Source organism: Oncorhynchus gorbuscha, linkage group LG01 (assembly GCF_021184085.1).
Source record: "Oncorhynchus gorbuscha isolate QuinsamMale2020 ecotype Even-year linkage group LG01, OgorEven_v1.0, whole genome shotgun sequence".
NCBI lineage: Eukaryota > Metazoa > Chordata > Actinopteri > Salmoniformes > Salmonidae > Oncorhynchus > Oncorhynchus gorbuscha.
In genome coordinates, this window is record NC_060173.1 from 54,621,835 (window position 1) to 54,910,192 (window position 288,358).

At 42.5% G+C, this 288,358-nt stretch overlaps 10 protein-coding genes and 1 long non-coding RNA gene across 40 annotated transcripts in view; 4 read left to right on the top strand and 7 right to left on the bottom strand.

The window, feature by feature from the left end:
• Positions 1–9,987, top strand: part of adpgk (ADP-dependent glucokinase) — a 12,387-nt gene extending 2,400 nt beyond the window's left edge. For 3 of the 4 annotated variants that reach the window (XM_046356812.1, XM_046356821.1, XM_046356830.1), the window contains exons 3-8: positions 1–219; positions 1,286–1,348; positions 1,580–1,700; positions 1,886–2,082; positions 2,195–2,293; positions 2,539–9,987. The exon at positions 1–219 is cut by the window's left edge and continues 7 nt beyond it. In XM_046356812.1, the coding sequence (XP_046212768.1) occupies positions 1–219; positions 1,286–1,348; positions 1,580–1,700; positions 1,886–2,082; positions 2,195–2,293; positions 2,539–3,105 (1,266 nt within the window). In that variant the 3' untranslated portion in view covers positions 3,106–9,987. The remainder of the gene's footprint in view (positions 220–1,285; positions 1,349–1,579; positions 1,701–1,885; positions 2,083–2,194; positions 2,294–2,538) is intronic. The other variant, XM_046356838.1, reaches the window with a different exon arrangement.
• Positions 9,988–12,982: 2,995 nt separating this feature from the next.
• On the bottom strand, positions 12,983–49,170 carry bbs4 (Bardet-Biedl syndrome 4). 9 transcript variants are annotated; one of them, XM_046356866.1, is made up of 20 exons: positions 48,913–49,168; positions 48,218–48,291; positions 47,964–48,125; positions 45,523–45,632; positions 43,705–43,746; positions 36,203–36,254; positions 34,772–34,851; positions 33,644–33,707; positions 33,400–33,511; positions 33,089–33,161; positions 32,876–32,929; positions 29,711–29,838; positions 17,077–17,131; positions 16,906–16,974; positions 16,652–16,804; positions 16,046–16,217; positions 15,429–15,498; positions 15,129–15,264; positions 13,780–13,969; positions 12,983–13,405 (listed from the first exon to the last, which is right to left on the bottom strand). In XM_046356866.1, the coding sequence occupies exons 5-20, from the start codon at positions 43,723–43,725 to the stop codon at positions 13,257–13,259; spliced, it is 1,578 nt and encodes a 525-aa protein (XP_046212822.1). In that variant the 5' UTR covers positions 43,726–43,746; positions 45,523–45,632; positions 47,964–48,125; positions 48,218–48,291; positions 48,913–49,168; the 3' UTR covers positions 12,983–13,256. The 9 variants fall into 9 exon arrangements, with proteins under 9 accessions (XP_046212822.1, XP_046212829.1, XP_046212813.1 ...); XM_046356873.1 differs by lacking the exon at positions 45,523–45,632 and having other exon boundaries at positions 49,052–49,170; XM_046356857.1 differs by lacking the exon at positions 45,523–45,632.
• A 505-nt stretch (positions 49,171–49,675) lies between these two features.
• ppib (peptidylprolyl isomerase B (cyclophilin B)) lies at positions 49,676–52,449 on the top strand. The gene is made up of 5 exons (XM_046356930.1): positions 49,676–49,875; positions 51,383–51,496; positions 51,596–51,689; positions 51,782–51,966; positions 52,069–52,449. Exons 1-5 carry the CDS (start codon positions 49,741–49,743, stop codon positions 52,189–52,191), a joined length of 651 nt encoding a protein of 216 aa, XP_046212886.1. The 5' UTR covers positions 49,676–49,740; the 3' UTR covers positions 52,192–52,449.
• Positions 52,450–52,618: 169 nt separating this feature from the next.
• snx22 (sorting nexin 22) lies at positions 52,619–71,671 on the bottom strand. The gene is made up of 7 exons (XM_046356944.1): positions 71,374–71,671; positions 59,255–59,338; positions 58,868–58,972; positions 57,642–57,736; positions 55,548–55,580; positions 54,985–55,052; positions 52,619–53,396 (listed from the first exon to the last, which is right to left on the bottom strand). The coding sequence occupies exons 1-7, from the start codon at positions 71,452–71,454 to the stop codon at positions 53,263–53,265; spliced, it is 600 nt and encodes a 199-aa protein (XP_046212900.1). The 5' UTR covers positions 71,455–71,671; the 3' UTR covers positions 52,619–53,262.
• A 7,457-nt stretch (positions 71,672–79,128) lies between these two features.
• snx1a (sorting nexin 1a) lies at positions 79,129–93,358 on the bottom strand. 4 transcript variants are annotated; one of them, XM_046356963.1, is made up of 15 exons: positions 93,201–93,358; positions 88,507–89,431; positions 87,685–87,833; positions 85,724–85,787; positions 85,355–85,398; positions 85,109–85,250; positions 84,810–84,888; positions 84,493–84,568; positions 83,982–84,095; positions 83,657–83,750; positions 83,261–83,466; positions 81,373–81,516; positions 80,729–80,809; positions 80,545–80,616; positions 79,129–80,264 (listed from the first exon to the last, which is right to left on the bottom strand). In XM_046356963.1, the coding sequence occupies exons 1-15, from the start codon at positions 93,318–93,320 to the stop codon at positions 80,214–80,216; spliced, it is 2,361 nt and encodes a 786-aa protein (XP_046212919.1). In that variant the 5' UTR covers positions 93,321–93,358; the 3' UTR covers positions 79,129–80,213. The 4 variants fall into 4 exon arrangements, with proteins under 4 accessions (XP_046212919.1, XP_046212929.1, XP_046212913.1 ...); XM_046356973.1 differs by having other exon boundaries at positions 87,700–87,836; XM_046356957.1 differs by having other exon boundaries at positions 87,685–87,836.
• Positions 93,359–94,765: 1,407 nt separating this feature from the next.
• sv2 (synaptic vesicle glycoprotein 2) lies at positions 94,766–113,349 on the top strand. The gene is made up of 13 exons (XM_046356996.1): positions 94,766–95,456; positions 95,698–95,796; positions 97,522–97,683; positions 98,017–98,179; positions 98,518–98,639; positions 98,975–99,138; positions 99,377–99,457; positions 108,067–108,159; positions 108,508–108,596; positions 108,778–108,905; positions 109,174–109,269; positions 109,588–109,747; positions 112,447–113,349. The coding sequence occupies exons 1-13, from the start codon at positions 95,342–95,344 to the stop codon at positions 112,628–112,630; spliced, it is 1,656 nt and encodes a 551-aa protein (XP_046212952.1). The 5' UTR covers positions 94,766–95,341; the 3' UTR covers positions 112,631–113,349.
• LOC124040129 (uncharacterized protein PB18E9.04c-like) lies at positions 101,623–103,824 on the top strand. Its single transcript, XM_046357010.1, has 2 exons — positions 101,623–101,759; positions 102,014–103,824. The coding sequence occupies exon 2, from the start codon at positions 102,334–102,336 to the stop codon at positions 103,243–103,245; it is 912 nt and encodes a 303-aa protein (XP_046212966.1). The 5' UTR covers positions 101,623–101,759; positions 102,014–102,333; the 3' UTR covers positions 103,246–103,824.
• On the bottom strand, positions 104,431–117,561 carry LOC124040136. Of its 2 annotated transcripts, none has more exons than XR_006839689.1 (3): positions 117,381–117,561; positions 105,435–105,648; positions 104,431–105,336 (listed from the first exon to the last, which is right to left on the bottom strand). It is a non-coding gene; the product is annotated as an uncharacterized LOC124040136 (long non-coding RNA). The 2 variants fall into 2 exon arrangements; XR_006839688.1 differs by lacking the exon at positions 117,381–117,561 and adding an exon at positions 105,799–106,075.
• Positions 117,562–119,736: 2,175 nt separating this feature from the next.
• On the bottom strand, positions 119,737–136,968 carry cpeb1a (cytoplasmic polyadenylation element binding protein 1a). 2 transcript variants are annotated; one of them, XM_046357045.1, is made up of 12 exons: positions 136,560–136,968; positions 135,884–136,058; positions 134,301–134,498; positions 127,334–127,536; positions 123,526–123,811; positions 123,053–123,166; positions 122,815–122,904; positions 122,304–122,440; positions 121,828–122,026; positions 121,471–121,565; positions 121,265–121,345; positions 119,737–121,070 (listed from the first exon to the last, which is right to left on the bottom strand). In XM_046357045.1, the coding sequence occupies exons 1-12, from the start codon at positions 136,572–136,574 to the stop codon at positions 120,960–120,962; spliced, it is 1,704 nt and encodes a 567-aa protein (XP_046213001.1). In that variant the 5' UTR covers positions 136,575–136,968; the 3' UTR covers positions 119,737–120,959. The 2 variants fall into 2 exon arrangements, with proteins under 2 accessions (XP_046213001.1, XP_046212990.1); XM_046357034.1 differs by having other exon boundaries at positions 122,800–122,904.
• A 150-nt stretch (positions 136,969–137,118) lies between these two features.
• LOC124040149 (AP-3 complex subunit beta-2) lies at positions 137,119–241,654 on the bottom strand. 12 transcript variants are annotated; one of them, XM_046357115.1, is made up of 29 exons: positions 241,433–241,654; positions 198,286–198,361; positions 191,360–191,434; positions 190,876–190,971; positions 189,403–189,563; positions 189,233–189,299; positions 188,775–188,957; positions 188,284–188,493; positions 188,073–188,170; positions 187,000–187,054; positions 186,761–186,832; positions 186,593–186,655; positions 186,286–186,418; positions 178,959–179,068; positions 178,438–178,614; positions 176,921–177,107; positions 176,482–176,612; positions 169,300–169,338; positions 168,332–168,446; positions 167,368–167,554; positions 156,206–156,377; positions 154,269–154,356; positions 153,782–153,894; positions 142,633–142,861; positions 142,252–142,336; positions 141,889–141,986; positions 141,353–141,373; positions 139,709–139,847; positions 137,119–139,466 (listed from the first exon to the last, which is right to left on the bottom strand). In XM_046357115.1, the coding sequence occupies exons 1-29, from the start codon at positions 241,543–241,545 to the stop codon at positions 139,280–139,282; spliced, it is 3,480 nt and encodes a 1,159-aa protein (XP_046213071.1). In that variant the 5' UTR covers positions 241,546–241,654; the 3' UTR covers positions 137,119–139,279. The 12 variants fall into 12 exon arrangements, with proteins under 12 accessions (XP_046213071.1, XP_046213019.1, XP_046213011.1 ...); XM_046357063.1 differs by lacking the exon at positions 241,433–241,654 and adding an exon at positions 221,530–222,469 and having other exon boundaries at positions 176,494–176,612; XM_046357055.1 differs by lacking the exon at positions 241,433–241,654 and adding an exon at positions 221,530–222,469.
• Positions 241,655–274,005: 32,351 nt separating this feature from the next.
• Positions 274,006–288,358, bottom strand: part of rbpms2a (RNA binding protein, mRNA processing factor 2a) — a 14,447-nt gene continuing 94 nt past the window's right edge. Inside the window, exons 1-9 of one of the 3 annotated variants that reach the window (XR_006839695.1) lie at positions 287,915–288,358; positions 280,630–280,707; positions 280,449–280,487; positions 280,108–280,170; positions 279,445–279,595; positions 278,550–278,698; positions 275,316–275,388; positions 275,016–275,067; positions 274,006–274,935 (exon numbers count right to left, since the gene is read on the bottom strand). The exon at positions 287,915–288,358 is cut by the window's right edge and continues 94 nt beyond it. Coding sequence is in view for 2 of the 3 variants with exons in the window: in XM_046357164.1 (XP_046213120.1) it covers positions 275,323–275,388; positions 278,550–278,698; positions 279,445–279,595; positions 280,108–280,170; positions 280,449–280,487; positions 280,630–280,707; positions 287,915–287,971 (603 nt within the window). In the remaining variant the exon portion in view is untranslated. Of the gene's footprint in view, positions 275,068–275,315; positions 275,389–278,549; positions 278,699–279,444; positions 279,596–280,107; positions 280,171–280,448; positions 280,488–280,629; positions 280,708–283,104; positions 283,132–287,914 lie in introns of those variants that run through there. The other 2 variants (XM_046357164.1, XM_046357177.1) reach the window with 2 other exon arrangements.

The following is a 288,358-nucleotide window of genomic DNA, read 5'->3' on the forward strand; positions in this document are numbered from 1 at the left end:
GCATGTGTGGATGTTGTGGTGTCGGGGATAGGACTGCTACAGGCTTTGGCTGTGGATCCTGGGTTGGGCCGTGACCATGAAGTGTTACACTCTAAAGAGGACCTGAAAGAAGCTTTCATCCACTACATGGAGAGGGGGTCCGCGGCGGAGCGTTTCTTCACCGACAAAGAGGTCTTCCAGAGGATTGCACGGGCCGCTGCAGAGTACCCTGGTGCTCAGGCAAGTTAACAGTGTTTATCCCCATTTTTATATCAGGGTTTTGAAAGCTATGGTCCTGAAATAAGGTTATATAAGTTATTTTCTTCACAAATCAATGGGTACATATCATTAACTTATGAGTCCAAAAATGGATAGAGCAACTGCTGATTGACCCTTTTTTAAATGGACCTAATCACTGATCTGACATGACAGGATTGTCGGAATCCCTGTTTTTGATGGTTATTCATCAACTATGAGAGCTGAACAGTGTTTGTGAATTTCAGTTGGCCACAATAACAGGAAACTGTTAGATAGCATACACTTCACATCTAATCTTGATCAAGCCTCATCCTGTACCTAAATGAGTGAAACTAAAATATCAGCAGTATAAGCAAAACAGTATCACAAGGATTTCCTATGGTCAGATCAACAATATATCACCCAACCCTTAGTTTGGTTTCACACTCTCATGGTCTATACATCAGATAGTTAACACTAACAGAAACCAACTTCAAGTTTTTGTATCCATTTGAAATGCATCATCCTTTCTGTACTTGAGGTAATCATCACCAATCCAAACATGATTGAATAGGTGAAGGGGCAGTAGGTAGTCAAGAGGTTAGAGAGTGGGGACAAGTAGCCGGAAGATTACTGGGTCAAATCCTGAACCAGGCAATACAACGTGGAAGAGAAACTGGCAAAATAAATTGTCTGAGGTTGGGAGCAAAGCAGACAAAGGAATTATGTCTCCACAGACTGACAAAGTTGTAGGTCTATTTGAAAAAATCAGTTCAAGCTCACCCTGAAAGTTTGATATCACATGTATTTTTGGCATCTGTAATTGGCTTCACTCCCCTGAAGACGAAGCACTTTTCCTTTTGAATAAAGGTTCCATCCAGAGAGGTTTGAGTGTCTGTGTCAAATTTAATTCTACGTGATCAACGGTAATTAATCATTTCACTGCTGGGCTATCTCTTGGTGCAATTGTGGTTATTATGATGGCATTTTCTATCAGACTCACTGATAAACCTCAACTCATTTTTTTATCTCTTCCTCTCTCTTTCCCTCGCTCTCTGTCACTAATTAGCTATATGTTGGAGGAAATGCTGCTCTCATTGGACAGAAACTTGCCACATACCCTAAGCTGATGGTAGGTTAGCACTTTTAATATCAAACTCCTCACTAGAATGCATACATATTGTACCATTGCTACTGTTCAGCCACTGTTGAATGGTTATCTGCACAGGGTTGTGTTTTGTTGGCACTGAGAAACTGTGGCAGTTTGTTTAAAAGGAACTGAGGACATTGCTTAACTTTTGAAATGTCCCCTACGTCTATATTACTGAAGTCAGTGACTGTGGATGATTCTGCCTTTGAATAGGTTCTGCTATGTGGGCCTGTTGGGCCTAAACTACATGAGATGCTGGACGAGCAAATCGTTGTACCCCCCGAGTCCTTGCAGGAGACTGATGAATATCACCTAATTCTGGAGTACAAAGCAGGTAAGGACCAAAGGCAACCTGAACGACAACTAAAAATAGGTTTCACAAGCTTTTAATAGCTAGGTGATTAATGGAAACACATTCCTTATTTGTATTTCTTTACCTCTGGTAGCCTAACTACACTGTTGGCCACTATCAAAATATTTGTAGAAAATGCATAAGTCTGTCCTTTTGCCTCTATCTAGGGGAGCAGTGGGGTGCGACACGGGCTCCCCAAGCCAACCGCTTCATCTTCTCCCATGACGTGTCCAATGGGGAGATGAGAGCACTGGAGATGTTCGTGGCCAGCCTGGATGAGTTCCAGCCAGACCTGGTGGTCCTGTCCGGTCTGCACATGATGGAGGGCCAGGGGAGGCAGATGTGGGAGCAAAGGCTCAAAGAGGTCCGTAGCAAAGCACAAACAACAGCACAACAGTATATCGCATTTAGGGTTCTTGCCAGAGTTTTGTTCAACTTTTGTATAGACTGAGATGGTTTGCCCTGAACCTTTTCAGGCAGTGGCGGCCATTTCTGACGTCCGCAATGCGGTACCCGTCCACCTGGAGCTAGCAAGCATGACTGACAAAGACTACATGAACAGCATCATGCAAGAGGTAAAGGTGTAGGTTTAACAGTATCTAAAATACAAGTTTGGCAGAACTTAATATTCTTTATCTTTGAATAATTTAAAAGGCAGTCTGTTTAAAACCAGGATTTCTATCAAATTTGATCATATTTGGACGTTGTGATGTCGTCAAAATAGGCGATGTCAATTTAAAGTGGATTATAGCGTTGCGTAATAAAGTAATGTATTGGAGCTGATGCATACAATAAACTATTTGGTGTTGTGTTCTGTTAGCAGGTCATGCCCATAGTGACATCCATCGGGCTGAATGAGCAGGAGCTACTTTTCCTCTCCCAGGCCGGCACAGGGCCTCACGCTGAGCTGGCCTCCTGGGGGGGCATACCGGATGTAGGCCGCGTCAGTGACATCCTCCTGTGGGTCCTTGAGCAGCATGGACGCAGTGACCCCGAGTCGGAGGCTGACCTCACGCGTATCCACTTTCACACTCTGGCGTACCATGTCCTTGCCACTGTGGATGGGCACTGGGCCAACCAGGTGGCCGCCGTGGCAGCAGGGGCCCGTGTGGCCAGCATCCAGGCCTGCGGCCTCCAAAGCATAGATGCCAGTAAGGTGGTCCTTAGAGCTCCGCTGGAGTTCCACAGCTCCCACGGCGAACCTAGAGAGAAGTTGTCCCTGAACCCAACTGAGCCTGTCACTGTTTGGCACCGTGGCAACGTGACCTTTCACCTTGCACCCGTGCTGGTCTGCAAGCAGCCACTCCGGACAGTAGGGCTTGGGGACGCCATCTCAGCAGAGGGGCTCGTATACTCTGAGATCAGGCCACAGCTGCCATTTTTGTGAGGTCCTTTTTTGTTGCACTCTTGTTCTTTTATTGTATGGTGGTGTGCACCATATCTCCCCAACCCCAACTAACCAGTGATGTCTTTACCTGTACTGTAGCTTTTTCTTGGGTTGAAATTCTGATCCTTGGTTAGCTAAGTATTTTGCACTGGGCACAGTTTAAGCCATTTCTGTAACTCCAAGGAGTTGTGCTGGGTTACCTCTGATTTCATTTGCCTTGTGAAAATTCTATGTAAATGTTTGTGTACAAAGACAATGCCAAAGCTGCTTGTCAGTTTGGTTTGGAGGGGGAAATGGAAAAACATTCAGCGATATGGTCTCCATAAGTAGCGGTGCGATTTCAGACAGGGTTTGAGCTTTCATGCTGCACAATAGAGGAGCAACCTCCTGTGCACATATGCAGATGCTGAACAGTGCCAATGAGTTCAGCCTCTTGCATCACACTCTTTTGGAAGTTTATTTTCACATCATCTCGCTGAGTCTTAGTTCAATTTCCTTCAATAATCTTTTCTTGTTGACCCTGTTCAGAACAAGCTCCCTCATCCAAGCACTATAGTTGGGGAAAGTGGGGTAAGTTGAGCCAAATGGTTAGTTGAGCCACCCCTTGTTTCTAGGAAACTATACATTTTGTGTATCATGTGACCAAATATTTAGGAAGAGGTCATAATTTCATGGAGTCTGGAAAGGAACAAACCACATGGAAAAAGTGGTCCAAAGGGTAAAAAAAAAAAAATCACTGTCAAATGAATTTCTGTTATAGGTTTCATGTTTGTATCTAAACCAAAGTAGATTGTTTTATACATCAGTTGCCGCTTCTATAAGCTGCAATATGAGGTCCTAAACCTAGCATTAAAGTGCATCCTTGTTGCTACAGTATATGGGCTAATATAGTCAGTTTGCCTCGAGGTAAATTGAACCAATCACTACCATACCCCATACAAATTATGATTATTTGGTTAGTTTTATGCACAATATGCATAGTATTTTAGCAATGTGTCATGCATATGAACTCGAGTAGTGTATTTTTATTGTTACAGCGCAGACATCATGCCACGTGTGTACAAACGTAAAACAAGCAGGGGTCTAGTCCCCCTTTAGCTTCTTGAGAGCAGCCAAGGAAGGGAAGAAGTCCATTCAAGCAGCAGCAGCAATGGATGAAAAAAATGTACTGAATGACACCTGAAGAGGTACTATAATTTTCACCGCGAGTAAAATACATGTTTGATTTTTAAAAAAAGACAGTCCTGATGGAAAACCACATTTCTTAGTAAACTTTCCAAATGTCGACAAAACAAAATATGCCAGACAAGGGTGGGATCTTTTTGTGTCTATAAAATGAGTTATGTGAGAAATGGTGGTGGAAAAGCTTTTATGCATAAATATTGATTTAACTATATCAATAACCACCAGGCATTATACACAAGGCTCATTCCTCTGCACAGGTGTTGCTGCTACCTGGCAGATCTGGATAAGTATTTTATATATCAGCCATATACACATGTTATAACAATCTGTCAGTCAATGACACCGTTGATGTGGCACGCAAACATTGGTTGATGCATGCAATGTCTGAGCAGGGGAATGTGACCAAGGTCTTATCTGACGACATGGGAGTCTGTCTTGCTAAACATATCAATAATCTTGCGGACCAGTTTTATGGGCTTAGTAGCCTCAAATACAGAGAACATGCCCATGATTTGGCACATCAAAACTATTTCCGTGTCCCAGACAACTGCTTAAGAAATTGTATAGTAAGTGGTATTGAACAGCGAGATCTATATCAATGTAGGCATACATTTAACATATACAATATACCACACTCCCATCCATGAATTAAACATTGCCCTACCAGCATCATCACCCACTTAGGGTAAGTTGTGCCTAGAGACCACTTTTTGTGAACAGGTATGTTTTCAAAACGTATACTATATTTCCCTTGACATAGTGATGCTGAATGTAAAATAGTAGAATCTCACAACTACATCCCCTCATTACAATCAATACAAACTGGGGCTGAAGTTAACCATCCAGACAGTTTTTTGTGGAGATTTGGTCATTTAGTTTTCATTTGGCCAAATGAATACATTTAATCCATCAATGAAAACAGTGATGACGCAAAAACAAATGTTATTTTGGGTTGATGCGATAACTTGTTACTTAAATTAAGGGGTAATAGTAAACTATTAGGGCTTCATTCAGGCTTAAAGTGTCCCCTTTTTTAATGGAGCCTTTACAGGTTTCCATGTCATGCAGATGATAGGACCTGTTCAATACCCACAAAGTGCAGTAGGAAGGGTTGTGGCTGACATGTCCTATGACACGCCCAGCAGACAAGGCTGGTATGGAAGATTGCTCACCCAGACTGGGTTTCCCAAAATCGGTGCACGTTTTGGTTTTTGCTCCGTCACGATACACCTGTTTCAAATAATCAACTAATCATCAAGCTTTGATCATTTGAATCAGCTGTGTAGTGTTATGAAAAAAACAAAACGTGCACCCCTTGGGGTCCCGAAAACCGAGGTTGGGAAACGCTGCAGTAGTAACTCTTTAGCACATCTGATGAGACTGCTAACTATTCTAGTACTTGGCTGCTGTCCTCTGGCTAGCTGTTTGCCCTGTCACTCTCTGTTTGAATATTTTGAATGCCAGTAGCACACAAAAGCTGTACTCCTACAGCTGTCATGACATCCACCTAAGCCGTAAATAATATTTGGATCTCTTGTCCGCAATGGCAGACGTACACAAGCATTCCAAGCCCATCTGTATCCTTGACTCACAACTGGGTCAAGCAGACTATGAGGGGTGAAGTGTGCCAGTGAAATACTTCATATTATTGTGAATTGTCACTTTTTGTTCAGCTATTTGGATTAACTTTACAAGTAAACATGTAAATTATACCTGTTACACTGCAACTAATGAAGCCCCTTGTTAAAATTCCTACAAAGACGGATTGTTACTGACAGGGTGCTGTTGGACATTGCACACAGCAGACTGTGATGAAAGTCTGCAGACCCAGTATGACGAGAGTACGATCTAGTACTTTTCTATTGTCCTCTGGCTAGCTGCTTCCTCTAGCTTCTGCCAGTGACTGAATGATACAATGAATAATGCAAAGATGTACTTCTACGGCTGTGTAGTCTACTCTGTTGCTGTCAGGACATCCACCTCGCAGCCGGAAAGTACTATGCTAATCTCCAGTCCACAATGGCGGACGTACACAAGCATTCCAAGCCCATCCTTGACTCACAACTGCATCAAGTGCAGATTGTGTGGTGTCAAGCAATAGAATAAAACATAATATTAATATTCAGAGTTGCTGCTTTCCACCCCAGCTAATTTGTAAAGATTTAGGGCTGTCTTGTTTATCCTATGTAGGACATGCCACATGGGCAATTCAACATGTAAATAATTCCTGGTAACTGATGGAGCCCATCATTTCTACGTCTTGGTATACGCCATGTTTATTGGTTTCACATCAATTGTGACCTTGAGTAATTAAGTAGAGGAAAGATCCATTTTAAAAGTATTTGAAAGCACCATCCACGCTCAAATATCACCTTACTGCTATAAAGAACTGGAAGGATTTTTTTGTTGTTTTGATGCCCTAGGTACATTTTTGCTTTGTTGCTGCGAAACTGAGAATTGGGATGGTACAAAACAGAGCAATCATAAGCTATGCAGAACTTATTTGTCTCGAATCTCATTGCTTTCTTAGCCTGGTGGAACCAGACAAAGCTTATGATAGCTCACATTGTTTCACTTAAATGAAACTTGAGCATAGCGGTCAGTCTGCTTCATATAGATCCTATTAAATTACTAGAGAGCATATGTCATGAACCCTCAAAGTTCCATAATGGTATGATAATGGCAGCCATTTTGGTCAGGGAGAAATCCAAACCACTCTAGTTGCGGGAAATGGGTTCATGTTAATTGAACGCAGACGTTCCATTGACCAGAATGGCGCACAATCAACAAATCTGATCTAACAATTTGGAGATTCTTCAAATCAGTCATGATTTATGTATTGTAACAGGCCCACAATGTGCTTACTTGAGTCCGATTTTGATACATTTGGCTGTTTTTGCTGCATGTAGAGGCTGTCCCTTTTCAGGTATAGAAGTGACTGCTAAATGCGAACTCCCTTTCGTATAAACTGGTTAGCATAGAGAGTACATTTGACCTTTATACCGCATATATTTCGAATGAATAGCAGAAGAGGCATAGGTGATGCGTTTCCTGCTTGTACCTATGCAGGAACATAAAAGGCATGCGATATCAGAAATTGTGTAATAGAATTGTCAACCTAAAATACTGTCATAATTATAAATACAGTTTATACAGGTTTTATTCCAATGTTCTGTATAAATAACCTCTAAAATATGTAAACCGACCATAAATGTCCACATTTTTGTTTTCTTGGAAAGCTGTGAGTGTTATTATATGAGTACTTCATATCATCAACTGATTTCAGACCGTGTATGGCTGTGGATCGACTGCATTGTTTGTTTGGAATGTTAATTAGAAAACATTTATGGAATCATTCCACTAAAACTGGTTGGCTAGCTAACAAACATACAGTGCAGATAATCGTCAAATTCATTGTTTTACACAATAGCGTATCCAGTGGTGGCTGGTGGCACTTTAAATGGGGAGGACCTGCTCATAGTAATGGCTTGAATGGAATGGTATCAATCACCAACCATCCTCCCCTCAACAGCTTCCCCTGCTCTTATCACAGCACTGGCTGACCATGGTTGACCAACTCCCTTACCAAAATGGCTGATCTTTTATACTGTCATGAGAAGGTTCATGTCCATTCTAGTATTCTAATTCCTAATTCTATCGTCTGCTTGACCAAGCTACTGCTTTATTGTATGGTCATGGGAATGTGCCAGTCTTCTTTGACAGATTTGTGTTTAAATAGTGACTGTTAAATATGCATTTAGTAAGAAATTGAGTATTCCTTTTCATTGCAGTGAAAATGTTAGGTACAATGGTTTGGTAATACAGTTTGAGAGTTGCTAGGGTTTTCAGGGCATTCTTCTGAGGCTGGTGAGACATATGCCTACTTCCTTCGCTGATTTCATCTGTTGTTTTTGTTCGATAAATTCACATCCTACCGTTTGATTGACACTCATCATTGTGGATGTTGCCCCTTGGATGGAGCTATGATCAAATTTGGGTGTAGCTGCCATCAACCACAACTTTTATATGCATAAGTAGGTTTCACAAATTTTTGTCGGCAATATGACAGCATACATATCGTGGTTACTTCCTGCTTACAGATACTACCACCAACAACAATATTCAAGGTGCAGTGGCTAGATGTAGGTGCGAGCATAGATTATTTACTACTAATTTTCCAAAGATAATTTAGTATTTACCAGGTATCATTAAAGAAGCATTCTGCCTTGTTCGTGTCTAGTTTAGTCATTTGTAGCTCTATTGAGTTTTCAGCACTTTAAAATTATACTATTTGATGTAATTTCCTATTAACACCCATGTCTTACTGTCAAGGATAGCAACAATTATGCTAGCTCATTAGGCGGAAACACTGCAACTTAACAACTAGACCTCCTTTTGAAGTTTACTTCAACTGGTACCGGGCTACCTTCAAACAAGTTTTGTAAGTGTCCTAGAGCAAAACAAGCAACACGTTCGTGAGAGTCTCACCTTTCCATAGAGTGATCATATTAGTTTGTAGGTCAAACCGTTCGGACACTACAGATGTTTGTAAGAAAACCGATTTTTGGTATGTTTCATGGTCTGACAAAAGCTGCTGTAGCTCGGCCACCTTCCCCCGCAGATGTGGAAGGCTGTCATTGGCGTATGCGCTGGATTGAGACGCAGCCCATGCAACAACAACAAAAACATCTCTAGTTTAAAACACGGATTTTGATGGGTATGTTTTTATTATGTTGATTAGATTTCCGCGGGGGCGCGGACATCGACTCTATGGGGTTAAAATGTTTATGGAAATATATATGGAAGTAGTTTAGTGCCATAAAAAGGGGTTAAATATGGGAATTAAAAAATATATATAATTTCAGATATAGGACAGACACTTTAAAACAAACTTCCTTTTGAGTCTGAATCTGTTACTCAATGCGTTGCTATGGGCAGTAAGTAAGCAGTAAGTTTCCCCCCAAAAATAAATTTGCTTTAATATATTGATACCTAAATGGGTCCTAAAATTCTATATCAGATAAATAAATTATCCTTGGTATGACCATCGTAAAACACCCCCCCCCCCACCAGCCCTATAATTTGTAAATATTTCACAAATAAATCAGACACCATTCTCTTAAAATATAGTATTCGGTTTGAAGATCAAATACAGCTTCAGTTGACTGAGCCCTTGATAATGGGGCAGTTATACACAAAATACTCCATATGTACATACATTGTTTGTCGATTAGCAGAGTATGGAAATAAATTTTTTCCAGTACAAGTAGCTGTGTAATATGTGGGGAAATAATCTGTGAATTTTAGAGATCAAATGTTTTTTTGTGTGTCAGTGATATGCTTAGAATTCTAGTGAGAAAATCAGGAATTTGTCTTAAACTTTGTCTACAACCGTACGGTGGACTCCATAATGTTAATCATGGGCACAATCTGTTCTATGGAAATATACTGTACTCTCACCATAATAATGTGGACCTTGAACATATGAGTACAATAATTATTTATTCAAAATCTATTCTAAAATATAAAATAATTATTACTCAAGAATTGTTCAGACATTTGTGAATTAGTGTCCATTATGCAAAGTCTTACTGGATTCCCTTTTCTTTTGTCATCTGATGTTAAGACTGGAACTCAACTGATATCTTAAGTTTGGAAATGTTTTTATATTAATAAAGTCTCCTATTTTCATGTCAATTTAGAGTTTTATTTTGTGTTAATGATGCATGTTGCTAGCCTGGAAATCCAGACTGAATTAAGCTTAGTTTCACATTTGTTTCTCTCCACTATTAGGCTCGCATTCAGGTCATCCCAAACATTGGCCTGGTTAGAAAACAACCTGGAAAGTCTACATTTTATATATATATATCTATTTTGTAATAACAGCATTTAAAAAAACAAATGTGACAATGATATTTGAAATAAATTATAATTATCAATTGTTTTTGTTACAAATAAAATCCAGCAAACAATAGTCAAAATGTATTTCAATAGCCCTAATAAAGTCTCTGCTTTACGGCTATAGATTTGTTTTATTTTCAGAAAAATTCTTACACTTAGGAGAAAATGTCATAATTCTGAGAATGAATTTCTTAGTATTAGTATGCCTTGTGAATTCCGAGCCCTGAGATTTTACCATCCTCAATTAGTAACTTGTACACAACTACGGTTTAAAAATGCTGATTCACAAAATACTTACCGTAAAACTTCAATTAAATACACACAATCTCAAATAGCTGCCTGCCCCTTTTATTAGCTGCGCATCGGCACACATTTAAGCAAATAAACGCCTGTTTAATTTAAAAAAAAATGTGTACGAGTGAACTTCAGTAAGTTTCAGTAAAGATTAGGCAATAGAAGAGAAAGGAGAGCAACATTATTGCCATGGGTGAAACAGCAGTCTGGTTTGACATGGTTGGCTCAACTAGCAAGATCTCACGGTCTCACTTCAGTATTCAACGTTTGTCCAGGAGGGATAAACGTCTATGGGTGAAGTGAAAGTAGGTCAGGATTAAGGTTGTTAAAACAGAATATATATATTCTTTAAAAGCAACAAAAACTTGATGGTTAAGCTGTCCCTAGTGGATGGAATGGAAGGCATCTCCTGATATCCCGGGGACCTGAACAATCGTTGATTACTGAATTCTATCTGGTAAGATCATGTTGGTGCTGATGCATGACATTGGGGATGTATGATAGGCAACCTCGTCTTTGCAAGTCTGATCTGTGATGAATTTGTTATGTTTGTACTGGTCATAAACAGTGTGCTAGTCTTTTCAACATTTTGAGGAAAACCTGTGTGCATTAAGGATATAGACACCTGGCTCAAATAGGAGCCTGTCTCCAATACGCGCCGGTTATGTTCAGTGATTGAAGCAAATAAACACCCAGACTATTAATTTAAGTTTTAGGTTATTTGGACCATGTCATGTTGGCTTTCCAAAAGCAATTTTTCTTATGAAAGGCTTTCCATCTTGACAGGGAGAAGATGAGACAACACTCAAGTTAGTAACACTAACAGTTTATATTTTTTTATACCACGGTTTTGTTGAACATTCGATTCTGATTGGCTGAAGGGTGCTTGATAGGTGGGCATACATTTGATTAACCATTCAGTTGCAACATCCTCCAGAGTTACACTTTGTAGTTCCGCCAGAACATACCTCTCCATATCCGTAGGCTACATAAAAAGAGTGTAGTTAGTTTGCTACTTCAGCAGATGTAAACTTCATTTAAATTGTACTTTGTGTATTGTTGTTTTTTGTGCCAAACCATGATATAAGCGGAATATCCCTTTACATACAAGGCATTCGGAAAGTATTCAGAACCCTTGACTTTTTCCACATTTTGTTACATTACAGCCTTAATGAATACATTTCTTTCCTTAACAATTTACACATAATACCCCATAATGACAAAGCGAAAACACGTTTTTAGAAAGGTTTTCAAATGTATTAAAAATACCTTATTTACATAAGTATTCAGACCCTTTGCTTGAGACTCAAAACTGAGCCCAGGTGCATCCTGTTTCCATTGATCATTCTTGAGACGTCTCTACAACTTGGAGTCCACCTGTGGTCAATTCAATTGATTGGACATGATTTGGAAAGGCACACACCTGTCTATATAAGGTCCCGCTGTCGACAGTGCATGTCAGAGCAGAAACCAAGCCATGATGTCGAAGGACTTATCTGTAGAGCTCAGAGACAGGATTGTGTCGAGGCACAAAACATTTTTGCAGCATTGAATGTCCCCAAGAACAGTGTCCTCCATCATTCTTAAATGGAAGAAGTTTTGAACCAAAGACTCTTCCTAAATCTGTCTGCCAAACTGAGCAATCGTGCGAGATGGGTCTTGGTCAGGGAGGTGACCAAGAACCAGATGGTCACTGACAGAGCTCCAGAGTTCCTCTGCGGGGATGGGGGAACCTTCCAGAAGGACAGCCATCTGCATCACTCCACCAATCAGGCCTTTATGGTAAAGTGGCCAGATGGAAGCCACTCCTCAGTAAACGGCACATGACAGCCCACTTGGAGTTTACCAAAAGGCACCAAAAGACTCTGACCATGAGAAACAAGATTCTCTGGTCTGATGAAATGCCTGAATGCCAAGCATCACATCTGGAGGAAACGTGGCACCATCACTACGGTGAAGCATGGTGGTGGCAGCATCATGCTGTGGGGATGTTTTTCAGCGGCAGAGACTGGGAGATTACTCAGGATCGAGGGAAAGATGAACGGAGCAAAGTACAGAGAGATCCTTGGTGAAAACCTACTTCAGAGCGTTCAGGACCTCAGACTGGGGCAAAGGTTCACCTTCCAACAGGACAACGACCCTAAGCACATAGCCAAAACAACGCAGGAAAGGCTTCGGGATAAGTCTCTGAATGGCTGGGCCACTCAAGGACAGAGCCCGAACTTACACTTGATTGAAAATCTCTGGAGAGACCTGAAAAATGTGTGTGTAGCGACGCTCCCCATCCAACCTGACAGCTTGAGAGGATCTGCAGAGAAGATTAGGAGAAACTCCCCAAATACCGGTGCCAAGCTTGTAGTGTCATACCCAAGAAGACTCGAGGTTGTAATTGCTGCCAAAGGTGCTTCAACAAAGTACTGAGTAAAGGGTCTGAATATCTATGTAAATGTGGTATCAGTTTTTTATTTGTAATAGGATTTGATAAAATAAAAACTGTTTTTGCTTTGTCATTATGGAGTATTGTGTGTAGATTGATGAGGGAAAAAACTATTTAATACATTTTAGAATAAGACTGTAACCTAACAAAATGTGGAAAAAGTCAAGGGGTCTGAATAATTTCTGTATGCACTGTAACGTCACCCCCTACTTTTATTCAAAACATTTTAAACATGCAATTAACAATCCAACCCCAATACAGTACATACTATTCAACTGTAGTGTGCTATTCAACTATACACTGCTTCGCTTCACATAGCAGTGGATCATGGACCCTACTCAGCCACAGGTTTAGACTTGCTCTTCTTCTCTTTGGCTTTGGGATCCTCTGACTCAGGGTCCCCTAGGGGAGGGGAAGGGGCATTCTCCACATCATGCTCTTCATCTAGTGGCGTGGAGGTGGACTTGGGTGGAGCCTTGGAGCCTTAGGGATGAGATAAAGGATATTTTACTGATACAACATCTGACACGCATTCCCGTGGAATCGTATTACATGGAAACTAAAAACGTTCTACTTCATGTCACTTTGTGCAGTGGTGGACAACCGTTAAAAAAATGTAGGATCATATGCAATCTGTGTTTATCAAAGGTGCCAAAAAATCAAGTAAGGTTTGGTGCCTGGATATGGTTGATCCAGACCAGCCTACTGCAGAACTCTATTTAGAGAAAGATGATCTGGAATTACAACTAAAATCCAAAGACTCCAAAGATTATAAATGAATGGGTGAACGAAAACACTCAGAGGCAGCAACATGGTGTCCATCTCTAAATTTGACCTCCGCTTTCACTGACACACACCTGCAGCTAGCTGGATGCTTTTGCTGGCAGCTGAAGACATGGCCTGCCCAAGGGCCTGGTTGGTGCCCAGGGGCTGCAGGGACGTGGTCTTGGAGCGCTGACTGACTTTGGAGTCCTTACCTGGCTTGGTCCACACCGAGGTCTCTCCCACCTGGAGAGCAGATGCCAACTTCTGGGCCATCTCAATGAGCTGGGACAAAAAGGGTACAGACCGCTCAACATTAGGGATATGTGTTAGACTGGGAGCCAGCTTGAAGTGTTCAAGAAAGGAGCCCTGCTTCAGTATCAGAACATGAAGAACATACACAGTTGAAACAATAACAAAATGGCACCCCGCCTCAGTTTTGGTAAATTTATAGCGCTATTTATGCAAGGACTGACATTCCAAGATAAAGCAATATTCATATTTTTAAAGCTATACAGTGTTTGTTTACATTTACAATGTTTGTGGTAAAACAATCTTATGTTTTGGGTTTTAATGGTGTACAACAGTTGAACTAAGCTCATGAGCAGGGGTGAAAGTAAACCTGGAAGGTAAAGAAATATTGGGATATGCCTCACCGGTAAAACATGAACCTATCACAGTGGACTCGTCAATCAATGTCATTACCCTTTTTGGTGTTTTAATAGGAGTCTTTTTCCATTCATCAAATGGCATGTGCATATTGCACTGTTGTAGATGCTGGAATTATTTTAAAAGTGGACAAACATGGGCAGGTAGCCTCCTTTATGAAGTGATTTGTTTGACAATCAGATGAAACATCATGCCACATTAAAAGGTCAAACATTTTCACAGTTAAATGACATGGTCTTTACTCTTAGGTGTACCGGGAAGAAACTATGGGTCTTTTCTCAATAAGCATACTACCGTACTCCACACTAATGCTCCGAGTGCATTCTCAGAGGACGTTCTTGTGAGGAAGAGAGTGTAGAGAACGCATAAAACATTACATTTCAGCTGCACTTGCACTCCCAATACTGTATTACCTCACGCCTCACCTCCCCATTCACTGAACTTTCATCCAGCCAGGACAAATGGTAACAATAGACGAAACAAGATACACAAAGCAAACGTTTTACTTCATTATTATCCGCTAGCTATATGTGAACCGTAATAATCTAGCTAGCCAGCTAGTTAAACAGGCAAAAATGACCTAAAACAAAGGTAGATGCTTCTGAGGCATGTATAAGTTATATTCTTCAAGAATCAATGAGTATACAGTATATCACTCATTTATAAGTCCAAAAATGTATTTAGCAATTGACGATTGCCCCTTTTAAAGAGTCTGAGTAATGGTACCTCAAAAACACAGACAGGTATGCATGCACGTTCACACACATACACACACCTCTGGGTCAAATTCTGCATTATGGCTGCTTTCCATCACTTTACTCTCCATCTCCAGGTACTGATCTGTGGCTCCTTTTTTGTCTCCTTGATTGTACAACAGGACTGCGAAATTCAGATTGATCAAGGGGTTACAGCTGTGAAAGATAGGCACAGAACAGTATACATGGGTTTAAGAACTATTAGACAATATATTGTAATATTAAAAAGGCCTGAAAATGTAGGATTGAGGATGATACCCCCTCCACCCATCCCGCCATTCATAAAAATACAAATAAATGAATTCAGGTCAAATTCTTACTCATCCAACAACACTGCTTGCTCGTATGATCGCTTGGCATTCTCCCCGTCATCCATATTAGTGAGTGCAACTGAAAAAAATAAAAATAAATGACCAATAAGCCATGATCACACATTAGAATTTAGACATTGCTTTAAACCACAAGAAAGTACTTGTCCACAAGAAATTCAGTAAGTTGGAATGGACACTCAAATGCACGTGGGGGAAATTAGAAGAAGAGAAACACATCGGGCAGTGCCTGCTTGATGCCAAATCAACAAGGTTAAAACTAGAATCTGGGATTAACAGGCAAGATTTAAAAAAAAAAATATATATATATATATATATATATATATATATATATATATATATATATATATATATATATATAGAAGCCAAGAAATGAGCCAAAAGGCAAAAAAAAGGTATGTGTTGAAAGACATTGAATTGGAAATGGCAGCCATAAGGAAAAACACAAGGTACATTTGTGAAACTATAGTATCACTGAAAATGCCCAGGGGAGCATACAAAAAAATCATCCCTGTATGGTGGCACTAAGGGGCAAAGTAGGTTACTACATTTTACAAGCTACTTTGCCCCTTGGTGCCACGGTACTTTTGCAATTAGTTCTCCTGTACCTGCCAGCAGCATATAGAGCTCTGCCATCTTTGGCTGCAGGTTGACGGCAGCACTGAGGAAGTGGAAGGATGAGGCATACTGTTGCATGGTGAGATGCACCAGGCCCAGGTTGTACAGGATTTTCCAGTCAAACGGAGACAGGTAGTTGGCCCTCTTCAGACAGCTGATGGCCTGAGGATGTGGAGGGATAGAAGATAAAAGGCTAGAGAAAGCCTGTATACCCAGTAGCTGGTTATGTCAATGGCAATAACACATAGTGAATGGTTTAGATTTGTAGTTTAAATTTGTAGTGGTCGTAGTTTCACAAATGCATTTCTATGCGGTACGTATTCGTAGATGTTAGGTATTTTCGCATTCTTAAAAAAAAAAAATGATGGGACTGACAGAGACAAATATTGGTTATGTGTTAACGGTACCTCAAAACACACACACACAAAACCCTCTGGGTCAAATTCTGAATTATGGCTGCTTTCCAGCATATCAAATATTGGGATCACACTGAAAATGTGGCATCGGTTGGCCAATTGATCGGAGGGAATTCTAGTTCGAAATGAGTCGGCGAGAAACAGGCAAATTGGAGGTTGTCGCCCATATAATTTCCCTACCGCCACATATTTCTTGTTTCCGAAGAAGCACATGCCAATGTTATTCCAGAGGGGTGAGCTCTCAGGTACAGCATAAGCTGCCACGCGGTACTTATTCATGGCAACATCATAGTCCCCATGCGTCTGCATCATGCTGCCGGCTGCCAGGATGGCCTGAAGAGGGTAAAACACACACACACACAGCAGTGATATTTAAGTCAGTTGCAAATACAGCATCCAATAGGATAGGGAGTATTAGGGAGGGCCTCCCCTACCTTAAAGTTGTTGGGGTCATACGTCAGGGCATTCCCAAGGTGTTCAAAAGCTTTCTGATATTTGCCTTGCTGGAGAGGAAATAGACTGATTTAGTTTCAAACTCACAAAGGTGACTTGTCATATCATGGTTGGAGTGTGATCTTAGGAGAGACTGAAAGGCCTCGACTTACTTGCATGTATAGCAGGCCAAGAGTGGTGAGAAGATCCGTGTTTTCAGGAGAAAACCTGAAATAAGAGGATTTTATATTTACTCAACCTTTACTTAATCAGGATGTAGGAACTCCAAATTGGCGCAGTGGTCTAAGGCACTGCATCGCAGTGCTAAGCTGTACAGCTAGAGATCTTGGTTTGAGTCCGGGCTCTGTCACAGCCGGCCGCGACCGGGAGACCCATGGGGTGGCGGACAATTGGCCCTGCGTCGCCGGATTAGGAGAGGATTTGGTCTGCAGGGATGTTCTTGTCCCATCGTGCACCTACGACTCCTGTGGCGGGCCCGGGCGCAATGCACGCTGACACGGTTGCCAGGTGTATGGTGTTTCCTCTGACACATTGGTGCAGCTGGCTTCTGGGTTAAGCGGGCAGAGAGGCTTGGCTGGGTTGTGTTTCGGAGGACGCAGGACTTTTGACCTTCGCCTCTCCAGAGTCTGTACAGGATTTGCAGCGATGGGACAAGACTGTAACTACCAATTGAATACCATGAAATTGGGGTAAAAAAAGATACATCTTTTTTTTTAAACAGGATGGCCCATTTCACCAGGTCAGAAGACCTCTTTCCCAATGACATAATGTATGTTTGTACATGGCCTAATATACACTGCTCAAAACAATAAAGGGAACACTAAAATAACACATCCTAGATCTGAATGAATGAAATATTCTTTAAAATACTTTTTTCTTTACATAGTTGAATGTGCGGACAACAAAATCACACAAAAATGATCAATGGAAATCAAATTTACCACCCCATGGAGGTCTGGATTTGGAGTCACACTCAAAACTAAAGTGGAAAACCACACTACAGGCTGATCCAACTTTGATGTAATGTCCTTAAAACAAGTCAAAATGAGGCTCAGTAGTGTGTGTGGCCTCCATGTGCCTGTATGACGTCCCTAAAATGCCTGGGCATGCTCCTGATGACAACTCCTGGACAGTCTGTGGTGCAAATTTGGTGGATAGAGCGAGACATGATGTCCCAGATGTGCTCAATTGGATTCAGGTTGGGGGAACGGGCAGGCCAATCCATAGCATCAATGCCTTCCTCTTGCAGGAACTGCTGACACACTCCAGCCACATGAGGTCTAGCATTGTCTTGCATTAGGAGGAACCCAGGGCCAACCGCACCAGCATATGGTCTCACAAGGGGTCTGAGGATCTCATCTCGGTACCTAATGGCAGTCAGGCTACCTCTGGCGGCCATATGGAGGGCTGTGAGGCCCCCCAAAGAAATGCCACCCCACACCATGACTGACCCACCGCCAAACCGGTCATGCTGGAAGATGTTGCAGGCAGCAGAACGTTCTCCACGGTGTCTCCAGACTCTGTCACGTCTGTCACATGTGCTCAGTGTGAACCTGCTTTCATCTGTGAAGAGCACAGGGCGCCAGTGGCGAATTTGCCAATTTTGGTGTTCTCTGGCAAATGCCAAACGTCCTGCACGGTGTTGGGCTGTAAGCACAACCCCCACCTGTGGACGTCAGGCCCTCATACCACCCTCATGGAGTCTATTTCTGACCGCTTGAGCAGACATGCACATTAGTGGCCTGCTGGAGGTCATTTTGTAGGGCTCTGGCAGTGCTCCCCCTGCTCCTCTTTGCACAAAGGCGGAGGTAGCGGTCCTGCTGCTGGGTTGCGCTCTAGCCAACAGCTCGCAGACACAGTGTGGGTAACTAGTCTACATGATGAGATTATTATGCAGTCAAGCATCAATCATCATGTCACCAGAATAAGACCCTCGATATTTATTGGAAAGGAGCATGAAGATCACCGTGCACTTTCACCACCCTGTGAAGTTCATCATAACTTATTAAAGCATTAGACCTCTCACTAAAGGCTTCAGTCATACAAAAGTTACACTGAAACCGAACTGGTTCTCTTGCAGATGAGTAAAAATGTCTCACCCCATGTTCAAGAATGGCCTTTCTCCCATTATTTAGATTACAACCTCTCACTTGTGGTTATTTAGAAATGAAATAATCTCCAAAATATCGCGATTTTTAAAACGAGCCATAGAAAGTTGGTTGCAATTTCAGTTTAATCCACCAGAAAATACATAACAAATAATAAATAAAATATTATGTGTGGAAGGACCACTAGAGGGCAGGCTGGGCTCATGGATAGTAGCCCAACAAAGCATGGGAGACCAGGTAACCAGAGTCAATTAAGCACAGCTGAAGGTACTAATGAGATACTCTCCTTCCCCTATAAGAGAGAGAATGGAACCAACAGAGAGGGGGAAAACTATCTCTGGAAGATGGCTACCGAGAGAGAGAAGCTGTGCTGAAAGAACCAGGAAGATGGTGACAAACCCATGATTTATGTTTGTTGTAGTTTAAAGATTATCTTATTGTGTTCTTGTTTCATCTGGAGAAGAAGATGTGTTTTTTTCCTTGGAAGATTTTTCATTGATTATCTTAATGTTTTTGTTGACAAAATACCCTCAATAGAGAACCGTGTTCAATCAGAAAAACCTACTCCTGACTCGTTTATTCCACCTTCCCGCTTTAGAGTGACGCCTAATTACTTGGTACGCTCACATTGGTGGAGGATGCGGGCATTTAGGTGGACGAGTGACACAAGGATAAGTGAGTAAATTAATATTCTTCCAGAAGACCCGGAGGAACCATTCAAGAACGATGGATAACGCCCTACTACAACAATTGATCACGGCACAGCAGACAACCATAGAACTCCTGCAACAACAGCTGAGTCGACGAGAAGAACCTAGAGTTAGGCCAAGAGCGGCTGCTCACGCCATCTTATCTCGTCTCTCCAAGGAGGATGATATTGAGGCCTTCCTCATGACCTTCGAAAGGACGGCCACCTTGGAAGAGTGGCCGCCCACAGAATGGGCTAGCGCATTAGCTCCTCTTTTGACCGGGGTGGCTCAGGAAGCATATTTTGACCTGGATTCCCGCGAAGCTGCGGACTATGGGCGACTAAAAACCGAGATTCTGTCCCGGTACCAGCTGACTGCCAGAGATAGGGCTGTAAAGTTTCATCAATGGACCTATACAGCTGATCAACCCGTTCGTGCCCAGATCTTCGCCTTAATACGACTGACAAAACAGTGGCTAGAACCTGGAAAGGGAGTAGGACATGTGATAGAGACTCTCGTAGTGGACAAGATATTGAGAGAATTACCCAGTGACTTAAAAGGGTTGTGGGGCAAGCCAACCCGTTGTCAGCCGACGAAATAGCCCAGGCGGTGGAAACATATCGGTCTACAGGGGAGTTGTTAAAAAGTGACAAGGAGGAATGGAAGGAGTCGTCCAATCCCGTACCACGACTCACCCCGGCTTGCCCGCCACCGAAACGTCCAAGCCCCCCCCGGAGGTGGGAGAAGTCAGCCACCACACAGCCGGGTCGGTGTTATAAGTGTCAGTCTCCCAACCATTATGCCCCACAATGTCCTAGCAAGGATGAGCCCATGGTCACAGAGTCGTCACTGCCTACCCCCACACATCCCGTTTTGAGGGGGCAGGATCAACACTGTTGGTTAGCAGAGATAGCCCCAGCCTCAGAGATTCCGGTGCGAGTTGAAGGACAAGATGTGGTAGCTATTCTCGACTCGGGAAGTATGGTTACGTTAGTAGAGGAGCGGATGGTGACCTCCGCAACACTGCTACCAGACAAAGTAGCCGTATCCTGTATCCATGGAGACACCCACTATTACCCCACTGTGAATCTGCCTATTCTCACTCCAAAAGGAAGGTGTACAGTCAGGGCAGGGAAAGTGCCCCAGCTGAAGGTGCCATTATTGATCGGGAGAGACTGTCCCCTATATAAGGAGCTTCGGCAGATGACGTTATGCACGGGAAGAAGGGGGACAGGAAAGAAGAGAATCTCCAAGCCCGAGGTAGTAGTACTACAAGGAGACGTAGCCGCGTCCTCGTCCTCTACTGCAGAGGAAGAAATAGCGACCCAACGTTTACGACAGATATTCCAGGAAACCACCGATGAAGACACCTGTGAAGGGTTATACACAACGCAGGAAGGAAGGAGCAACCAGGCACTAAGGGATATATTTGAAGCTCCATCCGAGGAGGGAACCTGGAAGGGATTCTCCTCGGTCTCCCCTGATGGGGATGTGGAACAACCTCCACATCCCTCTACTGAGGTTGACCTGCCCCAGGAATTAAAGGGACAGTTCGGCACCTCGCAGCATAGAGACCCAGACCTAAGGGAGGCCATGAGGAAGGTGAAGGTGATCGACGGGAGGAATGTCGACGGATCAGGTGAGCCCCTCTTCCTTACTATGCAATCAGGCGGGGTCTCTTATACTGGGTCGTACGACGAAGGGGGGAAAACCAGGAATTACTAATGGTGCCTAGACCCTACAGGGATACAGTTCTACAGTTAGCCCATTCCCACGTCCTAGGAGGACACCTGGCACGAGACAAGACTATTGACAGAATCATGCAGAGATTCTATTGGCCCCGTGTCACCCGAGATGTGGCCAGGTATTGTAAGACGTGTGATCAATGTCAACGTACAGCCCCAAGGCCACACCTACGTAACCCTTTGATTCCTCTCCCCATCATAGAGACTCCCTTTGAACGCATAGCTATGGACCTCGTAGGACCCCTCCCAAAATCCGCCAGAGGACACGAGTACATCCTAGTGGTTATAGATTATGCTACCAAGTTCCCGGAGGCCATACCCCTGCGTAACATGTCGTCAAAGGGAATTGCCAAGGAATTATTCCTGATGTTCTCTCGTGTGGGCCTTCCCAAGACGATCTTAACCGATCAAGGAACCCCGTTCATGTCCCGGTTGATGAAGGACTTGTGTCGGTTATATCAGGTTCAACAGATACGTACAAGCATATTCCACCCTCAAACAGATGGGTTGTGTGAACGCTTGAACAAAACAATTAAAAGCATGTTGAGAAGAGTGGTGTCCCGAGACGGGAAAAACTGGGACATGCTCCTCCCACACTTAATGTTTGCCCTGCGAGAAGTACCTCAGGCATCCACTGGATTCTCGCCGTTTGAATTGCTCTATGGCAGACCCTGTCGAGGAATCCTCGACTTAGCCAAGGAGACCTGGGAGACCCAACCATGCCCCTTTCGATCCACAATAGAACACGTTACCCTGATGAGAGACCGCCTGTCAGCAGTGTGGCCCATAGTCAAGGAGCATATGGAGAAGGCCCAAAGGACCCAAGGCCGGGCCTATGATAAATCTGCGACCCCCGTGAGTTCACCGTGGGAGAGAAAGTGATGGTGCTTGTGCCCACGGCCGAACATCGCTTGCTGGCGCAGTGGAGGGGGCCCTACGAGGTAATGAAAAGGGTCTCACCGGTCAATTACCTCATCAAGCAACCTGACAGGAGGAAGAAGGTCCAACTCTATCACATAAACCTGCTGAAGACGTACCATGGACGAGAGGAGGAGGTGGCTTTGATGGCCCTGGAGGGCAAAGAAAAAAAGAGGCTCTACCACAGGTGCGCCGTGGCCAAACTCTCCTACCGGAGCAGTCAAGACAGCTAGATAAGCTGATTATGAACTTTGGTCGAGTATTCTCTCCATTCCCAGGACAAACAGATGTCCTGTTCCACCATATCCACACTGAACCCGGCAAGAAAGTGCATATCCGCCCTTACAGGATTCCTGAGGCTCGCCGAGTCATCGCTAAGAAAGAGGTGAGGGAGATGTTGAGGATGGGCGTGATCGAGCCCTCGACGAGCGAGTGGTCCAGTCCCATAGTCCTGGTCCCCAAAGCCGATGGTAGTATGAGACTCTGCAACGACTTTAGGGGCGTGAATGCCATCTCTACATTCGATGCGTATCCCATGCCCCGTGTGGATGAACTCTTGGAGCGCTTAGGAAAGGCCAAGTTCATCACTACCCTGGATTTGACGAAGGGATATTGGCAAGTGCCGGTGGCTCCGGAGGATCGCTCAAAGACTGCCTTCGCCACCCCAGAGGGGCTTTTCCAGTATGTGAGGATGCCCTTCGGACTGCACGGAGCCGCTGCAACCTTCCAACGCCTCATGGATGCCATTCTACGCCCCCATCAAGAGTATGCAGCGGCGTACATAGACGATGTGGTCATCCACAGCGAGGACTGGGATAGTCACCTCCTGCGATTACGGGCGGTGCTCGTGAGTTTGGAAGCCACAGGGTTGACAGCCAATCCAAATAAATGCTGCCTGGGCCTGTCCGAAGCGGAATACCTGGGGTATACCGTGGGGAATGGGAAAATACGCCCGCAGGCAGAAGACCAGGGCAATTCGTGACTGGCCTCGACCCCGGACCAAGCGAGACGTTCGGGCCTTCTTAGGGATAACAGGATATTATCGCCGTTTTATCCCGGGATATGCAACCATTGCCAACCCCTCACAAACCTCATCAGGAAAAACCTGCCAAACCAGGTAGAGTGGAAAGACGAGGCGGAAGAGGCCTTTCAATTGTTAAAAGATGGCCTGTGTTCTGATCCCGTTCTACAGGCTCCGGACTTCTCACAAGAGTTCATTGTGCAGGTCGACGCCTCGGATACCGGGCTCGGGGCCGTACTAGCTCAGGGTGAAGGTGAAGCAGAGAAGCCGATTCTCTTCATTAGTAGGAAACTCAGCGATCGGGAACAGAGGTATGCGACCGTAGAGAAAGAGGCCTTAGCCATCAAGTGGGCCCTCGATTATCTCCGGTACTACCTACTGGGTCGGAGGTTTGCATTAGTTACTGACCATGCGCCCCTCGCGTGGATGGCTGGTAAGAGAAACAATAACAACAGAATAGCCAGATGGTTTTTGTCTTTACAACCGTTCTCTTTCCATGTCATCCACAGGGCCGGATCGAGGAACGGGAATGCAGACGCGCTGTCCCGACGCGACCAAGACGGTGCGTCTGGCGCCCGACCCTCCGGTTCGGTCCTGGGGGGGAAGGTATGTGGAAGGACCACTAGAGGGCAGGCTGGGCTCATGGATAGTAGCCCAACAAAGCATGGGAGACCAGGTAACCAGAGTCAATTAAGCACAGCTGAAGGTACTAATGAGATACTCTCCTTCCCCTATAAGAGAGAGAATGGAACCAACAGAGAGGGGGAAAACTATCTCTGGAAGATGGCTACCGAGAGAGAGAAGCTGTGCTGAAAGAACCAGGAAGATGGTGACAAACCCATGATTTATGTTTGTTGTAGTTTAAAGATTATCTTATTGTGTTCTTGTTTCATCTGGAGAAGAAGATGTGTTTTTTTCCTTGGAAGATTTTTCATTGATTATCTTAATGTTTTTGTTGACAAAATACCCTCAATAGAGAACCGTGTTCAATCAGAAAAACCTACTCCTGACTCGTTTATTCCACCTTCCCGCTTTAGAGTGACGCCTAATTACTTGGTACGCTCACATATGGTTCAACTCAAATATACTAATTGTTAATAAAAGGTTATATATTTTTATTGGGTGGGACGGGGGACAGTATAATCTTTGTAAATTATATAATAAATAGGACTGGTGGCGTTATGTCACACATGCAGCGAACAAAAATATATGGAAATGTCTGCTCTACCCAAAATTATAGCTAACTAACTGCAAATGGAAGAGGCAAGTGGAAGGGAGGTGGAAGGGGGAAAAAGCAAGGAACTTGTCTGTCGTCACTGCATTGAATACCAACATTGGTTAAAGAAAATTGTGATAAGTAAAAAAGTATACCAGTTTCATTTAAGGACCAACAAATTGACAGCTGTGCCATATACTGTGCATTTGGAAAGTATTGTGACCCCTTGACTTTTCCACATTTTGTTATGTTACAGCCATATTCTAAAATGTATTAAATAAAAATATCACATTTACATAAGAATGCAGACCCTTTACTCAGTACTTTGTTGAAGCACCTTTGGCAGCGATTACAGCCTCGAGTCTTCTTGGGTATGACACTACAAGCTTGGCACACCTGTATTTGGGGAGGTTCTCCCATTAATATCTGCAGATCCTCTCAAACTCTGTCAGGTTGAATGTGGAGCGTTGCTACACAGCTATTTTCAGGTCTCTCCAGAGATGGTTGATCGGGTTCAATTCCGGGCTTTGACTGAGTCACCCAAGGACATTGAGACTTGTCCCGAAGCCACTCCTGCATTGTCTTGGCTGTGTGCTGAGGATTGTTGTCCTATTGGAAGGTGAATAGTCACCCCATTCTGAGGTCCTGAGCGCTCTGGAGCAGGTTTTCACTCTAACAGAGCTCCAGAGTTCCTCTGTGGAGATGGGAAAACCTTCCAGAAGGACAACCATCTCTGCAGCACTCCACCGGGCCTGATTGGTGAAGTCTGATGAAACCAAGATTGAACTCAAGCTTCACGTCTGGAAGAAACCTGGCCCCATCCCTACAGTGAAGCATGGTGGTAGTGGCATCATGCTGTGGAGATGTTATTCAGTGGCAGGGACTGGGAGACCAGTCAGGATCGAGGGAAAGATGAACGTAGCAAAGAACAGAGAGATCCTTGATGAAAACCTGCTCCAGAGCGCTCAGGACCTCAGACTGGGGCGAAGGTTCACCTTCCAACAGGACAACAATCCTCAGCACACAGCCAGACAATGCAGGAGTGGTTTCGGGACAAGTCTCTGAATGTCCTTGAGTGGCCCAGCCAAAGCCCGGACCTGATCAAACATCTCTGGAGAGACCTGAAAATAGCTGTGCAGCGACGCTCCCCATCCAACCCGACAGAGCTTGAGAGGATCTGCAGAGAAGAATGGGAGAAACTCCCCAAACACAGGTGTGCCAAGCTTGTTTAAAAAATATATATATATTTAACCTTTATTTAACCAGGTAGGCTAGTTGAGAACAGGTTCTCATTTGCAACTGCGACCTGGCCAAGATAAAGCATAGCAGTGTGAACAGACAACACAGAGTTACACATGGAGTAAACAATTAACAAGTCAATAACACAGAGAAAAAAGGGGAGTCTATATACAATGTGTGCAAAAGGCATGAGGAGGTAGGCGAATAATTACAATATTGCAGATTAACACTGGAGTGATAAATGATCAGATGATCATGTACAGGTAGAGATATTGGTGTGCAAAAGAGCAGAAAAGTAAATAAATAAAAACTGTGGGGATGAGGTAGGTGAAAATGGGTGTGCTATTTACCAATAGATTATGTACAGCTGCAGTGATCGGTTAGCTGCTCAGCTAGCTGATGTTTGAAGTTGGTGAGGGAGATAAAAGTCTCCAACTTCAGCGATTTTTGCAATTCGTTCCAGTCACAGGCAGCAGAGTACTGGAACGAAAGGCGGCCGAATGAGGTGTTGGCTTTAGGGATGATCAATGAGATACACCTGCTGGAGTGCGTGCTACGGATGGGTGTTGCCATCCAGTTTGCTGAGTAGAGTGTTGGAAGCAATTTTGTAGATGACGTCGCCGAAGTCGAGGATCGGTAGGATAGTCAGTTTTACTAGGGTAAGCTTGGCAGCGTGAGTGAAGGAGGCTTTGTTGCGGAATAGAAAGCCGATTCTTGATTTGATTTTCGATTGGAGATGTTTGATATGGGTCTGGAAGGAGAGTTTGCAGTCTAGCCAGACACCTAGGTACTTATAGGTGTCCACATATTCTTGGTCGGAATCATCCAGTGTGGTGATGCTAGTCGGGCATGCGGGTGCAGGCAGCGATCGGTTGAAAAGCATGCATTTGGTTTTACTAGCGTTTAAGAGCAGTTGGAGGCCACGGAAGGAGTGTTGTATGGCAATGAAGCTCGATTGGAGGTTAGATAGCACAGTGTCCAATGACGGGCCGAAAGTGTATACAATGGTGTCGTCTGCGTAGAGGTGGATCAGGGAATCGCCCGCAGCAAGAGCAACATCATTGATATATACAGAGAAAAGAGTCGGCCCGAGAATTGAACCCTGTGGCACCCCCATAGAGACTGCCAGAGGACCGGACAACATGCCCTCCGATTTGACACACTGAACTCTGTCTGCAAAGTAATTGGTGAACCAGGCAAGGCAGTCATCCGAAAAACCGAGGCTACTGAGTCTGCCGATAAGAATATGGTGATTGACAGAGTCGAAAGCCTTGGCAGGGTCGATGAAGACGGCTGCACAGTACTGTCTTTTATCGATGGCGGTTATGATGTCGTTTAGTACCTTGAGTGTGGCTGAGGTGCACCCGTGACCGGCTCGGAAACCAGATTGCATAGCGGAGAAGGTACGGTGGGATTCGAGATGGTCAGTGACCTGTTTGTTGACTTGGCTTTCGAAGACCTTAGATAGGCAGGGCAGGATGGATATAGGTCTGTAACAGTTTGGGTCCAGGGTGTCTCCCCCTTTGAAGAGGGGGTTGACTGCGGCAGCTTTCCAGTCCTTGGGGATCTCAGACGATATGAAAGAGAGGTTGAACAGGCTGGTAATAAGGTTTGCGACAATGGCGGCGGATAGTTTCAGAAATAGAGGGTCCAGATTGTCAAGCCCAGCTGATTTATACGGGTCCAGGTTTTGCAGCTCTTTCAGAACATCTGCTATCTGGATTTGGGTAAAGGAGAACCTGGAGAGGCTTGGGCGAGGAGCTGCGGGGGGGCCGGAGCTGTTGGCTGAGGTAGGAGTAGCCAGGCGGAAGGCATGGCCAGCCGTTGAGAAATGCTTGTTGAAGTTTTCGATAATCATGGATTTGTCGGTGGTGACCGTGTTCCCTAGCCTCAGTGCAGTGGGCAGCTGGGAGGAGGTGCTCTTGTTCTCCATGGACTTCACAGTGTCCCAGAACTTTTTGGAGTTGGAGCTACAGGATGCAAACTTCTGCCTGAAGAAGCTGGCCTTAGCTTTCCTGACTGACTGAGTGTATTGGTTCCTGACTTCCCTGAACAGTTGCATATCGCGGGGACTGTTCGATGCTATTGCAGTCCGTCACAGGATGTTTTTGTGCTGGTCGAGGGCAGTCAGGTCTGGGGTGAACCAAGGGCTGTATCTGTTCTTAGTTCTGCATTTTTTTGAATGGAGCATGCTTATCTAAAATGGTGAGGAAGTTACTCTTCAAGAATGACCAGGCATCCTCAACTGACGGGATGAGGTCAATGTCCTTCCAGGATACCCGGGACAGGTCGATTAGAAAGGCCTGCTCACAGAAGTGTTTTAGGGAGCAGTGATGAGGGGTGGTCGTTTGACTGCGGCACCATAGCGGATACAGGCAATGAGGCAGTGGTCGCTGAGATCCTGGTTGAAGACAGCGGAGGTATATTTGGAGGGCCAGTTGGTCAGGATGACGTCTATGAGGATTGTAGTGTCATACCCAAAAAGACTTGAGGTTATAATCACTGTCAAAGGTGCATCAACATAGTACAGAGTAAAGGGTCTAAATACTTACGTAAAATGTGATATTTCCGTTTATTTTTTAACAAAAACAAAAAACGTTATAGCTTGTCATTATGGGGTATTGTGAGTAGATTGACGAGGGGAGCAATTCCATTTACTTTTGATACTTAAGTACTGTATATTTCAAACCAAATACTTTTAGACTTTTACTCAAGTAGTATTTTACTGGGTGACTTTCACTTGAGTCATTTTCTATTAAGGTATCTTTACTTTTACTCAAGTATGACAATTGGTTACTTTTTCAGCCACTTGCTGTCATGTATTGTCATGTTATGTCTTGTTCCTGTTCTTTCTCTTCTCTTCGTTTCCCCCTGCTGGTTGTATTAGGTTACCTTCTCTCCCTCTATCTCTCTCTCTCTCTATGGTCCCTTTCCTTCTCCCAGCTGTCCCTCATTCTCCTCTAACGACCTCGTTTACTCTCTCACACCTGTTCCCTCTTTTCCCTCTGATTAGGTCTCTATTTCTCTCTCTGTTTCTGCTTCTGTCTTTGTCGGATTCTCGTTTGCTTCGCCCTTGTTCTGTCCTGTCGTTATCTGCCTCTTCATTAGATGCTGCGTTTGATCAGGTGCCTCTGTCCTCTACGGCCCGCACCTACCCGGAGGGACCTGCAGTCTGTTGCCGCTAGCCCTGCTATTCTCCTCTGCTGCTAGAAGGGGACTAGTCAACCGATACATCTGAAGAGGATTTATGTTTTCCCTGTGTTTGAACATTAAAAGACTCTGTTTCTGTTAAACCGCTTTTGGGTCCTCACTCACCTGCATAACACTTGCTTTTGTGTTTGCCAGTTAGCTAGCGGTTCTCATCTGTTAGCAGTCAATGGCTAGCAGTGTCTTACTGGTGATAAAAATGGATGATTGCCCTAATTTTTTTTATCATTACTGATTTATTTAATGTAACAAATCAAACGTTAAAAACTGACAACAATTCATGGTAATCTTGTACACAATTAATTTAGAACCGTCATTTATTTGAAAAAGGCGTTTATTTGCTGAAATGTGTGCCGTGCCCAGCTATTAAAAGGGACAGGCAGCTATTTGAGACTATGTTCAATTGCAGTTTTACGTTAGATAAAAAAAGGGAACAGATGAGCAATAACCATTCTCAATCACAGTCATGGAAATGCCAACACACTCATTCACAAAAACTTTAGTGGTCCTGTGTGACTCAGTTGGTAGAGCATGGTGCTTTCAACTCCAAGGTTTGTGGGTTCAAATCCCACTGGGGCCACCATTCATAGGAAAATATACACACAAGTCGCTTTCCATCTGCTAAGTTCAATATAATACTCACTCAACAGCACTTCTGTACACGTCGATAGCTTTGTCAGTGTCCCCTTCCAGCAGGTGAATCTTTCCCAGCATCATGTAGGTCAGGTCGTGCTTGCTCAACTCCAGGGCGATGTTCAACTGCTCTTCTGCCTGGCAGTGCACACAGCTTTTACTTTCATTAATTTACAATGTTGGTGTTTGAAACATTTTAACAATACTACACTGAACAAAAATGTAAACGCAACATGCAACAATTTCAAAGATTTGACTGAGTTACAGTTCATATAAGGAAATCAATCCATTGAAACATATTTCATTAGGCCCTAATCTACAGATTTCACATGACTGGGAATTCAAATATGTATCTGTTGGTCACAGATACCATAAAAAAAGGTAGAGTAGATCATCAGAAAACCAGTCGGTATCTGATGTGACCACCATTCTCCTCATGCACCGCGACACATCTCCTTCTCATAGAGTTGGTCAGGCTGTTGATTGTGGCCTGTGGAATTTTGTCCCACTCCTCTTCAATGGCTGTGCAAAGTTGCTGGATATTGGCGGGAACTGGAACAAGCTGTCGTACACGTTCATTCAGATTAGAGTTCGACAGATTATGATTTTTCAACGCCGAAACCGATACCGATTATTGGAGGATTATTATTATTATTATTATTATTTATTTTTAATAATGACAATTACAACAATACTGAATGAACACTTATTTTAACTTAGTATAATACATCAATAAAAATCTATTTAGCCTCAAATAAATAATGAAACATGTTCAATTTGGTTTAAATAATGCAAAAACAAAGTGTTGGAGAAGAAAGTAAAAGTGCAATATGTGCCATGTAAAAAAAGCTAACGTTTAAGTTCCTTGCTCAGAACATGAGAACATATGAAAGCTGGTGGTTCCTTTTAACATGATACTTCAATATTCCAAGGTAAGAGGTTTCAGGTTGTAGTTATAGTATTTATAGGACTATTTCTCTCTATACCATTTATATTTCATATACTTTGACTATTGGATGTTCTTATAGGCACTTTAGTATTGCCAGTGTAACAGTATAGCTTCCGTCCCTCTCCTCGCCCCTACCTGGGCTCGAACCAGGAACACATCGACAACAGCCACCCTCGAAGCAGCGTTACCCATGCAGAGCAAGGAGAACAACTACTTCAAGTCTCAGAGCGAGTGACGATTGAAACGCTATTAGCGCGCACCCCGCTAACTAGCTAGCCATTTCACATCGGTTACACCAGCCTAATCTCAGGAGTTGATAGGCTTGAAGTCATAAACAGCTCAATGCTTGAAGCACAGTGAAGAGCTGCTGGCAAAACGCACGAAAGTGCTGTTTGAATGAATGCTTACGAGCTTGCTGCTGCCTACCATCTCTCAGTCAGACTGCTCTATAAAATATCAAATCATAGACTTAATTATAACATAATAACACACAGAAATATGAGCCTTTGGTCATTAATATTGTTGAATCCGGAAACTATCATTTCGAAAAACAAAACGTGTATTATTTCAGTGAAATACGGAACTGTTCGGTATTTTATCATAATGGGTGGCATCCATAAGTCTAAATATTGCTGTTACATTGCACAACCTTCAATGTTATGTCATAATTACGTAAAATTCTGGCAAATTAGTTTGCAACGAGCCAGGCGGCCCAAACTGTTGCATATACCCTGACTCTGCGTGCAATGAACGTAACAGAAGTGACACAATTTCACCTGATTAATACTGCCTGCTAACCTGGATTTCTTTTAGCTAAATATGCAGGTTTAAAAATATATACTTCTGTGTATTGACTTTAAGAAAGGCATTGGTGTTTATGGTTAGGTACAGTCGTGCAACGATTGTGCTTTTTTCGCAAATGTGCTTTTGTTAAATCATCCCCCTGCGTTACATCGATTATATGCAACGCGGGACACGCTAGATAAACTAGTAATATCATCAACCATGTGTAGTTAACTAGTGATTATGATTGATTGATTGTTTTTATAAGATAAGTTTAATGCTAGCTAGCAACTTACAACTGCTTCTTACTGCATTCGCGTAACAGGCAGGCTCCTCGTGGAGTGCAATCTAAAGCAGGTGTTTAGAGCGTTGGACTAGTTAACTGTAAGGTTGCAAGATTGAATCCCGGAGCTGACAAGGTAGTCTTTCTGCCCCTGAACAGGCAGTAAAACCGCTGTTCCTAGGCCGTCATTGAAAATAAGAATGTGTCCTTAACTGACTTGCCTAGTTAAATAAAGGTGTGTAAAAATACCGATTTCCCACTGTTATGAAAACTTGAAATCGGCCCAAATTAATCGGCCATTCCGATTAATCGGTTGACCTCTAATTCAGATCATCCCAAACATCCTCAATCGGTGACATGTCTGGTGAGTATGCAGGCCATGGAAGAACTGGGACATTTTTCAGCTTCCAGGAATTGTGTACAGATCCTTGTGACATGGGGCCATGCATGATCATGCTGAAGCGGCAGATGAATGGCACAATAACGTGCCTCATCAGGATCTCGTCACGGTATCTCTGTGCATTCAAATTGCCATTGATAAAATGCAATTGGGTTCGTTGTCCATAGCTAATGCCTGCCCACACAATAACCCCACGGCCACCATATGGCACTCTGTTCACAATGTTGACATCAGCAAACTGCTCACCCACACCCATGGTCTGTGGTTGTGAAGCCGGTTGGACGTATTGCCAAATTCTCTAAAACTATGTTGGAGGCAGCTTATGGTAGAGAATGTAACATTCAATTCTATGGCAACAGCTCTGGTGGACATTCCTGCAGTCAGCATGCCAATTGCTCACTCCCTCAAAACTTGAGACATCTGTGGCATTTTGTTGTGACACAAAACTGCACATTTTAGAGTGGCCTTTTATTGTCCTCAGCACAAGGTGCACCTGTGTAATGATCATGCTGTTTTATCAGCTTCTTGATATGCCACAACTGTCAGGTGGATTGATTATCTTGGCAAAGGAGAAATGCTCACTAACCAGTTTGTACACAAATTTGTGCAAAACGTTTCAGAGAAATAAGATTTTTGTGCCTTGAGGAACATTTCTGTGATCTTTTATTTCAGCTCATTAAACATGGGACCAACACTTTACATGTTGCGTTTATATTTCTGTTCAGTGTATTTTCAAGAGGGACTAAAATATGTAACTTACATGGTTGAAGTCTTTGGTATAGATGTAGCACACACCTAAGTTGTGGCTGATCTCCTTCAAGTAGAGAGTTTGAAAAACGGGCATTGAAAATGTGATAGCCTGTAAACTATATTTCTTATCTGGGGATCATAAATATATAAAACTTTTCATACTTGAATTTTTTTTTAAACTGTTCTTCACAAAGTAGTATATTTATAAGCCAAAGTTACTTACCCAATCTTTCTCATTGAGCTGTGAAGCCTCATTGTAAACCTCTATGGCAGCCTTATGCTTACCAAGGAGAAATCTAGAAAAAAAAAGCAAAAATGAACAAAATGTCTAAATTGCCAAATCATATGTACATACCTGGGATTCAGACTTAGGAAAGTAAGCAAATTTTCCATGGATCAATAAGAGTTAAAAAATTGTACTCTGAAATAACTTGCATGGGCACAACACACGCAAAGGTAGCAAATATCTTAGCAAACAGCCTTGAAGCTTGAATTATAAAAAAGCCCCGATTTTTCGAAAAGTGTGCTCCTCACAGGGATCTGGCCACTTGTTTGAGGTTATCCGAGCTGCCAGGGTTGAGTATTGCACAGCTCTGGAACAGGTCCAGTGACTGCTGTATTTTCCCTTCCAGGCGAAGGATTAAAGCTGAACAGAGAGAGACAGACAGGCATCCCATCATGCTGTGAGAATCTAACATTTGGTCAGAGTTACACCTGACCTATTGTAATATACTTGTAACGATTGAACTGGTTCTGTTCTGCTAGACAATCGCCATACCTTGTACATAGACGGCATATTCACACATCCCCCCGGTTTCTTGTAGCTGCTCTTTGATGATTGACTGAATGAAAAAGAGGACAGCATGAAATTATACACTTTCAACGAATGCATGTTCCTGTCCATTGTTTTATAATGACACTTTATATGCAGTGTTGGGGAAGCTACTGTGAAAATATTCTTTACCAAGCTATCCATTACTTCACACTGGAAGAAGTTAAGTTAGACTATAGCTAACCTTAAAGGTCCAATGCAGCCATTTGTACCTCAATATCGAATAATTTATATGTAACAATTAAGTACCTTGTGATTGTTTTCAATTAAAATGGTCAAAAATAAATGAAAATAGCTTCTTAGCAAAGAGCATTCTCAAGCAATAATTTTGCATAGGACTGTCTGCGAGTGGTCTGACCATAGAGATCCTATTAAATTACGTAATTAAAGTATTACTGAATAGCCGTTAACGGCAGAGAGTTTAGAACTCTTTCTTATTGGTCTATTACCACCTGGTGATGTCACCAGAAAGGCCAAAAGTTGGTATTTTCAAACAGCTCTTACACTAAAATGGCATTGTCATACTTTTTGTTACAATTTCACAGTATTATTCTAACCTCAGTGTGGAAATATATATATATATATATATAACACACAGAAAAATCACGTTTTTGACTGCACTGGGCCTTTAAGAAAAATACAGTTACTTAATTAACTAAACATCCAAACTACGTAGTAAATTATATCTAAATCTGAATGTCATAGAATACAAATTGCAAGAACAGATCACTCTGGAGGCAGATGTTACCAGAATCTTTAATTTAGCCTATTAAACACGAAAACTGCTTCAAGTGAGAATTAGGAAAGTCTGATGTCAAAAACAGAAAGGAAATTCTTTCCTACGTCATCCATATTTTATTTTTGCAAAATAACTAGTGAGTAGTTTGCTACAGTAAAAGTCATGAACTACTAAAAACACTACCCATATCTGAATTTAGTTCAACTACCACCAAGCTACTACAAAATGTAGTTAAATTACTGGTTAAATACATGTAGTTCCCTGCTCCCAAAACACTATTAACATGACACTTTTTCTCTCAGAGAGAGAGACCTAACAAACAGATGTCCTCCTACCTTACAGGTCTCATAGTCTTTACGGATGTAGTGAAGATGGATGAGCCAGTTTCTTCTCTCCAAAATAGGGAGCTCAGGCGCTGAATAGAAATAAAGGCAGATAAAACCCAGACCTATCTAAAGTATGTCATATTTCTAGTAATTTCAATTAATTAAATATGCTGCTTGATTTGAAAGAATATGACTTATAAATAGCTTAGAGGTGCAATAGTTACTGCCATTCAATAATTACTCAATGAATGATATACCAATTGATTCTTGAAGAATATAACTTAGAAATATCTCAGGAGCTATGAACAACTGTCTTAACGACCCAATGCAGTCAAAAATAAGATTTTCTTGTGTTTTATATATATTTTCACACTATGAAGATGGAATAAAACTGAAATCGTGAAAATGATAATGCCCTTTTAGTGTAAGAGCTGTTTGAAAAGACTGCCTGAAATTTCAGCCTGTTTTCGTGGGATGAAGTTTTGGCCTGCCTGGTGATATCACCAGGCGGTAAATTAGCTGCCAATAACAGCTAGTTTTCCGTTTTTCCCTCCTGATTCAGATCTTGCCAAGATCATTAATGTCAGTTTGTCTTCATTGTATAAAATGTTATTCCATTGACAATGTTGTATTTCCTCCCAAACATTCAGCTAAATTCTTGTTTGAGAAATTGCTCTTTGCTAAAAAGCTATTTTAATTCATTTTTGACCATTTTAATTGAAAACCACAGTAAGATACATACTTGTTACCTAGAAATCATTTTATATTGAGATAAAAACGTCTGCATTGGACCTTTAAGCAACCATAACTCTAAATCAAAGGTTGATCCACCGCTCTGATTGGAAACAACATATGTTTAAAAAGTTATTTCCAGGACATCAAAGGCACTAAGGAAGCAAAGTGAATTGACCAACACAGCCTTGCCTTCCAGGCAGCTACCAAATCTGGTTTAGCTAAAGCTGATCTATTTTGGTCTAATCCTCTTCAAAGGGAAATGAACCTGCTCAATAATGACACCCAGTGGACAAAAAGAGACCTCGTCAAAAACATGTGTTTCTAATGCATGCAAACAATATACATGTATATCTTTACTAAACCTTTAGTGTGGATTAAATATACCCATTAAGTAGTCACCTGTAATGTTTGTATTCAGTGCAATGAAAATTGGACAGTCTGAATAAAATCTGTGTAATTGAATAGTGGCAGCTACAGCTCACATCAGAGCTGTAGGCCTACATACTTCAGAAAATAAAGGGATAATGGCTACTGTAGAACAGTTTACATCAAAGAACATGTCTCTGGGAAATTGGAATGCTTGGTAAGATAGTTCAACTTTCAAGCCCAATGTTGTATATTTCTCTCTCAGTGTAAAATAGTTAGCATATTTGTCAGTAATGTCAATCTAGGAGGCTTCAATATGTATGGGTTTGAACAACAAACCTTTTTTAGGACGAGGCTTCCTGATTTCAGAAGCTGGAGGCAGTTGAACATCCTGGGAAAGACAGGCACAAACCATGTGTTACAAAACACATCATCATCACATTTTTTGCTCTATACTGAAAGTTCTCTATCTTGATAACTTGATATGCACATTTTGGGGGGATTGTATGAACAGTGGACTAATGAACAACATATTAAAAGATAGTTTGAGTGAACTGTTCCTTTAACCTGTAGATAATACAAAATAATGAAGTATATTGTGGCCCATGCCACTTGTAACTCATCTCAGTCCTGGGGGGAGGAAATGGAACTGTGTCTTTCAGTCAAAGTAACCAAATTACATCCAGAACAAAGTCATAGGCCAACTGTTTGACTCAGAGTAAATCAATATTTTTACTACAGTATTCCTGACACAAGGCTACTTTATACATCTTTCAGAATGACACAAATGCAATATGGATTAATTCACCCTGAGTGCAATTACAGTAGTATTCATATTAACACATGACATGACTGACATGCAGTGTTGTTTAGTTGGAGCAGAAAAGCAAAATAGAGCTTCGCGGCATAATAGATGCAATCAATTAAAAGTAATCTGTACAAGCCTCAACAAATCTAACTGATGATTAAAATAAATCAGTATGCATTGCATATTTTATTTATGCAACCTTTATTTAGCCAGAGTGATTGAGAACTAAGTCTACAAAGAAGAGGTGCACACGCTGAAATTACATAACTGTACATTTGTTATTTAAGTCTACAATATTTATCAGAAAATCATTATTTTTGGAGGCTACATGGGGAGCAGGGGGACGTATCTCGAGGTATGACGCATCTTCTCGATACAACACGCACCTTTATAAATCTTGCAAGGCAAGTCAAACTTTCTATCAGTTATGGCTAAAATAATGGATATACTGCTCTATTCGCTAAATAAATGCTGCATATAACACAACTAAATTCAATTGTGCAATGGCAATTTGTTAAATTGTTATAATTAAATAGCTTACCGCTACGGGATTGTCGTCTGCCATGTTTACTTCTATGGTCGGATTCTTCTTCTTTGATGAGGTTTAACGGCAGTTGGCGTCCATTAAAATGTTGCATTACCGCCAGCTACTAGACTGGAGTACAACTCCCTTATACTTTCGTTGAAAAAAATAAACAAACAAATACCCTACCATCTAACACTGCACTCACATTTTTTTAAATTATAAAATGTAACACCACCCTACTCCACTATTTTAATCTATTTAGTCCTACCTCAGGCCAACAACTTGAAAGGATGGGACACCACCAAACCCTGTAACTCTTCTGATGTCAAGTCTCATACACCCAAATACCTCTCTGCAGCTGCCACCAAAACCTCATTTTTTTTGCGATTTATGTTCCATCCCTAGTACAGTTGATAAGTATTTCTATAAATGCTAAAAATCAAATCTTACTGAAACATATATCACTTGTTGGCCAATTCCTCTGTACTGGTACAGATCTACTACTCACAGCACTCCTCTCAGGAACCCTCCCCCTTGACCCATCTTCCTCTACTTTCTTCGCACGGGACATTTCTTATCCCCAGCCCCATGGGCACCCCTACAATTAACAAACTACTTTCCCCAATGCCACACATTCCTTTGTCTCATGCCCTCCTGCACACTTCTCACACCTAGGAACCTCCCTCCTACACACTGCTGCCACATGCCCATAACCTTGACACCACGATTAGATCAACAGGATCCAGGAGTAAACATGGAGGAACATCTCCCATCACCACAGAAGGGCCAACCTCCAACTCTCCTCAGCAAACTTTCCAACTTTCCATCCAAAGTCACTGCCTTGTCTATTAATATATTCCCAACATCCACCTAGATCAATAACAGTGGGATGATCAACCGTACAGCCTTTCAGTAGCAACGGTAGCTTTTAGGTTTTAAAAACAATTCCAATAAATGCAACAGTTGGACAAAGGATGAAGATACTCTAAACTTTAGGGATTTTTCTAATCCATCAGATATTATCTTGTAAAGGAGTGCGTAACTGGCGGCAGGAAAGTCAGGCGCAGGAGAGCAAAACTGGGTAATCAACGGAGCAGTTTTATTCATAAAAACCACCAGAAACCAGAACAACAAACAAATAGGTACAAAACCCGTCTCGCACCAGAGAAACCGTGCATATGCACTTACAATAAACACTTCCGCACAAAGACATGGGGGGAACAGAGGGTTAAATACACATGTAATGAGGGAAATGAGACCAGGTGTGTGGGAAGACAAGACAAAAGGAAAATGAAAAGTGAATCGATGATGGCTAGAAGACCGGCGACAACGAGCGCCTCCCAAACAAGGAGAGGAACCGACTTCGGCGGAAGTTGTGACATATCTGAATTGTAGCACATGAAACTTTTTACTGGCACGGACAAATAATTAATGTAGTTCAGTGATTTTGGTAGGAATTCAGGTATTCAATTTATTGTGAAATTTAGAAGGCACTCATATATATATTTTTTATTGAATCAGGTATTTTGGTAATGCTTCATTTTAAGGGGTCCTTATTCAATGTAATTACCCTGTAACAAGTATTGTATAGTGACACTGTAATAACATGTAACTGGTGGTAATTGCGGGGTGCAACAACGAATGCTTGTTACCATGCTGGTTAAAATGTTTCCGTTTCCGATAGCATCCCAACGCACCATATCTCAGCCTGCATAAACCATGTAATGAGTGTTAAGACAGCTGAAAACCTGACCGCCTCATTGACACAACTCTGCAATAAAGGGCTCTGGAGTCGGATGCACAGGCCCAATCGCAAAAACCGGTTCACAATGTTTCCACATCAAAAACATACTTACAATTGTTAAATAATTTAATGGTGCATTTGAAAATAGGGCAATTACTTTAACCATCAATTAAACATTTTTAGAACCTATAATAAAAAGTTATGGTTAACATTGTGAAAGTCATTCATGCTTTCAAAATTGTAAGCCTATTATTAAAAGCTTGGTTGAATAATGGTTTATAAATGCACTTAAAATGGTCATAAGACAAACTCATGTAACCTTGCAAGGGGTTTCCCTGTTGAGGAACATTCTCATTTTTGGATGGGATGCATTGGTGCAATTAAGGCATCATGTCAAGATTTCAATGATGTATATACTGGAGATGGCTCTGGCACAGTAGCCAACTGTATGTGGTGTAGGCTATTGCCCTGAAACAAGAATATAGTAGCATCCAGAGTCTGCCAGTGCTTCTGATGGCCTTGCATCATGTGTATTCCCCTTTTGACACAAGTGTATACTGAACTTTCTATGATTTGATTATAAAAAATGCTGTACAGTACAATAAGAATAGGCTCTTTTTTAGTGTATCCTTTCATTCAGATCCACTCTGACTGTTCTGATTGCTGCACTATAATGGCTGTAATTGAGTTTTCATCGATAGAAAACCTATGAGAGGATTGGAGCCTAACCAGCTCTGCTACAGCGAGTAAAATAGTCAGAGTGAGGTGTTCTCTCATTTTTGTCTATACCAGTGGCGACCCGTCATTCAGGGTAGGTGGGGCAGAGCCTGTTAGGCTGTTTTCATGTTTTCCTGAGTGTTGGTAACTGTGCTGTTTTGTGCTGTGCTGTTTTGAGCCCCATATTTTTAGCACAAAAAAAGAGGGCTTGCATGTTTTGCATGTTATTTTGGAATTAATACGTGTCACATATCAGTTTACAAACAATGTCAAAAAAGATTTATATCACTGAGTTAATAAAGCTGCATACACTCATGTTCTATTATTTGTTTTCTTGAGTAAGGCAGCTCCAAAATGCAGGAGTTTCAGCATAGCTCAGTGCTTTCTGTGGTGGTGGGGCGTGCCAGCAAAAAATAGGAGCATTACGCCGTGATTGGTTCAGTGTTCTGTCACTCATGAGGACACAACGTCATCGCAAAGTTTATGTCCTTAGAGAAAGAGAAATAATAGACATCCAAATTTTCAGCTCTTTGGGTCCTGCCATAAAGTTATATTACAAGTGCCCTTCCAAGAAAGCTCAAGATCATTGGCCACAGATAAAATTACGTCAAATCAGATTATATGTACAGTAGTTTTGATTGGACTGATCATGTCAACATCTTACTTTCAAAGTCTTAGCTAGGAATCATCATCATGAATCAAGTTGACAATCTACTGGCAAATGCTCTTTAATCCTTGTCATATGAAGAGAAATTATAGATAAAGCGTATCGATGCTCATCGGCCATAAAGATTACATGTAACATTATAACTTTAGACCGTCCCCTCGCCCATACCCGGGTGTGAACCAGGGACCCTCTGCACACATCAACAACATTCACCCACGAAGCATCGTTACCCATCGCTCCACAAAAGCCACAGCCCTTGCAGAGCAAGGGAAACTACTACTTCAAGGTCTCAGAGCAAGTGACGTCACCGATTGAAACGCTATTTAGCGCGCACCACCGCTAACTAAGCTAGCCGCTTCACATCCGTTACATACACAACAAGTTGGAAATCGCAAATTCAACAATGAGTCATTTGGAAGGAATCAGTGGCTGACTGCAAGCAGTGCAAAGCAACCAGTAGCCAGCTATTCAAAGGAGTGGCTGTGTGTTTGACAAAGTTTGATGACATAACCGCCGCACAACCTTCATGTTTAAGTGAGCACATCCCAAGCCAAGTTTAGTCCAAAAATATCTTGTATGCTGCTGCATAAATTATGCAATATGCAAGGGAGATATGTATACTGTAGCTAAGAAAGTAATACTAAGTGTATGTTGTGTAGTAAGCTGTTAGTAGCCCATAATTTGGTCTATTTTCACCTTTTAATTTCACCTAACATTACTGTTCTGACTCAGTGGTGCTGCACTTGTAGCCTTTCAACCAGTTTTTGAGAAATGCCATCTAATATTGTAAGTTTCATTGTCTGCTCCCTTTATTTATCCTATGGTTCTGACTTGGTGTACAGGTTAAATACTGCAAGAGCAGCCCACGTTCTGCATTCTGTTGCTGTACATTTCAAAAGTGCCAAAAACATAGTTACTATATTGACTATGTCCGTTGTCATTCGCTCATTAATGTCTTAATTAAAATTACGGAATTACTCTTATCGTTCCCTTATGCCATCATTTGTACATCTCAATTGTAAGTAGAAACCATATTTGCTTAAGCAAGTCAGCCACTTAAGCTATGTTTTTAAACGAGGCTGAATTGATTGTTTCACTGACAAACAAGGCTCCATTGACAGCCAGGTGTAGCGGTGGTAAGGATTCACTCCATTGTGCTGGAAAGAAAGCTCTGCTGTTGGGACAGCTTTATGTAGGCCTTGACAGTTTGTGGGCACCGCTTGCCACCGTTATAGTGCAACTAATGTATTTTTTAGTGTTGTGTTTTTGCTGGAATGCATTTTTTTTTTAAATGTTTGAGTTTTCCCCACCAAGATTTACATGTTAAAATCGCCACTGGTCTGGACGTAGCTAGCAAGCTAACCAACGTTAGCCGGTTAGCTTTGGTGCTTAACTGAGGTTGAGGTCAGAACGCTTGGATCAACCCAACTCCTTGGACAGACTGAACGCTCTGAATTTACAAACAATCTGACAACGCCCAGAGTGCACTCCAGAATGAATAAATGAACACACCCAAGTTGCTAGGTTTTTCAAACGTACTTCTATATTACAGCTATGTTGTTGCCATGGCAGCAGCCTAAGCAGAGAGCTCTATGTGCATTTAAGTGTTTTTAATTGTTTTATCTGTTTTTGATAACATTGAGTTTTATTGCATATTTCTGGTGGTTTTGACCCACAGATTTGCAGACGGACTGGCAGGTCAAATCTTTTTGGCTTGGCTAGCTAGCTAATGTTAGCTGGCTGGCTAATTATTTTTGTTTGAATGATTCATCTGGCCCAGCTTTTTTGTTTCACCTAGCTACTGGTTCCTGATCTTTTAAAACAGTCACCTGAAAGGAATGTGTAATGCAGTGCTGAGGCAGAGGGCTTGTAGTGAGGATGACTGGCTTGCAGTGTTGCCAACTCCTCAGTTAGGAAAGTAGTTATTGGCTGTCCTAAAAGTCACTAAATTACATCATCACCTAATTTGCATAATTGGCCATGTGAACGTAATTGTGATGGACGCTGTGGGAGACAAAAAGTGAGTAAAAAACACCCTAAATATGTTTAGAACTACAAATGAACTTTCGTCTGTCGATTCTTGTTTTTTTTAATGACTGCAGCTGGGAGGGACTGCTGGCGAGGACTTGGCCGCCTGTGAGTGAGGCTGTACCTGCTTTAAGTTACAGTTTTACTGTGAACACTGAGGCTGTACCCACTAAGTTACAGTTTCAGCCTACAGTAGCAGCCAATGTGCGGTGTTCAATGTAGATCTACATTCCATGAGAGAAACATACAGGGCTTCACATTAACCTGTTTATCCACTTGAAACATACAGACACTTGAGAAGAGTAAGAACGATACGTGCTTTCACGTCAGTCTCCAATAACACCAGAAAAAGTTGCTAAATTTGTCTAGTGGTTTTTTATTTATTTATTTTTGTCACTAGAGGGGTCTGAATATAACGACAAAGTAGCTAAGTTGGCAACACTGGCTCTGTGCGCACCTGCAACCAATTTGCCTTGTTAAATACCTGAGTTCCTTTGTCTTTTAATTCAGTGCCAAACAACCACAGCAGTTGTGAAGAACTCTCCCGCATTTATTTCTGTCATCTGTGCTTCCAAGTGTCCAATGTGAGTAACTTGAAATATTGTTTACATTTTACTTGCTAGAGTGCATTTTGATGCATTATTAGTGGCAGTATGTTATGTTCCTGCGTATGGATTGTAAAATTTGATTTGCTATAAAATTAATATATTTTGTAAATGTTAAAGAAATGTATTTGAGGAATAACGGAATGTTTGTAAAATTATACTAATGCAAATATCTTTTTTTTATCACTTACAGAAGTGAAATGGATAATTGAAAGGATCAAATAAATGGGAGCTGCAACTAAAAACCATAACCTCAAGTCTCTCCCCCCATCCTTGCCCTCTGAATGGGACAGCTGCATCTGTAGCACCTTCTACTCCCACCAGTGCATTCAAAATAGGCAGCCTGCCTTAAGATATATGCTATTCTATCTTGATCATTTTGAAATGTTGTAACAGATCCAGGTAGAATAAACAAGTCTGTAGGCCTACATAATACCATAGAAACAGTGTTCTGCGAATATAACCTTCATCTTTGGTCATTCCCAGCCGATACAGATACAGTGCCCATCTGCATTATGTCTGGTGGTAATGGGGCTGCCTTGGCAAAAGTGAGTGGACATACCTTCCTGTGTGGTGTCCTGTACACAACAGGAGTTCTCTGGTGCAGAACATACAGGGTTTTTCCCACCCCATAATGACTGACACTATTCATTTAGATAATAAAAGACAATGCAAGTAAAAGTTGAATGCAGAGTGCCAGGTCTCTCCATTCAGAGACAAGTGTCAAGCCTGTCTGGACTTCATACCATCATCTTGCAAGTCTCCATGTGCAGCCCCCATCCATGTTTCTGTGGACACACACAGTCACTGTTCTATTACCAATGGCAGTTAGTTTTTTTCTTCTTTTAATTTCCCCTTTATTTAACCAGGTAGGCTAGTTGAGAACAAGTTCTCATTTGCAACTGCGACCTGCCAAGATAAAGCAAAGCATTGACACAACACAGTTACACATAGAATAAATGAACATACAATCAATAATACAGTAGAAAAGTCTATATACAGCATGTGCAAATGAGATCGGATAAGTGAGGTAAGGCAATAAATAGGCCATGGTGGCAAAGTCATTACAATAAAGCAATTAAACACTGGAGTGGTAGGATGTGCAGAAGATGAATGTGCAAGTTGAGATACTGGGGTGCAAAGGAGCAATAAATAAATACAGTATGGGGATGAGGTAGATTGGATGGGATATTTGCAGATGAGCTATGTACAGGTGCAGTGATCTGTGAGCTGCTCTGAAAGCTGGTGCTTAAAGCTAGTGAGGGAGGTAAGAGTCCAGTTTCAGAGATTTTTGCAGTTCGTTCCAGTCATTGGCAGCAGAAAACTGGAAGGAAAGGCGGCCAAAGTAAGTGTTGGCTTTGGGGGTGACCAGTGAGATATACCTGCTGGAGCGCATGCTACGGGTGGGTGCTGCTATGGTGACCAGTGAGCTGAGATAATGTGGGGCTTTACCTAGCAGAGACTTGTAGATGACCTGGAGCCAGTGGGTTTGGCGACGAGTATGAAGTGAGGGCCAGCCAACGAGATCATACAGGTCGCAGTGGTGGGTAGTATATGGGGCTTTGGTGACAAAACGGATGGCACTGTGATAGACTGCATCCATTTCGTTGAGTAGAGTGTTGGAGACTATTTTGTAAATGACATAGCTGAAGTCGAGGATCGGTAGGATGGTCAGTTTTACAAGGGTATGTTTGGCAGCATGAGTGAAGGATGCTTTGTTGCGAAATAGAAAGCAGATTCTAGATTTAATTTTGGATTGGAGATATTTAAAGTCTGGAAGGAGAGTTTACAGTCTAACCAGACACCTAGGTATTTGTAGTTAGAATATAATATGTCAGAACAGTCCAGAGTGGTGATGCTGGACGGGCGGGCAGGTACGGGCAGCGATCGGTTGAAGAGCATGCATTTAGTTTTACTTGCATTTAAGAGCAGTTGGATGCCACGGAAGGAGAGTTGTATGGCATTGAAGCTCATCTGGAGGTTAGTTAACACAGTGTCCAACAAAGGGCCAGAGGTATACAGAATGGTGTCGTCTGCGTAGAGGTGGATCAAAGAATCACAAACAGCGAGAGCGACATCATTGATGTATATAGAGAAGAGTCGGCCCAAGAATTGACCCGTGGCACCCCCATAGAGACTGCCAGAGGTTCGGACAACAGGCCCTCCGATTTGACATACTGAACTCTATCGGAGAATTAGTTGGTGAACCAAGCGAGGCAATTATTTGAGAAACCAAGGCTGTTGAGTCTGCCAATAAGAATGTTGTGATTGACAGAGTTGAAAGCCTTAGCCGTGTCGATAAATACGGCTGCACAGTAATGTCTTATTTATGGCTGTTATGATATTGTTTAGGACCTTGAGCGTGGCTGAGGTGCACCCATGACCAGCTCTGAAACCAGATTGCATAGCAGAGAAGGTACGGTGAGATTCGAAATGGTCGGTAATCTGTTTGTTAACTTGGCTTTTAAAGACCTTAAAGGCAGGGTAGAATAGATATAGATCTGTAGCAGTTTGGGTCTAGAGTGTCACCCCTTTTGAAGAGGGGGATTTGTGTCAGATCTCACCTATGTTGAAGTTTAAACAGGTCAGCCTAAACGTAATTCTGTTCTCCCCATCAAAGACTGTTGGTGAGCAGGCAAGATGTGAGGATGGAGGTGAGGTCTTTGCCAGAGCCCTATTGATGGACATAGTAGCGTAGATCAGCTACTGGTCCCTCAAAGATACTGGTCGGTCACACACACAGCACTGATTTACATTACCAATGGTGGTTATGATTAGCTTGGTAGAAATATCCTGATTGCTCCATTCACCTTTTCTATTCCACTTCAGATATACAAATTGAAGGGAAATAGAATGGTGAACACAGGGATCAGGCTGGTTCAACCAGGCTAGGTTATGCCCTGGACATTATACGCAACTAAGAAGTAGAAAATAAGCAACAACTAATGTCAGTTTACAGAAATTGTTTGCATTTGTACAAATGATGATCCTGTGAAAGTTGTTGCCGCTGACAAGTGAAGGTCGCTGATCGGATACTTGTCAGCCACAACTGTTCCATTCATAGGAATGCTCACTGTGAGGGCATGTCTGCATGATGCTGATGAGGGACCCCTTGCTTGTCTTCTCTATGCTGCATGTTCAGCTGCAAACTGGACATCTCTCAAACAACTGCAGCAGCCAATCTTATTAGGTGGTGTTGACTGGAAGTGCCTGTGACAGGGGTTCTGTAGCTCAGTTGGTAGAGCATGGCGCTTGTAACGCCAGGGTAGTGGGTTCGATCCCCGGGACCACCCATACGTAGAATGTATGCACACATGACTGTAAGTCGCTTTGGATAAAGCGTCTGCTAAATGGCATATATTATATATTATTATATTATATAATATTCAAGAGAGCGAGAGTTGCACCCCTTCTGAAAAAACCTACACTCGATCCCTCCGATGTCAACAACTACAGACCAGTATCCCTTCTTTCTTTTCTCTCCAAAACTCTTGAACGTGCCGTCCTTGGTCAGCTCTCCCGCTATCTCTCTCAGAATGACCTTCTTGATCCAAATCAGTCAGGTTTCAAGACTAGTCATTCAACTGAGACTGCTCTTCTCTGTATCACGGAGGCGCTCCGCACCGCTAAAGCTAACTCTCTCTCCTCTGCTCTCATCCTTCTAGACCTATCGGCTGCCTTCGATACTGTGAACCATCAGATCCTCCTCTCCACCCTCTCCGAGTTGGGCATCTCCGGCGCGGCCCACGCTTGGATTGCGTCCTACCTGACAGGTCGCTCCTACCAGGTGGCGTGGCGAGAATCTGTCTCCTCACCACGCGCTCTCACCACTGGTGTCCCCAGGGCTCTGTTCTAGGCCCTCTCCTATTCTCGCTATACACCAAGTCACTTGGCTCTGTCATAACCTCACATGGTCTCTCCTATCATTGCTATGCAGACGACACACAATTAATCTTCTCCTTTCCCCTTCTGATGACCAGGTGGCGAATCGCATCTCTGCATGTCTGGCAGACATATCAGTGTGGATGACGGATCACCACCTCAAGCTGAACTTCGGCAAGACGGAGCTGCTCTTCCTCCCGGGGAAGGACTGCCCGTTCCATGATCTCGCCATCACGGTTGACAACTCCATTGTGTCCTCCTCCCAGAGCGCTAAGAACCTTGGCGTGATCCTGGACAACAAACTGTCGTTCTCAACTAACATCAAGGCGGTGGCCCGTTCCTGTAGGTTCATGCTCTACAACATCCGCAGAGTACGACCCTGCCTCACACAGGAAGCGGCGCAGGTCCTAATCCAGGCACTTGTCATCTCCCGTCTGGATTACTGCAACTCGCTGTTGGCTGGGCTCCCTGCCTGTGCCATTAAACCCCTACAACTCATCCAGAACGCCGCAGCCCGTCTAGTGTTCAACCTTCCCAAGTTCTCTCACGTCACCCCGCTCCTCCGCTCTCTCCACTGGCTTCCAGTTGAAGCTCGCATCTGCTACAAGACCATGGTGCTTGCCTACGGAGCTGTGAGGGGAACGGCACCTCAGTACCTCCAGGCTCTGATCAGGCCCTACACCCAAATAAGGGCACTGCGTTCATCCACCTCTGGCCTGCTCGCCTCCCTACCACTGAGGAAGTACAGTTCCCGCTCAGCTCAGTCAAAACTGTTCGCTGCTCTGGCTCCCCAATGGTGGAACAAACTCCCTCACGACACCAGGACAGCGGAGTCAATCACCACCTTCCGGAGACACCTGAAACCCCACCTCTTTAAGGAATACCTAGGATAGGATAAAGTAATCCTTCTCACCCCCCTTAAAATATTTAGATGCACTATTGTAAAGTGGTTGTTCCACTGGATGTCATAAGGTGAATGCACCAATTTGTAAGTCGCTCTGGATAAGAGCGTCTGCTAAATGACTTAAATGTTAAATGTTAAATGTTAATAGACAGCCATGTGGTAAATTGCATTTTGTTCTAAAGGACAAAGCTGTTTGCTAATGCACTTCACAACCATTACCTGTCGATGAAGCCATCTGTGTCGTCAGGGCAGTAACTCACGGTCAGAGGCCTCATGCCGGCGTGTCCTTTTCATCAGAGTTGAGGGAGACTGGCAACAATGGATGAGGTGTCACAAGAGTACTTGTTGTGAAACACTTATTCTGAGGTCTTGCCTGACAAGCTGTGAAAAAAGCAAGTGAACAGCAAATTCAAATATTTTTGGAGGTCTCTAAACCATTGCAATCACATTGCTGGACATGTTATGATACCCACCCCACCGTTACTCCTTCTGGTAGGTCCCAGCATCCGTTCATGACCATGGGATCAGTCTGGCACCCAATTATGCCCTTTGTTTAACAGAAAAACAGGTTCAACGATTGTCATCCTACCTAAATTATAAACACAGCTCGAGAAATAAGGTAATCTCGTTTGAAAGCTACTTCTATGCTTTACAGATGTAGATTGACTGAGTTTGTTACTACTAGTTGGGACACTGTTGTAGTCAGACATGCGTTAGCTAGTATCGCCATTACTGCCTCCAATATTTATTTGTGCCCTAGAAGACATGGGCTGCGCCTCAGAGGCTAATGTGACCGTTTCGTCTAAATTACACTAATTTCGAGTGGCATGGCAATATGACATTGCCAAAGTAGGCAAATAATTAGTAGCAAACAACATTGCAATAATTATGTCAAATTTACTTTAGATCGGTTGCAACTCATTACTGTTACTATCAAAGTTTGTCAAAAATAGCTAACAATGCTAATGTTAGCTAGCTAAAATACAGCGGTCCCTTCAAATCTGCATCTGAAGTTAGTATGGCGACATCACAGTCATGCCAAAATGATCGTATTTAAGTAAGTATTTGTCTTCTTTTGAAATGTATTTTATTCCCAAGCCAAATCCGAGTTGTATTGAGGTAGGCTGACATTAGCTAGCTGTGATAGTGGTTATCAAAATATACTGACCGTACATAACCAGCAGTCTATGGTCGGCTGGTATACTGACATCCACTGGGGACCAACGGAATAAAACTTGCACGATGGAGTCCTTCTGCAGGGCATGCAAACCATAGTTGTTTGGTGTGCATCCTTAAAATATACCCACCTTCAACCTAGCTGAAAGCATGCATTGCATGGTGAATCCGTATAGGGCTTTTCAGTCTCAAACGGCCATGATCGCTTTGGTTTATAGGACGAAGAAACAATTGAGTTCCAATCCATGAAAGGAAACGAAGTGGGAGGGGCAATTTACACGTGGAGTTTGACAAAAGGGGCATGATTTATTGACATAATTGTAATCGAAACCCAACCTTCATTTACTCGGTGTGATGCCCCGAGGTTCTAAACTCGGTTTCAGACAAGACTGACTTCATGAACAAAATTATTATTTTAACACTTTGTAATCAAGTTTGACACTAGAATACATGTTTGACTCATATCAATGCCACATCGCTGTTTTTTAAGGGGCAGTCGCTCTTTAACTATTTTAAATGTAAACTTCAATGGGGTAGGGACCAACCCGGGCCAGATAATCGAATTCACGGATGTGTCTTTATGTGCGCATTACGCGTATCCATCCATGATTGGGTTATACATGGCACAATGTGCAGACTAAACCAATCATAGTAAAACGTTTTATTTTGGCTAGATTGAAACCGCACCTCCTCCAATTGGATATCATGGGCGGAGGGTAAAGGCCTGCGTTAAGGCAGCTGTCTCCACCCCGGATATACCCACTTTTCCCCCGGCACATACACGTACATTAGGGCCGCCACGGCTACACTTTTCTTGTTCATGGTTCGAATCTGCGAGAGAAGGATGAAGTTTTTGGTTGCGGTCACGGTCATCGTTGGGTCGGTGATATTTCTGCTCTTCCCGAGCGGATCAGACGCTGACGAGAAACAGAAGGGCCCAAAAGTCACGGCCAAGGTAAGGTATCTAGCAAGTCGAAAGACGGGAGGGATTTTTTTTAGTGCACAACTAACGTTTGCAGTAAGAAACCGTTTTGTGCTGTCTGACTTTTCAGGTCTAAAATATTGCCAACTACAATGTCATAAGACGTGATACAATTAAACGAACTCGGCGAAATGCGATGCAGCGGTTAGTTACTAGTTAATGCACGGCCTCGATGCTTGCACGAAATACAGGCCTTAACTAGCTAGGTAAAAAAAAAAAAAAAAATTTTAGCTGCTGTAGTTAACTAGGCCACGTCCACTTATTCGGATTGGAACTACGTGTGACTGCGCCCAACGTCGTCAGCAATTGTTTTTATTTAACCTTTATTTAACTAGGTAAGTCAAAAACAAAAATATGTACAATGATGGCCTACACCGGCCAAACCCAAACCAGGACGAGGCTGGGTCAATTGTGCACCGCCCTACGGGACTCATGATCACGGCCGGTTGTGCTTGCCTCTAACATTGGTGCAATGCCTTAGACCGCTGCACCACTCGGGAGCCCATTCACGAGTAAAGAAAAAACGTACACACGTAATTGGAAGTAATTTTTGCGTTTGTGAAGCATTTGGTTGTTTGACCGGTTATAGGCAATGTAGTTACCGTGTTACTTCCATAAATCAAATTTCCGAACAACCTACTGCAGCTAATGGTAAAATGAGAACTAAGAAACCGGTTTTGTTGCCAATCACAACCTTTCAAACAATCCTTACTGCCAAGCATGTCTGGGCGGAGTCTTCCTCCAAAACCTTTAAATGAAACTCCAAAAACTGTTTTGGTTTACTGCTACTCTAAGCAGTAGCGATGCGTGGGTAAAATCAATGGGAAATGCCAATGCTAGCCACTTACATGTTGAAGAAACGAACTCACTGTCCTACAGTACACGCTCTAATGTCTACGGCTACCTGGCTAAAATGCTTGCTCTAGGATAACTTTCATTCATGGGCAACCTTAGCTAGTTAACATTACCTGCTACATATTGAACTTCCATCCTGTCAGGCCAAGGTTAGCTTAGCTCAACTCTAATTTGATACTTTTTTTTGTTATCATGGTAGGCGAAATGCTCGCCGGCTTTCCTTGCATTCCATGTAATGCTATGTGCGGCAACAATGTTAATCGTTTGGGCCAGACAGCATCAGATGGCCAACACGTAGAGGGGCGCTGTTTCACTTGCTCAGATGCTATTTCCGGTGAGCTACATTCAGCCCCTTGAGAACTGAAGGAACATTATGAAACGCGGGACGGAAGATATATATTTTTCTATTCCGGTGAAGCGTAGCATCCATGAATACAAGCCACTGTAAGATGTTCACACCATCAGGTCTTCTGGGGGAAAAAAAGAATGTGAATGCATAGACATTACTCTCTCAAATGTCACTTGAGTTCCATGATGGCCTATCTGTAGTGCACAAGGGATGCCATTCCAGGATGAGAACAAGTTGCCTTTGAGAATTCCTGCTAACCCATTTACTCATTAACAGGTTTATTTCGACATCAGAATTGGAGATGAGGATGTTGGCCGAATTGTCATTGGGTTGTTTGGGAAAACTGTACCCAAGACAGTTGAGAACTTCATTACACTAGCAACTGGAGAGGTGAGTCTTTTTTATACCCAGGGTATCGATTTAGCAAATTGATATATTATGGTAGAACCATTGAGGTACTCACTAATGTATTGCTGCTTGTCTCCACAGAAAGGATTTGGTTACAAAAGCAGCAAGTTCCACAGAGTTATCAAGGATTTCATGATCCAGGGTGGTGACTTCACCAGAGGAGATGGCACTGGCGGTGAGGGGAATTAATTGATGTATAACTACCAATAATGGTATGGGCATCAATGCAAATTATTGATTATTGTCAATATCCTTGTTTCCCTGAAGGCAAGAGCATCTACGGAGATCGCTTCCCTGATGAGAACTTCAAGCTGAAGCACTACGGACCTTACTGGCTGAGCATGGCCAACGCTGGCAAGGACACCAATGGCTCCCAGTTCTTTATTACCACCATTCAGACACCTTGGTTGGATGGCAAGCACGTGGTTTTCGGCAAAATCTTGGAAGGCACGGTGAGTACTCCCCACCAACCCCAACAACAGAACAAATACACACCTCCCCCTGCAGCTGAATCTGTTTGCATACCCCTCACGCGCGGTATTGTTCCCCTACAGGATGTGGTGAAGAAGATCGAGGCCACAAAGACAGACGGCCGGGACAAGCCCCTCAAAGACGTGTCCATCCACGACTGTGGCAAGATTGAAGTGGAGAAGCCCTTCGCAATTGCTAAGGAGTAAAACAAGTTAACTTTATTAAATGGGGGAGCAGGACTGTGGGGTGTAGGTAGACCATTGAATTTTCTGTTTTGTTTACCACTGGGCTCCTGGCGCGGTTGTCCTGGTAGCAGAAGCTGCCCATTGAAGTTAAGTGCCAGATCAACGCAAAGGCATACTGGGTCCATTTCCAAACAGGCATTCCAGTATGGTTGTTGTGCAGCTGATACCTGCTCATTTTGTAAAGGATACATCTTCAATAAAGGATCCAGGTTTTGTTAAGATTGTTTCTAGTGTTCATTTGAGAATGTTTAAGTGGTGTGATCACAACCTAATGTATGTTGCACCTTATTTTTAGTATTACATTGATTACTGCGGTTAGTTTGCCAGAAAAGCAGTTCTTGTGTATGTGACAACTTAACTTGATAGATATTGCAAGTAGAACAATGAACATGGGTCATGTATTTTAATATAAAGCTTAACATGTAAAAACAGTTACATATGAAATACCAGGGATTGTGAAACTCATTCCAGGCAGACTATTGCTTTCATGCATAAACAAAAGGTTTGTTGCCACACTGGATAGGTGCAGTGATGTTTTACAGGGTCAGCCATAGTAGAGCACCCCTGGGGAAAACTAGGGTTTAGTGCCTTGCTCAAGGGCAAAGCATTTCAGTCAGCTCGGATTCAAACCAGCAACCGTTCACTTACTGGCCCGACATGCTAACCACTAGGCTACCTGCCACCCTATTAGTGCGGAATCAAATTGTTGCATGTGGATAGCTGAAACGTATGGACATTGAGCTGGCAGGTGACCGATAGTCAGTTAATGGTGGACTCCTCAACTACATACAAACAATTGCGTTTTGTTCATAAGCAGGAACCACCAACTTATGACATTGCTTTCTAGACATCTTCAATTGGCCTGTGACTAGTCAAGCACCCAGAGTAACAAACATTTTCTATTGTATGGTAGTATACAAGCAAATGGGCCTCCATTGGTTGCTGATTCAGACAAGACATTCATCCAAATTACTATCAAGGCCATTTCATAATCCACAGATCCTAGGGTCAGGACTTCTGCATGGGCTGCCACTATATAGAGGGAATCGCTGGTGCCAGACTGGGTCTCTCTGGGAGGCTGGGTTTTGTGCAGGCTGTGAAGCTGACACGGATGTCTCGGGGGTACAAGCCCTGCAGGACCCCATCCGTGACGATGTCCGGCAGATCTGTTGGAATAGATTAGAAGTTCAATACCATGGTTGCCGACTAGATTAGTTGCACGCCATATGTGAATAGCTGATACCGCCTGTCCTGGCATTGTGAGACCTGGCAGGCAACTCCAATGTACACTGAGGCTGAGTAGATTTGGCTATTTCAGCCACACCCGTTGCTGACAGGTGTATTAAAAAAATCAAGCACACATTGGTAGGAGACTCAACTGTACTGAAGAGCTCAGTGACTTTAAAATGTGGCACCGTCATGTCCCAACAAGTCAATTTGTCAAATTTCTGCCCTGCTAGAGCTGCCCCAGTCAACTGTAAGTGCTGTTATTGCAAAATGGAAATGTATAGGAGCAACAGCTCACCCGTGAAGTGGTAGGCCACACAAGCTCATAGAAAGGGACTGCCGAGTGTGTAAAAATGGTCTGTCCTCGGTTGCAACACTCACTGAGTTTCAAACTGCCACTGGAAGCAACGTCAGCATAATAGCTGTTCGTCGGGAGCTTCATAAAATGGGATTCCATGGCTGAGCAGCAGCACAAAATCCTAAGATCATCATGCGCAATGCCAAGCGTCAGATGGAGTGGTGTAAAGCTTGCCGCCATTGTACTCTGGAGCGAGGAATCACGCTTCACGATCTGGTAGTCCAAGTAACGAATCTGGGTTTGGTGGATGGCAGGTGAACGCTACCTGTCCAAATGCATAGTGCCAACTAAAGTTTGGTGGAGGAGTAATAATGGTCGGGTGGTTTTTCATGGTTCGGGGTAGGCTCCTTAGTTACAGTGAAGGTACATTTTAACGCTACAGCACATGATATTCCAGACGATTCTGTGCCTCCAACTTTGTGGCAGCAGTTTGGGGAAGGCCTTTTCCTGTTTCAGCATGACAATGCCCCCGTGCACAAAGTGAGGTCCAAACAGAACTGGTTTGTTGAGATTGGTGTGATAGAACTTGACTGGCCTGTACAGAGCCCTGACCTCAACCGCATTGAACACCTTTGGGGTGAATTGGAATGCCTGCTGCGAGCCAGAGGCCTAATCGCTCAACATCGGTGACCTACCTCCCTAATGCTTGTGGCTGAATGGAAGTAAGTCCCCGCAGCAATGTTCAAACATATCAAGTGGAAGCCTTCCCAGAAGAGTGGAGGCTGTTATAGCAGCAAAGGGGGAGACCAACTCCATATTAATACCCATGATTTTGAAATGAGATGTTCGACGATCAGCAGGTGTCCATATACTGTATTTGATCTGGAACACGACCAATAACTAAAACATCAACAAAAATACTTAAGTACCCGGCCATTTAGCGGAGAAAGCTTTCAGCAAGCTCTTTAAAAAGGGAGACCATCCTGAGGAAACATTAACAGTGAGCTGGATGTTACTGGCAATGATGGTAGAAAGTGTGGTGATCTCAAAAGGAGGATATAGGCTCTCAGCCAAGGGTGGGCAGTTCTAAATATACAGTATAGGTCCATTATCATTTCTACTTACTCTCTACCTAGTTTTAGACACTCAAGTGTAAGCTCCCCCCTTTAATCGTCTGGGTGGTCTAAGGATCTCCAACAGCCATACGACAATGCGGAAGCCTGCCGTACCTGAGGGGGACTCCAGGAGATAGGGGTCACGACAGAATCCCACCACACGCTGATGCTGCAGCTGACAGCTGAGGGACAAGAGACCACTGGGTGAGTCGAAGAGCTGAATGAGCAAAATGTTAATACAATATAGATGTGTGCTTTGCAATATGGAGCGTAACCGTTTGCAGATTTCAGCATTCTAAATTGAGATTATACATGTACTTTTCTTATGCATACATTTAATTAGCATATTTTTGTATGGCATTTACACTTTCCCTCTGCTCTGCATGCCCAAACCCTCATAAGCTAGACCTTCTCAATTTGCCCCCCCATGCCAATCCACCAGGACAACCAATCCACCAGGACAACCAATCCACCAGGACAACCAATCCACCAGGACAACTGATGAAGATGAATCAGGTGTGCTAGTGTTAGAATAGATCATAGTGGAACTTCAGAGGGTCCCGAGCCCGAGAATAAACCCGAGGACCGGTTCGGAAACCAAAGCACAGGGGGACATGTACTGTATGGCACACAGGCAGAATACACATGGCTGTTCATAAGATAAAAGGGAAACTCACCCATATCCCTGAGGGTCACTATCATCAAATGATCTGAAATGATGAGGAAACCACTGTTTTTATTACAACCTATTATTTGCCCATGTTAAACAATATACACAGAGTATACTAAACATTAGGAACACCTTCCTAATATTGAGTTGTGCTCCCAGCCTCAATTTTGTTGGGTCATGAACTCTACAAGGTGTCTAAAGCGTTCCACAGGGATGCTGGCCCATGTTGGCTCCAATGTGTCACACAGTTGTGTCAAGTTGGCTGGATGTCCTTTCGGTGGTGGACCATTCTTGATAGACACAGGAAACTGTTGAGCGTGAAAAACCTGGCAGTGTTGAAGTTCTTGACACAAACCGGTGCGTCTGGCACCTACTACCATACCCTGTTCAAAAACTCTTGTATCTTTTGTCTTGCCCATTCACCATCTGAATGGCACACACACAATACATGTCTCAATTGTCTCAATGCTTTAAAAAAAAAAATCCTTCTTTAACCTGTCTCCTCCCCTTCATCTACACTGATTGAAGTGGATTTAACACATGACATCATTAAGGGATCATAGCTTTGAACTGGTCAGTCTCATGTAAAGAGCAGGTGTTCTTAATGTTTTGTACAATGTGTGTATATTGGCTACATATAACATGACTGAATTCAACAGAGGGTCTCTACATTTTCAATTGCACAACACTGCACTCCAACCCTTGAAGTTTTCCACATTTTGTCGTTATAAAGTGGGATTAAAATAAAGTTAATTGTATTTTTTTTTGTCAACTACATACACAAAATACTCTGTCAAAGTGAAAGACTAACTATTTTTTTAAATTATTATTATTTTGGAAAATAAAATGCTAATATATCTTGATTAGATAAGTATTCAACCCTATGAGGCAATACAAGTTAGAATCAACTTTGACTAAGTTTCGAAGAGCTTTGCACGCCTGGATTGTACAATATTTGCACATTATTCTTTTCAAAATTCTTCAAGCTCGGTCAAGTTGGTTGTTGATCCTTGCTAGACAGCCATGTTCAAGTCATGCCATAGACTCAGGAACATTCAATGTATATTTGGCCTTGCGTTTTAAGTAATTGTTCTGCTGAAAGGTTCATTTGTCTCCCAGTATCTGACGGGAAGCAGACAAACAAGTTCCTCTAGGATTTTGCCTATGCTTAGCTTTATTCCATTTAATTTTATCCTAAAAAAAACTCCCTAGTCCTTGATGTTGATAAGCATATCCAAATGATGATGCAGATACCACCATGCTTGAAAATATGAAGAGTGGTACTCTTGTCATGTGTTGGATTTCCCCCTAGACAATAAGTGAATTTCTTTGCCACATTCTTTACAGTATTACATTAGTGCCATATTGCAAAAAGGATGCATGTTTTGGAATACTTTTCACTCTTTCAATTAGGTTAGTATTAGTCATTAAACTCTTAACGGGTTTAAAGTCACCATTGGCCACATGAGGAAATCTCTGAGCGGTTTCCTTCCTCAGAGTTAGGAAGGACGCTTGTATCTTTGATACACCATCCTAAGTGTAATTAATAACTTCCCCATGCTCAAAGGGACATTCAATAGGTGTCCTTCCTAGCAAACCATTGGAAAACCTCCCTGGTCTTGGTGGTTGAATCTGTGTTTGAAATTCACTGCTCGACTGAGGGACCTTACAGATGTGTGGGGTACAGAGATGGCGTTGTCATTTAAAAAAGCATGTTAAACACTATTTATTATTGCACACAGAGTCCATGCAACTTGTGACTTATTTAGGCTTGCCGTAACAACAAGGGTTGAATACTTTAAAAAAATATATATATATTTTTAAAATTTATTTGTAAACATTTCTAAAAACACAATTCCATTTTGACATGGGGTATAGTGTGTAGATCATTGACACAAAAAAATCAAAGGGTGTAAATATTTTGAAGGCACTGGTATACCTCAGATATCATAAAATCTTGACCGACATCAGATTCTCCTCTCCTAGCCACACACACACGTCATATTCAATATACTTCTTTTTCTGTCTGATAACTTTATTGAAGTGAACCTGATGTGAGTAGCTGGTTGAAGTGAGGGGACAGAGGCAGGCAGGTACATACTCAAGGCTGCTTATTTTGTTCCCAGAGTGGAAATGTTTCACATGCAGGAAGTCCAGCAGCACCTGAGGGACTTCTTCATACTGGTAAATTATATCCTACAGAGAGAGGCCAGTAGAAAATACAAAAAAAATGGTTTTGATCACACACACAGTCTAAAACTGGATTAGTAACTATTATTGAAAATGTCAACTATCCCAGGCTGCAATCCAGCGGGGCTACTGCAAGCATCAGGTAATGCCCATACGGGACACAGTCCCTCAGTCATACCTAAATATTTGATGTCAATTCGTACCCGAATATAGTTTCAAAGTCCTAATATGGCACGTACAATATATTCATTACATTTCATACGTGAATGTGGTAACTGAACATGGTATGTAATTAATATATGTAGTCCTCCTAACTGAATAAAGTAAATACGGTAACACTTCACTTGACACCCGGCATCATAATATGGTCATGACAGCTGAAATAACTTGTCAGAACACTGTCATGACATCTATTTAGACCTGTTGTGACATATATTGCAATATTTTATGGCTGGTTATGACACCTACATAAGAGTGTCAGAACCCACAAAACCTACCACACAAGGCAAAACATTCCATTTCACCACAGCCTACTTGTTAATTAACAGTATATTTATGTTCTATAAAATGTTCAGAAATTGACCATATTAAAACATCATTGTAACGGAACACAAATTTCAGGAGCAGGACGAGACACCATCTTTTGGACTGATGACTGACATAAGGGCGTGTACCTGATAGGCCTATCTGGCTTAAATGATTTTGACGGTCATAATGCCTCTCGACGGGGGGGGTCATGAAGTTTATTTTCTTAGTTCAAGTAAAGTGGCACAGGACGGTCATAATGCTTCACGATAGTGTCAACGTGTATTTTCTGAAAGTTACTTAAAAATATGCTGGGAAAAAAGAAAAAAAACATGACCGTAAACAGAATTCATTACAACAAAGGACTTAAGAAACAAACTTTTAAAACGAAAGGAAACTTCTTGGCTGGGAAAAAAACCCACATTGGAATAAATGTGGATTTTGACAATCTTATGTGGGTGTCATAACCAGCCATAAAATAACACAATATATGTCACAACATGTTTAAATATATTGGCCATGACAGTGTTATGACCACATTGTGACACGTTATGTCAGCTGTTATGACGTTGGGTGTCAAGTAAAGTGTTCCATGTATTCACGCTATTCTACCTGAATGTAGTCCTCCAGCTGCTGTCTCCTCTGCTCAAGAGGCTTGGTTCTCAGATGGGTGCTCCTCTTGCTGGGGAAGTCTGGGGGATGCAGAATCTTCTTCAGCTATGGAGGCAGGAGGAAACTGTAAATGACATTACGGGGATGGGCCTGTAATGGCTTAATGTCCGTCATGCATGCAACAACAACTAAGCCCGTTGCATTGCGACCATAATTGGCATGTTTCAAGAAGGGAAATGTAAGCATATTTGTAGAGCAGTTAGCCATTGGTTTGTATGGCAACAGAGTGGAGTATACTGTGTAAAAAATATGGTTTTAAAAATCATTCAGATACGGTATAATTCTGGTGTTAAGTAAGGGGAGGCAGAGAGTCAGCAATTGTTTTACCTTTCTGTGCAGGGTCTGGAATTCACTGTGTCTTCTGAGCACAAAGTGTTTCCTTCCATTGAACAATATCTCAACTCTGAAGAGCTAGAAAAGAGCAGAGCATAGCTTTGTGCTATTACACTGGTTTTCTGGAAAGGAATATCAAGAGAATTATGTTTGCTTGTCATCGGACACAAACATGTATGTACAAAAGGTAAAGTCTTTCCATTCACATAAGAGTTTGCCTTTCTAAAAGGTAGTTCTACACAAACTAGATGGGACTTGACGTTATCCAATCATGCCCGAGTTTCGTGTCCAGTGTAATGCAGTCAGATATCCAGCAGGGGAAGGAAGAGGCCTGTTGGCAATAAACAGCAGCTTTTGCTTGAGGAATTGGACCAAGTGTGCGTCCCAATATCTCCTTTCTCCTGCAGTGTGAACTCGTTCACACAAATGGTTGGTGCGGACATAGGCTTGTGGGAGTTCCCACCATATTTCTTATACTAGTAATTTCCTATCAAAATCAGTGAAGGGGTCCAATGCAGTCTTGGGAAGCAGGAGAGACAATTGGGACATTACACAGGAGCACTTGCCTAGACCTGACCAGTCAACAGGCAGGGCAAACAACTAGATGTACAGAAATCGCTTTGCCTTTAAGTTTGTGGCAAAACACGCAAAGTGTAGTGTATAGAATCATTGTATCATCTAAACCGGTGATAGACCAAAAATAGAGTATTTTCAGCATTTTGAAGCTGGTGTACAAAATTTAAAGTATAAAAGGGGAAAAAACTAAACTTAAGAACAGAATGCAGAGACAATTCGCACATAGAACATATCTACTGCTTCTTAGACTCGTTTTTTAATGAGAATCACAGATATCGCTCTCAAATTTCTATGTGCATTTGGTCGGGTCGACAAAAAAAAAGAGTTACATATTACAGCTTTACGTGGTCAAAAACAACTCAGCTATACATGTATTACTGCTCACAAGAAAAGCAACACAGATATCCTAGAATGACCATAATCCTAGGTAAAAAGGACAACCTGTGGAATTGTTCTTTCTTAAAGGCATTCTATAGCTTGCTGAATGGGATGACACATCCGCTACACACCTGCACATCCTTAGCAATCAGTCATTTGGAGGACAGATAACTGGCAGAATGCAGCCAAAGGACAGGAGTTGCAGGATCAGTATTGTTTTTATAGCCCAAGTGCACTGTCCACATTTGTTATGCTTGGAAAATAGCACGGATAGTACACAAATTATTGTAGGCTGCTTTCTTGTACATTACAACAAATCAAACAAGGGCAGCAATGAAATGCTTCCTTTTCCAGTGAAGCTCCAGTGTGTGCCGTGGTAGTTAATAAGAAGGCTTATTTGGATAAATGGCAACGCTCCCGGCTGTATAGACGTGGCAGCTAGCTGATAATCATCTGGACAAATACACATGAGAATACACCCGTCACCCAAAACTGAGGTTAAAATGACAAGTACAAAAGTGGCCATCCTTTGGTCTTCCCCGCTTTCTAAAATAAAATTAAAAAACAGGGACATCTTCTCCAAATTGGTCTGAAACCAAGTTAACAATAATACATAAATAGCCACTGACATAAGAGAGCAGGATAGACTTTCACAAATATGAATAGAAGGGACTCTGTGTAAACATGACAAGGTGTGGTGAACAATGAATGACAAATTCTACCCTACATTTCCAGCAAGCTATTATCTAAATATTCCTTTGAAGTTGTAGACTTAAAGTTGGAGCTTCAGGACATGCTGTTTAGAATCTAGTATTCAGGGTCATGTTCATAAGGGCATGCAGCAGAAAACAATCCAGGTAGACCCTCCCCATTTGAGTCTGTTTCCTTATATTTAGTGCCAAATGAACATGACCCAGGACAGAGAGTCATCCTGACATGGGGATTAGCTGAGTCATGCAGTTGATCCACACTTTTTTTTTTGGTCACGTTAAATATAGCTGACTGGATACATTCAGGCTATAATTAAAGGCCCATGCCCCCCTTTCCACCTAAACTCATCTCTCAGGGGTTGATCCAGAGTGATTGCTACAAGGACAATTTTGCCACCCGATAACTGATTTAAAGCTATATTTTAAAATCTATGAACCAGTCTACAACCATCCAACGAAATAAAACAAATAAACTGTACATTAAAGAGTTTACCTTTTTGGTATTTATTCTTGACCTAAAAATACATCTGGTCCTTAATTATTCGCAACTGGCTGAGCACTCGCTCTTGTTACTTCGAAAGAGGGCTAACCCTAAATCAGCAGTGACTCGAGCGGTCATCCTAGTACAGTACTTAACTCCTCTCTCAGCAAACAGTCATTTTGACTGTCTGTAGCCTGGTCCCAGATGTGTCTGTGCTGTCTTGCCATGTACCAACTCTGGCAAGAGAGCACAGACCGATCTGGTACCAGGCTAGCTGTTCAAAGAAGGCACATGGCCTCCATATTCCTGGGTTGCTCAGGCGACTCACGACCCAGTGGACCGATGGGGCTGGAGCCATGTCATCACATACCAATGATGGTCCGAAACAGATGACCCTCAATCCATGGATGAATGAGCTCTCAGAGCAGGAGGGCTGTGGCCATTATCCAGGCAGCCACTGGATCTAACATGGATCCTCATGAGCAGAATAATCATCCATCCTTTACTAATTATCATACTGGTAAAATCATTATAAATTATTTTTATAGAGTTACCATACTCTGCAATCAGTGTCCACTGCCCAGAGTATATATTTGAGTAGAGGTCGACCGATTAATCGGAATGGCCGATTAATTAGTACCGATTTCAAGACCATCAGAAATCTGTATTTTTGGACGCCGATTTTGCCGACTTTAATTAACGAGGCAAGTCAGTTAAGAACACATTCTTATTTTCAATGACGGCCTAGGAACGGTGGGTTAACTGCCTTGTTCAGGGGCAGAAGAACGACAGATTTTTACCTTGTCAGCTCAGCGATTCAATCTTGCAACCTTACAGTTAACTAGTCCAACGCTCTAACCACCTGCCTCACGAGGAGCCTGCCTGTTACGCGAATGCAGTAAGAAGCCAAGGTAAGTTGCTAGCTAGCATTAAACTTATCTTATAAAAAACAGTCAATCAATCATAATCACTAGTTATAACTACATATAATATGACTAGTTTATCTAGCGTGTCCTGAGTTGCATATAATCAATGATTCGCGAAAAAGGACTGTCGTTGCTCCAACATGTACCTAACCATAAACATCAATGCCTTTCTTAAAATCAATACACAGAAGTATATATTTTTTAAACCTGCATATTTAACTAAAAGACAGGTTAGCAGGCAATATTAACCAGGTGAAATTGTGTCACTTCTCTTGCGTTCAATGCACGCAGAGTCAGGGTATATGCAACAGTTTGGGCCGCCTGGCTCTTTGCAAACTAATTTGCCAGAATTTTACGTAATTTGACATAACATTGAAGGTTGTGCAATGTAACAGCAATATTTAGACTTAGGGATGCCATCCGTTAGATAAAATACGTAACGGTTCCGTATTTCACTGAAAGAATAAACATTTTGTTTTCGAAATGATAGTTTCCGGATTCGACCATATTAATGACCTACAGTTCGTATTTCTGTGTGTTATTATGTTATAATTATGTCTATGATTTGATAGAGCGATGGTTGGCACCAGCAGTCTCATAAGCATTCATTCAAACAGCACTTCCGTGCGTTTTGCCAGCAGCTCTTCGCAATGCTTCAAGCATTGCACTGTTTATGACTTTAAGCCTATCAACTCCCGAGATTAGGCTGGTGTAACCAATGTGAAATGACTAGCAAGTTAGCGGGGTGCGCGCTAATAGCGTTTCAAACGTCACTCGTTCTGAGACTTGGAGTAGTTGTTCCCCTGGCTCTGCATGGGTAACGCTGCTTCGAGGGTGGCTGTTGTCGATGTGTTCCTGGTTCGAGCCCAGGTAGCGGCAAGGAGATGGACGAAAGCTATATTGTTACTATAAGAACATCCAATAGTCAAAGGTATATGAAATACAAATTGTATAGAGAAATAGTCCTATAATTCCTATATTAACTACAACCTAAAACTTCTTACATTTACATTTACATTTAAGTCATTTAGCAGACGCTCTTATCCAGAGCGACTTACAAATTGGTGCATTCACCTTATGACATCCAGTGGAACCTGGGAATATTGAAGATTCATGTTAAAAAGGAACCACCAGCTTTCATATGTTCTCATGTTCTGAGCAAGGAACTTAAAACGTTAGCTTTCTTACACGGCACATATTGCACTTTTACTTTCTTCTCCAACACTTTGTGTTTGCATTATTTATTTGAGGATAAATTGATTTTATTGATGTATTATATTAAGTTTAAACAAGTGTTCATTCAGTATTGTTGTAATTGTCATTATTACAAATAAATCAAATTTTTTAAAAAGTCTGATTAATCGGTATCGGCTTTTTTGGGGGGAATCCTCCAATAATCGGTATCGGCGTTGAAAAAAAAATCATAATCGGTCAACCTCTACATTTGAGATGCTACAAGATTACTGTTTACATAATACAAGATTATTACCCGGACGATACAGACTTTTGACCATCACCAAAACTGTGATTAATGGTTATTTAGTGACAAAGATATGTGACTGACTGTTCATGAGCTTTAAAAGTAACCAATTCCTCTCAATTACACACAAATGTCCCTTTCCTGAAGTTGCTGTTCTTCCCGCTATGGCGGAACTCACTGGTTTAGTCAGTTCCACAAAGTCAAGTATCACAATGAACAACAAGTACCTGCTTCTGCTCAATGTTCAGCCTGCTTCACTAACCTGCAAAGTCAGTCTCAAACCTCAGCGCCTATTTCATAGGAAATAACTCCCCCAGCCTACGCATGCACACCTTGTGCTTCTTCATTCGTTTACCAAATTACTGTTCAGGACAAGAAGCACATAATTTAACTGATTGAGTTACATCTGCCCAAAAAGGTACTTCCTGTCAAAGAAAAGAGTCTTTGTCTGCTCACTCGAGACTGGTAAACAAGTTTTTTTAAAACAGCTCATCCACTTTTGATGCTTTAACTCGTTAATTTCAATTAACCTAATGTCACTATATGTTCCCCATGCAATCATATGTCTACAGATGAGCTGATGGTACATTCACTCAGTCCGTGGGGATTTATGAGAGTACAGAGATCGTCTTTCTAATGAACTGATGACAATTTTTCCATATTGGGTCTCTTTGTTCTTGAAGCCATACAGACGGTTTACAGACAGAACTCCAGCCATCCTCTCTTTCTCGCCATCCCGTCAATGGTCACCCTTCCATCACAGAGCTTTCATTGTTGTGGGTGTGCAGATAGAGCTAGATATTTCCACCTGCAAACCCCTGGCACAGAGGGGCCTGATGGCCCCTCCTTACATAACACAGCAGAAGGCTCAGGGTGGAACACGCAGCACCCCAAATCAGACAGTTAACAGACAAGCAAAACCCTTTTCACACTACTCAGCCGAGCTCATCCAAGGTTTGCTGAACTGGCCTGGATACGCATGCACCATACTAGCTTGAACCCTGTTTGAAAGGGCAATGTACTGTATGTGCATAGAAAATATACAAGCCAGCACAGAATAGTTTGGGTCGGCATGTTGGCGTGAAAGGGATATGAGTGGACCACTTCTTGAACCCCACTCTATTTCAAGAAATGGATAATTGACTATGTCCCTCTGCTTGTTTAAAAGAAGACTGGCGACAGCTATATTATCAGACTAGCTAAGGGTCAGCTCAGCCCACTTTTAGCTTCCCAAGCAATATTAGTCTCATGCTGGAAAGGAGTAGACAATGTGAAAATAACATATCCAAGCATGCACATAAAGTGCTGTTCAGGTTGGCACAATAGTGTGAACACACACACACCAAAAGCTCAAGAGTGACTCGAAGCAGAATTGTGTGTCAGTCAAAAATGACTTCAGTCTTACTTTTGTTGATCATGGAGGCAGGCAAGTTAGTCATCCTGTTAAGACTACAGCTGCTGTGGGATGTGTAACGTGAACCCATTTTTCAACTGGGTCATGGGTTTGATTCCAGCCGTGGCAACCAATAAAAGAAAAGTATACAATTATTGCTTTGGAAAAAAGTATCTGCTAAATGGCATACAATGAGTGTACAAAACATAAAGAACACCTTCCTAATATTGAGTAGCACCCCCTCTTTTGCCCTCAGAACAGCCTCAATTCGTTGGGGAATGGACTCTACAAGGTGTCGAAAGCGTTCCACAGGGATGTTGGCCCATGTTGACGCCAATGCTTCCCACAGTTGTGTCAAGTTGGCTGGATGTCACTTGGGTGGTGGACCATTCTTGATACACAAACCGTTGCGCCTGGAACCTACTACCATACCACGTTCAAAGGCACTTCAATACTTTGTCTTGCCCATTCACCCTCTGAACGGCACACACACAATCCATGTCTGAAGGCTTAAAAATCCTTCTTCAACCTGCCTCCTCCCCTTCAGCTACACTGATTAAAGTGGATTTAACAAGTGACATCTAACTTCGATTTAACAAGTGGGATCATAGCTTTCACCTCATCCATCTATTTCATGGAAAGTGCAGGTGCTCATAATGTTCTGTATTCTTTGTGTATATTGGCAACATATAACATGACTGAATTTACTGGCTCAAAGTTCAGAGACTTGGGCAAAGGGTTTCCTTTTGCTTGTTTTTACAGTGAAATTAGATCTTTTCACATCAGATATTTTTAAGAAAAAAAGACCAGAATTGGGCTGCCTGTGTAGATGCAACCCAACAAGCAGACAGCTCTCAAGCCAACAAGCAGACAGCTCTCAAGCCAACAAGCAGACAGCTCTCAAACCAACAGCTCTCAAGCCAACAAGCAGACAGCTCTCAAGCCAACAAGCAGACAGCTCTCAAGCCAACAAGCAGACAGCTCTCAAGCCAACAAGCAGACAGCTCTCAAGCCAACAAGCAGACAGCTCTCAAGCCAACAAGCAGACAGCTCTCAAGCCAACAAGCAGACAGCTCTCAAGCCAACAAGTAGACAGCTCTCAAGCCAACAAGCAGACAGCTCTCAAGCCAACAAGTAGACAGCTCTCAAGCCAACAAGTAGACAGCTCTCAAGCCAACAAGTAGACAGCTCTCAAGCCAACAAGCAGACAGCTCTCAAGCCAACAAGCAGACAGCTCTCAAGCCAACAGCTCTCAAGCCAACAAGTAGACAGCTCTCAAGCCAACAAGTAGACAGCTCTCAAGCCAACAAGCAGACAGCTCTCAAGCCAACAAGCAGACAGCTCTCAAGCCAACAAGCAGACAGCTCTCAAGCCAACAAGCAGACAGCTCTCAAGCCAACAAGCAGACAGCTCTCAAGCCAACAAGCAGACAGCTCTCAAGCCAACAAGCAGACAGCTCTCAAGCCAACAAGCAGACAGCTCTCAAGCCAACAAGTAGACAGCTCTCAAGCCAACAAGTAGACAGCTCTCAAGCCAACAAGTAGACAGCTCTCAAGCCAACAAGTAGACAGCTCTCAAGCCAACAAGCAGACAGCTCTCAAGCCAACAAGCAGACAGCTCTCAAGCCAACAGCTCTCAAGCCAACAAGTAGACAGCTCTCAAGCCAACAAGTAGACAGCTCTCAAGCCAACAAGCAGACAGCTCTCAAGCCAACAAGCAGACAGCTCTCAAGCCAACAAGCAGACAGCTCTCAAGCCAACAAGTAGACAGCTCTCAAGCCAACAAGTAGACAGCTCTCAAGCCAACAAGTAGACAGCTCTCAAGCCAACAAGCAGACAGCTCTCAAGCCAACAAGCAGCCAGCTCTCAAGCCAACAAGTAGACAGCTCTCAAGCCAACAAGTAGACAGCTCTCAAGCCAACAAGTAGACAGCTCTCAAGCCAACAAGCAGACAGCTCTCAAGCCAACAAGCAGACAGCTCTCAAGCCAACAGCTCTCAAGCCAACAAGTAGACAGCTCTCAAGCCAACAAGTAGACAGCTCTCAAGCCAACAAGCAGACAGCTCTCAAGCCAACAAGCAGACAGCTCTCAAGCCAACAAGCAGACAGCTCTCAAGCCAACAAGTAGACAGCTCTCAAGCCAACAAGTAGACAGCTCTCAAGCCAACAAGTAGACAGCTCTCAAGCCAACAAGTAGACAGCTCTCAAGCCAACAAGCAGACAGCTCTCAAGCCAACAAGCAGCCAGCTCTCAAGCCAACAGCTCTCAAGCCAACAAGTAGACAGCTCTCAAGCCAACAAGTAGACAGCTCTCAAGCCAACAAGCAGACAGCTCTCAAGCCAACAGCTCACAACCAAAACCGGTGGTAAATGACTTCAGACATTGTTTGGGGGTTTTCACTGTCAAAAACAAAAAACTTTTTGCCCAAGTCCATTAACTTTGTGCCAGTATATTCAGTCATGTTATATGTATCCTATATAAGCCATTTATCGGATTATTTTATCCAAAGCGATCAGAATTGGGCTGCCTGTGTAAATGCAGACAAAAAGTGCACTCAAGTCCCCAGTGCTAGGTAGGTGCAAAAAAATGCTGTCAACACCAACTTTTCTACTGGCAACTGTCATTCCGGCAGCTAGGTGTAGTCAGTGGTGTAAAGTAACTAAGTACAAATACTTTGAAGTACCATTTAAGCATCTGTACTTGACTATTTATATTTTTTACTCCACTACATTCCTAAAGAAACATTTTGTTTTTACTCCCATACATTTTCCCTGACACCCAAAAGTACCCGTTACAATTCGAATGCCTTGCAGGACAGCAACATTGTCAAATTCACACACTTATCAATAGAACACGTAAAATTGACAGAAGAACAATCGAGGAGAGATTAATCAAGGAAAACTGAAAACGAACTAGGTTTCCCTTTTTATCGGTGGATTAATTGTCGGAGTAGAGAAGCCACGATTTTGTGTGACTCAAAATGGGTTCAAATTCTACAAAGTTTCAGCAAAAAAAGGACCATATGCATTTGAGCTAAAATAACAACCAAATATTATTCTCCCAAGTCAAATTAGCAAGCTAGCTAAATGTCCATGAATGTTTTGAGTGTGTTTTGACGACCAATTAGGATTTTTCAACACCGATACAGATTATTGGAGGACCAAAAAATAGCCGATACCGATTAATTAATATATATATAATAATGACAATTACAACAATACTGAATGAACACTTAATTTAACTTAATATAATACATAAATAACATCTATTTAGTCTCAAATAAATAATGAAACCTGTTCAATTTGGTTTAAATAATGCAAAAACAGTGTTGGAGAAGTAAAAGTGCAATACGTGCCATGTAAAAAAGCTAGCGTTTAAGTTCCTTGCTCAGAACATGAGAACCTATGAAAGCTGGTGGTTCAATATTCCCAGTTCTTCATTAAGACGTTTTAGCTTGTAGTTATTAAAGAAATTATGACACGTCTACTATTTCTCTCTATACCATTTGTATTTCATATACCTTTGGCTATTGGATGTTCTTACAGGCACTTTAGTATTGCCAGCCTAATCTCGAGAATTGATAGGCTTGAAGTCATAAACAGTGTTGTGATTCAAGCATTGCTAAGAGCTGCTGGCAAACGCAGTAACGTGCAGTTTGAATGAATGCTTACAAGCTTGCTGCTGCCTACCGCTCAGTCAGGCTGCTCTATTAAATCATAGACTTAATTATAAAAAACACAGAAATATGAGCCTTAGGTCATTAATATGGTCAAATCCGGAAAATATAATTTAGAAAACAAAACGTTTATTCTTTCAGTGAAATAAGGAACCTTTCTGTATTTCATCAAATGTAGTAAAGTGCTGTTTGAACCGAGAGACTGAAAAACAGCTTCTATCTCAAGGCCATCAGACTGTTAAACAGCCACCACTAACATTGAGTGGCTGCTGCCAACACACTGACTCAACTCCAGCCACTTTAATAATGGGAATTGATTGAAATGGATGTAAAATACATCACTAGCCACTTTAAACAATGCTACTTAATATAATGTTTACATACCCTACATTATTCATCTCATATGTATATACTGTACTCATCTACTGCATCTTTATGTAATACATGTATCACTAGCCACTTTAAACTATGCCACTTAATTTAATGTTTACATACCCTACATTACTCATCTCATATGTATATACTGTACGCGATACCATCTACTGCATCTTGCCTATGCCGTTCTGTACCATCACTCATTCATATATCTTTATGTACATATTCTTTATCCCTTTACACTTGTGTGCATAAGGTAGTAGTTTTGGAATTGTTAGGTTAGATTACTCGTTGGTTATTACTGCATTGTCGGAACTAGAAGCACAAGCATTTTGCTACACTCGCATTAACATCTGCTAACCATGTGTATGTGACAAATACATTTGATTAGAGTCTAAGTACTTCAATGTTATGTCATAATTATGTAAAATTCTGGCAAATTAGTCCACAACGAGCCAGGCGGCCCAAACTGTTGCATATACCCTGACTCTGCTTGCACTGAATGCAAGAGAAGTGACACAATTTCCCTAGTTAATATTGCCTGCTAACATGATTTTTTTTTTAAACTGAACATGCAGGTAAAACATTTTATACTTCTGTGTATTGATTTTAAGAAAGGCATTGATGTTTATGGTTAGGTACATTTGTGCAACAATCACGCTTTTTTCGCTAATGTGCTTCCGTTAAATCATCACCCGTTTGGCGAAGTAGGCTGTGATTCGATGATAAATTAACAGGCACCGCATTGTTATATGCAACACAGGACAAGCTAGTTAACCTGGTAATATCATCAACCATGTGTAGTTAACTAGTGATTATGTGAAGATTGATTGTTTTTTTATAAGTTAAGTTTAATGCTGGCTAGCAACTTACCTTGGCTCCTTGTAACCACAAGGTCATTTTGACGCTGCACTCGAGTAACAGGTGGTCAGCCTGCTATGCAGTTTCCTCGTGGATTGCAATGTAATCGACCATAATCGCTGTCCAAAAAGGCTGATTACCGATTGTTATGAAAACTTGAAATCGGACCCAATTACAAATGGACCATGCCAATTAATTGGCCGACCTCTAGTTTTGACATTAATTAATATAGTTGGTTTTGGTATTTTAACCTGCGTGTCATGTATGCTTCTGGAAGGCATAGACAAAATCAACATGTGCACAATGACTCACGAGCAGAGCCAGTTGTTAGCATGTGATCTGGCGGACTCACTAAACAAATTATTTGTAAATTGTGTTGGTGTGTGCCCCTGGCAGTGGCGATTTTAGCATGTAAATCTTGGTGTGGCAACCCCCCCAAAAAAAAAAAAGTTATAAAGATGTGGGGTTCAACACAGGTGGGGCTCAGCCCCACCTGCCCTAAATGGGTCCCCGACTGGCCCCTGGCAATCCGTAATTTCAAAAACTAATTCATGCTGTCTTGTACCCTACATGCTATGAAATGATTCATAGCATGTATTGTTGATACTTACGTATATTTAAAACGAAATACATTTTGAATTCTACTCAAGTTCTATTTTACTGGGTGACTTTCGCTTAAGTCGTTTTCTATTAAGACATCTGTACTTTTATTCAAGTATGACGATTGGGTACTATTTCCACCACTGAGTGTTGCCTGTGTTTATGGCAACTGTCCTCTAAAAAAGATTGGGTGCTTGGCTTCCTTTTGTTTGGCATGCAAACTGCAATACTTCTGTGTTGATGGGTCTCTTTTTCAAATGAGGCTCAGGGCTTTCAAATGATATTTTAAGGGAAAGTGGGAGAAAGCTGCCACAGACAACTGAAGCTTTTCACAATTGTGTAATACAGGACACAAGGGCACCAATGATTCACAAAATGATAGAAATGATATAATAAACGCTTTATAAATCTATGGAATTAGGTGCCCTTCTAGCTTGCCTGGTGCAAAGGAATGGCGCGGCAGCCGGCACGAACGGCAAACCAAGGACCAGTGGAATATCGCCTATCCAAGCAGTAAAAAATATACTTTAAAAATCTTATATGAGCAACAAATTGTGCATGACAAGTTGTGGGAAAACATAAGAGAATGCCTTAAAATAAGTTTTGAACCTTACTGTGCCACACATATCCAGATACTTTTTAAGCCTACAACAGTTTACCTTTCTCAATTTCCCCGACTCGTCTACCTCTCGCTCCAGCGACGGAATCGATACCTCAATCATAGGGGAATCTTCAGCCATTCATCTGACTTTTCTGAGCGCAAACTGTCCAATTGCCTTCCTTCTACTGAGTGGTTGCTGCGGCTTTTCTGTCTTCAATCTTTAACAATGTCCACTTCTAAACATTCGGGGAAAATCCAGGTAAGAGAACATAAAGCGATAATGGCCAACGTGACAATATCAACTCGGTTACCGTAAATTCAGGGCAACGTTTGAGACACTCTCCAATGCTCCTCCCACAAATTATTTGGAGAATCTGTGCACCCCATCTAAAATGCCTTACGTTAAAAGGAAAAAACGACATCCATGTGTTGATTCAAATGTTTCGTGTTACACAGGGCATTAATTCAATAGCCATAATGCCAAAACAACATTAATTTACATGGTGTTCGGGAATAATTGGTTTGACAGATTACATATAGCTTCGTCTCTTGATGAGGTAGGGCTATTCTGCCTTTGTAAGAAAGACAATAATGAAAGCTTCGGACTATGAAGTTCTATTTGGAATAAAAAAAAATATTTTTAAATCAATAAATGAGTTGGTCACATATAATTGATGTTTAGATGGTTCTTCATCGGTCTGTGAAGTTAGATTTCAAAAATACATGTTTTTAAACTATAAAGTTCTATCTGCATAAACCCATTTGAACATGGCTGAATATGACTATAAGGTTATGGATAAGAGCGTCTGCTAAATGACTTAAATGTAAATGTAAATATCTGCAATCCAATCACCAGCCTAAACAAATACAGATGCAGATGCAAATACAGACGTCTTTGCCAATAGAGTACTACAGTAGTCATAATACCCATTAAGCCTAGTGCTCAAACAAGGAAATGTTTCCAATAGTTTTTCCACCATTCATTTTTCCCAGTGGGTATTTTTTAGAAACACTTCAAATAAAGTCTGTGTTTTGTGTAGGATTACACTGGAATGACGTTTTGATAACCACGTAAATCACTCTTAATAATATATTCACCAATATTTACCCCCGAAATGAAATGCTAATTTGGCTATCATAAAGAACTAACAAGGCCATGATGACGAAACTGCCGAATCGAGGCAAAGCTAAGCATCTCTGGATTAACTACCTAATGTTAGATAACTGTAGTAATGAACAAAATGGCTGCATTTCTTTAAGTGGACAATTTTGTGAACGGTCTTGTGCAAGTTAGCATAGGTGTCAGAAAGCGATGACGCTCAGGAGTTTACAGGGAGTTTGTAGTCTTGCATGATGTCTACGTTGATGCTAATTAGCATTTTCTAATCTGAGCATAAATACAGCCAAATATATTGATAAATCACCTTGTCCGAGAGATTTACACAGCCGTTATTTTAAGTGTTTCTAAAATCCCCTAAGGGAAAAATGAATGGTGAAAAAAAACGATTGGAGCCAATTCCCTCTTTGACCGCTAGGTTTTATGGTTATATATATATATATGTATATATATGCCATTTAGCAGACGCTTTTATCCAAAGCGACTTACAGTCATGTGTGCATACATTCTACGTATGGGTGGTCCCGGGGATCGAACCCACTACCCTGGCGTTACAAGCACCATGCTCTACCAACTGAGCTACAGAAGGACCACAGGACCACACCACCGTTATGACACCTCCATTGCGGTAAGTCATAAACCCTGCCTATTTCTACAATTTATTTTCTTATAGATGCACTATGCAGAAATCACTCATCACTCATGATGGAAGGCAAAAAAAAAATTCAACTGCACTTTCAAAAATCTTAGTGTATGATTTTGGATCGTTGTTCAGAGATGACAGTAATTAGTCTTCATTTCTTAAAGTATTGGATTATGTGTTCTGACTCTTATATTGGTAAAATAATGTTATTCTATCATGTATGTATTCAAATAGATACAGTTTTCTTAACGGAACATGTCTAATTCAGAAGTGTCAGATAAAACCTCATGGCTGAACCCAGATTGTCATTTCAGAGCCTTAAGGTTCTATCTGCAATTGCACCCCCCTAAAAATGTTTTTGTTTTTTTGTTTACAAATGTCTCAGGAGTTTGATACTCTGCACTTTAGGTACCTTTAAGACCTTAATTGGTTATTAAAGAGAAATTCACTACAAATCAGTTCTGAGATCTTCCCAAGGTCATTTCATAGGCTACACACACACACACACACACACACACACACACACACACACACACACACACACACACACACACACACACACACACACACACACACACACACACACACACACACACACACACACACACTTTCTAATGTGAAACAATATACTTATTATTGAGGATTGTGGATATAACGTGGTTACCTGACCAAACACGAATTTGCATATTTACACAAGTCCAATGACAATTTTTTCTATGTATAGAAAATGATAAATGAGAATCACATGGTGTGACATGATATCCTGTGACTTCCTCATTCATGTATTCCTCTGCTGACTTGGCCTTATTCAATCCAAGCAGGAAATAATGCTCACATAAGCAACTCTGAGGAACAGGGCATTGTGCTGCGCTATACACTTGGTTAACCAGAAAAAAACAGAAGGCTAGAGTACAGTAGGAACAAAGATAACATTAGCTGTATGCACACAACTACTGCAGTAGAAGTCACAGCATCAGCAAAGTAAAAAAACAGGACAAAAAGAAAGTTAGTCTCAGCTATGTGGTCATTGGCCATGTGAGGCCGGGCTTTGTATAATGGACAATCTGATCTGTTTGGAGCTTTTGAAAACACACACTAATTCAAATAATATATTCTAAAATACTTTATTTCATCAGAGTTCTGAGAAAAGTTGTCCTTGAGGTGACAGTGGCTGTAAAAATAAATTAAGTTAAAAGATAAACAAGGCAAGGTTCCCGTAAAAAGATTTACAGTGAAGAACTATAAACCCACAAGTCATTGTTGGGAAATAATTTACCCTCAGCTTTTGTAAGACATTTTACCTACCAAGGTCTTGTTTAGACTTGACCTGAGGTGAGTAAAGGGAAAGTTGGAGGAAAGGTATTTCTCCACCTGAATTCGTCAGCTAGCTCCGTCAACAACCTCAGGGGGTTTCTGTATGTGCATAACCCTAACCCTAATGTGATGTTGGCAGATGAGTTGCAAAGATAGACCGACATCAACAAAACTACTCCTACAGTAAGTCTAGTTTTAGCAATTCAACCTAAAAGCAAAGGACATTGAGGCTAAAGAGGAGCTTATAAAAGGAATGTGACTAAAAACATAAGCAACAGTGAAAGTGTGAGGGCTTCAAACCAAGGATCAGTTCCCTACTAGTGTCTCAGAGTAGGGTGTGTGAGCCTGAGGGCAATATAATAGCTTTATACACATCCTCAAATAGGTTAAAAGGCCCAGTGCAGTCAAAAACGTGATTTTACTTTGTTTTATATACACGGAGTGTACAAAACATTAGGAATATGAGACTGAAATCTATGATCCCTTATTGATGTCACCTGTTGAGCTGTCAGTTGTAGTAGAGATGTTCTGTTGAGGAGGCAAGAAAGAGGTTTCGATGTGGACAAGTGGAATATTTTCACAAGGAGTCGTTTAATTGGTTTTCAGAGGAGAAACGGAAGAGAGGAAGAAGAGGTTGAAGAGTGAGGGAGGCAGAGCTTGAGTCTTTATCTGTTGAAGACGGCGGAAAAGAGGGAGGCGTGTCGAAGAAGATTTGTGTCAAGTGCAAACAGAGTGAGGGGTACGCCAGACCGAGTTCTGGAGGTGAAATGGAAGTGAAGTGAGGTGGAAGGTGTGGTGAAAAGCTCGGAGTCCAATCCTGGCATCGATGGACATGTTAAAGGAGAATCTCGTACAGTAGGAGCAACATTTTTGGAGAAAGTGGATCCATTTGTGGTTTCAGGGTGGGTGGGCAAGGAGTTGGGTGCTGTTGAATCAGTGAAGGTAACCTGTAGTGGTCTTGTGATATGTTTTTTTTTCTGCCCAGATGGAGCAGGCGTCACGCAACTTTGGTCAACATCCGTTTCTTGTTTTGCGCTTATGAATAGGGTACTACTGAAAGGAGTGATTGATTTCTGGTCTAATGTTAATTGTGGAGGTGGAGCAATTGAATTTTAAGATTGGCGTTCATGACACCTGCCGTTTGATGCAACGCAGACCCGGTGGTGAAGTAAGAGTCACAGTCAGTCATTTTGAGTTAGTGTCTTTTACCAATAAAGTCATGTTATAATATATCAGTTTCTGTTAGAGCTTTTCTGCTGAATCCACAGCAGTGTCTCAGGTGCAACATTTATGGACAGGTTACAGTAGTGTGTAGGAGGGAGATTCCAAGATGTGGGAAGTGTTCAGGACGGCATAGGAAAGAGGATCATGTAGTTCGATGGATAAAGTTGTGTGTGCCAACTGTACGTGGTGTCAGAAGTGCGAAAGAGGCAGGTCGAAGTGGCCAGAGTAGTGCAGAAGTTGTCGTATGCTGAGGCAGTGAAGAAAGTAGAGGAGGATGGGTCAAGGGTGAGGGATCCTGAGAGGATCCCTGTGGGTAGTAGATCTGTGCCAGCACAGAGGGATAGGCCAACGAGTGATATATACTTCACTAACGTTGGCTTCTTAGCGTTCATAGCAATGGTTATCAACTGTACTGCAGAAATCACTGAAAATAGATGTTGGCAGCTGCAGAGAAGTACATTGGACTTTAGAAGATTTACAAGGTGTGTTGAGCGGTGGTGTCCCGTCCTCCCAGGCCGTTGGCGTGGTGCGGGAACAGATAAAGTCAAATTAGTGGAATGGGGTAGTGTTTTTGTTTTCACAAAAATGTTTTTGTATCAAAGTATAATGGATTTATATTATATTCCAGTTGGGGGCAGTAATGCAACATATTGGATGCCAACCGCTATTAAACATTGATGTCACCCATTAAATCCACTCCAATCAGAGTAGATGAATGGGAAGAAACAGGTTAAAAACATATTTTTAAGCCTTGAGACATAGATTGTGTATGTGTGCCATTCAGAGGGTAAATGGGCAAGACACGATTTAAGTGCATTTGAACGAGATAAGGTAGTAGGGGCCAGGCACACTGGTGTCAAGAACTGAAACGCTGCTGGGTTTTTCCACACACAACAGTTTCCTGTGTGTTAATCAAGAATGGTCCACCACCCAAAGAACATCCAGCCAACGTGGCACAAATGTGGGAAGCATCGGAGTCAACATGGACCAGCATTCCTGTGGAACGCTTTCGACACCTTGTAGAGTCCATGCCCCGAAGATTTGAGAATGTGTTGAGGACAAAAGTGGGTGCAACTCAATATTAGGAAGGCATTCCTAATGTTTTGTACACTCAGTGTATATTTTCACAGAGGTTGGAATAATACTGTGAAAATGCCTTTTTAAATGTAAGAGCTGTTTGAAAACTTGGATGGAGCTTTTGGACTGCCTGGAGACATCACCATGTGCTAAATTAGTTAGACCAATAAGAGTTCCAAACATCTCTGCCAATAACAGCTACTCAGACCACTTTGACAGTCCTAGGAAAATTATTGCTTGAGAAATGGTTTTAAATTAAAATGGTCAAAAGCAAATCACAGAAAGGTACTTAATTGTTACCCAGATATTATTTGATGAAGAGTAGAATTGGACCTTTAAAACAGAACACGTGGGCCAATGCTTTACCACAGGAACTCGAGAATACAGTAGCCTTTTATTAGTATTGCACATGGAGGGGGCGTATAAATAACGGCTAATTTGACTTTATTTTTTATTTTTCTTCAAACAACTTTATTTCCCATAATTTACGGCAGTTAAAAAAACTCTGGTGTCAGCTGCCAACGAGAATTAAACGTCCCCATTTAGGTATCATCCTATCATTGTCATCTTTTCTAGTTCAACTCATTCAAACACTTCTATTATAACTGGTAGCAGTTTGGGGACCCCAAAGTGTTTTCAAATTAAGCAGTAAAGATTCAATCTGTTTTTTTTTTTGGTCTCTTACAAAGTTTATTAGAGCAAAGTGGCTAGAATGTGTTTCCTGTGTAGATGTGTATGGAAATATGCATGGTCAAAATTGAGATTTCTTTTATTGAAAACCATGTCTCTTAATGAGGAGGTGCTTTGGGGCAGTGGTGTGTGGTGGCGCTTGGTACAAAGTCATCTTTCTCTCTGTAAAACTACTTGCAGAAGTCGATGAGTATAGATATATAATTGTCTGCAGCTCAGGTAGAGAGAATACAGTATTTGCTGTGGTTTTGTCTCAGGTGCAGGCCACCACCACCCCCACCTCAGCACAGCCAGTCAAAGTTCCTCAGTTTGTCCCTCCTCCTAGACTGACGCCTCGACCCACCTTTCAACCACAGGTGCGTCCCAGTAAGACCCGCCCCCTAACCTTAATCCCCACCAACAAAGATTTTCTATTATATTGACATGATAGTGAAGTGACCGCTCTAACAATGGAAATGCATGTCCTCAAATGTGGAAGACAGGTGGGAGGAGGCCATGTGGCAGGCGGGAGAATGCCATGTGTGTCCACCTATATCAGTGCATTGGTAACAACCATTACGGAACTTATATTAGATCAAAGAAGCTTTTTAGTAAATTAGCTATTACATTTTTTGGTTGACCAAATTTGAGACTCATTGACCTCTATACAAAAATGTGTGGGGCTATTTTACTATGAAAATATATGCACTCACTGCTGTAAGTCGCTCTGGATAAGAGCGTCTGCTAAATATATTACATGTTACATGTACATCTGTTGTGTAGCCATTACCGCAATTGAGTTTAAGAATAAAAAAAAAACATGCTAATCCAAAATAGAGAAATGTATGTTAGAAGTGGGATCGATTAATAGGGCTGTCATAACAAAATGATAATTTATTTGACAGCAGCATTGAGTGTTGGAAATTAGTCGCCTTATATGTAAAAGTATAACGTTGATTTAAAGTGGCAATACAACAATGGAAGAAACGTGTGTGTATTGGCCTATGGCTTACATTAACAGATATAGAAGAAACTTCTCTCTGTATATTGTATGCACTAAAATAAAATGCATCCCAACACGTTAGAAGAAGCATTTGAATTGCACTATAGAAGGGTTAGCTCACGTCAAACGATGCACACGCTTCAAATGGGGCTTGTGGAGAATCGTAGGTGGCTCGATTCATCTTGTTCTTGATACCATGTCTTGAGGTATTTTGACGTTACGTATATGCTAGATAGCTAACCAACAACTAACGATGGATTTGAGTGCTCATCGTGAAAATCTATTCGTTTTCAATAATCATTGCAGACAAAATAAAAGTTTACATGTCAACAATCTAAGCCAACCCCATCTGTTTTGCACCATAGCTGCGCACGACTCATTTTGTTGCTAAACAATCAGTCCCTAGCATCCTCCCAGGTGGATGGTTTACATCCCAAAATCTCATACATTGAGTCTTGCTTGTTTCTCTTGATTACTACAATTATGATTTGGGCATCTTTAATCTTAACAGGTGTTGTTTGACCCAAGCGTCTCGAGGACCATGTTCTTAGACTAATTGATAAGCACTGAAAAATAGACTTAGTCATATGTATATAGCCTAAACATGGCGCTAATCTGAGCCATTAAATCATGATCAACTGTTTACCCAAGGTCCAGGAAGTTTCACTCAATCAGAATGACCAACCCAATTGTATTACTAGCTAGTCTGAATTAAAGACCCACTACCTTTCATTCTGGGAAAGTAACAACTCTGTTCCACAAATAATACAGGTAAGTGATCATTTTAATGGATGCGGTTCCTCATGCAAAGTGAAAACTACAATGCATGTTGAGAAGATTCGATTGCCCTTTTGGAGTATTTCCCTGAAACAGTTTCATTTTCCCCAAATCCGAAGCCATTCATCCAAATGAATGACAATATAAAGACAGCTTCCATTGAAATTAACGTGCTTTCCATGTGGACCAGCAGTACTTTTAACAGTTACTGACGTGGTTTAAACTTTTTACATTATTTTTCACACTTATCAACTTTGGTTCTTATTTTCTTGACTTTTATTTTGAAGGGTTGATGTCATGTCCACAGTGATTGAACCGATCATGTATAATAATAACAAAAAAAGTTTAACTCAAAATGTAGAAATTTAAACATCTCAAGATCCTCCCAAATTATACAGGCTGAATGTGGATCCACATGTGTCTTTGACTCAATTCAAAATGGACCCCCAGCCACAATAGCAACAACGCAAAGCCTTTTGAAAGACTAGGCGGATGTTCTGTGTTATTATTGCTTACTTATACCCAATCCTTTATCTTGATTCTTAAGAAGTGCATGGGGAGCAGGGTGCTGGTGTTTGATTTGGAATTGGGCATTTAATTCAACTAGATCCCCTTGAAAGCCCCAGAAACGCTGCCTCGTGTGTCATGTGTGTGATGGGCACTCTGTTGTGAATTATTAACAATGCTAATGTGTAAAAAATCTCCTATTGTTAATATAAGGATGTTGCACTGAGAACAATGATTTCTCCTGTTCTGAAGTGGGAACTAATGGAATCATTAACATTGCATACGCAATTTGGACACCCAGCCCTCACCCACATCCATACCATCACAAAAGAGCTAAAGTTTGTTTTCACCATTTAGAAAATATATGTGGAAGGTTAAATGAAAATATACAATTATTAATACAACAGTTAGAATGAAGCGCTATAGGTTTAGGATGATTTTAAAAAACGAATCAAATTTCCCTTTGCAGCGCACTCTCTGGTTATTTTCTTGGTTTATAGGCGAGAGGTAAAGTGTATAAAAAAAGGCCGCCTCCTCTTCTTTCTTTCCATTGGCTGGCGGACTCCATCACGCAATCGCTTTTGCCTCTGGCAAGAATGCCTCCCAGTACTTTATCAGCTAAAGAGGGAGAAGTACAAGAACATTGTCACCCATGTTCCCAAAACAATTCAGATAGTCTTACCATTGGAAACTGCTTTCTTATACCAAATAACTCATGCGTTATGTAATGACCCAGTCTTTATTTAGCAGGGTCCATATTCAAAACATGTGCTTAAATAGGATAAAATACCCCTGTCCATATGAAAGGGCTAAATGTATCCAAGATCAGCACTCATGTTCTGAGACACTTTATGAAGAATACAGGCCCAGGTTTACTCCATTGAGCAGAAACTATTACCTGTTGCTGCGACTGTAGCAGAGACTCCAGGTATTTGATGATCTGTTTCTTGAAATCGCGGGCCTTCTCTTTCTGTTCGAAAAAATGACAACACGAGCAAAACATTGTTTTTCTATACTCTCCATCTTATCCAGCACCTAACCCCCCCCCCCTCCCCTCCCCCCAGAATAAAAATATGTTTTACCTCAAACCTGAGCACCTCCTTGCGAACTGTAGCTGACACTCTGTCAAAGTCTCTCTCATACTGAGTCACCTTGGCCTCCCACTAGGAAAGAGAGGAGTTGAGAAAGGAGGCACATTTGGTATGTAAGCAAAGCACATTTACTTCCCTTTAGGTTACCATTTGGTTTGTATGCCAATGTGTACAGTTGAGTCAAATCCAGTAAAATTAATAATAATAAATGCCACAGTGGATCCTAGGGATCAATGTTAAGAAACACGCTAGTGGTGGGAAATGGGTGAAAGGCACAATCTGAGAGTTTAATTTCTGGTAAAAAGTGATGCCATCACTTCTTGGAGGACTGAAAGTAAGAGGAACAGGTGCATTTTATTGGCATTAGTCAAACAGTGACTTTCATGTCACGTGATTTGTGTATGTACTTGGTCCGTTTGCAACAGGGGACAGAACTTCCTGACTGTGTGTTTAAGACATTAGGGCACGATTCAGAAAATGTTTAGCGACGTAAAATCCAATTACATTTTTTTTATTCGAAAAGTCTATATGTATTCCCTCCCTTTTCAATTTGTTTTCTTCCATTTGGTGCCTAATGAACACAACCCGGAGAGACAAAAGGTATTGGGCAGTACAGGCGTCGGGCAGCGCGCTACCTCAGTGATGTCATCCTTGGCCTGCTGCAGCTTGTCAGGTTTGTTGGCCCACAGCAGCTTGGCCTCTGTCTCCCTCTTTTTCTGCAGCATGTTCTGAGCATCCTGCCAGCGCTGCCACGTCTTCATCCGCTGGTCAAAGGAGGCCTGAGGAGAGAAACGCACACCATTTAACGGTCTCATCTCAGGGTGAGAGTTATTATGGTGTGTTGCCTATAGCTGCGTCGGAAAACGTTACTCTTATTAGGGCTGTGGCAGTCACTTACATTTGTCAGCCAAGTTATTGTCATGCAAAAACAGACGGTTTCACGGTAACTGACCATTAATTAACAAGCACGTTTAGCTTCACCAGGCCTCCACACCTTTGGAACATCTACATTTAAAAAAGTAATATACACGATCAAAGAAAATACATGTATTTTAGTCAGGTCTAAAGAAACACAAAGAGAATGCATTTCAGAAGAATAGAATGAGTTAGCCTACTGTATGTTATCTGGCTATGCTCCATGCCATAGGTCTGTTAAGAAATGCTTAAAGTCCAGTGCCATTATTGTATACGGAACAAAAATATAAAACGCAACATGCAACAATTTCAAAGATTTTGCTGAGGAAATCAGTCAATTTAAATAACTTCAATAGACCCTAATCTATGGATTTCCCATAACTGGGCACTGGGGAGCCAGGCCCAGCCAATCAGACAGCAGGAGCGGTAGAGATACTCTCAATGATTGATTGGCTATGAAAAGCCAACTGACATTTACTTCTGAGGTGCTGACCTGTTGCACCCTCAACAACTACTGTGATTATTATTATTTGACCATGCTGGTCATTTATGAACATTTGAACATCTTGGCCATGTACTGTTATAATCTCTACCTGGCACAGCCAGAAGAGGACTGGCCACCCCTCATAGCCTGGTTCCTCTCTAGGTTTCGGCCTTTCTAGGGAGTTTTTCCTAGCCACCGTGCTTCTACACCTGCATTGCTTGCCGTTTGGGGTTTTAGGCTGGGTTTCTGTACAGCACTTTGAGATATCAGCTGATGTAAGAAAGGCTTTATAAATTTGATTTGATCAGAATGAGTTTTTCCCCCCACAAAAGGGAAGTAGACAAATACTCCTCAGCTAGATTTAGAGGTATTTGGCAACTTTAGTTGTGAATGATACAAACCTTAATGTCTTTAGAAATCAAAACATATGGGCTGCCTGATGAAACTATAGGCTATTGATGATTTGAGAAGGTAAAAAAAAAAAAGCAGCTTCCTCACCTCAGCTGTTCTCTCATCAAGTGATCATATTTTCACCCATCAGACTATTCTCAATTGAATCTTTACTCATGTCATTTGTTTGTTCGGCTTTGTTGTTAGGCTTTGAAACATCCACAATGACCATGTTTTATAGTGTTTCAACCTGCTGTATAACCTCATTGAGGTAAGTTTTGAAATCATGTTTTGATGATAAGTGTTTGATGTCATTTTCGATTGCATTTGCATTGATGTGTATAGTGGTTAGAGGGACAATAGAGCAAAGAGTACCAGGTCATTAGGACCTGATGGTCATTAGCAAGTTGGGTACTACCAACATGTCCAGAGTGCATCAGAGGAGATCACCGTGACTCCACGGTCTCATGGAATTTTACTGCGGTCATGTCACGACTACCGGTGTCATGTTAATACGGTCACCGCAACAGCCTTAGTCATAATCAAATCGCTTCCTCAGTCCCTTTTTCCTCAATACCTCACTCTGAAAGTGCCCTTACCGCCGCCCTCTTCCTCCAATGTGCTTTGAGAAAGGGGAAAGAACTGGAGGAAAAAAGGACGAGGAAACAAGGATTTAACAGCTTTTAACATTTTCAGACACAGCCTGTGTTATGCCATTGACTCTCTGTAGGTACCCGGACAGATCCCAGCAGGCGGATGTAGTCGGCGAGCAGCTCGGCGAAGCAGAACGAGTCGCTGGCTGCCTGCTCTTGGTGCAGCTGCTCCATCTTGTCCTCCACCTCGGCCAGCTGGGAGAGGGCTCTGGACAGGGCCGTGTTGTCCTCCGAGCTGCCTAGCATCGCCACGCTCTTGGCAAAGCCACCCGTGTTTACCGACAACTCTGGGGAGAGTAGAGGGTGGAAGTTAAGCATGTGCCGCTTAAAGCCTTAAAGCGTGTGTGTAGTTTGGTGGGAAAAGGGGACAACAAGAAGACATATTTCCATTCCACACATAATAGGTGGCCATGCACTGCTTATAGCCTTGTGTGTCCATCTGAGTCTGTCCGATAAAACACTTGTATTCCATTGTACCTTTCCTGTGTCCAACCAGAGAGTCCACCATGATGTGGAGCTTCCTCAGCTGCTGGTCCTCAGCTTCCACTTCCTGCAGTTTCTCCTCAAACCACTGGTAACACAGCATGACACAGGCAACAGCACATTAGAGCCGCAACGGTTGTATCTATTGTGCAAGATAGTGGGTGCATTTGTTTTAGTGATGCTGGGTCCATTCACCTGGGTGGGTGTAGACTTCACTTTAAAATAAGCACACTCCGCTACTGAGGCCACGGGTGAGGTAAAATGAACGCACCCAGTCAAACGGAGACTGTGTCACAGTGGTCAATGGAGGGAGACTCACCACATCCGACTCATTCATTTTGATGGTCATCTTGCTGAGGGAGTCTGTAGCCCTGTTGATCATCTTCAGGAAGCCGGCGCCGCTCAGAGCCTGGGTGTTGTGAGCCCTGGGCATCTACAACACACACACACACACACCTTAAGAGAGTCACATCAGGGTCGCATTCATTAGTGCACAACGTAGCAAAACGCTTTGCAGTCAGGTCTCTTGTGGTCAATTGAAATGGCTACAAATTCACATATGGAAAAATCCTAATTGGAAATGGACGGCGCTCTGAAATTCTTGAATCAGACCCCGATGCACACATGGATGACAAGTCTGAACAATATTTATCACTTTTCACACAGCGTGTGAAAATGTAACAGAAAGCCTATCAAGCATTTTAACAGAAAATGGGACAGCAGGGTCCTGAGACATTAAATGGGTCATGTGCAGGGCAAGCACATGCGTGTGTGGATAGACAGACAGTATCTTTGTGTGAGGGTGGTGCACGCACACACGTCGAGCTTACATCGTCCCTCTCCAAGAATTCTCTGACGTCAGGGTCTTGTATCAGTGATGGGTGGAACACCACTCTCTGCAGATACCTTTTGGGATGACAATACCGAACAAATGAAACATTTCACTACAGTTACATTGGGGTCATTTAGTCCGAACTTCTAATTGACCTCCCAACTTTTTGCATACTACCTTCACAACCAAGTCCCTATGCAATGGCTCATTAAAAAGTGCTCATCTACAAGTTATACTATCACGGTTCCAAGTCTACTGCTACCCATCACCGTTTTGCCAATACAGGAAACCTCAAGAGGAAAGCCCATTCGGTACCTCTCCAGAGCCGCCCTCCTCCTCTCCACAAACTCAGCCGACGAGTTGTCCTCTTTTCCCACTTTGACTTTAGTCATGCCTGTCCGAAACATGACAAATCAATTAGGCTAAAACACACATACAAATGGTCAAAACCAGGACAAACACATCAATAGGTCAAAGACCCACGAACCAAAATTGATCCTTTGACAATGGAAAATGGTGGAAAATGCATGGCCCCCATTGAGAAACTATGAATGATTTGCTGCCTAAAGCGACATTAACTCAAGGTATACAATTATGCGTATACTATAGATTACCCATAATGCTCTTCTCAGGCGGCGGGGGCACAATGTAGCCATTCAGTGTGTGTTTATCTGAGAGCTTCTCGTAAAGGCCTAAGAAGTCACTGAAACGCCGGCGCACTGTGAACGTCTTACTGCGGAACATGGGCAGCGTGGTCTAAAAGAGAGAGGAGCGGAGATGCAAAGTGTTAGCTAAGGGGTAAAGAAGACACTGAACTGGAAAAGGCTTAGAAAATGTTTCATTGATTGCAGTGATATTACCTGTGTGGAGACTTTGTAGGCCATGTAAGCGTTCATGCCATCCCCTGTAGAATGAAAGACAATTATTAACTGGACAATTATACTAAGGGGTAAAACCACCATCAATTTTAAACTTCTTGGTTTGACCCCTTTTATTGTTGTGTTACTTTTGTTTAAAAAAAATAGGACCTTCACGTATTACATTGATATGGGTACGCCCTTCACTCTCACTTCAGAGAAAGGAAGGAGAGGAACCAGGAAAAGAGAAGCAGCAGGCATTGAGAGAATGAGGAAGCAGTTTATTTTTTACGACAACATTGATGCAGGGTTCATCATAATAGGTGTCATTTTCACAGAAGGAAGAAAACGGTGAAATGTAGTGAAACTCACCAACTTTCTCTGGATTGGTTATTGAGATATTCAGCTCAAATCTATCCTCAACCTCCTCTTCCAACTGCATATGGTAGAGACAAAATGGTCATTCAAATCAGTCAATGGGCATTATCTGAAATGTTTTCACAACAAGTTCACATACAAAATAGTGATGTTGTATTGTTGGAGCCAGACAATTTAGAATAAGAACTATACTGAACACGTAAAAAAAAAAAAAAAAAGTGTTGGTTCCATGTTTCATGCGCTGAAATTAAAGATCCCAGACATTTGGGGACAAATGTGTTAGTGAGCATTTCTCCTTTGCCAAGATAATCCATTCCCCCGACAGGTGTGGCATATCAAGAAGCTGATTAAACAGCATGATCATTACACAGGTGCCGCTTTGTCACAACAATGCCACAGATGTCAACTTTGCACAGCCATTAGAAGAGTGGGACAACATTCCACAATCAACAGCCTGATCAACTATATGCGAAGGAGATGTGTCACGCTTTATGAGGCAAATGGTGGTCTGAGCCACAACCCTACTTTCATTTTTTTTTATCCTGTTACCAACAAATGCATATCTGTATTCCCAGTCATGTGAAATCCATAGATTAGGGCCTAAGTAAATGTATTGCAAATGACTGATTTCTTTATAACTGGTATTGTACACACATCTAAATACATTTTCCTTGATTACTTTCTAATCCTATCACCCCTCCCCAATTTGGAGAAAACTAGTGAACAACTATTAAGCTTCTACTTCCATCTTTAAAAAAAATATATATATATATAAAAGAAGAAGCTGGAAGTAGAAGCTTAAGAGTTGTTGTTCACTAGTTTTCTCCAATGTGGGGGGGGGTGGTATATATATATACACACACACACACACACATATACAGACATTTTATGGGCACAGTCTATTTTACAATAGTTATATTTTGTTTGTTTTTACTCATGTCCGTCCTCTAACCTCAACAATCTATTTCTTTCACAAAAGTTCTGAACCTATATACGTTTTACAGACACGGTATGTTTTACATTAGTTAGCTGGTTATTAGTGCCACCCTTCAGCTCCATTCAGCCCCTCCCAGCTATCTTAACACCATCCATATTGGATTTCTATTTGCCTTGTATTTTTCCAACTGTGTTGTATCAAACATTCTGAACCTTACTAAATTTCTACAGATTGTCAATTATTAAAGTATATTATTGATTGATTGACTTTTCAGATCACTCAGTAGTGCCATCTGAAGAGTTAGCACCAGGTAAATGTTGCAATTCTTCAGCCATTCCTCGACCAGTGACCAAAAACAAGCTACATATGGACAGTACTAAAACAGATGATCTAATGATTCTATCTCTTCGCAGCAAAATCTGCAGATCTGGGAAGGTTATATCCCCATATATATATGGATAGAACCTTCCCACACACATACATAAAGAATTTAAATAGAAAAATTCCTCATTCAGTTTCACACTCGTGAACCCCCCCCAATACCTTGCGACCCCACTGAGAATCACTGCGCCAGCTCACACGACCTGTGCTGATTGACAGTTTGATGGTCCAATCAGAGGACTGAGTGTGCGGTTCACTAGCACATTTTTTTTTTTTGCAAGTGAGATGCTGCGGCTACTGTCTTGATGCATGTAGAGTAATCCACGGAGACTCAAGTCTGAAGTAAGTTCATATCGTGTCGAGTATCAAGTCAAATTTGTGACTCGAGTTCACACCTCTTCCAGATACACACTTGACTGAGTCAATTGACATAACCAAGGTGGTGGAAGAAAGGCATGTACAGCTGTATTTTGAATGACCTGTAAATTGTACAACACTGAATACCCATGTTGGGATGCTCTGTGGGAGTGAACACATGTGAATGAGCAGTTAAAACCCCTTAAGGTCAATGTATACGCACCCACGGAAATCGAATTAACAATACAAAAGTTGGTTTAGTTGCAGTTCTGTACCGTACTGTAATGTACTGTACCTCCTCCAGGGTCTTGGGTTGCGGTTTGGAAGCACTTGCTGAGACTGAGGGAGCAGGGGCAGACGCAGAGGGCTTGGCTGCCTCTTTCTTTTTTCTGTCATTCCTAGGGCTGTCCAGAGACAGCTCTACGGTGGCTTCTTAAAGAGGGGAGCAGAAACAAAAGAGAGAGCGATGAGGGTAGTAAGACTAAAAATTCATGGTATTGGAGGCAGTCACGCTTTTTCAAATTTAAGTTAATTGGAGTCAATTCCCACATATCCAATTTACCCCAAACCTGTTTATTTTCTTTGCATCAGTACTCCTCTACCTGTCGAACATGCTGGTTGCCACAAACTCACTCAAAGGTCTGGAAGATCTGACTACAATAGAGCCACTGTCTCTGTCAGGGAATAGTGACAACGGCACTCTTCTTCCAGACTAAATCATATTGTCAATATTTTCTGAGTCCATGGTAGAAAAGCCAATGGGAGAATCAATTGAAGATTTTGACAGATATTTCACTCCAGTCTTTTGGTCAGGTGAGTGTGTGAGTCCACGTGAGAGGGGCCACATTCCTCATGATCAACACCAGGAAGGTACTACTCTGTCTGTTTATTAATGTGAGTGAGGGGTCAGCAAAGGACACTCCTGTTTCAGCTTTCCTCTTCCTAACGGCACAACGCTGAGACAGCAGTTTCCTTATCAGCCCTAATGGCTTGCACACACACAGTTTTTGTTCATTTCATTGCTTGTTTCAAGCCCTCAGCAAATATAGCACGTTAAAATGTATCATTTGAAATATATGATTAATAACCTGTAAATTCTTACCTGCAAATATATCACGTTCCTCCTCATCAGAGTGGACTCCGTTGGTCTTGGAGTTGACGGAAACAGTACTGACTGCACTAGGGAGAGTAGTGATAGCCTCCTCAGTGAATATATCAGTGGGGTGCTCATTGAAGTTGTCACTCAGAGGACCGCAGACATTGCTAGCTTTGGCCACTGGTGCAAGTGCTTCTTTGAAGAAATCATTCTGGGGTTTCTTCGAGGCCTCACCCAGTGGTTCACTGAAGAGGTCCTCATCAGGTTCGTCAAAGATGCTAGTTTGTTGTTGCTTGGCGGTGTTACTTTGTCGTGGTTCAGCGAAAAGTTCGCTAGGCTCATCGTCAAAGAGGTCGCTCGGTGGCTCCTGGGGCATTGCAGCAACCGGTGTTTTGACTTCAATGAGTGGAGTGTCGTTGATAATGTCAGCCAATGGGTCGATGTCAGGTTTGGGAGGCTCCTTTAAGTCGTCACTTGCTGGTTCCATAAGGAGATTCATCATTGGAGCACTAGATGCCTCGCTTGCTGGTTCCATAAGGAGGTTCATCATTGGATCACTAGATGCCTCGCTTGCTGGTTCCATAAGGAGGCCCACCATTGGAGCACTAGATGCCTCGCTTGCTGGTTCCATAAGGAGGTCCACCATTGGAGCACTAGATCTCTCGCTTGCTGGTTCCATAAGGAGGTCCACCATTGGCGCACTAGATGCCTCGCTTGCTGGTTCACTAAGTATGTCCACCATTGGAGCACTAGATCCCTCGCTTGCTGGTTCCATAAGGAGGTCCACCATTGGCGCACTAGATGCCTGGCTTGCTGGTTCACTAAGGAGGTCCATCACTGGAGGACTAGATGCTTCACTCAGTGGTTTGGTTGAACTTGCGATATCACTTGCAGACAGCGAAGGGTCCATCTTTATCTCCAATGGGTTATCCTGGAGATGAAGAAAGAACAGCATTTCTCAAATCATGCAAATAAGCAAGGTTGCAGCAGCAACAACAGCAAAGACACTCACGACTCTGTCACGTTTTACAATTGATTTAACATCCATGTGAATTCCACTCAAACTACATTATAAGAGTCAAAGATATTTAAAACAAATACAAATAACTATTCCACATCAAAATGACGCCAGGACAGCGGAGTCAATCACCACCTTCCGGAGACACCTGAAACCCCACCTCTTTAAGGAATACCTAGGATAGGATAAGTAATCCCTCTCACACCCCCCTTTAAGATTTAGATGCACTATTGTAAAGTGACTGTTCCACTGGATGTCATAAGGTGAATGCACCAATTTGTAAGTCGCTCTGGATAAGAGCGTCTGCTAAATGACTTAAATGTAAATGTAAAATAAGTAACTGCACAGAAGAAATAGAGAACTTACCAGGAATAACACAAAACGTCTGTCAGGTCTACACAGATAAATACATGTCTACCACAACTTCTAAGAGGAGGAATTCATCGTTTTCCAGGAATCAAAGATTGCGTTCAGAAGCCTGATTGAAGAATTAAAACTTGGGTTCTATGGAAAACTTCCTGGTAGTGAGCATGTGGCCACATCTGAGACTCACATGACTGGAGGCTGAGCTTTAGCCTCCCTTCCTGTACTTTTACAGCAATATGAGGTTCACTTGACATGTGCAAACTCCAGGGTGTGACCTATACTCAAACTTGCCCTCCTACACCCTGAGTGAGTAATTTAGCTGACAAAGCTGTTGGGTTCACCGACAGAGTGTTTTTTTTTTTTAGAAAAGTCTGCACAAGAATCTAAAACAGTGGAGCTATGGAGCAGGTAGGGACAGTTCACTCCAAAAGCAAAGCTTTTCAAATGTTTTCAGGAAAGTACTCCACTGTCAGGATAAATCCACATCATGGGTTGTGTAGATCATGGGTTGTCTTACGAGCGAGCGGGGGGGGGTCACGGCACTTAGAATGCAGCTATAAAGTATGCAGGCACGTGCTCATCTAACATCTTATTCTAAAGAAACATGGGCATTACTAAGGAGTCGATTCCCCCCTAAGGAGTTGAAGCCTCCACTCTTCTGTGGATATTGGAACATTGCGGTGGGGATTTGCATCCATTCAGCAACAAGAGCATTAGTGAAGTTGTCCACTAATGTTGGGCGATTAGGCCTGGCTCGCAGTCGGCATTCCAATTCACCCCAAAGGTGTTCGATGGGGTGGAGGTCTGTGCATGCCAGTCAAGTTCTTCCACACCGATCTCGACAATCCCTTTCTGTATGGACCTCGCTTTGTAAACAGGGGCAGTGTCATGCTGAAACAAGAAAGGGCAGTCCCCAAACTGCGGTCGAAGTTAGAAACACAGAATCGTCATTGTATGCTGTAGAGTTAAGATTTCCAGTCACTTAATTTCAGTCACAGGAAATATTAACACTACAGCATACAATGATGATTCTGTGTTTCTAACTTTGTGACAACAGTTTGGGGAAGGCCCTTTCCCATGAAAAACATCCCCAGACCATCATTCCTCCTCCACCAAACTGTACAGTTGGCACTATGCATTGGCGCAGTTAGCATTCACCTGGCATCCACCAAACCCATATTCATCAGTTGGACTGCCAGATGGTGAAGCATGATTCCTCACTCCAGAGAATGTTTCCACTGCTCCAAGCGTTACACCAATCCAGCCGCTGTTTGGCTGTGCGCATGATGGTGTGCGGCTTCTCGGCCATAGAAACCCATTTCACGAAGCTGCTGACAAACCGTTCTTGTGCTGACATCACAATTGCAACGCCATGGTCCTTCTACACACGCTCAATATAAATAACTAACTAACACACTTAACTAGGCAAGTCAGTTAAGAACATATTCTTATTTACAATGATGGCCTACCGAGGAACAGTGGGTTAAACTGCCTTGTTCAGGGGTAGAACGACAGATTTTTACCTTGTCAGCTCGGGGATTCGATCCAGCAACCTTACGGTTACAGGCCCAACACTCTAACCACTAGGCTACCTGCTGCCCCAGTGTCTGCACATACTTGGCCAAATCCTTTATAAATTCTTACACTGAAGTAGTTTGGGGAGAAAAGCTCTTACAGCATCTTACATAACCAAGCTTCACATGCTAGGTATTTTCTCTTAATCAAAAAGCAACAGGACCGACAAACTTCCGCTTTCTCTATTCATCCAGCAGGTCAGACGACAGGCACCAACCACACCAGGAATTCTCATCAGGTATTTAACCTAAACATCTGTCGTCACCACTGAGATGACTCCTTTGAAGGGTGTTCTACTCCAAAGTTCAAAACACAAAATGTATATTGTCCGGATTCTTTGAGGCCCACTGCAATTTTCCTCTGTTCCACAGAAACACAATTAATCAAAAACAAGACCACTCTTGGTCACTGACAGACTACACACTTTTCCTAACGCATACTTCACAATTTCCAACCACTCAAACCGGTCTCCCACATACGCATCTTTAACGCATCCCAACAAGAAGTGAATCATCATCATTCATACACGCATACTCCACTCCAATTTTAGACTATTTCCTTTTTTGTTCCAGATTTCGATACTACTGTTGCCCATTCCGAACATTCGTATTCGCCAACTTTGCTCGACCTGCTGCTTGATTCGATCTCAGCATCCACTTCTGCTACCTTCAAATTCCGAGTGTTTTTTTCAGCAGCGATAGTTTAATAGGACATGCAGCCTTATCTCTCGTGCAATTGATTTCAACGTGATAATTGATTGTTTTGTCAATGTTGCGTTTCTGTTTAGGTGACCCCCGTAACAAAGCGCAAATGGTTAAGGACTTGGGACACTTTAAAAAATGTTTTGACATCGGGTTATTATCATTAAGTCTTGTCAACCGGACGCAGCTACAGCGTCATTTTCAACTTAAGTTTTAAGAATATAAAATGGAACATTCAATATTATTTATTGTGGTACTGTACTCAGGTGAACAGTCCCCCGGGGACTTTTGGAAGAGCCACAAAGCTTGCGTTTATTGCGGTACGGTTTTGCAAACATAAGGAACGCATCTTTCATATCAGCGAGAAATAACGTAGAAATAAAAGTTTTAAATGACTACACACCTTTTATAGAGTTGGGGCTAGTGTTCCCACACCGCCATATCTCCATGTTTACAGCGCGTGTTTAGGGAAGACCGCTAACTAGCACAAGTGGTCGTCTATCTAGCATGCTCCGAACGCCTAACCTGTGTGGAAGGCCGCCAGAAACGTGTTGTGACTGAAAAATACTTCTGGCTGCAACTGTAATAGCAGGTTTAAATAGTGTACAGTGAGTGTATATTTAGTATTTGTGAAATTATTTTGATGTGATTTGAAAGTAAAGGGCTTTATGTTTCTAGAACCGTATCGCAATTGAACATCGGTTCACGTTTATATGGAGTATTTGGCTCTTTTGGCTGCCAGAGCCAGTCTACCTCTGAAAATAACATGTATTTGCACCTGAAGGAGTAAGTTAACGGTAGGACACGCCATACTCCGGGGTAACGTTAGCTGCTCCGGAGACGAGAGTTAGCCAGTTAATGCATATCCGGCTAGTTAGCCAACTAATAGCTTCGTGTCAATGAACCCAATGGATTTCACAGGCCCTTGTTAGCAATGTTTGGCAGCTATAGTAGCTAGCTACTTGGATAACAACCCGGGGAGTGCCGAGTTTTCTAGACAAAATATTTACGTTAGTAAGAAATCAACAACAGACACTCACTGTGCCAAGAAAAATGTCTTCTCCGTCATCACTGTCTTGGTCTCCAACTTCGTCAGGCTCCGGTTCCAGGTCCTCGGGAAAGGGAGGGGGACTACGCTCTGAACTGGTCGCCATCTTCATTCAACGCAAACAGACAGACAGCATCATATAAAACTTTTGAGACTGAGGGGAGGCAGAAAAAAATAACACCACCTACCGGCTCAAACAATGGTGTGCAAGTGCAGCCTACAATTCGGGGCATTCCTGCATCTGCAGGAACGCCTCCCTCACTGAGTTTCCAATTGGTTCCTTCATGAACATCCCCCCTCGATTATACCATTGGTTTTTGCATGGACGCCCCCACCCCCAGCACCCCTTGGGTTCCTGCAAGAGTATTCTTCAAATGTCATTGCTATGCTATTAATGTAGCATTTAATTAAAATGTCAATGTATTCAAATAAGCACTTTTATTTTGAAGGCCAACCAATACAGCCTGGAATCAAACCAGGGACTGTAGTGACCCCTCTTGCACCAAGATGCAGTGCCTTAGACTGCTGCGCCACCCAGGAGCCCAATACAATACAAAGAACAGTGGTTCTCAACTGGTCTTGCCTTGGGACCTAAATTGAACCAGGTTGTCTCAATCATGACCCAACATTCACACTGCGAAAAAATATTTGCCAAAATACAATCTGGAAAACTATTTTAATGCTATATTGATAGTAAATGTAGCAACTCTTTCATTTGTCAATAATAAGATTTTGCCTATATTCTTGACGAATAATCAACCAAAATAACGCCGCTAATAGCTATATTGAAAATACTGTGATTTTTTTTTTAAATCTGAGATTAAATTATAAAAAAATGTTAATGCATTATCATTTCTACACACTTTCTACCTGGTTTAAGTCCTTTAGGTTCTGACTGAAACATTTTTTCATTGTAAAAAAAAGTAATTTATTATTTTATTTTTTACTCAGTCACCCACAACCCATTCAAAACCTCAACCCACCAGTTGAGAATCACTGCCATAGAAGAAGGCCAACCAGGTCCGTGACACTCGCAGACCCAGTGGCTAGAGTGGTAGAGTGGTGAAACAGAATGTCTGTCTGTCCTTTTGAGTTTTGCTGCTGAAACAAAGTAATGTTAGTAATAATAATAATAATAATATAATATATAATTTCAGTTATCCAGTCATGTGTGCATACATTTTTGTGCTGAATCCACTACCCTGGCGTTGGTGCTCTACCAACTTACAGAAGGACCACAGGACCACACCAGTAAACCAGTCAGTTATCCCATATAACATTTTGTGCTGAATCCACTATGGTGTTTCAGGTGCCAAGTTTATGGTCATATTGTGTGTAGGATCCGATAGGGTTAAATTTGTGCAAGGTGGTGGCGTTTTTTTGTGAGTGTAGGGTTAGTTGGCAGGCAGAAATCATGTGATCTTCCTTTTCCTATGTTGTGTCACGAAGTATAATGGATTTGTACTCCAGATGGTGGCGGTAATGCAACATTATATTGGATGCCAACCGCCGTTAAACTCCACCGAAGAAGGCTAACAGCTCATCCATTTCTTAAAACAGGAAGTAAGTTCAGTTCACTCAGAGAGGAAGAGGCGAAGCAAGAGGGGTAACTTAGCCCAAAATCTGTCTACTCCGGCATGTGGCGTTTTTCCGCTCACCAAGCGATTCGTTTTTGTATGGAGGTCAATGAAAGTGTCGAATTTGGTTAACAAAAAGTTGAGTGGTTTATTTGCTACATGTGGCTTATTTGATATAATCGAAGTTTTGTAATGCGCGGTTTGTTAGGCGTGTACTGATATACGTAGGACATGTGACATTCCAGCAACTTTGAGAAAAAACACCTCATATCGGAGTTGTGGGTGTTGTTCACTCACGTTTAGCCCTCTCATTGGCTAGAATGGTCCCACCTGATCTTGCCTCCTCTCTGCCTTCCTTTTTTTTAAATACATTTATTTTCATTGTTAGAGCGGCCACTAGAGTATCTGGTCAATATAATGGATCATTTTTTGGTTCACTCCATAACTGTGTGGATAAATATGTGGTTCTCTGGTAATACAGTTACTATGCATCAAGAAAGTCTCCACTGACATGTAGTCTCTACAAAACAAGAGGTCGTACTGGTGCTTTAGCTTGATGAAACAGCCGGCTATGTCTCGACATATCCATATAGAGGCGTCCGGCGATGATACAGCACGAGTGCCACTTCTCACTAGCCACCTGGAGCTAGCTAGCCTCGACTCGGATGAAGGTACATGCGTAAACTCCACCTCGTAATCTTGGAACTTTCATGCAGTCTCCCACGTAAACTAGTCCAACCTGTGTACTCTTTATTAGCTTAAAAATGTAATTCTGATGTCAAATTCAACAGGTAGTAGGTGTACCTGCATTATCAGACGTATGTTTTCCATGAAATGTTTTGAGTAATTTATGATCATACAATTTACAAAGCCATTTATCATGTTTTGTGTTTTTTTTTTTTTACATTTCAGGTGAAGTTATTTTTGAGAGGCGTATTGGAGATAATGCAAATGATGTTCAGAGAAGTACACAAAGAAAACGAACATATGAGGAAGCTGTTGAGGAAGCAGGTAGACTACTGGGATTTTGACGTGTAACACGAGGTGTATTCATTATTATAAACTGGGTGGTTTGAGCCCCTGAACGCTTTTTATTAATTGTTACTGTTCTAATTACGTTAGTAACCATTTTATAATAGTGTAACGACCTTGGGTTTATAAGCGCGGATATCGACTCTGCCCCATGAGCTTGCTTTTGCAGCGCAGTCGATAGCGCGCTGGACTTTGGGCTAGAAGGTCGAGGGTTCGAGACCTGCTTCCTGCTGTTTCATCACGATAGTTGTAAGGCACCCCACCCCCAAATCTACACACAATACCCCATAAACTGAAATGTATCACATTTACATAAGTATTCATAGTCCTTTAGGTGCCTTTTGGCAAACTCCAAGTGGGATGTTATGTGCCTTTTTACTGAGGAGATTACTTCTGTCTGGCCACTCTACCATAAAGGCCTGATTGGTGGAGCGCTGCAGAGATGGCCTTCTGGAACGTTCTCCCATCTCCACAGAGGAACTCTGGAGCTCTGTCAGATTGACCATCGGGTTCTCGGTCACCTCCCTGACCAAGGCCCTTGTCCCCTGATTGCTCAGTTTGTCCAGGCGGCTAGCTCTAAGAAGATTCTTGGTGGTTCCAAACTTATTCCATTTAAGAATGATGGAGGCCACTGTTCTTTGAGACCTTTAATGCTACAACAATTTTTTTGGGTACCATTCCCCAGATCTGTGCCTTGGCACAATCCTATCTCAGAGCTCTACGGACAATTCCTTTGACCTTATGGCTTAGTTTTTGCTCTGACGTGCTGTCAACTGTGGGACCTTTTATATAAAAAGTTGTTACCACAGGTGGAATCCAATCAAGTTGTAGAAACATCTCAAGGATGACCAACAGAAACAGGATGCACCGGAGTTCAATTTCAAGCCTCGTAGCAAAGGGTTTGAATACTTATGTAAATAAGGTATCTATTTTTTTTAAATAAATATGCACAAAAAAATGGGTAATTGTGTGTGTGTATATTGATGAGGAAAACAATTGAATCCATTTCAGAATAGGGCTGTAAATGTAACAATGTGAACAAATGTAAGGGTCTGAATACTTTCCAAATGCACTTTATATGGCCAATATCCCATGACTAAGGGCTGTATCGGTTTGCGTTGTGCATAAAAACAGCCCTTAGCTGTGGTATATTACTCTTTATAAACTGGATGGTTTGAGCTCTGAATGTTGATTGGCTGAAAGTGCTCTGTCCTAGCACTCCGCATTGCGTCATGTCTAAGAACAGCCCTTAGCCGTGGTATATTGGCCATATACCACACCCCTGCTCTAATTACGTTGGTTACCAGTTTATAATAGCAATAAGGCACCTCTGGGGTTATACCACACCCCATCAGGCCTTATTGCTTAAAGTGCAAACCGTAGCAAACATACCTAATTGATCATGTTCAGGGGTGTATTCATTAGTGCACACCATCATAATGGAAAACGTTTTTAAACTAAAATTAGAGTTTCTGTTAGAGAAATTCAGGTAGGTCCTTCCCTGTTTCCTTCTGTTTGGTTCCGCTTGGTTCATAGTGAATACACCCCAGGTAGGTCCCTTCCAGAGTCAGCAAGTTTGCTTCTGTTTGGTTCCTAGTGAATACACCGCTGATGCCTCTGTCTCAGACTTCCAGACATCACACTATTCTCATTAGAAAATTAACAGTATTCCTGTAGTGTCTGGTCTCTGCACCCCACCTTCAGGTTTTGGTTTGTTCCATGGTCTCCTGTTGGTGGTGTGTGGATGGGCCAATGCCAGTGATGCGGTGGAGATCCTGTGTGTTTCCTTTCTGCTGCCCACGGCCCGCTGTGACCTCCATCTCAGCTCCTCAGACATGGGGTTACTGACGGCCAACATTTTCCTCGGTAAGGAATAGCTTATATGGGTAAATAGTTTATATAATTTCAACTAAAGAATTGAGTCATCACATTTTAAAGTAGGCCTAAATATCAGTTCACTTGATTACAGATGCTGCTGTATTACTTATATGTAAGTGCAGACTTAACCAGGGTTCTATTAGTGTGATAAGACTCATGCTTAACAACTCATTCATCATCAATCGCATGTAAAAACCACATTTCACATCAAGTTCAAGGTTTATGAATAGCAACATTGTTTAAGAATTCTGTGCATAAAAACCTTTTCTAAATGAGGCCTCTGACTTTTCTATGCTCTGTTTTTGCCATTTGTCCCCATAGGAATGATGATAGGTGGGTACATGTGGGGTTACCTGGCTGACCAGAGGGGGCGCCAGAAGGTCTTGGTGATGTCCCTGACAGTGAACGGAGTGTTTGGAGCACTGGCCAGCTTTGCCCCAAGGTTCTGGATCTTCCTTCTACTACGGTTCATCAGCGGTGTAGGGTAAGCACTCATTACATACCCCTCTGATTGGACCTAATGAAGATGGTACACAGACGCACACACATACACAGAGACACCAACACGGAAATGTAATGTGAATCATTTTACAAACACTCAAAGTTGCATCTGCTCTCTTCATTTAAAGGATTCATTTCAACTTTCACCGGAGTGTCTTTCCAGGGCATAGGCTACTCATATGTTTCCCTCTCACCCTTGCCAACAGACAGTTGTCATTGAAATACCTAGACTCTGCTCAGTTAACACTTTGGAAATCTACTGTGTAGGCACTCTAATTGTGTAGTGGATTCTAACAAGTATTTTCCATTTGCCTTTTCCAGGGTGGGAGGTTCAATCCCGGTCATCTTCTCCTACTTTTCAGAGTTTCAGCCCCGGCTGAAGAGGGGGGCAATGATAAGTGCTCTGGCCACCTTCTGGATGGCAGGGAATATTCTGGCAGCAGGTGACACCATTACTATACATTGTCTTCTGTTACAGTCAGATGATGTTTGTCCTCGTGTGAAATGTTTGAGGGAGGTAGAGATGATTACTGTTGCATGTGTCTATAGGCAATGTTTAGGTCCACATGCCTGTTAAAATCATAAAATATAGACCCATGTCCAGTAATATGATTTTTCTGTGTGTTTCAATCATTCGTGAGACGTGTACCTAATGGAAATGCATTAACAAATAGTTGAGCTGCACACTTTTGATACAATGCAAATTATTTATGGAAAGTCACAATATATGATGTTAATGAACATTAGGTAAGCGTCTGGGTGTGTGTTTTCCCTACAGGCCTGGCGTGGTTGGTCATTCCCCGGACCTGGGTCCGCTTTTCTCTGGGTGGGATGGACTTCCAGAGCTGGAGGCTGTTTGTGGTGCTGTGCTCTGTCCCCAGCCTCACATCGGCACTCATCTTCAGTCTGGCCATGCCTGAGAGCCCCCGGTTCCTCATGGAGGTACACCAGTGCTTACAGGCCACTAATCTTTAAAATCCAAAATGCTGTCTTTAAAGACTGCCTTTTTGTGTAACAGTTGGCCAGTCATACAGTATAGCTCCAATAAATGTTTCTGAATAATAGAATAGGACACTTAGCCTTGTATACAAGCCCAACCAAGTTCAACAAGTTAGTTTACGAAATAATATCTTGTTTTTGGTTTGTTTCTTCATTATACACACTTCTCTTTCTTTGCAAGGCTGGCCGTGAGACAGAAGCCCTACGTGTCTTCTGCAGGATGTTTGCAATAAACCACAGAGGCAGTCTCAAGACCTTCTCGGTATGTACCGTAGTATGTGTATCTTAGTGCAGCGGCTCCCAAACTGTGGGTCGGGGCAGATGTCGTGGGTTCACGCGATTTGACATTTTTTGCCCATAGATACTCATCATTTCATTATTAGTAAATTCCTTAAAATTAGTCACAAGAGTTAGATGTTTTGAATGTTAAATTGTTTTATTATATTTGGTCTGAGTATGTTTTTTTCACTGCTCAGAACCGGCACTTTTCTTCTGGGGGCCTTAAGAACCTTTTGGTCAAGGGGAACCATGTGTCGCTTTGCGTCACAGCTCAACCTTTATTGGAGGTTTGCCACTCAAAAGACACGTCAATTGGTGGGTTTTGAAGCAAAAGGTTTGAACCCCAATGTATACAATCGCATAACTCTCCAGGTATAACACTTTTAATATATAAGATATTGGTTTTGTTATTTTTTTTTTGAGTAAAACATTTTAAGTGGAGTTCAACATGTGAAAATGAATAGTACAGATCATGAAACATTTCCCTCAAGAACCCCTGATACATGGGGGTTTCCCATCCTTAAGGAGGTATTGGAGAGGCTGCACAAACCCAGTCACAACTACAATAGACAAACTAATTGCCCTGGCAAGAATACCCTGTGTGAATTCTAAGTAACCTTGCATTACTATTACCACTATCATCGGAAGATAATTAATCCGCATTGTAACTAGGATAATCAAAATTATCCCGCGGCCCAGTAGGTTTCAGACCTCACAGAACCGTCCAACAGCAGAACAACTTCAGAGAACCAGACCAGGGAACTGCTTAAGATGCAGTAGAGTTTTACACTATTTGACGTTGACGCGTCAAATAAGCTTCTTTACCAATCAGGACCTGAATATGACTCCAGGTCGCATAATAATTTAACACGTTCATTAATTCATTAATTTTGTACGTATTTATTACACATTGATTACACTCTCTCGTATTTCATGTCACAAAGATTCACCGTATGCTACGAGCCATAGATTTTGTCACTGATGATCACATTTGCATAAAGGTCGTTTGGAGTCCGCCCAAGTCTCAGGTACTGATGAAAGACGTTCACCCAACTTCTGTTCTTCCGAGGTAAAATTAGCTAGCTAGTTAACAATGGCTGCCCAATTTCTAGAAGATGGTAGATTTACAATCTCTGATTGCACCAGACTGCTGCTCACGGACAGAAGAGATGGACTTCAACCATCAATAGCCAGGTAATGTTAACTTCATGTCAGCTAGCTATCTAACGTAGGTGTTGAGAGTGAGTGGTGTAACGGCTGCAAAAAAAGTAACTACATGATATAACACTGACGTTACCGAACTACCAACGGCGTTAGCTAGCTAACGTTAGATCTGCCTGCCATTGATATATTAACTGAAGTCAAGATAGCTAGCTAACGTTAATTGTTCATAATATAACGTTAATTATGGAATCTATAAAACGTTAACTAGTTACTGCTGTACGGTAACGTTAGCTAGTTAGCGATGTTGAATGAAGATACACTTTTTTTAGCTAGTTTGTAGGTAAAGTACGTTAACTGTATTGACTGTCAATATACGGTTGTCTTTATATGTCAGAGGCTCAGAGTTGGCACCGTTTAGACAAGAGAACACTTAAGGGGACATACAGATAAAATGTCACTGGAACCATCGGGTCTGCGCTCTATTTTTCAGGTCATTTGATTGATGAAGTGATGGCCAGCAATATAATTGCTGTTGCAGAGGCAAATTACACCCAACAACGGGAACCTTACGAATATGGCAAGTTGTTACATTTGTATCATTTTTTTTGTTGTAAGACATTTATTTATTTTACCTTTATTTAACCAGGCAAGTCAGTTAAGAACACATTCTTATTTTCAATGACTGCTTGGAACAGTGGGTTGACTGCCTTGTTCAGGGGCAGAACGACAGATTTGTACCTTGTCAGCTCGGGGGTTTGAACTCGCAACCTTCCGGTTACTAGTCCAACCACTAGGCTACGCTGCCGCCACTCACTTGTACTGTGTTAAGTCTCCTGTGTCAAGTCAATCAATGAAAAAAAAAATTGGGTTGGTCTATAATGCTGTTCCTAAATTCTATATGGTGATCTTAGTCTTTTAACCTAAAGTTTTTAGGAGTGTATTTTGTCATTCATTATCTATTGTATTTTTTACATTTCAGTGTGCTATCATGCGCCTTTGGAGGGAAGGCAGTAGCACATCACCAAGGAGCAGCTTGAGTTCCTCATAGATTGTCATATGACCATCAGACAAATGGCAGATGTTCTCAATGTGTTGCAATCTGTGGTCAAGCGGCGCATGAGGTAAGTTATCGTAATTTAATAAAGCAATTGTAACACAAGCGGGATATCTCTTCATCCTCTCTAGATTTGATCACATTCCTGATTGATGTATCTTTTTGTGTTTTGTATTTAGTCATTTTCAGCTTGTCAGGTCATACTTACTGTTGTCAGACGCTTAGCTGGATGTGAGGATCAAAGAGCTGATATCAATTAAAACAGAATGGTGTCACACTAAAAGAAAGGTTTTGTTAAACAAACGTGTCATGTTTTTTTAGGTGGAGGATTGTTATCCATGGTGCTGTGGATGGTTACAGCAGACTTGTTGGGTTTCTGAAAGCCTCTGACAACAACAGGAGTGTCAGTCATGGAGTCATTCGAAGCAGCCATCACCAGCTACGGAGTACCATCCCGGGTGAGAAACACCGGATGGTGAAAACAACCGTATCTGTGCCTTCATGGAGCAGTTCAGGGATGTTGAGAGGGGAAGTGCCCTCAGAGGAAGGTGCACTCACAACCAGAGGATAGAACGGCTGTGGGGGGGACAATCTGACATGTAGTCTCCAACGTTTACCATTACCTGTTCACCTTCTTGGAGATGGAGCAGATCATTGACATCAACAATGAGGTGTACCTGTGGGCACTACACTTTGTGTTCCTGCCACGGGTGAACAGAGATCTTGCTGTGTTTGCCAGTCAGTGGAACTGCCATGGGCTGAGGACTGACCAACGGCAGTCACCTCTGCAGTTGTTCGTCTCGGGTTCCCTGGCAATGCAGAGGGCCAATCTGACAGCAGTAAGGTATTTGTTCGCCCCCACCTCTGCTCCTCCAACCCCCACCTCTGCTCCTCCAACCACCACCTCTGCTCCTCCAACCACCACCTCTGCTCCTCCAACCACCACCTCTGCTCCTCCAACCACCACCTCTGCTCCTCCAACCACCACCTCTGCTCCTCCAACCACCACCTCTGCTCCTCCAACCACCACCTCTGCTCCTCCAACCACCACCTCTGCTCCTCCAACCACCACCTCTGCTCCTCCAACCACCACCTCTGCTCCTCCAACCACCACCTCTGCTCCTCCAACCACCACCTCTGCTCCTCCAACCACCACCTCTGCTCCTCCAACCACCACCTCTGCTCCTCCAACCACCACCTCTGCTCCTCCAACCACCACCTCTGCTCCTCCAACCACCACCTCTGCTCCTCCAACCACCACCTCTGCTCCTCCAACCACCACCTCTGCTCCTCCAACCACCACCTCTGCTCCTCCAACCACCACCTCGGCTCCTCCAACCACCACCTCGGCTCCTCCAACCACCACCTCGGCTCTTTATTGGTCGGAATGGGTGATTGTGCCACAAATCCAGTTCACCATCAGCAACACACAGATGGAACTGTTGCGGACAATAATTCCATTGGAAGGCCCCAGAGGCAGCCTGGGAGTTGACTATCTACAGAGGGTTATGGCAGTTATATCTTCAGCGCCACTCTTTCCTACTCCAACCTGACCTACTACATACTCCCCTACTGGGATGAGGGATTGGACGCTATATTTTCAGCGCCCCTCGTTTCTTTGAATCGGTTAATTTCTTTAATACTATTATACATTTTATAATACTAACATTCCCCCTCTTTCACACACTGTATGATTTGGTCTCTAGAAAGGTACGATAGACATCTTCAACTCTAAACGGATGAGGACCAGGTGGCCTTAACCTTTGTTAAGTACTTCCCCATTCCAGTACGATTCTGTTTGGTCATATTTGGAGAGAGTCAGGTACTGTTAAGATATACGGCCTATGGTTACTGTATTTTGCTCTATGGCACTTTAGCACAGCATTCCATCTGCTGACACGATATTTGTCTTCCACTCAGTACAACACGACCCAGGAGAGGCCTACTGCAAGCACTGGATTGGAACCTTCAGAGCGTGGCTGCTGTGGGAGGACAACAGAACATTCTGAATGGACATTATTAAAATGTAATGCCCATTATTTTAGCAATGCCCAATTGGCACTTTTATAAATTGTTGAAATAAACGTGTGGAGAACGCCCTATAGTTCTTTTTTATTTTTTTAAACTATGAAGATAGTGGTTCGCCCCCTTTACATTTGATATCATTGTGATTAACAGGAACCTATTACCGGTAGTAACATAACATTGTGACAGCTCAAATTCTGTGGTTGAAGATTGACTAGTGCAGGGCTCCTAACCTTGTTCTTGGAGAGCTACTGTCTTGTGAGGTTCACATCTACCCTAATCTAGTGCACCTGATTTGAATAATTACCTGCTTAATGAGGTTAGTTACAACTGAGGTTGGATTGAAAACCTACAGGAGGGTAGCTCTCCAGGAACAGGGTTGGAGAGCCTAGGACTAATGGATTTAGTTCTTAGATCAATGTATTTGATAAGTCACTATGAAGGTGCAGTTCCCAGAAGTGGAGCTGTCACTTAATGCAGTGGATGGGAAGCCTTATTTCATGTAGTTCTAATTAAATGATAATGGCTGAAGTTAATTTGTTCTTAATGTACGACATCAAATTGTCTGAGTTGGCTGCAGTACTTGAGTCAATATCAGCAACGGCTAGTGTCAGTAAAACTCAACTTTTTTTTTTTTTTAAACCTTTATTTAACTAGGCAATTCAGTTAAGAACAAATTCTTATTTTCAATGATGGCCTAGGAACAGTGGGTTAACTGCCTATTCAGGGGCAGAACGACAGATTTGTACCTCGTCAGCTCGGGGGATTGAACTTGCAACCTTCCGGTTACTAGTCCAACACTCTAACCACTATGCTACTATGCAAGTCAAGCAATATGGATTGTATAATTTAATTTGAATGATCATTAAGTGAACAATAACAGCCAATATGGAAATACAGTGCATTTGGAAAGTATTCAGACTCCTTTACCGTTTCCACATTTTATATTAGAGCCTTATTCTAAAATGTATTAAACGAATAAAAATGTAGCATCATACCCAAGAAGACTATGGTGTACTCGCTGCCAAAGGTGCTTCAGCAAAGTACCGAGTAAAGGGTCATAAATGTAATATTTCCTTTTTTATATACATTTGCAAAAATGTCAACCTGTTTTTGCTCTGTCATTATGGGGTATTGTGTGTAGATTGGGGGGGGATTATTGTATTCATTTTTGAACAGGGCTGTAACGTAATAAAATGTGGAAAAAGTCATGGGGTCTGAATACGTTCCGAATGCACTGTACAAACAATACAGATAAATGCTTAAATATTGATGTGCAGTTACATTTTCAAACACTCAATTGCTACTGTAATTTAGTGCTACTAGATACAATTATGTATCGTAAAAATGTTTTTATGCAACACCGAAATGTGGGGAATTCACAATTCCGGAGGTCATGAATTCCCTAAAGGCATTGTAGGTTCTATGAAGAGGGAGCCTTAGTGTCACAGCACATGTGTTTGCCTCTGGGTACGTTTTCTTCTGCTGCCCAGCAAGATGCCCTCGTGCTGTGTGGAGGAATTCGATGGTCGTAGTGTCCTCAAACCCAAGGGGTGTCACCACCGTTGCCCCAGTAGCAAACTCCAACACCATTGCCACTGTTAAAGGACATTCTTCATCTGAGGAGTACACAGTAAAACATTTAAAATACATATTTAAATCATAAAATGGAATAATACGCAGTTACCGATAAACTTGAACAATGTACTAATTTTACCTTGCACCTCAGCCAGCCATTTGAACCAATGGCAGATGGTGTCGTTCTCCAAACACCGCCGGTTGCCGCCAGGTATGGAATAGGTTACTTTAAACAGGTCCCTGGCAGTGGGAGGCTTTATGGAGTCCACAAGTCCACAAAAAATGCTCGGAAGCTGTCCGGATGATTCCCCAATGCTTCGGGCAGCTCAAGAGAGTTGAGATGATATTTGAACCTGTTATGGTTTAGAGACCGTATATATATTTACAATAAGTGTTAAGGATAATATAGTGATGTTTATTGATTTAGGGGGATGGACTGATTAAAACTACTTATGTTAGAGGAGGTAATGACAAGTACTTCACAGATTTGACAGTTGACTTACTGCTCCAAGGCCACCTGCATGCTCCCTTGGACAAATTGTTGAGCCACCAAAACAACCACACCATCTCTGTCCTCCATTGTCTTGACAACAATCATTTTTTTTGTAGGGGAACGAGCCTCCTCCTGTCTGTCTTAAAAGCCTCTACATTTGGATTAATCTGGGGGAATGTTTCCACCAAAACCTTCAAGAAGCTGCTTTCCTCCTGGCCATAGGGCACTTTGATCTGCCTCACAGGATACTCTAAACATACTGAGATATGGAAACATTATTTAAATATAAAAAAGTATCCTAATATAAAACAGGGAAATAGTCCATGATCTTTAAAATCAATAAAATAACCTACAATAAGTATGTTGAATCACAAGATAGTTTCACACCTAGCTTGCTTACTTACAAAGCAAGCACAGTGTCCTCGTGTACTACATGGATATAGGGAAAATGTACCTATCCTGTTCAGCAGCCGGATGTTAGGGTCAGCGAACAGGCAAACCCTCATAGTTATATCAACCTGCTTCTCCCGGTTTGCTGCCTTTGGACTCCAGCATTATTTCGTCTCCTGAACGATTGAAATCTGACATACTCGCGCATCCCACGGTAGCTGTTGCAATCATTAGCAAGCTAACGTTACTAGGTAGTTGTGCCGTTTAATGTTGACTTTTGCCAGGTATTACTTAACCTACCAGAATGAATCCTACTTTTGAACCACCCGATCCTCCTGGGATGGTTGTAAAGGTGGTTGCACTTGGCTGGCAACACTTAAAAAGAGATCTCTCATGTTTTCAAGGTTCGAAATGAATTAGTCGTTTGTTGGTGATGATGAATGAGAAGTTTTTCATAGAGTGATTGGCCAACATTTGCATATAGTTTACATATTGTTATTTGACGCGTAAAATAGTGTTATTTAACGTGTCTATTTTTGGCTGTTTAAAGAAACCATTGAAAATCAAACCATGGATTACAGTGTCTGCTGTCACATGTTCTTTGACTACTATCAGGATGAGGAACCATAAAACATCAAGTTCTAAAATCCTGAACTTCCCATTACGTGAATACAACTGAATACAATATTTTGCAATCTAAATATGTGACAATTCAAATATATATATTTTTAAGTATAAAATTTTAACAACTTAATTTTAAGTACTTAATTAATTTAACATTGATGCTGGTCTTTAAAAAACAATGGCTATATGAATGTACAAAGCCATCGATCACGTGACACCATTCATTCCTATGACATAAGCTTTCAGGCCCGTGCACACTCTTGTCACGGAATGGATCTACAGCCAGATCTGGGTTCAAATACATTATTTTTTATATCACATATCAGTTTAGGATTAGGAATGATTCATATTGTGAACCCTGCTCAATATACAGTACATGCCTTGGAGGGACCAGGGGTGTCAAATGTGGTTCATGGGCCATTTTTGTCCCCTTTTTTTTTTTTTTTTTAATGTGTCCTTTACTTGTGCTCCCTCTTTTCAGTAATGGCCCCAATGGAAAAATTACTTTGACACTCCAAGTTAGAAAGATCACTTCTTAATGTTTTGGCCTTGATGAACTGCACGTACTGTGTTACTGTAAGTGTATAATGGCTGCTTCTCCAGTCAAGCAGTAAATATCTCTAAACCAATCCATTTTTCCTGAACACGTCTCCATCTTTCTGTAAATAAATACAGCCCATCACATGGAGCACGGTATGTAAAAGTAGAGGGAAATTGGCACTCATGACCTTTCTGATCGGCCCCTCTACACAGTAATGGCAAAACACACTTGCAAGTTAGACAGACACACAGTATGTTTTAGCTCCCCATATCCCTGTACTAAAAGCTGCCCAATTTTCAAAACCCTTTGTTTTGGCCTCTATTAACTGCATATACTGTATTAGCTCATATATCAGAGGTGATCAACCTTGGGTCTCTATTCAATCTGTATCTCTGAAGTGTTACAGATAGCGAGATAGAAATGTGAAAGGTAATTTCCGTTTGAGCCAATATATGCAGTGTTTACGATGAATGCAGTCTCCGCTAACCCGGGAACGTTGCCTTTAAATTTAAATCGCGCTGTAAGGCTGAACTTCCGTGATACAGATTGAATACGGCCCTTACCCTTAACGTTTCAGTGTTTTTGCAGGCTTTTGCTCCAGCCCAGCAGTAAACATACTTCTGCTAATCATAGTCTTTCTCCATTAGTAGAATTAGATATGTTGATGATGCTACTACTTTTCACTTGATATGTTAAATATGGTGTGTTCTGTATCGTTTACAGATTTGTGGGCTGCATATCCCTTCTGAGAAGAAAGAGAGGGAGACTAGGAGAGGTGGAACACATACTCGGCGCTTTGTCAACCTCCTCAAACAGGTAACACCATGCATACATGTACACATGCACACAGACATAGGAGACCGGCACATACACAAACACACTCTCATAATGTTTTTTTTTCCTTCAAGACTGGAGCACCCTCCGATGGGATATCACAGCTTCTAAACTAACAGATGTGCTGAAGGAAATGTTGTACTGTACTTTATGCTGCATATCAGATCCCCTATATACATGTATGCTGTTGGCTTTTACATTCAGGTTTTTCTTTATCACATGAGGTTCAGCCCAAAGTCAAATACAAACCCAGTATGTGAATATTCCAATAACACATTGTAATGTAGGACATGTTTATTTTCACTTAAATCAATGTTGCTTGTGTTGCAGTGCCTGGCACCAATAAGACAGCTGTTTGTTGGAGAGTTGGCCTCTAGAAGTGTATGTCTGGTCATCATATTCTACTGCATCTCATTTGGGTGGGTCTCAGCTCTCCTTAATACAATCTGTCTGTCTTCAGCTGTCCGTGTTGTCCATACTGTATGTATGGATGACATTTTTGACACAAATATACAAACATTGACAGCTCATATTTCTGGGGGTAGTTATCCTATGTCCTAACCCCTTTGTGTGTGTGTGTGTGTGTGTATGTGTATATAGATACTATGGGCTGTGGATGTGGTTCCCAGAGCTTTTCAGGAGAGCAGAGGATGGAGGCTCACCCTGTGCCAATGTGTCTCGCTTACAAAGCCATGACAACCAAAGCTGCTACCCAGTCAAAACGGCAGGTGTGTACAAAACACGAGAGTAATGCACTTCTCAATAAAATGCTCACTCCTGTCAGACTTACAGAAAAAGGTTGTGTAAACAGCAGCTATGTATGTTATATAAATCTGTGGGCACCAGTTTCTCTTTTATGATGAAATATTGTGCTATCTATAACATTGTGCAACGTTTGTTATTCAAGTAAAAAAAAAAGTATATTTCATGGCACTTTACTGGCACAATTATTTTTTTGAAAACTAAGTTTGTGTGTTGGACTGCTTCCTTTCGCAGTATACATGGAGGGTTTTGTCACTGCAGCCTCAAACCTACCAGGGAACATCTTCACCGTTCTCCTAATGGACGTCATTGGAGGAAAGGCCCTGCTTTGTGAGTTGTTTTCCCCTCCCTTCTTAAAAGACAGTAGGGCATGATCAAAAAATGCATTTAGTTATTAGAAGTTTCAGTGACATTGTGGCTCAATCAGAATCATTTTGCAGCATTGGGAATGGTGTCATAAAATGGCCATTTGCAGACGCTTTGATCCAAAGCCTCTCACAGTTAACCCATGTTTGTGGTCTATGCAGGAATCAAGTCAAAGTTGCTAGCCTAGAATCACATTCCAACCAAAGCCATCTTGGCATGGATTCTATTCCCTGTGTGTGTCCTTCTGCTTTTTTGAAGTATGTACTGTGCTCTCTGTCCCAGGTTGCAGCCTATTGTTGTCCAGTGTGAGTGTGTTCCTCATCTACGAGGTGAAGACGAAAGCACAGAGTCTGCTCATCTCCTGTGTTTTTAGTGGAGTGTCTGTGGTGGCCTGGAATTCCTTGGACGTGTTGGGCACTGAGCTCTACCCCACCCAGCTACGGTAACTGAATACACCATCATAATAGCCTGGTCCTAGATCTGTTTGTGTTGCCTTCCCAACTCCTATGTACTAGAACGCTTCACGGATCCATCTGTACCCGAATACACGAGACCCGAGCGGGTCAGGATCCAGAATTCTAAATCATGTCACGGGTCTTGGGCATGTGTAATTTTAACAGACTTGTCCGGAAGGGCCCGTACAGATCATAAACGCGACTGCTGCAGTAGGAGTGAGACATTTTGTAATTCATGCTGCTGCTGTAGCTTTTTACAAGAGTGCAGCATTGTGCGTATAGCTTGTTGTTGACCAATCATAAGTCATCAAAGCAGCATTAGGCTAAAGTCACAGAACCTCACTCCGTGTGAGGAAAAAGTTAGGCGATATCTAACCAATGGAAGATGGAATCAAAAGTTAAAGGAGAAGGATAGGCTACAGCAACCAAGAGCCAACAGGTAGGCAGGCTGCTACTTAATATTCAGAATGGCGTTCTTGTCATTTGTAACTAGGATGAGGAAGCGCATGCGCTGCAGCCTCAGTTAGCCTGCTAGCTAACGTTAGCTAGCTTAACTAGCTTCTCCCGGTTTGATGCAGTCCAAGTCAGATACTACGTAATCATATTTGATGATAAATAACCTAGCTATGTCAGCTATTAGTCTACTAAGTTGGCTTGGTTGGTTGCTGTCTCTTTCTCCCTACTCCCCATGTCATTTGCTCACAGTACAGCTCCTCCCCCTCCTGCTGGACCGACACCCCTCTCGCTTTCAGCTCCAAAAAATTACTTTTCTGCTGCTTCCCTCACTTGGATCAGACAGGCTCTGGATCCGACCAGATATATACAGTCGTGGCCAAACATTTTGAGAATGTCACAAATATTAATTTTCACAAAGTCTGCTGCCTCAGTTTGTATGATGGCAATTTGCATATACTACAGAATGTTATGAAGAGTGATCAGATGAATTGCAATTAATTGCAAAGTCCCCCTTTGCCATGCAAATGAACTGAATCCCCCAAAATAATTTCCACTGCATTTCAGCCCTGCCACAAAAGGACCAGCTGAAATCATGTCAGTGATTCTCTCGTTAACACAGGTGTGAGTGTTGACGAGGACAAGGCTGGAGATCACTCTGTCATGCTGATTGAGTTCGAATAACAGACTGGAAGCTTCAAAAGGAGGGTGGTGCTTGCAATCATTGTTCTTCCTCTGTCATCCACGGTTACCTGCAAGGAAACATGTGCAGTCATCATTGCTTTGCACAAAAAGTGCTTCACATGCAAGGATATTGATGCCAGTAAGATTGCACTTAAATCAACCATTTATCGGATCATCAAGAACTTCAAGGAGAGTGGTTCAATTGTTGTGAAGGCTTCATGGCGCCCAAGAAAGTCCAGCAAACGCCAGGACCATCTCCTAAAGTTGATTCAGCTGCGGGATCGGGGCACCACCAGTACAGAGCTTGCTCAGGAATGGCAGCAGGCAGGTGTGAGTGCATCTGCACGCACAGTGAGGCGAAGACTTTTGGAGGATGGCCTGGTGTCAAGAAGGGCAGCAAAGAAGCCACTTCCCTCCAGGAAAAACATCAGGTACAGACTGATATTCTGCAAAAGGTACAGGGATTGGACTGCTGAGGACTGGGGTAATGTAATTTTCTCTGAATCCCCTTTCTGATTGTTTTGGACATCCGGAAAAAGCTTGTCCGGAGAAGACATGGTGAGCGCTACCATCAGTCCTGTGTCATGCCAACAGTAAAGCATCCTGAGATCGTTCATGTGTGGGGTTGCTTCTGAGCCAAGGGAGTGGGCTCACTCACAATTTTGCCTAAGAACACAGCCATGAATGAAGAATGGTACCAACACATCCTCCGAGAGCAACTTCTCCCAACCATCCAGAAACAGTTTGGTGACGAACAATGCCTTTGCCAGCATGATGGAGCACCTTGCCATAATAATAATAATAATAAGTGGCTCGGGGAACAAAACATCAATATTTTGGGTCCATGACCAGGAAACTCCCCAGACCTTAATCCCATTGAGAATTTGTGGTCAATCCTCAAGAGGTGGGTGGACAAACAAAACCCCACAAATTCTGACAAACTCCAAGCATTGATTATGCATGAATGGGCTGCAATCAGTCAGGATGTGGCCCAGAAGTTAATTGACAGCATGCCAGGGCGGATTGCAGAGGTCTTGAAAGAGAAGGATCAACACTGCAAATATTGACTCTTAGCGTCAACATCACGTAATTGTCAATAAAAGCCTTTGATACTTACGAAATGCTTGAAATTATACTTCAGTATTCCATAGTAACATTTGACAAAAATATCTAAAGACTGAGGCAGCAGACTTTGTGAAAACTAATATTTGTGTCATTCTCAAAACTTTTGGCCACAACTGTACATAACGGGTCTAGTTGTCCTGGGGTCCGTTCAGAACGGGTCACTATATAAATATATAAAAATGTATTTATGCATATTGGGTCCGGGTGGGAAGCCCCAGGTCCACTTTAGAACGGGTTCTATTGGTCTTCTATTGTCACGACAGGTCCAAGATCTGTTTCTGCTGTCTTGCCAACTCCTATGACATGTAATGGGACCAAGCTCCCATACAGCCTTCTTTTAAACAATTTCCCAGCAAAGGCTCTTTGCCAGGCTGATCGTCTTGTCTCTCCCACTGTGCTCACTGTCAATCTTGATTTATTTTAGGTCCTCCGCTCTGGGCTTCTTCACAGGAATAGGCAGAGTGGCAGCCATCATGGGTAACATAGTCTTTGGCCAGCTGGTGGACACCAACTGTGCGATACCAGTTCTACTTGTGTCTGCTTTGCTGCTGACAGGGGGGATCACTGCCTTGCGCCTTCCACGCACTAAACAGGCAGAGCTCACCTGAGGCCTCTGTGAAATGAAGTCCAGAAGACACTTTTTTTCCCTGCTCATAGTCCTCGCCAAGGGTTATTCCCTGAATCCAGTCTACTTAGAGATGCCTTTTTCCTATCATGACCAAAGATTGACGTAGAAAAGATTTTATAAAACGGATGTTGTGAAATGCTGGATTGCACAAGTGCACTTTGAGAAACCGTGTACCTTAATGGTTTCTCAATGATTAACAAGTCATTGACCAGAGCTAAGCACAGTGATCTACAAAAGTATGGGGACAGTGACACATTTTTTTGTTGTGTATTAAAAGTAGTCAAAAGTTGAGTATTTGATCACATATTCCTAGCATGCAATAATTACATCAAGCTTCTGAATCTACAAAGTTGTTGGATGCATTTGCTGTTTTGGTGGTTTCATTTCTATTAGTCACAAAATAATCAATGGTAAATAATGTATTGTAATTTTTGATGAACTTTTATTGTGAATAAGAATGTTTCTAAACACTTCTACATTAATGTGAATTAGTGTTGGCATGGTATAACGGTACCACAGTAATATCACGGTACCAAAACATTATGATACCAACATTTATAGATTATCGTTTCATATAATACTATCACATTTTTCAGTCCTACCGATCTAAGGCACTGGCGCCTTTTATAAAATGTGTATCAAGTCAGTTTTGTTTATAAATTCTGTAAAAATAATAATAAATGCAACTAGTCTCTTGTATGCGCTGGTCCAATAATGTCCACTTAACTTTCATGCCATATTACGTGTAGTAGCTGTAATCTGCCAGCCCATCCCATTCCAGCCATCACTCACCTGTTTCAAAGATTTTACTGAGCTACAGTTCATAAAAGGAAATCAGTCAATTGAAAAATTAATTGGGCCCTAATCTATGGATTTCACATGACTGGGAATACAGATATACATCGATTGGTCACAGATACCTTATGCAGCACCACATCTCCTTTGCATAGAGTTCATCAGGCTGATGATTGTGGCCTGTGGAATGTTGTCCCACTCCTCTTCAATGGCTGTGTGAAGTTGCTGGATATTGGCGGGAACTGGAACATACTGTCGTACACGTTGATCCAGAGCATCCCAAACATGCTCAATGGGTGACCATGTCTGGTGAGTATGCAAGCCATGGAAGAACTGACATTTTCAGCTTCCAGGAATTGTGTACAGATCCTTGTGACATGGGGCCTTGCGTTATCATGCAACATGAGGTGATGGCGGTGGATGAATGACACGACAATGGGCCTCAATCTCCTCACAGTATCTGTGCATTCACTTTGCCATCGATAAAATGCAATTGTGCTCGTTGTCCGTAGCTTATGTATACCGATACCATAACCCCACTGCCACCATGGGGCACTCTGTTCACAACGTTGACATCAGCAAACCGCTCGCCCACATGACCCCATACACGTGGTGTAAACAAATTTGTGCACAACATTTTTGAGAAATAAGCTTTTTGTGCATATGGAACATTTTTGGGATCTTTTTTTCAGCTCACGAAACATGAGACCAACACTTTACATGTTGCGTTTATATTTCTTTCCCAGAGTAATTTCACAAACCATGTCGCGGGTCGTTTTAAACTAATCCCAGGACGCTTATTATTGTTTGATAACAAACAATGTTGTTCAAATTTGATTGGCACAGGAAAAAAGGCCTGGTATCGTTGGTATCATGGTAGCATCCACATGAATGTTGAAATATATTATGTCCTTATTTACAATAAAAGTGACTCCAAAATGACATTAATTTCTATTGGGCACAAAATAATCTGAAACACAAACAAAACAAACAGCAAATGTATCCAACAAGTTTAGAGTGACAAACTTGATGTAATCATTGTGTGCTAGGAATATGGGACCAAATACTCAACTTTTGACTATAATACACCATAAGTGAATTTGTCCCAATATTTTTGGTCCCCTAAAATGGGGGGACTATGTACAAAAAGTGCTGTAATTTCTAAATGGTTTGCCCAAAATTTATGAAAATACCCTCAAATTAAAGTTGACAGTCTGCTCTTTAACATCAGTTTAACATAGTTTAATTTAAAATAAAGTGCTGTGTAAGTGTTGGTGCTCACTGTGTATCCGATATGAATAAATCAGTGATTCATGGCTTCTTTAAGTCTGGGCACTTAAAGGAGAACTCCACTTACTATCTTTGGGTCTTTTTTTCATTAGTCCACTGTTGATACAATCACAACATGTTTTGCATGTTAGCAGTCAAGTTTAAAAGATATTGGATTTCAAGAAGCCAAGTGTTACCAGCCACATCACAAAACGCATCATCATCATGATGCGGCCGGTGATACTTTGCTTGAACTTGACTGCTGACATGTAAAACATTTTGGGATTGTATCAACCATTGATTATTGGGGAAAATACCAAAAGATAGTTTTCCCCTCAAGTGACAATCAAGATAGTGTGGCACACAACGTTTTTGTCAAATTGCTAACCAAATCCAATGTATAGGTAATTGCTTTGAGTTTACTTAATTGGATCCAAAGATTTATCACCATCTGTAAAGATGGGTTGCCACTGCTTATAGTCCATGTTGTAACGCACCTTGCATCGAAACCCAGATATGGTGCAGAGCGTTTGATTGTGTTGCTGGGGGGCAAGGAGACCCCCAGCTCCGCTTAAACCATTGACAACTACTTACCCTTTAAGGGATTGCTCTTCAAGAGCACAGTCAGAACTACAAATGTCAGATTATCCCATGTAAAACAATTGTGCACATTTAGCTCTATCATCAGTGATAAAGTAACTGTAGGCTTTTCATGCTCAGTAAACATAGATCATGTCATTTGAATTGCATATACTCGATGGTAGTGATGGGTTCTGATTTCTTAACTGTTGGAATCATGAAATATACTTATTAATTTCACTGAGGGAGAGAGGGTAATGTATAACGTTTACATTATGTCAGGATATGTTATTGTTAGCCATCAGGGATCCTATGGGAGAAGAGAGTCTGAGAAATATATATATACATACACACAACTAATCTTCTGGATAGCAACAGAAGTGTATTGGCTGTTCAGATGTGTAAGGGGCTCAGCATAGGAGAAAAGGGTTAAATATCAGTGCTTGTGAGAATCTATTATTTGTTTGTTCAGCTGTTCGATCCTTTGGGGTGAATAAACTTGGTTGGAGCTTTTATAGTGTCCGTCGATTTCTTACTCTGATTTCTAGAACCTAACAGTAGCCTCAATATATATCAATATTGGCCACTATTAATTGGATATTTGAGTGATATAAAAGTGAACTATACCTGACAAGTATGAGTGGTTTTGGTTAATTTCCCATACCGTCAAGCAGCAAAAGGGCGCAATTGCCGGCGATGTAATTAATAAACTAAACTAAAAAAGTGTTAGCTGATAATGTTTACTTTGCCCGCTACAGGTAGAAACGTACAATTGGCTAAACATAGTTATAAGTAGACCTAATGTACTTTCTTTCTAATTAAGTTGGCTCCCCTTTCCCCCATTTTGTTTTTAAGTGTTTAATCACGATTTGCTGCTGACAGACATGATAGGCTGTTGATTGGACCACGTCAAATAGTCTAGCTAGCTAATAACAGATCACCTCAATATGGCTAGTTGACAATCTAACTTTCAGGGGATAGACTTGACGGCTATATTTGTATGGAGGACCAAACCTGCCGTAATTAGAAATAGATTTATAAATTTATCAATACACACATAAATAGATAAATACTTGAATTAAGAAATTCATATACAGTAAATGCAGACAGATATAATTATTGAAGTAATTCTTAAATCAACAAACTACATCATACATAAAAAACATTCTAAAATGTTTTTTTTATTATTATTATTATTCCCCCCTTTTTCGTGGTATCCAATTGTTTAGTAGCTACTATCTTGTCTCATCGCTACAACTCCCATACGGGCTCGGGAGAGACCACGGTCGAAAGCCATGCACACCCCAACCAAGCCGCCCTGCTTCTTGTGCGCATCCAACCCGGAAGCCAGCCAATGTATCGGAGGAGACACCGTGCACCTAGCGACCTGGTTAGCATGCACTGCATTGACTATAAATAATACCTCTAGGGCAGGGGTGGGCAACCGTAGTCCTGGAGTGCCGCATGCTTTTGATTTAACAAACCTGGAAACCAGGTGTGTTGAATTCAGGCAATTCTTATTTAACTAGGTCAGTCAGTTAACAATTTCTTATTTACAGTGATGGCCTACCAAAAGGCCTCCTGCCGGGACGGTTCTGGGATAAACATTTTATATATATACACACACACCACGGCGAGAGACACCACAAAACTACATAAAGAGACATAAAACATAGCATGGCAGCAACATGACAACATGGAGGCAGTAGTACAAAACATGGTACAAACATTATTGGGCACGACCACAGCACAAAGGGCAAGACGGTAGAGACAACACATCCGCTAAGCAGCCACAACTGTCAATAAGAGTGTACATGATTGAGTCTTTGAATTAATTTTTATTTATTTAACTGTCCAGTGTGGTTTTTTTGCAACTCGTTGAAGTCGCTAGCCGCATCGAAGCCGCAACTGACGAGGAGTGAGGCCTAAGAGGGTTTTATAAATAAGAATCAACCAGTGGGTCTTGCGAAGGGTATACATTGATGACCAGTTCACAGAGTGCAGTGATGTGTCCTATAAAGGAGCATCGGTGGCAAATATGATGGCCGAATGGTAAAGAACATCGTGCTGCTCTAGTGCACCCTTACCTGCCGATCCATAAATTACGTCTCCGCAATCAAGCATGGGTAGGATGGTCATCTGAATCCGGGTTAGTTTGGCAGCTGGTGTGAAAGAGGGGCAATCACTGAACCGATGAATCAGCTGTTTGTCAGGGGTTCAGTACATAAAAACGTAATAGAACATTCAATTGAACGGAAACTGTTGTACTATTCAACCAGTTTAAAAACGGGGAGGGTAGGGGGTTCAAAATACACCGCTGCCCTTTTAAATACGTCACCCATTGCTTCAAAACATACTCCGGTACACCCACCGAACCGAGCAAGCGTGGCTCAAAGTATGTTCAAGAACGTACAATAATATTTTGGGGAAATGTGTCGTTCAGTACAAGGTGTTCCGCAACCTAGCAAACATTTAAGCGAACTGAACGCACCCCTGGTGTGGCGCCATGTTGGACAAAATCCGTCAGTACTTTAGGTTTACAAATGTTTCAACAATGCATCGTAAAAATAATGTCCGAAGATGTCGCACCAGTTTCCCAAAACATACAGTGCACTCGTTACAAAGTTACATTTAACTATGTCGTTACAGGAGCTGTACCGTGCTGAAAATTATTCCAGAATATAAACTAAAGAGCTTGCAGTAGCTCTTAAATGATAATTACTTTGAAATGCCATGTAATGAAACAGCAGGGAGCAGGTCTCGAACCCTCGACCTTCGAGCCCGAGCGCTAATTGAATGTGGCGCAAAAGCATGCTCGTGCAGCAGGTTCGATTTCCGCGCTTATCATAAGAATACATTGTGTAGCCTATTATAAAATATGTGTTTGTATTGTTTGCCATTTGTTATGTATTCTGTTTTTTTCGTGCTGTTTTGCATGCAACGTTTGCTTATATAAATACTGAATTTCTTCAGTTTGTGTGAAAAAAAAGTCGCTATAGAAAATATCAAAGTTACCTAAAAATAGGATATGTTGACAATAGCAGCTAGTGTAACCGATGTGAAAGTTATACTATTCCATTGGTGCCGTGACCCAGATCACTGGTTGCTGAGGAAAAGGAGGTCAAAAGGGGGGTGAGTGTAACCGATGTGAAATGGCTAGCTAGCTAGCGGTAGTGCGCTCTAATAGCGTTTCAATCGGTGACGTCTCTCACTCCAAGACCTGAAGTAGTTGTTCCCCTTGTTCTGCAAGGGCTGTGGCTTTTGTGGAGCGAGGGTGACTGTTGTGTGCAGAAGGTCCCTGGTTTGAGCCTGGCAAGGGGACAGACGAAAGTTATGGCTAGCTAGCACACATACAGTGCAGATAAATTCTTCACATTCATCTGATCACAGACCAACATGGCTGACTTTTGGATTATCACAAGGGTAAATGCAATTCTAGTATTGTAATTCAATGGAATTAACCATCATTCAGACATCAATATGCTGCAGCAGCTGTAGAAAGTTGATAACAATGAGACTTGGTGACCGGTGCAATCCATGAATACTAACATTCTGTAAAACTGGCGGGAATATGGTTTATGCAAGATAGTCAAACAGGACATACAGTTGAGGCCAAATATTTTGGTGATGATTTGTAGAGAGGAACTAGCTAGTTTTGCATAAGTGTTGACAAGTGACTTGAACTAATCCCCATTCATACACACACACAGTACCAGTCAAAAGTTGACACAGCTAATTCCAGGGTTTTCTACATTGTAGAGACATCAAAACTATGAAACATATGGAATCATGAAGTAACCAAAAAAGGGTTTAATAACAAATCAAAATATATTTGAGATTTTTCAAAGTAGCCACCCTTTGCCTTGACAGCTTTGCATTCTCTCAACCAGCTTCATGAGGTAGTCACCTGGAATGCATTTCAATTAACAGGTGTGCCTTGCTAAAGGTTCATGTGTGGAATTGTATTCCTTCCTTTGTTTAAGGTCTACTTGACCAAGGAGAGTGATGGAATGTTGCATCAAATGACTTGGCCTCCACCATCACCTGACTTCAACCCAATTGAGATGGTTTGGGATGAGTTGGACCGCAGAGCGAACTGCTTCAAGACTGTTGGAAAAGCATTCCAGGTGAAGCTGGTTGAGAGAATGCCAAGCATGTGTAAAGCGTGGCTACTTTGAAATAACTAAAATATATTTTGATTTGTTTAGTACATGATTCCGTATGTGTCATTTCATAGCTTTGATGTCTTCAATATTATTATTCTACAATGTATAAACTAGCACAAATAAATAAAAACCCTTGAATAAGTAGCTGTATCCAAACTTTTGATTGGTACTGTATATAAACACACTAAGATCATGTGTACATTTGAGAATTTACTCTCATATTCCCTTGAAGCCAACACTCAATGCAGGTATTTTAGCATAAACAAGGAACCAATGATAATGCTTCAACACCTTTATTGTGCAATCAGAACGCCCTCCACACCTGTAGGCAACAGCAGCAACATTAGCAAACCAATGAGGTAGACTTTCAAACCCTAAAAAGCAGCACAAGAAACTTGATCAAAAAAAAAGAAAGAAAAAGAGGGATGACAATAGGTCTTTGGAAGAGCCTCCAATGACAACAAAAGGGGTGGGAGAAGGGTATGGGGAGGTAAGCCATGTTTGGTCGCATCATACTAGCAAAGTTAGTTCTAAATTCAACAGGAACAAACCGGCTAAGAAAAACACTTCCGATGACATCTGTCCTGCTGAAAAAAGATAACAGGTGATTAAAAAAACAAGTCAAACCTTTTCTCAAATGCAAATCAAAAAGTACAACAGTAAGTTGATTAAAACTATGTACAGTCGAGATCTAGGTTCGTTCCAGTGTTATTTCCATATTATCTGATCATTAGTTGAAAGCCTGTTGGTTTGACTGGTCAGCATCTGGCAATGGATGGCTAAAAATGCTGGAGCACCGACAGCTAGGCAGAGCAAAGGCTTCAACCACTTCATATTTGTAAAAAAAACTCTAATGTACAAACCGACAGCCCCAGGTAATTACTTTGAAGGGGCAAAAACTAAAATCAGCCAAAAAGAAATTAAAAAGCAGTCAAGTAGATATTATATTAAGTTACCATTTTAGGACTTAAAACCATGAGTAAAAATGTGTAAAATACCTGCGTAAAAATATCAAGGTACGCTACTGGACAACTGATTCCCAAACTCCTCACCCCCCCAACAAAAACATCTACCTCTGAGGAATTTTGGTAGGTGTGGTGGGATGGTCAAAAAATAAAATAAAATAAAAAAGGCACAGTCTGGCATCTGCGATGAAGAACAATGGGACCTGAAATATATCAAGTTAAGGATCAACAACAAAATCAACTCAAATCTAGGGAGAGGAACATCTATGGATGCCTTTTAATGTCCTGCCCTGAATTATAATAGTTGTCTCAATAACTCCAACCCTTTACTGTGCATAAGGGCCATTAGTGAAAACAAGTAAACTGCGAAAAGAGAGCACAGTGCAGTAGTGAATATTCCTAGTGGTTCTTCCCCTGGGCCCTGTTGAGGGGGATAACAGGCTCTGGGGCTCCTGTGGTTAGCCTATCCCTCATCCTGGCTCCAGCTCCTGTGGGGGATCTCTGGAGCCCCTGGAGTGTTGCCATGGCAGGCAGCTTAGCTGCAGTCCAGGCGCTTCTGGTTTCTCATGAGAGGCCTGTGGCTGCGGAGCACGTCCATGGAGTGCTGCCAGTGCCAGCAAGAGCGGCAGAAGTATTTGAAGCAGGCCTGTAGAGAAAACAAGTCACTCAGTCAGTCACCACTTTAGACTGGAGCACTCATTTATTTCACTAATAACAATACCTGCAATGCATCATCCCCAAACTGTTTAGTATTAAGTAATAACCCATTGGAGATAACCCATCAATAAAATTAGTGCTGGATTAGTGTCCTCTACCCTCTATTGTATGGGGTGTTCTCACCAGGTCTCTGCAGAAGAAGGGCCCTGGTTGTCGGTTACACACTTGGCACATGGAGTCCTCCAAGTAGGGGTCGATCTGAACCTGAGTAGACAAATCAATGCATTGATCTAGCCCTGTAAAGGAGGTTGAGTACTGGGTAAGGCTAGAGAGCTTAGGTTGCCTCAATCCATCTCTCAATGGAGATGCCCAATGGAAGCTCTCCTTACCTTTTTGGTGAACTTTGGAGTCTTGATCTCCACAAAGGCAGCGCTCACAGCCTTCAGGTAGCTCCTCTGGTTGTTGAAGGTCACACGTCCCGACCCTGCCGTTAAGGACACATGCTTAAACATCCCCTTCGTCAAAGTCACAAATAGCTCGGTCAGAATGTCAGCTATTAACAGATTCACTTTCCCTTGTACTATAAAGGCACTATACCCTTTTTGAATATCATGCTACTTGTTATCCCTGAGAAAAAAACAGCTCACGTGGTCCAGTAGATAATGATGGAGCTTGGCAGGGTAAAGACTAGTGTCAGGAGACAAGGCTAACCATTCCCAGAGTGCGTTGGTCCACACTACACCTACCTATGGGGTACTTGTGTTTGTCCGTGTCGATGCCAGAGTACATGACCCCTCCGAAGAGGTTGTTCATGATGAAGGCCAGGGCCTCTGCATTGAGCATGCCATGCAGCGCGCCTACAAACACAGTCTTACTGGGGACCAGCCGCTGGGACGGGCAGCGCACAAAGTTACTGTCAACCAGCACCCAAGGGATTACCTGCACCTGAGGACATGCGGGGAAGGGGAAGATTTAAAAAACTTAATACAGAGGAATTTGAATACTGCAGCCAATTATGAAGGCTCCATCCAAAGTCAGTTACACATGGACATGAGTCCAACCCTGATGGGGCCAAAGACTGGATTAGTGAGAGCAATATAGCAGAAGAGCCAACCTCATTGCCTTCACCCATCTAATTCCTACAGATCAGACAGCAGGTAGGTGCTACAAGAACGTCCTATGGACAGAAATGGAACCAGATGTTTGAAAGGTCACTACTCACGTCCTTGCAGCGCATCCTTCGGCTAGACATCTTGTAGTAATACTCCCTATAGTCATCCTTGTGGAGCAGGTCCTGGGTGCAAGCCTGCAGCAGCCCATGGACAGACCGCTCACTCTCAAACACCAGATACACATAGCCTGCAGAGACCAGTGTCAGTTAAAAAACACAGAGTATATCATTCCCTGATGAAGGCTAGACATACCACAACATGTTAGTGTTTTTCTAAATTTTTCAATATCTATATCCCTGTAGCATTGTATCACTGCAGTATATCCTTACCGCCTACACGCAAAAAAAGAAAAGTAAATAACATTTCCCTGAAATACAATTCAGGTTGACTATGGATTTTAGGTTATTTTATTCCACCGAAGAATAAACAAAAATAGAAGGCACCACTTACTGTGAAACACCAGAAGTGAATACATGCCAATGTACGTGTCCACCTCTGTGCTCTGGGAGAATGAGTAAAATAAAATTCCTACCACGTCAGCATTACCTTTAGGCATATTACCTTTGGGTGGGCAGCGTGGGTGCCTCCCATCCTTACCCGGCCACTCCACACTCAGAGGTCCGTACACGCTGAACGTACTGACCAGGCTGGCTGTGGAGGGAGGGGAGAGAAGAGGTATGTCACAGTAATTTAGCAGACGCCCTTATCCATCAAACCCGGGTTATGTTCAGTAGGGCACAACGTTTTGAAACGGAAACAAAATTAGCATTCTTATTGTTTTTTTTTTGGCTCTTCTCACCTACAGTCACATCCCATGGCACACCGCCCAGGAACACTTTACATGAGTACACTTGGTTCTTGTAGTTCCTAGGAGGCAGCTGGCCGCTCCATGTGAAGGTGGCATCGTTCACAGCTGGAAGAAAAAGTAAGAAAGATGATAGCACAGTACAACGGTAGCATGTAGAAGAATAAAGAGTCAAATGCAACTAAATTACTAGACTCCTGAAATTGTCAATCATTTACATTTAATTGGGCAATCAAGTTGAGTGAGATGGGGGAACCAGCAAGAACATGGCCGTGGAGAACTGGGGTATATTCTTTACTTCTTGCAACAAAAACATTTACTGTTTAAGAACCAAAACAGAAGTGAACAGAGCAAACGGAAAGAGGGGCCTACATGAATCTGTCCAATAGAAACTCGTTTTCATTGCAAAATATTTTCAGTTTGGAGTAAACTGTGTTGCAAATCATTTTGCAATCGAATCCAACAACCTGCAGCCTGTCTGTGCAGGCGAGCCTCCCTCTCGATGTTGAAGGGCTTCTGGGGCTCCTCCAGCAAGTCCCAGCTGGGCCACACTGAGGCCTGGGGCAAGCACTTGGCCAGGGGCACCCCACAGTAGCTTTGGCCCTTTAGGGTGGGGGGCTCAGGGCTGAGAGCAGAGTTGTTGTTGTGGAGGTCCAGGCGAGAACAGCCAACGGCTGTGCCTAGAATGTGGGGGTCCCTCTGTTGTACCCCCGGCATCATGAAGGGCAGGGGCGGGGAGATCCGCAGAGAAGACTGCAGAGAGGGAACACACACACACTTAACTACAGCCAGAACTGTGCACAGAACTCTAATGCCAGTTCCAAATCAATACCTACCAGTGTTGTGTTCGAGACCGATTCAAGATCAAGACCGGGAGGGGGACAAGGGGTTGGAGACAGAGTCAAGACCAGAAAAATGCCAGTCCAATTCAAGACCATTGTAATTTTGTAAAATCACCACCATAAGAGCGCAAAATATCCAGTATTTCGGTGTTCATATTTCAGAACATATGGATTCTTCAGACATTCAGAATAGTGAAAAAATAAAATACACGGAGGGAAAAATAGAGCCACTACAAATAATTACTAGCCCAAACACCATGGGGAATAATTGGCCTTCTAAAACCTTCAGAGAAGGGGTAAGGATTTATAAAACAATGTAATTATTTTGAAATATTTCCAATTTATTCTCTTTAGTTTTTGTTGGAAAGGGTTAACACGAAAGAGAAAAATCAGGATTTCTATATATTTTTTTCTTTGTTGGTCTCTAGCTAGCCACGTCAGCTATTGGCTAGGCCATCTGAAGCCAGATAAAGGCATCTGCCATTCAACTGTATTAGGGCAACATTTTGTGAAGTGACAGTGGAATCAACCAATAGCTATTTTTGATGAACTAGTCAAGTCAAGAACAAATTCTTATTTACAATGACTGCCTACCCCGGACGACACTGGGCCAATTGCGCACTGCCCTATGGGACCCCCAATCGCTGCAGATGTGACACAGCCTGGATTCGAACCAAGGACTGTAGTGGCGCCTCTTGCACTGAGATGCAGTGCCTTAAGACCGCTGTGCCACTCGGGGAGCTTAATAGGTGGGACCGTTTTTATAAAAACGTATGGAAACTTGCCTTCTTGAAGGCCAACAAGTCACCGCGGAAAATAGCAAGCAGTTGTTTTCCCTGTCTCGCTAGCTATCTTTTGTTGTCGGCTAGTTTGCAGTGGCTGCAGCAGGTGTTATCAAAGAGGATGTTGTTGCTAATTTGTTTGTTAAGTTTGTAATTACCCTCAGGTGAATGGAACAGTGTTTATTGCAGAGCGCTTGCTGTTAGCAATCTTTGAAAATAAAGTGTGAGAAACATTGCTGCATTTAAAGTCCATATAAACCTCCTTTACAGCCCTATTGATCAAACAACCATGAAAGGTAGGCTCCCTCAGTTATGCACATCAACTAATGCTATCCAGAGCAAGAGGAGCTAAAATTTAACGAAGCAACATTAGATAAACCCTCTCAAACCTTTTCAGCTAGTTGACCGTCAAAATTGCACTGATAAACGATGGGGAATTGTAGCCTCCTCGTCCTTCTGCAGTTGCCTGCCAATGCATGCTTATCCCAACCAAGCACCCAAGCTAACTGGCTAAAGTTGGCTAGCTAGCTACTTCTAGACAAATGAGAGAACACCTCACTGACCTTAGTGGAGCTGGTTACACGTTATCTAGAGCATTCTTGACCATCACGCTCCCCATCCAACCTGACAGAGCTTGAGATGATCTGCAGAGAAGAATGGGAGAAACTCTCCAAATACAGGTGTGCCAAGCTTGTAGCATCATATCCAAGAAGACTTGAGGCTTTAATCGCTGCCAAAGATGCTTCAATAAAGTACTGAGTAAAGGGTCTGAATACTTAAATCCAGGTGATTGAAGTTATTTAATACATTTGCAAAAATGTAAAAAGGGGTATTGTGTATATATTGATGAGAATTTTTTAATTTTTTAAAATCTATTTTAGAATAAGGCTGTAACATTAAATGTTGAAAGTCAAGAGGTCTGAATACTTTACGAATGCACTGTAAGTTGAAACGTCTTTCCTTCCCTACCGATGTCATTCTTCTGTGAGCTGCTCCTTGCCAAAACAAGTTGAAAGCTGCACAATCTTGCTGCCTGCAGATGATATTGCACTGAAACTAGGCTGTGTGCGGCACGCATGTGAATATATTTCACGCGCTTTGCGATTATGTAGGCTACTTTGTGCATGATTTATCTATTGTACTACTTAATTGATAAGTCGTATACCTCCACTACACTACTTTGATACATATCAGTAGGGATTAAGTAGAGTATACGCAATTCCCACTGAAAAAAAGGTGGTTATAATGTTTATACCTGCGTATACCCACTACACCACTGGCCCTTTGTGAGTGCGCTGGTATTACGTTTGCTGTCCTTTCAGAATCACAAATCTGTCACACACAGAAGGCTTATAGGTTCGCCACTGCGCAAACATGTCTAATAGATAAGGCTGTTACGATAATGTTTTCAAGAAAGGAGTCTATACATCCATTCTGGTATGGCAACAGCTTGGCCTCCGACCGCAAGGCACTACAGAGAGTAGTGCACATGTCCAAGGACATCACGGGCCACGCTTCCTGACATCCAGGACCTATATACTAGGCAGTGTCAGGGGAAGGCCCAAAAAAAGACTCCAGTCACCCAAGTCATAGATTGTTCACTGCTAACGGAGCGCCAAATCTAGGACCAAAATGCTCCTTAACAGCTTCTACCCCCAAGCCATAAGACTGCTGAACAATTAAATCAGATGGCCAGCCTGACTATTTACATTGACACACCCCCTTTTTTGTTTTTACACTGCTGCTATCACTTATCTATGCAGTCACTTTACTCCTACCTACATGTACAAAATAACTTTACTTGCCATACCCCTACACCCTGTATATAGCCACGCTATTTATATTGTGTTACTTTTAATTAGACTATTTTTACTTCAGTTTATTAAGTAAATATTTTCTTAACTCTTTCTTGAACTGCATTGTTGGTAAGTAAGAATTTCAAAAAGTTCTACACCTGATAGACATTTGGTCTGGTGAAGCAGTTATGCGCTGACAGAATGGAAGCCGAATTATTTTTTTTATTTTTTTAACTCTGCTGATCTCGGCTGTCTGAGACAGAGTACAAATGTATCCGACAAGACCGAGCCAATGTATGATATCGAGACTGGTCTTGAGTACTACAACACTGATACCTACCCAAACTTTACTCTGACGTACATTTTTCACAATTTGTTGATGGATCCAGACAGTTTAAGTGCATACCAGGAATATTTCTAGCTGCCTCAGGCTAGCCATAACTGATTAGTGTAATCAAATGTGGCAAACCACTATTTCACTATAAAAAAGCAAAAAATGGCCTACACCATCTTGAGTATAGCTGAGGAGTGATCTGATTAAACAGGGCCCCTTAACTTACTGTTGAGTTTGAATAGTAGACATCAGAAGTGCTCCTCGTCATTCACTAACAGACCGTAGCTCAATTATTAGCCTTTAAACTGCAAAATTTTATCTCCACCCCATGCCAAAATGTGTTGAATTGCAGGAAATTAGCTTTTGATTTGGTTGGGGGGTGTCGCAAAAGGTCCTAAGGTGGGGGGGCCCCCAAACAAAACTTGCTTAGAACTCCCAAAAGGCTAGGGCCGGACCTGAATCTGGGCATATGAAACTTCGCCATACAGACGTCTATTCTAGGGTCTTCAATCAAAACTCACCAGCAGCTCAGAGAGGTGGTCTGATCCGGAGCTAAAGCCACTGGTTTCAGAGTCGGCCGGGCTGCTGCAGCGCGAGTCCAGGAAGGAGCGCCCCTCCACGCGGGGATTTCCACCCTGACTCAGCCCAGGGAACATCGCCAGCAGATCTGTGGTGCCCAGAGGTTCCAGAGGCTGGCCCAGTGGGCTACCCAGCATGCCTAGCACTATAAATACAAAGAATACTCATGTGCTCATCATACTGCAACTTGAGAGGGACATCACTGAAGGAAACCTCAACAAATTCACAGAGCCAGTGAAGGCAGCATTTTGATTCCTCAAGGTCAGCGTTTCTTAATTCTGGTACTTGTGCGAAGGGGTGCACGTTTTAGCCCCAGCACTACACAGCAGATTCAAATAACTAACTCAAGCTTTGAATTAGGTGCGTAGTGCTAAGGCAAAAACAAAAATGTGCATCCCTTTGGATTCCTGCAACCAAGATTAAGAAGCGCTGCTCTGGGTGATTTCAAGTTATTAACCTGGGAACACATTAAAGTGAAGCACACAACCTTAATGTTTGGGTTCTAATGGTAAAAGGTTAGAGCAGAGGAGGAGTCAGAGGAACAGCCCTGGACCTGATTTCCCAAAAGTGGCAACACTAAGTTAATCATTATAACTTTCATAAGAGCGTCATTAAATCGGGAGCGGTTTCCCAAAAACATTGTTAGATTACGAGCGTTTTTCAATTTCAATGTTAACACCTGCCTAAGACCGCTCATAGAAGAGCGAAGTACGTCATTAGATACTTTTGTCATCCCACGTCACTTTATACACAGATCTCCACTAAACATAGAATCACATGGATTATCCATATCTCTGTGACCGTGTTAACTTCAGAACAAAGTTGATAAGTTGCCAATGTCTTTGCAATTGATACAAACAAGCAACGTATAAAACGATGCATCAAATGAAAGAAATCATATTGAAACACATTTCATGTTCAAGCAATTGAGTTCCAGTTTGCTACACTCCTAAGCCTAAGTCCCATCGCTATTGGGAAACTGGGCCCTCTGCATTCAAATGTGATTACATTCTGTGGCCTCACTGCCCTGGATGAGGGTGCCACTGCCAGGCCAAACAAAACTGCGTCAGCAGCGAGTGTACCATGTCAGAGACAAAACTGATTAGTCATAGCAAAGAATTAAGAGACGTGATGAGGCAGAACCAGGGCTGGCCCCTTCTGGAAGAGTGTTTACCCTTGTGCACAGAAATAGGTCTGATGAATCATCCTTGGAAGTAGGAGCTCATTGCTGCCACTTGCGTCAAAGGCCATCCTAATCCAGAGAGCACATATAGATCAAAAATCATACCAGCCCACCCCAAAAGGGGATTAGGGGGGTTCTATTAGGGCATTTGAAAGAATGAATCACAGCCAGGTTTATCACATAGGGATATATTAGGGCTGTGGCGGTCACTACATTTTGTCAGCCAGTGATTGTCAAGCAAATAACTGTCGATCTCACGCAAAAATGTGCTTATGTTAATTAACGGCGATTATCATGAACACATTTCGCATCTCCCGGCTTCCACACAAGCCACTGATGCATACCTTTGGAACATCTACATATTAAAAAGTCTATAAGTCCATGTAACATAGGCTATACCTTCACAATAAATCCATTATTTTAGACAGTGTAAGAGCAAAATTGCAAGATTGTTATAATACTTTTAATTGCATCAAATGGTCGTTTCATGCAACAGAATAGAGTTCTTAGAACACTATTGTGTCTGTGTGAACTGAAAGTGGGCCTCTGGGAGATAACACTGACAGGAGATTTACAACGTCTTTGGGGATAACGCATTCCAGAACATGAGTTAATGTTTCTGTTCTATACGGTACCAGAGAGACATGGCTCCAGCATGGAGTTGAGGGGCCAGACACTGGTCTCTACACAATGAAAATCTGTTGTGTTTATGTAGACTGGAGGCTGGACTTTGCTGGCTCAAACCAGCTTGTCGAGTTCGCAGTGATCACCTCCAGGGGAGGTTACTGACCAGCTCCATTACTGCAGTAATTAAATAATGTTTGATTTTTAGATTTCTTCAAAACAATCTCTCCTTTTGATTACAATATTTCCCCCACAACAGGCCTAAAGAAACATGATATGAAGAAAATGTAGTCTATTTCAGAAGAACAGAAAAGCATACTCTGAGTTATCCTTATGTTAGGTCCTGATCTGGCTATGCCATATGGCTGTGGGCTACAATAGTTCCTTTAGCAGACAATATTTGCTTAGTATTACGTGGCATTATTTTATAGTATGAAGAATACAAATTTAATAGCAAGAATATTTTCTCCAAACGATTTGAGGGAGTGCGCACATGCAGCTATTCCATGTAGAGCGGTTAACAAAGAAATAGATACTCCTATATTCTTAATTTAGAGTTATGTAACATTAGTTGTGATACAAATGGCGGGCCATATGTTTAGATTTTTAATACATTGTAAGGCTACATGATGCGACTAATGATGATTTGAAAAAAGTTGTTTGAAAGGCATGAGCTCTACTTTGTTTTTTATGCAGGCTATAGACACTTCATCTCTCATTCACAATTTGAGAAGCTCTTGATAATGCCTTGAATTTCCCAGCAGCATTCCCTTTGTGGCCATAATGTAACCTAAAAAAATCCATGCCTTTTGCATCCCTGAGTGCTGCCTGCTTCGAAGCACCTCTGGATCACACGGCTCCATCATCTGATCGGATCTTTCTCACAGGCTACAAGTGAAGACAGCCACATCGGGACGCAACCGCGTGCGTCCTTATCCAATTCCGAGGGTGCATATTGAAGATTTGAAAAACTGTCCACATTTACTTCGTCAGCCAACAAGATGAGTAGGCCTAACGAACAGCAAAGGCACTAGCCTATGTCAATCTACTAGCATAGTACAAAAGTTGACCCATTCTATTCTGTGCCAGAAATAAATAATCCTCCTATAATCCTGGGACAGTTGTGGGATGTGATGTATTAATTTGGGATCTAAGCACTAGCATAAAAAACACTTTGTGTAATGAGGCTGACTGATATGTGACTGATTTCTTCACATTATATAAGCAACAATGCGCACACAGCAGTAGGCTATAAGCGTGAATTGTCCATTAGCGGGAAAACACCATTATGACCACAAATGCAATTATGCATGTAATGCTTTTATTATAAAAGGTGCATTTTTATGGTGAAAATTATCTTCCCCATACATGAAAATAAAACACTGCATGAGCCAGTTAGGCCCTACACCTGTTTTAAAGCGGATTAATGTGGTTAATTTTAAATAAGTTATTCGGCCACTTTAGTTATGATACAAACCTTATGAAAACATACGGGCCTATGGGCAAGGCTACATGTGGCAAACTGTGATTAGAAAAAGTTATTTTTAAAAAGGCATGGTTTGCCTTAAGCTGGGCATCATTCCCAAGTGCTAATATATAAATCACAAGTGAGTAGGCTAATATTGTCACCCATCAAACTATTCTTGATTTAACCTTTACATATACTAACTAACATGTGTGAAATTCATTTTGATTTAGAATGGACCATTATGCACGGTCTCTAAATTGGGCCAGGGGAAAAAAAATACGTCATTATTAAATAGCGAATGGCGGACACTTTTTTCTGTGGTTCATTTTCATGCCAGCCAGGTAGGCTATACACCTGTTGTAAAATCAAATCAAATTTTATTTGTCACATGCGCTGAATACAACAGTTCAACAGCTCTTAACCAACAATGCAGTTAAGAAAAATAAGTGTAAAGTAAAAATTTTTTTTAAAGTAACAAATAATTAAAGAGCAGCAGTAAAATAACAATAGTGAGGTTATATACAAGGGGTAACGGTACTTAGTCAATGTGCGGGTGCACCGGTTAGTCGAGGTAATATGTAGGGATGCACGATATATCGGAATCGGCCGATATTAGCTAAAAATGCCAACATCAGCCAGCTGTCCAGTTTAACGATGATGTGCAAAACTGATGTCAAGGCTGACGTGCATACCTATATAACGTAGGTACATGAAGTAAAGACGCTGCATAAAATGTTGCGCTACACATGCAACACAGCATTCCTAACCGAGACCACAATGTCTTGTGTGGATCAACAAGTCAACAATTTGAGCAGTCATTTGAAATAGTAAGAACATTTCAGCGAGACAACTCAAAGGCAAAATCCATTAACACCAAGATAATGGAATTCATTGCCCTTGACAATCAACTGCTCTCTGTCGTGGGTGATGTTGGCTTCGCGACTAGTTGAGCACCGCCGGTACACACTACCAAGTGCGCCATTTTTCATGTTGCCCTACCGGAGTTACACACATTAGCTTCACGACATACTATGGAACGCCGTTTGGGTCTTTGTGTGTCAAAAAAGACACGTCAATTAACACTAATTGACACGTTAAATAACAGTTCAATTACAGAATGTTGTGTGTTCTGAATTTGCACATGCAAGCCAAGCGCCACCACTACTATCAGTAGCACTGTCAAAGTCTGCAAACACTGGCCACGAATGATGTGTTTACAATACCACGTTGGTAATAAAGAATAATTAGTTCAACTGCAACTTCTGGGGTAGCTAGCACCAATACAACCAGCCTGAAGACCACGACCAGTAGAAACAGCAGTTATTTTCATTATTCTTAGTAATGATTTAGGAATCCCTGTCAGTAAGTATTAGCAACTTGTTCGCCTATTGAAAATAAATAGCTAGCGTTATAAGCAGTCAGCTAGCTTCAAATTGGTGGAATCATGCCATATTTAGACTAGATAATATTAAACAAGGTTGGAATATGAAGCAATGAAATGGGGTATCAGTCTACTCTGTGATACCCACAGAACACAATTGTTAAGAGTTTACGCAAATATTAGCGTCGTCTCATAGCTGGACCGACTGAAATCCCCTACCCAGTCAGCCTATTGTGTGTAGTGACATATTGCCCTGTACAGCTTTACCTAAGGATTGGGGATCAATGAAATAAGTTATCAGTCTACTCAATGCCCAATATATTTTTTCCCAACGTCCTCAGACTTCAAAATACCCACGCAGTATTGTTTATCCTGGGGAATAGTGTTCAGTCCACATACGTTGACAATAAATGTGGCTCAATTTACAGTTGTTTCAGAGTCCCGCAATAAGAGCTACAATGCTAATGTTCTCTGGGTGTCACTGAGTAGACATTACATCAAAGTTGGATCAAGCCTGTAGTGTGGTTTTCCACTTTCATTTTGAGTGTCACTCCAAATCCAGACCCCCATGGGTTGATAAATTTGATTTCCATTGATAATTTGTGTGTGGTTTTGTTGTCAGCACATTCAACTATGTGGTCCTTCTGTAGCTCAGTTGGTAGAGCATGGCGCTTGTAACGCCAGGGTAGTGGGTTCGATTCCCGGGACCACCCATACGTAGAATGTATGCACACATGACTGTAAGTCGCTTTGGATAAAAGCGTCCGCTAAATGGCATATTTTCTTTTTTTCTTTTTTTTTTAAAGAAAAAGTATATAATTAGAAAATGTCATTCATTCAGATCTAGGATGTGTTATTTTGGTGTTCCCTTTAATTTTTTGAGCATATACATATATACATACATACATACACAGTGGGGAGAACAAGTATTTGATACACTGCCGATTTTCCTACTTAATCATTTAGAGGTCTGTAATTTTTATCGTACTTATGTCATGCAATAAAATGCAAATTAATTACTTAAGTCATACCATGTCATTTTCTGGATTTTTGTTTTAGATTCCATCTCTCACAGCCAAAGTGTACCTATTTATTATAAAATAATTACAGACCTCTACATGCTTTGTAAGTAGGAAAACCTGCAAAATTGGCAGTGTATCAAATACTTGTTCTCCCCACTGTGTCTGTGTATATATATATTTTTTAAATTTTTTTATTTAAATCAGCCATTTCCAGCTTTAAAGTGCTTTTCTTTCAAAAACAAGGACTTTTCTAAGTGACCCCAAACTTTTGAACGGTAGTGTATGTGCTCGTAGTTAGTCTATTTTATAGTCCAATGATTGTACGTTGGCTAATAGGACCGATGGTAAAGGCAAACCCACTCGCCATCGGATCCTTACAAGGCACCCAGATCTACATTCAAGATATCGCCCTCTCCTGCGAATGACAGGGATGAGGGGCTTGTCGGGTGTCTGGAGTAAATCCTTTACGCCCGACTCTTTAAGGAAAAATAATCTTCTTCCAGTAAGAGGTGAGTAATCGCTGTCCTGATATCTAGAAGCTCTTTTCGGTCATAGGCGATGGTGGCAGAAACATTATGTGCAAATTAAGTTACAAATAACGCAAAACAAAACAATAGCACAATTGGTTAGAGGACTGTTAGGGGACGGAAGCACCATTATCGTGTCCTAGAAGAAATGTACTGAATATTAGGAAAGTTGAGAAATAAATGTAGTAGGCCTAGCCTATAGAAAGCTGATGGAATCCTCTTTTTAAGAGGCCATCATTTTGTTTTCTCACGCAATTGCATAGCCTATAGAAATGTTACGCAACATGAGCTCTCATGAAGTGATTAGATTTTCAATACATTTGTATTGATGTCAGAGTGATTATAGGGACAATAGAGTGCTGAGTACCAGGCAGTTAGCAAGTTTGGTAAGTTACTAATAAGCATCATCGGCATCAGATTGGAGAAGCCTAATTACCGTGACCTAACGGTCACATAGAATTTGACTGTCTTCATGACTCGTGACCGTGATACGGCCCTACAGCCCTAGGTGCTATTCCTTCCCAGTGATCCCAAAACCAGTTTCTAACAAAGCAAAAATCATCATTCTTCCATTTATCCAAAACAGACTACTCCCACCTCACCTACATTTCATAAAGGTTTTTTAATTTCTTAAAGAAGAAACCCATTTTCCCTCCCTTATGAAGGTTTTGTAGGTATGTGAATAATATGGCACTGATACTCACTGGAGGGCGAGTTGGTGTGTGACGGAGGCTCCATGGTAGCGGAGGGCTGCTCCCAGCAGGCTAGGTTGAGCGACTGCAGCCCCAGGCCCAGCTGAGTGAGATCAGACAGGCCACCACCACGGAGCGTAGAGCCCTGGGCTATGGAGGGGCAAGGAACCTTGCTGCCTATAGGGCTACCCATCGCTGCAAAATCCCCATCTAGTAAGTATGGAGAGAAGGAGAGAGCGAGAGACTGAGTATAAATGAGGCAGAGAAGGAGTACAAAGAGAGAGAACCAGACAAACCAAGTTGGGAGAACCTGAGTAAGGGAAGGCGTGAATCAGACAAAATGACAGAGCAGGTATAAAGGGAGGGTATAGTGAGAAAACATTCACAACAGGCAACACCAAGAGAAATGCACAACCTCTGGAAAATCCATTCTACATAGGTACTAGACTAACTACCTACCACCTCATCCACCACACCCCTCCCATCATCTCAGCCTTACCAACCTACTGTACCCGGGCAAGTGCCCAGAGGCTGCCATGCCTCTGTCGGCATCACCACCCAGCTAAGCATGTGACCTGGACTCGGCTGCCCTCACACACTCCTGACGCTGCCATTCGGTGGTGTGAGAGATGGGTTGAATAAAGCTCTCACTCAGCACATGGATCCAACCAGGCAGCACCCGTGGCTGGGTGGCTCAGGAAGCAATGTGCTCCACTCGGTATCTCTCGGTAGAATGTGTGTGAGCGTGGGGCTCAGCAGTGCTCCTCAGAATCTCTCGGCCGACTGTGTGTGTGCGCGTATGGCTGACTCTCCTGTAGCTCCCGCGTGTGTCCAACCGCCGCTGCGCACTGATCAGACAGGCTGAGAGCTGCTTTCTGCTTTCTCTTGCCTGCCTAAGAATGTGTTCCAAAACACTGACTGGATTCACACAACAGCAATCTGAGGAGAACAGCAGTCTGAGAAGTTGGACCCCCTCCAGATTCAGCCCCTCCCCATATGCCTCAGTCTGGTCTGACTCAGCAAATCGGACCGGTAGGGAGGCAGACAGATTCAGTTCGCTTGATACCAAAACTACTATTCATTCAACTCATTCAACACTACAAAAAAGCATAGAAATTTAATCAGAAGAGTATAAATTTACTGCTCAGATAAAGATATATTTTGAGATGCATAATTCTCAGCCTTGTAGAACAGGGCATTGTCAGTTCAATACATTACAATTCTATCTGCAATGTCACAAAACTTGCATCTTGCTGAATAAGCCCTTTACCATTTGGCAAAACTAACAAGACGTCCCTGTAAGGAGAAGGAAGTCAAGTTCTGCCTCAGTATTGGCAGGAGCCAGTACCTGGATCGGTTACAAGAGCAGCATGAATGAGCTTCAATGCTTTCCCAATCTCATTGACAAAGAGAATCAGCTGACTGCCATTGTGGTCTCATACTGCTATAGAATGAGTTCTGCAGGAGTTATGAGAAACAATGCTGAGAACTCAGCACATTTATCAAAATAAAACTGAAAAGGGATGCTTCATAGCTGTTCAATTCTAGACTAGGTCCAATTTTACAATGCATTTCTTAAATGGCTTTGGAATTACCTGACAGGTGATGGACACGCTCCCCCTTGTGGTTTGTGGGTGTAGTGCACACCCCAGTGAGGTCCAGAGAGTTGCCCAACATATTGTTAATTCGGCGGAAGATATCACCATTGCTGCATGTAGGCAGGGCTTGAGAGCCTGTATGCCAGTGGTCAAGGAGCCTCAGGTCTTCTTTCTGTTTGCAGTATGAATGTAGAACATGCAATGTACAACAGGCAGACAATACTGCACATACATAAAATGTAGGCTTATTCCCCAATAAAGTAGGTTTATTCCCCGTGTAGGCTAGATAGGAAACGTTGAAATAATAGGCCTAGTCTTTACAACTTGGCCTTGTTGGCTATTATTTCTCCGGTTGTCATTGCGTTTGAGGTAAACTTATTTTCAGTCAAGTGATGGTAAAAATGCGATTAAATATGCACTAGACATAAAAGGCAACCATAAATACATTTACACCTTTAAACAGTTAGAGCTGGACTGCTGATTATTTATGAATGGGAAAATGTTAAATTGAAATAACATGTTGAAAAATGTCTACAGCTAACGTTAGCAGTTGCACCATGGACAAAAGCTAAAGATGCTAAAGGTTCATTTTACAAAAGGACATAAGTCGTTGAACGACTGGGAGGTTTATTTTATAGACAGCGCTCGACTATTCACACAAAAGTCTACTTACCAGAGAAAAGGCCATATTATTGGACAGGAACCCGCTGGGATGTGTCAAATATCTGTCTGCCTGCCTCGAAACACTACTTGAAGACTACTTTCAATACTCAGGTGTCATGATTAGGAAAATGTGCGTCAACTTATCTGTTAACGGCATGCGGGGTAATTCATTTGAAACGGCTGAAGCGGCACCACTGAAGTAGAGATGCACAGACCTACAAATCAAATTTTAACTCAATTAAAATGGGGTACATCACGTCGTAGTTTCAGTACTATAACTTCCAGTATTTTATTGCCTCCTGTTAACCTCTGAAAACGGATTTTGAGGCACCTATTGAACTATTTTAAGGTTCAGCACGCGGAGGGAAATCACACTGTCTGCTCATGGGCCCTAGGGTCAGTTGCTTCCAGACATGACGTCATATAACATCTAAATTGGATACATTGTACTTTACAAACAGGAAGTAGCTGAATTTGAAGACAAGTCGATAACAAATATCCACATCAAAGAGTATCAAGTTAGGTTTTCCATCTCTCCGGTCCATATACAAAAAGGCTATAGACATTGACACATTTCATCCGTTTTATTTCATTATTTTCATTTGAATAATAAATAAAAGCTTAAACATCACATTATTTCATAACCACACAGAAGATATGGTAGACCATAATCATGACATCAGAAAGAGAAAGAGAGTGTGCATTAAAATAACAATACCCTTTAAATGATTGCTCCATCCACTATTATCTTAAATTCATTGCAAAGTTTTCATTTTGAGAGAAAGGTTTAACCATTTAAAGTTATATATAGCTTTGTATTTTAGGGGAGGAAATAATAGACCACTGCCACGTTTAACAGTACTTTCAATAAGGTACTTTTCATAAGGTCAATGGTATGAGTTAAGCAAATTATGTCCTCAAATTGTCTGCATACCAGTAGTAAAATGAATTTGAAATGACATGTATATTCAACTTAAATGATTTGTTCTTTGACGGTGTCATGACTCCACAAACCTGTGAATTAAGTCCACAAGCTTGAAAGATTTACCAGTGCGACACTGAACAAATAAAACAATTCAAATTTCAAGGAGTAAAAAACTGCTGTCATTTTCCCTTTTCTTTCACTCTCCAACTTTCTATCATAACTGTTATTGATGCTTGCTATATTGAACTCCTTTGGTGTGACGATACAAATACATGTTCCTATGGCAAAAAAAATCTAAACAAATAAATAAATAACATCACTTATGTCATGAAGGCAGCTTGCAGATATGCAGGTGGGTTATGTTATATCATATCACGTGTCTCCCCGATACAGAGCAAGGCCCTTTACCTGGTGTGACCCATTGGCGCCCAAGACAGCATAGTGCAGTTTCCTTAGGATCCCATTTCCGTAGGTCTCATTATGACAACATCAGTGGGTTTATAGCATGATTAGAAACCACTTTTAAATATAGCATGGTTAACCTATACTGGAAATACAGTAAGTATATGCAAATGTCAATGGAAAGGCAGGAAAACACAGATAGCTGCTGATTACAGAACAGTTTGCCTTGGGCCATGATGATTTGACATTGTCATGTTTGGAAATCATTCATACACACAGACACAGACACACACTAACACAGACCTTAGATTTTGTATTAAATATTGCAATGCATTCAATCACGTTTACTGTATATCATTTTCAACTGCAGGACTCCCACTCAATAACATCTATTCTATGTGTATGACATTTAGCGGGCCAGGCGGTAGAGATTGAGAATAGAGAACTACAATATTCAAAAGGGGACTTCATTGAACATTCAGCAGACCAAAGTAAATTGAGGAGTGACCACTTTTTTCTTGATGATGATATACCCTGTTACTGTACCTAAGTATTGTTGGTAATGGTACCACACTACATTTTTTAAAAGGCATGGTGTTTTCTACATAGTACATTTGTGCATGGCCGAAACAAGTATAGCAAGAGTATTGGACGAGGACTCGCAGTCTTTAGTTCAGACAATAATGTACTATACATCATGAGCCATTCGTAGATATGGCTAAAGAGAGCATGTCAAACCTTTACAGCAGTCATGACAAATGATAAGGAGGATTTTTGGTTAGGATAAACATCCCACTGGGCACTGACCTAAGTTCAATGTCTAGTTTTGATTAAAACATTTTTGAGTTAACATGAATTCAATGTGAAATCAACAAACAAATATAGGTTAAAAGTTGTGTGAAATTTTTTTTTTCCTTATGCTGATTACTTTTTGCAAATCCAATCAGTTTTCCATGTTGATTCAACGCCGTCACAGATTTTATTTGATCAGTGGGATGATTCTTAATGACTTATTGTCTTTACAAATCGTGTACAGTAATGCCATTCTGTAATTTGTTACGACGGTTCGTAGGAAGTGATTTTAAAAGTCAAAGTGGGGCCTATTATTTCCCCCAGATTTGCGTCTCTCGTATAAGTAAAAAATCATCATAATTTGTTTGAAACCTGCATTACATGGAGAATATCAATTGAGCGATGGATCAAACCTGTCTTCTATATATTCTTATCAGACTACCAGTGTCTTAAGCAAGAGAAAGAGGACTCTAAGTATTGGGGTATTTGGAATGGGAGTGGATGAATGTGTGGTTGTATGTATGTGAGTGAGCAAAGGGAGACAGAACCGAGCTGTGGGAGAGGAAGGAAATTGCTGGGGTCAAAGGTCAGGGGTCAAGAGTTAGGGGTCATCACTGTGTGAGGGCCTGAAGGATGTCCTTGACCAGCATCGTGCCAATCACCATTTTCTCACAGTTGACCGTCAGCTGGGCGGCCCCGTCCTCTTTGGTGACCACACTGACCAGTACAAGGCTGCCACTGGTCACCGTCTTCCCAGCGAACCTGTGAATCGGAAATGGGGGAGGAGGTACAGGAGGGCTAAGTTCAAAGATCAAAGAGCAGAAGTAAAGACGAAGTTGAATAGTTGAATAAATATGACACAAAACAGCAATATTCTTTCATGATTTCATAACTTCCTATTTGACACATTCCCCTACTATCTCCCCTGTCTAATAAAACATGCAACATACTAATTCAATAAATAAAAAAATCTATATCAATATTTATTCTGGTGACATCTGCAAACTTTGCCAACTTTTCCAAATGCCCGCCACCCTCACCTGCACTCCTTGTCTGAGCCACAGGGCACTCGGCTGAGGTTGGCAGCAGTGGTAACCCTTTGAACGACAGCGTGCTCGCCCTGACACTTCTCCTCCAGGGTCAGCTTCTCTGTGATCTCATTCATGCCCATCAACTGACCTGAGGACAGTACAAAATAGCAGTGGTCAACAGACGAGTGGTCAAGGAGTCTGCATCAGCATCTCAATTGATCTTCCCGCGATTCCTTGCATCCTATCTCCTCGGCTCCTTCCCCTCCGTATTGGAGGAGACGGTCCAAGGTCTCTCGCCTCAGACCTTCTTCTCCAATACCTTTTTAGGGATGCAAGGAAAGAGGATGTGAGGAATTGAGGAAAGATGAATTACAGGTTCCAGCTTGAGTGAGATTGAACATGTGTTTGAAGAAGGTCAATTGAATTTTTGTTTTTATGAATGCTCATTGTCACCAGACTCCTTCAAAATAGGAGACTGTCCCGTGAATACCTAACGTTCTAACCAAACCTCATTGTGTAATATCTCACACTATATGAAGGCATTTTTGTCCATATACCATTTGATACTACAACAATCTAAAAGCCATACAACTCTATAGGGTCTACTACCATAAAAGTGTTGGGTTTTACACAATTCTCTTAGGACTACACTAACTATATAATGCCTTAGGATTAAAAGACTAGTGATATGAGCCATTACATAAGCATGGGCATAATGTGAAAATCTCGCAAAGCAGTGACACTTTCCTAAGAATAAGAAAGTAATCTGATATTTGCCAAAAAACGGGAGTTTGAGGGGAATAGCCTGCATGTGGATTACTTTATTTATCATGTTGCAGGTCTATAACTCATATTTCATCCTGCTCGTCTTTTTGTCAAACTCATTTTCACATATATCACTGTCAAACTTCCTTGAACATAGAAAAGGCTCCTTGAAAGAGATTGAAATGTTCCCTCTTCGTTCTGTGACGTCTTAGTTATATTTAGCTGAATTCAGCAAACTTCTGCACAAACGTCCTCCACACTAAATCTAGAATACAATGACCATTAACTTGAAATGTATTATAAAACACCATTATATGCATTAAATGGAAGCAGCATGCTATACTGTCCTCTCACCACTCAGACAAAGTTAAGTTAGCTCTACTTCTCTAAAACATCTGAATGTGGTCTACAGTATGCATTAGTTACAGCCCATGTGTCTTACAGCCCGTATAACACAATCAATGCTGTGAAAGAAGAGCGCAATGGTTTCAAATGCAGTGCCTTTAAAAAAAAATTGGGACATCCTCTTTGCGCATTCCCGGAACTACTGTAGGACATTGATTTGGGATTAGTGGATCTAAGTGGAGCATTCCCAGTCATTCCCAGTGGAGCTACAGTACATGTTAGAGGCTGGGATGCAGGTTAGGTTAGGTCAGTTGTGTCTGCCATTGAAGTGAACTGGAGATACATAGTGCAAATAGTCATTGGCACCCAGGCATTAGATATCGCTGTGGGGGGGTATAGGAGGGAACAGCTTGAAGCAAGGGGGGAGATGTTGTGGGGAAGGATGGGGGAGGAGAGGTTGAGTCTCGTATGGGGGGGGTAGGTTGTTAAGGCAGGTGGCACATAGACAGCTGACGAGGACAAGTTCTATCAAAGGAAACTTACCTAGACTTTGTAATAGCATCTCTATTGGGGCCAGTATCAAGAGGGAAGAACGGAGGATATGACACGTTTAAACACACAATATGGTTGGATTTGAGTTGAAAACCTTGCCCAGTGTTAGTGATTATGCTCCAAGGGTGACCATTGCTATTAAACCAAGTTAGAATGAATACCAAGGTTTCCTGGTGGATGTGGATTTGATCAAGTCAGAGGTGATAGTGCGGTAGTAGTCACATGCCATTGTTAGGGTTAGTTTGTGTAGTGACTGGTGGAAACTGCCATTCATCACTGACAAAAAATAAATATACTATGATTTGCCTCAGAAATGTATGAATTCTTGAGTGTTCTTTTGGATACCAACTCAAAACAACACCCAGAGAGGCAAAGACATCTCAAAACACACTGCATCAATTCAGGGATTTTACTATTACAAAACTGTAAAGTTGTATTACTCTTTGTTGACACTAGCATTGTTTCTTTACCGCAGTCAAAATGGGGCCCATTTTGTTTGATTTCCATGCATTGGTTCCTGTGCTCACCTTGCTCCTTTTTGAACTCATTTTCTGTCATAAAGATTGGCATCATCAGCTCTCCAACCGGTGGCTGGATCGACACAAAGAACTTCCTGGTGTGAGTGCTGCAAAGGAACAATAAGACATGACATGATTCACTTATAGGAGAATAGAGCAATAGGACTGTGCAGTGATTAGGGTCGCAAAATTCCAGAAACTTTCCCAGGAATTCTCTGGTTTTCCAGAACACCCAATAAGTAAAAAAACAGGATTTCTGAAAAACCAAGTTTCCATAATTTTGCAACACTAGTTTGATACTTGACTGGCCATACAGGGGGGTGTGTGTGTGTGTGTGGGGGGGGGGGGGGCAGGGAGCAGGCCTTTTCTTACCAGAGCTGGAAGTTGGCTGCCTGTGTGGAATCACAGAAATCGATGCCCATCACCACGCTGACAGTCTCGCCCGCAGGTAACACCTCTGAAGACAACACAAGATACTAGGTAAAAGAGACAGTGCACTAACTAGCCCAGAACAATGACGAACAGCTACCTAGATAGATGACTGAATGACTGAGGTGTAATTCTAATTTAAACTGACCCCGTTGCAAAACTTAACCCAACAAAGAACCATTTCTTTCAATTTCGCTTTTCCAAAAAGTATTCTTCAGATAAAAAAGGGTTCCATGTAGAACCCTACCGGTCCTCAAAGGATCCTTTTAGAACCCCTTTTCAAAACTATTAAAAGAGGAATTCTGTTGTGAAATGTTGACTGACCGATCTCAGGGAACTCTTTGATCCTCATGCCTGATTGCAACTTGGCGTCCTCCATGTGCAGGCTCTTGGCCTCGGAGGTGGCGCTGTTGGTGAACTGGATTTTGACTGCCACCATGTGCGGGTCGGGGCTGAACGGCTGGCGGCTGAAGCAGTACTCCACTGACAGGCCCTCGCCGGTGATACGGTGGAGCAGCTCGTAGGTCTTCAGATTGCCGGATGGGACGATGGTCTGTGGTAAGGAAACAGGTAGGGGGGGGTTGAGTAAAAACTGCATGTACAGCCAAGCAGGCTTACATATTGTATCAAACACATGGACACTGGCTATAGTGTTGGGTTGACTGTCGCTGGACACTGTTTAGAATCCCAGTTGGGGTTACTGTAGTAGGTTGGCCCTTGTGGGTATCCATACCTATGTATGACTATGTATGACATGTGCAGACTAGGCTAGTAAACATGCTGAAGCAAGAACCTCGTTGTTGTACCTCCTTATTTTAGACGATACTGCATTGTGTCAGAAGTGGCTTTAATAATCACATAAACGTGAAGGACTTACCAAGTAAATCATACATTCAGTATGTGGATGACGTGTGAAATGCTTGATAATGTATGTGATATCAACAGAGAGCTATATTTTCTGGGTGATTTAAATATTGACTGGCTTTCATCAAGCTTTCCACTCAAGAAAAAGTTTCAAACAGTAACCAGAGCCTGTAACCAGGTTATCAGTCAACCCACCAGGGTAGTTACAAACAGCACAGGAATGAAATCATCAACATGTATTGATCACATCTTTACTAAGTATCTAGATCCATTGGATGTAATGATCACAATATAGTAGTCATATCTAGGAAAACCAAAGTTCCAAAGGCTGGGCCTAATAAAGTATATAAGGGGTCATATTTTATCTTTGGTAGTGATTCCTATAATATTGATGTAAAGAATATCTGTTGGTCTGTGGTGTGTAATGAGGAGAAAACAGACACGGCACTTCCTTATTTTAGATGATACTACATTGTGTCAGAAGTGGTTTTAATAATCACATAAACGTGAAGTAAATCATACATTCAGGCCGACAGGCTGTTTCAAAGCAAAGAGGGCACAGTGTTGGAGATAAACAGAGCAGATTATCATTGGGCTAGCAAGGACCAATGAGGAAGGACTAAGTTACTGCTAGCACATGTTGCAAGAGGAAGGAACTGGCGGGATTTCAGGGTTTGCGACTCCCAAGTTCAACGGTCTCTCATGCAAACATGGACAGGCCAGTGGCTTATGCTGACGGATTTTGCATTAGTCCCCTGGAGAATTTAGATTGTATGTACTGTGGAAGGACCACTAGAGGGCAGGCTGGGCTCATGGATAGTAGCCCAACAAAGCATGGGAGACAAGGTAACCAGAGTCAATTAAGCACAGCTGACGGTACTAATGAGATACTCTCCTTCCCCTATAAAAGAGAGAATGGAACCAGCAGAGAAGGGGGAAACTATCTCTGGAAGATGGCCACCGAGAGAGAGAAGCTGTGCTGAAAGAACCACGAAGACGGTGACAAACCCGTGATTTATGTTTGTTGTAGTTTAAAGATTATCCTATTGTGTTCTTGTTTCATCTGGAAAAGAAGATGTGTTTTTTTCCTTGGAAGATTTTTCATTGATTATGTTAATGTTTTTGTTGACAAAATACCCTCAATAGAGAACCGTGTTCAATCAGAAAAACCTACTCCTGACTCGTTTATTCCACCTTCCCGCTTTAGAGTGACGCCTAATTACTTGGTAAGCTCACATTGGTGGAGGATGCAGGCATTAGGTGGACGAGTGACACAAGGATAAGTGAGTAAATTAATATTCTTCCAGAAGATTTTCAAGAACGATGGATAACGCCCTACTACAACAATTGATCACGGCACAGCAGACAACCATAGAACTCCTGCAACAACAGCTGAGTCGACGAGAAGAACCTAGAGTTAGGCCAAGAGCGGCTGCTCACGCCATCTTACCTCGTCTCTCCAAGGAGGATGATATTGAGGCCTTCCTCATGACCTTCGAAAGGACGGCCACCTTGGAAGAGTGGCCGCCCACGGAATGGGCTAGCACATTAGCTCCTCTTTTGACCGGGGTGGCTCAGGAAGCCTATTTTGACCTGGATTCCCGCGAAGCTGTGGACTATGGGCGACTAAAAACCGAGATCCTGTCCCGGTACCAGCTGACTGCCAGAGATAGGGCTGTAAAGTTCCATCAATGGACCTATACAGCTGATCAACCCGTCCGTGCCCAGATCTTCGCCTTAATACGACTGACGAAACAGTGGCTAGAACCTGGAAAAGGAGTAGGACATGTGATAGAGACTCTCGTAGTGGACAAGATATTGAGAGAATTACCCAGTGACTTAAAAAGGGTTGTGGGGCAAGCCAACCCGTTGTCAGCCGACGACATAGCCCAGGGGTGGAAACATATCGGTCTACAGGGGAGCTGTTAAAAAGTGACAAGGAGGAACGGAAGGAGTCTTCCAATCCCGTACCACGACTCACCCCGGCGCGCCCGCCACTGAAACGTCCAAGCCCCTCCCGGAGGTGGGAGAAGTCAGCCACCACACAGCCGGGTCGGTGTTATAAGTGTCAGTCTCCCAACCATTATGCCCCACAATGTCCTAGCAAGGATGAGCCCATGGTCACGGAGTCGTCACTGCCTACCCCCACACATCCCGTTTTGAGGGGGCAGGATCAACACTGTTGGTTAGCAGAGATAGCCCCAGCCTCAGAGATTCCGGTGCGAGTTGAAGGACAAGATGTGGTAGCTATTCTCGACTCGGGAAGTATGGTTACGTTAGTAGAGGAGCGGATGGTGACCTCCGCAACACTGCTACCAGACAAAGTAGCCTTATCCTGTATCCATGGAGACACCCATTATTACCCCACTGTGAATCTGCCTATTCTCACTCCAAAAGGAAGGTGTACAGTCAGGGCAGGGAAAGTGCCCCAGCTGAAGGTGCCATTATTGATCGGGAGAGACTGTCCCCTATATAAGGAGCTTCGGCAGATGACGTTAAGCACGAGAAGAAGGGGGACAGGAAAGAAGAGAATCTCCAAGCCCGAGGTAGTGGTACTACAAGGAGACGTAGCCGCGTCCTCGTCCTCTACTGCAGAGGAAGAAATAGCGACCCAATGTTTACGACAGATATTCCAGGAAACCACCGATGAAGACACCTGTGAAGGGTTATACACAACGCAGGAAGGAAGGAGCAACCAGGCACTAAGGGATATATTTGAAGCTCCATCTGAGGAGGGAACCTGGAAGGGATTCTCCTCGGTCTCCCCTGATGGGGATGTGGAACAACCTCCACATCCCTCTACTGAGTTTGACCTGCCCCAGGAATTAAAGGGACAGTTCGGCACCTCGCAGCATAGAGACCCAGACCTAAGGGAGGCCATGAGGAAGGTGAAGGTGATCGACGGGAGGAACGTCGACGGATCAGGTGAGCCCCCTCTTCCTTACTATGCAATCAGGCGGGGTCTCTTATACTGGGTCGTACGACGAAGGGGGGAAAACCAGGAATTACTAATGGTGCCTAGACCATACAGGGATACAGTTCTACAGTTAGCCCATTCCCACGTCCTAGGAGGACACCTGGCACGAGACAAGACTATTGACAGAATCATGCAGAGATTCTATTGGCTCCGTGTCACCCGAGATGTGGCCAGGTATTGTAAGACGTGTGATCAATGTCAACGTACAGCCCCACGGCCACACCTACGTAACCCTTTGATTCCTCTCCCCATCATAGAGACTCCCTTTGAACGCATAGCTATGGACCTCGTAGGACCCCTCCCAAAATCCGCCAGAGGACACGAGTACATCCTAGTGGTTATAGATTATGCTACCAAGTTCCCGGAGGCCATACCCCTGCGTAACATGTCGTCAAAGGGAATTGCCAAGGAGTTATTCCTGATGTTCTCTCGTGTGGGCCTTCCCAAGACTATCTTAACCGATCAAGGAACCCCGTTCATGTCCCGGTTGATGAACGACTTGTGTCGGTTATATCAGGTTCAACAGATACATACAAGCATATTCCACCCTCAAACAGATGGGTTGTGTGAACGCTTGAACAAAACAATTAAAAGCATGTTGAGAAGAGTGGTGTCCCGAGACGGGAAAAACTGGGACATGCTTCTTCCACACTTAATGTTTGCCCTGCGAGAAGTACCTCAGGCATCCACTGGATTCTCTCCGTTTGAATTGCTCTATGGCAGACCCTGTCGAGGAATCCTCGACTTAGCCAAGGAGACCTGGGAGACCCAACCATGCCCCTTTCGATCCACAATAGAACACGTTACCCTGATGAGAGACCGCCTGTCAGCAGTGTGGCCCATAGTCAAGGAGCATATGGAGAAGGCCCAAAGGACCCAAGGCCGGGCTTATGATAAATCTGCGACCCCCCCCCCCGTGAGTTCACCGTGGGAGAGAAAGTGATGGTGCTTGTGCCCACGGCCGAACATCGCTTGCTGGCGCAGTGGAGGGGGCCCTACGAGGTAATGAAAAGGGTCTCACCGGTCAATTACCTCATCAAGCAACCTGACAGGAGGAAGAAAGTCCAACTCTATCACATAAACCTGCTGAAGACGTACCATGGACGAGAGGAGGAGGTGGCTTTGATGGCCCTGGAGGGCAAAGAAAAAAAAGAGGCTCTACCACAGGTGCGCCGTGGCCAAACTCTCCTACCGGAGCAGTCAAGACAGCTAGACAAGCTGATTATGAACTTTGGTCGAATATTCTCTCCATTCCCAGGACAAACAGATGTCCTGTTCCACCATATCCACACTGAACCCGGCAAGAAAGTGCATATCCGCCCTTACAGGATTCCTGAGGCTCGCCGAGTCATCGCTAAGAAAGAGGTGAGGGAGATGTTGAGGATGGGCGTGATCGAGCCCTCGACGAGCGAGTGGTCCAGTCCCATAGTCCTGGTCCCCAAAGCCGATGGTAGTATGAGACTCTGCAACGACTTTAGGGGCGTGAATGACATCTCTACATTCGATGCGTACCCCATGCCCCGAGTGGATGAACTCTTGGAGCGCTTAGGAAAGGCCAAGTTCATCACTACCCTGGATTTGACGAAGGGATATTGGCAAGTGCTGGTGGCTCCGGAGGATCGCCCAAAGACTGTCTTCGCCACACCAGAGGGGCTTTTCCAGTATGTGAGGATGCCCTTCGGACTGCACGGAGCCGCTGCAACCTTCCAACGCCTCATGGATGCCATTCTACGGCCCCATCAAGAGTATGCAGCGGCGTACATAGACTATCCCAGTCCTCCACAGCGAGGACTGGGATAGTCACCTCCTGCGATTACGGGCAGTGCTCGTGAGTTTGGAAGCCACAGGGTTGACAGCCAATCCAAATAAATGCTGCCTGGGCCTATCCGAAGCGGAATACCTGGGGTATACCGTGGGGAATGGGAAAATACGCCCGCAGGCAGAGAAGACCAGGGCAATTCGTGACTGGCCTCGACCCCGGACCAAGCGAGACGTTCGGGCCTTCTTAGGGATAACAGGATATTATCGCCGTTTTATCCCGGGATATGCAACCATTGCCAACCCCCCTCACAAACCTCATCAGGAAAAACCTGCCAAACCAGGTAGAGTGGAAAGACGAGGCGGAAGAGGCCTTTCAATTGTTAAAAGATGGCCTGTGTTCTGATCCCGTTCTACAGGCTCCGGACTTCTCACAAGAGTTCATTGTGCAGGTCGACGCCTCGGATACAGGGCTCGGGGCCGTACTAGCTCAGGGTGAAGGTGAAGCAGAGAAGCCAATTCTCTTCATTAGTAGGAAACTCAGCGATCGGGAACAGAGGTATGCGACCGTAGAGAAAGAGGCCTTAGCCATCAAGTGGGCCCTCGATTATCTCCGGTACTACCTACTGGGTCGGAGGTTTGCATTAGTTACTGACCATGCGCCCCTCACGTGGATGGCTGGTAAGAGAAACAATAACAGAATAGCCAGATGGTTTTTGTCTTTACAACCGTTCTCTTTCCATGTCATCCACAGGGCCGGATCGAGGAACGGGAATGCAGACGCGCTGTCCCGACGCGACCAAGACGGTGCGTCTGGCGCCCGACCCTCCGGTTCGGTCCTGGGGGGGAAGGTATGTGGAAGGACCACTAGAGGGCAGGCTGGGCTCATGGATAGTAGCCCAACAAAGCATGGGAGACAAGGTAACCAGAATCAATTAAGCACAGCTGACGGTACTAATGAGATACTCTCCTTCCCCTATAAAAGAGAGAATGGAACCAGCAGAGAAGGGGGAAACTATCTCTGGAAGATGGCCACCGAGAGAGAGAAGCTGTGCTGAAAGAACCACGAAGACGGTGACAAACCCGTGATTTATGTTTGTTGTAGTTTAAAGATTATCCTATTGTGTTCTTGTTTCATCTGGAGAAGAAGATGTGTTTTTTTCCTTGGAATATTTTTCATTGATTATGTTAATGTTAGAGTTAGAGAACCGTGTTCAATCAGAAAAACCTACTCCTGACTCGTTTATTCCACCTTCCCGCTTTAGAGTGACGCCTAATTACTTGGTACGCTCACAGTACATTCAAAACTGGCCGAAATGGATCAGGCGCTTTGAAAGGTACAGAGTAGCTTCAGGCTTAAATGTGAAAAATTTGGCATTTCAAGATAATACACTGATCTACTCTATGGGTGATGAAGGCGAGGATATATTAAATGCTTCACCGTTGACTGAGGAAGATAAACTTAACTACTGTGCCATTAAAGACTGTGTTGAAATGCATTTCGTAGGGAGACATTATATTTGAGAGTGCTAGGCTTAATGTGGGCAAACAGGAGCAGGGAGAAACCACCAACAGTTTTATCACAGCTGCTCACAAGCTAGCGGAACATTGTCGGTTTGGCGCACTCAGGGAAGAGTTGACCCGAGATCAGATTGTAGTGGGAATAAGAAATATCTCACTTTCTGAAAAGTTACAGTTGGATTCCCAGCTTCCCTTGTCCAAAGCTGTAAACAAGGTTAGGCAGAGTGAGACAGTAAAAATACCAGCAGACAATGTTGCACCACATCAGCTCCTTGCAGAGTGAAGAGAGTGAGGAAACACATGCGTTCATCCCGTGCAACAACAAAAATGGAGGGGAACACAGAACAGAGACCGACGCGGAGAAAACAATCACAGTCAGCACCAGTAGCCAGTTCAAGTGTTTGTTGCAAATGTGGGATAATCCCCTTTCCACAGATGGGAAGATTGCCCAGCAAAGGATGCGGAATGCAGGAAATGTCACTTTTCAGCAGTCTGTCGATCACGTAAAGGCCATTCTGGTGGGAAGCTGCTATAGACCACCAAGTGCTAACAGTCAGTATCTGGATGACATGTGTGAAATGCTTGATAATGTATGTGATATCAACAGAGAGGTTTATTTTCTGGGTGATTTAAATATTGACTGGCTTTCATCAAGCTGCCCACTCAAGAAAAAGATTCAAATAGTAACCAGTGGCTGTAAACTGGTTCAGGTTATCAGTCAACCTACCAGGGTAGTTACAAACAGCACAGTAATGAAATCATCAACATGTATTGATCACATCTTTACTAATGCTGCAGAAACTCTATTCCACATCAAGTAAGTCATGCAATCAGTTAAAACAGATGTAAAAAAACAGATTCTTATGGAACAGCGGGGACTGTGAAGCAACACGAACATAGGCACAGACACATGCATACACACACACATGATAATATACGCACGATACACACACGTACACATGGATCTTGTACTGTATATATGTGGTACTGGTAAAGTAGAGGCCCGAGGGCATGTGGATGTATTGTAATGTTTTTAAAATTGTATAAACTGCCTTAATTTTGCTGGACCCCAGGAAGAGTAGCCCCAGGAAGATTAGCCCCAGGAAGAGTAGCCTTGGCAGCAGCTAATGGGGATCCATAATAAATACAAATACAAAGCAAACGCATGAGGTCTCAGAGGAGGAACAGCAGCTACAGTAGGACAGCATCTTTCTGGGACAAGTAAGGAAAAAACAATGATGGCGGGCACTCGGATATCAAACTCAATGGGGAGGTTGTGTCATTTAAACCAGACACATGGGCAGCAGTGACCGCAATCCCCACAAAACTGTATAGCTATAGTAGAAATGGCCCTTTGCTCTCTACAAACTAAAAACTGTAAGATATTACCAGCGGTAGGGCAGTTGGTAAGTAAACTGGAGAGTAAAGACAAAAAGTGCCATCCAACCTGTCTTTGCCATTCACTCTCTGGCCAGACCGTTGCTGAGGCTGCCAGCAATTGAACTGGAGGACCCAAGGGATGTTTTCCAAAAGACATTTCCAAAAGTGTTTTCTGGCCTAGGAAGGTGACTACAAAACCTGAAAGAGGATGCGGTCCCATATGTCCTTACCCCCCCCCCCAATCCGTTTATTGGCAAAAGTAAAGGAAGAGTTGGTGAGTATGGAAGAAATTGGGGCTGTCTAAAATAGAGAGTCCCACTGGCAGGTGTGCAGGGATAATGGTGGTCCCAAAAGCTAATGGGGACTTGAATGAGGCTCTCTGCAGAGAGAGACACATCTTACCATCAGTGGAACAGTTGCTAGCTCAGTTGGATGCCTCACAAATCTTCACAAAACTGGATGCCCGCTCAGGACTGTTTTAACGTTTTGCCATTTGGAATCGCTTCCGGTCCTGAGCATTTCCAAAGACACATGTTCCAATTGTTGGATGGGCTGAGTGGAGTCAGAGGTCTTGTTCTTGGGACACAAAATCAGTGCAGCTGGAATAGAGCCAGGCCCGGAGAAGATCAGCATCATTATAGATATGCCCATCCCCCAGAATGCGGCTGAAGTCAGGACCTTCTTAAGCATGGCCACATATGTGGGTAAGTTCCTCCCACAGTTTTCAGATACAACCAAACCCCTGAGGGACTTACTAGCCACAGAGAACTGGTCATGGGGTCACATGGAACAGGTGGCATTTGACAAGATCAAAGGAGACCTGCTGTCACAGAGAGTGTTGTCCCAGTACCGTCCCCACGCTATGACAAAGGTGTCAGCAGTCCTCACACAGATGCAGGACAACATGGAGTGGCGTCCAATAGCATACATCTCACAAAGCTTATCCGACATGGCGCAAAAGTCTGCACAAGTGGAGAAGGAGGTGTTGGCTATCACATGGGCATGTGAAAGGCTCAGCCAATACCTTATTGACCTGCAGTTTACAGCAGAGACTGACCACAAACCACTGTTGGCTCTGTTAGGGACAAAAGCACTGGACGACTTGCCTCCCAGAGTCCTGCGCTTCCGCCTCAGATTGCCGAGGTTCACCTACAATATGGTGTATGCGCCAGGGAAGGCACTGATCACAGCAGACGCACTCTCCATGCCCCAATTAAACGTCCATTAACAGAGGAGGAGCCATGTCTAGAGGGGGAGGTACGGGTGTCCATTAATGCAGTAAGAGACAGTCTACCTGCATCTCAGACCAAACTGCAGCAGATTGCAGAGGAGCAACAGCGAGACCCCATCTGCCGACAGATAGTACAGCAGTGCAAAAAGGGATGGCCCAGGCAGGAGGAACTGCCTCAGCTGCTGAAGCCCTATTGGGTGCACCAACGTGACTTCCACTGTAATGGAGACCTTCTCATGAAAGGACAACGGAGAGTTATCCCAGAGACTCTACAACCGGAAATTCTAGAGAGTGCATGAGGGACCCATGGGGATAACCAAATGCAGACAGAGGGCTCAACAGTCGGTGTGGTGGCTGGGTCTGAGCACTTAGATTGCCAAGCTGGTGGCCCAGTGTGAGGTGTGTGCACAATGTTAACCTTGTCATCCTGAACCAATGATGGCGAGGGAGCTGCCAAAACAGCAATGGCAAAAGGTAGGGGCAGATAAGAACTTATGGAAAAAAGACACCCATAACCACATCAGCTGGTGTTATCAATGTACTAAAGTCAATTCTTTCTGGGCAAGGGGTTGCTGAGGTCCTGGTTACAGATCCTCCATTCTCCGCAAGCTCCTTTTCTGCATTTGCCGTAGAATATGAACTTCACACATGTGACCAGAAACCCCTACCATGCACAGAGCAACGGTGAGGTAGAGAGAGCTGTGAAAACAGTCAAAGGACTGATAAAAAAGAACAAATATCCGTACATGGCTCTGTTACCATACAGAGTTACACCACTGCATCATGGGCCGCCACCTGCCGAGCTCCTGATGGGCAGGAGGCTGCGCTCCCTCCCTTGCCTGTCTCGCCGGCTGTGCTTAAACCCCAATGGCCTAACAGGAAGGCCTTCACTGAGAGGGACAAATGGCTGAAAAAAAACACAAACTGGAGACTTTAAATCGGAGACACCGTGCTACGGAGAGGCAAGAGCTGACAGAACGTCAACGTGTGTGGATTACAAACTAAAAGACACCAAAAATAGTGCTGAGGAAAGCAGATACCCCACGCTCCTATGTGGTGGACACAGGCTCCGAGGAGGTACGGATTAACAAAACACCTCAGAGCTCTTCCAGATCTACTAGGCACACAGACTGAGGAGTCCACAGACAACGCACAAAAAGAGGGAGAAGGAGAGACAATGCTCACAGAGCCACAAGCTCGCCCAAAAAGGGATGTGAAGCCACCAGAGTGGCTGAAATACTATGTTACATGAATAGAATGCATACTGTTGGGGACCATACCCAGAAAAAAGAGACTGTAGCTAAGTTAATGCATAAGTGTTAAAGAGAATAATAGTGGTTTCCAAATTGCATTTCAGTTATGCTTCAGTAGTTATGAATATTGAATTATTTTTCATTGGAGAGGGGAATATGTAGTAGGATGGCCCTTGTGGGTATCCATACCCATGTATGACATGCACAGACTAGGCTAGTAAACATGCTGAAGCTAGAACCTCATTGTTGTGCCCTCTGATTTTAGATTATACTACAGTTACCCGCTCAAATTTACCAGAAAATACTATACATCTTCAAAAATATTCAGTAAAATTGGCACTCATAAAATGTTATAAAGCTTGGAATGTATGGTACTTAATCTCTCTTTAAATCTACATGATCTTTCTCTAGCAATCTACATCTATATGAAGTGCTTAGGCCTTCGGGGGTTAGGGGCTATGGGTAGTTTGTCCTAGAAAGGGTACTCACCGTAGGGGACAGAACATTTTCGGTCAGGGACAAGCCCTCCAGATCTGTCACTAGGCTGCTGGACAGGAAGTTGTTGAGGGGCGTGACTTGAGACGGAGATGGAGCGGGGTCAACTAGGAAGAGGAAAGAGCACAGCGTATTCTCAAAGACTGGGGAGCAATCATGTATAGTCTGATGCTGTGCTAATGTAAACAAACAAGCAAATAGCGGTGATCCTGCATCATGGACAATGGCGATTGTGGACTTCTGAAGTTGCAATGTTCATTACCACAGACACGGATATATTAGATTTTAAACATTTGATTTTTCGAATTTGAAATAATAGGGAATAAATCTGCACATAATTAAAATAGACTTATCCAGTGACATCCATTACCAATCGTTCATCATCCCATTCAAATTCTATGTAGGACCACTTGAGGGGGAAAGTGTAGACTGTCACTGTATTCCTGGTATCATGGATTTAGTAAAAAGGAGGTGAACTTACAGTCATCAAAATCAAGCAGAGACATTTCTTTCTTTTCTTTCTTGTTCTCTTTTTTGGGTGGTTTGGATGGAGGTTTAGATGCTGTGGTCTGAAAAGAAGAGAAAGAGAAACTAACCCACAAGCAGAAGGAGACCTGCCACCTGAATATAGTGTATAAAAGGAGGGGGAAAAGTAAATAGATCTAAACTATATTACCACTTGTGCATGAAAGCAAAGGAATATGTTCATACAGTCCCACGCTGGCGCGTTTTGGACTTCTAACCCCTTTTAAAACATAGTGTGTTTGAGCTACAGACTTCTGTTGAAACCATTGGATTAATCCATCTCTTCTGCATCCATTGAAACCAATCACTAGTCTGTGTGATTAACTTGGGCTGAGCTAGGGCAGTGTTTGTGAGACAAGGGCGGGTCCCAAAGGGGCCTGCGGGCGGTTCTTCTCACAAAAATGTCTCTAAAGCCAGAGTGGTTTGAGCGGAGACACTTTCGAACATGTACATGTAATCGTGCATGTTTTGCATGCATTGTTTGCTCTATGTCGCTCACAAGCCATACAACAGTTTTTTGAAGGTAAGGTGTTTTTCTACATTGAAGATCATAGGAAATCCTGTATTATACTGTCTATAATACTGTAATAAGCTCAGATAGTGGCAAATGTGAAGTTTGGAATTTGTGACAGCAACTGACTAGTTGGATATTCATTTCCCAATGAGCAAACATAAATTCATTTTGATCAGGTTTTTACTTGGCAGACATTTTTATTTTTTTATTTTTTTTATTTTTACATTTGTCAATAAAACTGTTTATGTCAAATTGTAAAACACTTCATTGTGAGGCTAAATATAAGGGCTAGACATGCAGATAAATGAAAGTAGTGTCTAGGGCAACTCCACGACTTTTCAACCTCATTTTCATTATCTCCAGCACAATACCAGTGTCAATATATGTGAAAATGGCGAATTTCGACATTTTGTATAATTGTTTTGTTAACAAGTTCTACCTAATGACATCATCAAAACTTAAAACATTTTATTTGACGGGAGCAAGAAAATACCCTCCCTTGGGCTAGAAATTCATTGCAGTTTTTGTACCTACCTTGTGATGTCACTGAGAAGCATTTCTATTTTAACCATGGATCGCTCATAGAAACACTGTTTTCACATATGTAGAAACTGGTTGGTGGTGGAGATTATGAATATGAGGTTGAAAAGTGGCAGAATTGCCCTTTAAGTTTATTAGTTTACTGTATCTATTGGGAATGTTGACATCAGAGAATATCTACGTGCTTTATGCCAACCATCAGATAATGCCAATGTAGAATTGGTGTTACGTTTTTCCTTTATGAAGTCTTATAAATTGAAAAAGTATTTTTTACATGTTCCCCCTGTTGACGATGCTCATTATATATTAAGGTTGAACCAAAAGATTACATGTAACAAAAATAAAATACGAAATTATTATGTGAAATTGAATGAAACAATTTATGTTGATGCTAATATTATGTACAACATTCCATGTTTCTATATGATAACAATAGCGTAATATATTTAGTATTTTTTAACTATTTTGTAACAGTTTCACCAATTCATTTGAATTAACTTAATCATTATGACACACCCCTCACTATTGTCATTAGTTACACTAATTGCACTGTGTGTCTGTCTACATAACCTGTTTCAAAGTATTCATGACATTACACTGAGGAAGGCACAGTGATGCCGAAACATTGGTAAATACCCATTACATTGCTGGGAGTTTATTTATGGAGTGTGCAACATTCTTTATTTGATAGTCCACTGGGAATGTTGACATCAAAGAATATCTATGTGCTTTATGCCAATATCAAATAATGCCAATTTAGAATGTGTGTGTTACATCTCTCACTGTGTGTGTGTGTGTATATCTGTAGCACGTGTATTTTCGAGTCTCTCATTACCCACCTTCTTTTTCTTCTTGGTCTCCTCCTCTGACTCCTCTTCTGACTCCTCCTCCTCTGACTCGCTGCTCTCTGACTCACTATCGTCGTCCTCCTCGGATTCTGACTCGGAGCTACCAATCCGCGGTTTGCTCTTCTTCTCGCTTTTCTTCACATCCTCTCCACTGCTCGGCTCACTGTGATGCAATGGTAAACAAGTATAAAGAGGTTTAATGAAGGAATTTCACATCTTTAGAGCTCATGTCATAGCATTGCATTTCCTAGTGCTCTGCTACAGATTTTGACTACATTCTTTGGGTTACACACATCAGATTGAATATGAATTAATAGGTAAAGAAAAAACGTACAATTTAAACTTTTGACTGGAATTCCTCGTTAATCATTATCCAATTTATGTATAATTAAGATTAGGGCCAACAATTCATTGTCAATGGCTGATATTAAAGATACATTATAACGGTTTTGTATCATTTTAGCCAGTAGTTTTGAAAGTAGCGCTCACGAGCCAAAATGTGTCCCCGAAAATTGTGCACAATTGTGTACATCATCACATCATTGTTCTCGAGCCTCTGTAAAGTGTGAGAAGAGAAGTGAAACCCCACCTCTTTAAGGAATACCTAGGATAGGATAAAGTAATCCTTCTCACCCCCCCCCCCCTTAAAATATGTAGATGCACTATTGTAAAGTGGCTGTTCCACTGGATGTCATAAGGTGAATGCACCAATTTGTAAGTCGCTCTGGATAAGAGCGTCTGCTAAATGACTTAAATGTAATGTAAATGTAAAAAAAACTATGTGGTGTGCATGTGGGGTGTTCATGTTGAGCTCATTGGACAATACTGTGCTGACCTGATCCCACCTCCCACTTTAATCTTGCAACCTCATTGGACATCGTTCCACCTGCCAATCAACATTGTCTATCAGCTTCGGTTGTCACGCATGGTCTCGTCAGGTTAGTATGGCAAACCAGCAAGCGAATGTGATAATGTCATTTTATACAACGGAAAATGTGTACTTATGTTTGCATCAATTGTCCGACTCCTTGAAAGTCAGGTATCAATTATATCATATGCCTACGTGAGGAATGATGATCGCTGGCAATTAACAGCTGTAGTGTTGCCTACATTGGATTGCCCCATATCATAGAATATGTGTGTGAAAGTTTATAAAGACAAAAAGTGAACACATTAAATTATTTGATTTGGATGGACGGTTGAGACAACATAAAGGGGAATCTGGTAATGAATGGTGTGGCTGTTGAACAAATTACTTTGTGTTACCGTAGATAGTAAACTGTCAAGTTCAAAACATATCGATTCAATTGTAAAGATGGGGAGAGGTCTGCCCGTAATAAATAGATGCTCTTTTTCATAACACATTCCAAAAAGCAAGTCCTGCAGGCTCTAGTTCTGTCATATCTTGATTATTGTCCAGGTCGTGTGGTCGAGTGCTGCAAGGAAAGACCTAGTTAATCTGACCCAGAACAGAGTGGTACGTCTTGCTCTTCATTGTAATCAGAGGGCTAATATAAATACTATGCATGCCAGTCTCTCTTGGTTAAGAGTTGAGGAGAGACTGACTGCATCACTTCTTTTTATAAATTGTTTGCATAGTCAATTTACACACACACACACACACACACACACACCTCTGACACACACACTTACCCCACCAGACATGCCACCAGGGGTCTTTTCACAGTCCCCAAATCCAGAACAAATTTTAAAAAGCATACATCACTATATAGAGTCATTATTTCATGGAACTCTCATCTTATATTGCTCAGATTAACAGCAAACCTGGTTAAAAAAAGCAAAGCAACATCTCACGGCACAAAACCTCTCCCCTATTTGACCTAGATAGTTTGTGTGTATGGATTGATATGTAGGCTACGTGTGCCATTTTTAAATGGATGTACTTCTGTTCTTGAGCTGTTCTTGTCAATTAATGTCAAATCAAATGTTATTGGTCACATACACATGGTTAGCAGATGTTAATGCGAGTGTAGCGAAATGCTTCTGCTTCTAGTTCCGACCATACAGTAATATCTAATTATTTCGCAACAGCTACCTTATACACACACAAGTGTAAAGGAATGAATAAGAATATGTACATATAAATAAATGGATGAGCGATGGCCTCGCGGCATAAGCAAGATGTAGTAGATGGTATAGAGTACAATATATACATATGAGATGAGTAATGTAGGGTATGTAAACATTATATAAAGTGGCATTGTTTAAAGTGACTAGTGATACATTTATTTCATCCAGTTTTTAATGATTAAAGTGGCTAGAGATTTTAGTCGGTATGTTGGCAGCAGCCACTCAATGTTAGTGATGGCTGTTTAAAAGTCTGATGGCCTTGAGATAGAAGCTGTTTTTCAGTCTCTCGGTCCCAGCTTTGATGCACCTGTACTGACCTCGCCTTCTGGATGATAGCGGGGTGAACAGGCAGTGGCTCGGGTGGTTGTTGTCCTTGATGATCTTTATGGCCTTCCTGTGACATCGGGTGGTGTTAGGTGTCCTGGAGGGCAGGTAGTTTGCCCCCGGTGATGCGTTGTGCAGACCTCACTACCCTCTGGAGAGCCTTACAGTTCTGGGCGGAGCAGTTGCTGTACCAGGCGGTGATACAGCCCGACAGGATGCTCTCGATTGTGCATCTGTAAAAGTTTGTGAGTGCTTTTGGCGACAAGCCAAATTTATTCAGTCTCCTGAGGTTGAATAGGCACTGTTGCGCCTTCTTCACCACGCTCTCTGTGTGGGTGGACCATTTCAGTTCGTCTGTGAGGTGTACGCCGAGGAACTTAAAACTTTCTACCCTCTCCACTACTGTCCCGTCGATGTGGATAGGCGGGTGCTCCCTCTGCTGTTTCCTGAAGTCCACAATCATCTCCTTTGTTTTTTTGACGTTGAGTGTGAGGTTATTTTCCTGACACCACACTCCGAGGGCCCTCACCTCCTCCCTGTAGGCCGTCTAGTCGTTGTTGGTAATCAAGCCTAACACTGTAGTGTCGTCTGAAAACTTGATGATTGAATTGGAGGTGTGCATGGCCACGCAGTCATGGGTGAACCGGGAGTACAGGAGAGGGCTGAGAACGCACCCTTGTGGGGCTCCAGTGTTGAGGATCAACGGGGTGGAGCTGTTGTTTCCTACACTCACCGCCTGGGGGCGGCCCATCAGAAAGTCAAGGACTCAGCTGCAAAGAGCAGGGTCGAGACCCAGGGTCTCGAGCTTAATGAAGAGTTTGGAGGGTGCTATGATGTTAAATGCTGAGCTGTAATCGATGCATAGCATTCTTACATAGGTATTCCTGTTGTCCAGATGGGTTAGGGAAGTGTGCAGTGTGATTGCGTCGTCTGTGGACCTATTGGGGCGGAAGTGAGTGCAATGGGGGATAGTCGTTTAGCTTAGTTACCTTAACTTTCTTGGGAACAGGAACAATGGTGGCCCTCTTGAAGCATGTGGGAACAGCAGACTGGGATAGGGATTGTGTTATGCAGGTGAATGAGGACCCAAAAGCGACTTGGCGAAAACAGAGTTTTTAATCCAGTAAAGTTACTTTACAAACAAAAGGCATAATACTACTCGTAATGACGAGAACAGACTGGAGACTTGATCAAGAACTGCAGGTTGCCTCGGGAAGGCACTTGAACGTAGCAGACTCAGACACCTGCTCACCACGCAGCATCTGAGGGAAACACGACACGACAGGGCAATACATAGACACAGCACAGTGAACAATAGACAAGGATCCGACAGGACAGGAACGGAAAACAAGGGAAGAAATAGGGACTCTAATCAGGGGAAAAGATAAGGAACAGGTGTGGGAAGACTAAATGATGATTAGGGGAATAGGAACAGCTGGGAGCAGGAACGGAACGATAGAGAGAGGAGAGAGAGGGAGGGGGAGAGAGAGGGATAGAAAAAGGGAACGAACCTAATAAGACCAGCAGGGGGAAACGAACAGAAGGGAAAGCATAATGACAAGACAATCTAAGACAAAACATGACAGTACCCCCCACTCACCGAGCGCCTCCTGGCGCACTCGAGGAGGAATCCTGGCGGCAACGGAGGAAATCATCAATAAGTGAACGGTCCAGCACGTCCCGAGACGGAACCCAACTCCTCTCCTCAGGACCGTAACCCTCCCAATCCACTAAGTATTGGTGACCCCGTCCCCGAGAACGCATGTCCATGATCTTACGTACCTTGTAAATAGGTGCGCTCTCGACAAGGACGGGAGGGGGAGGGAAGACGAACGGGGGTGCGAAGAAAGGGCTTGACACAGGAGACATGGAAGACAGGATGGACGCGACGAAGATGTCGCGGAAGAAGCAGTCGCACAGCGACAGGATTGACGACCTGGGAGACACGGAACGGACCAATGAACCGCGGAGTCAACTTACGAGAAGCTGTCGTAAGAGGAAGGTTGCGAGTGGAAAGCCACACTCTCTGGCCGCAACAATACCTTGGACTCTTAATCCTGCGTTTATTGGCGGCTCTCACAGTCTGTGCCCTGTAATGGCAAAGTGCAGACCTCACCCTCCTCCAGGTGCGCTCACAACGTTGGACAAACGCTTGAGCGGAGGGAACGCTGGACTCGGCAAGCTGGGATGAGAACAGAGGAGGCTGGTAACCCAGACTACTCTGAAACGGAGATAACCCGGTAGCAGACGAAGGAAGCGAGTTGTGAGCGTATTCTGCCCAGGGGAGCTGTTCTGCCCAAGACGCAGGGTTTCTGAAAGAAAGGCTGCGTAGTATGCGACCAATCGTCTGATTGGCCCTCTCTGCTTGACCGTTAGACTGGGGATGAAACCCGGAAGAGAGACTGACGGACGCACCAATCAAACGACAGAACTCCCTCCAAAACTGTGACGTGAATTGCGGGCCTCTGTCTGAAACGGCGTCTAACGGGAGGCCATGAATTCTGAACACATTCTCGATAATGATTTGTGCCGTCTCCTTAGCGGAAGGAAGTTTAGCGAGGGGAATGAAATGTGCCGCCTTAGAGAACCTATCGACAACCGTAAGAATCACAGTCTTCCCCGCAGACAAAGGCAGACCGGTAATGAAGTCTAGGGCGATGTGAGACCATGGTCGAGAAGGAATGGGAGCGGTCTGAGACGACCGGCAGGAGGAGAGTTACCCGACTTAGTCTGCGCGCAGTCCGAACAAGCAGCCACGAAACGGCGCGTGTCACGCTCCTGAGTCGGCCACCAAAAGCGCTGGCGAATAGACGCAAGAGTGCCTCGAACACCGGGATGACCAGCTAACTTGGCAGAGTGAGCCCACTGAAGAACAGCCAGACGAGTGGAAACAGGAACGAAAAGGAGGTTACTAGGACAAGCGCGCGGCGACGCAGTGTGCGTGAGTGCTTGCTTAACCTGTCTTTCAATTCCCCAGACTGTCAACCCGACAACACGCCCATAAGGAAGAATCCCTCGGGATCAGTAGAAGCCACAGAAGAACTAAACAGACGGGATAAGGCATCAGGCTTGGTGTTTTTGCTACCCGGACGGTAAGAAATCACAAACTCGAAACGAGCGAAAAACAACGCCCAACGAGCTTGACGGGCATTAAGTCGTTTGGCAGAACGGATGTACTCAAGGTTCTTATGGTCTGTCCAAACGACAAAAGGAACGGTCGCCCCCTCCAACCACTGTCGCCATTCGCCTAGGGCTAAGCGGATGGCGAGCAGTTCACGGTTACCCACATCATAGTTGCGCTCAGATGGCGACAGGCGATGAGAAAAATAAGCGCAAGGATGAACCTTATCGTCAGACTGGAAGCGCTGGGATAGAATGGCTCCCACGCCTACCTCTGAAGCGTCAACCTCGACAATGAATTGTCTAGTGACGTCAGGAGTAACGAGGATAGGAGCGGACATAAAACGTTCTTTTAGAAGATCAAAAGCTCCCTGGGCGGAACCGGACCACTTAAAACACGTCTTGACAGAAGTAAGAGCTGTGAGAGGGGCAGCAACTTGACCGAAATTACGAATGAAACGCCGATAGAAATTAGCGAAACCTAAAAAGCGCTGCAACTCGACACGTGACCTTGGAACGGGCCAATCACTGACAGCTTGGACCTTAGCGGAATCCATCTGAATGCCTTCAGCGGAAATAACGGAACCGAGAAAAGTAACGGAGGAGACATGAAAAGAGCACTTCTCAGCCTTTACGTAGAGACAATTCTCTAAAAGGCGCTGTAGAACACGTCGAACGTGCTGAACATGAATCTCGAGTGACGGTGAAAAAATCAGGATATCGTCAAGATAGACAAAAACAAAGATGTTCAGCATGTCTCTCAGAACATCATTAACTAATGCCTGAAAAACAGCTGGCGCATTGGCGAGACCAAACGGCAGAACCCGGTACTCAAAATGCCCTAACGGAGTGTTAAACGCCGTTTTCCACTCGTCCCCCTCTCTGATGCGCACGAGATGGTAAGCGTTACGAAGGTCCAACTTAGTAAAGCACCTGGCTCCCTGCAGAATCTCGAAGGCTGATGACATAAGGGGAAGCGGATAACGATTCTTAACCGTTATGTCATTCAGCCCTCGATAATCCACGCAGGGGCGCAGAGTACCGTCCTTCTTCTTAACAAAAAAGAACCCCGCCCCGGCCGGAGAGGAAGAAGGCACTATGGTACCGGCGTCAAGAGACACAGATAAATAATCCACGAGAGCCTTACGTTCGGGAGCCGACAGAGAGTATAGTCTACCCCGAGGAGGAGTGGTCCCCGGAAGGAGATCAATACTACAATCATACGACCGGTGAGGAGGAAGGGAGTTGGCTCGGGACCGACTGAAGACCGTGCGCAGATCATGATATTCCTCCGGCACTCCTGTCAAATCGCCAGGTTCCTCCTGAGAAGTGGGGACAGAAGAAATGGGAGGGATGGCAGACATTAAACACTTCACATGACAAGAAACGTTCCAGGATAGGATAGAATTACTAGACCAATTAATAGAAGGATTATGACATACTAGCCAGGGATGACCCAAAACAACAGGTGTAAAAGGTGAACGAAAAATCAAAAAAGAAATAGTCTCACTGTGGTTACCAGATACTGTGAGAGTTAAAGGTAGTGTCTCAAATCTGATACTGGGAAGATGACTACCATCTAAGGCAAACATGGGCGTAGGCTTGTCTAACTGTCTGAAAGGAATGTCATGTTTCCGAGCCCATGCTTCGTCCATGAAACAACCCTCAGCCCCAGAGTCAATCAAGGCACTGCATGTAGCACCCGAACCGGTCCAGCGTAGATGGACCGACATAGTAGTACAGGATCTAGATGAAGAGACCTGAGTAGTAGCGCTCACCAGTAGCCCTCCGCTTACTGATGAGCTCTGGCCTTTACTGGACATGAATTGACAAAATGTCCATCAAATCCGCAATAGAGGCACAGGCGGTTGGTGATCCTCCGTTCCCTCTCCTTGGTCGAGATGCGAATACCTCCCAGCTGCATGGGCTCAGTCTCTGAGCCAGAGGAGGGAGATGGTTGCGATGCGGAGCAGGAAACACCGTTGACGCGAGCTCTCTTCCACGAGCTTGGTGACGAAGATCTACCCGTCGTTCTATGCGGATGGCGAGAGCAATCAAAGAGTCCACACTGGAAGGAACCTCCCGAGAGAGAATCTCATCTTTGACCACTGCGTGGAGTCCCTCCAGAAAACGAGCGAGCAGCGCCGGCTCGTTCCAGTCACTAGAGGCAGCAAGAGTGCGAAACTCTATAGAGTAATCCGTTATGGATCGATCACCTTGGCATAGGGAAGCCAGGGCCCTAGAAGCCTCCCTACCAAAAACTGAACGGTCAAAAACCCGAATCATCTCCTCTTTAAAGTTCTGGTAATTGTTAGAATAATCAGTCCTTGCCTCCCAGATAGCTGTGCCCCACTCTCGAGCCCGGCCAGTAAGGAGTGAAATGACGTAAGCAACCCGAGCTCTCTCGCTAGAGTATGTGTTGGGTTGGAGAGAGAACACAATATCACACTGGGTGAGAAAGGAGCGGCACTCCGTGGGCTGCCCGGAGTAGCAAGGTGGGTTATTAACCCTAGGTTCCGGAGGCTCGGCAGGCCAGGAAGTAACAGGTGGCACGAGACGAAGACTCTGGAACTGTCCAGAGAGGTCGGAAACCTGAGCGGCCAGGTTCTCCACGGCATGGCGAGCAGCAGACAATTCCTGCTCGTGTCTGCCGAGCATGGCTCCTTGGATCTCGACGGCAGTGTTACGAGCATCTGTAGTCGCTGGGTCCATTCCTTGGTCGGATCCTTCTGTTATGCAGGTGAATGAGGACCCAAAAGCGACTTGGCGAAAACAGAGTTTTTAATCCAGTAAAGTTACTTTACAAACAAAAGGCATAATACTACTCGTAATGACGAGAACAGACTGGAGACTTGATCAAGAACTGCAGGTTGCCTCGGGAAGGCACTTGAACGTAGCAGACTCAGACACCTGCTCACCACGCAGCATCTGAGGGAAACACGACACGACAGGGCAATACATAGACACAGCACGGTGAACAATAGACAAGGATCCGACAGGACAGGAACGGAAAACAAGGGAAGAAATAGGGACTCTAATCAGGGGAAAAGATAAGGAACAGGTGTGGGAAGACTAAATGATGATTAGGGGAATAGGAACAGCTGGGAGCAGGAACGGAACGATAGAGAGAGGAGAGAGAGGGAGGGGGAGAGAGAGGGATAGAAAAAGGGAACGAACCTAATAAGACCAGCAGGGGGAAACGAACAGAAGGGAAAGCATAATGACAAGACAATCTAAGACAAAACATGACAGATTGATTGAATATGTCCGTAAACACACCAAGACACCAGCATGCTCTGAGGACGTGGCTAGGGATGCCGTCTGGGCCGGCAGCCTTGCGAGGGTTAACACGTTTAAATGTTTTACTCATGTTGGCTGCGGTGAAGGAGAGCCCGCAGGTTTTGGTAGCGGGCCGTGTCAGTGGCACTGTATTGTCCTCAAAGCGATCAAAGGAGTTGTTTAATTTGTCTGGGAGCAAGACGTAGGTGTCCGCAACAGGCTGGTTTTCTTTTTGTAATCCGTGATTGACTGTAGACCCTGCCACATAGGTCTTGTGCCTGAGACGTTGAATTGTGACTCTACTTTGTCTCTATACTGACACATAGCTTGTTTGATTTCCTTGTGGATGGAATAACTATACTGTTTATATTCGATCATGTTTCTGGTCGCCTTGCCATGATTAAAAGCAGTGGTTTGCGCTTTCAGTTTTGCACGAATGCTGCCATCAATCCACAGTTTCTGGTTGGGAAAGGTTTTAATAGTCACTGTGGGTACAACATTACCGATGCACTTGCTAATAAACTCGCTCACTGAATCAGCGTATCTATCAATACTGTCTGAGGCTATCAGGAACATATCCCAGTTCACATGATCGAAGCAATCTTGAAATGGAGTCGTGGTCAGATTTGCTGAAAGGAGGGCGAGGGAGGGATTTGTATTCGTCGCGGAAGTTAGAGTAGCAATGATCCAGAATGTTGCCAGCCCAGGTCGTGCATTCGATATGCTGATAAAATTTAGGGAGCCTCGTTTTCAGAGTAGCTTTGTTAAAATCCCCAGCTAAAATAAATGCGCCTCAGGATATATGGTTTCCAGTTTACATAGAGTCCAATGAAGTTCTTTCATGGCCGTCGAGGTGTCTGCTTGGGGTGGGGATATACACGGCTGTGAGTATAATCGAAGAGAATTCTCTTGGTAGATAATGCAGGTGGCATTTGATTGTAAGGAATTCTAGGTCAGGTGAGCAAAAGGGCTTGAGTCCCTGTATGTTGTTATGATCACACCAAGACTCTTTAATCAAAAGGCAAACACCCCTGTCCATCTTCTTACCAGAGAGATGTTTGTTTCTGTCGGCGTGATTGTGTGAAGAAACCGGGTGGCTGTACTGACTCTGATAACATATCCCGAGTGAGCAATGTTTCCGTGAAACAGAGAATGTTACAATCTCTGATGTCTCCCTGGAAGGCAACCCTTGCTCGAATTTCGTATACCTTGTTGTCAAGAGACTAGACATTGACGAGTAGTATACTCGGGAGCAGTGAGCAATGTGCCCGTCTATGGAGCCTGACCAGAAGACCGCTCTGTCTGCCCCTTCTGCGGCGCCGTTGTTTTGGGTCTCCTATTGGGATCCGATCCATTGTCCTGGGTGGTGGTCCAAACAGAGGATCCGCTTTGGGAAAGTCATATTCCTGGTCATAATGTTGGTAAGTTGACGTTGCTCTTATATCCAATATTTCTTCCCGGCTGTAAGTAATAAGACTTAAGAATTCCTGGGGTAACAATGTAAGAAATAATACATAAAAAAACAAAATACTGCATAGTTTCCTAAGAACACGAAGCGAGGCGACCATCTCTGTCAGCGCCATCATCTCTGGTCTGTTCTGTTTTTTGTCATGTTTCATGTGGACCACAGGAAGAGTAGCTGCTGCTTTCACAACAGCTAATGGGGATCCTAATAAAATACCAAATACCACGGTAGGCCAATAATTTTTCATCTAAAAAATTTGTGAAAGTTTGAGGTACACATTTCTCGAGCGCATCAAAGTTGTATGTTGTCTTGCGATTCACGAAAGGGATGGCCTTTTTAAAAATCTTATAGCTTATTCCACAATATATTCCAAAATGTTAACAAAATACACCAAAAATATAATTTCGGAGATACAAGTTGTGAGCATAGTTTTTCTGATTGGGTTAACAATGATCTTCTAATGTGTGCCTACAATGCCATCTTTAGCGCTCAACATTTTCTGGTTTACAGAGAAATACATTGAAAGAGATCTATGAAACCACTACCGAAGTCTAATACATCTAACTTATCATTTTAAATGTTTTATCACTTATGATGCATGGATTTGATTGATGCATTCAATGTATTTTCACTGTTATCAAAATAACTAAATGGTAAGCCATGCAGCCACTTGAAAATTTGCTTCAGAGTGGGGGTTCACTACATCACAGGAACGAGCACATTCTAAAGGTTGGCAGGTTAGAATGTAGATGGTTCATAAATGCATAATAAACAATACACTGACATGTCGATTCCAAAACGTGAGGTTTAAAAAAATAACAAGGTAGTTTTCAATTTTCCGGAAACATTTCTTTAAGCGAAAAATGTGTGCTACCTTTCACTTTCTGGAACAGGTTTCCTTGCTTTGATCTTCTCCACATTCTTCTTTTTCTTCTTCCCCTCTTCCTCCTCGTCCTCCTCGCTTGCAGACTCAGACTCCTCGTTGCTCTCCTCACTCTCGGATCCCGAGCCGCTCTCCTCACTGCCACTGCCACTCTCTGAGCCGCTGGCTGTGTCTGAGGCTGGGGGGTGGAGAGGATAGGTTTCTATTCATCCCATGCTACACAGATTCTGTCTCATATACTTAAAGGTCGGGTTGCAAAAGACCTGTAGGTTATTGGCATTTTCAGAATTTAAAAAAATAAACAGGCCATTTATGGCAACTTTGGTCATTTATACTTGAATAACTTTTTTTTTTATGGATTCATATAAAATATAAATTTTTTGTTCATCTTTATATCTGTCTCCCCATTTTCTATGAGGTTATAGTGGAAAATAAGCCAATAAATTTCAAAAGCATTGAATCAACAATGGCATCATTTTCAAATAACTCTGCAACTATTTACTTTTTTCACAACTGCCTCCAAAACATTTACAACAAAGGCATATTGACATAGTAAAATAAATAAAAGTGTGTAAAAATATAAAGGATATTTCATGCTGAAACCCTGATATTAAACACCAACGGTATTCACTAAATTGATGGGTTATATTTAGGATAATGTTTTACAGATTTTTCATAATTGTCTTTAATTTAAAAATCATCTAATCTTATTATTTTATAAAAATTACATAAAATCCTTGAATGTTTCCCAAATTCTGGTGGTTTACTGGTAAACGTAATATACCCTCCCTTTGCAACCCTACTCGTAGGACATGATAAAACACATATAGGCAAACATTTCCACGGATGCACACACACAAACGCTTTTTACGTTATCACAGTATTATTCTTCATGCTAGCACGTGTGGTGAAGCGGGTTGTGAGGTTGTGAATGGAAGTAAGCAGCCCTAGTCACCACTGTCAGCAGACTCGGTCGGGCCAGACTCGCCCTCCGAGTCAGAGTAGAATGGCTTGTCCGCCTTCTTTTCTTTCCTTTTCTCACGGCTGCTGCACTTGGTCCACTCCGGCACCTGGCAAAGAGGTCAGAGGTCAAAGAGTCAGCCGTGTCACCACCACGTCCGAAGCATTTCAATGGAAGCAGAGAAGAGGGGTTCATCCGAAATGCCACCGTATTCCCTAATGCAATACTTTTGACCAGGGCCCGCATAGGGCTCAGGTCAAAAGTAGCGCGCTATAGGGGAATGGGGTGCCATTTCGGATGCAGCCAAGGATCGAAGACGCAGCATGGCCATGACTGCTTCCCCCTGGGGCAGACCCTGTGAAACAAACCAACCAGCCATAATGGGCATCCATTATGGTACAGTCCCGGGAAGCTTTAGTTTACACAATTGTCATAACATGTACTGTGTAACATGTTTAACTTGTATTTATCGTTTTCCACAGCTAGGTGGCAGCACCAAGGTGATGCCTTCATGGCCAGTTTGGTAATAGTGTTTGATTTAGATTTTTTAAAGGGAGTAGTTCCAATAAAGATGTGATGTCCTCCAGGAGTAGTCAATGTCCTGGCACTGAAAAATGTAACAACATTCAAATGTATTGTATTAACCAGGGTGTATTATTTTCTATTCTTACTGATACGGTATGTTAGTTGTTTATCTCACATGCAAAAGACAACAACAACAACCACAAAAAGTAAGAAGAAGAGAAGTTTCAACAAGTGGGAGGACTGTCAACTCTCCTGAAGGAATCAACTCTTTAATGGTAGAGGCAGAGGAGGTTGCTGAGCTGGGTAGTTTTGCTGAGTTAGCTAGGCACAGAACAGCAGCTACGGTAGGCCTGGGGTGTCAAAAAGCACTTTGGCGCTTTGGGGAAGGAGGGGGGGGGGGCTCAAAGAGGCAAGCTCTTTGCCACTGACTGACTCACGCTGGTTAAAGTTGTGACTCTTTCAAGCAGCGTAATAACCTGGCAGGACGGAAGAAAGAAAAAGATTGGGATGGAAGTGAGATGACAAAAAGGAAGAAAAGTCTAGAAAGAGGTATAAAAAAACAAGGCAAAAAGGAACAGACGGATTCAAGTTGCACTTACTCAATACTGTAGATGTTCAAAAACAGTTTTCACTTCTAAGCGATTGTTACTACAAGGCCTTATCTTACTCTCTTAAAAAAATATGATTTAACCACAATTAAGCATTCATTAAACAACATTACCAAAGTACTTTAAACATTACTTCAACAACTTGAAATTACTTCAACTAGCAATTTGTTAACTTACTTTAACCAAGTTATTAAATAACTTAATACAGTTCAAGTTAACAAATTCACAATTACTTATGGTTATCATAATCATTACGGTACATCCAATATCTAAGACTATACATCAATGGTAAAGCATGAGGTGGTGTTTGCTTATTGAACTTCGCTATGGTAGTGCAACCTTGATTGAATGAATCCAGCGGGGGTTGAATGGTGGAACACATGAGGAGAAGAACTTAGAAGATCGAGAGAGGCAGATTTTGGATCGGAAACCAGGTTGGCACACACCGCACAACAAGAAAGAGTCAAACACAGCAGTTCACACGCAAAATACACAAACTGTACCACTAACACAAGTCCAATTTCTGTTACTAAAATTAGAGACCAGTAGCCTAACTATCCATCTAGCTACGGTCCATTTCAAAACTGAAACTTTCTCTTTATATAAATAGCTTTAAGAGATAGAGCTGACTTGGACTTCTATAGCATTAATTATTGAAATATGTTCATAGAATACCTGTAGCAATTTACCATCCTTTATAGGCTCAGCTAAGTAATAAGTGAATTCCCCATCTAAACCAATCGGCACTTTGACATCCATCACCAATCTTTTTGGTGCTACAGCTGGTATGCGATCTTTAATATTTACATCCGGCAGTACTGCTCAGCGGAGTTGGAATACTTATTTAAAAACTGTAGACCATACTATTTACCAATAATTGTCATCTATATTTTTCGTAGCTGTCTATTTACCACCACAAACCAATGCTGGCACTAAGACCGCACTCAACGAGCTGTATAGGGCCATAAGCAAACAAGAAAATGCTCATTCAGAGGCAGCGCCCCTAGTTGCGTTTTTTTTAACGCAGGGAAACTGAAATCTGTTTTATCACATTTCTACCCGCATATCACCTGTGCAACTACAGGAGAAAGAAATCTAGATCACCTTTACTCCACACACAGAAACAAATACAAAGCTCTTCCTCTGCCTCCATTTGGCAAATCTAACCATAACTCCATCCTCCTGATTCCTTACAAGCAAACACTCAAACAGAAAGTACCATTGACTCAGGCAACACAGAAGTTGTCCGATGAAGCGGATGCTAAGCTACAGGACTGTTTCCCTAGCACAGACTGGAATATTTTCCGGAATTCATCCGATGGCATTGAGGAGTTTACCACATCAGTCACGGGCTATAAAGTACATTGATGACATCATCCCCACAGTGACAGTGCGTACATATCCCAACCAGAAGCAATGGATTACAGGCAACATCCGCACTGACCTACAGGCTAGAGCTGCCACTTTCAAGGAACGGGACATTAATCCGAAGTAGTAGGATTTGATCTTAGTCCTGTATTGACGCCCTGCCTGTTTGATGGCTCCTGCTATGACCTTTGACAAGCAAATCAAACAGACAAAGCGTCAATACAGGCCTAAGATCGCATCCTACTACACTGGCTCTGATACTCGTCGGATGTTGCAGGGCTTGCAAACTATTACAGATTACAACAGGGAACCCAGCCGCGAGCTGCCAAGTGATGTAAGCCTACCAGATGAGCTAAATGTCTTCTATGCTTGCTTCAAGGCAAGCAACACTGAACCATGCATGAGAGTACCTGCTATTCCGGACGACTGTTTGACCACACTCTCCGTAGCCGATGTAAACAGGTTAACATTCACAAGGCCGCAGGGCAGACAGATTACTAGGACGGGTAAGAGCATGCACTGGCAAGTGTCTTCACTGACATTTCCAACCTCTCCCTGACACATCCTGTAATAGCTAAATGTTTCAAGCAGTCCCTGTGCCAAGGTAACCTGTCTAAATGACTATTACCCCGTAGCACTCACATATGTACATATGTAGCCATGAAATGCTTTAAAAGGCTGGTCATGGCTCACATCAACACCATTATCCCATACACCCTGGACCGGTGTACGGTGATTCCTCCGACACATTGGTGCGGCTGGCTTCCGGGTTAAGCGGGCATTTTGTCAAGAAACAGTGCAGCTTGGCTGGGTCAGACGCACGACTCTTGACCATCGCCTCACCCAAGTCCGTACAGGAGTTGCAGCGATGGGGCAAGACTGTAACTACCAATTGGATACCAATACATTGGGGAGAAAAAGGGGTAAATAAAAAAAGATTCTATAGCTGCATTACTGAGAGCATCTTGACTGGCTGCAAAACCGCTTGGTATGGCAACTGCTTGGCTTCGACCACAAGGGGCTACAGAGGGTAGTGCATATGGCCCAGTACATCACTGGGGCCAAGCTCCCTGCTATCTAGGACCTCTATAACAGGTGGTGTCAGAGGAAATCCCTAATAATTGTCAACGACTACACTCTGCTACCGCACGGCAAGCGTTAACGATGCAACAAGTCTGGAACCAACAGGACCCTGAACAGCTTCTACCCCCAAGCCATATGACTGCTAAATATAAAAAATATATAAAATAAACGTATCATGCAACAATTCCAAAATTTGACTGAGTTACAGTTCATATAAAGGAAATCAGTCAATTTAAATAAATTCATTAGACCCTAATCTATGGATTTCACATGACTGGGAATACAGATATGCATCTTTTGTTCACAAACACCTTAAAAGAAATGTGCCTCACAATGGGCCTCAGGATCTCATCATGGTATTTCTGTGCATTCAAGTTGCCATTGATAAAACACAATTATTTTAGTTGTCTATACCTTATGCCTACCCCACCGCCACAATGGGGCACTTTGTTCAAAATGTTGACATTAGCATACCGGTTCCCCACACAACGCATTACACATGGTACTTTTGAGGGTTTTGTTGGACGTACTGCCAATTGCAATCTGTGGCATTGTGTTGTGTGACAAAACTTCACATTAGAGTGGCCTTTTATTGCATTTACATGTTGCGTTTATATATTCTTCATAATTACAGTATTTTACTAGGTGAATTTCACTTTTACTTGAGGCATTTTCTATTAAGGTGTCATGACTCTCCTGTTAGGATCGAAGGATCATGTTACTGTGAGTCCGCTCTACAGCGCCCTCTCTCTCCCGCAGAGGGGGAGAGGGGTGACGTTGGCCATTTTATGACGCTCGTAAATACCTTGTAGAAACAGGATTGAGGGGAATGAAACCTTTTGTTTCAAGGAGATTACTCCCGCCAAAACTACATCAAAAGGCTGGATAATTAACAATATTTATGTAATCTAAACATTGGGAATGGTCCGTGGGTATTTAAAGAATAATGATGTTAGCCTTCTAAATGAAAAAATTGTTTTTCATATAAAGTCTTAACCAGTCAGTGACCACACCCACGTGGGCAAAGATATTATGTCGGCGTCATGGAACGCCCCCTTTGCCAGAGTGCATAAAACCCCTCGTGAAGAATTAACATACAGTGGGGCAAAAAAGTATTTAGTCAGCCACCAATTGTGCAAGTTCTCCCACTTAAAAAGATGAGAGAGGCCTGTAATTGTCATCATAGGTACACTTCAACTATGACAAACAAAATGAGAAAAAAATCCAGAAAATCAGATTGTAGGATTTTTAATGAATTTAATTGCAAATTATGGTGGAAAATAAGTATTTGCCCAATAACAAAAGTTTATCTCAATACTTTGTTATATACCCTTTGTTGGCAATGACAAAGGTCAAATGTTTTCTGTAAGTCTTCACAAGGTTTTCACACACTGTTGCTGGTATTTTGGCCCATTCCTCCATGCAGATCTCCTCTAGAGCAGTGATGTTTTGGGGCTGTTGCTGGGCAACACAGACTTTCAACTCCCTCCAAAGATATTCTATGGGGTTGAGATCTGGAGACTGGCTAGGCCACTCCAGGACCTTGAAATGCTTCTTACGAAGCCAATCCTTCATTGCCCGGGCGGTGTGTTTGGGATCATTGTCATGCTGAAAGACCCATCCACGTTTCATCTTCAATGCCCTTGCTGATGGAAGGAGGTTTTCACTCAAAATCTCACGATACATGGCCCCATTCATTCTTTCCTTTACACGGATCAGTCGTCCTGGTCGCTTTGCAGAAAAACAGACCCAAAGCATGATGTTTCCACCCCCATGCTTCACAGTAGGTATGGTGTTCTTTGGATGCAACTCAGCATTCTTTGTCCTCCAAACACGACGAGTTGAGTTTTTACCAAAAAAGTTATATTTTGGTTTCATCTGACCATATGACAGAGGAGCCTCTTAAAGAAGAAGTTACAGGTCTGTGAGAGCAAGAAATATTGCTTGTTTGTAGGTGACCAAATACTTATTTTCCACCATCATTTGCAAATTAATTCATGAAAAATCCTACAATGTGATTTTCTGGATTTTTTTTCTAATTTTGTCTGTCATAGTTGAAGTGTACCTATGATGAAAATTACAGGCCTCTCATGTTTTTAAGTGGGAGAACTTGCACAATTGGTGGCTGACTAAATACTTTTTTGCCCCACTGTATCAGACCAAGCAGGTGGAAGGTGTTGAACTGGACGTCACAAATGGTTAGACTCTATGAGACCAGAAAAACGTGGAGCGTGGCTGCATGTTGAAATGGTAGGAATTTAAATCTCTAGATATAGTACATTGCTGGGTTGCTACAGACGTGTAAAATGGTTAGACTCTACATTAGACCAGCGTGACTGACAGCGTGAGCTGAAAGATACGAAATGGTTAGAAACTCTATCTCTCTCGAAGACGAAGAAGACAACACAGGAACATTCAGTCTGCAGCTGTTTAAGTATTATTCAACTGTATGTACAATTGTGGAATCCGCCATTTTGTGTAACAAGCCGTCATAATTACGCCAATTTGTATATCGCTGATTCATCATTTATGCTAGGGTTCATTGCAGATATCCAAGAATATTGACTGTGACTGATGTAAGAGATATTGATATCTTTAGAGTTTAGTCAGGAGATAGTAACTTGTTAAATAACTTTTCCCGTGGTGCCCCAGATTACTACTTAATGAATTGTTATATGATTAATTTAATTGCGTAATAATTGAACGTGGTATGTAATTATTTTATAAAATAACAGTCAAACACATTAATGATAGTCATGACACAACAAAGGTATTTTTACTTTCACTCAAGTATGATAATTGGGTACATTTTCCACCACTGGATAGAATCCTCTGCAAAGGGTTCTACCCAGTACCAAATAGGGTTCCCCTATTGGGACAAATCAAAAACCCAGAGATGGTTCTACTTAGCACCTTTTTTTCTAGTGTAGCTAGACTATCCATACGATAAGATGAACTAGTTATTTGGGCAAACTACCCCTTCAAGTGTCTGAAATTAGTCATTTGGATGAACTCTCTCTTTAAGTCACTGAAGTGCCCTGTTTGAGTGGTACAGAGAAATTAGAGAGAGAGTAGGGCAGTCAGCAGAAATACACTGCACTCTCAAACGGGAGGCACCTCTCGCGTGTCTCCTAGCAAGCCAATCCGCCCCTCACTGCTGGTTATGACCTCCTCTATCTGCGGACCGAGGGCAGAGAGAGAGAGGTCATGGGGTCAAAAGTTACCAGGTACAAATCCACATGTGAACTCGTCTGGAAATCTGCTTTGGTCATGAATGACACATTAATGCAGAATCATGGGGAATGAAAAGACATTGTTAAAACAAACATAAACAGTTCACGGAGCAACGATAAACCAATGGAACAAGCAAACCAAATCAAGAATTCAAGTCCCTCCTCCAGCGCAACAAAAACATTTTTTTAAAAGGGTTTTGAAGGCGGATTTGGACGTAAGGAGCGAGACTTAAGGATATTGATTTGATGCCAGCCTTTGGCACATATCGTTGAAAATGAACCGATGGCACATGGAATGATAATGTGGAAAAATGGGAGCCTCTGTGGTTTGGGTAATTAGAGGTGTTTAGGTGACACATTACTTCATGGTGGTTATTTGAGTCTGTGTGGTGTGTTTTAGTAACAGTACATTTGCTGGGTTGTTTTCATTAGGCATCAAACAGAAGAAAACTACTTGGAGTTGTCCAATAAACGCTTATTATCGTTTTCCGTTGTAAAATGAATAAGACCCTGTTTTCCCTCTTTTCTGTGTGTTTCCAAGCTGAGCTGCATTGCTGGAAGGTACCCTTCCACCCCCTTATGCCATGTGCCATTGGCTGTGGTGTGGGTGATTGAGTGTTTGTTACCCTATAGAGGCCAGAGGAGCAAGGGTTCTAATGGGTAGCATGGTATTGGATAAACTTGGCAAGTAGGCCACAGCTAGGCCAGCTAGAGTTTACTAGCGGACACCTGACAGGGATTTCCCAATTTCACTAGTGTGTGCTCAGGTGTGATAGCTAACTAGCCTCAGCTGCCATTAGCATAACACTATTCCACTCTGTTACCAGTTGATTGGAGTTCACACTACGACAGGTCATTCCTGTTGCCCAGTCAATTTCAGATTCATTCTGTTACGTTATTAGCTGTTACGTAATCATGTTTACTGGGCAGATAATATGGCAACCATACAGTTCAAGCATCTGGGTCCTTGAACTTGACTAAAACAGCATTAACCTTTTCAGGACACATTCTGGCACCACTGGCAGTATGTGCGGAAGCAGCATCCCATTGACAATGCATGGGAGACAATAGGGATGTGCGTAGTGCATACGTGGATGACGTTATGCTAATGAACAGTGAGTGACCAGTGAATGACTGGCAGGTGGTCATGATTAATGAAGTCAGTGTTATATGTCAGTGTCTGGGTGCTACTGCAATTTGGTGGTGGTGCTGCGCCCCCTCCAAGGCATTGCCCAACTAGAGGAGCGCCCCTCGGGCCCCCCCTTGGGTATTGGGGTGCCCCTAGAGGCCCCCTGTCTCTGGCTGTTACTGTTTCCACTGCACGCACAGACTCCTTCACCTCCACGTTGCGCACAGAGGGGTCTGGGGCGGCCTCGGGCCAGTCAGGCAGCACCTGGTAGCCGCCGGCCTTGGCATTCAGTAGGTGGGACAACGAGCCCAGCTGGAAGTGGTCTCGATCTGGAAAACACAGAGAAAAAAAGACAGTAAGATCCACATAATTACATAAAACATTACTATATTGTATCTCTATGGTATGAATTATGGTTAGGACCATGTTCACTTACAATTTATTTTAAAAGGCTCATGTCTGACAACACAAAACAGAAGCAGAAATAGTAAGAGTCTCAGATCTGAGTCCCTGGTCTCAGATCTGGTTGTGACATCTTGCCAACTCTGCGGTCATTATCGCCTTAGACATTGGCAGTAGAGCACAAACTGATCTGGGACCAGGCTAGTAAAAAAGAACACCATCTGATGAAAGACACCTTTAAATGGAGATTCGAGGACGGGCGCAGGCTTAAGGGCCAGGAACAGCTTCTTGGCATACTTGCTGAGGGCACCACTCTTGTCAGTGGGCACGATGAGCTGGCGGATGAAGCGTGCCCGGTCACGAATGTCATAGTTCTGGTCGTACTTGGCCAGGTTCAGCACGTACTGAGTGAGCAGTTTTGTCTGAGGGAGGAGAGGAACAAGGGAGGAGGGAGTGTGGGAGGAGAGGAAAAGAGAGAGAATGTTACTTTCAACTGGAGGGAGATATTTCAACACTGTGGACAGTGCCATAGGGATGACTGTATCATACCAGTGGATCATTGGTGGAAGTCCCATAGACATTGTAACGACTGTACAAGAGCCTTGGCTGTACCATAATGAATCATGCTGGAAGTCTAAATCACTCCCTACCTATGGAAAATATGCTTTAATGGTGAGATGGAAGTGTTTTTATCCAAAAAGGGAGTAAGCCTGCTTGTGCAGTAAAATTAGAACAACATTACTTGCTTCTCTGCCATCTTGGGAATACAAGACACTGCTGCGAAGCTGGGGCGCGAAAGGACGTGGCCATACTAAACCCACTGTTTTCTCAGTGTTTTGGTAAAGGCTTTACAAATACAAGCTGCTGTACCAGCTGTTCCCAAGAGAACCATGGCATAGAAGGGGGAATAAAGACAAATGGAAAATATAGCCTAGTGCTGTGCCTGTCTTATTCTCATATGCTGAAACATGAGGTGATGGCGGCAGCTGAATGGCACGAGAATGGGCCTCAAGATATCTTTGTGCATTCAAATTGCCATCGATAAAATGCAATTGTGTTCGTTTTCCGTTGCTTATGCTGGCACATACCATAACCCTATCATGGGGCCCTCAATGTTGACATCAGCAAACCGCTTGCCCACACAACACCATACACGTGGTCTGCGGTTGCGAGGCTGGTTGGACGTCCTGCCAAATTCTCTTAAACGACGTGGGAGGCAGCTTATGGTAGAGAAATGAACATTCAATTCTCTGACAAAAAGCTCTGTTGGACATTCCTGCAGTCAGCATGCCAATTGCACGCTCCCAACAAAACTTGAGACATCTGTGGTATTGTGTTGTGTGACAAAACTGCACATTTTAGAGTGGCCTTTTATTGTCCCCAGCACAAGGTGCACCTGTGTAATGATCATGCTGTTTAATCAGCTCCTTGATATGCCACACCTGTCAGGTGGATGGATTATCTTGGCAAAAGATAAATGCTCACTAACAGGGACGTAAACAAATTTGTGGACAACATTTGAGAGATTTAAGCTTTTTACATGTATAGAACATTTCTAGCATCTTTCATTTCACCTCATGAAACATGGGACCAACATTTTACATGTTGTGTTTATATTTTTATTCAGTGTAGAAGCTGGCACCTGTTCGGAGTTGGCCACGTAGAGCTTGTCAGCCAGGAGATGGTTATAACACATTATAACGGCGTCATACATGCTCATCACAAGTCCTAAATGCATTATAACTGCATCACCTGTTTGGAGTTGGTCAGGTAGAGTTTGGCAGCCAGGTTGATGATCTGCAGCTTGACGATGTCTTCCTCATTGGTGAAGGTCTTGGCCATCTTCCTCAGGACATCCGGAGCGATCTTGGGAACGTGCTCGCAATACTCCCCAATCAACCACAGGATACTGGCCCGCGCCATGGGCACCTGTGTAGGCAGACAGCGCATGAACATTGGGCATGCAAACAGGCTGGGTCAAGTGGAGAAACTGGAAGAGCTAGCTCTGGCTCTCGGTCATATGTTACAATTCCTGAAATACAATCATAATACAATACAATTGTAACACAATACAATTAACATTTCATTTGTTCAACAAAAGTGCCTATTTGTTGCTTACTCAAAACAAACTTACAGCACAACCAAGCAGGACTGTTGTGAAGGTTTGGGGACAAATATGCTTTAAAAAAACATTAATTATGACAAGAAAAAGAGCACCTCATGTAGTTAGACTATGGGGTCAAAGTTAAGATCAGAGGTCTACGTCCACGTACCTGGATGTTGTCGGTGAGTTTGGCCATGTGCTTGATGATGTCACTGTGCTGTTCGGGCTGCATCTGCAGCAGCTTCTTAATCACCACCACCGACTCGGCCACTACTAACTCTGCAACCGACACAAGTTCATGCTGATATTTCACAACCTTCATTGAATGTTTGTTATATCACATGGCTCGTTGAGAGGAAATATTTGATATGATGTCAGCTGAAGCACAGGGAATCCTGATATGTGGAGGCGACATGAATGTACGCTCAAACCCAAAACTTGACTCAACAGGAATGACCCCAACGCAGCCAAAACCCATTTGTAAGAAAATCAATACTTAAAAAAGATGTTTACCAGCCGTGAATGTACTTGCTTTTTTCCCCCTTTTCTTTAGTTTACAATAGGATTCACTACATCTTTACCTTTAGTAAAGATAGACACATAATTGAGGAATATGATATACCTTGTTTACATAAGTATTTAGATGTTTCTACAACTTGGAGTCCACCCGTGGTAAATTGATTTGATTGGACATGATTTGGAAAGGCACACACCTGTCTCTATAAGGTCCCACAGTTGACAGTGCATGTTAGAGCAACAACCAAGCCATGAGGTCGAAGGAATTGTCCATAGAGCTCAGAGACAGAATTGAGTCAAGACACAGATCTGGGTAAATGGTACCAAAAAATGTCTGCAAGACAAAAACACAGTGTCCTCCATCATTTGTAAATGGAAGAAGTTTGGAACCACCAAGGCTCTTCCGAGAGCTGGGCGTTCGGCCAAACTGAGCAATCGGGGGAGAAGGGCCTTGGTCAGGGAGGTGACCAAGAACCCGATGGTCACTCTGACAGAGATCCAGAGGTTTTCTGTAGAGATGGGAGAACCTTCCAGATGGACAACTATCTCTGCAGCACTCCACCAATCAGGTCTTTATGGTAGAATGGCCAGACGAAAGCCACTCCTCAGTAAAAGGCACATGACAGCTTGCTTGGAGTTCGCCAAAAGGCACCTTAACGATTCTCAGACTGGGGGCGAAGGTTCACCTTCCAACAGGACAACGACCCTAAGCACACAGCCAAGATAACACGAGTGGCTTCGGAACAAGTCTCTGAATGTCCTTGAGGGGTCCAGACAGAGTGCGGACTTGAACCTGATCAAACATCTCTTGAGAGACCTGAAAATAGCTGTGCAGTGATGCTCCCCATCCAACCTGACAGAGCTTGAGAGGATTTGCAGAGAAGAATGGGAGAAACTCTCCAAATACAGGTGTGCCAAATTGTAGCGTCATACCCAAAGAGACTGAAGGCTGTAATCGCTGCCAAAGGTGTTTCAACAAAGTACTGAGTGAAGGTTCTGAATACTTACGTAAATGTTATATTTACGTTTTCATTTTTAATAAATTTGCACAAAAAAAACAACGTTTTTGCTTTGTCATTATGGGGTATTGTGTGTATAATGATTCAGGGTGTCACGAATATTACCGAAGGTGACTCCCCTTCTTGTTCGGGTGGCGCTCGGCGGTCGTCGTCGCCGGTCTACTAGCTATCGCCGATCCGTTGTTCTGTGTTCGTTTAGTTTTGTCTAATTGGTAGCACCTGTTTCTAGTTTGGTTGTTAGGATAGGGTTATATATAGTCTGTTTAGCCCGCTTCTGTTTCGTGCGGACTTGTTCGTCTGTTTTGTTGTTTGAGTGTATTTTTGTTGGCATTTGGGTTTCACGCTGTCCGTTTATATTTCTGTTCATTTGTGTTTCCACTTTTGTACATGTTATGTTTCCGGGACATTAAAGCGTGTTGTTTTTCCCACATCTTTTGCTCTCTGCGCCTGACTCCACACCTCTTCACTCATTTACCGTAACACAGGGGGAAATACAATTGAATCCATTTTAGAATAAGGCTGTAACGTAACAAAATGTGGAAAAGGTCAAGGGGTCAGAATACTTTCTGAATGCACTGTGCCTTTGAACGGGTTATGGGTAGTAAGTGCCAGGCGCACCAGTTTGCATCAAGATCTGCAATGCTGCTGGTATTTCCACGCTCAACATTTTCCTGTGTGTATCAAGAATTTTCTACCACCCAGAGGACAAGATACAACTGTTGGCGTCAACATGGGTCAGCATCCAACATGGGGAGGGGGGGGGTGCAACTCAATATTAGGAAGGTGTTCCTAATGTTTAGTATACTCAGTATATGTCCATGTGTTTGAATAATAGACCAAGATCGACTCTCCGGAGGTTGAACTCAAGTATTTTGAATAACCCACAGATGAAGGTACAAATTAATCTGGACATTTAAACCTATTTGGAACAGAATGACAACGGTGTGGTGTCACCGACTGTGCTCTGGGATGTATGCAAAGCTGTAATGAGGTGGGACCTCTACATCTCTTTTAAAGAACAATAGACGAGAGAAACTTAATAAACTGCAATCTCAGTTAAAACAAGCTGAAACAAGAAATTAAAAAGATGAAGAATAAAATGGAAGAAAATGTACTTCCAAGAAGAAAATAAAAAGTATATTCCTACAACAGAAGTACTATGAAGTAGGCAGTAGGTCTATGAAACTATTAGACTATAGACTGAAAGAATTACAGGGCATCAGTCTCCCACAAATGATTCAGCACCCCCCCCCCCCCCCGGGCCAATTAGTGACAATTATTCAAATGTATGTTGCGTGGATTAATGAGAGAGATAAATAAAGAAAATAAATCGATTCGAAAAGTCTAATTTGCGGAAAATATAATGGGCTGAGCTAAAAGGTCCTTATGGGAAAATTGTTGCTGAATTTCCTTATGGGGGAAGCAGATATAACTGTCTACAAGATAAGGAACCCACAAACCAAAATAATTCAACATAAAGTAGAAGGGATACGAGAGAGCTTTGAAATACTGTACAGAAACCTACACTCCCAATCACACTTTGACAATGACTTACAAATAGACACATTTTCTTACTCACTGATCTTACAGTACCCACCATCATTGAAGAACAGAATGAGATGTTAAGCTCAGAAATGACCACAGAGGAATTAAATACAGCTATTACTGGTACCAAAGCAAACAAATCCTTGGGTACGGACGGTTTCACCTCTGAATGGTCAAAATCATTTAGAGAATAGATTATCCCAAGTTTACTTGCAGCCTGTAACTAGGCATTTCAGAAAGGTGAGATCCCCTCGTGGATCTCGGTCCTAAATTTGCAATAAAACTATACACATCTATTCAACTAGAAAAATAGAAAATATCTTACCAGAGCTCATTCACTTAGACCAGACAGGCTTTATCCGACAGACACACTCAGTACAATATTACACGAACATTACAAATGATGATACATTTCCAAAAGAATAAGGTAGAAGCCATTGCATTGGGCCTGGATGCTGAGAAGTCTTTTGATCCTGTCAGATGGGCCTATATCTATTCAGTTAGGACATTATTAAAGCCTTTCAGGCATTATATGATAGACCATTAGCAAGAATTAAAATCAATGGTGACCTCTCAAACCAGTTTGTATAAGAACAGGGTTTGACACAGGGATGCCTGGCCTCGCCCCTCCTCTTCGCCCTATTTATAGAACCCCTGAGTCAATGGATTAGACAGAATTACAACATTAAAGTGATGGATATGGTAGGAGGAGAGAAGATATATGAGATAACCAGTTTAAAGGATGGGCAACAAGAGGCCTCTCAGTCTACTGTAATTTAGCACACAAGGGGGCACTTCAAAGCTTCCAAGTATTAAGAGAGAGCCAAGGATTAGAACGTGAAGATTTCCATTAATATCTCAAAATATGTCACCGATTTGATGACATCATAAAAGGTGGAGGACTCTGAGACTACATGAGAATACAATGACTTCTTAAAGTACAAGTCTGAAAACACACTATACTGTGTATATAAAAGGAGAAATGGGAAAGGGAGGGTAACATGGTAATTTCTGTGGATGAGTGGGAAACCCTATGCCAATTAAAATGGAAATCAACAAGCTATTTGACTTGTGGGGAATTTGGATGGAAAAATATGATACCGTTCTTTAACACTCAGGGTAATGGAATGGAGTGTTGGAGATTATGAGGGCCTATTGAAGCAAACCATTACCACATATTTTGTCCTAAGCTTGTTCCATATGTCCATAAAGGAATGGAAGCCGTATTTAGTGTTGATGTCCCATTCAGAGGGGAGGCCCTGTATTTAGGGTGCATTTCATTTGATCTCAGCGATGCTTTAGGCAAACACTTAAAAAAAAAATGGTTACAACAAGAGGCGCCCGTGGTCGATGATTTCTGTCGGCGCATCGCGCCGACAGAAACAAACATCTCTCTGGTAAGAAGAGTGGCGGGGGCGTATGCCTCATGACTAACGGGACATGGTGTGATGAAGGAAACATACAGGAACTCAAATCCTTCTGTTCACCTGATTTAGAATTCCTCACAATCAAATGTAGACCGCATTATCTTCCAAGAGAATTCTCTTCGATTATAATCACAGCCGTATATATCCCCCCCCAAGCAGACACATCGATGGCTCTGAACGAACTTTATTTAACTCTTTGCAAACTGGAAGACATTTATCCGGAGGCTGCATTCATTGTAGCTGGGGATTTTAACAAAGCCAATCTGAAAACAAGACTCCCTAAATTTTATCAGCATATCGATTGCGCAACCAGGGGTGGTAAAACCTTGGATCATTGTTACTCTAACTTCCGCGACGCATATAAGGCCCTGCCCCGCCCCCTTTCGGGAAAGCTGACCACGACTCCATTTTGCTGATCCCTGCCTACAGGCAGAAATTAAAACAAGAGGCTCCCACGCTGAGGTCTGTCCAACGCTGGTCAGACCAAGCTGACTCTACACTCCAAGACTGCTTCCATCACGTGGACTGGGACATGTTTCGTATTGCGTCAGATGGGAATATTGACGAATACGCTGATTCGGTGTGCGAGTTCATTAGAACGTGCGTCGAAGATGTCGTTCCCATAGCAACGATAAAAACATTCCCTAACCAGAAACCGTGGATTGATGGCAGCATTCGCGTGAAACTGAAAGCGCGAACCACTGCTTTTAATCAGGGCAAGGTGTCTGGCAACATGACTGAATACAAACAGTGCAGCTATTCCCTCCGTAAGGCTATCAAACAAGCTAAGCGTCAGTACAGAGACAAAGTGGAATCTCAATTCAATGGCTCAGACACAAGAGGCATGTGGCAGGGTCTACAGTCAATCACGGACTACAAGATGAAATCCAATCACGGACCAGGATGTCTTGCTCCCAGGCAATAACTTTTTTGCCCGCTTTGAGGACAATACAGTGCCACTGACACGGCCTGCAACGGAAACATGCGGTCTCTCCTTCACTGCAGCTGAGGTGAGTAAGACATTTAAACGTGTTAACCCTCGCAAGGCTGCAGGCCCAGACGGCATCCCCAGCCGCGCCCTCAGAGCATGCGCAGACCAGCTGGCCGGTGTGTTTACGGACATATTCAATCAATCCCTATACCAGTCTGCTGTTCCCACATGCTTCAAGAGGGCCACCATTGTTCCTGTTCCCAAGAAAGCTAAGGTAACTGAGCTAAACGACTACCGCCCCGTAGCACTCACTTCCGTCATCATGAAGTGCTTTGAGAGACTAGTCAAGGACCATATCACCTCCACCCTACCTGACACCCTAGACCCACTCCAATTTGCTTACCGCCCAAATAGGTCCACAGACGATGCAATCTCAACCACACTGCACACTGCCCTAACCCACCTGGACAAGAGGAATACCTATGTGAGAATGCTGTTCATCGACTACAGCTCGGCATTCAACACCATAGTACCCTCCAAGCTCGTCATCAAGCTCGAGACCCTGGGTCTCGACCCCGCCCTGTGCAACTGGGTACTGGACTTCCTGATGGGCCGCCCCCAGGTGGTGAGGGTAGGCAACAACATCTCCTCCCCGCTGATCCTCAACACGGGGGCCCCACAAGGGTGCGTTCTGAGCCCTCTCCTGTACTCCCTGTTCACCCACGACTGCGTGGCCACGCACGCCTCCAACTCAATCATCAAGTTTGCGGACGACACAACAGTGGTAGGCTTGATTACCAACAACGACGAGACAGCCTACAGGGAGGAGGTGAGGGCCCTCGGAGTGTGGTGTCAGGAAAATAACCTCACACTCAACGTCAACAAAACTAAGGAGATGATTGTGGACTTCAGGAAACAGCAGAGGGAACACCCCCCTATCCACATCGATGGAACAGTAGTGGAGAGGGTAGCTAGTTTTAAGTTCCTCGGCATACACATCACAGACAAACTGAATTGGTCCACTCACACTGACAGCGTCGTGAAGAAGCGCAGCAGCGCCTATTCAACCTCAGGAGGCTGAAGAAATTCGGCTTGTCACCAAAAGCACTCACAAACTTCTACAGATGCACAATCGAGAGCATCCTGGCGGGCTGTATCACCGCCTGGTACGGCAACTGCTCCGCCCTCAACCGTAAGGCTCTCCAGAGGGTAGTGAGGACTGCACAACGCATCACCGGGGGCAAACTACCTGCCCTCCAGGACACCTACACCACCCGTTGTTACAGGAAGGCCATAAAGATCATCAAGGACATCAACCACCCGAACCACTGCCTGTTCACCCCGCTATCATCCAGAAGGCGAGGTCAGTACAGGTGCATCAAAGCTGGGACCGAGAGACTGAAAAACAGCTTCTATCTCAAGGCCATCAGACTGTTAAACAGCCACCACTAACACTGAGTGGCTGCTGCCAACACACTGTCATTGACACTGACCCAACTCCAGCCATTTTAATAATGGGAATTGATGGGAAATGATGTAAATATATCACTAGCCACTTTAAACAATGCTACCTTATATAATGTTACTTACCCTACATTATTCATCTCATATGCATATGTATATACTGTACTCTACATCATCGACTGCATCCTTATGTAACACATGTATCACTAGCCACTTTAACTATGCCACTTTGTTTACTTAGTCTACACACTCATCTCATATGTATATACTGTACTCGATACCATCTACTGTATGCTGCTCTGTACCATCACTCATTCATATATCCTTATGTACATGTTCCTTATCCCCTTACACTGTGTATAAGACAGTAGTTTTGGAATTGTTAGTTAGATTACTTGTTGGTTATCACTGCATTGTCGGAACTAGAAGCACAAGCATTTCGCTACACTCGCATTAACATCTGCTAACCATGTGTATGTGACAAATAAAATTTGATTTGATTTGATTTGATTGGACAGATGTGATACGTGAGATCTTGGTGATGGAGAGACTGACAAATGTCACACGTGTCTGAACGGGAAGACGTCTACTCACCATCGCGGTTGGAGAGCAGCTGCACCAGGCCGTTGAGACAGGTGTCCCTCACCTCCCCAATGTTGGTGGCACAGCGGCCGATGGCCTGGATGGTGGCTGCCACAAAGTCCTTATCATTGCTTTTAATGTACGTCTGCCAGAGAGAAAACATGGAAGGAAGTTAACCCACTGTAGGCAGACGTGTACTGTACCGCCATGTACCCGTAGCGACAAATGCATCCAAACACACAGGAAAGCAAAACAAATGATCATCCTTATCACAAATGGCAGTCAAGCGAAACAGAAGTCTTCACCATTTTTACTATACCTGAAATTCTCTCAGGATGGTGGATATATTTGTCTCGTTGGCCAAATTGGTCAAAACCTCCAGCTGACAAAACAATCAAGACTATAATTAAAGTTCTGAAATGTCAACGTGTTGCAGCATACTGTAACACGAAAGGAATGCATGTCAATGTGAGAAGTGTTTGGTCACCTTGAGGACTTTAATTTGGGTTGGGTCTGTGGAGCGGATGTAGAAACTCTTCAGATAGGGCTCAAACATCCCCTGGAAAACACAGAGACAAATAACATGTACAATTTTAGATCGTGCTGCAGACCCCATGCAGTACCTCCTCGGTTCCAAACAATCAGCCCCTAAACAATTTGGAATCAATTTTACCATTCAATACCCCTTTTGCAGCCTTTGGAGATATTGTTGGAGTTATGACTCACCCTTCTCTTGATGGACATCGTTGCCACATTCTGAAGGACGACATATTGCACTTCACTACATGGGGATAGAAAGGGGGGGGGGCAGGGAGCGAGAGAGGACATTAATATAATTAATTACATGCAGCTGCCTCTCCACACACACACACACACACACACACACACACACACACACACACACACACACACACACACACACACACACACACACACACACACACACACACACACACACACACACACACACACACACACACACACACACACACACACACACTGAGATGTAGCTGTTGTCACGTCACATGGTGACAATACTGAAGTCATCCCTGGGCAGATGGATTGAACGTGTTCTCTGAGCAATTTCATGGTGACATTTCCTCGTTGCTGACTGATGACCTCATCACTGTGCACGCAGCTCCACAACACCAGAAATAAACTAAAGAGCAGGTGCTAGACAGCCAGGATGAGAGACAACAATTTCCTTGCTTTTTGTGACATTGTTTACTGTTTGTGCTTGTTCTTGTCTTATGGCCCCATTCATGTGGACTCTAGATTAGAGTTATATTAATAATATTCAAACAATATAAAAAGTCTAATTCACAGGTGTAGGATCTTAATTTGATCACCCGGTTGTGTGAAATACAAAACTCGTAGCTTATTCAAGGTTTAACAAGGCTTCTAAAGTGTGTAATTTCCTCTAAAATATCAGACTTGATTTGCTCTAATGAAAAATTGATTAACCCCTACAAAAATGTCCATGAATTATTATCCACATAATAATTCCCATTCCCTGTTGCTGCAGGATTATTTCGCTGCTGTGAGAAACTGGTCAAATTAAAACCCTACCTATGTAAATGAATGACACTAATATAACCATAGAAGTTATGACAATGTAGTAGATAAGAGAATTATCTAACAAACAGAACAGGGTGTGGAGTTTCTCTAATGGAAAGAGAGCACTGTCTCACGTCATATAGCATGACGACGCTGTACTGAGTATAGAGAGTTCATGGCAACACGCCGGTTACAATGACTCCATCTCTGGGAAGACAATGGGAAAGAAAGGCGACACTGACCTGTGACTCCTCATGAGGCGCACCAGAGCCTTGGCAATGACGCCTACCTCCGCTTTGGGTGCCAGGTGGAAATATAGCTGAGCCACAGCCATCACCACCTAGAGAGAAGAGAGAAGGAAGAAGAGACAAATAATCATTAGAATAGTAGTAGTAGTAGTAGTACTGGTAGTAGTAGAAGTCATAGCAGTAGTAATAGTTGTATTATACTCACTGCTGCGTTTCGACTCTGCAGTAGGGGCTTGGTATTCCTCAACAGTAGCCGGTGGTCTGGGTCCATCACATAAGGCTTCCTCTTGACAATGGCAGTCGCCTCAGTCTTCTTCTTCTCCTTCTCCTCTTTGTCTTCCTCATCGTCGGTGTCATCATCATTATCAGAGCCATAGAAGGCCTTCTCTCCACCACCCTCCTCCAACAGGGATTCCTATAGAGAGAGGGAGGGATGAGTGGAGTAACACAGACACACACACACACACACACACACACACACACACACACACACACACACACACACACACACACACACACACACACACACACACACACACACACACACACACACACACACACACACACACACACACACACACACACACACACACACACACACACACACACACACACACACACACACAAACTGTACACCCACACACAAACAAACACACAACCACGAAGACACAGTATGCGGGGACCTGCTGTACTCACGTTCATGTTGGGGTTGAGGAACTGCGTCCGGGCGTAGCGAGTGAGCATGTTGATGATGACCACCTGACCCCACTCCTCCACGTCGATCAGCAGGTTACACAGTTTACGGTAGTTCTTATGGATCAGGTCTATGCGCTCAGGACACACCTCCTCAAAGGCCATGACAACACTACCTGCCACTAGCTGCAGGCACAGTCAGAGGGAGAGAAATTCTCTAAATCCTGTAGATACCTTAAGCTCAAAAAATGGCCATATGTTGACTTTGGCAGAGGCATGAAAATTTGCACATCAGTATCATTTTCACACTTAACACTACTTGATATGGTACCATTCACGCAAGCCTGTAATGCCACCAATAGGCCAAAGCAGAATATGGGTTTAACTGAGCTTAAGTTTTCAGTCATAGTTTCCCTTGTAAAGAGCGTACAGAGTTGGCTAACGGGAAATATTTAACCTACTGTGGTTTTATCAGCCAAGAGCTTCTCAATGACCTCAATCAGACAGTCCTTCTGCTCTGGGTCCAAGCTGAGAGGAGACAACAGACATGTGTCAGGAAGTCAAGGAGCTGGATTCTATCTCTCTCTTTCTGTCTATATCTCTTTCGTACAGACCCCCCCCCATGTTATACCTGTAGAGTTTGGGGATGGCGTGAGCTGCCGTCTTCCTCACATAGGGGGACATGTCGGAGGCAGCCTCTTTGATGGCTAGCATCATGATAGGGACAATAATGGTGACTCTGATGCTGGAGAGCACACGCAGAGCACTGGCCCGGATCAACTGGTTAGGGTCCTAGAAAGACAGACAGAGAGAGAGGCAGCAAGAAACAGCGAGAGGAGAGAGAGAGAGAGAGAGAGAGAGAGAGAGAGAGAGAGAGAGAGAGAAATGTTAAGAGATCATTGAATGACTCAATTAACTCAATTACTTCCTTTATTATACATATGGCTATTATTTACTCCTGGGAGGTTCTGTAGGTCCAGTGTGAATTCAGTGAAGTGTCAAAAACACCATGACCGGCTTCCCGGGTGGCGCAGTGGTTAAGGGCGCTGTACTGCAGTGCCAGCTGTGCCACCAGAGACTCTCGGTTCACGCCCAGGCTCTGTCGTAACCGGCCGCGACCGGGAGGTGAGTGGGGCTATGCACAATTGGCATAGCGTCGTCCGAGTTAGGGAGGGTTTGGCCGGTAGGGATATCCTTGTTTCATCATGCACCAGCGACTCCTGTGGCGGGTTCGGGCGCAGTGCACGCTAACCAAGGTTGCCAGGTGCACAGTGTTTCCTCCGACACATTGGTGCGGCTGGCTTCCGGGTTGGATGCGCGCTGTGTTAAGAAGCAGTGCGGCTTGGTTGAGTTGTGTATCGGAGGACTTATGACTTTCAACCTTCGTCTCTCCCGAGCCCGTACTGGAGTTGTAGCGATGAGAAAAGATAGTAGCTACTAACAATTGGATACCACGAAATTGGGGAGAAAAAGGGGGTAAAAATTCAACAACAAAAAAAACTAACAAAAAACCCACCATGACCATCAATCATAGAGAAACTTACTGATATGCTACATGTACTTTTTGAACCTAGCAGCCTTATGTGTGGCAGCGAGGATAGAGTGACAAAAAACCGAGAACTCTAATCTCAGAATTAACTATCGATTGGCTATTAATCTGTGTGTGAGAGAGAGAGTGGAAGGGGGAAAAAAAGGGGTGAACACTGGAAATGGAAAGGGGAGAGAGAGATGAGACCTAGCTATTTTTTTATTAACCACCTCTGGAATCTCATCTCCAGTAGGAGAGCAGGTGAAACAGATGGTTATTGTAAAATGGCTGGAGAGGAATCCCCTGCTCCTGCTGTGTATGTGTCTGTGTGCGAAGAAAGAAATAATGATCTTACGACTTTGATAATTGAACTCTTTTTGTCTTGTCATAACACCACCATCGGATCATGTCACGTGTTCCCAACTCAATGGACCCCCTTTACTCCAGAGTAGATAGAAGTTGCCGCTGACCACAGGTCCAGGGTCAGATATCTTTGTCTCCCTCCAATGGTTAAGGTTACGATCAGGGGGTAGGATATCTAATGCTAGATCTGTGGTTATGGTCAAGGTGACTGACCTTCAGGCCTCTCTGAAAGGTTGAAATGGAGAGCAGAGCCAGATCCTGCTGCTCCTCAGCATAGCGCACCAGGTACACATAGACCAGCTTCTTCACCTGAGATAGTGAAGAGGTCAGGGAAGAGGAGAGAGGGGGGAACTTGAGACATGACGGTACAACACATCATTGGATATAAGAAAAACCATCACCTTAATATTTGCCTCGCATCCACACCTTGTTTCACATGAAACAGAGCAATATTCAGTCTGGATGCAAGACAACCTAAACATTGCCAAGCCTTCAACTACTCTTGTGCCTCTATATTGTTTGCTTCACTGTCTGTCAATTTCTCCAATGAAGGTATTAACAGTTTGATATATAGGCCTATGCACAGCTCAAAGATCTAAAAAAGTAACGCCAGTACCCCCGTGAAAAATAAATGTATATGTGACCTCAACTTCATGCTACAGTATATGTGGGATGGCTGGCTGGCTCCAAGACTTACCTCGATGTTCTTGCAGGCCACATTCTTCACCACTGCTGGGAAGAGGTCCGAGGCATTCTTCCCTCTGGCGATCATCTGGGGATCACAAACCCAGTACAGAACAGTCACACACTGGACTGCACTGTCAAAACCATCCATTTAGCCGTATGTTATTGGATTAGTGAGAAATGATGAACACTCAAATGCATAGCAGCAGACAGTAGCCTGGATCTCAAATGACAGCGTGGGCTTTAAAGTAAGATATTATATCCATGTGGAATGGAGTCAAACACATGATTTCATTAAAAAAGCAGTGTTTGTTGTTTGCAGTAACTTTGTTGTTGTGAAATCCCAAACTGACGTGGCAGTTTCAGCAATGAAGGATTCCAGCTTTAAAGGGAAACCCAGCAATATGACATCACACACACACACACACACACACACACACACACACACACACACACACACACACACACACACACACACACACACACACACACACACACACACACACACACACACACACACACACACACACACACACACACACACACACACACACACACACACACACACAATGAGATGTAGCTGTCGTCACGTCACATGGTGACAATACTGAAGTCATCCCCGGGCAGATGGATGTAACCTGTTCTCTGAGCAATTTCATGGTGACATTTCCTCGTTGCTGACTGATGACCTCATCACTGTGCACACAGCTCCACAACACACACAAAAAAACGTTGGGTTTGCTAGACGTTTATCCACACCGACCAACCACCCTCCTATCATTGTTGACTTAAGTAATCATCTGTTTCATGTAACCATACCAAACGTAACATATCATACTAAATTGGGTTTCTCGAAATTACGTACAGAATAATACGAAATGCTCTGAGACCAGGTCGTCGCAGGGTTAATAAGCCCGCCACTCGCTGCACTACTAGATATATCTTCGCAAATCTACGAAAAATATAAACGCTCTGTCACAACAAAAATACTAAATTGGATAAGTCCAATCGATTGTGAGATATGGCATATACATTTTATATGATACATTTTGGGTCGCAGGTTCTCAATTTTACCTTTTCTGAGATCGCTGCCCATCAAAGAGGAAAAAGCCACCAGTTTATACAACAGCACACGCAGGAGGGGGATGCTCATAAATCACAACACACCGGCAGTTTTCAAAATAGCCTACATCAGAATTTTGCACACCACAACACGCCTTTTAGCCTACTATATTGTCAGAAGCATCATCAGACCTCGGTAGTAGCCTATTTATCTCTATTTCAATGCTCTGGTAACCAAGCAGAAAATTCTGTGCTCTAAAGATGGCATCATAGCCACACAAATAGATTATAAGATAATTGTCGTTCTGATCAGAAACAGTGTGCTCACAACCTTAATCTCCTAAATTATGTCGCTGATGTAAGATTTAAGATTTAGATGCACTATTGTAAAGTGACTGTTCCACTCGATGTCATAAGGTGAATGCACCAATTTGTAAGTCGCTCTGGATAAGAGCGTCTGCTAAATTACTTAAATGTAAATGTAAATGTTTGAATTTTGGAATATATTGCACAATAGAGCCCCACGGTGGAGGTGCCATAATACCCATAAACCCTAGCAGCCCAACAGGGACATGGTTTTTCCACCATTCATTTTTCCCATAGGCAATTTTAGAAAATAAGGGCTGTGTTTCGTGTAGGCTTACACTGGCGTGATGTTTTGCTAACCATGTAAATCTCTCTCGGACAAGGTGACTTATCAATATATTCGGCTCTATTTCCTCTCAGATTCAGAAATGCTAATTAGTAAATCCCTGCAAGCTCCTGCACGTCATCGCTAAGAACACTTTTCCATTTGATCAAATTTGCCTACATTCTCTTGCTCGCTCGAGGAAGGCAATTTGGGGTAATAATAGTATATTTGATCTACCCCAATGAAAACTTGGATGTGAGCATGAAACACATTTCAATAGATGCATGCATCAGTACCTAAGCTATCTATTATATCTGCAACAGAAATTCATTTACAAGGATATGTTCGGTGTCAGCTGGCTTCTGGATTAAATTTATAATCAAATGATACATTTATTTCATAAATAATCCTTATAGCCCATATATGTCATCCCATGAAGCGGAGGTTATGTTGTACACTTACTAGTCTTTCCCTATCAATTTACTAGATATATGATATGATCTCACCATGCAATGAGGGAAGTAGCCTACAGTCAGAGAGGGAAGACGGACAAATGTGTAAACTGCAGCCTGCAATTCGAGGCGTTCCTGCATGTGGGCATTCTTGCATCTGCAGGACTGCCCCACCCCCACCCCCCTCAAGCATCCCATTGGTTCCTACATCAACGTCCCCCCTCAAGCATAACATCTTCATGCTTGTGTGACATTTTGAATGTGGGTCAAAAGGGAAATAAAAGTATTATCCGAGTGTCCTTCACTCACGCCTGCCCTCACCGTCGTTAACAGAACTGCAGGAAAACAGTGCCCGACAGGCAGGATCAAGAGGACACTGTCTACCGGTTGCCCCGTTTCCAGTTAGTACAGCAGGCGGGAGGCTGGAGTGAGACCATGTGCTAGCTAACTAGCTAGTTTAACCGGTGTCAAATGGTTAGCGGGGTGCACGCTAATAGCGTTTCAAATCGGTGACATCACTCGCTCTGAGACTTTGAAGTAGTCATTTCCCTTGGTCTGCAAGGGCCGATGCTTTTGTGGAGCGATAGGTAACGATGCTTCGAGGGTGTCAGTTGTTGATGTCTGCAGAGGGTCCCTGGTTCGAGCCCAGGTTGGGGCGAGGAGAGGCACGGAGGCAACACTGTTACACTAGTTTGCGACACCATGTGCTTGCTTGCTAGTTAGCTAGCAGATTGTGTAACCCCCGCCTGCTGTGTACCGGAGAAATCCGTGCCCGACAGGTGGGGGCAAAGGACACTATCTACCAATGTTGTCCCCACCTACTGCTAACTACTCTGGTACACCGCAGGCGGGGGCGACACTGTGTGCTTGCGACACAGTATGCTAGCTTACTAGTTAGCGAACCAGCACATGGTGTCGCCCCCACATGTCGTGTACCTGAGTCCTATTTAGGACTAACTGGTTAAGCTAGCACACAGTGTCCTTCGCTCCCGCCTGCCGAACACCTGCCCTTGCCGTCATTAACAGAGCAGCGGGAAAACACTGCCAAACAGGCAGGGGCGAAGGACACGTGTGTACTAGTTATAGCTAGTTACCATTGTTGCCCCGGAATTAGGAATAGGTTAGCGCCTTTCCTCATTGCTTAGCAGAGATCTCAGAAAAGGTCAAATTGTGAACCCACCAAAGGAGGTTGGTGGCACCTTAATTGGGGAGGTTGGGCTAGTAGTAATGGCTGGAGCGGAATAAGTGGAATGGTATCAAATACACGGTTTCCATGTGGTTGAGCCATTTGCACCGTTCTGGCAATTATTATGAGCCGTTTTCCAATCAGCAGCCTCCTGTGGAAAAGTTTATTTCAATTCACTGTATCACAATTTCAGTTGGTCATAAGTTTACATACACTAAGTTGACTGTGCCTTTAAACAGCTTGGGAAATTCCATAAAACAATGTCATGGCTTTAGAAGCTTCTGATAGGCTAGTTGACATAATTTTGAGTCAATGGGAGGTGTACCTTTGGATGTATTTAAAGGCCTACCTTCAAACTAAGTGCCTCTTTGCTTGACATCATGGGAAAATCAAAATCATCAAATCAAATTTATTTATATAGCCCTTCGTACATCAGCTGTTTCAGGTTCAGTCTACTTTGACAAAAGGATAGGATAATTGGTTCACATCTTTTAAAGCCATGCTGTCTTAAAAAATAATGGGACCTCAGAAAACAATTGCAGACCTCCACAAGACTGGTTGATCCTTGGGAGCAATTTCCAAACGCCTGAAGGTACCACGTCCATCTGTACAAACAATAGCACGCAAGTATAAACACCATGGGACCATGCAGTCGTCATACCGTCTCCTAGAGATGAACGTACTTTTGTGCGAAAAGTGCAAATCAATCCAAGAACAACCGCAAAGGACGATGAAGATGCTGGAGGAAACAGGTACAAAAGTATCGATATCCACAGTAAAACGAGTCCTATATCGACATAACCTAAAAGGCCGCTCAGCAAGAAAGAAGCCACTGTTCCCAAACCGCCATAAAAAAGCCAGACTACGGTTTGCAACTGCACATGGGGACAAAGATCGTACTTTTTGGAGACATGTCCTTTAGTCTGAAAAAGGGGGAGGAACTGAAAAGGGGGAGGCTTGCAAGCCGAAGAGCACCATCCCAACCATGAAGCACCGGGGTGGCAGCATCATGTTGTGGGGGTGCATTGCTGCAGGAGGGACTGGTGCACTTCACAAAATAGATGGCATCGTGAAGAAGTAAAATTATGTGGATATATTGAAGCAACATCTCAAGACATCAGTCAGGAAGTTAAAGCTTGGTCGCAAATGGGTCTTCCAAATGGACAATGACCCCAAGCATACTTCCAAAGTTGTGGCAACATGGCTTAAGGACAACAAAGTCAATGTATTGGAATGGCCATCACAAAGCCCTGACCTCAATCCCATAGAACATTTGTGGGCATATCTGAAAAAGCGTGTGCAAGCAAGGAGGCCTACAAACCTGACTCAGTTACACCAACTCTGTCAGGAGGAAAGGGCCAAAATTCACCAAATTTATTGTGGGAAGCTTGTCGAAGGCTACTCGTAACGTTTGACCCAAGTTAAACTATTTAAAGGCAATGCTACCAAATACTAATTGAGTGTATGTAAACTTCTGACCCACTGGGAATGTGATGAAAGAAATAAAAGATGAAATGAATAATTATTTCTACTATTATTCTGACATTTCACATTCTTAAAATAAAGTGGTGATCCTAACTGACCTAAGACAGAGAACTTTTACTAGGATTAAATGTCAGGAATTGTGAAAAACTGAGTTTAAATGTATTTGGCTAAGGTGTATGTAAACTTCCGACATCAACTGTATATGTCATAACTCACAAACGATTGGAGTTCCCCAATTCAGTATTTTGATTGTGAGAGAACATTTATATTTTTAATATATTTGCGTTATTCCAAAAAGTTATATCTACCATTGCAGTGAATGGTGGGGATGTATATCAGATTTGTTATGGTATTTCCACACTATGAGGTTGAAAATGATAATGCCCTTTTAGTGTAAAAAATAAACACCCAGAATTTCAGCCTGTTCAGGTGAGATGGAGTTTTTGGCCAACCAGCATGACATCACATATTTTATTTGCATATGTATCCTCCTACTTTGAAGGGGTAAGCAGGGTAGACTCTGGAGTCTAGACCTGGGTGTCAAACTCATTTTGCCCTGGGGGCCACATTTGGCCACACTGACAATTAGTTATATTTCCAAAGCCATCAACATTTTTGCTAAAAATAGTCCTCTATCTATTATTTTGGGAATTTTCTATGCTCACTGGCAGTGAGTGATTATTAGTGAGATGTAAACAGTCAAGAAACTGTATGAATAGAGGTCCATAATCATTTCTACATAATTTCAATTTAGTTTGATTTATTTTAAAGTATATTGTCGCCCCCCCACACATTTTTTAAACTCAAACCTCACGAGGGCCGGATTGGACGCCCTCACAGTCGGATCCGGCCCGTGGGTCGTATTTTTGACACCCCTGGCCTAGACGATTATATCCGCCAATCAGGATTGTGTATATAAAAATAAATATAAGGAGGCTCAGAGAAATGATAAAACCTGTATTTGGAGTTATTTTCATAAAATAAACAGTATTTTTTTTTTTGACATACAGTGATGATATTATGATGTTTTAAGACAGCATGGCTTTAAAAGATGTTAACTAATTATCCTATCCTTTTGTCAAAGTAGACTGAACTTGAAACCTTATACTTTGTGTAACAGTACTGGCGGCAGGCAACCTACATTCGCAGTCGAACGGACTTATATTTGACCACAAACTTACCTCGGCCTAGCTTCATTTTCCCCTCCACCTCTCTAACTACTCTCAGATATAAATTATGCAGTGACGGCTGCTCTGCTTCAGTAGTAAGAAACTGACACCAATAATGAATATTCTCTCGCCTTCTCTTACAGCTGTCGTCCTTGATGGGACGTCTGGGATCAGTCTTAGGAACGGCAGATATTCAAACTCAATACCTCAGGCTATTCTTGTTATCAGGAGCACATTTTCGACAGTAGCAGAGGAGGAAATGATTTATGCGAAAGAGGAAAGAGAAAGCGTACTCCAGAAAATAAACTGTTCTGCCTTTACAATTACATAATTAATGTCATGAATATTTTAAAAGCTACTGTATTCATAATAGATGTCGATTGGAAAATGCAAAGGGTGCCACTGACGTATGTGCTAATTGCGACAGCCAGGAGCGTAACTCACACAAGTTTGAAGACTAAAGCCTACGGATAGTGGTCGAAGCTTGGACTATGACCCTTTATCAACCACTAGAAGGATATAATATATGGAAGGATATAGGACGAATGCCATCTATGATTTCCAAAATAGTGTGGGCTACTGTGTTTACAGAAATCAGAATTACTCAACGAGTAAGATCTGAAACATGGGGTGGAAAATGTCAAAATTACAGCAAAAGCACTGAAAACAGATTTGAAAGTATGTTTTTTTGAGTATTTTTTTTTAATGATGGACAGAAGGTGTCAAGGTGACAGTGAATCCTCTTCGAAAATATTGAGTCTGTGTTTCTCTTTTTACTCCCGTTTGGTTATTTTGAGAGAGAATATTGAACGTTTTTTCCAAAGATTCCTAATGTGCTTGATTTCTCGCCTCCACCTGAGTAATCAAGGAAAGACTTCTGAGATTCACCCAGTGAGTTTTTTGTTGTTGAAGATGGTGGTGGTTGACAGTGGAGGTTAAGACAGCAGTACTCACAGCCACAATCCTCTTCATAGCTTCCAGCTTCAGGGAGTCTTTGTTGCTGTCCAGCATCTCTTTCAAGTCATCATGTCTGGGGGAAGAAGAAGGAAGAGTCTTCAATTACTGAAGTTATCCAGACTAGCCACTTTCTGGTGTAAAGGTAATTAGCAACCTTGTCTGAGACCTGAAGACTCACTTTAGCTCCCTGAGCTTATTCCTAAGGATTTAGCTCAGCAGGCTAAAACAGTTTGTGGAGTGCCGATGACCCCGTTTTCACACCCAGTTGATCACACTAACAGACATCTACGTCTGTGGTTGAGAGCAACTTCTACCTCGAGCATGTAACTATGGCAGCTGATGGGTAACGAGATACTTCTGGGTCCCGTTCAGTAGGCACGAAACCATCATAATTTTTCAATAAGAAGCACTCATGTTTTCTAATTTAATATAGATGTAGGAAAAAAAACAGGATGAGGGACATGTCAAAATCCATATTTCTTTGCACTTTAGCAAGTCTTTATTCATGTCAAAATGTATTGAACTTTCCATGTGGTCTATATTAAAGGGTACAATTCAATATTGGTGCACAATTCTGCATCAAAGAGATGCAAAATGTACTCTATTCTTGGAACGACCCACGAGACGAGATTTGGAAGGATGGCCATGCGAGACTATATTTGACATGCTCCTTAAATATTGCAATGTAGGCTTGATTGAATATAGAGCTATGAGTCTAGGTTGACAATATTAAATTAACTGAAATATTTCAAACAGCAATCCCAACCCATTTGTGACACTGTACGTGGAGTAGCGAAGCACGTTTTTGCAGTGGCTTGACTCATTCACTCATCATGGCTCTCCTCTGTATTGTGGAAGCTTTGTTATTGTTTCAACTGCGGATTTCCCCTTTAAGGCTGTCATGAGAGACTACCTGTTCAGTAAAGCCACAAAGCCAGTCCCAGTGACAGCACAATGGTTACATTTAATCCCATGCTATAGCGTCTGAAGATATGAAACAGTATATCAATGATAATTTGGTTAAATGGTTTACTCAGAATATAGAAAAAAAGATAGACTATAGATATGAATTATGTGAATTATTCAATTAGAAGTGCAGTGACCACCTCAGTATATATCACAGGCGTGGATGTGAGGGATGATGCTGTCCAATCTACCTCATTGATACTATAACTGCCTATTTCACTTTCAGTCTAGAGGTACTGTATACACAGCAAAGAGTTAAGTGATTAGTTTGGGTTGGTCATCATCTCTGATCATTACCATTGTGCCACCCCCACCCCCCTCGATACACTTCTAAGGAGCAGCAACTTGGGCACTAAGTAACAATGCTATTTAAGTAACTACGCAATTCCAAGTAACAACGCTAAATAGTGTAAGGTAGGGGGGCAATAAAGCAATACATCATAAGACAATAAATCAAAACCATGACTGTCCGTAAAGAAAGCATGGAAGACAGTGGTTTAACTTTTCTTTACTAAATGTAATCATATGGTGAGCTAAATATGGGAGAAACGTGGGAAGAATGCAGAGGGACAACAGAAGACCAAGCAACTCGCAGTCGAATTCCCCCTCTTCATGGATATATTCACTAACTGTTAAATACTCATCTGAATTAAGCCTGAACAGTGTAAAAATAGGCCTCAACACGATGGCACATGTCACAAAAATGCTCCTGCTCCCGTACACACACATGTGCACATGCATACACACACACACACACACACACACACACACACACACACACACACACACACACACACACACACACACACACACACACACACACACACACACACACACACACACACACACACACACACACACACACACACACACACACACACACACACACAGAGCCCTCCTGGAGCCTGTTATTCACACTTGGCTGAGGAGATGTCCAAACAGGCCCTGAGAGAGACAGTCCAACACCACAACACTCTATAGTTTGTGTGAAAGATAAAACACACACGGTGTTTCTATGGCAACAGTCATTTGTTTCTTTAGCACAGGTGATCAATGGAGTCGTTAGTAAGACCCCCCCCCAGCTAACTAATTTCACATAAGAGATAGGACATGCAGGCAGAGTGTAAATTATACTGTGACATTCGGGGGTGTACATTTTTTTAATGGGAATTCCTATTTGGCGTGCACTTTTTGTTATGGGCCTAATAGTAAAAGACATGTATTTTAACAGTATCCATGTAGTGCAATTTAATGTGGAATTAACACAAGCAGTCATGATGTTCTCATCTGATTGTTAAACAAATCTCTTTTTTTAAAGTAGGCTACCTGTGCACAATCGTCCACTCCAAAAGAATTCCAGCATCTAAACAGTGCACTGTGCACCTGCCATTTGATGGGAAAGAGACACCTGTTACAAAACACCAAAACGTGTAACGATATTCGACGATTGCCATTAGACCTACAGTCTGAATTCATTTGATGCATCTTGCTAACAAATTTAGCTTTTTTTTGTCAAAAGAAAAGTCGGGACACCTGAAAAGGGGCTGAAATACGGGATTCAAGTACAGCTGTGTCTGTCCCGAGCTCATCCATGCAGAAAACTGTGAGGGCCCAGTTGAAACAATGTTGCAAGTTCGCTAGCGAAAGCTCAACCCACTGGGCACACGCTGGTTGAATCAACATTGTTTCCACGTAATTTCAATGAAATGACGTTGAACCAACGTGGAATAGACATTGAATTGATGTCTGTGCCCAGTGGGAGAGAGAAAAGACAGAGATAAAAAGGCAGACAGGAGATGAATGCGATTGAAAGAACCTAAACCAACTGTGTCACTGGTTTAAACCATGGCAGAGATGTGGGGGTGTTCGTTTAATTTGGAATAAGCTTTAATTTTCATATTTGACACTGTAGCACAACAGTACACAATTGCATTTTAAGCAACTAGGAGAATGGTTAGACTAACGTTTGACGAAAGTTTGAGTTTTGTTGCATCTCATTCGGTGGCCATGATCCCCTGTAATTCATGCACTTTTACTATCATAACTGATTTGGTATTGACCATGCTCTGTTTAAAAGCCGCCTATATTAATATGTTACTGGAAAAAGCACACAGATGCCTGCTCATTTGCTGATAGTCTCAATAGTGTACTCTACAGACACTTTACGGTAACTTGCTGGCAGCCAGTTGCCTGTATTTTACCGCTAATGAAGGTGCCGTATGTTACTGTACAGTATTTTACGGTATCCAATACTGTTACTGGAACTGATTTATTGTACCAATAATGCTACTGTGGCCATTTTACGTTACCATATACTCTTACCGTAATCTTTGGTATTGCTGTTTTAAGGTAACGTACAGGCAACCGGAACATCACTCTTACTAACGGTACAACAAATGTAGCCTCTTACAAGGCATGCCTAAAAACATGTTAATGAGCCACAAACAACAATATCATGCACCCACTAGGGGTCAAAACGTTTTTGGCACTCCAAAAATACAGTTGGGTACTGTATTCTGTCAAGTAGAATTACAATACCATTTGAAATAAAGCAAATATTTACAGTAATGTACTGTTAAACTAAAGTTAATTTGGAATTGTTGGTATCATTTAACAGTTATGCCTAAAATCATCCAGAGTGCATTGCGATTTACATCAATTTACTGTAAATGCTTGTCATTGTTCATTCTATGTGTTTGTAGGCTGTCCCCTGCCCCTGTAATATGTTTGGTGGTACTGTACCTTCCTTTCTAACTGAAAGCAATACCTCATTATTAGAAAGATGGGAGGAGTCCATAACCTGTGGTGCCCCACAGGGTTCAGTGCTAGGATCCATTCACTTAATCTATACATGCTGTACTGTAGTAGTACCTTCTCAATATCACACTTACACTCCTATGTGGTAAAAGCTTACAACGATACACCCATGCATAAAGACACTTGAATTCTATCCAAAAAGAGGATGATATCACATTGATACATTTATATTCAGTCCGGGCCAGCCTGAAATGGTTCTGTAAAATTCCTAATATGTAGCTATTTGATCTGTTCCGTCTTAATGTGTTCATGGGCCATTTGGGGAGCAAAGACACAAAGACCTTGGTTCCATCCCAAATCACAGCCTATTCCCTATGCACTACTTTTGACCAGAGCCCTATGGGCCCTGGTCAAATGTAGTGCACTAAATAGGGACTATGGTGCCATTTGGGACACATATTTTCTCTAAATAGCAGCCCCATTTGCTGAGAGCCTGCTGAATGTGAAAGGAGATGGGTTTTTCATTGGGCCAGGGTGAGGGAGATTTGTTCATCTGTCATCCATGCGATTGGCAATGGGGACAGACTAGCTGCAACACGTGTGGGCTTAGAATCATGCTGAGGGGATCTGAGGTGATATTTTCTCTTCCCCCTCACCTCCCTACACACACGCACACACAATATCTTCCAAATTGATTTTATTTTATGCTACACAAAGATTCTCAACAAATCCTATGAGAATAGGAACAATTAATCATTTTTTAACCATGGCCTGATTATCTTACCTGTTTGGCAGAAACTCATGAGATTACTTATTCCAGTAAACTAGCCTATGTATAAGTAATCTCGTCCCCCAAGCCAGCTCTCACTCTGTTGAACCAATTGAGCCTGGGGACGAGGTCAATGTATAAGCCATTTCTGATCAATACACTACTGCATGCATTCATACAAACAAAACTCTGACCTAATAATACGTAGTCCGTCTGAAAAGCATTCATCCATTAATATTGCTCAAGGACATTAATTTATTTGCAGTATGAGTCTCAATGTGTATATTAAATCATATTGCCGTTTCTGTTCCTCTGCTAATTATAATAATTACTGGGATGTTTGGATGCAAGTCTTCAACACTCAAGCACATTCAAAGTCAACAGCATTGCAATGCAATGTGGTGTAGCACACTGTTCCAATGTTAGTTAAAGCTGTAACTTTTTGGGAGACGCAACCAAAAATTCACATAGAAATGTGAGTTATAGATCGGTCATTCTCATTGAAAACAAGTCTAAGAAGCGGTAGATCTGCTCTATGTGTGCTATTTCTAAGCTTCCCGTTCTTAAACCTGCACTGCGTAACTGTGTGTACATTGTCTTTAGAGACCCCTCTGGCAAGTCCATAATGTATTATTCCAGCCCAGGTACAATTTAGATTTTGCCCACTAGATGGCAGCAGTGTATGTGTAAAGTTTTAGACTGATCCAATGAACCATTGCATTTCTGTTCAAAATGTTGTATCAAGACTGTCCAAATGTTCCTAATTGGTTGATTAATAACTTTCCATGTTCAAATTTGTGCACTCTCCTTAAACAATAGCATGGTATTATTTCACTGTAATAGCTACTGTAAATTGGACAGTGCATTTAGACTAACAAGAATTTAAGCTTTCTGCCAATATCAGATATGTCTATGTTACAACCTCATGCTAATCACATTAGCCTACGTTAGCTCAACCGTCCTGTGGAAGGGACACCGATCCCGAAGAAGATTTATTAACAGGTATGCACAAAAACACAAGAAAGAGAGAGAGCTCAACATTACATTTCAACTAGTTAATGTGAGGAATGAAGTCTCTGAAGTGCATTGACTAGAGTAGTGAAGTCAGGTATAGTTTTTGACGTCGCTATGCGCAGAATTGCTGAGAGGTGAGAGCCAGTAAGAGATGATCTGTGCCTTGACTTGTTATATTTCATCACTGAAAATGTCTGTTCAACATACATAGGTTGACCCAAACAGTACAAACATCTTCTGAGCATGACCCCTAATCTTTGGTAAGTTTTGTTAATAATCGAGAGATGCATAGAACCTCATCAGTGACATTGTTTTGAATAGTCATTACATCAGACTGAAGATTGATAAGCTCAAGTTGCATGTCAGTGGGAGCGTTATCCACGTTGAAGGTGAAAGGAGAGGAAACCAACAGCATGTCATTTCCCAAGCTTTTTAAATCCTCAAAACGGAGAGAAAACTCACCGTTCAAAGCACACAGCAGCGATGTATACTTCTCCCGCTGGGAGATAGAGAACAGACTAGTAGTGTCGGAAGGTGGGTGAGATTGTTAGATTCTACTTGGCGGTTCAGGAGGAGTAATTCTCCCCTGAAGGCTTTGACAAGGCTGTACATCTGATGTGCAAAAAGGCCCTTCCCTTGTAGTTTGGAATTCAGTTCATTCATGTGGGCCATGATGTCCACAGTGAAGGTAAAATCAGCCAACCATTCTTTTTCTTGAGGTTGAGGGAATTCCACATGTTTTCCTTTAATATGCAAAAATTCAGCAAATCTCTGACTTCAGGTCCCACACCTTTTAAGCACCTTTCCCAAACTCAGCAATCTCATGTTTGTGTGGTAGGGGAGATCTGCATGACCCAACCCTGTCTCTTCCAACAGTGAGACAAACTGCCTGTGGTTTAAAGATTTTGCTCTTGTGAGGTTTTACCACTTTAGTGACTGTATCCACAACCAGGCTCATTTTCAGAACACCCTCCTGATGAATAATGCAATGCAGGAGAATCATTTTATGATCTGGGTTCAGCTCAGCTACTTGATCTTGTATCCTTTTCAAAAGGCCAACATTTCTTCCTGTCAAGTTTGGGCACCCATCAGCGGTCATACTGGATACCTTTTCAAAACTCAGTCCCAGCTTTGCCACACACTTATTAACCTCCTCCAATAAATATTTCCCTGTGGTTGTGTGCTTCATTGACTGCACTGAAGCAAGCTCTTATGTCATTTAAAGTCTGGGGTTATGCCTCATAACATGGAACCCAAACAGGCTGCGCGAGTGCGCCATCGTGCATACATTTATTTTGTTCCCCTACACCAAATGCGATCACGACACGCAGGTTAAAATATTAAAACAAACTTTACACCAATTACATTATTTTGAGAACAGGTCGAAAAGCATTAAACATTTATGGCAATTTAGCTAGTTAGCTTGCACTTGCTAGCTAATATGTCCTATTTAGCTAGCTTTCTGTTGCTAGCTAATTTGTCCTGGGATATAAACTTTGAGTTGTTATTTTACCTGAAATGCACAAGGTCCTCTACTCCGACAATTAATCCACACATAAAACGGTCAACCAAATCGTTTCTAGTCATCTCTCCTCCTTCCAGGCTTTTTCATCTTTGAACTTACATGGTGATTGGCATCTAAACTTTCATAGTTTTTGGCTGCATTCTGTAATTTCATGTTGCTTATTTTCCTATCATTACAGGCTAAATTGCAAGAGATGTCCTTTAAGGAAAGGGGAGAGGCGCTGGAGCTGGCCTCTTCCCATCTACATGTGTGAGTGATTTTTGACATCATGGAGTACCTGAGAGCTATCCCGGGTTCTCCGGACAACCTTGCTGGTGCACCTGCATGAATTGCAGGGAGACTCCTGCACCTTACAACACACGACTTCTGCAATTTCACCACTGCAGTATTCCATTGATTTATTACCAAGTATGTTTACATCGTTGGATGGCCCTCGCTTCATATTCGTCGCCAAATCCACTGACTCCAGGTCATCTATAAGTCTTTGCTAGGTAAAGCCCCGCCTTATCTCAGCACACTGGTCACCATAGCAGCACCAACCTGTAGCGCGCAGGTATATTTCACTGGTCATCCCCAAAGCCAATTCCTTCCAGTTCTCTGCTGCCAATGACTGGAATGAATTGCAAAAATCACTGAAGCTGGAGACTCATATCCACCTCACTAACTTTAAGCACCAGATCACTGCAGAGCAGCTCACAGATCACTGCACCTGTACATAGCCCATCTGTAAATAGCCCATCCACCTACCTCATACTGTTATTTTTGTTGTTGCTCCTTTGTACCCCAGTATCTCTACTTGCACATTCATCTTCTGCACATCTATCACTCCAGTGTTTAATTGCTAAATTGTAAATATTTCGCCACTATGGCCTATTTATTGCCTTACCTCCCTTGCACACACTGTATATAGACTTTTTCCTATTGTGTTATTGACTGTATGTTTGTTTATTCCATGTGTAACTCTGTGATGTTGTTTGTCGCACTGCTTTGCTTTATCTTGTCGAAGTTGTATATGAGAACTTGTTCTCAACTAGCCTACCTGGTTAAATAAAAAGGTGAAATTCTAAAATTCTAAAACATAACAGGTTAATACTTTCCACGACTACACTGTACTTTATTCTTCATTTGGATCCCAATTGTGAAAAATACTTAATTCGGTGATATCTTTAGTTTTCCTTTCTTTTTTGAAATATTTTTAGGGGGTAGATCAGCTGTAATATTGCAGATAGATTGTGGCTTCTATCAATGTAATTGTCTGCCTCATTTCCAATCCCCTTTCAGTGCATTCGGAAAGTATTCAGACCCTTTCCCATTTTCCACATTTTGTTATGTTACAGCCTTATTCTAAAAATGATTTAATCAATCAAAAAAGGTTCCTTAAATATACATAGAAAACCCCATAATGAAAGTGTTTTTAGAAATTTTTGCAAATATATTAAAATATTTTAAAACTAATATACCTTATTTACATAAGTATTCAGACCCTTTGCCATGAGACTTGAAATTGAGCTCAGGTGCATCCCGTTTCCATTGATCATCCTTGAGATAGCCACAGCAAGATTCTGCCACCACCATAGAGATGGTGCCAGGTTTCCTCCAGATATGACGCTTGGCATTCAGGCCAAAGAGTTCAATCTTGATTTCATCAGAACAGAGAATCTTGTTTCTCATGGTTGGTCTGAGAGTCCTTTTTGTGCCTTTTGTCAAACTCCAAGCGGGCTGTCATGTGCCTTCACTGAGGAATGGCTTCCATCTGGCCACTTTACCATAAAGGCCTGATTGGTGGAGTGCTGCAGAAATGGTTGTCCTTCTGCAAGGGATCTCCCATCTCCACAGAGGAACTCTGGAGCTCAGAGTGACCATTGGATTCTTGGTCACCTCCCTGACAAAGGCCCTTCTACCCAGATTGCTCAGTTTGGCCGGGTGGCCAGCTCTAGGAAGAGTCTTGGTGGTTCCAAACTTCTTCCATTTAAGAATGATGGAGGCCACTGTGTTCTTGGGGACCTTTAATGCTGCAGACATTTTTTGGTACCCTTACCCAGATCTGTGCCTCGACACAATCCTGTCTCGCAGCTCTACGGAGAATTAATTTGACTTCATGGCTTGGTTTTTGCTCTGACATGCACTGCCAACCTTATATAGACAGGTGTGTGCCTTTCCAAATCATGTCCAATCAATTGAATTTACCACAGGTGGATGCCAATCAAGTTGTAGAAACATCTCAAGGATGATCAGGGGAAACACAATGCACCTGGCTCAATTTCGAGTCTCATAGCAAAGGGTCTGAATACTTATGTAAATACGATATTTCAGGTTTTTATTTTCAATACATTTGCAACCTTTTTTCGTTTTGTCATGATTACGTGTTGTGTGTAGATTGATGAGGGGAAAAATATTTTATCCACATTTTAGAATAATGCTGTAATGTAACAAAATATGGAAAAAGTGAAGTGGTCTGAATACTTTCTGAATGCATTGTACTTTTTTGTAAATATACAGTACCAGTCAAAAGTTTGGACACACCTACTCATTCAAGGGTTTTTCTTTATTTTTACTATTTTCTACATTGTAGAGCAGTGTGCTGACAAGCTATTAGCTAACGTTAGCTAGTTAATACGACCTATTGGACACGTGGCTTGAAAACAATCAAAAAAGTAATCCAAAATATTACTGGCATACATATTTACAAAAAAAGCGATTTCTGCATATTGCACCTTTGTTATGAAGCTCACTTCAATAGCTTCCCGTCATACATAAATCAGTGGTTCAGTGGATGATCCTCAATCTATTATTCCATATGTGATTTTTTAAATTGAGAGACTGATAAACTTTGATATACTGTATTTTAAAGGCTTTCCAGATATACACAAGTCCAAACAAGTTTAACCTGGAACTGATCAAATGTGCTGCAGTCTTTTGATGATGAGTGACAAGTATCTCTAATTAAATCAACTTTGTTCTCATATTCAGTTTGCTTTTCATAATGTTCTGCATCTGGTTATTACAAATGTCAATGTAAATTAGGGCTGTTACTAAACATACGGCTTTTGTGTGTATAACTGTTTGTTTCTTTACCGTGTGTATCTGTTTGAATGAATGTGAATATTCGCATAGGTGTTTGTACAGTATGTGGTAGTGGACTTGTTTGTGAGAGTGGATGCTTCTGTGTGTGTAGGTCTGTGTCTGCTGCAGCATAGTACACTGACAATGACCATTTCTGATACTAATTAGCTGTGTGTGTGTGTGTGTGTGTGTGTGTGTGTGTGTGTGTGTGTGTGTGTGTGTGTGTGTGTGGTGCGCATGTCACCTAACAGCTGAGGCACATATGTGTTTGGGATCTGTTGTTTTGATACTACTCCCATCATTAGATATGTACAGTGTCTTCAGAAAGTGGATGTATTCATACTCCTTGACTTATTCCACATTTTGTTGTGTTACAGCCTGAATTCAAAATGGATTAAGTATATTTTTTCCCCTCACCCATCTACACACAATACCACATAATGACAAAGTGATTTTTAAAATTTATTTCTGCAACGTTATTGAACATGAAATACTGAAATATCTAATTTACATAAGTATTCACACCCCTGAGTCAACACTTTGTAGAAGCACAATTGGTGGGGCTTGGTGGGGATTACACCTTTGTGTCATTTTGGGTAAAGTCTGTATCAGTTTTGCACATCTGGATTTGGGGATTTCTCCCATTTTTCTTTGCAGCTTTTCTCAAGCTCTGTTAAATTAGATGGAGAGCGGCAGTGAACAGCAATCTTCAAGTTTTTCCACAGATTTCCGATGAGTTTCAAGTCTGGGCTTTGGCTGGGCTACTTAATGACTTTCACATTCTTGTTCTGAAGCCATTCCAGCATTGCTTTGGATGTATGCTTGGGGTCATTGCCCTGTTGGAAGGTAAATATTCGTCCCAGTCTAAGGTTGATTGCACTCTGAAGCAGGTTTTCATCAAGAATTTGCCTGTATTTGGCTCCATTCATTGTTCTCTCTATCCTTACTAGTCTCCCAGTCCCTGCCACTGAAAAGCATCCTCATAGCAGGATGCTGCCAAGCTGTACCCAGTTTTCTCCAGACATAGCGCTTTGCATTCAGACCAAAGAGTAACATTTTTGTCTCATCAGACCACATAATCTTTTGTCTTATGATCTCAGAGTCTTTCACGTGCCTTTTTGAAAATTCCAGGCGTGCTTGACATGTGCCTTTTTCTCTGGACTAGCTTCTGTCTGGCCACTCTCCCATAAAGCCCAGATTGGTGAAGTGTTGTAGAGACTGTTGTGCTTCTGGAAGGTTCTCCCATCTCAGCCAAGGAACTCTGTAGTTCTGTCAGAGTGGTCATTCGGTTCTTGGTCACCTCCCTGACCAAGGTCCTTCTTACCTTGTTGTCAGAGTCTGGCTAGTTCCATATTTTTTCAATTTTCCAATGATGGAGACCACTGTGCTCTTGGAAACATTCAACATTCTTGAAATTGTTTTATATCCTTTCCCATATATATACTGTATGCCTCATCACAATGCTATCTCACAGCTCTATGGACAGTTCCTTGGTATAGTTTCTGCTCTGACATACACTGTCAACTGTGAGACTTTATACACGGCGTGTACAAAACGTTAAGAACACATGCTCTTTCCATAACATAGACTGACTAGGTGAATCATCTTATTGATGGCACTTGTTAAATCCACTTCAATCAGTGTAGATGAAGGGGAGGTTAAAGAAGGATTTTTAAGCCTTGAGACAATTGAGACATAGATTGTGATTTTGTGCCATTCACAAAATATTTAAGTGCCTTTGAACAGGGTTTGGCTGTAAGTGCCAGGCGCATCGGCTTGTGTTAAGCACTGCAACTCTGCTGGGTTTTTCACCCTCAGCAGTTTTCCGTGCGTATCAAGAATGGTCCACCACCCAAAGGATATCCAGTCAACTTGACACAACTGTGGGAAGCATTGAAGTCAACATGAGCCAGTAACTTAATATTAGGAAGGTGTTTTTCATGGTTTGTGCATTGAGTGTATAGCCAGATGTGTTTCTTTCTAAATCATGTCCAAACAATTGAATTGGCCACAGGCGGACTCCAATACAGTTGTAGTGACATCAAGGATGATCAAAGGAAATTGGATCCACCGGAGCACAATTTGGTGTGTCATAGAAAAGGGGTGTGAATACTTATGTAAATTAGTTATTTCTGTTTATAATTTTCAATACATTTGCAAAAAAATCTAAAAACATGTTTTCACTTTGTCATTATGGGGGATTGGGTATAGATGGTTGATAACTGCGCCCCCCCCCCCCCACTTTAAATCCATTTTGAATTCAGGCTGTAACACAACAAAATGTAGAATAAGTCAAGGGGTATGAATACTTTCTAAATATAGTGGGGTCCGAAATGATTGACACCTTTGATAAAAGCTGAGCTAAAATGAATGTATAAAATAAATAATTCAAAAAAACTGAGCTAAATAGAATGCTAGTGCTCAGTGCTTCACCGAAATGTTGGTTACTTTTCGTTTTTTAAACTACTGTAATTGACCTACGTTGGTTCAATTATTTCAATTCCATTTATTTTTCTTCTTCTTTTTTTAGCTCAAGGAACATTTTGCAGTTTCTCTAGAGATAAATCACATCAAGCCCGAACTGCGCAATGTAGTAGGGAGTTGTAGTTTCCGACAGGCCAGTATTCTCCATAGTTTAGAGCAAAAACGTGGTAATTAACTATGATGACCACAATCCATTGCACGTCTACTTGTCCGGTGTCACGACTTCTGCCGAAGTTGGCTCCCGTGCCTGTTCGGGTGGTGCTCAGCGGTCGCCGTCACAGTCCTACTAGCCGCTACCAATCCCTTTTTCGTTTGTCTGTTGGTTTTGTCTCATTAGTTTCACCTGTGTGAATTTTGGTTTAATTAGCTTCCCTATATGTAGTAGTTTGACCCGCCCTTGTTTTGTGCGGGATTGTCTTTTGTTATGTGTGTACATATTAGGTCGTGGTGTATTTTATTTTCTATACTGCACCCTGTGGTTTTGGGTTGGCTGGTATAGTGTCCTGCACCCTGTATTGTATTGGGCTTATCAGTTTGGTGTGCAATAGTAAAGCACTTTACTTCGTTACTCTCTCTCTGGGTCTGATTCCTGCACACACACCTAGTCCCGTGTGACATCCGGTCTGTGTTTTTTTACGCCTGCTACATTAAGAAGAGACAGAAGAATGCGCAATCGAGAGGGATAGAGAGCAGTTGCTTTGTGAGGTATTTCTACCTTAAAATACACAATCTAAGCAATTGATTGTTGATATTCAGAAGTCATAAAATAATGCCTTATTTACTTTGAAGAACTACTAAAATTGTGATTTTCTCAGACAGCATAAGCAGCAGCTCTATAGAGAGGAGATGATGACTTGGAGTGAAATAATAAAGTCATCAAATAAAACAAACGTAATATACACAACAACTGAAATATGTTAACAATCATATGTTAACAATTTATCACGGTTTTTGATTTCGGTTTAGCTATTTTTTTAAACATGAAAATGCACTATGCATTATGTGAGTTGAATGCTGTAACAACATAATAAACTATTCATAAAAGTCCCATGATTGTAGTGTCTGCCCATTACTGCTTATCACATCATTTACTCACATTACTTTACTTTAATACAATATTTCAGTTGTTGTGTATTTGAATACTTTATTATTTTATCCCAAATTCTAATAGCATCACTATAAAGCTGCATGCTGCCTATGCTGTCTGACAAAAATCACTATTTTAGTTGTTTTTCAAAGTAATTAAGGCATACTTTTATGACGGCTCAATACTAATTATCATCATGTATTTTCAGGTAGAGATACTTCTTGAAGAAACTGCTATCCCTTTTGATGGTGCATCCTTCTGTCTCTGCTTGAAGCAGGCGTAAAATAGGCGCGACATGGATTATGGTCATTGTAGTTAATTACCATGTTTTCTGCGCTAAACTATGTTGAATATTAGCCTGTTGGAAATTACAAGTCCCAACTACATTGAACACTTTGGGCTTGATCTGATTTCTCACGTCACCCCGCTCCTCCGTTCTCTCCACTGGCTTCCAGTTGAAGCTCGCATCCGCTACAAGACCATGGTGCTTGCCTACGGAGCTGTGAGGGGAACGGCACCTCAGTACCTCCAGGCTCTGATCAGGCCCTACACCCAAACAAGGGCACTGCGTTCATCCACCTCTGGCCTGCTCGCCTCCCTACCACTGAGGAAGTACAGCTCCCGCTCAGCCCAGTCAAAACTGTTCGCTGCCCTGGCCCCCCCAATGGTGGAACAAACTCCCTCACGACGCCAGGACAGCGGAGTCAATCACCACCTTCCGGAGACACCTGAAACCCCACCTCTTTAAGGAATACCTAGGATAGGTTAAGTAATCCCTCTCACCCCACCCCCCCCCCTAAGTTTTAGATGCTCTATTGTTAAGTGACTGTCCCACTGGATGTCATAAGGTGAATGCACCAATTTGTAAGTCGCTCTGGATAAGAGCGTCTGCTAAATGACTTAAATGTAAATGTAAATGTAAATTTATCTCTAGAGAAACTCTGCAATGTGCGCGTTGAGCTCACAGAAGAAAAACAACGGGTAAATTAGTTGTTTAAAAAACATAGAAAATTGCTCAGCACTAGCCAGCAGAGACCTCACATGAGTATCTACACAGTTTTTCCCTTGGCAATCCTCTACTGACCAAACCACCCCAAGCCAGTTTCTCTAGAAGACAAGTCATAGCACTGAGACATAACAATACAGTAGCCGCCCCTGAATGTCCCCCACTCCCACCTCTCTTCCAAATGAACGTCTATTGAAATGAGCCAGACTACAACAGGTTAGGCGAGGGAAGCAGACCTGGGTTCAAATACTATTTGAAATCTTTCAAATACTTAGTGTTTGCTTTAGCCAAGCCTGGAGTGCCAGATGGGCGGGGTTTGGACTTTTTCCGCTATTCTATTGGTTCCATTGTGCCAGACAAACTCAATCTAACCGAGTTCAAGCATTTGAAATACATTAAAATAGTATTTGAACCCAGGTTTGGAGGGTAGCAAACAGAATTTAAAAAACTGGCTAATTGAAAAGATTCCCCTGGGAGTCCGGGCTCTCCATAATTTAAATAGCTATGATATCTCTGCACAAGCCCAGGTTCTCCTGACTAGTTTCCAAGGCAACATAGAATGTGATAAAGTGAAGGGAAGTGATTTCCTGCCTCCGTCGTGTCTTTGTTGCAGCTGCATGCAGAGAAGCAGGCATGAAGTGTCTAACTAGGTGTGACACCGCAGTCTTAAGAGATCATTCCCCCAGGTACATTCCTTTGAGGAAGACGGTCGTTCAAATTCACCTATCAATCAAGTCTCTTGATGTCATCTTTTGGGAGGCTGCTTGTTTCAGATCCCAGGTAGTGGCACTATCTTCTGCTATTGTGCCATTGAGCAACATACTTGTAAACAAAATCTTTACTTCAGGGGCACTGTACTATGGACCCTGACCCTGGGTTGCTCCCAAAATGTGGGCTGTCTGTTAGGGACAAAGCAGCATTTCCATCTCTGCAGATGGACTAATGATTGCTGACTAGAATCAATATAATCAAAACAGTCATTAAAAGTCCATTAAATAACAGGACAGAGAGCACATCTGGCAAAGTAGACAGCCAAATGGAGAGCAAAATAGCCCTAGTCAATTGTGGGTAAAATAGCCAAGTGTGTGTGCGAAGACTGAAAAGACCATTCTTTCAACATAGCACCCATCTGCCATTGTCAGGAAAGCTCTTCTATAGGTCGTTATCAGTAAAACGTTACAATAAGGTGCAGAGCATTCTATTTGCCTTCTGGGGTGCAAGGAGACCCGCCACTCCTCTAAAACCATTGCCAACTGCGTGCTATTTCCAAGGGATTGTTAAATAAATGTTAACTATTTGGTTGTAATGTTCTCACCTCTTGAAGAGCATAGTCACGACTACACATTTCCGATTATTCCATGCAAAACAATTGCACACATTTAGCTCAATCATCAGAGTTCTAGGCCAACAGCAAGTAGACCTAACTGCATGCTTTTTATGATCAGTAAACATATGAGTGGTTTTGGTTAATTTCCCAGCCTTTGTGGGATCTGCCTGTCAAGCAGCAGAAGGGCGCATTTGCCGATGTAACATTACTGTAGGCTGATAATGTTTACTTTGCAAGCTACCGGTAAAAACGTTGTACAGTTGGCTAGACATAAGTTGGTAAGTAGACCTTTTTCTCCAACCAAATGTCGGATTACCTAGCGAAGTTAGATACCATGATCCCATTTTCAACATTGTATTTAAATAATGTTTAAACATGATTGCTGCTGACAGACATGATAGACTACATTGACTGATGGACCATATCAAATTGGCTACCTAGCTAACAACATATCAGGTCAATATGGCTAGTTAACAAGCTAACTTTCAGGGATAAACTAGATCGCCATATTCAAATATTGTTTGATTTTCTTGCTATCTATATTAGGGATGACCATTAGGCCGACTGACAGCTTTACCAGGACGATGTCAAGCTCTTTCCAAAAGCCTTATCTCTGATGAAGCAAGCTAAATTACACATGGTTTGCTTTAGCTAGCTAGCCAAATGGATGTGGTTACACTCACGTATCTGAAAAGAAATGATAAATGGATGTTTCCTGATTGCTGTATAACTCTGATGATGGAGGTAATTGTGGAATAGTCTGAAATGTGTAGTTTGACTATGCTCTTCAGTAGGTGATGATATTAAAACTAAATAGTTATAACATTTATTTAACAATCCGTTGAAAACGGCACAAAGTTTTCAATGGTTTTAGCAGAGCTGGAGGTCTCCTTGCCTCCTAACAGCCAAAACAAACGTTTTATTGATAATAATGACCTATAGTGTTGAATGAAGCTTGGAGGGTCAGACAGGGAAAACTCTAACTTCGTAGATGATGAAAAACGTAATATCTTTCGACATGGACCATTGTTTTGAGTTGATGTTGAGGCATTTTCTGTTTGACGTTTGATCTTTACATGCAAAGCATTCAAACATATCAAAAGCTAAATCTGTTTCACTACAATCTGTTATATCCTTCGTTCCATATTTGATTAATTAAAAGATTACACAAAGGTACATAATCAAGTACAGGCAGGATTTCACAAGAAAAGCATGTACAACTTTAGGAGGGTATTATCCATGGGAGATTGCCTTAATTCCATTCAATCAGAAAAAGACAGAACATTTGATGCAGGCAGATAAAGACATCATTAAATGTTGCTGGGCCTGAGAAGAGGATTAAAGATTCAACAGAGCCAATTTTGCAACATTGAGTTCAGACGGAACTGAAATAGCTTATTCTCTCCTGAGGGTTGATTAGCATTTCTATCTGAATTATGATTAGGAGGAACCCCTACTTTGGTCTCGTTACACTTCAGTGGAGGCTGTTAAGGGGAGGACGGCTAACAATACTGGCTGGAATGGAGCAAATGGAATGGCATCAAACACATAGAAAATGTGTTTTTTTGTATTTGGTACCATTCCACTAATTCCGTTCCAGCCATTACCACGAGCCTGTCCTCCTTAATTAAGGTGCCACCATCCTACTGTGCTACACATTCATGCAGTGGTGACCCGTCATTCAGGGCAGGTGGGGCAAAGTTATTTTGGCATTAATACGTGTGACATATCAGTTTGCAAACAATGTCCCAAAAAATGAGCATTGGGTTAATAAAGCCACATACAAACAGTCTCTTTTTTGCTTTCTTGAGTAAGTGCTTTCTGTGGTGGTGGTGGGGCAGCCAGCGGAAAATATGGAGCATAGGTGTTGGTAATGTTCTCTAGTTGCACAATGATTAGCTCAGTGTTCTATCACTCGTGGGGACAGTATGTCAACACCAAGTCTAAGGGTAGACCTCGAAAATTCAAGCTCCTTGGATGCTTCCATAGAGTTACATTAGAAGTGCCCATCTAAGAAGGCTTACGGTCATTGGCCACAGATAAAATGACGTCAAATCACATATCTACAGTAGCTTTGATTGGACTGATCATGTCAACATCATACTTTCAAAATCTTAGCTAGCAGTCATCATCATGAATCAAGTCAACAATCTACTGGAAAATCCTTTTTAATCCTTGTCATATGAAGATAAACTATTAAGATAAATTATAGATAAAACGTATCGGTGCTCATCGGCCATTGGACAGAAACATTTCAAAGGAATCAGTGACAGTGGCTAACTGCAAGCATTGCAAAGCAATCACTACTGCTATTCATTGGAGTGGCTGTGTGGTCCTAAATCTGTGATTAAGTGTCTCTTTTCCAAGTTTAAAATGATAAACATTCAACATTGGCCATGCTGTCAATGAAGCATGATTTGTGCCGTGCTCAAAACAACTGTTAACTCGGAACTGCGAAAACCTGACTTCAGTGAGTTCAAGACAACTTGGAATTTCGGAAAAAAAGAGCTCCAACTGGGAAATACATTTTGAACGGTTATCAAACTCAAAATTTTAAATCGGGAACTCTGGCCTCTTTCTAGAGCTACGACCTGAAGATCAATGACGCAATCGTGATTTGTGACCCAGACAGGACACACCGTTGAAAGCACCATAAACCCAGAGAATGCCAGACTTTGATGCCAAAATTTGCCCACGAAGGACCGCTGTGCCACCTTCCTGTTCAAGTGAGCACAGCACAACAAGGTGAGTCCAAAAAGGTATTGTATGCTGCTGTATAAATGATGTAATATGCCAGGGAGATATGTATACTGTAGCTAAGAAACTAATACTAAGTGTATGTTGTGTAGTAAGCTGTTAGCCCATGTGACTCACGTCAAATAATTTGGTATATTTACCCCTCTTAATTTTGCCTACTGTTCTGACTTGGTGGTGCACATGTAGCCTACATCTTGTTTTAGATAAATGTAATCAGCAAATTTCATAAGAACTTTCATTGTTTGCTTATATGCCCCATTAATTTATCCTACGGTTCTGACTTGGTGTACAGGGAGAACACCATAACAACAGCCCATGTTCTGAATTCCTTCGCTGTACATTTCAAAAGTGCTAAACAAATAGCTATATTGACTACATCTGTACTAGCTCGCTCATTAATGTCTAAATCGAAATTACGGATTGCCTCTTATCCACTTGTCGTCCCTTTATGCCATAGTTTGTACATCTCAATTGCTATTAGAAACCACAGTTGATATGACTGACTTGCTTAAACAAACATGTTTTCTTACAAGGCAGTAAATGAGGCTGAATGAACTGTTTCGTAGCCAGACAAGGCTCCACTGAAAGCCAGGTGTAGCAGTGGTAAGATGTTGGGACTGCTTTATGTAGGCCCTAACAGTTTGTGGGCACCGTTTGTCACTGTTATAGTGCAACTAATGTATTGTTTTGTTGTGTTGTGTAGTGGCTTTTCTGGCATGCATCCCACTTTTTGCCACATGCAAAAATCGCCACTGCATTCATATGTTCCTCCGTGGCTTCTGTTGGTAGACTGTGCATTATTCAGTTGTTTCAAACGGAACACTGGAAGCTTCATAGAGGAGAACTAAAGGAGGACTACAGTTCCCATAAAGCAATGCACTGAACCATGCTTCCATGTAAAATTAAAATCGGGTAATAACTTAAAGGAAAAATGATTTTAGTGCTAGGTGAACTATCTTGCATTTGTCTCCTTATGAATACAAGTCATAATGTACATGATTGATCCTGCATGACCAAAGAAGCCTTTTTGGTGGCCATCTTCAAAACTAACACTTGATTCACTGTCGTTGTCAAATGTTAGTTTAGGAATGCCTTACACTCTTTCTCTCCTGCCAGTAAAGAAAGACAGGTGGGTGAGTTGATCCAGAGCTAGTCGGATATCAAGTTCCACAGAGAAGGAACCTTACACCTATACTGGGTTTCACTGTCCTAGGTCTTTGTCTTGCCCGGCAGAGAATAGCTTAATTTACAAACCCAGTACTCAATTATTTAACTTACCGAGGCATTGTAGAGCACTGGCCCAATGTCTGAATTGGTGGTCAGGTTACTGGTGGTCAGTTTATAAGATCGGCCGGAACTTTCTAGCTATTTTGAACTATTTTAGAAGCCTTTCACAAATGCAAAGTAGGGTGCCTATGGCAGTTACTACAAAGTTAGAGTATGTACATGTATGTTTTACTGTGTACAAATCCATGGCAATGGCAGGGTAATTATACTGTATGTTTGTGCTAATGGATACAGTGCCTTCAGAAAGTATTCACACCACTTTACTTTTTCCACAATTTGTTGTGTTACAGCCTGAATTTAAAATAGAGTAAATTGAGATTTTGTGTCACTGGCCTACACACAATACCCCATAATGTCAAAGTGGAATTATGTTAAGACATTTTTACAAATTAATAAAAAATGAAAAGCTGAAATGTCTTGAATCAATAAGTATTCAACCCCTTTGTTATGGCAAGCCTAAATAAGTTCAGGAGTTAACTTTATGTCCTGAATGCAAAGGTGTTTGGGGCAAACCAACACAACACTTCATATTTTCAAGCATGTGGTTGTTGCATCATGTTATGGGTATGCTTGTCATCTGCAAGGACTAGAGTGTTTTTTTTGTGGATAAAAAGACATGGAATAGAGTTAAGCACAGGAGGACCTAGAGGAAAACCTGGTTCAGTCTGCTTTCCAAAGACACTGGAAGACAAATTCACTTTTCAGCAGGTCAATAACCTAAAGCACAAGGCCAAATAAACACTGGAGTTGCTTACCAAGACAGCATTGAATGTTCCCGAGTGGCTTAGTTACAGTTTACACTTAAAATCGACTTGAATATCTATAGCAAGACTTGAAAATGGCTGTCTAGCAATAATCCACAACCAACTTGACAGATTTTGAAGAATTTTAAAAATAATAATATGCAAATATTTTACAATCCAGGTGTGCAAAGCTCACAACTGTAATCATTGCCAAAGATGATTCTAACACGTATTGATTCAGACGTGTGAATACGGTTCCAGCCGGAGTCCTGATCAGTAGATCAAACAACACAAAAGTGCTGCTGTGTTGTGAACCTCAACATGCAGAAACTTCCTAACTGAAGTAGTCAGTTTAGCTTCCAGCTAGAACAAGCTCGTACTGTGACAGTCACATCCATAAAACTACACATAGAAGCGGCCTCTTCTTGCATTCGAAATTCGACTAAAAAAGGCTCATGTAATTTACACCACCCATGAATTCACATAAATTGACTAAGAAACTTTGAGAATCTACAATGTCCTCATGCCTCTGCTAAACTATCCATTGGTTCTCAAGAACAGCTACATTTGCTTGAATTTTCTGATGTATTGCTGAGGAGAGACTACTAGTGTTTTTTTTACGACAGCGCAAAAACAGACTGGACCATTTTGAACCCTGTGTACAGCTCAAACCTCTGGGATCAGGAGAGAGGCCTTGAGAACACAAAAACAAAATAAAAAAAGACATCTAGAGCAACTGTTTCATACCCTGTGCTCTTTAAACATTTACTCTCTTACGGCAGCTGAGCTGTAGACATGCACACACAAAAACAGAAGCAATTCAGGTGAGAAGCTCACATTCTGTTGGCGATGGAAACACAGGAGTAAAGAACATAAATGACTAATACGTGTGAGCGCGTGTGTCTGAGTAACTCCAGAGCAGCAGGTGCGACCGAGGTTTTTTTCAGGCATTTTCAGCAGTACATAACCTAGCGGTGTGCTTATTTCTGAGGTCCAAACACTAGCCGAATGATGAAGGCTACATATAGAAATGAACAAATTGGGTGTGCGAATTTCCATGTGGAGTTGATAAACATCAACAAATAGGGCACTGACAGCTGTCAGTGTAGCTAGCTAGCTAATGTTATCTGTTGTTGCATTTATTTTATTTGAACAACACCGTATTCAAAAGATTAACCAGCTGTCTCAATGGCTGGATTTGTCATAAGCATTGACTTAAGGAAAGCTACTGGCAAACGAATCTGCTATAGAAATACTTAGAAATAATAAGATGACATTCCAGGTTATATGGATAACTATTGACAGATAGCTGACATGCGTTTTTCTACATTGTAATGGACACGGTGCAACCATTGGTAGGTAGGCTGCTGGCATACTTCGGCTGCGGTACAGCAAAGCCAGGTCAGCCCGTGCTCATGTTTCTCACAGGGGAAGTGAAATTAAAGGCTACAATGACTTTGCTCATGACCATGCATGCCAAAAATGAAATGTTTTACTTGAATTTTCTTCTGCGGGTGCTTGCTCATTATCTGAATATACACTTGTGGTTTCTAGCTAACGTCACAACAATAAAAGCCGTGGAGAATTGAAGTAAAGCAAAACATTAGTGGTCAAAACCATTCATGTTGGGGCAACGGGGGGAGCGGGTTTTCAAAATGCTATCATATCATGTAATTATATTTCTAAAATGGTCACACATATTTTCAATACAAACTATCTCAAATTGTTAACATTTTCAAATTATGATAATTTTCTGTTTAAAAAAAAAGTGGAGGTGCAAAAACAAGTTTGCGCATCTTATTTTAATTTGCTCCATGGCTCAGACGGCCAAGTAGATACAAGGCTGTTTGGCTCATCTCAGTCACGAAGAGGAATAACTTTGCAGTGGTTTCTGATGAATAAAAAATGTCATGCTGGGTGGGTGGTAACAATCAAATAAAACCCAGGCCTGTAACGAAACGTAGGCTGGTAATAATTTGTATGTCATATCATAGGAATAGTCACCGCATTCACACGCATTGTACAAAGTCTGCCGTTTTGATTTGTTACTTCAAGCTTAAATATATCATACTTTGACTAAAACGATGACTTTACTGACTTAAATCGTTGTGCAACATCATGGGTAAGCTCTGGCCATCGTCTTTCAGCTCAAAAAAAGTAGATTTCTACTGGTGTGGGCGTTTAACAGCAGTATTATTAACATAGATTACTGTTTTCACAAGGCCTGGAAGCAACAGGCATATAGTGTTCAGAGTTTGTGTGTGTACACAAGGTGTTTTCACATCCCAGGTGTGTGTGTGTTTATTCTTATCTAATTACGCTTGTCTCTTTCTCATTATGTCTAATTACTGTCGTCTGCATACTCACTCATCAGTAACACACATACGCAAGCGTTTTCAAGTCTGTTTATGCACATATTTACACGGCACATGTGTCTCATGCTGATGGCACCCTACCGCAAAGGCTGGGTCACAAGGCTGGATAAACTGCCTCCCCCTTCCTCCAGGTGGGCCCGCTCCTCCTGGTCTCCACCTCCGCTGCCAAACCGGATGTGGCGCGGGTCGTTGGGCTCCCCGTTGTACCAGTTATGGTTTCCGCCATCCGGGGTCATCACAGGGCTTTTGGCCTCATCCTGCTGCCCCATCTGGTCCTGCGCCGTTTTCACCATATTCATCGCGTTCACCGGCAACTGGAGGAGCTTTTGCATGGGCGTCATGGCTAGCGTCGTAGAGTCCTTTCCCGAGAAGAAGCCCAATCGCAACCTTATGGACTGAAGAACTCAAAAAAACCTAGACCTTCTTAGATCGTTTCCATATGGCGTAGCTCTAGATGTGGGGTACTGGAATGAGGATTGGAGAAGGTAGATCCAACAGTGGGTGTCCACTTTCATTCTCCAGAAGCTAATGTGGTGAATACAGTCATCAACAACAAGCCCAAACTCTTGATATCTTCCTTTGAGATGGTCCTACTGAGCTGGAGATAATGACTTATTCACTATGGATATTCCTTTTGAAGAGGAAATAATGATGCGTCAGGTCTTGCCTTGGATGAAGCCTTAATGATGACGAGTGCTGACAGCTTCCTCTGACACCACATAGAAACCCAGCCTTACAGTTGCTCTTCTCGTGTGAACCGTACGCTCCGCTATGCTAGGGCTGTCTAAGGGAGCCCAGTGAAGCAACAGTAGACTGCACAGCACAGTGAGTAGCAAGTAGGTGCTGAGGATAGAAGGCGTGGATGGAGTTCCCTCCCTTTATTTTTCCTCCTTCGCTTCCTGTTCTGCTCCTTCTCTTGCTCCTCTCATGGGGAAAGGAGCTCCGTCTGCCTCTCCGAGGGTTTGGCGTCTGGCGCTGATCTCCAATGTTGCTCTGCGCCGATGGCATAGCCCCCTTCTCTCCCTCCTTCCTCCTTCTCCGCCACGTTAGCAGCTACCACCCCTCCCTTCTCCTCCTCACTCCTCCCCCTCTCCCTCTCCATCTCGTGTGTACGCAGGTTTTCCGACGCTCTGCTCCGTTTCATCTCTTGCTCTGCCTTGACTCCAGTGCACTCCTCTCGCCTGAAACTGTATTTGTCTCTCATTGCTTGCTCTCTTCTCCCCACCATCTTTATCGCCATCATGCTTAGTTCCCCTCTTCTTCACCTGATCTTGTTCCCTTCGTTCACCACCCCTCCCTGTTTCCTTGCTTGCTTCCTTCTGGTTACATTATCTTTGTCCATGCCCTCTTTTCTCTCCCTTCGTTTTCCTGTTCCCTCGCTCTCTTGCCTTACATGACTCAGCTTTCACAGCAGTGTCGTGGTGATGATGTTGCTCTTTCTCACACGCACACTCCTCCTCGTTTTTCCGATCAACAGTGCCACCTAACAACAGGAATCCTTTCTCTCTGCCTCTCTCTCATTCCTTAATCTCTCATTCCTTCCCCTCTTCCTCTCTCATTCCTTAATATCTCTCATTCCTTTCCCTCTTCCTCTCTCATTCCTTTCTCTCTTCCTCTCTCATTCCTTTCTCTCTTCCTCTCTCATTCCTTTATGCCTCACATTCTCTCTTTTTCCTTTCTATTATTCCTTTCTCTCCGTCTCTCTCTCATTCCTCTTTCTCCCGGAGGCTATAACGTAATGGGTTAATTTATAGCCAGAGAGAGACTGTGGGATTGTGGAGGACTGATGGCCATGATGATGGCCCTGTGTGTGTGTGTGTGTGTGTGTGTGTGTGTGTGTGTGTGTGTGTGTGTGTGTGTGTGTGTGTGTGTGTGTGTGTGTGTGTGTGTGTGTGTGTGTGTGTGTGTGTGTGTGTGTGTGTGTGTGTGTGTGTGTGTGTGTGTGTGTGTGTGTGTGTGTGTGTGTGTGTGTTGATCGAGGTAAGGGAGTGCCGCACTGAAGCAAGGGAACATTAAATCACATCCTTTACTAAAGGGGCCTAGGTTGCTAGGCAAGGGTACTAAATTACCCGCTTCAGTAAGGGGCTAGGACACAGAGATGTGGCCCATGTTCTGTTCAGTGCTACGGTTCCAGAAAACACAGATTTAGCATCAAAGTCAGGTTTTATTGCTTGTATCTGTACCGAATCTAACACACTAAATTAAACATGTCAGATGCATAAAACCTCAACAATTCTCCAATTTGCTTTTTCATGGTATGGTATGTCTCTCTTCTCTCTCTCTCTGCAGTATTACTGGTACCATCCCCCACCTATCTCCATTCACCATTTCTCACCAGGATGCCTGAAACTGTGACATCACGCTCTAGTGAATTGCACAAACACACACACACACACACACACACACACACACACACACACACACACACACACACACACACACACACACACACACACACACACACACACACACACACACACACACACACACACACACACACACACACACACACACACACACACACACACACACACACACACACACACACACAGCCAATGTGGCACATAAACAGTTTCTCCTCACAGCTCGACATCATCTCATCAGTCAGCCCTGCTGCACTCTCTGCTACTCATGCCAAGTAAATTGCCCACCATCCAACAGACAAGGATACTATGACATTTCATCTTCAACTGAATTTGTCCGATACACACTCCTGTTTCAGAGACCGAGAAAGAGAGTGACACAGAGACTGATCCCTAATGGCCGGACCGACTGATCTAGAAATTATAATTATTAGTTAGATAGGATGCAAGGTGATTTACAGATCTCCTCAAACACACACAGATAAAGAGACCGAGACTGCGAGATCAATTGAATGATAGAGGAATTGTTCAATTATTCAATGACAATTAACACTGAGTGACATTGTTGTAATCAACAATCAAGTGAACACTGAACACAACCAAACCAAGATGGCCGCTTAGATGGCGTACAAACATATGGAGTCTTCTGAGAAATAAACAGAGAGGATGAGTAGTTGTGGGCCACGGGAGAGAGACATTTTTCAGAGAAAAAGCCAGACCAAAATCAATGACATTTAGAGAGGCAGGGGAGGGAAAATAAAGACGATATCAGAACAGACAGTCACACGTACTCCGAGGAGGTGAGAGAGAGGAGAAAGATCAAGTGAAGTGAGCAAAAGCGAGGGAGTCAGGGGAAGCAATGTATTATACACAGTGCCGACAGAAAGTATTCACACCCCTTAACTTTTTCCACATTTTGATGTGTTAGATTTTGTGCCAGTGGCCTACACACAATACCCCATCATGTAAACATTGGATTATGTTTTTACACATTTTTACAAATTAATACAAAATGAAAAGCTGAAATGTCTTGAGTCAATAACTATTCAACTCCTTTGTTATGGCTAGCCTAAATAAGTTCAGGAGTAAAGATATGCTTACCAAGTCACTCTGTGTGCAATAATAGTGTTTAAAATGATTTTTTAATGACTACCTCATCTCTATAGCCCACACATACAGATTGTAAGGTCCCTCAGTCGAGCAGTACATTTCAAACAAAGATTCAACCACAAAGACAAGGGAGGTTTTCCAATATCTCGCAAAGAAGGGCACCTATTGGTAGATGGGTAAAATAAAGAAAATGCAGACATTGAATATCCCTTTGAGTATGGTGAAGTTATGAATTACAATTTGGATGGTGTATCAATACACCCAGTCACTACAAAGATACAGGAGTCCTTCCTAACTCAGTTGCCGGAATGGAAGGAAACCACACCATGAGGCCAATTGTGAATTTAAAACAGTTACAGAGTTTAATGGCTGTGATAGGAGAAAACTGAGGATGGATCAACAACATTGTTGTTACTCCACAACACTAACCTAAATTACAGAGTGAAAAGAAGGAAGCCTGTACAGAATAAAATGATTCCAAAACATGCATCCAATAAGGCACTAAAGTAAAACTACAAAAAATGTGGTGCAAATCCAACACAAACCATCACTTCATACACTATGTATACAAAAGTATGTGGACACCCCTTCAAATTAGTGGATTTGGCTATTTCAGCCACAGACGTTGCTGCCAGGTATCTAAAATCGAGCACATAGCCATGCAGACAAACATTGCCAGTAGAATGGCCTTATTGAAGAGCTCAGTGACTTTTAATGTGGCACCGTCATAGGATGGCAACTTTCCAGCAAGTCAGTTCATCAAATTTCTGCCCTGCTGGAGCTGCTCCGGTCAACTGTAAGTGCTGTTCTTGTGAAGTGGAAACATCTAGGAGCAACAATGGCTCAGCCGCGAAGTGGTAGACCACACAAGCTCACAGAATGGGACTGCCGAGCACAATAATTGTTCGTTGGGGGCTTCATGAAATGAGTTTTCATGGCCGAGCAGCCGCACACAAGCCTAAGATCACCATGCACAATGCCATGCGTCGGCTGGTGTGGTGTAAAGCTCACGGCCATTTGACTCTAGTGCAGTGGAAACACGTTCCCTGGAGTGATGAATCACGCTTCACCATCTGGTAGTTTGACGGACGAATATGGCAGATACCAGGAGAATGCTACCTGCCGAATGCATAGTACCAACTGTAAAGTTTGGAGGAGGAGGAATAATGGTCTCGGGCTGCTTTTCATGGTTCAGGCTTGGCCCCTTAGTTCCAGTGAAGGGATCTTAACGCTACAGCATACAATTACATTAAATTCTAGACGATTCTGTGCTTCCAACTTTGTGGCAACAGTTTGTGAAGGACTTTTCCTGTTTCAGCATGACAATGACCCCGTGCACAAAGTGAGGACTGTCAGAAATGGTTTATCAAGATCGGTGTGGAAGAACTTGACTGGCCTGCACAGAGCCCTGACCTCAACCCCATCGAACACCTTTGGGATGTATTGGAATGGCGACTGTGAGCCAGACCTAATCCCCCACAATCAGTGCCCAACCTGTCTAATGCTCTTGTGACTGAAAGGAAGCAAGTCCCCGTAGCAATGTTTCAACATCTAGTGGAAAGCCTTCCCAGAAGAGTGGAAGCTGTTATAGCGGCAAAGTGGGGACAAAATCCATATTAATCCCCATGATTTTAGAATGAGATGTTCAAAAACATCCACACATCCACGTATGTGTCCACATACTTTTGTAATGTAGTATATTTTCAAGCATGGTTGGTGGTGGTTGCATCATGTTATGGATATGCTTGTTGTCGGCAAGAACTAGAGTTTTTTTAGGATGAAAATAAATGGAATAGAGCTAAGCGCCGGCAAAATCCTAGAGGAAAATCTACTTTCCAACAGACACTGGGAGACAAATTCAACATTCAGCAGGAAAATAACCTAAAACACAAGGCAAAATATACAATAGAGTTGCTTACCAAGATTACATTGAATGTTCCTGAGTGGCCTAGTTACAGATTTCACTTAAATCAGGTTGAAAATCTATGGAAAGACTTGAAAATGGCTCTCTAGCAATGATCAACAACCAAATTGACAAATTAATTATTTGCAAATAATGTGCAAATACTGTACAATCCAGGTGTGCAAAGGCTCTTAGAGACTTACCCAGAAATATCCAGAACTGTAATTGCTGCTGATTCTACAATTTATTGACTCAGGGGTGTGAATACTTATACTTTAATATTTCTATATTTAATTTTCAATATATTTGCAAACATTTCTAAAAACATGTTTTCACATTGTCATTATGGAGTGTTGTGTGTAGATGGGTAAAAAACAACAACATTTAATCCATTTTGAATTCAGGCTGTAGCAAAATGTGGAATAAATCAAGGGGTATGAATACTTTCTGAAGGCAATGTAGACTACTGTCGAGATCTTACTCCGAGGGAGTAGTTCGCTGGGGTGAGAATGGTGCTGTTGACAGGTTTCGAGACCTCAAATCCCACAAACCTTAAAACCTGCTCTCTTCCATTATCCTTGTATACAGTCTATGGTTCCTCCACAGAGAATACAATGGACTTAACCGGACTTAGCTTCACAACCACGCCTCAACCAACGCAGGCTTAGCAAGACATTTATTCTCTTCCTTCTCCTGCCTGTTAGTCGATGACTCATTGCTAATAGAAGAACACATTACGTAGGGACGTACAGTAGGCCTCCGTGACTAGAGAATCTTCTGATGTTTAGCATCATGCTAACAGAGGATGATACTAGTCGGCTGGCGTATTGCTCAGCAGGGTGGGACTGTAAATTAGATTTCAATAGATAATGAAGTTATCGATTTTGACAAATGAAAGGAAGGCAAAAGAGATTACTAGCCTGGTCCCAGAGCTGCATATACTGTTTAGCCAACTCCTATAGTTGTTTTGGCATAAAAACAGATCTGGGACTGGGTTTAGTAGATTACGCCACCAAGACAACAACCTATTCAAATAACCTACCCAAAATAACAAGGAGGAACATCTTGACTTTACTGTGTGTAAGCGGTTAGTGGTTTGTCTTTGGCTTACATGACAACATGGAGAATGTTTGTGCAGAAACATGAACATTCGTTCATCTGCTACATCCATCTCCCAGATGTGTGAATGGCACATTGAAAAAGCAATCCTCTCCAAGGTCTTAATGCTTTTTCTCCAAGAACGTCACTTCATCCTACATCTCAACTCAAAATGTTGTATTGGAACCAATGTTCGCTATATTTTTTATCTGAGAAAATTTCAGGTCTGCTGACAGAAAACTCGTTTAATGTTAACACTGAGGCTGTACCCGCTTTAAGTTAGTTTTAACAATGGTCAAGTAAGCTACTGTGGCTATTTGATCATAATGTAGGCCTACCAGAGTGTCTCAAAATACAACAAAATGAGACAAAAGCAAGCACTTTACCTTACTAGCTCTTCAAAGATGTCTAGAAATGCACACGTTTTGTGCTCTTGTAGGAAGCAATCACTCCCCCATTGCTGACTAGAAATTATCTATAACTGGGCTAATAACTTATTAACTAGCAAAGGATATGAACAAATGTACACACCTCGCTACATGTAACTCACTTTGATCTCAAAACAAGCTCATCTACCCACAACCGCTGATGCTGTAAAAACAGTCCAGTTTAAAGTGAATGGCACAGATCCATGAATGGCAATGGTCTATTTTCATATAGGCCTACGGCATCTGATTGGTTATGGCGCACCGATCTGTGCAGAGTACATGCCTGCGTCGTGCCAGTCAATTAAATAAAATCATACTCTGATGTGTTCTGCCTACAACAAAATCTCCTGTATTGTTAGTTATGCATACTAAGTCTTGCGTAGTTCATTTAGTTTTGTTATGTTGCATTGAAAGTGGCTAATTGATTCGATCACAATTCCCAAAGTAAAGGGAAAAGTGATAATATTTCTTCTGCTTGGCAGTCCAGGAGAGCTGTGCTTTAGAGGGAACATTGATTGTAACCCCACTTCATCCTAATTCATTCAATGCAGAATTTAAGGATGCAAATGGACAATTTGTGAAAGAGCCAAACAGATCCACAAATGGCATCAATCTGTCACGTTTGCGATGACATGGCAGAGAAAAATGCCCTGAGCAACATGGAATGTGGTGGTGACTCGGGCAGGTTTCCAAGGCAACAGCATTTCCTCTGCCATGTTTATACAGAGACCAGACGACTTGCCATCCTGTGCACCTGGGATACAACAGAACAATGCAAACATGCTGGGTAATTGCACATCAGATAAAAACTAGCTGTCGAGTGGCCATTATTGAACAGGTGACTATGTGCTGCTGCTGCTGCTATGACAATCTAAAACTGGATTTAAAGCTGTATGATGGAGGTATATTGTGTGTGTTGTTGTCTCATCTAGACATGTCATATAAGCATGGTTTGGGGTCCAACTTTAAGAAATATCTCGTGCACAAACCAGTTTGTTCAAGCTCTGTAGTAATTGTTGTTGCTGCTATGACAATCTAAAATGGGATTTAAAGATGGGCGATAGTAGTATATTCTCTGTGTGTTGTCTCAACTAGACCTGCAATATAGGATAGGCTAAGGGTTAAACTTTTAAAATGTCCATGCACCAGTAGTTTGTTCGGCTCTCCATATCCTGTAAAAGCCCATTTTCTATGGCATACATTATATGTGCCACTGCCACTAAATCAATCTCTCATTTGAAAGGCCTGAGTTAGATATCTTTCCCATTATGTATGATACCATAAAAAAATAAACTGAATGTACAAAATATTAGGAACACCTGCTCTTTCCTTGACAGACTGACCAGATGAATACAGGTGAAAGCTACAGTATGATCCCTTATTGATGCCACTTGTTAAATCCACTTCAATCAGTGTAGATGAAGGGGAGGAGACAAGTTAAAGAAGGATTTTAAAGCCTTAAAACAATTGAGACATGGATTGTGTATGTATGCCATTCCAGCTCTCTCTCTTTTAGAAGTTCAGCTGTGGAGCTACGAAGAAGACAGGATCATTTTTTTAAAAATGACATTGCTGCAAAATAAAATCTCTGCTAAGAACATAAGATTGCACAGCTAACCAAACATTTCTGCTGAATACATGGTATATACTGTAAAGCTTTGATACAAAATGTGGATGGAAACATGGTTATTGTATTTGAGTAAAATCATACCATATGAAAAGAAATCACAACAGCTGTGATGGAAACAGGATGTTACTGTACATTTTTATAAATGCCGACAGATCATTTGTTTGTTCGACAGTGTGGGATATTTTTTGTGTCGGTAAAATTAGTTATGTGAGAAATGGCACTAGAAGCAACTTTTATGCGCAAATATTGATATAACAACCATCATATCGAAGTAAACTTGGAGTCACGCGATGATACGGTGAGTGGTCCTCCTACCACTACTCGGGAAACTATGCAGTTTATTAGGCTACAGATTAAATAAATGATGATGAACTTCACAGGGTGATGAAAGTGCACAGTTATCTTGATGCTCCTTTCTAATAAATATTGAGGGCCTTATTCTGGTAACATGATGATTGACGCTGTCACGTTCTGACCTTTATTTCCTTTGTTTTGTCATTATTTAGTATGGTCAGGGCGTGAGTTGGGTGGGCAGTCTATGTTTGTTTTTCTATGTTTTGGGGTATTTCTATGTTTCAGCCTAGTATGGTTCTCAATCAGAGGCAGGTGTCATTAGTTGTCTCTGATTGAGAATCATACTTCGGTTTCCTGGGTTTCACTGTGTGTTTCTTCCTGTCTTTGTGTTTTGCACCAGATAGGGCTGTTTTGGGTTTTCACGTTTCTTGTTTTTGTTGTTTGTTCATGTGAAGTGATTTATTAAAACATGAATCAAAACAACCACGCTGCGCTTTGGTCCGCCTCTCCGTCAATGGAAGAAATCCCTTACAGACTGCCATTAACTGCCATTTGACAAATACACATTTTCTCGCTCTTACCCATAATAATCTCATCATGTAGCCTAGCCTACCCACACTTTATCAGCGAGCTGTTGGCTAGAGCACACGTTGCCAACTCCTCAGTAAGGAAAGTAGCTATTGGCTGTCCAAAAAGTCGCTAAATGACGTCATCGCCAAATTTGCACAATTGGACATGTGCATGCGATTGTGATGGACGCTGTAGGAGAGGAATAACGTCGTAGGAGAGACAAAAGTGAGTAAAAAACACCCTAAATATGTTTAGAACTACAAGTGAGCAAGCTGCAGAGTGGCACAACACAGCGAATAAGAACCAGATATTTGAGGCCATACTCCTTCCTCCTTCAGCACTTTAGAGGCATTGTTAGTCCCTATCCCCAGGAGTTTCTCTTTTTTTAAGACAACACTTCGAGGAAAGCCACAACAGCACGGGCTAAAGATTTGGCATCTCCTCCCTCCAACTCTACAAGCCCCAGAAATGTTGATACAATTGTCTGCTTGGTGTCACTAAAGTACCCCCAGGTACTTAGAAACACTTACATCCGTGGACTCATCGAGGAGGAGTCTGAAACGCTGGTCACCCACATCTGCGACCAACTGTTTCAGAAAGTATGTTGCCAGAACACCATTAGTCATTTCTGTGCACTTTATCCTGTGCATTTTGAAGTGGGTAGCAGCAGTGGACTCTGAGAACGCAGCTCTACATGCTTCTCCAATGTGATCCATCCCAGCATGGAACAGTGCGATAGCTAATGCCATGGTGGCCTCAGTCTTTTTTGCAGAGTCAACTTTTTTTAACCATAAATGGCAGCTTGTTTTGGGTGGAACTGTTATATAAGGCTTTGCCTTTTGAGTATGTTTTTGAGTTGTCATGTGTATTATTATTATTTTTTTTTTTTTACATCATTACATTTGGCATAGAAATCAGCCTTACAATACAGGCAGTACGCCCGTGTATCAACTCCAATAAATGGCTCTGAATTCAGGGTTTGATTCCCACTCCTTTCTGTATTTTGGGTGTACAGTTTAGACTGAGACATGATGAACTAGCCAGCTAGATGTTTAGCTTATGTCACAGAGAGGCACACACAGTGGACAAGGTGAGTAAGTGACTGAGGCTGTGAGTCAAATGCAGTGATTTATTTTCGTGCAGTTTATTTATTTCAGACAAAAAAACAGCAGCACCCAGTGCTCGTTGAGAAAAGTCTCCAATAACACCAGAAAAAGTCGCTAGGTCGATTAAATAAATAAAAATTGTCGCTAGAGGGGTCTGAATACTCTCTAAATATAGCGACAAAGTCACTAAGTTGGCTACACTGGCCAAGACCAGAGTAGGCACATTTGCTATTTAATGCAACAGTTTTTGTAGCAAAACTACGGTAGAGTTGAAAAAGCGATGGAAACACATTTAACTTTAGATTTTTATTCGGTACATGAAAAATGTTGTGTGCAGTACGTCATCACGCACTGAATGGAAAATGCGCATCTTTTCTTTTTGCAGATTTGAGAATATTTGCATTAAAATCTGTAGCCAATTGGATGGAAACCTAGCTATTAATTAAGTGGCCAAGAATAATTATATTGTTTTGAAAATTGTGAATTTACACTTGATATCCCAATTCACTAAATGCACCTTCACTCTTTCTGTGTGAAACATTAAATTAGCTTAAATCAATTAGTTGATCTAAAATTGGATTATTTGCGATTTTCATAGTTTTATCACAGGTTGTACTCTGTCTCACTAGGGTTGCAAACATGGCCAGCAAAATCCATGGAATATTTTTTTTTTTAAATAAGTCAAACTTGGAGTTCTCTGACACAGACTGTGTGTACCCATTGAACCCACTCAAGGCCATCCTGGCATGGAATGAAAAGCAATACAGTGAAAAAGCCTTCAACACAGTGACTTAACTATGAGCACCATCTGCTGGGGTAAATGCTCCAGTACACTTTAATCGAAGGTTATCTATTGTCAATAACATTGACCTTTGTGCTTATGTCAACAATTGCAGGTTAGTATGTCACTGCAAATATGTCAACGTATAGTATATTGATGGTATAATAAGGGGTATAGAGGGTTTGTGCATTGAGTATTTCACAATTGCTTTTGCAGGGGTGCTTTCATGTAATGGAGGCTGGTTTGTTTTGCCATTACTCATCCACTCAAGCCTAAAGAAGACCAAAATATGTCATATGTGAAAAAAGTTTATTACAAGACAATTTTTATGCCAATTGTTTATCCCAATAGACAGTTGAGTATTTTAGACCATAATGTCATGGTTTAAAAAAACGTGGAGCTTGCTTACAAATGAACTCTGGGATCACAGTTATGGCAATCATTACACTGTGAATACATCATGGCAATCTCCAAACGGATCTCCAAACAGCCTCTGTTCTATTCCACCAAAGGAGAGTAAAGTGGAACTCCTGTTTGGTAAGCCTACCTTTAAATGGTGATGTATGATCTGTCAGTCAAAAAATGTTGCTTAAAAACCTCATACCTCCATCAAAAGTGAGCTGACCTATTAAACAAACGTAAAAGCAATTTGAATGATTCCTCACCAATTAGTGGTTGTAATTAACACAGAATGTTTCTGAGGGAAAATCTTTCAAAAGATGTCGAAGACAAAACATGAAAGGTGTTCAAACAAAGGTGTGAACGTGTAATAAAACATGATTCATTTCTAGCTTAGTCACTACATACAGTAGGCCAGTCGCTAGACTACACAGCTCCCCAGACACATATAAAGGCTACACTTCTAGTGCTGTGAATCAGATATCTAGACTAGGATCATCAAATATACCAACATACCAGACCAGAACCTCTACATGGCCAGGAAATGAACTTTTTTTAATCACACAAGGTGATAGCATCTTTGCTCTTGGCTTCAGCAACACACACACACACATGCCTCCCATTTTGCATATTTAATGCATTCATTTCACAGGCACTTAAATATAGCCCCTACCTGGAGTGCATCCCAAATGGCACTTTACTCACCATACCGTGCACTACCTTTGACCAGGGCCCATAGGGAATAGGGTTACATGTGGGACACATGACCAGAGTTATGCGTGCATAAATGGAACTTAATTCCCTTTTTCATGGACTTTTGTCTCTCGACGCATCTGCTGACCTTAGTTAGACTAAGCATGGGAATGGCATGCTATTCACCTGCTATTTGTTTGGGGTGGAGACCAAAGAAATGAACGTGGCGAGGTGTGTCTACAGATACGGCGTATTCCAACCTAGATTTAATTCCCTAATAATTCCACCACCTTTATGTGCGATAAAACGATGAATAAGGTCAAGCAACCTGTTGGTTCCAAGTGGAAAACCATCAAATGTATTTTTCCCAGATAGAAATAAAACCATTCTCCATGAAATGTAATTTACAAATTGATCAGAGCTATTAATAAGATGAGTAAGCCGTTTGGATAAGGGGATTGTAAACATAAATGACCATTTAAAAAAAAATCTATAAATCTTATTTTATCTTGTGATCGCTGGAGATAAATGTTAAACAAGTCAACACTGAAGCATACATAGCTTATCCCCATTTCCACAGTGAAGTTTATTAAATGTTTATTAAATGCTGACCTTTATAATTTGCACGGATGAAAGAGACTCAGATCCTATCAAGCTCTGTCAGGATGGTTGGGGAGCGTCTCTCCAGAGACGTTAGATCGGGCTCAAGTTTGGGCTCTGGCTGGGTCATTCAAGGACATTCAGACACTTGTCCCGAAGCCACTCCTGCATTGTCTTGGCTGTGTGCTTAGGGTTGTTGTCCTGTTGGAAGGTGAACCTTCGCCCCAGTCTGAGGTCCTGAGCCCTATGGAGCAGGTTTTCATCAAGGATCTCTCTGTACTTTGCTCCTTTCATCTTTCCCTCATTCCTGACTAGTCTCCCAGACTCTGCCGCTGAAAAACATCCCCACAACATGATGCTGCCACCACCATGCTTCACTGTAAGGATGGTGCCAGGTTTCCTCCAGATGTGACACTTGGCATTCAGGCCAAAGAGTTCAATCTTGGTTTCACCAGACCAGACAATCTTGTTTCTCATGGTTTGAGTCCTCTAGTCCTCTAACTCCAAACGGGCTGTCATGTGCCTTTTACTGATGAGTGGCTTCCGTCTGGCCACTCTACCATAAAGGTCTGATTGGTGGAGTGCTGCAGAGATGGTTGTCATTCTGAAAGGATCTCCCATCTCCATAGAGGAACTCTGGAGCTCTGTCAGAGTGACCATCGGGTCCTTGGTCACCTCCCTGACCACCTCCCTCACCCCAGAGAATGCGATTCCACTGCTCCAGAGGCCAATGGCGGCGCGAGCTTTACACCATTCCAGCCGATGCTTGGCATTTCGCATGGTGATGTTAGGCTTGTGTGTGGCTGTGCGGCCATGGAAACCCATTTCAAGAAGCTCCCGGCTCCCGATGAATAGTTATTGTGCTGACATTGCTTCCAGAGGCAGTTTGGAACTCGATAGTGAGTGTTGCAATCGAGGACAGATTATTTTTATGTGCTACGCGCCTCAGCACTCGACTGTTCCATTCTGTGAGCTTGTGTGGTCTACCACTTTGCGGCTGAGCCGTTGTTGCTCCTAGATGTTTCCACTTCACAAGAACAGCACTTACAGTTGACCGGGCAGCTCTAGCAGGGCAGAAATTTGACGAACTGACTTGTTGGAAAGGTGGCATCCTATGACAATGCCACATTGAAAGTCAGTGAGCGCTACATGCAATGTTTGTCTATGAAGATTGCATGGCCATGTGCTCGATTTTTATACACCTGTCATTAACGGGTGTGGCTGAAATAGCCAGATCCACTACTTTGAAGGGGTGCCCACATACTTCTGTATATATAGTGAACTTAGTGCGGAAAGTGTCGCCAAACCATTAAAAAAATTATTCATAACTACTTTCCTAACCCTAAATGATATACAAGATCAGAGTATTTTTAAATATACCAATTTGTCACACCCTGAACTGTTTCACCTGTCTTCGTGTTGTCACCCATCTTCCTCATTATCCCCAGTGTATTTATACATGTGTTCTCTGTTTGTCTGTTGCCAGTTTGTCTTGTCTTGTCAGGTCTTACCAGCGTGTTTTCCCGTATCCCTGTCTTCTCAAGTTCTATTTCCTAGATTCCCCGGTTTTGACCATTCTGCCTGACCCCGAGCCTGCACCTTATAGACTCTACCCTGGATTACAGACCTCTGCCTGTCTTTGATCTGTCTTTTGCCTGCCCCCTATTCGGGTCAATAAACATCTGTGACTCTAGCTGTCTGCATCTGGGTCTTATCCTGATACCAATTAGTGCTGAAACGGAGAAGAATATGTGTATATTTAGGCCTAAGTGGCTTTATTTCATTGATCCCTAATATTCTGAACTATTCTTCATATATTCCAGGGAGTCTGTCGAGAAAATGCTAATTAAAAAAGGTACACCAAATTTAAAGGGATGGCTTTAGATAAATTTACTGAAAACCATTTTGAATGAACTTCACGAGAAAATCTGTTGGTTGGAGGGTTTTCAGCGGTTGAATTCAATTTATTCAGGGCACGCATGGGAACCAGGCCTGCAAAGCCTGTTATGCACCTACATAAGATAAGTCTGAACATCAACTTCTGAGAAGTGTGTAGGAAAGGCGTACATCTGAATCAGGCCCATAGTATATAACACAGTGTCTCCAAAGGATATTGTAAAATGTATTAAAAAATGTATTCAATGAAATATCAGGTGCATGATACATTGGCCGTGCAGCATTTACGGGATACGGTAGAAGGCAGGGCATTCATACTTCTTGCTCTTCACCAAGCAGAGCAGCACTGTTGTGAAGGAAGTTGTCAAGGAACTAAGTTTGTGTTTATACAGGACCTCCCGCCCCCACCTCCCATCAACCAATCATGTCAATGCGGAGCTATACAGAGCCCTATGCATTGTTACAAAATTTGGGCGGCGCGTGGGGATGCAGCACAAAACTCAATTGGCCTCTGCATGCCTCCAGAGGATCCGAAATTGCGTCACACCATCCATACGGCCCCTATGAATTTTTTTTGTTGAAAAAAGCATAAATTGTCTCTTAGTTACTGGCGTGGTTAACCATATACTTAGGGATGTTGCGGTGATGAGATTTTGTCAGACGGTGATTGTCAAGCAAATAACTGCCGGTCTCACGGTAGGTAATCAAACGTTAACTAACATAAATACATTTAGCATCTTTTTGCTTCCACGCATAGTCTACAAGCCACTGATGCAGAACTTTGGAATATCTACATTTTAAAAAGTCTAATAAATCCATGTAATATAGCCCACACCTTCACAATAAATACATTTATTTTAGACAGGTCTAAAGAAACATGATATGAAGAAAATATAGTATATTTCAGAAGAACAGAAAAGCATACTCTGAGTTATCTTTATGTTAGGTCCTGATCTGGTTATGCCATATGGCTGTGGGCTACAATAGTTCATTTAGCAGACAATATTTGCTTAGAATTCCATGGCATTCTTTTATACTATTGTATAGTATGAAGAATACAACTGAACATAGCTGAATAAAATAGAAAGGATATTTTCTCCATCGGGACTTAAAAATAGATATATTGAATATTAAAACATACAATCAACCTGTAGTGAAGCCACTCAACATTTACATTGCATTCAGTCATCTAACAGACTCCCATCCAGAGCGACCCACAGGCGCAACCAGGGTTAAGCGACAGATCTTCCATCAAGTCAAAACGGGGACCCGAACCAGCAACCTATCGGCCACCGGCCCAAGCTCCCAACTGCCAGGCCACCAACCATCCAAGATCCCCCCACAGTTCCCTGTGATCGGGTCTTTGTCACAGGCTACAAGTGAAGACAGACACATTGGGGACACAACTGTGATCATCCTTATCCAATTCTGAGGTGCATTTTGAAGATATTGGAAGAACTGTCCAACTGTACTTTGTCAGTCAACAAAATGAGTAGGCCTAATGAACAGCAAAGGCAGTAGCCCATGTCAATCTACTATCCCCCCATAGTACAAAAGTTAACCGATTCTATTCTGTGTGAGGAATAAATATTCCAAGCATCGTCTGGGATGTGATGTATTAATTTGGAATCTAACCACTACCATCAAAACAATGTTTTCAAGCAATGTGGCTGACACAACAGATCAGAACATTTAGCTTAAAATGTTGATAAACTATTAGGCTATTTCTTCACATTATAAGCGCAGTAAAGCGCATATGTTCGAAAATACTGTCAATTTGCGGTAAAAAACACCATTCTCAAACATCAACTCCAATACAAATATGCATGTAATACTTTCATTAAAAAGGTGCATTTTTATAGTATGCATGCCAGTTAATCCCTACACTCATTGTAAAACTGATTTAATGTGCTTCATTTTTAAAAGTTGTTTGGCCACTTTAGTTATGATTACAAACCTTATCAGGCCTATGGGCTTGGCTACATGAGGTGTGTGACTATTATTTGAAAAAGGTTGCAAAAAAAGGCATGCTCTGTTTCTTGCCTTACTGCACACAAGCTGGGCATCATTCACACGTGATAATATATAATGCACAAGTGATAGGATAATATTGTCACCCATCAGACTATTCTTGATTTAATCTTTTGTCTTTACATATACTAAATAATATTTTTTGGATTTAGAATGGACCAGGGGCAGGGGAAAAAATACATGTCATCTATGCACTTAAATAGCGAATTAACTACGCTTTTCCCATGGTTCATTATCATGCCAGCCAGGTAGACTATACTCCTGTTGTAAAGAGAAGCAATGTGCTTAATACTAGGAAGGTTGGAAAATAAATATAGTAGCCTATAGAAAGCTGATGGGATCCTCCTATTTTTAATATAGAACATCACTCTGTTTCCTCACGCAATTTCTTAGCCTATTGAAATGTTGCGCAACATGAGCTCCTGGGCTCTCATGGAGTGTTTGATTAGATTTTCGAATTCATTTGCATTGATGACAGAGTGATTAGAGGGACAATAGAGTGCTGAGTACCAGGCAGTTAGCAAGTTTGGTAGCCTACTAATGATCATCAGCAGCATCAGAGCTTGGAGAATCCTAATTACCATGGCTAAATGGTTCCGTGGAATTTGACTGCCGTCACAACTTTGTGACCGCCGGTGTGGCGGTAATACGGTCACCGTAACAGCCCTACACATACTGACGTTTTAGAATTTGTGGCACAAATACCATTCAAGTCACGGGACCGATATTAGCAATTTTCACACATCATCTTCAAATCATCTACAAGTGACTTTTTGTTGAGCTTCACAATCAATTTTAAATACTTGTGGACGTTATGCGCAAAACATGCTAATATTGGTCCTATAATTTGAATGGGACTTTTTTTTTTTTTTGTCACAAATGATAAAACATTAGCATATGGAAACGGTGCCATGAAAACTAAACCAAAGAATGAAATATTGTCATATCTTGTCCATATGCTGCTTAAAGGGTAAGGAAACCAGTGTGTAATTTTGTAATTTGGGTGAACTATCCCTTTAAGAATAAAAATGGGATTACCCGATAAATGTATAAAAGATGCCACATTTTGGCAAAAGCACCAGATGTGGCTTAATTACCTTTTATAACACCCTCTATGTAGTACTATAACTTTGCTTATGAATGATTAGTTAACCATTATGTTGTGATTGTGGAGACTATGAAGCCTTTATCATTTGTTGTTATGCCTGTTTTAAAGGTGTGACCAATGAAACAAACATCTACAAAGCACAGATGCAAAAGTTAGACCTTCATGAGGTTATTTTACATGAAAATTTGTTTGTGGTCCTTCCAATGCAGCCATGCATGCACATATCAAATATCACAAGCCGTTGTGACATCAATGTTTCCTATTTTATGAAGAAAGCATCAATGTAAAATTGACAGCTCAAGCAAAGGCAGCTGGGATGACCTGTCCTGACCTGCATATTTTACTCTAGCTTTCTCACTGGAGCCATAGACCGGCCCACTTGCCGTGTCAGAAGAAAATACAGTATTTGGAAGGCCATTTAGACTATAAAGTATTACTTATACAGTAATCTTGGTACCCTGAACCAACCAGTGACACAAGAGACTTATACAGTATAAGTGTCTACCCTGACTTGGGCATTTTAATAGTGTTACCAGTGCTCCTTTTCTCCAATGCACTTTATTGCATTGCACTTAGAGCAGGTTGGGGTTGATGCCTGCAGCAATCAATGAACTGCAGATAAGAGCAGAAGTGACAGGTAGGCAGACTGCCCTTTCCTCTGCCCTGCACTCTTCAACCAAATCAAATCAAATAGATCCATAGATCCAGGATCCAAGAGAATACACTCGACACACACACTAAGCTACAAACTAGTTTCAATAGCAAGTTCAATAGCAGCATCAGCATCTCCCCCATCAATCTCAAATAACATGAATACAACAATACTGCTAAATAATACAGTACAATTGAATAGCACTGTCTAGACCTGCAATGTTTGGACTCAGAGCATTGTGTAGGGTCAAACATCAGATTGACAGCACAGTAAATCAACTGAATTATTTAAATGGCAAACTTTATATCTCAGATATTCATTTTTTGTTAATCAAATAACATTTTATTAGTGTAATATAGCAGTGAATATCGGTTGATAGCAGCCTACTAATTGTCTTAGTTTGCCTTCACTTTCTTAACCTTTTGCCAAGTGGCCAAAAATTGAAATTATATTTATCACAGTTCCCTAATTGCCCTTCAAGAGTAGGCTATACAGACAATGCCACTTGAAACGACCTTTCTGGAGAGCAGCATTCTGTGAACACAAGCCACTTCGCCCTACACACACACCGTCCTCTTCAGCACCACGGAGCTGTCCGGTCCGCGGTTCTGCAAATATATAGAAAACGAACGCTCCTTACGTAGACTATTATGAAGATTATTATGCCTAGTTTCATTTGTAGTATCAATTTCCAGCAACAATCTATCGCATATTTCCCCATCCTATCATGTTTGGTTGACTAGGCACTGTAAACTGATTTCTAATGGGATAGCGTTTTGGACGAATAGGCTATGCTACACACGAGTGAGTGGTCAGCCCGATTCGCGTTCAACTCAGATTAAGAATTTAAAATGTAGCCTATAGCCTAGATAGAATACTGAACAATTACGCTATGTGATAGCAATCTGTCAATAAATAAACCCACTCTAACAGAATATGCATATCGCTTCTGCGGCCTAGTCCCTTTTAAATTGGCCCAACACCAAATCACTGTAAGATTCAGAGCTTCAGCCCTGATGGCCTTGTCGTTGGTAGCAGCATACGGCAGTTTTCCCAAGCAAATTATCTAGGACTCAAGAAAATACACAACTATGACTGTTCAAACACATATTTTTCAATCGAAGTAAAACTACGTTGGAGATTGTTTATTCTAACGTCCCCAAGCATATAAATCCCGTTCAAGCACCGTTTCCTCTCCATCTTGACAGGCAGGAAATTGCATCCACCTCGCACCTCCCCCATAAACTGCCCATGATATTTCAATATGACAACATTAAACATAACCGCGACAAACGCAAGCGGCGACGGGTTTTTGCACCTACCTTTTGTAGTCGGAGGAGAAAATCCCTCCGCTGGCCGGGTCGTGGCCATATTCGGGCTCCCCGACATTCGAGGAGCCCCCTTTTTCATCATTGAAAGCGGAGCTAGCAGACATTTCAGCAGCTTCTTTGGAACACAATGATGGAGATTTAGTGCGGCGGTCAGGGCACCTCTTAAAGGCACACTACCCGCTATCTCCCCTCTATTCTCTGTGACACACCGTCACCAAGTAGACTAGGTTATCCCCAACATTGGAGCTACGTAAGCCTACAGTCGACAACATAAGGTCTGGGGACTCTTAACAGTTGCGTAGATTTCTGTGTGCGCCATTTCTGAAAAGTCTGCGCATGTACACAAATATTGAGATTTATAAACTTGCCATATATACATGTTTGTGTTATAAATCAGACCTGTTGTAAAACTGTGCACATTAACGAGCATTAAAACTCCGTTTGGAAAACGCCCAACATTCACCTTTTATGGTGACAATAACGCCATTTATTTGCTGTAAAATGTGAAACTATTTGAATTAGGCCATGGCAGTTTCTATAATATATATATATATATATATATATATATATATATATATATATATAGTGGCACACCAGGGGGTTTGGTCAAGACGTTTACACAGATCAGACAGAGTAGGATTAGCTCGGTTTCAATGGTGTTTATTTAAATAATCAATCAAAATTAAAGGATAGGTTTCCCCCATGAGATCCTCTCCGGGATACCGTCTTCTGGGCCCCGGGTCTTGCTGTATCCTGTCGTGCACAAAAACTGAACTGACTCCTTTTAGCTCGGGCACCGTGTCCAACTATACGAAAGTCACCTTTCTTTCCCCCCAATCCCTCCCTTTGTGTGCTGCCCCTCTGGCAGCTTTATGGGACTCGTACAAGCTGGTGAGCAATCAGCCCTTGATTTACCCACCAACCGCAATCAGCCCCAAGTAGTCCTGGCCGGAGAGCCCGTCGAAACCTGGCATGTCCAGCAGAGGGAGCCATCGCCTCGTGATGTAGACTCCCATCTGCCACCAGGCCTCAACGAATCTCCCCCTGGTGGCTGACCTGCCTTACGCCACAATATAGTACCAGTCAAAGTTCGGACACATCTACTCATTCCATGGTTTTTCTTTATTCATACTGTTTTCCACATTGAAGTCAATATGCCTTGTCTATTGCTGTTATGGTTAGTCATTTTCTGTCTTTCACTGTAGAGCCTCCAGCCCTTCTCAATATGCCTTATAGCATATGTTCCACCCCCACACATGCAGTGACCACACCTGGCTAAATTGGTGCCTCTAGAGACAAAACCTCTCTCATCGTCACTCAATGCCTAGGGTTACCTCCACTGTACTCACATCCTACCATACCCTTGTCTGTACATTATGTCTTGAATCTATTCTTCCGCACCCAGAAACCTGCTCCTTTTACTCTCTGTCCGAACGTACTAGATAACCAGTCATTTTATCCTTTAGCCATACTCTTATCCTTCTCCTCCTCTGTTTCTCTGGTGATGTAGAGGTGAATCCAGGCCCTGCAGCCCCCAGCACCACTCCCATTCCCCATGTGCTCTCATTTGTTGACATCTGTAACCGTAGAAACATTGGTTTCATACATGTTAACATTAAAAGCCTCCTCCATATGTTTGTTATATTCACTGCTTTAGAACACTCCGCCAACACAGATGTCCTAGTTGTGTCTGAATCCTGGCTTAGGAAGGCCACCAAAAATCCTGAAATTTCCATCCCTGACTATAACAATTTCCGACAAGATAGAACTACCAAAGGGGGCAGGGTTGCAATCAACTGCAGAGATAGCCTGCAGAGTTCTGTCATTCTATCCAGGTCTGTGCCCAACCAATTCGAGATTTTACTTTTAAAACTCCATCTTTCCAGAAACAAGTCTCTCACTGTTGTCGCTTGTTATAGACCCCCTTCAGCCACTAGCTGTAGCCTGAACACCATATGTGAATTGATCGCCCCCCATCTATCTTCAGAGTTTGTACTGTTAGGTGACCTAAACTGGGATATGCTTAACACCCCAGCCATGCTACAATCTAAGCTAGATGCCGACAATCTCACAAAAAATAATCAAGACGCCTACGAAGGGAAAAACCCTAAATCCGTAACCATGGGCTCCCTCTTAGATATCATTTAGGCCAACTTGCCCTCTAAATACACCTCTGCTGTCTTCAACCAGGATCTCAGCGATCACTGCCTCATTGCCTGTGTGCATAATGGGTCCGTGGTCAAACGACCACCCCTCATCAATGTCAAACTAAAACACTTCAGCGAGCAGGCCTTTCAAATCGACCTGGCCTGGGTATCCTGGAAGGATATTGACCTCATCCCGTCAGTAAAAAATGCCTGGTTATTCTTCAAAAGTACTTTCCTCTCCATCTTAAATAAGCATGCCCCATTCAAAAAATATAGAACTAAGAACAGATATAGCCCTTGATTCACCCCAGACTTGACTGCCCTTGACCAGCACAAAAACATCCTGTGGGGTTCTGCATTAGCATCGAATAGCCTCCGCGATATGCAACTTTTCAGGGAAGTCAGGAACCAATATACTCAGTCAGTCAGGAAAGATAAGGCTAGCTTTTTCAAACAGAAATGTACTTCCTGTAGCACTAATCCAAAAAGTTTTGGGACACTGTAAAGTCCATAGAGAATAAGAGCACCTCCTCCCAGCTGCCCACTGCAATGAGGCTATGAAACATTGTCACCACCGATATACAGTGGGGAGAACAAGTATTTGATACACTGCCGATTTTGCAGGTTTTCCGACTTACAAAGCATGTAGAGGTCTGTAATTTTTATCATAGGTACACTTCAACTGTGAGAAACGGAATCAAAAATCCAGAAAATCACATTGTATGATTTTTAAGAAATTAATTTGCATTCAATTGCATGACATAAGTATTTGATACATCAGAAAAACAGAACTTAATATTTGGTACAGAAACCTTTGTTTGCAATTACAGAGATCATACATTTCCTGTAGTTCTTCACCAGGTTTGCACACACTGCAGCAGGTATTTTGGCCCATTCCTCCATACGGACCTTCTCCAGATCCTTCAGGTTTCGGGGCTGTCGCTGGGCAATACGGACTTTTAGCTCCTTCCAAAGATGTTCTATTGGGTTCAGGTCTGGAGACTGGCTAGGCCACTCCAGGACCTTGAGATGCTTCTTACGGAGCCACCCCTTAACTGCCCTGGCTGCGTGTTTCGGGTCGTCGTCATGCTGGAAGACCCAGCCACGACCCATATTCAGTGCTCTTACTGAGGGAAGGAGGTTGTTGGCCAAGATCTCGCGATACATGGCCCCATCCATCCTCCCCTCAATACGGTGCAGTCGTCCTGTCCCCTTTGCAGAAAAACATCCCCAAAGAATGATGTTTCCACCTCCATGCTTCACGGTTGGGATGGTGTTCTTGGGGTTGTACTCATCCTTCTTCTTCCTCCAAACATGGCGAGTGGAGTTTAGACCAGAAAGCTCTATTTTTGTCTCATCAGACCACATTACCTTCTCCCATTCCTCCTCTGGATCATCCAGATGGTCATTGGCAAACTTCAGACGGGCCTGGACATGCGCCGGCTTGAGCAGGGGGACCTTGCGTGCGCTGCAGGATTTTAGTCCATGACGACGTAGTGTGTTAGTGGTCCCAGCTCTCTTCAGGTCATTGACCAGGTCCTGTCGTGTAGTTCTGGGCTGATCCCTCACCTTCCTCATGATCATTGATGCCCCACGAGGTGAGATCTTGCATGGAGCCCCAGACCGAGGGTGATTGAGTGTCATCTTGAACTTCTTCCATTTTCTAATAATTGAGCCAACAGTTGTTGCCTTCTCACCAAGCTGCTTGCCTATTGTCCTGTAGCCTATCACAGCCTTGTGCAGGTCTACAATTTTATCCCCATTTAAGTCATTTAGCAGACGCTCTTATCCAGAGCGACTTACAAATTGGTGCATTCACCTTATGACATCCAGTGGGACAGTCACTTAACAATAGTGCATCTAAAACTTAGGGGGGTGGGGTGAGAGGGATTACTTAACCTATCCTAGGTATTCCTTAAAGAGGTGGGGTTTCAGGTGTCTCCGGAAGGTGGTGATTGACTCCGCTGTCCTGGCGTCGTGAGGGAGTTTGTTCCACCATTGGGGGGCCAGGGCAGCGAACAGTTTTGACTGGGCTGAGCGGGAGCTGTACTTCCTCAGTGGTAGGGAGGCGAGCAGGCCAGAGGTGGATGAACGCAGTGCCCTTGTTTGGGTGTAGGGCCTGATCAGAGCCTGGAGGTACTGAGGTGCCGTTCCCCTCACAGCTCCGTAGGCAAGCACCATGGTCTTGTAGCGGATGCGAGCTTCAACTGGAAGCCAGTGGAGAGAACGGAGGAGCGGGGTGACGTGAGAGAACTTGGGAAGGTTGAACACCAGACGGGCTGCGGCGTTCTGGATGAGTTGAAGGGGTTTAATGGCACAGGCAGGGAGCCCAGCCAACAGCGAGTTGCAGTAATCCAGACGGGAGATGACAAGTGCCTGGATTAGGACCTGCGCCGCTTCCTGTGTGAGGCAGGGTCGTACTCTGCGGATGTTGTAGAGCATGAACCTACAGGAACGGGCCACCGCCTTGATGTTAGTTGAGAACGACAGGGTGTTGTCCAGGATCACGCCAAGGTTCTTGGCGCTCTGGGAGGAGGACACAATGGAGTTGTCAACCGTGATGGCGAGATCATGGAACGGGCAGTCCTTCCCCGGGAGGAAGAGCAGCTCCGTCTTGCCGAGGTTCAGCTTGAGGTGGTGATCCGTCATCCACACTGATGTGTCTGCCAGACATGCAGAGATGCGATTCGCCACCTGGTCATCAGAAGGGGGAAAGGAGAAGATTAATTGTGTGTCGTCTGCATAGCAATGATAAGAGAGACCATGTGAGGTTATGACAGAGCCAAGTGACTTGGTGTATAGCGAGAATAGGAGAGGGCCAAGAACAGAGCCCTGGGGGACACCAGTGGTGAGAGCGCGTGGTGAGGAGACAGATTCTCGCCACGCCACCTGGTAGGAGCGACCTGTCAGGTAGGACGCAATCCAAGCGTGGGCCGCGCCGGAGATGCCCAACTCGGAGAGGGTGGAGAGGAGGATCTGATGGTTCACAGTATCGAAGGCAGCCGATAGATCTAGAAGGATGAGAGCAGAGGAGAGAGAGTTAGCTTTAGCAGTGCGGAGCGCCTCCGTGATACAGAGGAGAGCAGTCTCAGTTGAATGACTAGTCTTGAAACCTGACTGATTTGGATCAAGAAGGTCATTCAGAGAGAGATAGCGGGAGAGCTGGCCAAGGACGGCACGTTCAAGAGTTTTGGAGAGAAAAGAAAGAAGGGATACTGGTCTGTAATTGTTGACATCGGAGGGATCGAGTGTAGGTTTTTTCAGAAGGGGTGCAACTCTCGCTCTCTTGAAGACGGAAGGGACGTAGCCAACGGTCAGGGATGAGTTGATGAGCGAGGTGAGGTACGGGAGAAGGTCTCCGGAAATGGTCTGGAGAAGAGAGGAGGGGATAGGGTCAAGCGGGCAGGTTGTTGGGCGGCCGGCCGTCACAAGACGCGAGATTTCATCTGGAGAGAGAGGGGAGAAAGAGGTCAGAGCACAGGGTAGGGCAGTGTGAGCAGAACCAGCGGTGTCGTTTGACTTAGCAAACGAGGATCGGATGTCGTCGACCTTCTTTTCAAAATGGTTGACGAAGTCATCTGCAGAGAGGGAGGGGGGGGAGGGGGCGGAGGATTCAGGAGGGAGGAGAAGGTGGCAAAGAGCTTCCTAGGGTTAGAGGCAGATGCTTGGAATTTAGCGTGGTAGAAAGTGGCTTTAGCAGCAGAGACAGAGGAGGAAAATGTAGAGAGGAGGGAGTGAAAGGATGCCAGGTCCGCAGGGAGGCGAGTTTTCCTCCATTTCCGCTCGGCTGCCCGGAGCCCTGTTCTGTGAGCTCGCAATGAGTCATCGAGCCACGGAGCGGGAGGGGAGGACCGAGCCGGCCTGGAGGATAGGGGACATAGAGAGTCAAGGGATGCAGAGAGGGAGGAGAGGAGGGTTGAGGAGGCAGAATCAGGAGATAGGTGGGAGAAGGTTTGAGCGGAGGGAAGAGATGATAGGATGGAAGAGGAGAGAGTAGCGGGGAGAGAGAGCGAAGGTTGGGACGGCGCGATACCATCCGAGTAGGGGCAGTGTGGGAGGTGTTGGATGAGAGCGAGAGGGAAAAGGATACAAGGCAGTGGTCGGAGACTTGGAGGGGAGTTGCAATGAGGTTAGTGGAAGAACAGCATCTAGTAAAGATGAGGTCGAGCGTATTGCCTGCCTTGTGAGTAGGGGGGAAGGTGAGAGGGTGAGGTCAAAGAGGAGAGGAGTGGAAAGAAGGAGGCAGAGAGGAAAGAGTCAAAGGTAGACGTGGGGAGGTTAAAGTCGCCCAGAACTGTGAGAGGTGAGCCGTCCTCAGGAAAGGAGCTTATCAAGGCATCAAGCTCATTGATGAACTCTCCGAGGGAACCTGGAGGGCGATAAATGATAAGGATGTTAAGCTTGAAAGGGCTAGTAACTGTGACAGCATGGAATTCAAAGGAGGCGATAGACAGATGGGTAAGGGGAGAAAGAGAGAATGACCACTTGGGAGAGATGAGGATCCCGGTGCCACCACCCCGCTGACCAGACGCTCTCGGGGTGTGCGAGAACACGTGGGCGGACGAAGAGAGAGCAGTAGGAGTAGCAGTGTTGTCTGTGGTGATCCATGTTTCCGTCAGTGCAAAGAAGTCGAGGGACTGGAGGGAGGCATAGGCTGAGATGAACTCTGCCTTGTTGACCGCAGATTGGCAGTTCCAGAGGCTACCGGAGACCTGGAACTCCACGTGGGTCGTGCGCGCTGGGACCACCAGAGTAGGGTGGCCGCGGCCACGCGGTGAGGAGCGTTTGTATGGTCTGTGCAGAGAGGAGAGAACAGGGATAAACAGACACATAGTTGACAGGCTACAGAAAAGGCTACGCTAATGCAAAGGAGATTGGAATGACAAGTGGACTACACGTCTCGAATGTTCAGAAAGTTAATCTACGTAGCAAGAATCTTATTGACTAAAATGATTAAAATGATACAGTACTGCTGAAGTAGGCCAGCTGGCAGTGGGTGCGTTGTTGACACTACACTAATCAAGTCGTTCCGTTGAGTGTAATAGTTTCTGCAGTGTTGCTATTCGGGGGCTAGCAGGCTAGCTAGCAGTGTTGTTTACGTTACGTTGCGTTAAAAGAACGACAATAGATGGCTAGCGAACCTAGAAAATCGCTCTAGACTACACAATTATCTTTGATACAAAGACGGCTATGTAGCTAGCTAAGTAGCTAGCTACGATCAAACAAATCAAACCGTTGTACTGTAATGAAATGAAGTGAAAATGTGATACTACCTGTGAGTGCGACCGGGTAGTTGAGTTCTATCCCCGATGTCCTTACACTGTTCTCTGGTCTTACCATTGTGGAGAGGTTGGAGTCTGTTTGATTGAGTGTGTGGACAGTTGTCTTTTATACAGGTAACGAGTTCAAACAGGTGCAGTTAATACAGGTAATGAATGAAGAACAGGAGGGCTTCTTAAAAAAAACTAACAGGTCTGTGAGAGCCGGAATTCTTACTAGTTGGTAGGTGATCAAATACTTATGTTATGCAATAAAATGCAAATTAATTTCTTAAAAAACATACAATGTGATTTTCTGGATTTTTGTTTTAGATTCTGTCTCTCACAGTTGAAGTGCACCTATGATAAAAGAATTACAGACCTCTACATGCTTTGTAAGTAGGAAAACCTGCAAAACCGGCAGCGTATCAAATACTTGTTCTCCCCACTGTATATACGATAACCGATAATTTCGATAAGCATTTTTCCATGGCTGGACATGCATTCCACTAGGCTACCCCTACCCTGGCCAACATCTCAGCACCCCCTGAAGCAACTTGCCCAACCCCCCCCGCTTTTCCTTCACCCAAATCCAGACAGCTGATGTTCTGAAATAACTGCAAAATGTGGAACCCTACAAATCAGCTGGGCTAGACAATCTGGACCCTCTCTTTCTAAAATTACTGCCGAAATTGTTGCAACCCTTATTACTAGCCTGTTCCACCACTCTTTCGTATCGTCTGAGATCCCCCAAAGATTGGAAAGCTGCCGCGGTCATCCCCCATGACCCTCTAGACCCAAACTGTTATAGACCTATATTCATCCTGCCCTACCTTTCTAAAATCTTCAAAAGCCAAGTTAATAAACAGATCACCGACCATTTCGAATCTCACCATACCTTCTCCACTATGCAATCTGGTTTCCGAGCTGGTCATGGATGCACCTCAGCCATGCTCAAGGCTCTAAACGATATCATAACTGCCATCGATAAAAGACAGTACTGTGCAGCCGTCTTCATCGACCTGGCCAAGGCTTTCGACTCTGTCAATCACTGCATTCTCATCGGCAGACTCAATAGCCTTGGCTTCTCAAATGACGGCCTCGTCTGGTTTACCAACTACTTCTCAGATAGAGTTCAGTGTGTCATATCGGAGGGCCTATTGTCTGGACCTTTGGCAATCTCTATGGAGGTGCCACAGGGTTCAATTCTTGGGCCAACTCGTTTCTCTGTATATATCAATGATGTCGCTCTTGCTACTGGTGATTCACTGATCCACCTCTACGCAGACAACACCATTCTGTATACATCTGGCCCTTCTTTGGACACTGTGCCAACAAACCTCCAAACGAGCTTCAACGCCATACAACACTCCTTATGTGGCCTCCAACTGCTTTTAAATGCTAGTAAAACTAAGTGCATGCTCTTCAATCGATTGCTGCCCGCACCCTCCCACCCGACTAGTATCACTACTCTGGACGGTTCTGACCTAGAATATGTGGACAACTACAAATACCTAGGTGTCTTGTTAGACTGAAACTCTCCTTCCAGACTCACATTAAGCATTTCACCTCTATGGCCTATTTACTGCCTTACCTCACTACTCTTCTACATTTGCACACACTGTACATATAGTTTTGTATTTTTATTTTCTTTTGTGTTATTGACTGTACATTTGTTTATGTGTAACTCTGTGTTGATGTTTTTGTCGCACTGCTTTGCTTCATCTTGGCCAGGTCGCAGTTGTAAATGAGAACTTGTTCTCAACTGGCCTACCTGGTTAAATAAAGGTGAAAAAACAGTGTTTAAACCCTTTAGAATGGAGATCTGTGAAGTTATTTGGATTTTTATGAATACAGGGTCCTGAAAAAGTGACGTTTCTTTTTTTGCTGAGTTTATGTACACTGAGTGTACAAAACATTACCAACACCTTCCTTCAGTTGCAATGTTTTGTGCACTTTGTATATTTCAAATGAAACATGCATGCTTCTCATACAGCGAGTGCCTGTCCACATATTCTGCAATATTTATTGTATATTCTAAAACAATTTAAAAGTAGGCTAAATGCTACACTTTTATGCAAAATACTTTGTTTGTTATTGGGTTTCTATACCCTGCTTTGGATTAGGCTCTGAGATTCAACAGGCAATGATGTTGTACTGTTATCACACAGCAATAGGCTACTGTAATTTACGCATACTATCAAATATTTTACATTAGCTACCAGTCTATTTACTGTGTTGGCAGAATCTTTTAATCTTTTGCAGTAATTTATACTGTATTTGGCAAAGGACTGTGCCAGTTGCACTTTGTTCACATGAATCTGATGGCAATTCCTGTATTGCCAAATTAGTTATTCTTTAGCATGTCTAGCTAAATCTAGTTATTTTCCAGTATGCTTCCAGTAAAATTAAAATTCCAAAATGTGACCTTATTCTATTAAGTTATTTCCAAAACCTTTGAGCAAACAGTAAATGCGCTGTGTACAAACAGGGAGGAGACCAAGAACCTGATGGTCACTCTGAACGAGCTCTAGAGGTCCTCTGTGGAGATGGGAGAACCATCTCTGCAGCACTCTACCAATCAGGCCTTTACAGTAGAGTGGCCAGACGGAAGCCACTCCTCAGTAAGGCACATGACAGCGAGTTTGGCAAAAGGCACTTAAAGACTCACAGACCATGAGAAACAAGATTATCTGGTCTGATGAGGCCAAGATTGAACTATTTGGCCTTAATGCTAGCGTCACATCTGGAGGAAACCTTGCACCATTCCTATGGTGAAGCATGGTGGTGGCAGAATCATGCTGTGGGGATGTTCTTCGTGTTCTCACACATTAGAGGGTGTGCTAATTTATGCATATATTGTATCTATTCCTTTGAAGTTGTCATGATGATTGATGTCTAGGTACTTGGTTGAACTGGGGGGGTCGGTGTTTGAACTTTTGAAAGAGAACGGGCCCACAGGAACAGGATGCCCATATATGGGCATAAGCACGTGATCAGTTCCCACCAGGATGTCCTGACCGGATGCCCAAATATGGGCATGCACACGTCATCCAGACATAGGGTCATAAATCAAACGTTTGACGCGTGCCGTCTACTTTACTCTCTCTCTAAGGTAGTTCATTTGGGTCACGTTGCAGAAGAAAATGTTCCATACCTTCAATACCGCCCTCGTGTGGAATATTTGTGTATAACAACTCAACATCAAAAGTAACGAACAAGGTATTCTCAGGGAGAGGATCAAGAGATTCAATGATAGAGATCATACTGCTGGTGTCCTTTACAAAGGAGGGGAGCTGTTCTGCGAGTGGTCAAATAAAAAAATCAACAAAAGTAGATAGAGGGGCCGTTACTGCATCAATGCCCGCTACAATAGGGCCCCTGGAGGTTGTGTAACATTCTTGTGTAACTTCGGCAAAGTATAGAAAGTGGCAATTTTAGGGTGTTGAATAGCCAAAAACGTTGGTAAATGTTGGTAATTACATTTTTGCATCTGAGCTCCTAGAGTGTGCGGCTCTCTTTTATTTTCAAGTTCATTCATTATAGTCATTTGTGCCATGGCTGTATGTAAAAAGAAGTCTGAGTCCTTGACTTTTTTCCCAGCTGCGTGTGTTTGTAGGAGACACCTGTGTTCCCCTCGACATATGTTGCTCTGTAGAAACTTGTTCTCTTTCCAACTTGAATCAATACAACTATATACTTAAATCTCTCCTGTTCTGAGAATGTTTGCTTATTTCATTACTTCCATTTGACAAGAAATTAGCACGGGTAGACGAGGAGCCTCACTCAAGCAGTCATCTCACAGCAGTCTCGCGAGAGTCCTCCCACCTGTCCGAGCTTAACAATGGACCGATGTAAAGAGTATAAAGAGGTATACTGAGGGGGTTCCTACTACAGATGCAGGAATTCCCACATGTAGGAACGACCCGAATTGCAAGCTGCAATTTCACCCATCTCGCTAAGTTAGCTAAGTTTGATATATCCAGGGGAATAGCGTATCTCCTTTTATAAACATGTCTCGCCATAGCTAACGTTACCTGGCTATATACAGAACATGTGCATTTGTTTATTCATTAAAATGAGTCAGTCCATATATATAGCCTAAGTTGACAAATTTCCCATGATGCTTAATTAGCCTACTTGCTGCTTGAATACAGACACATTTCTCAATAACACCATGTATCCTTGTACGCTGACTGTATTAGACTAGTTTACGATATGTTTGCTATGTATTGTTCTAGTGGTAGTGTGATACACTCATCTTGTTGGTTGGAGATGTCTAAAAAGACTCATAAGCCCCATAAGGGTGTGGATGTCCCGATTGTGGACATTTGCCGCAGGAGTTTGGGCTGCCAACATACCCTGATGAAGACAGCTTGGCTGTCGAAACGTTGGTAATTACATTTTTGCATCTGAGCTCCTAGAGTGTGCGGCTCTCTTTTATTTTCAAGTTTTCTACTCCGCTAGCCAGCACCTCGCCTAAATAGGTAAATAGGCGTTTCTTTTTCTTCGAGATTATAATGAATGAACTACCTGAGGACCTGAAAAAAAATCCATCTCTACGGTCAAGCAGGGCCAGGCTGATTTGCAGGTATCGGTCAGTGAAATCAAAATCAGGCTTGATTAAGCAGAGGAGAGAATATCAACATTGGAGGATGACAACATCGAACTGAAAAAAGAACAGAAAAATGAGACTGAGAGTGACAGAAAAAATATGAAGATTTATGGAACCATATGCAAGATACCATCAATAGAGATCATCCCCAAAACATCAGACGGGTGTTCCTGTGATAGAGAATGGAGACAGTGAAACCGAGAGAAGGAGTGCAACAAGTTGTTCGGGAAGCAATTGAACTGGAAGGTGATGCGCCGATCCTATGGCCTGGTCGCGGACGAGGGGAGACGACACCGGCAAGACTGCTGCTCGTTCGCTTTCTGGGGGACACGGAGCGAGAGAGAAGGTGTTATCTTCGTCTTCGGCGGGGTTTATCGGCGGTTGGCAGCCAACGTTATGGTGCATTACCGCCACCTACTCTACTGGAGTGTGGGCCAGAGACAGGGAGAAACTAAATCCTACCTGCCAGTTTCTCTTCAAAAAGACAAAACTAAATATTTGAGATGGTATCTAATGACGTTCTACTCAATATACTCATTAAACTAATTTCCTGTATCCCCATATCCCTCATACTAGATCTCAGCCTCTCTTTTTCCCTCTCATACTGCCCATGCTGTATCAATACATGCTCCACTGTCTCTGTTTCCTGGCAATAATCACACTTTCCTGGGATGCTTTCCTATCACATTTAAAGTCTTATTCAACCGGCTGTGTCCCACCCTTGTAAAAATAGCCTCTCTTCTGTCCCATCCTGCCGTCGACCCTCCTCCCCGACTTTCCTCTGTACTTGGAATAAATGCTTGACCTTAGTTTCTCTATTCCATTGCTCCTGCTATCTTTGCACTACCGCTGTCCATATCAGTCCCATCTCCCTCGCCTGGGTATTACCCACCCACCCGAAGCTCGTGTTCTGTCCTTGCTCATGTTCCCAGCATGCCTGTACAACCCCTTTCGCAGGATGAGACACCCCAAGTCTCTGTAGGTTGACCCAATAATTCATTCCCAGCTGCCGTCTCCTAATCTGCAATGGCATATCCCCCACCTCCATCGGTAGTGCAGCCACAGTGGAGGTCCGAAATGCCCCACTGCAGAGTCCTTGCCCCTGTATGGCATCTAGCCTTTCCAATGAGGTCCGGACTGCCGAACCATACGCTATACAGCCATAGTCTAGTATAGATTGGATCAATGCAACATACATGGTCCTCAATGAGGAACGCCCAGCCCCCCACTCCTTCCCTGTCAGACAGCGCATCACATTTAGCACCTTCTTACACTTTCCCACCACTCTCTCAATGTGTTCTGCCCAGGTCAGCCTAGTGTCAAAGTATACCCCAAGGAACTTAAACACAACCCTGGTTTCTCCCATATAACCTCAAGTGTACCTCATCTCCCACCTTCCTCCTAGTATAGAACACTGTCTGAGTTTTCTACAGAGAACCTGAATCCCCACATTAATGACCACTTCTCGAACTCATCAATTGCTTCCTGTACCTTCCTGACTATGCACGCCAAATTTCTTCCCCTCTTCCATAAGGCCCCATCATCTGCAATATCCCAATATCCGTCTGTATGTGAGAGTAAACATAATTGATCATGATTGAGAACAACAGAGGACTAATCAGGCTCCCCTGCAGTGTACCGTTATCTCCCAGCTAGCTGCCTGATAGAGACTTCCCCACCCCCACCCTGGATAGACCTTCCAAACTGTCACGTTCTGACCATAGTTCTGTTATTTTATCTTTGTTTTAGTATGGTCAGGGCGTGAGTTGGGTGGGCAGTCTGTTTGTTTTTATATGTTGGTTTTTGAGTTCGGCCTAGTATGGTTCTCAATCAGAGGCAGCTGTCAATTGTTGTCCCTGATTGAGAATCATACTTGGGTTTAGCACCAGCGGAGAACATCAGCCATATCCCCGGTGAGTGTGCATATTCACTGGGTCAGTGCCCCTTTTGTTTGTTTTTGGACAATCTTTTCTCCTCCAGGTTAGATGCAGGACATATTGTATTTGTGTTTCCTCTTTTCGCAGGCTGATTACATGGATCAGCCAGCATAGTTTTTATTGATCTGTTTGTCAGTGTCAGCAGAGTTGGCTACCCTGTCATTTTTGTAGTATTAAAAAAGAAGGTGTGCGCGCACTTGGGTGTTCGGTTCCAGTACGAAATTACATCTACTTTCTCCCCTGGACCATGTCTTTGTGCAAACAAACAAACGATTGGATTGTCTCTAACAAATCAGAGTATCAAAGTCAATGATGAATTTTCAAACTGTCGTTTTACCCATGTGTGTTCTGGCTCTGGCCCAACCCATTGGTTTCTAGGCAGATCAGATTGGCTCGAATGTGTTCCCATTCGGTGAAGGGTCGGGGAGGTACACGCTCATTGTGTGCTTTGCCCATGCTTCGTCAAAGGGCAGCGTGGTCCATTTTGGGCGATTCTGGGACAAGGAGAGCTCTCCTTCAAGGAGTGAATGGGAGTCAATTGAGTGCTAGCGCAAAATCCCAACATTAGCATGAATTTTATGAACAAGAAATACAACGTTACAAATCTTTTCCAGGATGCGAGACTTAACTTGTTCTCTGTAATATCGTATAGCTTTTGAATCGTGACATTACGTACTTCTGAGGAAAATACTCAGGTTTCTCATACTTTACTGTACTGAACACTACTGTACTGAACTCTACTGTACTCTAATTCTACTGTACTGAACTCTACTGTGCTGTAATTTGATGTCCAAACTTGTAAAACATCTGACATTTGATTGGTTCAGATTTGGTCCGGTCCAACCAAATTTGGTCTTGTTTGGGGGCAGAGCTCATTCAAATAGCCATTGTGTAGAACAGGGCTGGGCAATTGGCAGCATGCGACCCCCATTTTGAAGGCCCTCAGTCGGGGTCTCAACTTGCGAGTTAGAATAGTACAATGCTTAAGGTGCAAGTTCAACATTTGGTTGTGCATCAGTGTCAGTCACTGATAGTTCCATGTCAGCAATTATTTATTTTTAGATTGGTAGCAATCATGGTTGAATTAGAGGCCGGGAGCCCCCATTGATTTTGATAGTCAATGTCACTGCAAACATTTCACTGCACCCTATAGAAAAATGCGTAGAATTGCAGGAAATTAGCTGTAAAACAAAATGTGTATAATTGTACGAAATGAACTAATAAAATGGAAAAATTAGCTCTCTACTGTCAAGAGCAGAGCAGCTAATGTTTTCCTCCCAAGGTAGGGTGTGTGGTGGTGTATGGATGTGGGTACGCAGAACTGCGAGCAACTGCGGCCCCTCATGAGGAGTTCAGATTTTTTGTGGCCCCCACCCCCGTCAAAGTTACCCATCCCCGTGGTAGAATAATATTAAAATATGCAAAAGAAGGATATTGCATATTTATACCTTGTGTGTGCCTATTAGGATACATCACCATGAAGAGAACGACATTCATATCCATAATTAGGCATTTCTCTGCAGTAGAGATCAGGGACCCATGATGAAATTCCATTACTGCAGTTTTGTTACCGGGTGTAAATCCACTTCACTTACTGTAGTTCAATAACCAAAATATATATTTGTGTCATGTCACAGCTGACACCCCATTCTTTCTGCAGACATCATTGCATCTTAATTCGAGTAGGCTGTCATTGTAAATAAGAATTTGTTCTTAACTGACTTGCCTAATAAAATTTAAAAAATGCTTTGATGGCAGCTTTGCACACTCGTGGCATTCTCTTAACCAGGTTCACCTGGAATGCTTTTCCAACAGTCTTAAAGGAGTTCCCACATATGCTGAGCCGTTGTTGGTTGCTTTTTCTTCACTCTGCAGTCCATCTCATCCCAAACCATCTCAATTGGGTTGAGGTCGGGTGATTGTGGAGGCCAGGTGCAGCACTCCATCACTCTCTTTCTTGGTCAAATATACCTTATACAGCCTTATACAGCCTGGAGGTGTGTTGAAAACAAATTATAGTCCTACTATGCACAAATCAGATGGGACGGAATATTGCTGCAGAATGCTGTGTGCCTTGAATTCTAAATAAATCAGACAGTGTCGCCAGCAAATATTGTAAATATATTATGATCTTAGTTCACTAAAGTTTATTGCAACATACCGGCCGCCAATCTGTCTTCTTTCTTTCGTTTATACTAAATATGCAGTACATTATTCAATCCAGGAGATGGAGGAGTTGTATAAATAGGCACAGTCTAGGAATCGCCAGTGTTGCCTCTGCAGGCACTGTTGCCTCTCTGCAGGCTCTTGTCTGGTTGCTGTCCAGAAAGTATGAGGAATTGGGTGATGTGCAAATGGAATTCATGGGCAGAATTTCTGGCAACAGTATATTACAACTGATTTACAAATGCACACCTTGCTGTCCACTTAGTAAACTGTGATCAGAAGTATTATTTGTTTCACTTAAAAGGTAGGTAACATTAATGTAAAAAATATGTAACATATGAATTTGCATTAGTATACACATCAAAAGTCAGACTGCAAAGTTACACCTCACTTTTCTATTTTTCAAGTTAATACATAAAACCGATCATGTTTTTCGAGGGTGTGATGTATAATGGAGGACCCGGCAAGCTAGCCTATTGCCTATAATGTAAACCCCAATAGAAATAACTTCAAATGTAGAACTTCAAATAAAATAAAATAATTTGCACTCATTACTACAGGTTTCAATGACATTTTCAGCCAACTTACAGGCAAATACTTTATAAATGTATTGTTACAAATCAACTTGCAAGGTTGCTAGCCAACTATTTTTTTATTTTTTTTATTTCACCTTTATTTAACCAGGTAGGCTAGTTGAGAACAGGTTCTCATTTGCAACTGCGACCTGGCCAAGATAAAGCATAGCAGTGTGAACAGACAACACAGAGTTACACATGGAGTAAACAATTAACAAGTCAATAACACAGAGAAAAAAGGGGAGTCTATATACAATGTGTGCAAAAGGCATGAGGAGGTAGGGGAATAATTACAATATTGCAGATTAACACTGGAGTGATAAATGATCATGTACAGGTAGAGATATTGGTGTGCAAAAGAGCAGAAAAGTAAATAAATAAAAACTGTGGGGATGAGGTAGGTGAAAATGGGTGTGCTATTTACCAATAGATTATGTACAGCTGCAGCGATCGGTTAGCTGCTCAGCTAGCTGATGTTTGAAGTTGGTGAGGGAGATAAAAGTCTCCAACTTCAGCGATTTTTGCAATTCGTTCCAGTCACAGGCAGCAGAGTACTGGAACGAAAGGCGGCCGAATGAGGTGTTGGCTTTAGGGATGATCAATGAGATACACCTGCTGGAGCGCGTGCTACAGATGGGTGTTGCCATCGTGACCAGTGAGCTGAGATAAGGCGGAGATTTGCCTAGCATGGCCTTGTAGATGACCTGAAGCCAGTGGGTCTGGTGACGAATATGTAGCGAGGGCCAGCCGACTAGAGCATACAAGTCGCAGTGGTGGGTAGTATAAGGTGCTTTAGTGACAAAACGGATGGCACTGTGATAAACTGCATCCAGTTTGCTGAGTAGAGTGTTGGAAGCAATTTTGTAGATGACGTCGCCGAAATCGAGGATCGGTAGGATAGTCAGTTTTACTAGGGTAAGCTTGGCAGCGTGAGTGAAGGAGGCTTTGTTGCGGAATAGAAAGCCGATTCTTGATTTGATTTTCGATTTTGCTAATGTTATTCTATTAGCCTGATAATGCTATGTTAGCACTGCATGAGTTAGCCAGCTGATATTAACATCTAGCTTACAGCTACATTAAAGTAAACCAATGTTTTGGAAATACACAATGCCATCTAACCAGTTATCAAAGAACATTAGCTATTTGCAGTTATCATAGCCGGCAAGATAGCCAGTCAAATAACATTAGCTATTTAGCCAACTATCTATTAGCTTAGCCAGCCACCATTGTTATGGTTGGCAAACCAACTACTGGAGACCAGCTAGAACACAACTAACACAACTAAAACAACGCATTTTAAAAGCAAAGAGAGAGCAGAGACTTACAGATTGATGTTTGGGGCCCATGCGATGGTAAAACTTTAAAAGAGTGCAGGCTGAGTTAGCTTCCAAAGGGGAGGTGGGAAATTCAGAGCTCCGAGACAGGATTGTGATGAGTCACAGGTCTGGTGAAGGGTGCCAAAAAATGTCTGCACAGTGGCCTCCACCATTCTTACATGGAAGAAGTTTGGAACCACCAAGACTCTTCCTATAGCTGGCTCCCCAGCAAACTGAGCAATCGGGGGAGAAGGGCCTTGATAAGGGAGGCAACCTAGAACCCGATGGTCACTCTGAATGAGCTCCAGAGTTCCTTTGTGGAGATTTGAGAACGTTCCAGAAGGACAACCATCTCCGCAACACTCTGCCAAATCAGGCCTTTGTGGCAGAGTGGCCAGATGGAAGCCACTCCTCAGTAAAAAGCACATGACAGCCCGCTTGTAGTTTCCCGAAGGCACCTAAAGGACTCATACCATAAGAAACAATTCTCTGGTCTGATGAAACCAAGATTGAACTCTTTGGCCTGAATGCCAAGCGTCACGTCTGGAGGAAACCTGGCAACATCTCTACTGTGAAGCATGGAGGTAGCAGCATCATGCTGTGGGGATGTTATTCGGCGGCAGGAACTGGGAGATTAGCAAGGATCGAGGGAAAGATGAACAGAGAAAAGTACAGAGAGATCCTTGATAAAACCTGCTCCAGAGTGCTCAGGACCTCAGACCAGGGTGAAGGTTCAACTTCCAACAGGACAAAGACCTTAAGCACACAGCCAAGACAATGCAGGAGTGGCTTCGGGGCAAGTCTCCGAATGCCCTTGAGTGGCCCATCCAGAGCCCAGACTTGAACCTGATTGGAGAGACCTGTAAATAGCTGTACAGCGCCCCTCCTGTAAAGCACTGGAATCTTTTTTTCCCCACTCCAAAAAAAACACTTTATGAGACCTCTTGCCAGGATATGAGAGGTATTGTATTCTCTCTCTTCAGGTGTCTGGGGAGTCATAAAGGTACCCACGACAGGCATATCCATTGTCACTCAAAGCTGGGACCGAGAGACTGAAAAACAGCTTCTATCTCAAGGCCATCAGACTGGTATTGTCATTCCTGCTCCCGCTCTCTCTCTCTGGATTCTCGAGGGCGCCAGGCTGCCCTTCATTATGCACACCTGTCATTACACATAGCAGCAATCATTGGACTCACCTGGACTCCTTGCCTTTGTTGATTGCACCGTCTATAACTGTCTACTCCCCCATTTGTTCCCTGTGTCTGCATTAATGTTATGTGTTCACGTCCAGATGCTGTCCTGTCCTGTTCCATGTCCGTCGCCATTAAATGTTCACTCCTTGTACCTGCTTCTTGTCTCAGAGTCGACTCTTAAAGAATGCAGATACCACAAAAATAAGCATCAAGGAGTGTTGGTTGGTGACGTCGGATCCGGTCTTCCACACCTTAGTCTGCTTGAGAGGTCGTATTGCCTCTGTGGGCTCGGCAGGTGCCCACCCCACGTCACGCTTCTGCCGGACCGTCGGGCTCCCACGCCTGTCTGCATTAATGTTATGTGTTCACGTCCAGACGCTGTCCTGTCCTATGTCCATCGCCATTAAATGCTCACTCCTTGTACCTGCTTCTTGTCTCTAACTGTAAGGGTTGACTCTGCTAAACAGCCATCACTAACACAGAGAAGCTGTTGCCTACACACAGACTTTTAAATTGATCACTAGTCACTTTAATATTTACATATTTTGCATCACTCATCTCATACTGTATGTGTACACTGTATTTTATACCATCTATTGAATCTTGCCTATGCATCTTGCCCTGCCCTTTATCATTGCTCATCCATGTATTTATATGTCTACATTCCTTTTCTTAGATTTGTGTGTGTTAGGTAGTTGTTGTGGAATTGTTAGATTACATGTTAGATATTGCTGCACTGTCAGAACTAGAAGCACAAGCATTTCACTACACTCACAATAACATCTGCTAACCATGTGTATGTGACCAATAAAATTTGATTTGAGTAGGTGGCCTTTATTTTCTCCCCTTTCCTGCGTTGCACATAGTTGACGATCGTCAAAGATTCTGCTGTCAAGGGTAGATCCTGGCCATCTAGCTACAATGTTGGTGAGCTGACCTTTGTCATCACAGACAGCCTGCATGTTGGAGAAGTAACCTTTCCGATTACGGAATAGTTCTCCATTCTCGCCAACAGGGTTGGGCATAGGAATGTGTACATTCTATTGCCCCTAGTACACCTGGGAATTTAGCTCTCCTGTAAAATCTAGCTGCTGTTGGATGGAAGCGGGGTGAACAGGCAGTGGCTTGGGTGGTTATTGTCCTTGATGATCTTTTTGCCTTCCTGTGACATCGGGTGTTGTAGGTATCCTGGAGGGCAGGTAGTTTGCCCCTGGTGATGCGTTGTGCAGACTGCACCACCCTCTGGAGAGCCCTGCGGTTGTGGGCGGTGCAGTTGTACCAGGCGGTGATACAGCCCGACAGGTTGCTCTCGATTGTGCACAGAGTCTGACACAACTCAGGGGTTAAAGTTCTCCGTCACAGCGACCAATTTCCGTCATATGGATTCTGGAGAGGTCATTTTTTAGATCAGTGTAGATCTTTGATAAGAAAATATCTGGGGGGATGGGGGTGTGGTTTGGAGATGCCATAAGAGGGAAAGATGTATTCTGACAAGCAGTCAATGCACTACAATTGTTAATGCAATTGTGTGAAAACACTTATGAAAGCAGTTTTGGCCTTTGTTAAAAACAAATTGCTTGGCATAGTTAATTGCATGGCATAGTTTTACCAATGCAGTTTTTCAGGCATAGTTTAGGTGCAGCTGCGCAACAGAGCCCTTCTAAAGGGGCAATGTCATCTTAAAAATGGCAATAACATACTTTGTAATAGAAACAAACAAAAATGATTTATATATTTCATATTTACAATAAAATAATAAATCAGGATGTTGTGTTGTGTGGGGTAAATGTAGATGGACAAATCATTATTCAGCCTCTGTATATTTTATAGCCACTATGCCTCATCAGTTGGGCTACAGGTGGTAATGCTTATTGCTAATAGCACATCTGATAATATATACAATGCATAGGATATATGCATGTTCCAAATATTTTGACATGAATTTTTACAATATATTTTTGGGCCCATTTCTGGAGGTGGAAATTATATATTTAGATGGTGTCAGTATAATTTTATTTTCATACATTTTAGTGTAGAATGTCCTTTTATAATGTCACCAGAACTGAGCTTCTCAGTCCTTCCTAAGCAAGGGGACTGGAATTGGTCAAACTTGCAGTTTAATACATGCTCTTCCCCAAAAAGCATGATGGTCATGACTTTCTTACGTGAAAGGGGAGGTTAACTTGGCCCCAGACAATCGATCTGAGACGGACTTAAATTTCAGTCATGGGATTTGTTTATGCTTTAACCCCTACACAACTTGCTTAGCCAGGGAAGGACAGGATGCATTAACTGTTTTCCCAAAAAATGTTGATGGATCACCAGCAGAGTCTGAGATATAAATGAGAAAGTAGCTAGATTTAGCTTTCTTGATTGAGGAAGTGCATCTTATTCTCAATATAGCCTGAAAATCTGCCAATCAGCTACAAAGTCTTTTTTTTTGTGCCTTTGCCCAGGCCTGATTTCTCATCATAACAAGATATGAAAGTTCTATCGAGAACCAAGGATTTAAAAAATATATTTTACGCTAATGCATTTAAAGGGAGCATGTTTGTCTGCCAGAGAGATAGAAATAGATGAGAACAATAGCCAATTCAGGGTCAGGCATGTAGTTAATTGAGGAAAAGTAATGTGTCTCTTCATTATTATACAAGGCCCAGTGTTCATCTGTTTGGTATCTTTAATACATGCAATAGGACAGCGATCACTGAGATCATTAGCAAAGACACCACTGGACAAGTTTTTGTGGGGACTATTTGTCAGAATTAGGCCAATCGTGAGGAGTTTGATAGATATTTTTGCAAAACCCACACGGATGAATGTAATCAGTTGAGTCGGGTTAAAGTCCAGACAAATGTTTTTTAAATGGTCTGATATCTAAATGGTCTTAAAAATCCCTTAAGACGACTAATTCAGATGACAGAAAAGGAATATTCTCCCCATACCCACACGGCTCAGGCAGGGATTTATAATATTTTATTTATTCAAGGGGAACCCAATTGAGACTAGTGTCTCATTTACAAATGGTGCCCTGAGGACAAAATGTTTTCCATCAATACAAGAACGAAAGATAAAAACTACAAGACAGCTATAGATACATTACATCAGGTTATTACAACAAGTTATAATAATCAATTGAAACAACTGCACACTTCAGTAAATTCATTGAACTTGTAACGGTTTTCGTCGTCTGAAGAGGAATCGGACCAAAGCGCAGCGTGGTAAGTGTTCATGCTTTTTATTGAAACTGAACACTACAACAAAAATAACAAAGAGAATAACCGAAACAGTCCTGTAAGGTGCAAAACACTAAACAGAAATTAACTACCCACAAAAATCATGTGGGAAAAAGCTACCTAAGTATGGTTCCCAATCAGAGACAATGATAGACAGCTGTCCCTGATTGAGAACCATACCCAGCCAAAACAAAGAAATGCAAAAACATAGAAAAAGGACAGAATGCCCACCCAAATCACACCCTGACCAAACCAAAATAGAGACGTAAAAAGCTCTAAGGTCAGGGCGTGACAGAACTACAGAGTTTTAAACTGCCCTATTGGCACCAGTGAATCCAGGTGTAATTTGTTTTGTAAGGCATTCTATAACTGTGGTGCGTTAAAACTAAAAGGCAGATTTACCAAACTTTCTGGAGACAAGCAATTATCCAACCCTGCGAACGGGTTAGGTATTTCATATTTATATATTTCAACAGGGAAGTGAGGTGTGTTGGAAGTTTGAACCAGAGCTTTGAAAACAAGAAGGGAGTAAGGAAGTGATCTATGGGATTTTAGTGAGGTCCACCCGACCTTCTGATAGAGGATGCAGTGGTGAGTATTAAAACTGTCACCTGTAAAATAGTTAAGGGCGCTATGGTATGTTTCCAAAGTTAAGAGTAGTGGCTGCTGCATTCTGATAAATGATGTCACCTTAGTCAAGAACTGGCAGGAAAGTTGACTGTACAATCTGATTCCTGCTGTTCATGGAGAGGAAAGTTATATTTTAAATCAACAACAAAAAACCAGGAGGGAATAGAGAAGTGTTTATAAATGATGGGTTGTATTCAACTAGAGAAGTGTTCCAAGCCTTCGGACCAGTGACATCAATTAGTGACCAGTGATATTAATAGGGTCTGGCAGGTTCCATAGCCCCCCTCGCACCCCTTCCTTTCTTAGCAGGTCCCATTAATTGCAGGCTCATTAGAGGGGTCCAGTGAATGGGACACTCCACTGCACAGATCCTCACAGTGAACCAATCAGACCTTCAAATAGTATGGGACAAACCACTCATGCAAAGTATGGGGGTGTCAAGACTCAAGAGAAGACCCAGATGCAGACATTATCGAAGTAACAAAAGTTTATTACAAAAAGAGGGGAGCAGGCAAATGACAGGTCAAGGGCAGACAGAGGTCAATAATCCAGGGTGGTGTGACAATGTAGAGAACAGCTGGCAGGCAGAATGGTCAAAACCAGGAAAACTAGAAAATAAGAACAGAGAAAGACAGGAGCATGGGAAAACGCTGGTAGGCTTGACGAAACAAACCTGACAGACAAACAGAGAACACAGGTATAAATACACGGGGGATAATGGGGAAGATGGGCGACCCCTGGAGTGGGGTGGAGACAAAGGACTATGAGACATAGGTTTAATCCTAGACACATGAATAGTGGGATACAGTTGAAGTCGGAAGTTTACATACACCTTAGCCAAATACATTTAAACTCAGTTTTTCACAATTCCTGACATTTAATTATAGTAAAAATTAAATTAAAAACTCTATTAGTATTTGGTAGCATTGCCAATAAATTGTTTAACTTGGGTCAAACGTTTTGGGTAGCCTTCCGCAAGCTTCCCACAATAAGTTGGGTGACTTTTGGCCCATTCCTCCTGACAGAGCTGGTGTAACTGAGTCAGGTTTGTAGGCCTCCTTGCTCGCACGCGCTTTTTCAGTTTTCAGTTCCCACAAATTTTCTATAGGATTGAGGTCAGGGCTTTGTGATGGCCACTCCAATACCTTGACATTGTTGTCTTTTAGCCATTTTGCCACAACTTTGGAAGTATGCTTGGGGTCATTGTCCATTTGGAAGACCCCTTTGTGACCAAGATTAAACTTCCTAATGTATGTCTTGAGATGTTGCTTCAATATATCCACATAATTTTCCTTACACATGAAAGCCATCTATTTTGTGAAGTGCACCAGTCCCTCCTGCAGCAAAGCACCCCCACAACATGATGCTGCCACCCTTGTGCTTCAAGATTGTGATGGTGTTCCTCGGCTTGCAAGCCTCCCCTTTCCCTCCAAACATAATGATGGCCATCATGGCCAAACAGTTCTATTTTTGTTTCATCAGACCAGAGGACATTTCTCCAAAAAGTACGATCTTTGTTCTCATGTACAGTGGAAAACCGTAGTCTGTGTTTTTATGCCGGTTTTGGAGCAGTGGCTTCTTCCCTGCTGAGTGGCCTTTCAGGTCATGTCGATATTGGACTCGTTTTAAAGTGGATATACACTGCTCAAAAAAATAAAGGGAACAGTTTTAATGACTCCAACCGAAGTGCATGTAAACTTCCGACTTCAACTGTATATACGGAGGGTACGGGGCAACAAAAGACGAACAACAGAGGGGCTAATGATCTTGGAGATGGGTGAAGGGCCGATAAGACGTGGGGGAAGTTTGAGGGACTTCAGACCTCGGGTGGACAGCCATACCCTCTGCCCGAGACGATACCAGGGAGCCGTGGTCTGGTGGCGGTCCGCTTGCCGCCGATACCTGGAGGTAATCTTGAGAAGAGCTGACTGGGCTCTCTTCCAGGTACGGCGAAAGCAGAGGACAAACATCTGAGTTGAGGTTATGCAGACTCTTCTCAGCTTCTCAGTGAATTTGGTGATGTTTCCCCCCCCCCCCTTCCCCTCCTGTTCAGAGAAATTAGTCATTGAAGTTGCTTATGTCCCATCCTACATCCTGATATTACCAGGTTATCACCACTACATGGTGCTGTTCGGGGTGATTTCTTTTTTAAAGAAACCCACCCCTTCCCCCTCAAATTACTAAATCCTATATTGGTTTGCTTACCCTGTTAGCAGTCTATTGACAACGTATGACAGCAATCCGTGTGTTGGTTATGTGGTCCACTGTTTAAAATGCTAACTTTTTAGCATGTGTGGCACAAATCCAATACAAGTCAATGGTACATATTTTGGCATTTCCACATTTCATGTCCAAAGTATCTAAAGATTGTGTGACTGAATTTTACTGATAGATAATTTGGATATGAAGTGCGGAAATGCTAATATAGGTACCATTGATTTGCATTGGATTTGTGCCACAAATGCCCCCAAAAATTACCGTTTGAAACAGTGGCCAGGGAAACAAAACCAAAGCATGGGTTACTGTTATACGTTGTCCCTAAACTGGCAAACCAATGTGACTTTGTAATTTGGGTGAACTATCACTTTAACATTGATGTTCTTTGAAAAAATCATTTAAATACCATCACCCAAAAGTAGGAACAGCACCATCTAGTGGTCAGCACCTGGCAATATCAGGATGTGGGATGGAACACATACCTAACAACATCAATTATACATTTCTCTGAACAGGGAAAAAATAAATAATAATAATAAAAATAAAATAAAAATCACTGAGAATACATTAGAAACAATACTCCGAGCCACAGCTCCATACTACTTGTCATACATAGAGAACTGATACTCTATACTCGTTTTTAGGGTGGGATTGGCGTGAGGTGTTGTTGGTCCGTGGGAGGCTTTTGATAATTTCTTACTCTTTGTTACTAAAAACTTTGGTCCAAATCGGATGATAGGTACTATATTTATTGAATATTACATGAGTCCTATAAATTAAAATGTCCAATTTGGGTGCAATAAATTAGCTTACTTTCTCAGAGATCAAATGATATTTCAACAGAATAATGTTGAAGGAATGCTAATCTTATCAAACATAAATGATTTCAGAACAATCTGAGAAGGTGGGTATCATGGCTTGCTGAAATGACATGGAACGACCCTTATGAGAGCATGCATGTTTAGGGTTGCCATATCAGCAGTTCTTAGCGCGGGTGAAAACAGACGCGGTACTGTTCTCTTTAAAGTCTAATCAAATTTATTTATATAGCCCTTCGTACGTCAGCTGATATCTCAAAGTGCTGTACAGAAACCCAGCCTAAAACCCCAAACAGCAAGCAATGCAGGTGTAGAAACACGGTGGCTAGGAAAAACTCCCTAGAAAGGCCAAAACCTAGGAAGAAACCTAGAGAGGAACCAGGCTATGTGGGGTGGCCAGTCCTCTTCTGGCTGTGCCGGGTAGAGATTATAACAGAACATGGCCAAGATGTTCAAATGTTCATAAATGACCAGCATGGTCCAATAATAATAAGGCAGCACAGTTGAAACTGGAGCAGCAGTTAAAGAAATGATATACACTGAAAAAAATATTAAAAACACAACATGCAACAATTGCAAAGATTTTGCTGAGTTACAGTTCATACTAGGACATCAGTCAATTGAAAAAAATGCATTAGGCCCTAATCTATTGATTTCACATGACTGGGCAGGGACGCAGCCATGGGTGGGCCTGGGAGGTCATAGGCCCACTCACTGGGGAGCCAGGCCCAGCCAATCAAAATCAGTTCTCCCACAAAAGGGCTTTATTACAGACAGAAATACTCCCGCAGGTGAAGAAGCCGGATGTGTAGGTCATGGGCTGGCATGGTTACATGTGGTCTGCAGTTGTGAGGCCGGGTGGACATACTGCCAAATTCTCTAAAATTACGTTGGTGGTGCTTTATGGTACAGAAATTAACATAGATTTATCTAGCAACAGCTCTGGTGGACATTCCTGTAGTCATCATGACAATTGCACGCTCCCTCAACTTGGGGCATCTGTGGCATTGGGTTGTCTGTCAAAACTGCACATTTGAGAGTGGCCTTTTATTGTCCCCAGCACCTGTGTAATGACCATGTCGTTAAATCAGCTTCTTGATATGCCACACCTGTCAAGTAGATGGATTATCATGACAAAGGCTAAAATGCTCACTAACAGGGAAGTAAACACATTTTTGCACAATATTTGAGAGAAATTCGTTTTTTCAACATATGGAACATTTCTGGGATATTTTATTTCTGCTCATGAAACATGGGACCAACACTTTACATGTTGCGCTTATTTTTGTTCAGTGTTTTTTTCACTGTGACCAGCTGCTGCTGACTATCAGGCAGTGAGCAGGCTGTTATTGAGTAAGTGAATGAGTGGGGGACCGGAAGGGTGCGCATAAGAGCACTTTAGCAGGCAACTGAGTCACGGAGACAGAAGAACAAGCACACACTTTTTTTTAACCAGTTATAGGTAGGCTATTTAGATTGTCATTATGATGACAGCTATTTTCAACAGTTTTTCCATACAACTTTAAACGCGCTAGAACTGATAACCGCGACAAAGCACTGGAAAATGACTTTAGGCCACTAGAGCACAGATGAATAAGCTCAGAGGTGGTGTAAAGAAAATTGCATTCTGATGTCGACTTTATGGAAAACCATATCAATCGAAGGATTTTACGTAAACTCCGTTCTTGGATCTCGAACGGTGCGCGAGAGAATTTTAAATGGAAGTCATCGAACTCCCTCGCGTGCTTGTTATGGGGGGAAAAGGTCCACAATGAAACGGACAATGTGGAGAATGAAACATTTGCATATGTTGGCCGTCAAGTAGGCTATTTATTTATATTCCATTCGAGGCTACTCTTGCCTACATTTTGATACAATACATTTTTTAAATGACTATATAGCTGGAGTCATTGCAAATCAATGTGTGCCACTTGTGCAGCCTACCTGAAGCTGGCAAACAGATTTAATTAAAAAAAAATACTATAACTTCAGTTTGTTGTTGTAGCATTGTGTTATTTTCCAATTATTGATGGCCTTGTTTAGTTACATTAATTGGACTTTATCAACTGTGATCATGGTCACAGCTCTATCGCATTTAATGTCAGTGTGGACTTTTCCATGAAATTAGACTTTGGCCTATCAGGGCTTATTCCTTGCATCTAGCACAGCAAAGCATGGCAATGTTAAATTGCAATTGTAAACCCTGATTTTAGTCAGCCTGTTGAAATAACAAATCAATCTTGCAATTAGGCCATTTATAGTCCGTTTGTAGTCTTAACATCTGGCACAATTGCCAAGAAAATAGCTTAACATTTGTTTTTTGAAGTTCGTTCAAGTGTTTCTTGCAGAGATTTCGAGATCCTCTGCCCAACTTTCAGCACTCTCCTGCACATGAGCAAATGGCACTCATTTACAATTATAAACTGGGTGGTTTGAGCCCTGAATGCTGATTGGTTTAAAGCCTTGGTATATCAGACTGGGTACCGACGGAATAAAACGTTTTACTGTTCTTATTACATTTGCAACCAGTTTATAATAGAAATAAAGCACCTCAGGGGTTTGTAATATATGGCCAATATACCATGGCTAAGGGAGGTGTTGTAGAACACAGCCTCGGGCCTTATTGCTTAATCATAGCAGTGAAACAAGTTAAATCGACATCCATTGATGGAAAATCATCTGGCGAGTTTAATAAAAAGGCAAATAATCCTTTGGGACATATTCCTAAAAACTCGCAAGAATTATTTTGATGGAAAACTTGCTTCTTAGCCTACATCATAACAAATTACATCGATATTCCTTAATTAGCTCGAAAACGTTATGGAAAAAGGGTTTATTGGATAAACGTGGCAGTTCCTCTCTTTGTGCAACCCCCCCCCCCCCAAAAAACACAAAAAAAAACATTTCGGGCTCGTTTTCAGGCCTTGTGGGTGGGTTTTGAGATGTCATTGGGCTAGACATGGCCACACTGAGCATGTTTGTTTGGATTAGCAGACGATGTCCCCATACTTTTGTATGTGGACACCCCTTCAAATTTGTGGATTTGGCTATTTCAGCCACACACGTTGCTGACAGGTGTATAAAATCGAGCACAGAGCATGGCTGCACGGCAGGTAACCTAGTGGTTAGAGCTTTGGACCAGTAACCGGAATGTTGCTAGATCGAGTCCCCGAGCTTTCGTTCTGCCCCTAAACAAGGCAGTTGACCCACTGTAAATAAGAATTTGTTCTTAACTGACTTGCCTAGTTAAATAATAGGTAAACTAAGTAGACAAACATTGGCAATAGAATGGCCTTACTGAAGAGCTCAGGGACTTTCAACGTGGCACCTGTTCTACCTTTCCAACCAATCACATTTCTATCCTGCTAGAGCTGCCCCGGTGAACTGTAAATGTGGTTATTGGGATTTAGAAACTTCTAGGGGCAACAGCGGCTCAGCAGGGAAGTGGTAGGCCACACAATATCACAGAACAGGACCGGAGAGTGCTGAAGAACGTAGTGTGTAAAAAAAATATATAAAAAAAATCGCCTGTCCTCATACTTTTGGTCATGTAGTGTACTTAACTTGCAATTCCGGGTTGGTCTTTGTCCGAGTTGAAATAAATTGGCTAGTTCGAGTTGAAACATTGAAAGCAAACTGGCTACATCCTATGATTAGCGAGCAAGTTAATATCCAAGTGCCTGACCTGAATTGACCCTAAAGGCTAATGGGCTACAGTTCGCTGTTGTTAGCAAGGTAGCTAGCTAACGTGAGCCATACACTGCTTCACCTGACAATCTACAGCACATTACCTTGCTGTATTTAACTAGCTACAGTATCCTTCCCCTTGAATCTGTATTATAACTAGCCTGGCTCACTAGCATTACCATATAACGTTGTATAACCAAAAGTCAGAGGTGGGACCAAATCGAGTCCCAAATTGATATTGTCAAGTCCAAGTCGTGCATTCTGAAGTCGTAATAATTAAGTTGAAAATATTCCAAATGCAGGGTTCATGTAAGTCGCTCTGGATAAGAGCGTCTGCTAAATGACTTAAATGTAAATGTAAAGATCCATTTGAAGCAATTTGGACATACCAAAAGACCAGTAGGCCTTTGCTACTAATTGTTGCCCCATTGCCAGTGATATTGCAAAGTAAACTGTTCATATTCTTGCCCACCAAACCATTTTTTAACTGCATATTCTTTTATGGCAGTTCTCTCTACAATTTCACGTTTGCGCTGCAACCCGTCCTATAGCTGTTACAGCAAATCAGCAATCTGTTCGCTAGCTCAGCGGTTTTCAAACTTTGACCCACCACCCCCCAAAAAGATGTGGTTCAAAACTTGAGAACCTCGCACGCGCACATGGACACGCAATCGCAGTGCAAATGTATCCTGTCATTACAGCCCTAAACAGTGATGCATTTTCAAACTGCAAGATACAGAAATAAACTGCATTTTAAAGATTATGTTAGCAGTCAATATCAACTAGCGATATCACATTGTCACTTCACTGGAGTCCAGAGCAAGCAGGATCATACCTGTATCCAGTGGAGGTTGCAGGATCGGATGGAAAGCATGATTTGTCTCACACATATCATACATACATTGCCAGAATGTTGCATCTTCATCCCATAAGTAGTCCCTACTGAAGGACATATAGCCAGTTCCACCACTGAACAAAAATATAAACATGTTCTAGGGAGTTTTTTCCTAGCCCCCGTGCTTCTACACCTGCATTGCTTGCTGTTTGGGGTTTTAGGCTGGGTTTCTGTACAGCACTTTGAGATACCAGCTGATGTAAGAAGGGCTTTATAAATAGATTTGATTTTGTGTTGGTCCCATATTTCATGAGCTGAAATAAATACCAGGAATGTTCCATACACACAAAAACCTTATTTTCCTCTAATTTTGAGCACACATTTGTTTATATCCCTGTTAGTGAGCATTTCTCATTTGTCAAGATAATCCATCCACTTGACAGGTGTGGCATATCAAGAAGCTAATTAAACAGCATGATCGTTACACAAGTGCACCTTGTACTGGGGACAATAAGGCCACTTTAAAATGTGCAGTTTTGTCAACACAATGCCACAGATGCCTCAAGTTGAAGGAGCTTGTCCGTCAAAGCTTTTGCCAGTGAATTGAATGTTAATTTCTCTACCATGTCTGTAATAAAGCCCTTTTGTGGGGAAAAACTCATTCTGATTGGCTCGGCCTGGCTCCCCACCCAAACAAAACTAGGCCTATCTGTCGCTACACGTTTCCCTCCTGTGGTCACAATACCTTTGCTGTCTGATATTTTGTGCATACATCGAAAAGTGACTTAAAAGGTCTCACTTTCAGAGCACATCGCCTATTGTTCTAATCACCATTTACGTTGAGCTTGTTAGCCAGCTCCCCTAGTGGTAGCATTTCCATTCAGAATGAATTAGTATTTAGCATGCCTGTTAGCAATTAGCTGTTCGTTAGCTTTTCTGTGGTGGCAGGCAATTTGTGTACAACGATCATGGTTAATGTTGTGTAGACATACAATACTGCAGTTTACATTAGATGTTCTAAGTTTACCATGTCTACAAGTTCCATAGTCTGTAGGTTGCCATGTGCACACACTTCCTGCTAGTGTATAGCCTGTGCTGTAATGTACAAGCTTGTTAGTCATGTAGAGCAGTGTATTTGGAAAAGGACTTAGAATTTCAAAATGTAAATAATTTGTGGACCTGTCAGTAGCATGTTTGAATCTATTTCTCTCAACCTATGCTGGACTGACCGTGAATACCGAAATGTCCACTCCAGAAATATGAAATGAAGGTACTCACACACAGTAGTAGCCTTCATACATCAATGGAAAAGGTGAACTGTTCTGAAGTTCAACTGCAGCCTATTGTTTAAACCATGGTCCAGGTCATATCACTAAATACTTATCCATTTACAATTGTGAAGTACCTTATTTTTTGGCTGTGTCAGGAGTATGAAAGCATCAGTCAAGTTACTTATTCTGCTAATTATTTTAGATTGCAAACACTTCTCACTAACAGCAGCATCTTTTTACTATATTTTCAGTTAAAGCCTAATCGCGGCATATCCCCCATTTTCACAAATTACTGTCTGCTTGCAATTCAACCACTACATCGTGCATATGCACAGTCTAAAGTTTGCAGGGCATTAAGCACATTCTCACATAATTTTTTATTAATGACAACTTTTGCGTGAACTGGCACATGTTTGAGTAGATTTTTTAAAGTTAACATTTAAATCCCCAGCACTACAACTGCTCCTACGCATTTATTATAAGACCCAAAGGCTAGAAAGAAAGAAATACAATCCAAGGACATTATGGGGAATCACCAGAAACCAAAAGTGCCAATTCAAAGTGTACATTTATGTTCAGATCCATCATGTTCCATCCTTCAGTTGAGGTAACATTTGATCAGTCCCGTGTTTATATAAATAAATAAAAAATAAAAAAAAACACTTCAGATCAATCCATTTATTATCCAGTTTCACATTCTGAATGATCAGCATTTTGTTTTACAGCAATCTCATGTTAGCAGTCCATGTACAGTAGCAGTTCTGACTGCCACGGTCAGAATATTTCAGTATTTAATTAACACCAAGCCAAAGAAAATTGCACTTTTGTTCTACTGCAAAACAGGATATTATAGACAGGATTCAACATCCATCAAAAATAACACCAAAGAAACCCACAAAAGGGCAGACTAAACATCAACTTATACAGATTACTTCTTTAAATTGCACAAAAATGCATAAATACTCATTACACAAATGTACAAAAATACTTGTACTCACTTTTTTTGTTCAAATATAATCTAAACAGACAGATATTTTGGCAAAACTGGGTCGTTAGAAGTTGCATTCAAAAGGTCCAAGGTTAGACAGTCAGCATTCTTGGACAGGTTTACAGTTAAAGATCAGAAGAAGAAAAAGAAAACCCAGTGCAAACATTATCCATTCTGAACAAAGAAAAACAAAAATGACAAGTAACAAGATGTCTGCATCTACTTCGCAGGTAACATCGTAAGCAACTCAATCCAAGGTAATCTTCAAAGAAGCGAGACTAAGAATAATGAAAACATACTGTAGGGGTCCGCCGAGACCTCTCGCTATTATGGCAACATAAGCAATATGAAATGACAAAATGTTTGGATTTCTAATTCATGCCGAATACTTCAACATGGATTGATTGTTGAGTCCCACCCACATCCAATGGAGAGCAGCTTGATAGTTTCAGCACAGAGTTAGGTCCACTTCGAGAAAAGACTGCGCACACTTTTTTGGGGGGGGGGGCTGTACCGTCAAAAGGCCAAAAAGTCAGATTGTCTTCTGCTTCAGATTGTCGTCCGCAACATGTTTCCACGGTCTCAAAATCCTCTTCTCCATTTTTCTGCGAGGAAAGCAACATCGGTAATGCACCTTAATGTCCGTTAAATAAACCGGATTTAAATTCAATTGAGTTCAGAATACCTTTACTCTGCTCTGAGGGGAAAAACAAAAACCTTCAGGTACTGAATGGGATCTGGGGAGAGCGAGAAAATGGTTTAAAAACATTGTTTTGCAAGTCCATACAAATTAGCCAACTGAAAGCTTCACGTGTGAAAGCTCAAGAAATAATGACATGGGATGAGTCTGAAAGGGCACCCACCCTATTCTCTTCAGTGCACTACTTCCTATGTAGGCCCTTGTCAAAAGTTGAGTAGTAAGTAATAGGGTGCCATTTCGGATGCAGACAGTTTAGCTAGGCTTCTTGGGATGGGTCATACTTACTAAACACTTAACAGAACTGACGGGATTTCCATCCTGGTTGTGAGGTTTCAGATGGGGACGGGTACCAACGCATCTGGGGAATACAAAGCAGACTTAGAGGGCACTCCAGCAGGAAAGCCCATGCTTGGGTCATGTTCCGCATTTGATTTATTAGACAAGGTAGTCCCTCCCTGTTGGTCAGTTTTCTTCCATGTGCTGTCTAATGAACACAACCCAGGTGAAATACTGGCCTAGTATTCTTCTGATCACCTTACCAGAGACAATTACTTTCAGGGTTACCAAATACTTGGTTGTGAATATTGCTTCAGACACTTTACAGACATTCAATTGTTACAGAGTAGGCATTTGTTCGGTCAATAAATCTGATTAACACAGCAACAGAGTGCTCCTTTTTCTTTATTCTCCTGGATAGTCACCAGTTGAAGTATCCCGGAGTAAGGAATGTTGTTTTAGCCACAGAGGTACTAAAAATGGGGAGAACAGCAGAAATAATCAAAACAGGATCTAGTCTGGGGGTGCTCCAAGTTCAAATAATTGACTTTCACTGACAAGACATTTAACCTAGAGTACAACTCTACATGGCATTAGTGTCAGTCTACTCTACAAACCAGCCACTGAGCTGTACAGAAAAGCTACTGTTTTCAGACCCAATTTCTGTAGCTTTCACCACGTCGCCATTAGTTGTTTTCCTGTCTCCCATTGGACAGTGCCACGCATCAGACCTTTGTTCCAGCCAAGGGCACCGGTAGGAGAACGCCAGACAATGTGTTCAGCACTTCCATACCCTGTGGTCATGTTGCATTCTTTTTTTCCCCCCGGAACGCACCCCTCAGAATGCCCCACATTCCTCAGGCCCCGCTGGGCTTGGAAAATAGACTTAACAATTAACTTCCTATGCAAATAGAATGAGAGGGAGCTTGTTAATGTATGAGGGAGCCCATCAATGAGCAGCCACCATTATTGGGTCAAAGTTCAAGTAGCAGAGCTATTAGCCACAGGGTGAAGTTTCCCCCAAGGAACAGATAACAGGAGGCTGCTGAGGGGAGGACAGCTCAAAAGCTTGAATGGATTAAATGGATTGGTATCAACACCATTGCATCTATTCCATTCCAGACATTACTAGGAGCCCGTCCTCCCCAATTAAAGTGCTACCAGCCACCTGCGATACAAATCTAGGGGATTAGCATCTCCCCTAATCCTAACCATTAGTGGGGCAAATGCTAAACTGGCTCAAGATCAGCATCTAGGGGTAGCATCACTCTATACCTACCAACTGTGAGGGAGGTGGTTTTACTACAGTAAACAGAGCTACAGGGTGTGCAGCCTTTTGTTCCAGCCAGCACTAAACAAAGATCTTGCATCAGTTGTCTTTTCAATCATAATGAAAAAGAGGGAGGGTGAGGCTGAGCTATATCCCAGATACCCGTGTTCACAAAATGTTATTGGTGCTGGGCTGTTACTCAATGTTTATCATCTATGCATAGTCACTTTACCCATAATGTACATATTACGCCAATTACTACTAACCTGTACCCCCACACATTGACTCTGTACTGGTAGCCTTGTTACTTAAAATATTTACTAATTGTATTTTTTTTTTACTCTTATATTTCTGAAAACGGCATTGTTCGTTAAGGGCTTATAAGTAAGCATTTCAGTTTGTTGTAGTTGGCGCATGTGACAAATAAAATCTTATTTGATACAAATGTAGTTCTCCAGGACCAAGGTTGGTGACTACTACAAATACACAGCATCTCATAAGTGAACTTGTGGAATTTGGGGGCTTAGCTCTGCAGGCACTACACATTACATAACAAAAGGCCCTCTGACCTAAGACTTTGATTACCTATGCACATTGAGGGGAATGAATGATGCATGGATGCCCTCATTCACCTCACTGAACTTCACAGTTCGCAGTTACTGAGATTTGACTGCACTTTCACCTTTAATGGTCTCTTTTTCAGCCGGCCATCGACATGATACTGTGGTTTCCAGGAAGGTTTCCAATTGGTGTGTATTCCACAACTATTAAGGGAATGGTTAGTACAACGCCACCCATGGAAAACTGCAATTGAATGTGTGAGTGAGAAAAGACATCTGCATTCCCTTAAACCAGAATATTGGTAAAAGCAAAGGGAACAGCTACAGGAACACAACATGCCCAAGACTTCAGGTACACTGTAGCCCTGAAGTACAGAGTCAGGTTGATATGTGCTGGCACGTAGAAAACAGTCAACCCCTACACAGCTTTGACCTTTAACTCGCATTGAGTTATTGCTACGGCAATTCGCAGGAATGCCAGAGCCAACCAAACGATTGGTCTGCTCACCGAGAGCTGGTTCGCAGGACAACCAGTCACAACCGATTAAAGGCTTACAATGATCATTTAGAGTCATACCACTCTAGTCACCAGAGTGATGACACATTCTATTTTCTTACAGTATAAGAATGTATGATATTTTACTTGTGACAAAGCCATCAAGATGCATATCTAGGTGCGAAGCAAGCAAATTAATTTAATTCAACAGATGTCCTACACAAGAAACACGAGACACTCCGTATTTAATGACAACTCATAATTCCATGTATCATACTTGAGGGTCAGAGTTCATTGTGAATAAAACAATGCTCTATCTGAGCAGTGCTGTCAAGACTGTCCTCACTCACTTGTTTTAAGAGGTCATAGAAACAGCCAAAACAGTGGAGAGGCTTGGCTAACGTTTTACAGGACTTTATGGGCAACAGATTCACTCAACGACCAATGCATAATCCAACCTGAGAGCCAATTAAAAACAGATTTTCTCTGTGGTGATCTCTTAGCAACGAATCCCGTGCGCAGGAATGTTGTTGTGAGGAATTTTACGAAAGGAGTGAAGCAGACAGAGGTTGGACCCTTATTTTACTCCACTGGTGTGGTTTCTTACCGTATGTAAGACAGGCAGTCAGCGGGCTTGGCAAAAAGCCCTCCCAAATGCACAGAATGGATCCTGTCATGTTGAACAATACAGTATCAGGTTGTGCATGTTTAAGGGTGGATAAGCTCACTACTGGTTCCTTATGACGTCAGATGATTGAAATGGAACTATCAAGAATGATTACCCAATTTTATTTGGGATTGAGACCAATCCTGATGTGTATCCATGTATGTTCCGCGATCATATGCTACACATATAGACTGGATGGTAAATGAGAGAGATGTTGAAGGGGCAGTAGACCCACCGGTTGGTCACTCACCTGGGCGTGGAGGGCTGCGGCAGCAGCGGCAGCGGCCGGGTAGGAGAAGGCAGCATGGGGGAGCCCAGGGGGAAGCTCCGTGGTGTACAGTGGGTAAGGGGCCCAAGCCTCGGGAGAGGCTGGGATCATTGCTGCCCCTGTTAGGTCATCTATGGAAAAAAATATGCTCAAATGCATAGTAGTTCTGATCTCAATTTGGGAATTTCTTGGAAGGGGGGCAAAAAGATAACTTTAGGGAGATATCAGTTAGCATCTTCTCATTTCAAAAGCATTTGCTCCCTTTTGGTGCCTAAATGACTCAGGACAACGGCCATGTTTAAAAATTTGGAAAACGTAACTGGCCTCCAGATGATTTATCAGAATGTGTGTGAAACCAAGTTCCCAACCAAATTGTTCACACCTGTGTAAATATGTTAGATCTGTGATCCATGAATAAGGGCAGGAGGATGTATTGGGTCAAGTATTCAAACTGGATCCATGTCCTGCTAGTCTGACTAGAACAATTCTCTTTCACCGTGCCTTACTTCTGGGGGACCGGTCAATGAGGAGAGCCGAGACTATTTAAAGTGTGGATTTAACAGTGTTTGGGGGAGCAAAGCGCAGGTGCATGGGATTAAAAACCCTGGTGCAGCAGATTAATCAATAACCACTGGAGGACCCCTCTTAGTCCTGGTTCCAACAATCGTGGTGAATTTAATTGAAGTGGAACATTGTGCACTACCTAGTTGTGCCTGACCAGCAGAAATAAAACTACAATCTACTTGAGGTGTAGAGGTGAGTTAATTGATCCAGCATTGTCTGTAGTGCATATTCAAAAAGGAGAGGAGGGAAAGGAGGATTGGGGGAAGCCTATGTCCGCGTGGTGAGTGTTTCTAGGGTAGAGCCGCACACTTACATGGGTCCCGTGCAATGAAGTGTGCTCCTAGAGCTGGGTGGATATTTGTGGGGTTCGGTGTGGCCATCAGCTTACTCTTTGCCATCTTCGTGTTGGCTTTAGCGAACTCTAAGCGCAGGGTCTGGGGACTCTCAGGGTCAAAACGGATCCCCTAGAGAGAGATAGTGAACACTGTAAAGGGGTGGTGGGACTATACTCTGAGAAGAGGTGCAAAGTGCTCTTTAGTCTGCTCACATGCATACAGGTCAAATTACTGTACCACGGCAACTCTTCAGAAGAGCCCATTGAGGAAAGCACTTACATAGGGAGAGGGGGGTGGTAGAGCTTCTGGCCAATATGGAAAAGGAGGCCTTTCAGTTGACCGGTTATACATAACTACATTAGTTGAACCATCGAGGTAATATATATCACAGTAAAAACAGCCATCTTGTCACATTCAACTGCATTATGGTAAGTAGACAATTGAGTCTTCTTCCATAGTGGGCAGTCATGACCCAACAATCTTGCATATTGGAATTGAAGTCAAGGTCAACATTTAGTTCCTATGTCAAGGTGTCAACCTGCAGTTAAGCATGAAAACAAATCCCCAAAGGATGAAGATGATTACTCAACAATTCAGGGATAGCCTCACGTCCACTTATTAATGGCTGAATGACTGCTTACGTTTAATGCGTTCTTCGCAGCTTCAGCACCTGTCCGGTTGTCAAAGGTAACAAACCCGACAGGCTGGAAGAGAGCGCGAGAAAACAGAGCATCAGAGACAATACAGGGAAAAGACTGATGACTCTTAGATTGGCTAAAAGGTACACTATTACATTTCCACATGCAAACAAATGGTGTCTGTTAGCGGCAATAATGAAGGAATGAACCAAAGGAAACATCTAATATTTAGGCTACTAGAGCATCACTTGAAGGTATAAAATTGCAAGTCTACAGTACAATCAACTACAAGCATCCTCGCTCCCTTTGTACCTCTCATACCTCAGATATGGACAAAGTCTCACCTGCTTTGAAGTCAACTTAATAAGGGATCCTTCATAACCCTGTAAATGCAAGTAAAACCACAAACACCATGTAAGTCACAAGAACACCGAACTTGACAAGCTGGACACACTTATTAAGCATGTCAATAAGGTGAATCAGGAAAAAAGTAATAGTTCAGACATTTGACAAATTCTGGCCTACCTTGAATGGTCTGAAGAGCAGGTAGAGTTCCCGTGGCTTGATATCAACTGGAAGGCCGCTGACAAAGAGAGTTCGTACCTGGAAACACAAAATGCTAACTTCAGACACACGCTACTAAAAAAAGGTCAGATGAGGTTGCCATTGTAGGGTATAAAAATCACAAGAGATCATCCAAGAGTGAGGGTTGAGGCAACATGCATACCCCCAATTTAAAACCTGGCTATGCTAGTTTTTATGCTTTGATTTTGAACACATTTTGTCCTGGCAACAGGACTAATGTTTTTGAGGTTCAGAAACCAATGTTTGAGTTTATTTTCTCTCTTTTTAACTAGGCAAGTCCGTTAGGAACAAATTCTTATTTTCAATGACAGCCTAGGAACAGTGGGTTAACTGCCTTGTTCAGGGGCAGAACATTTGTACCTTGTCAGCTCGGGAATTTGATCTTGCTGCAACCTTTCAATTACTAGTCCAACGCTCTAACCACTAGGCTACCCTGCCGCCCCGAGTGAGGCAGGCATTGGATAGAATGAAACGAGCAAGACTTAACACCCTTAAAGAAACAACCCTACTTTGATTCAAATGAGCTAAGTTTATATGTTCAATAGTTATAATTTGTTGGTGTCCTTTTTTATTAGCTCAATGGGTCAAGTAGCCTATTTCTTACATAGCTTCAAATTCCAGATAACTCAACTTATATCAGAATGCATGAAGAAGCCAACCAATGCACATGAGAAGCAGAGTTTACTAGCTGAAGCACAGACGCCTCAGAAGAGGTGTACATTTAATATTGAAAGCGAAAATCTAGCAATTACAACTATCAGCATTGACACAATCATTTCAATTCACAACAATGAATACAAGTTGAACTTCAGGCTTAATTTGGGTACAGCTTTGAGCCTTTAACACTCACTCTGCACCTTAAAGCTACAGAAGTGTATATTGCCTTGTGTGAAGTCACCCCAGCTGTTTAATTTCAGGTTTTCCATTCTTACCTTCTGTAGCATTTTTCACTGAGGCTTACTTTAGAAAAAAATGACATTTTCATAAATTTCACTAGTATACTTACATGTCATTCCTAACTTTGGCTTTTGATGGGCTTTGGGAAAAATGTGCAAGTAGCAAAACACTTCATATACAGGTATTCAGAGACTTCTGCCAATGTACAGCTAATCTGTGAGAATGTTTTTTTTTTGCACTAGATAGGATGAGAACAAGTGAATGCCAGGCTTTCGAAGGAATAAATGTGAACACCACCTAGGGCTCATATTAACAGGCCTTTTGGGGAACTTATGGCAACTTCAGCTAAAGGGAACTGATTCTTGTTCAATTGAACCTGCCGATTAAACACAACAAGGGTGAATGGCATCTAATTTTAGACCAAATGGGCATCACAGATTTCAGACAGAGGATGTGAGGAATCAAGAAAAAAAAACATTTAGAAAGGCTATTTCAGAACCTAGCCAAGTATATGGTCGAGGTTCCTGGACATTAAAAGGGAGGCTAAGGATGCGTGCACACACACACACACCACAAAGGCAATACCAAGAGATGAGTTTTCCTTATTCAGGACAGAGGGTAATTTCCACCAATACACTGGAAATTACTCAACACTTCAGACACCATGAGTATATTATTCCTGGGAGAACACAATCAATTGATTTTCTAACAAGGGTAAGTACGATAGCAGCACAGTAACTAACACCCATCTAGCAATTCAGAGAAAAAAGTACATCTTAAAGCTGGAATCAGTAATGGTGAAACTGCCACGCCAATTTCCGATATTACAACAAAGAAAACAACGAAGACTTTGCCCTCAGAAATCATTGCATGAGTGATAGAACAGCAGATTATGTATTGCGTTTAAATTTTTTAAACCACAATTGTAAAAATGGTCCTCCCCTCAGTTTCATAAACAAAAAAACAAGGTGCTGGGGTGAACAGTGCGCCGTTTCCCGTAATGTGGATTCCAGCTTTAATGCGTGCAATGCTCAGGTGGTAAATTAAAATACAGATCTCATTGCAGTTTGTGAAGAAATTCACTAGTGACATTTTGCACACATTTTCTACTCAATTAAAATAGGAAATGGTTGACCTTTCCCCTAGGGCCGACACTTGGAGAAAGGATTTGATTGGTATGAGCAATACAGTGAAACTTCTCCCTAAACTACCAGGGGGAGCCATTACCATATTTCATCCTTTCAGATCTACACAAGTGTTTAGAGTTTGGTTGTCTATTTGGGATTGGGCTGTAGGCTACAGGTACTGAAGCCTTAGAGATTACCTGTACACTGGAGGATATTTACAACAGTAAGCCCTATGAAACAAGAACAGTACCTACCACTGGTCCAAAAGCTGACTTCAGATCACAGAGGACAGGTCGGAGGATATAATGACTACTAAATTTTGTTTATCCGGTAAGACAAAGCATAATGAACTGATATCTAGGTGTTAACTTTGAAGTAACATGAAACTCACCAAAATAGTCATATTCATCCAATTATTCCAGTCACTTCATTGGCTTTTGACAAAAGATCCAAAAAGCATACAGGGCCTGTAACATTTACATGAGGAAGGTCACAACAGCCTAAGCACAATGGGTAGCTTGAACTCAAGTGGAAAACAAATTATTATACTGCCTCCTACTGGAGGATTTTACATTTACATTTTATAGGGCTGGCAGTGGATTCAAGAGCTTCCACTGGACCAAAGCTGTGCAGTTTCAGTACTGTAGCAATATATTCAAGTGCCAAGGCTGGACAGTAAACATGCCGTTTAAACGATATACAGTACCACTCAAGTTTGGAAACACTCATTCAAGGGTTTATTTTTAAAATATTTTCGACACGGTAGAATGAAGGCATCAAAACTATTAACACATGGAATCATGTAGTAACCCAAACAAAGTGTTTAACAAATCAAAACGCATTTTAGAGTCTCCAAAAGTAGCCAATCTTTGCATTAATGACAGCTTTGCACAATCTTGGCATTCTCTCAACCAGCTTCACAAGGAATGCTTTTCTAACAGTCTTGGAGTTCACACATATGCTGAGCTCGTTGGCTGCTTTTCCAACTCATCCGAAACTGGGTTGAGGTTGGGAGATTGTGGAGGCTAGGTCATTTGATACAGCACTCCATCACTAATTATTGTTCAAATAGCCCTTACAGTCTGGAGGTGTGTAAGGCGATTGTCCTGTTGAAAAACAAATGATAGTGGGACTAAGTGCAACCCAGATGGGATGGCGTATTGCTGCAGAATGCAGTGGTAGCCATGCTGGTTAAGCGTGCTTTGAATTCTAAATAAATCACTGACAGGGTCACCAGCAAAGCACCCCCACAGCTCCATGCAGAGTTCCGTTCATCTACCCTGCGTCTCACAAAGACACAGCGGTTGGAACCAAAAAGGACAGATTTCCACCGGTCTAATGTCCATTGCTACAGTTTGACACAAGTAAGTCTCTTACTGGTGTCCTTTAGTAGTGGTTTCTTTGCAGCAATTCAACCATGAAGGCCTGATTCACCCAGTCTCCCCTGAACAGTTGATATTTAGATGCGTCTGTTACTTGAACTCATTTATTTGGGCTGCAATTTGAGGCTGGTAACTCAAATAAACTTATCCTCCGCAGCAGAGGTAACTCTGGGTCTTTCGTGTGGCAGCCCTCACGAGAGCCAGTTTCATCATAGCGCTTGATGGTTTGTGACTGCACTTGAAGAAACGTTCAAAGTTATTTACATTTTCCTGATTGACTGACTTTCATGTCTTAAAAAGTAATGGGCTGTTGTTTCTCTTTGCTTATTTGTGCTGTTCTTGCCATAATATGGACTGGGTGTTTCATCAAATAGGGCTATCTTCTGTATACCACCTCTACCTTGTCACAACACAACTGAGTGGCTCAAATGCATTAATTAAAGAAATTCCACAAATTAACAAGGCGAAGTTAATTGAAATGCATTGCAGGGGACTACCTCGATGCTGGCTGACAGAGTGCCAAGAGTGTGCAAAGCTTTAATCAAGGCAAAGGGTGCCTATTTGAACAACCGCAAATATATTTTGACTTGTTTATTTCATAGTTTGTCCTCAATATTATTCTACAATATAGAAAATAGTACAAAGAAAAACCCTGGAATGAATAGCTGTCCAAACTATTGACTGGTACTGTACACAACCGTTCAAATGTTTGGGGTCACTTAGAATTGTCCTTGTTTTTGAAAGAAAATTATGTCCATTAAATTAACATCACATTGATCAGAAATACAGTGTAGACATTGTTAATGTTGTAAATGACTGTTGCAAACAGCTGATTGTACGCCCATGTAGATATTCCATAAACAATCAGCGGTTTCCAGCTACAATAGTCATTTACAACATTAAACATCTCTACAGTGTATTTCTGATCAATTTGATGTTATTTTAAATGGACAAAATGTGTTTTTAAAAACAAAGAATTTCTAAGTGACCACAAACTTTTGAACGGTAGTGTACATCTAAAAGGATTCCCCACTAATAGATAGCCCTCATTAACATTTGTCATTTAGCAGGACTTACAGTAGTGACTGAATACATTTTTATACTGGTCCACCATGTGAATCGAACCCACAACCCTGGACATGCTCTACCAGCCACGCCACACAGGACATGTCATTCAGTGCATTCGGAAAGTATTCAGACCCTTTGACTTTTTCCACATTGTTATTTTACAGCCTTAATCTAAAATGTATTAAATTTTCAATCTACACACAATACCCCATAATGAAAAAGTTCAAACCAATTTTTAGAAATAAAAAAATGGAAATAACCCATTTACATAAGTATTCAAACCCTTTACTCAGTACTTTGTTGAAGCACCTTCAGCAACAATTACAGCCTCAGATCTTCTTGGGTGTGAGGCCACAAGCTTGGCACACCTGTATTTGGAGAGTTTCTCCCATTCGTCTCTGCAGATCCTCTCAAGCTATGTCAGGTTGGATGTGGAGCATTGCTGCACAGCTATTTTCAAGTCTCTCCAGAGATGTTCAGATCAAGGATCTGTATTCCATTCCAGAAGGGCAACCATCTCCACATAGGAACTCTGGAGCTCTGTCAGTGACCAACACCTCCCTGACCAAGGCCCTTCTCCCCAGATTGCTCAGTTTGGCTGGGCGGCCAGCTCTAGGGAGAGTATTGGTGGTCCTTAACTTCTTCCATTGAAGAATGATGGAGGACACTTCTTGTGGACTATCAACACTGCAGAAATGTTTTGGCACAGTTCTGGGGAAGAGTACATTGACACAATCCTGTCTGAGCTCTACGGACAATTCCTTCAACCTCATGGCTTGGTTTTTGCTCTGACATGCACTGTCAACTGTGGGACCTTATATAGGACAGGCATGTGCCTTTCCAAATCATGTCCAATCAATTGAATTTACCACAGGTGGACTCCAATCAAGTTGTAGAAACATCTCAAGGATGATCAATGGAAACAGGATGCACCTGAGCACAATTGAGTGTCATAGCAAAGGGTCTGCATACGGATGGATGTAAATAAGTTGTTAATATATTTGCACAATGTCTAAACCTGTTTCTCTGTCATTATGGGGTGGTGTAGATTTAAAAATATATATATATACAGTTATCAATTTTAGAATGAGACAGTATTGTAACAACTTGGAAAAAGTCAAGGGGTCTATAAACCTTCCGAAGGCACTGTATATCACATTGAAGCCACAATCTCGAATGAATTTAGCCAAACAGCAGTATCACCACTTTACTATAAAGCTAAGATGGGGCTGGAGAAACTACTCAAATTCATAGATTGAGCTATGGATGCAAAGAATGAAAATCCATGAGTTCAAGTTTAACACATTGAAGCTAACAGTATAAATTGTTTACAATGGAGTAAAACATTCCAATTTCCATGGGGTAATAGTTGTCCTATTAAAGCTCATTCAGCGTAGCCTACAATTATTTTTTTAAACCTTTATTTAACTAGGCAAGTCAGTCAAGAACAAATTCTTATTTTCAATGACGGCCTAGGAACAGTGGATTAACTGCCTGTTCAGGGGCAGAACGACAGATTTGTACCTTGTCTGCTCGGGGATTTGAACTTGCAACCTTAACTAGTCCAACGCTCTAACCACTAGGCTACCCTGTCGCCCCAAATAACATTCAAGAAACTATGGGAATATTTAATTATAAACTGCGTAGTACAAGCCCTGAATGCTAATTGGCTGACAGCCGTGGTATACCACGGCTATGACAAAACATTTGTTACGTTGGTAACCAGTTTAATAGCAATAAAATCACCTTAAGGGCTGTATCCAGACATTCAGCGTTGAGTCGTGTGTAAAAAACAGCCCATACCCCTTGTGCCTTATTGCTTAAATGACCATTGAATAGCAGTACTTGCAGAATGTTCCAGTAGGCCTACTTGTAGATTATGTGCAGCGTGTATTTTGATTATGCATTACCCTCCCCATAGTAGTTTAGTAGCCTCCAAAACCCACCAAACACACTGTATTTAATAAGAACGCAGTTGCAGCAAATTCGTGCTTTAAAAAATATTGGGGAAATCAAATGTTCAGCAATTAAGGTCTCAATTAGGAATGGAAGACTAAACTGAACATACATTCCACACAATCGAAATTCAACCTTTTTTTCCTGAAATGCTCAAGGTCAACTAATAAAACGATGAGATTTCCACAGACCCCCCACTATTTGTAAATAATATTTCGACTTCAGAAATCCTCCCTTTAGTTTGCAAGTAGTGAACTCTCGTAAACTCTGCCTTTACAAGACGAAAACATTGTAACTCACATTGAAGTAATATTTGTAGTTTGATCGCACGCTGGCTTTCCCACAAGGTAGCCCTACGTTACAGGTGTGTCGCATAGTGTCAATCCACCTAAAGAGTCAAATGCGATACTAAAAGGCAACATGTTTTTGGTCTACTTGCGCTATAATATCCTTATCCGATATTTTGACTTGGTCAAAAATAAAACAAAGTACTATGTTGAAGTGTGAAAACAGTGAATTCGGAGTAATTTCTTTAAAAGTAGCCTCATTCCTACTTTCAAATCCAACATTTGGATTTATATGGCGTAATTTAAAAGGCCTACAGACGTAAGATACAACGAAGCTAGGCTACAAAGGAAGATACATGCGCTACAAGTTTTACACACTATGCAAATTAGTCTTTAAAATAGAATAAGACTTCTTGGAATCCTCAGACCTGAAAAAAGCGACAAACACAACTGACACGCTCAATAAAAATGTGTGCAACAAAACACCAAGGACTAATCTTCCCCTTACCTCCTCTTCCAAGGATACAACATTGTTGTTCGGCTCAGAATCAGATTTGAGACTCATTGTGTGACTTTTGCGCTTCTTTGTATAAGACAAAAGTATGTTTTCCCTGTTGGTAGATTTTTCTCTGAAGTGCTTTAAAGTTGCGGAAGAAATCTTGGTTTCGTGAGACTGCAGTAAAAGGGTGACCAGGTGAAGCCGTGCTGGAAAGCCAAAAGTATCCAAGGAACCACAAAATAAGTTAAACTAAAGGTGAAATAGTGGATAGGTGCACTGTGAAGGTGAGAGAAAGGTTAAAAAAACAAGTGCTCTTGTTTCCCCCTTGCTCACATCAAGCTCGTTTGCGTCAAGATGAAATAAAGAAGAAAAAAAATCTAGGAAAATCTTTAACGTGAGGTGTCCACGCCGTTGTCCCTCGTCCTCTGCTTTGCAATTTGCTCATCAATTACA

Bases quoted from the DNA above. Each gene is read 5' to 3' on its own strand.
- snx1a (XM_046356957.1), bottom strand. From the start codon at position 93,320: ATGAAGATGGCGACCAGTTCAGAGCGTAGTCCCCCTCCCTTTCCCGAG. The intron at 84,889-85,108 runs GTAATCTATAGT...TGTTTCGGACAG, and splicing joins GCCTGAGAAGAGCATTATGG to GCATGACTAAAGTCAAAGTG. The intron at 81,517-83,260 runs GTACCTACAGAG...TTCTCTCCTCAG, and splicing joins GCCTGCTGGGATCTGTCCGG to GCCTCCTTTGACCAGCGGAT.
- LOC124040129 (XM_046357010.1), top strand. From the start codon at position 102,334: ATGGAGCAGATCATTGACATCAACAATGAGGTGTACCTGTGGGCACTA.
- snx22 (XM_046356944.1), bottom strand. From the start codon at position 71,454: ATGGCTGAAGATTCCCCTATGATTGAGGTATCGATTCCGTCGCTGGAG. The intron at 59,339-71,373 runs GTAAACTGTTGT...GCTCTTTTCTAG, and splicing joins AGTCGGGGAAATTGAGAAAG to CTCTTCAGAGTTGAGATATT. The intron at 57,737-58,867 runs GTAGAATAGCGT...CTCTCTCTGTAG, and splicing joins AGCTGGAGGACTACATTCAG to GATATAATTTACCAGTATGA.
- cpeb1a (XM_046357034.1), bottom strand. The intron at 123,167-123,525 runs GTTGTTGGATTC...TTTTTCTTCCAG, and splicing joins CCTGCACAGACAGGCTGCAG to CTGTGAACGATGCCACCTTC. The intron at 122,905-123,052 runs GTGAGAAGAGCC...CTCCCTCCACAG, and splicing joins GCCATGGGATGTGACTGTAG to CCAGCCTGGTCAGTACGTTC.
- ppib (XM_046356930.1), top strand. From the start codon at position 49,741: ATGGTTCGAATCTGCGAGAGAAGGATGAAGTTTTTGGTTGCGGTCACG. The intron at 51,497-51,595 runs GTGAGTCTTTTT...TTGTCTCCACAG, and splicing joins TTACACTAGCAACTGGAGAG to AAAGGATTTGGTTACAAAAG. The intron at 51,690-51,781 runs GTGAGGGGAATT...GTTTCCCTGAAG, and splicing joins CAGAGGAGATGGCACTGGCG to GCAAGAGCATCTACGGAGAT.
- LOC124040149 (XM_046357055.1), bottom strand. From the start codon at position 221,789: ATGACGCCCATGCAAAAGCTCCTCCAGTTGCCGGTGAACGCGATGAAT. The intron at 169,339-176,481 runs GTGCGTGCAGTG...CCGTCCTGCCAG, and splicing joins ACGTGGAGGTGAAGGAGTCT to GTTATTACGCTGCTTGAAAG. The intron at 142,862-153,781 runs GTGAGTACCCTT...TCCTTACCACAG, and splicing joins AAAATGTTCTGTCCCCTACG to ACCATCGTCCCATCCGGCAA.
- sv2 (XM_046356996.1), top strand. From the start codon at position 95,342: ATGAAACAGCCGGCTATGTCTCGACATATCCATATAGAGGCGTCCGGC. The intron at 95,457-95,697 runs GTACATGCGTAA...TTTACATTTCAG, and splicing joins TAGCCTCGACTCGGATGAAG to GTGAAGTTATTTTTGAGAGG. The intron at 97,684-98,016 runs GTAAGGAATAGC...TTGTCCCCATAG, and splicing joins GACGGCCAACATTTTCCTCG to GAATGATGATAGGTGGGTAC.
- bbs4 (XM_046356852.1), bottom strand. From the start codon at position 37,236: ATGGCAGACGACAATCCCGTAGCG. The intron at 16,975-17,076 runs GTAAGTCGAGGC...TTTCCTCTCCAG, and splicing joins TTGGCCTGCTATACATGCAA to CAAGGCAAATATCAGAAAGC. The intron at 16,218-16,651 runs GTAGGGAAATTA...CCACATCCTCAG, and splicing joins GAAACAAGAAATATGTGGCG to GCCATCAGCTGTCTGAAGAG.